The sequence below is a fragment of the Schistocerca cancellata genome, chromosome 10 (genome assembly GCF_023864275.1).
Source record: "Schistocerca cancellata isolate TAMUIC-IGC-003103 chromosome 10, iqSchCanc2.1, whole genome shotgun sequence".
NCBI classification, from domain to species: Eukaryota; Metazoa; Arthropoda; class Insecta; order Orthoptera; family Acrididae; genus Schistocerca; species Schistocerca cancellata.
In genome coordinates this window covers 138,583,189-138,871,546 of record NC_064635.1, presented here as the reverse complement: position 1 = coordinate 138,871,546, position 288,358 = coordinate 138,583,189, and the positions used below count along the sequence as shown (strand labels likewise).

At 41.8% G+C, this 288,358-nt stretch overlaps 1 protein-coding gene across 2 annotated transcripts; it reads left to right on the top strand.

Annotated features, from left to right (window-relative positions):
• The first annotated feature begins 120,716 nt into the window (after positions 1–120,716).
• On the top strand, positions 120,717–248,375 carry LOC126106508 (uncharacterized). 2 transcript variants are annotated; one of them, XM_049912828.1, is made up of 9 exons: positions 120,717–120,886; positions 136,882–136,984; positions 154,178–154,318; positions 160,047–160,226; positions 184,073–184,192; positions 196,390–196,526; positions 218,199–218,416; positions 232,302–232,612; positions 247,563–248,375. In XM_049912828.1, exons 1-9 carry the CDS (start codon positions 120,867–120,869, stop codon positions 248,292–248,294), a joined length of 1,962 nt encoding a protein of 653 aa, XP_049768785.1. In that variant the 5' UTR covers positions 120,717–120,866; the 3' UTR covers positions 248,295–248,375. The 2 variants fall into 2 exon arrangements, with proteins under 2 accessions (XP_049768785.1, XP_049768784.1); XM_049912827.1 differs by having other exon boundaries at positions 136,792–136,984.
• The last annotated feature ends 39,983 nt before the right edge of the window (positions 248,376–288,358 follow it).

Here is a 288,358-nt window from a genome sequence, read left to right as displayed (position 1 = left end):
TTCAAACTACGGAAGGCACTAACTACTGATAGGGATAGTTAGCAAATGAAAGATATTAATAGAGAACAAACAATGTATTTACCTTAATAGTCATCACAAGTCATAATATATGTAATTTCAAAACTCCGCCATTTCCTTCCACACATCCACCACTGCTGGCGGCTCACCTCTAACTGCGCAACGCTACGCGCTGTTCACATCCAGCTGCCGCTGCCCAACACTACAATGGCAGACAACAATGCAAACTAGCCACAGACTGCACACAGCACAGCCAGTGATTTTCATACAGAGCGCTACGTAACGTTGCCAATAAGAAAACATGAACAGCCTACTTACACGTATTTCAGAGGACACTCACTCCCCAATACGGGAAGAGGGACATAGAAATACGGAACAGCCACAAAATAATAACAGAGGGCATTTCGGAAGTTATGAAAGAAATTGGCAATGTGCACCGAATTTTGAGATGGAACCGCCGACACGACGTAACAATGACCGACATGCGACCCGCCGACATGATGATTTTGACTATAAGCTGTTCATTACTACACGTAAATTCAAAACGTTTAAGAATTCTGCCAACTACATTCATCCACAAGCGTGGCTCCATCAATTCTCTCATTGTTTTCCTCCCAACTGGTCATTAGAACACAGATTAGAAATTATGGGTGGCTACTTAGAGAATGAACCAGCTGTAAGAATGCGATCGGTCATTCACGATTGCCACAGTGAAGGAGAATTTTACCATGCCTTACTCTCAGCATATTGGTCACAAGCTACACAAGACTGAGTAAAACATAGCATCATGATGATGAAACACTTTGGCAGGACGTTGCAAAGACGACATTGAAGCTTTTCAGGGAGTCTTACAAGAATTAGAAATTGACACAGACAGCCGCGGGATGCGAAAACAGGAAAACAATCACTACAGGTCACATCCGTCACAATTCCGTGACGACAGAAACAATAAATGGCCACGACAAGCCTATTCTTACAACGTAAATTGTGACCAAAACAGACACCACCCGTATGACAACCACTGGCAGAGTAATAGTTACAGAGAAAGATCGCATTTCCGTAGTAATGAATATGACAGAGACAATCATAGAAACAGACAATTTGGCAACCAGAACTATTATTATCACGGGAGACAGAATAACTTCAGACGCAACGGTCCAGCGCGCAGTTACGATTCAGGGAGAAATTCTCCACCACGTGACCGACAAGAAAGAAACTATGGAATCTACCGACATGACGACAGACGATATGATCGTAACGACAGACCTGAATTGCATCAGAACTGGCGGGATTCAAACAGAGCAGAGCACTCTTGACAACGTGAATTTGTGGAAGTTAGGTCTCCTAATCCCAATAACGACGCGCGCCAACAAAGAGACAATAGGCAATGACTCACACCGCTGGCAGCCACAAAACGTACTTATGAAACTGACGACGCAGCTGCCGTAGCTAGTAATTACGTAAAAATGGAAGACATTAGGGACATCTTACTCCAGGAACACGACGTAAAACATAACAACATTGCATATCCTGTGATTCACATTACTGTAAATGACGTAAAATTTATGGCAGTACTTGACTCTGGCAGTCCCATTTCAGTAATTAGTGAAACAGCTTTTAGCAAATGCAACAAATCGAACGATTGCCCCACACTTCCGTTACGTAAGATTAAATTACAAGGTGCAATCTTTGGAAAAAGTGTAGATGTACACCAACAAACCAACTTAGAATTCTTTTGTCAAAGCCACAGTTTCTCTATGAACTTTCTTATTGTTCCATTATTGTCAACGGAAATTATACTGGGAGTAGACTTTTTGAATGAATACAAAGCAATCTTAAGCTTTCACGATGCTGAAATAAGTTTAGAGAAAGAAGGTAAGTCAATAGCTTTGAAATTTGAAGACTGGCTCTCAAACCATGATGAGGAAATTAATCGGCTTTACCTTCTGTTAGACAACAGTTCGGAATTTTCTACAGAACTAGACACTAACAATCACTCTGCAAGTACTGACAGGGATACATCGATGGCATATTTGAAATTAATGAGTTAATTCAGAATAAAATTCAAACAATTGCGAATTGTAATGACACTGATAGGCAGGACCTTTTTGAGATTTTACAAGCACATTCCACAGTTTTTACTCACAAAACAGGAACAATCAAGGGATTTCAATACCAATTTCGTGTTCGTGAGCATACTAAATTTTGTGTTAGACCATACGTAATTCCGGCGCATTATACGGACCGTGTTAGAACAGAAAAACAATCTATGCTTAATGAGGGCATTATTGAGCCTGCAGTAAGCTCATACAACAACCCATTACATGTTGTTGAGAAGAAAAATGGATCGATCAGGCTTGTTTTAGATTCGAGACAAATCAATACTATCATCATTCCTGAAACAGACAGGCCGCAGACGATGGAAGAACTTCTTCAAAATTTTAATGGTGTAAAAATGTTGTCTTCCATTGATCTCAGATCCAGCTTTTATCAGATCGAACTTCATCCAGAATGTAGAAAATACACAGCTTTCCTTTGTTTCGGCGTTTGTTATCAGTTTCGGAAACTTCCTTTTGGTTTGAACATTTCTTCGGCAGCATTCATTCGTGGGTTAAATTCCATATTACCTGAGTTCTTAAAACGTCACATCACCTTATATGTGGACGATATTCTGATAGCAGAAGCTTCATGGGAACAACACAATCGCATCCTCAACAGTTTGTTACGTATTTTTGCAGAATCTGGAATTACAGTTAACTTGGAAAAGTCTGAATTCGGTAGGTCAAAGGTGAGGTTTTTGGGACATATTATTTCTTCTGAAGGCATTCAGCCGGATCCTGAAAAGTTAGAAGCAATCAGAGCCATTCCAGTTCCATCCACAAAAAGACATGTCCGCAGTTTTCTAGGTCTCGTAAATTTTTACCGTCGTTTTCTGAATATGCAAATTCTAGTTACACCAAAACTTTGTTCTCGCACTGGAAAAAATACTATTTGGAACTGGGACGAACAAGCACAGTTGGAATTCAGTTCTTTGAAAGAAGCGTTACTTCACGCGCCAATACTAGCTCATCCAGATCTGTCACAAGATTTCTGCCTTAGCACGGATTCTTCTAAAGTCGGTCTTGGTGCTCATTTATTTCAAGAAGCCACAGAAAATGACACTACTGTTCAGAAAACCATTGCTTTTGCTAGCCGAGTGCTAACAAAATCTGAAAAAAATTATTCCGTTACTGAATTAGAAGCTTTAGCTATCGTTTGGGCATTTAACAAATTCCGTTTCTTTCTTTCTGGTAAGCACGTAAAAGTATACAGTGATCATCGTGCATTACAATTTCTTATGTCTTCAAAATTAAATCATGATAGGTTAAAACGTTGGACATTGTTTCTGCAAGAATTCCGCTTCACAATAGTCTACATTCCCGGCAAGGAGAACATTGTTGCGGACGCGCTGTCACGCGCACCTGCTGGGCTTGAGAAAAGTAACACAGAAGGCAACCTCGAGAAAAATTTCAGTATTCTTTACATTCAGAAAGTCGCCTTTGAAAACTTCATCACCACATCTTTAAAGGACATTGGTCATGAACAAGATAAAGATCCGATTTGGAAAGACATCAAAAGTAAATGGCATGAAAAGACACACACTCAGATTCGGCATTATTACCTCGTTAGAAACAACATACTCTTCAAACGCTGCACTGTTGATGACAAGCTATGGGTACTTTGCATTCCAGACGATTTTGTTAATAAGCTCATTTGGTACATTCATTTCAGCTACGCACATTTTGGCCCACGAAAATGTTATCATATTCTTCGAATGACTTGTTATTTTAACAATATGGAAAAGCGAATTCGAAGAGTCTTGTCTATTTGTAAACTTTGTCAAAAGGCGAAACCATCTACTATCTCACATCGTGCTCCGTTGTTTCCTATTATTCCTTCTAAATTAAAAGAATTTGCTGCTGTTGATCTCTTGGGACCGCTTGTCAGAACATCGAATGGATTTTCGTACGTTCTAGTCGCTGTTGAACTTACTTCAAAATTTGTTTCTTTCACTCCGTTATGTAAAGCCACTGGACGGTCTGTATCCAACGCCTTTGTTAAAAATTTCTTACGTGAAGTTGGACACGTTAATAAAGTCATTTCAGATAACGGACCGCAATTCAGATCTGCTTTTTGGTCACGCATGCTTCGGAATCATAAAATCAAACCTGTTTTTATTTCATTGTATTCACCACATTGTAACCCGTCTGAACGGATTATGAAAGAAATCAATAAGCTTTGCAGACTTTATTGTCACAGAAGGCATCAGCATTGGGACAGATATTTACACTTATTTCAAAATGTGCTGAATGAAATGCCTCATGATTCCACTGCTTTACCACCTACTCTTGTACTGAAGAATGTAGAACCTCCGAACAGAATCAGAGAGCTTGTACCTTTCCCGAATACACGTAAACTTCGACACAAAGACATAATTGATTTGGCTCTTAAAAATATAAAATCTGCAGCAGACAAAAGGAGAAAACTACACGGTAAAGCAAATGCAAAGAAATTATGTATTGGTCAGAAAGTTCTCATTAAAGCTCATTCATTGTCACATAAGAAGAAACACTTGAGTCACAAATTCTTTCTACTTTACAATGGACCTTACAGAATCCGACGTATACCACATGATAATTGCGTTGAAGTTGAAACTCTGCGTACTAGGAAGAGTAAAGGTTTACACCACATTTCACATGTAAAACCATTTATTGACAGGTAATCTGCTTTTTAACTTAGTCTTTGCAATTTTCATTTCACGCTACTTGTACAATTTGTCACACTGAGAAACTGTTAACATGCAACAATGTTTGAAGTTAAATATCCAGTCAAGAACCAAGAGAACTTAATTAAACAGAAATTACGAATGCATTGTTATTGTGAACAGACGACACAGTGTTATTGTGTGTGTGCATTCTTGCTTGTTAGTTGCACGATTACGTAACGACTATAAGGCTCACATACTTCGAACATTTACCAGTACTGCTAATGAGATTCTAATGCAACATTTTGGTTTACTTGAAAATACATTCCGGATTTAAAGTACTTTCTGTGAGATACCAGATGAGACAATGGTTAGTTTATGTGACAGCTACACGATTTTATCACGACGCTACTAATGAGTGACAATTTACAATGTTGCTTTTGCGGTGTTTCTGTTTTATATCTGCACAGTTTTTCTGTATTATTCTGGAAAGTAAGACATGTTTTAGTAGTAACTTTTGTGGTATAGCTACAAGGAGACAGCCTTTTCTGTAGCACAACAATACGTTACAGCACAGTACTTTCTTCATCACGGCAATAAGCGTAATAAGTATGATATCTATACGCAAAGCATTTCACTTTTGTTTATCATGAGGTCAGTACATTGACTTCTGCAGAACTTAGCTTTTGGAGGACGATAACTACGACACTTCCACAGAGATTATCTTACAGCAAGACGCACATTTAGCGCTACAGGACACGTATTTGAGTGATTAATTTTGTACTAAAAACATTTATTTTCAAAGATATTTGAAGTACAATGATACAAAGGTTTTCCGTAATACATTTCATTCCATTCTTGTAATCTGTAACACCTGAGGGTATAATTACATTAATCCTCAGGGGGGTACACGCTTACTTTGTGTACCATGTGTGTGGCAAGCACAAGGAGCCCTAGCTAATATGGTATTTGCTTATACAACTTCACACATCGGTACCACATTTCTCTAATACATAAATCACACAGCTATCTGATCATTTAACTGAGAGATAAACATTTTTTTTACTACATCAGTGACAGATGTTTACGTAATTACACCGTTGTATAACTTCACACTTACAAAATTGTATTTTGTCTGTACTTTGTGAACTCTTCATATTTTTTCGGAACCATTGTGATACTATGAGAGCTTTGAATGATGTATTTGGTATGAGATCATGATTTTTAAAGTACGTTTGAGGTAGATGACACTTTTGAAATGAGAAGAGAATTTTTTGTAGGTTTTAAAATATTCAGAAAGCTACGACGATTTTGAGATGTGATTGATCTGTTATGATGTTATTATTATGACGACGATGTGTATTATGCTCTTGAGGTATGTTTATGATCAATAAGCTGATGCTATATGAGGAATTTGATTATGCTATGTATTTATTAGGATGAAATATTGAAGTGACGTCGCAAGATTGACGTGTCGACGAATATATATATATATGTGTAATAAGGTAAGGAGTAATGAATAGCGGTTAGGGACTCTGACTTGTGAATAAGGATGTTGGAAACCAAGAATCGTACTTTAAGAGTTAGGAAATGTGTGTAAATGTGCGAATGTATCACAATGCCAACGAAAACTTTTTGAACACTGTTATATTCATAGGATTTTGTTTCTACACATTTGCAACGCAAATTCTCGACTTGTGAATTTTTTTATATGAGACTGCCACTGTAGCGGAAACTGCTGTCATAAATATTTCAGTAAGAAAGGTAAGTGACCTTGACATAATGCGTTTTGGGCGCCCAGCTGAGAGGTAGTCGTCTGACAAAAGGAAGCCATTAGGTGATAAAAAAGGAGGCTATTATCCTCGCCATTGACATTCCTTTAGAGAAAACATTGCAAATGCGACACCCTCATTACTTGGAAAGATACTTACATCTGCACACCTAATTATGACAAGCGTCTTTCTACGAGAGTTGACAGAATTTCTACTAACTTATGAAATGTCACATGACTACTGAATGATATTTTTATGCTTTGGTTTGCATAATTGCTTATTTCATTTAATATCTGGTTTCCAGCTGTGTTGCAGCATTAGTTTTATAAAATAAACTTAGATGCATTTGCTAATGTGAACACTTTCTGTCAACAGATCTATTAAATAATTATTTTGTGATCCACATTCTTCGAAAAAGGAGCTTTTGGAATGGAAAGAACAATAAGCATATATAATTTTCTTTTCGAGTACTTGGTAATTTTTTGTAGAATTAGTTTTTGTGGTGCACCACTTTAATTACATAGACATTAAGATGTGAATATACATTTCCCTTATCTGCATTGTTGTTTTTACTGTAATATTTTTTCTGCTTGAGCTATGTCATGTTTAGGTATAAGGTGCTGCTGTTTGCCAGGCATAGTGTTATTGAATTTGACTTTGTATTATTCTGTTAAGCCAGTTTTACTAATGATTTATTTTTATTGTTTGCTGCACATTGCCTTATATTAGTTGTAATATTACAATTGCTTTGCTAATTTCTTAATGCTGCTTGCTTCGCAAATCTGCGTTTTTTTTATTAATGTTTATATTAATTGTTTTATGTGATGCTGCATTGCCTCGTCCCTTGGTATATATATCTGAGCTCAGTAGATTTATGTTAGCTTAAGAGGGGTAGACTATATAAGAAACTAACTATGATGACTTGGAAGAAATGTATTGAGAAGCTATATGAAAATGGTTTGGGCAAAAAAAAGGATACTGTACAGTGGAGAAAAACTATTTTTGACAGAGGATGTGAACAGAATACAGAAAGCAGGCTTAGATAGGATTTTTGGGAATAATGATGAACGAAGGGAGATCTCCATGCAAAATACTGCAGTAAAACAAACCCTGTCCTTTCCTTTTGTGTTATCCCACTATGTGTTTGTGTACCCTTGTGTATTGGTTTTCTTCCTGTCTCTGTGTAGTTTCATAGAATTTTTTCTTCTTTTAATATTAAGCTACATTCACTATGATGAGGAATACTGTTATCCTCAAATATAATTGGCATTAATAATATGTTATTTACTTTGTAAAGATGTTAGACATTATTTATTCTGTTTTGTTGCTCATGTGTGAAGTTGATGTTTCGAAAGTTATTCTGATCTTTTATGTATGTACTTATAATTCCTGTAACACTGATGTATATGTTTATTTCTATTCTTTTGTAAAGCCCCTATTACTACAAATGTTATCTGTATTGTTATGTTCTTTAATGATGTATTTTGTACCTTTGTTATTGTATTTTTATGTTATAAAATTGTAATTGACACCAGTTCATCTAATTAAGTAACTTGTACGTTACATTTCACTGCACACGTTTCTGTTGGTCATAGTATATGGACAATATGTGAGAAGTAGGGACTGTTAGTGTTTGCACGTGTGCTAATAATTCAGCAAGGGACTGGATAACAGCATTGCTGGTTCTAAGGACACTTCCAAAAAACTTTGTGAGTGCACAAGTGGTGGTTATGGACTTGCTCTATTATCCGCAAGACTCTTCAATGGTGATTGTGCACCTGCACAGTCCCAACGGATGGCTGCTAGCCATCTCTACAAGGACTACAGTGGGTCTACACCTTTGATGACTCACCAATACCATTATCTCTACAAGGACTGCAGTGGGTCTGCACCTCTGGTGGCCCACCAATACCATTATTTCTATGGCCCACCAATACCATTATTTCTACAAGGACTGCAGTGGGTCTGCGCCTCTGGTGGCCCACCAATACCACAATCTCAACCAGGACTACAGTGGGTCTCTTCTGTGATGACCTACCTACCAATATTCATCAACTTCGACTGACTCTGCGGTGGGTTTGCTCTGTTGTGGCCCATTACCTGTCTGCATGTCAAGAGTCAGCACAGTCTTTCCGTTGGAAGGACAACACTACTTCTTCACGACTGCATGGAAATCCACTACTTCTGTGTGCATTGTCTTTTACTGCTCAGACTTTGAGAAAACAAACTGCAGGTTTTCTCTTATGATGAATGATCAGGACTGTCTTTATGGACTGTGAGAAAATTTTAGCTTTTGACCACCATTGTATTAATAAGTGTGTGCATTTGATATCTTTGTTATTGTAATTATGAAAAATTTTATCAAATCATTATTGGCCACTGGCCAAAACAATTTGTAAAATCTTTTGTGGGGAGCATGGGGGCTATGTAAGTAGGCTGTTCATGTTTTCTTATTGGCAACGTTACGTAGCGCTCTGTATGAAAATCACTGGCTGTGCTGTGTGCAGTCTGTGGCTAGTTTGCATTGTTGTCTGCCATTGTAGTGTTGGGCAGCGGCAGCTGGATGTGAACAGCGCGTAGCGTTGCGCAGTTAAGAGGTGAGCCGCCAGCAGTGGTGGATGTGTGGAAGGAAATGGCGGAGTTTTGAAATTACATATATTATGACTTGTGATGACTATTAAGGTAAATACATTGTTTGTTCTCTATTAATATCTTTCATTTGCTAACTATCCCTATCAGTAGTTAGTGCCTTCCGTAGTTTGAATCTTTTATTTAGCTGGCAGTAGTGGCGCTCGCTGTATTGCAGTAGTTCGAGTAATGAAGATTTTTGTGAGGTAAGTGATTTCTGAAAGGTATAGTTTAATGTTACTCAGGGCCATTCTTCTGCAGGGATCTTTGATAGTCAGATTGCGTTGCGCTAAAAAATATTGTGTGTCAGTTTAAGCACACTCTTGTATAAATTGTTCTAAGGGGACGTTTCATACGTAATTCTTGTATTACCTGTGTCAGCTGATCTTGTACTTCCCGGATTGCTCTTTGTTGTTGCGTATTAATTTGATTCTGATTTTGTTAGAATTTCCTAATTTGTTCGCACTCTTCTGTGTCATTAAAGACTACTGGTTTTGTGTCATTCAGATTATCATCTACCTTCGTAGATAAATTATTTAGCTGATCTGAAAGTTCAACTACTTTCTATGATAATGAACTAATTTCCTCCATGTGTCTTTCTGAACCAATTTTCAGAGTATCTACTGTGTCTTTTTAGTTTTGTTGAGTTTTTGAAAGTTGCGTAACAAAATCGGTAGATGCAACTGAGTCAATTTTAGCTTGCAAGGTCTCATGATTTTCATGAACAATAGTGTGAAGTTCTTTTATGGCTGCTTCGTGATTCTGTAATGCATTTTCATGCCGCGAAAAAATAGGTTGAAAATGCTCACAAATTTGTGTTTTTACGTCATTACAGACTTTTTGACATTTCGATTCAATGTTATGTAACTCAGTAGTTAAATCTTCACGTGTTTGTTCAAGCTTATGTTCCACTGAGTCTAACTTTTGAAGCTTTTGTTCCATTGTGTCTAACTGTTGCTGTGTTTGTCTCTGGTGTTGTTCCATTGTGTCTAATTGTTGCTGTGTTTGTCTCTGGTGTTGTTCCATTGTGTCTAACTTCTGAAGCTTTTGCTGTGTTTGTCTCTGATTTTGTTCCATTGTGTCTAACTTTTGAAGATTTTGTCCCATTTGTTGCATTAATTGTAATAACAATGCATTAGTGTCTGGAATCTGTTCCTCTACGCTTTTCGGCAGTGCATTTGCACCAGCAACATTCACATTTTGACAAGCAGAAAATGTGTCTTGACTCATTTGAGAGAGAACCCAAAACCTGAGTCTACAGTATTTGCAATATTGTGTTCTGTCATTCCCAATTCCTGAGGCGAGCTGTTGCCGACCGATCGATCGATAATGCTTCCCTGTTTACTACCTGTTTCACTGTCTACACCATTATTTGACGCCCGCTCCATTTCCCTATGCACAGTTACCAAATTACTACTTTGAATATTAGTTAATTCATTACATGGTGGCGTTAACACACTGCTTTCGTCTTCACTGTCATTTCTCAGTTTACTTTGGAGCCTAGTGTTACGTTTTATACACGCCATTATTGTCACAATATTTCACACGACAACACAGAAAAACACAATTTGAAGAGCAAAAATAGGGGAACACATTAACATAGCACTGAAAATAATATCTAGTTAATTGCAAACGTAGCTTCGAAATACTTCGTGCAAATCTACATGCATGCCACAACTGTTTTACTGCACAACAATGAAAGGCTGCAATTACAAAGGAGATTCTCTCTACAATTACGCGCTAGCAATAAACAATAGCTACACTAATTACACAAACTACAAGAAAAAAATCAGAAGATTCCAGTGAGATATCCTTGGCTAAGGGTCGACATATGAAACGTCCCCTTAGAACAATTATACAAGACTGTGCTTTAACTGACACACAATATTTTTTTAGCGCAACGCATTCTGACTTTCAGAAATCCCTACAAAGGAATGGCCCTGACTAACATTAACCTATACGTTTCACAAATCACTTACCTCACCAAAAATCTTCGTTTCTCGAACTACTGCAATACAGCGAGCCTACTGCAATACAGCGAGCGCCACTACTGCCAGCTAAATAAAAGATTCAAACTACGGAAGTCACTAACTACTGATAGGGATAGTTAGCAAATGAAAGATTTTAATAGAGAACAAACAATGTATTTACCTTAATAGTCATCACAAGTCATAATATATGTAATTTCAAAACTCCGCCATTTCCTTCCACACATCCACCACTGCTGGCGGCTCACCTCTAACTGCGCAACGCTACGCGGTGTTCACATCCAGCTGCCGCTGCCCAACACTACAATGGCAGACAACAATGCAAACTAGCCACAGACTGCACACAGCACAGCCAGTGATTTTCATATAGAGCGCTACGTAACGTTGCCAATAAGAAAACATAAACAGCCTACTTACATAAAGAAAACATAAACATCCTACTTACAAGGTTACAGACTTCACAACAGTCGATGACGGTGTCTCGAATATTGGTGTTTGGTTTGGGCAGCCAAAATACAGCCCTGGCTATGGGTTTATCCGTGTGATGATCTCAAAAATTATGTTAGTTGTTGTGGTCCTATACGGCACTACTTTCGGCTTGGAAACGACCTACTCATCAGCGTCTAGACCTAGCAGTAGTAATGCGTGTAGAATTCTGTCACCTTCGGAATCCAACAGACCATGTTCAGCTTCATATTGACTTAGAAACTGTGTACCCAATCCAGACAACCCCAGTTGTCACCTCTGTGTCCTGCTGCACAACTGAGATAATCACAGTATGTGCTCAACACCAGCAGGACTTATTATCGAAACACTGGGATAGTCACTGGATAAACACACTGAATCAGGTTAATTAGATTTTTATTGCTAGGAATATGCCCCATTCATAGTTACTTTAGTCCTATTCTAGTCATTCAAGGTGCATAGCTTAAGTACTGAGCTAGTCTCTTAACATAGACAAAGTACTGAATGGCTTTCAAGAGCCATAAGCCCCATCCTAATCTGGTTGCTTTCTTCAAAAATTAACTATGCTACGAAGTGGTAATTGAGGGGAAGACGCAATGGCGACCAAGCAAACTGCTGAATGCGCCCTACCTCACCAATCAAGCCCTTCACATCGTCTCTCAGCACGTCTGCTACTCCCAAGGCTCCAGAAGCTATTATATATGTCGACGTCCGAGCAACAAGTAAAGTGTAATGTGGAAGATAGTGGCTGTTTCGGCTGGAGAGTGAATTCAAGTCTCTCTGTTTACTCAGCACTCAAGTGGATACATCCTTCTGTGCGACCTCAAGGATCGTCTCATCAGTCATCCAGAAACCAGCCTTTACTCCATCCTCTCCAAGCAGCCTCTGTCATTATTCTTCAAAATACTAGCAGCGTCCTTTCTCTTCAGACTCTCCGCAAGAAGTTTTCTATGTCTGTGCGCTCAACAACTTTGCTGTCACTGTCAGAGAAGGGATCGGACTAGTATGTCAGTCTGACCTCATGAAGCTGTAAGCCAGCCTCTCACTCTGAACATTTCTATGGGAGCCTGCTCCCTTTAACATTCATATCTCATGCTAACCAGCTCTTAGATTCCCAACTGTGTAGTCCCCTTACCAAACTCACAAGGGACAAACAAACACCGCCTGAACAGACCTTGAAGGCCCAAAGCTACTGACCGGCGGCCATGTCATCCTCAGCCCATAGGCATCACCAGATGTGAATAAAGAGGGGGCATGGGGTCAGCACACCGTTTTCCAGGGAGTTGTTCAGTTTCCGTAACTGGTGCCGCTCCTCCTTAATCAAGTAGCTCCTCAATTGGCCATAAAAAGGCTGAGTGCATCTTTCCTGCCAACAGCACTCGGCAGACCCAGCTGGTGACCTATAATCAAAAGAGAGGTGAACAGAAACTAACAATGTGACTTTACTGGAGGTACGGTAGGATTTCAATTGTTATGCAGTGTCGGTTATAGACAAGTTGATCAACGGAAACGAATAAGAAATTCTGAGGAAACTGGTCACGTGATTCAGGCCTGCCCACTATATATTCACATTCACATTTCATCTCATAGGGACTCCCCTGTCCCTTCCCTCCCCACATTGCTCTATCCCTTTCCCCTTCCCCTCTTCATTCTCTGCCTGCCTTTTCCCCTTGAAACTATGGCTTCACCGATATCGCTAAATACTACTCCCTTCTTGTCTCCCAGCATCCACTACTACTCCTTCGATACTACACATCAATCTATACTATGCATTAGGAAATTCTCATTGAACTGAAAGTACATACTATTTTATACTAAATAAAATCATGACATGTTTAACACAGATGTGCAGTAAATCAGATAGAATCATAAAAGAATGACATGTGTTCAAAACAAACAAGAAGTTGCAAAACGATTAAAAAACAGGTGTCCAAAATTAAGGCGACAAACACAAATATTGCAAGGCTGCATTTATTTTGCCACAAAACTGTTTAAACAGGTGATATTAAAGTATAAACAGTGTAAAGAATACAGAACCTAAACAACTGCAACGGGCGTAACGGTGGACAAAAAGTACTTAGTTGCTCACACATTCCGACAACTGGTTAATGTGGTCAATATGGGGTGTGACTACCTCTGGTAGCATTACAGGCCTGACAAAGATGGGGCATACTGTTAATGATGTCATCAGTCTCATGTTGGGGCAATAACGCCCATTCTTTCTGCAGAGCTGCATGCAGGCATGGAGAGTGCTTGGTGGATGCTGACGTGATGCAAGCCTTCTCACTAGTGCAACCTTGACAAGCTCCGTTGGATTCATATCGAGGGAGAGCCACGCCCTGTGTGCCTATCTTCCGTTTCCAAGAAAACATCAACCAGCAGTGTTGTGTGGGATCGAGCATTATCTCCATCATTACGAACTCTGGGCCCACAGAACTCCGCGACAATAGCAAACAACGTCCCAAGATGTCGTCTCGATTCCTTACAACAGTTAAACCTTGCAGATTTAACAGTAAAGTTTCATGAAGGGTTGTTCGAGTGGTCAACATAATGCGTGCCCACAGCATTAGGGATACTCCTCGACATCAGTCTCTTTCCAAGACGTTTGGGTCCCCAAATAGTGTTCCACGTTCCCATCAATAATCAGTCCCCAGACTAAATCGGGACTCATCTGTGAAAACAACTTTGGCCCACTGTTCGATCGCTCAGGTGGCATGTTAGATGACTCCACTCTAGACGTTTCCTTCTCTGCAGATGCGCCAGAGGCACACATACAGTAGGTCTCCGACAATAAAGTACACTCTGCCGAAGCCTTCAGCACACCGCTTGCCTCGCTACAACACGCCCATGGACACAGCGAACTCAAATGCCAGTTGTCGTGCAGTACTAAGGCGGTACCGTCGTGCCCTTACAGCCAAATAAATGTCCTCTCTTCTGAAGTCACACTTGGTCGGCCCTGCTCTTGTCTTTGGGGTATAGTTTCGGTCTCTATCCACTGCCGCCACATCCGAGTAACACAGAACGATTCACACTAAGCCATCGGGTCACATACATTTGCGAGACTGTTCTGCATCCTTTCTTTCTCTGGCCCTCCTCCACAGAGAGTCTGGCAGGCATCTTCTCTGTGCCATACTGCACCGTCTGAGACTCTGTACACAGCGATTGTGCATATGGGGTTACCCGGCAAACGCTAACTCGTTTCATAGGTGGAGCGACATCATCGCTGGCGTGGTTGTCGGTTGACCAGAATGCCATCTACCGTGCAGAACACGATTGTACGGACATCTGGTTGACAGTCTGTAGGATTATATTGTGAATTAGAAACGGGACGGGGAAATAGTGGTTTCTTGTTTTAATTTTGGGCGTCAGTGTATTATGTTTGCGTTATTGTATTTGGGTGTGCAAGTACAAATTTTTAAATTCTCAAAAAAAAAGGCATGCTAATCGAAATTACAAAAATGGTTAATAAAGCTCTCGATGACTGCTCATAAACAAACAATGACGTCAGCCAAGCCAACATCGAGTTTAAGTGATGCAAATATAATATTTTTTCTCCCAAAATTGTTCTGAAGTGCCAAAAATTGCGACACTGTTGATAGCATGTGTTAGAATTACTTAATAATGTGTGTCTTTATAATCGTCCCTGAAAAGTACAGAAAGAAAAGTACAAAATACAACAATCAGTTCACTGTTGTTAAGTAATACATTGTTCGTCATATGCATTGTTTCTTCGGAAGGCTCGATACACAAGAAGATATGGATACTACATTTCTAGTGCTTACAATCTCAGTAGGTCTTCACACAGAAAAGTGACATGATTCACGGGTCCGAATTAGTAGTTTATCCAAATGGTAAACTTCATTATTGTTAGTGTATCAACTAGCATGAAGTATATGTTAATAGTCATGTCAAAAACTAGTCCTTTTCCACATTACTAACTCTGTTCAGCTTCATAAACTTCGGAAATTCCGTGCTTTATGATTTCACTAGTCATCATGCCATGGCCATCAAAGTGCCATGACACAGAAAAAATTATTTGAGGTTTCATGACTGTAATTAAAAATGTTCATTCGCCTGCAAACACATAATGAAAGAAAATAATGTCGTTAGTAGCAGTACTCTTTTAGTCTGTGAATAACATGAGTCTGAATTTAAGTGCACAACGAGAGTTCATGTTAATCCACAAATGTGTAACTTAAAACATGTGTAGCCCACAATGTTTATGGAAAGTTCCTTCTGTAAACCTCCCACACAGGTTGGCTGATGACACAGGTGGAATGAAAGCCTGGCTGAAAGTTCACATTGCCAATGGGCTTCAATAACCGTCACTACATCGCCTAATGCTCTGTAGAACATGTGGGTTAGTGACTACCATAAGAATGTTAAGCACTCATTAATCCCTTGTGGCTGCGTCTTGGTTCTGTTGGAATGAGCGAGCAGGCAGGCAGGCAGAAAACCCGGCCTCCAAGGGGATACTTGTCTACCTGTGGGTGAAGCTGGCATGTGCGGAGATGAAAACGGATTCCTCCCTCTGGCCGCAACTGGATTGGAAAGTGGCAGGCCTCGTTCAGCAGGAAGCCTTGTTCACAACTCGACGGTGATCAAGGCTGCACATCTTCTGCCAGGGCCCTCTGCGTCTGCCCAGACGCACACTGTGAGTTTCCGCATGATCGCAGGTCTCTTGTTGGACGCACAAACCATCAAATACACTCCTGGAAATGGAAAAAAGAACACATTGACACCGGTGTGTCAGACCCACCATACTTGCTCCGGACACTGAGTGAGGGCTGTACAAGCAATGATCACACGCACGGCACAGCGGACACACCAGGAACCGCGGTGTTGGCCGTCGAATGGCGCTAGCTGCGCAGCATTTGTGCACCGCCGCCGTCAGTGTCAGCCAGTTCGCCGTGGCATACGGAGCTCCATCGCAGTCTTTAACACTGGTAGCATGCCGCGACAGCTTGGACGTGAACCGTATGTGCAGTTGACGGACTTTGAGCGAGGGCGTATAGTGGGTATGCGGGAGGCCGGGTGGACGTACCGCCGAATTGCTCAACACGTGGGGCGTGAGGTCTCCACAGTACATCGATGTTGTCGCCAGTGGTCGGCGGAAGGTGCACGTGCCCGTCGACCTGGGACCAGACCGCAGCGACGCACGGATGCACGCCAAGACCGTAGGATCCTACACAGTGCCGTAGGGGACCGCACCGCCACTACCCAGCAAATTAGGGACACTGTTGCTCCTGGGGTATCGGCGAGGACCATTCGCAACCGTCTCCATGAAGCTGGGCTACAGTCCCGCACACCGTTAGGCCGTCTTCCGCTCACGCCCCAACATCGTGCAGCCCGCCTCCAGTGGTGTCGCGACAGGCATGAATGGAGGGACGAATGGAGACGTGTCGTCTTCAGCGATGAGAGTCGCTTCTGCCTTGGTGCCAATGATGGTCGTATGCGTGTTTGGCACCGTGCAGGTGAGCGCCACAATCAGGACTGCATACGACCGATGCACACAGGGCCAACACCCGGCATCATGGTGTGGGGAGCGATCTCCTACACTGGCCGTACACCATTGGTGATCGTCGAGGGGACACTGAATAGTGCACGGTACATCCAAACCGTCATCGAACCCATCGTTCTACCATTCCTAGACCGGCAAGGGAACTTGCTGTTCCAACAGGACAATGCACGTCCGCATGTATCCCGTGCCACCCAACGTGCTCTAGAAGGTGTAAGTCAACTACCCTGGCCAGCAGATCTCCGGATCTGTCCCCCATTGAGCATGTTTGGCACTGGATGAAGCGTCGTCTCACGCGGTCTGCACGTCCAGCACGAACGCTGGTCCAACTGAGGCGCCAGGTGGAAATGGCATGGCAAGCCGTTCCACAGGACTACATCCAGCATCTCTACGATCGTCTCCATGGGAGAATAGCAGCCTGCATTGCTGCGAAAGGTGGATATACACTGTACTAGTGCCGACATTGTGCATGCTCTGTTGCCTGTGTCTATGTGCCTGTGGTTCTGTCAGTGTGATCATGTGATGTATCTGACCCCAGGAATGTGTCAATAAAGTTTCCCCTTCACGGTGTTCTTATTTCAATTTCCAGGAGTGTATATTACACCATGACGTGGAGTCGCACATAAAACCGTTATAGGTGACGCTCGTATTACGTAAGAAAAGACGATTCGAACGAAAACTTCGAAATTGCAATACTATTATGGCTCTGTGGCCTAAAATATTTTAAAACTGAATAAGTACCGTGGATCTTAGACCTTCAGAACTGTAATCAAATATTGTGGTTCTTAGGCTTTCAGACACACTAGGAATTGCTTATAAGGACCTATAAACATGAAAAAATTCCGTTAACATGTTCAGACTTCTTGACCTCATAATAGTGCCAAAAATCTGCCGAGTAAAAACAAAACAGCTTTACAATAATCTACAAACACTGACCAAGTCCACTGGAAGAAAACTGTTTATTAGCGCAATTAACAATAGTGAGTGGTTGGTTGGTTGGTTTGTGGGGCATGAAGGGACCAGACTACAAACGCCATCGGTCCCACAATAGTTAGTGGACATGCAAGAAGGGTATATAGCACGCAGTTTTTTGGTAGCTTTCCGAAGTATTTGTGGATGCTAAATGGAATATCTTCTACACATAGTGCACAGACATGCTTGTAAATTTATTGGCTTGCCCCACAATCAACTCCTCTTATGGTATCGTAGGTGAGCATACTCGCTGGTTTACATGGAGCGTGTATATTTCTCTCTCTCTCTCTATCTCTCTCTCTCTCTCTCTCTCTCTCTCTATCTCTCATGTAGCTACTTAATCATTCTTCAGTTACTCTGTTTACAATCTAAATTTCGTTGTACAGTTCTGAAACACAAGGATCATGAACGTAACGTGAGTTCACAAAGCATTAGGGTTTCTAATCCGATGATCGTAACTGCAAAGTTCGTTGTGTATATTCTATCTGCCATACCTGTACTGTGCTCTATATTACCTCTATTTTGTACTTTTACCAATTCCTAGCATTCATGGGTGGTATTATTGCTCTAAAACCTCTTAATTGTCTTAACGTATTTTGTAAACCCTCATCACCAGTTTTGGAGAGACTTCGTTGCTGCTGCTGTGGAGGCCGAGTTGCTGCTGTGGTTACGGTAGGTCGAGTTGTTGAGTTCGTGGAACGGCTTCTGGTGCAGTACACGGCTAAGACAATTTCTCTCTGCCACTATTACACAGTTATGCTCCAGGGTCGCGTAAAACGTTAAGACAACGAAGGTTCGACAACACTGCAACAAATTAGTAACAAAGTTACACGAATGAGTTAAAAAGGTTTACTTATCTTTGTGACTAGTTGAATAATGAAATCTGCAACACTGCTAGTAATATAACACAAAAAAACCCTGAATGGCTAAGTGCAAATAACTTCACAGTACATAGGAAAAGCAATTACAACTATGCTTCTGGCATAGACACAACTACAACAACGTAAGGTTGGCACTACGTCGTGTCTTGCAAAACACTATTACCTCGGCTCCCTTAGACAGCCAATAATAACAACACTGTGCATATTACTACTGCCTTTAAACAGCAGCATTAACGTTTTAGACCTCGTTATTGCGCAAATAAATCCAACATCTCATCCAATGCACTCATTACTGTAACTGTTTAAATACTGCCTCAGCAGCTTAAACCTCGCTGGAAAGTCGTCGACACATTACTCATCGTTACCTCTCTCTTCTTCTCATCACGCCGACAGCTGTGGACCTGTTTATTTAAGACTCAACAAGTTTCTTAAGGTAAGAAATGTGTCGTTTACCTTTCAACCTTTGGCTCCTCATGGTCTCAGTTTCCGCAATGTTATCATTAATTCTCTTCTTGGCTCTGTACGGCCCTGATATTTCCAAAACTGGTCCATAACTCGTATAAAACCGTAATAGAAGGACCCATTAGATCAGAATAGTTAAGCAACACCGAGAAATGAAATTTGTATTAGTTTTTCGTAGCTAATTATCTTAATATCCATTTTTATTCAGATTGTAATAGTGTATGCAGAGCGATTGCTTCTGCAGTGTAAAAACTCTAGGGACTGATCGATGAGAGGATACGCAACAAAAAAGCCCAATGAACTAATGTCCGGAAATGCATGGTTTCCCTGCTAGAGACCATTTATTTAGTCAAACATTGCTACAGAGATTGCGGTCTAATGCGCGCTGTATCTTGTAGCCATAGTTGCAGTATGTGTTGAAAATGGTTTCCATTGGCCTCAACGTATGCGCATGCGCGTAGCATGTTCTATCCCACGCATTCACATCGGCCAGGCTGCATCCGAACAGTGTCAAAGGTAGCAAAAATACGCTGCTGCAGTGTCTCCCATATCTGGAATGGGTTCTGTATACACGATACTTTCGAGATGGCGCCATAACCAGAAATCGCACAGGTTGAGATCCGGTGAACGAGCAGGCCACGCAGCTCGACCCCTTCGTCTGATTCATCGACCAGGGAAGACACGATTGAGATGCGTCCGGACATTAACGGCGAAGTGTGGTGTAGCAGCCACATAACCCTTCGAATCATCAATGGCACTTCTTGCAGCAGGGAGGGCAAAGTCACCCGCGAGAAACGCCGATACTTCTGGCCTGTTAGTCGACGTGGAAGGCAGACTGGTCCCAAAGTACGGTCGCCAATTACCCAGGCCCACACATTCCGGCTGCACCGATAATTCGCTGTCACCATACCAGAGGGATTCTCCATACTGTCCCACAGAAGACCGTTATGAAAGTTGAAGACACCACTCTGCGTAAATGTACTCATCTGTGAATAGGATAGATGACGCATGGATGTGAGTGATGTCTTTAGGTTAGTTATGTTTAAGTAGGTCTAAGCTCTAGGGGACTGATGACCTCAGAAGTTAAGTCCCATAGTGCTCAGAGCCATTTGATTATTTTTATGCAAGATGGCGCACCTCCGCACATTGCAAGTAAAGTTAAGCAGCTGCTGAAGCGCCATTTCGGAAATGCTAGAATTGTCAGCCACCATTTCCCTACACTACGCTCATCCCGATCACCTGATCATAATCCGTGTGACTTCTGGCTGTGGGGATATCTGAAAGATGTTGTGTTCAGTGTTCCGATTGCAAACTTAACTGCATGGAAGGCACACATTGCGCAACACATTCTGAACGTGACCCCAGAAACACTTCGATCAGTTGTGGAACATGCTGTTTCTCGATTTCAACTTGTATCAGGAGACAGTGGACATCATATTGAACATGTTTCAAAAATGATTCAAATGGCTCTGAGCACTATGGGACTTAACTTTTGAGGTCATCAGTCCCCTAGAGCATAGAACTACTTAAACAGAACTAACCTAAGGACATCACTCACATCCATGCCCGAGGCAGAATTCGAATATGCGATCGTAGCGGTCGCGCGGTTCCAGACTGAAGTGCCTAGAACCGGTCGGCCACAACGGCCGGCGAACATGTTTCGCGCCAGTTACACGGAAATGGGTAATCCGATTTGATTGATGCTTTTTATACGGCTTTTGGCCTCAGGACAATTAAAAGCCGATGAATCTGATGTTTTTTATGCGGCTTTTGGCCTCAAGACAATTAAAAACCGATTTTTCCCATCCAATGTAATATGACCTTGCGTGGTGGATGGGCTTACGTAACTAAACAGTATCATAGCTGTACACCCACGCACACAAAGTAGTTTAACGACAAACCGACACCTTAGGCATTGTTGTATGATTCATTTGCCACTTGTTGTCACTTGTTGTTAAATTATGATGCTTACAGCACCATCTCTTGCTAGATTTTGTAACTATATATTTTTCTTCTGACACACCTTTTCCCCCTTCTCCGATAATATTCCGTTGCAATTTGACGTCATTCTGACCAGTGGTGTTATTTCTACAGCGGTTTGAAAGTTGAATTTTAATTATAATCACCCTGTACTTCCCGAATATTTTCTTTTGGCGCTCCATCTCAAAACCGCTGTCTAATATTTCTAATGTTTCTGCAGTTTCCGTCTTTACCTCGTTCATCCACGCTAAACTTCTCAGTCTCGCTCTAGGAAACTTCGGTACTGCCGAACACAACTGCAAAACTTTAAAAGCACCTGACGTTAAAGAAAACTAATCAGCTTATCATAAAATTTGTCAGCCTTCACGTAGACTCTAGAATTCGATCCGCTCCTAACACACGGAATATAATGTACAAAATATAAGTAAAATCTCCTCCAGAAGTTCAATGAGGGTTCTTCAGCCGGACAACAATGAACATATACGAACTACACATTACTGAAGGAAAAAAAGAACGCATCTGATCATGGTGTTGTTGTTGTGGTCTTCAGTCCTGAGATTGGTTTGATGCAGCACTCCATGCTACTCTAACTTGTGCAAGCTTCTTCATCTCCCAGTATCTACTGCAACCTACATCCTTCTGAATCTGCTTAGTGTATTCATCTCTTGGTCTCCCTCTACGATTTTTACCCTCCACACTGCCCTCCAATGCTAAATTTGTGATCCCTTGATGCCTCAAAACATGTCCTACCAACCGATCCCTTCTTCTAGTCAAGTTCTGCCACAAACTTCTCTTCTCCCCAATCCTATTCAATACCTCATCATTAGTTACGTGATCTACCCACCTTATCTTCAGCATTCTTCTGTAGCACCACATTTCGAAAGCTTCTATTCTCTTCTTGTCCAAACTGGTTATCGTCCATGTTTCACTTCCATACATGGCTACACTCCATACAAATACTTTCAGAAACGACTTCCTGACACTTAAATCTATACTCGATGTTAACAAATTTCTCTTCTTCAGAAACGCTTTCCTTGCCATTGCCAGTCTACATTTTATATCCTCTCTACTTCGACCATCATCAGTTATTTTACTCCCTAAATAGCAAAACTCCTTTACTACTTTAAGTGTCTCATTTCCTAATCTAATTCCCTCAGCATCACCAGACTTAATTTGACTACATTCCATTATCCTCGTTTTGCTTTTGTTGAGGTTCATCTTATATCCTCCTTTCAAGACACTGTCCATTCCGTTCAACTGCTCTTCCAAGTCCTTTGCTATCCCTGACAGAATTACAATGTCATCGGCGACCCTCAAAGTTTTTACTTCTTCTCCTTGAATTTTAATACCTACTCCGAATTTTTCTTTTGTTTCCTTTACTGCTTGCTCAATATACAGATTGAATAACATCGGGGAGAGGCTACAACCCTGTCTTACTCCTTTCCCAACCACTGCTTCCCTTTCATGCCCCTCGACTCTTATAACTGCCATCTGGTTTCTGTACAAACTGTAAATAGCCTTTCGCTCCCTGTATTTTACCCCTGCCACCTTCAGAATTTGAAAGAGAGTATTCCAGTTAACATTGTCAAAAGCTTTCTCTAAGTCTACAAATGCTAGAAACGTAGGTTTGCCTTTTCTTAATCTTTCTTCTAAGATAAGTCGTAAGGTCAGTATTGCCTCACGTGTTCCAACATTTCTACGGAATCCAAACTGATCTTCCCCGAGGTCGGCTTCTACCAGTTTTTCCATTCGTCTGTAAAGAATTCGCGTTAGTATTTTGCAGCTGTGACTTATTAAACTGATAGTTCGGTAATTTTCACATCTGTCAACACCTGCTTTCTTTGGGATTGGAATTATTATATTCTTCTTGAAGTCTGAGGGTATTTCGCCTGTCTCATACATCGTGCTCACCAGATGGAAGAGTTTTGTCATGACTGGCCCTCCCGAGGCCATCAGTAGTTCAAATGGAATGTTGTCTACTCCGGGGGCCTTGTTTCGACTCAGGTCTTTCAGTGCTCTGTCAAACTCTTCACGCAGTATCTTATCTCCCATTTCGTCTTCATCTACATCCTCTTCCATTTCCATAATATTGTCCTCAAGTACATCGCCCTTGTATAAACCCTCTATATACTCCTTCCACCTTTCTGCCTTCCCTTCTTTGCTTAGAACTGGGTTGCCATCTGAGCTCTTGATATTCATACAAGTGGTTCTCTTCTCTCCAAAGGTCTCTTTAATTTTCCTGTAGGCAGTATCTATCTTACCCCTGGTGAGACAAGCCTCTACATCCTTACATTTGTCCTCTAGCCATCCCAGCTTAGCCATTTTGCACTTCCTGTCGATATCATTTTTGAGACGTTTGTATTCCTTTTTGCCTGCTTCATTTACTACATTTTTATATTTTCTCCTTTCATCAATTAAATTCAATATTTCTTCTGTTACCCAAGGATTTCTATTAGACCTCGTCTTTTTACCTACTTGATCCTCTGCTGCCTTCACTACTTCATCCCTCAGAGCTACCCATTCTTCTTCTACTGTATTTCTTTCCCCCATTCCTGTCAGTTGTTCCCTTATGCTCTCCCTGAAACTCTCTACAACCTCTGGTTCTTTCAGTTTATCCAGGTCTCATCTACTTAAATTCCCACCTTTTTGCAGTTTCTTCAGTTTCAATCTGCAGTTCATAACCAATAGATTGTGGTCAGAATCCACATCTGCCCCAGGAAATGTCTTACAATTTAAAACCTGGTTCCTAAATCTCTGTCTTACCATTATATAATCTATCTGATACCTTTTAGTATCTCCAGGATTTTTCCAGGTATACAACCTTCTTTTATGATTCTTGAACCAAGTGTTGGCTATGATTAAGTTATGCTCTGTGCAAAATTCTACATGGCGGCTTCCTCTTTCATTCCTTCCTCCGAATCCATATTCACCTACTATGTTTCCTTCTCTCCCTTTACCTACTGACGAATTCTAGTCACCCATGACTATTAAATTTTCGTCTCCCTTCACTACCTGAATAATTACTTTTATCTCGTCATACATTTCATCAATTTCTTCATCATCTGCAGAGGTAGTTGGCATATAAACTTGTACTACTGTAGTAGGCATGGGCTTTGTGTCTATCTTGGCCACAATAATGCGTTCACTATGCTGTTTGTAGTAGCTTACCCGCACTCCTATTTTTTTATTCATTATTAAACCTACTCCTGCATTACCCCTATTTGATTTTGTATTTATAACCCTGTAATCACCTGACCAAAAGTCTTGTTCCTCCTGCCACCGAACTTCACTAATTCCCACTATATCTAACTTTAACCTATCCATTTCCCTTTTTAAATTTTCTAACCTACATGCCCGATTAAGGGATCTGACATTCCACGCTCCGATCCGTAGAACGCCAGTTTTCTTTCTCCTGATAACGACGTCCTCCTGAGTAGTCCCCGCCCGGAGATCCGAATGGGGGACTATTTTACCTCCGGAATATTTTACCCGAGAGGACGCCATCATCATTTAATCATACAGTAGAGCTGCATGTCCTCGGGAAAAATTACGGCTGTAGTTTCCCCTTGCTTTCAGCCATTCGCAGTACCAGCACAGCAAGGCTGTTTTGGTTAATGTTACAAGGCCAGATCAGTCAATCATCCAGACTGTTGCCCTTGCAACTACTGAAAAGGCTGCTGCCCCTCTTCAGGAACCACATGTTTGTCTGGCCTCTCAACAGATACCCCTCCGTTGTGGTTGCACCTACGGTACGGCCATCTGTATCGCTGAGGCACGCAAGCCTCCCCACCAACGGCAAGGTCCATGGTTCATGGGGGGCATCTGATCATACGCCACAAAATTAAAGGTAATTTGAGGTTTAGTATCTTTTAGGCCGCAACAGAAGTCCTCCTATCAGATTAAAATTTCACATATACACTCCTGGAAATTGAAATAAGAACACCGTGAATTCATTGTCCCAGGAAGGGGAAACTTTATTGACACATTCCTGGGGTCAGATACATCACATGATCACACTGACAGAACCACAGGCACATAGACACAGGCAACAGAGCATGCACAATGTCGGCACTAGTACAGTGTATATCCACCTTTCGCAGCAATGCAGGCTGCTATTCTCCCATGGAGACGATCGTAGAGATGCTGGATGTAGTCCTGTGGAACGGCTTGCCATGCCATTTCCACCTGGCGCCTCAGTTGGACCAGCGTTCGTGCTGGACGTGCAGACCGCGTGAGACGACGCTTCATCCAGTGCCAAACATGCTCAATGGGGGACAGATCCGGAGATCTTGCTGGCCAGGGTAGTTGACTTACACCTTCCAGAGCACGTTGGGTGGCACGGGATACATGCGGACGTGCATTGTCCTGTTGGAACAGCAAGTTCCCTTGCCGGTCTAGGAATGGTAGAACGATGGGTTCGATGACGGTTTGGATGTACCGTGCACTATTCAGTGTCCCCTCGACGATCACCAGTGGTGTACGGCCAGTGTAGGAGATCGCTCCCCACACCATGATGCCGGGTGTTGGCCCTGTGTGCCTCGGTCGTATGCAGTCCTGATTGTGGCGCTCACCTGCACGGCGCCAAACACGCATACGACCATCATTGGCACCAAGGCAGAAGCGACTCTCATCGCTGAAGACGACACGTCTCCATTCGTCCCTCCATTCACGCCTGTCGCGACACCACTGGAGGCGGGCTGCACGATGTTGGGGCGTGAGCGGAAGACGGCCTAACGGTGTGCGGGACCGTAGCCCAGCTTCATGGAGACGGTTGCGAATGGTCCTCGCCGATACCCCAGGAGCAACAGTGTCCCTAATTTGCTGGGAAGTGGCGGTGCGGTCCCCTACGGCACTGCGTAGGATCCTACGGTCTTGGCGTGCATCCGTGCGTCGCTGCGGTCCGGTCCCAGGTCGACGGGCACGTGCACCTTCCGCCGACCACTGGCGACAACATCGATGTACTGTGGAGACCTCACGCCCCACGTGTTGAGCAATTCGGCGGTACGTCCACCCGGCCTCCCGCATGCCCACTATACGCCCTCGCTCAAAGTCCGTCAACTGCACATACGGTTCACGTCCACGCTGTCGCGGCATGCTACCAGTGTTAAAGACTGCGATGGAGCTCCGTATGCCACGGCGAACTGGCTGACACTGACGGCGGCGGTGCACAAATGCTGCGCAGCTAGCGCCATTCGACGGCCAACACCGCGGTTCCTGGTGTGTCCGCTGTGCCGTGCGTGTGATCATTGCTTGTACAGCCCTCTCGCAGTGTCCGGAGCAAGTATGGTGGGTCTGACACACCGGTGTCAATGTGTTCTTTTTCCATTTCCAGGAGTGTATAACTGCAGTGTCAGGAGGTCGTGAGCAGACGTCGCTTTAAATACGCGGCGATGGTCAGGCTGTGTAGTCTGGTTGTATTCTAACTGGCCATTTTATCGGATATGAATTAATCAAATGTCCTCCAAAAAGAATTAGGAATTCAATATCTATTAAGCGGAACAAAAGTCACAATTAATTAGATTTATCGCATTAAAATTACTCATAAAACACCTGACGAGCAATACTGTTTCTTCAGTAACACCTTATCACATCTGACTAAAGTGACTGGCATAAGATTCTAATAACACATACAAACATAGAACAATGACAATAACGAAGATGTACAATGATTGTCATGATCTGAGTATAAAAGACGGGCAGTACTAGAGAAGGGAATACATTACATCTATGGAGGCAAATTGGTCATTCGAATGTGAATGAAAGCCTTCAGAGTGAATCTTGAGTTAACTGAAATTCTGTAAAAAATGACTTTACTGTAGCAACGCGCCATCTCACTGTTGTGGCTTGATCTCACCATCTCTGTCTGTAGCTAAGTGGCAGCTAAGATTCAATTTGTCCAAAATCTAAGATTCAATTTGTCCAAAATCTTTCTGTCATAATCTTTCCCCATAATATTGCTTAATTTTATTTATTTATTTTTATTTCATATATCATGTTCCATAGCGCCAAATTGAGGAACAAGTCTACATGTTCATGGTGCGGTGTCACCGCCAGACACCACACTTGTTAGGTGGTAGCCTTTAAATCGGCCGCGGTCCGCTAGTATACGTCGGACCCGCGTGTCGCCACTATCAGTGATTGCAGACCGAGTGCCGCCACACGGCAGGTCTAGAGAGACTCGCAGTTGTACAGCCGACTTTGCTAGCGATGGTTCACTGTCTACATACGTTCTCATTGGCAGAGACGACAGTTTAGCATAGCCTTCAGCTACGTCATTTGCTACGACCTAGCAAGGCGCCATATTCTTCAAGAATGTATTCTGAACTGATAATATTGTGAATCATGTACCGTGAAGAGCGACGTTCATCATTAATGGATTAAAGTTAAGTATCAAACTAATTACGTCCGCTTTCTGAATTCTAATTCCTTGTCATGTTCCAGACCTCACGTCAGTATAGTCCTTCCCTCCTCACGCCAGCCTGCGTGGGTGAGCTAAAACGCGTGCATTTCGGACTCCTCTCGTAACACGGTGTTGGCTCTTCTGCCAACACAACACTTTCTAAGTCCCTCAACTCATCTTTCGAGAGACGTACCCTGACTGGTGGCGAAGGTCATTGGAGGAGATAGTTCCTGATGGTGAATCGAAGAAGAAATTCAAAGAAGAGATTTGGTACCGACTGGCTCTTAAAAGGACATATCATGTTTCTGCATTTTACTTTCTTTATTTTGCTGGGATTAGCTGGACTACAAATATTCTGAGTGTCTCCCATTAAAACTGTGCCTTAAAAGATGCTGATCCCCTTCCCTGAGTTTTTCTTCATGCGCTTAAATAGTAATACGCTTACTACAACTTAAAGCTGAAAAAAGACATTTCACCCTCTAAAACTTTTTTTTTCCATGATGTGGGGCCACAGTCATAATATATTTCTTTAAAGTCAGTACCGCCATTAGATTGTTTTTTATTTCTTTTATTTTTTAATAAATAAAAAAGTCTAGTGGCGGTACTGACTTCAAAGAGATAAAAAAAGGCATTTCACCCTCTGTATCTGAGTGGCCAGTGAAGTGAGATCCCAGCAGCACAGTCTTGTTTCTCCCCCTACTTTCCAGTTTATTAATAGTTGCCAATCCTGGCAGTTCTAATGTTGTCATATTGCATAAACATTTAGTTTTCACAGGCCCAGTGTCCGGCAGCATTCCACACTTACAACGAGGTCCCTAGCTGCTGTCTCTCACTCTGTTTTTTAGATGTTGTCTAGTGTGTTGTAAGGAAATATAGTTTTCTCCGTTTTGTCCACTGTAGTGCGTTTTCTGGACTGTGCTAAAATCACATTTCTCTTATTCCCACCTTCTAACTGTAAAAAAGAAAATCATAAAAATCGTTGGTGGGCGCCTTACATTTTGGGAGTTCATTTCTACACCACCTGTGGTGACCATATCATCCAGCTGCAGCACCTCGAATGAAGGTCTGGTCAAGCGAGTGGCAGTGCCCTATGGCCCATCCAGCGCGCTCTTCTGAGAATTCCCCCAGGGGTGATCCTTCAGTCTGCCTGTAGAGCCTCTCCCTGCTCCCCTGTACGATGGCAGCTCGTCCCAGCGTGCTTCCAAATGGCTACACGCCTAATGGTTTCCTACACCGTGTAAAAACTCTAGGGACTGATCGATGAGGGGATACACAGCAAAAAAGGTCTAGCGAACTTATCACGGAAATGTGCGGTGTCAGCGCTAGAGACTGTTTATTCAGTCATACTTTTCTACAGAGACTGGTCTAGAACACGCTGTACCATGCAGCCGCAGTTATGGTATTCATGGTTTCCTCCCAGAGGGTGGTACTGTACCTCATACGTCATGCCCCAGAGCCCTCTCCAGCCATAGTAATTGGTAATGTTGAGTCCGATTCAATTCTCTTGCTGACTCACCTTGTAGTGAATGTGATACAACATTGCACACAATGGTTCCATATTCGAATCGAGAGCTTGCCGATGTCGTGATTACTTAATGAAAGACACACGGCAACGGGCTTCGGGGAGCAAGGTTATATCAGCAGACCTACCCCGCCGACAATAACAGCAGATTCAATGTTTGCAACAGTGTTTTGTCATTTGTCTGAGACAGGGTCGTTTCGGGAAGCAGGAAATCATGAAGGACGTACCCAGAATGTTCGGACACCGATGTTGGAGGAAAATGTGATTAGCACTGTAGAAGGCGCGCGCCATGTCAGTACCAGGTAGTTGACCCGCCAGTACATAGTAAGCCAGACATTCTCCATAGCATCACTTAGAGAGTGTGTAGGGCTTACTGGCGCCAGAATTTTCACATCGGGAGAAGTTTTGTCACTGGTTTCTTCACCAGGCAACCGCGATTCCGGGATTTGCGTCATCTATCCTATTCACAGATGAGTACATTTACGCAGAGTGGTGTCTTCAACTTTCATAACGGTCTTCTGTGGGACAGTATGGAGAATCCCCCTGGTATGGTGACAGCGAATCATCGGTGCAGCCGGAATGTGTGGGCCTGGGTAATTGGCGACCGTACTTTGGGACCAGTCTGCCTTCCACGTCGACTAACAGGCCAGAACTATCGGCGTTTCTCGCGGGTGACTTTGCCCTCCCTGCTGCAAGAAGTGCCATTGATGATTCGAAGGGTTATGTGGCTGCTACACCACACTTCGCCGTTAATGTCCGGACGCATCTCAATCGTGTCTTCCCTGGTCGATGAATCAGACGAAGGGGTCGAGCTGCGTGGCCTGCTCGTTCACCGGATCTCAACCTGTGCGATTTCTGGTTATGGCGCCATCTCGAAAGTATCGTGTATACAGAACCCATTCCAGATATGGGAGACACTGCAGCAGCGTATTCTTGCTACCTTTGACAGTCCTGGACCGTGCGGCTGGTCCTGGCGGAGGTTCGAGTCCTCCCTCGGGCCTGAGTGTGTGTGTTTGTCCTTAGGACGATTTAGGTTAAGTAGTGTGTAAGCTTAGGGACTGATGACCTTAGCATTTAAGTCCCATAAGATTTCACACACACATTACAATCCGCTCATGACCGGACGACAGCGGACAGAAGCCTACTCAGAAGATAAAATAGCACCTCTCGCCCACTTGGTTATAGGTCATCGTCCAGGGCTGACCTAGGCAGGAAGCGTCGTTTAGTGAGCTCCTACAAGTGAACAGACAGTTGTAATTGCTTTTCTCATGTACTGTGAAGTTTACCAACGATTATTTGCACTTAGCCATTCAGGGTTTTTTGTGTTATATTACTAGCAGTGTTGCAGATTTCATTATTCAACTAGTCACAAAGATAAGTAAACCTTTTTAACTCATTCGTGTAACTTTGTTACTAATTTGTTGCAGTGTTGTCGAACCTTCGTTGTCTTAACGTTTTACGCGACCCTGGAGCATAACTGTGTAATAGTGGCAGAGAGAAATTGTCTTAGCCGTGTACTGCACCAGAAGCCGTTCCACGAACTCAACAACTCGACCTACCGTAACCACAGCAGCAACTCGGCCTCCACAGCAGCAGCAACGAAGTCTCTCCAAAACTGGTGATGAGGGTTTACAAAATACGTTAAGACAATTAAGAGGTTTTAGAGCAATAATACCACCCATGAATGCTAGGAATTGGTAAAAGTACAAAATAGAGGTAATATAGAGCACAGTACAGGTATGGCATATAGAATATACACAACGAACTTTGCAGTTACGATCATCGGACTAGAAACCTTAATGCTTTATGAACTCACGTTATGTTCATGATCCTTGTGTTTCAGAACTGTACAACGAAATTTAGATTGTAAACAGAGTAACTGAAGGATGATTAAGTAGCTACATGAGAGATAGAGAGAGAAAGAGAGAGAGAGAGAGAGAGAGAGAGAGAGAGAAATATACACGCTCCATGTAAACCAGCGAGTATGCTCACTTACGATACCATAAGAGGAGTTGATTGTGGGGCAAGCCAATAAATTTACAAGCATGTCTGTGCACTATGTGTAGAGGATATTCCATTTAGCATCCACAAATACTTCGGAAAGCTACCAAAAAACTGCGTGCTATATACCCTTCTTGCATGTCCACTAACTATTGTGGGACCGATGGCCTTTGTAGTCTGGTCCCTTCATGCCCCACAAACCAACCAACCAACCACTCACTATTGTTAATTGCGCTAATAAACAGTTTTCTTCCAGTGGACTTGGTCAGTGTTTGTAGATTATTGTAAAGCTGTTTTGTTTTTATTCGGCAGATTTTTGGCACTATTATGAGGTCAAGAAGTCTGAACATGTTAACGTAATTTTTTCACGTTTATAGGTCCTTATAAGCAATTCCTAATGTGTCTGAAAGCCTAAGAACCATAATATTTGATTGCAGTTCTGAAGGTCTAAGAGCCACGGTACTTATTCAGTGGTAAAATATTTTAGGCCACAGAGCCATAATAGTATTGCAATTTCGAAGTTTTCGTTCGAATCGTCTTTTCTTACGTAAATACGAGCGTCACCTATAACGGTTTTATGTGCGACTCCACATCATGGTGTAATATATTTGATGGTTTGTGCGTCCAACAAGAGACCTGCGATCATGCGGAAACTCACAGTGTGCGTCTGGGCAGACGCAAAGGGCCCTGGCAGAAGATGTGCAGCCTTGATCACAGTCGAGTTGTGAACAAGGCTTCCTGCTGAACGAGGCCTGCCACTTTCCAATCCAGTTGCGGCCAGAGGGAGGAATCCGTTTTCATCTCCGCACATGCCAGCTTCACCCACAGGTAGACAAGTATCCCCTTGGAGGCCGGGTTTTCTGCCTGCCTGCCTGCTCGCTCATTCCAACAGAACCAAGACGCAGCTACAAGGAATTAATGAGCGCTTAACCTTCTTATGGTAGTCACTAACCCACATGTTCTGCAGAGCATTAGGCGATGTAGTGACGGTCATTGAAGCCCATTGGCTATGTGAACTTTCAGCCAGGCTTTCATTCCACCTGCGTCATCAGCCAACCTGTGTGGGAGGTTTACAGAAGGAACTTTCCATAAACATTGTGGGCTACACATGTTTTAAGTTACACATTTGTGGATTAACATGAACTCTCGTTGTGCACTTAAATTCAGACTCATGTTATTCACAGACTAAAAAAGTACTGCTACTAACGACATTATTTTCTTTCATTATGTGTTTGCGGGCGAATGATCATTTTTAATTACAGTCACGAAACCTCAAATAATTTTTTCTGTGTCGTGGCACTTTGATGGCCATGGCATGATGACTAGTGAAATCATAAAGCACGGAATTTCCGAAGTTTATGAAGCTGAACAGAGTTAGTAATGTGGAAAAGGACTAGTTTTTGACATGACTATTAACATATACTTCATGCTAGTTGATACACTAACAATAATCAAGTGTACCATTCGGACAAACTACTAATTCGGACCGGTGAATCGTGTCACTTTTCTGTGAGAAGACCTACTGAGACTGTAAGCACTAGAAATCTAGTATCCATATCTTCTTGTGTATCGAGCCTTCCGAAGAAACAATGCATATGACGAACAATGTATTACTTAACAACAGTGAACTGATTGTTGTATTTTGTACTTTTCTTTCTGTACTTTTCAGGGACGATTATAAAGACACACATTATTAAGTAATTCTAACACATGCTATCAACAGTGTCGCAATTTTTGAGCACTTCAGAACAATTTTGGGAGAAAAAATATTATATCTGCATCACTTAAATTCGATGTTGGCATGGCTGACGTCATTGTTTGTTTATGAGCAGTCATCGAGAGCTTTAGTAACCATTTTTGTAATTTCGATTAGCATGCCTTTTTTTTTAAATTTAAAAATTTGTACTTGCACACCCAAATACAATAACACAATCATAATACACTGGCGCCCAAAGTTAAAGCAAGAAACCACTATTTCCCCGTCCCGTTTCTAATTCACAATATAAGCCTACAGACTGTCACCCAGATGTCCGTACAATCATTTTCTGCACGGTAGATGGCATTCTGGTCAACCGACAACCACGCCAGCGATGATGTCGCTCCAACTATGAAACGAGTTAGCGTTTGCCGGGTAACCCCATATCCAGAATCGCTGTGTACAGAGTCTCATACGGTGCAGTATGGCACAGAGGAGATGCCTGCCAGACTCTCTGTGGAGGAGGGCCAGAGAAAGAAAGGATGCAGAACAGTCTCGCAAACGTATGTGACCCGATGGCTTAGTGTGAATCGTTCTGTGTTACTCGGATGTGGCGGCAGTGGATAGAGACCGAAACTGTACCCCAAAGACAAAAGCAGGACAGACCACGTGTGTCCAGAAGAGAGGACCTTTATTTGGCTGGAAGGGCACGACGGTACCGCCTTAATACTGCACGACAACTGGTATTTGAGTTCGCTGTGTCCATGGACGTGTTGTAGCGAGGCAAGCGGTGTGCTGAAGGCTTCGGCAGAGTGTCTAAAGGACAATAAAGTTGTCGGAGACCTACTGTATGTGTGCCTCTGGCGCATCTTCAGAGAAGGGAACGTCTACAGTGGAGTCATCTAACATGCCACCTGAGCGATCGAACAGTGGGCCAAAGTTGTTTTCACAGATGAGTCCTGATTTATGCTGGGGACTGATTATTGATGGATTCGCATCTGAAGGGAACGTGGAACACTATTTGGGGACCCAAACGTCTTGGAAAGAGACTGATGTCGAGGAGGATCCCTAATGCTGTGGGCACGCATTATGTTGACCACTCGAACAACCCTTCATGAAACTTTACTGTTAAATCTGCAAGGTTTAACTGTTGTAAGGTATCGTGACGAGATCTTGGGACGTTGTTTGCTATTGTCGCGGAGTTCTGTGGGCCCAGAGTTCGTAATGATGGAGATAATGCTCGATCCCACAGAGCACTGCTGGTTGATGTTTTCTTGGAAACGGAAGATATGCACACAGGGCGTGGCTCTCTCCCGGTATGAATCCCACGGAGCTCGTCAAGGATGCACTAGTGAGAAGGCTTGCATCACGTCAGCATCCACCAAGCACTCTCCATGCCTGCATGCAGCTCTGCAGAAAGAATGGGCGTTATTGCCCCAACATGAGACTGATGACATTATTAACAGTATGCCCCATCTTTGTCAGGCCTGTAATGCTGCTACCAGAGGTAGTCACACCCCATATTGAGCACATTAACCAGTTGTCGGAATGTGTGAGCAAATCCGTTAAGTCGGAAAAAACTAAGAACTTTTTGTCCGCCGTTACGCCCGTTGCGGTTGTTTAGGTTCTGTATTCTTTACGCTGATTATACTTTACTATCACCTGTTTAAACTGTTTTGTGGCAAAATAAATGCAGCCTTGCAATATTTGCGTTTGTCGCTTTAATTTTGGACACCTGTCTATTGATTGTTTTGCAACTTCTTGTTTGTTTGGAACACATGTCGTTCTTTTATTATTCTGTCTGATTTACTGCACATCTGTTTTAAACATGTCATGATTTTTATTTAGTATAAAATAGTATGTACTTGCAGTTCAATGAGAATTTCCTAATGCATAGTATAGATTGATGTGTAGTATCGAAGGAGTAGTAGTGGATGCTGGGAGACAAGAAGGGAGTAGTATTTAGCGATATCGGTGAAGCCATAGTTTCGAGGGGAAAGGCAGGCAGAGAATGAAGAGGGGAAGGGGAAAGGGATACAGCAATGTGGGGAGGGAACGGAAAGGAGAGTCCCTATGAGATGAAATGTGAATGTGAATATATAGTGGGCAGGCCTGTGTCACGTGACCAGTTTCCTCAGAATTTCTTGTTCGTTTCCGTTGATCAACTTGTCTATAACTGACACTGCATAACAATTGAAATCAAGATTCCGTACCTCCAGTAAAGTCACATTGTTAGTTTCTATTCACCTTTCTTTTGATTATGGGTCACCAGCTGGCTCTGCCGAGTGCTGTTGGCAGAAAAGATGCACTCAGCCTTTTCACGGCCAATTGAGGAGCTACTTGATTAAGGAGGAGCGGCACCGGTTACGAAAACTGAACAACTCCCTGGAAAACGGTGTGCTGACCCCATGCCCCCTCTTTATCCACATCTGGTGATGCCTATGGGCTGAGGATGACATGGCCGCCGGTCAGTAGCTTTGGGCCTTCAAGGTCTGTTCAGGCGGTGTTTGTTTGTCTCTTGTGAGTACGGTAAGGGGACTACACAGTTGGCAATCTGAGAGCTGGTTAGCATGAGATATGAATGTTAAAGGGAGCAGGCTCCCATAAAAATGTTCTGAGTGAGAGGCTGGGCTACAGCTTCATGTAGTCAGACTGACATACTAGTCCATTCATATCCCTCACCCCACCCTCTCTGAGTGAGATACAAGGCAGCGCTTTTTCTGTCGAAAAGGCATCAGCATTGTTCAAAGAAGCCTTTTACAAAGATAATGAATTTCTAGCTTAGTGTCGCCTCCCACAGGCCAGCACATGTATCTTCGGTACCTCAGGAGGGGCACTACAAAATAGCATTCGGATTAAATTTTAGCGTTCGGGTTGGACCTTAGTGTTATTTTTGTAGAGCACACACTCTTGGGCATGCCTATGTGTTGGCATCTCTGTTTGGAAATTGTTCGATGGAGTGGTAGAGATTATCTGCCTTCCTCCAGACCATGGAGCACTATTGGTTGGAAACAGCAAGAGTAGGAGATTTTTTGAAACTTTATTTGAGTTTTACTGGACATAACTCTCAATGTCTGCCACCACTGACGGACGAGATCCCTTCTCTGACAGTGACAGCAAAGTTGTTGAGCGCACAGACATAAAAAAACTTCATGCGGAGAGTCTGAAAAGAAAGGACGCTGCTAGTATTTTGAAGAATAATGACAGAGGCTGCTTCGAGAGGATGGAGTAAAGGTTGGTTTCTGGATGACTGATGAGACGATCCTTGACGTCGCACAGAAGGATGTATCCACTTGAGTGCTGAGTAAACAGAGAGACTTGAATTCACTCTCCAGCCGACACAGCCACTATCTTCCACTTTACACTTTACTTGTTGCTCGGACGTCGACATATATAATAGCTTCTGGAGCCTTGGGAGTAGCAGACGTGCTGAGAGACGATGTGAAGAGCTTGACTGGTGAGGTAGGGCGCATTCAGCAGTTTGCCTGGTCGCCATTGCGTCTTCCCCTCAATTACCACTTCGTGGCATAGTTAATTTTTGGAGAAAGCAACCAGATTAGGATGGGGCTTACAGCTCTTGAAAGCCATTCAGTACTTTATCTATATTAAAAGACTAGTTCAGTACTTAAGCTATGCACCTTGTATGACTAAAATAGGACTAAAGCAACTATGAATGGGGCATATTCCTAGCAATAAAAATCTAATTAACCTGACTGCAGTGTGTTTATCCAGTGCCTATCTCGGTGTTTCGATAATAAGTCCTGCTGGTGTTGAGCACATATTGTGATTATCTCAGTTGTGCAGCAGGACACAGAGGTGACAACTGGGGTTGTCTGGATTGGGTACACAGTTTCTAGGTCAATATGAAGTTGAACATGGTCTGTTGGATTCCGAAGGTGACAGAATTCTACACGGATTACCACAGCTAGGTCTAGACACTGCAACTTGTTCCTTCATACGTGGATTTCTAAGCCGACAGGATAGCAGTGTGCTGATCACATATCCCTCCATAGTGCGTCCACCTGACGCCATATAAGTCGGAGGAAGACACATCGGCCGGTAGACATCCCTTGGGCCTTCACACCCTGAAGCCTGATGAGGAGGTCGTTTCCAAGCCGAAAGTAGTGCTGCATAGGACCACAACTACTAACATAATTTTTGATATCATCACACGGATAAACCCATAGCCAGGGCTGTATTTTGGCCGCCCAAACCAAACACCAATATTCGAGACACCGTCATCGACTGTTGTGAAGTCTGTAGCCAGTGCCAGTTCTCTAAATGTTTTCAATTGTCTAGTTACAAAAAAAGTTCTCTTCCTTGTAAAATTATTCTTTCTCAAGAGCATGTTTCCATGCATTGTTTTAGTTATACCACCTCATTCGTAATTGTGTTAAAATATTATGTTTTATATTCATATATATTAACTTACGTGTGACATTTGATCTGTTCTTGTATCTAGCTAAGACTAAAAACAATAGCAAATAAATTATTTGCTAAGTGTGTTACCAGTGTCTCTTGAAGTTGTGACTATACAGTATAATTTCTACTGCTTCCCTAATCACATATACACAACAGTTGGAATTATGGGCCAGAATCCTTGTCTGTATGAACAATCTTGTGTTTATTAATTAGACCATTCACAGAAATTGCTGTTTTTAGTGTTTCTGTACTTAAGGTGGCAATGTTCAACACAGCAATTAGCAACAGTCTGTATAGACTGTCCTACATGACAGATGCCACATTTGCAAGGAATATTATAAATCCCTCACACTCTGAGGTGGAGAGTATTTTTGAGAGATCATGTTTCTTTAATTTTCCTGGTTAGCCAGAAGGCTGGTATGATTCCTTGGCCAGTTTAGGTTCTACTTATTGTTGCCCCACAGAATGGGAGTCATTCTGTGTGTTAGACCACATGGCTCAATTGAATGGTATCATGTCTTGGTTTCCTTGACAGATTTGACCTAATTACACGGGCAGAATATGCATTGGGGTAGAGGTGGAGGTGGGTTAGATTTTTTATGAGTAATGTAAAGGTGAGCAGCCATGGGCAAGGAAAGAACTAAGCTAAATAGGAAATAAAGGGGTGATGGTGAGCATTAAGGGCGAAGAGGTGTTCAAAACCGTAGGATATTGTATCACAACATTATGATACGACAGTGGACCACATATCCTAATTCATAACTGCAATTTTTATAGCAGTGTATTAAACGAATTAATAGTAACCCCAGGTTCATCTGTAATTTGTTAGATAGCCAATACATATATTACATAGTATCTCAAAGAATGCAAACATTATAAACAATCTGATGCTTGGCTGAATATGCATCAAATACATAATTTCAGTAATACTCCATGAAAATAAAAAACGAGTCACTAACTATACAAAACAGTAAACAATTTCCAAACACGAGGAGAGAAAGAAAGCCTTCACCCGACTGCAAAATGATGGGCCAGACAGGTTTCACAAAAACTTTAATACTGCACCCAGAACCTAATGACTGTCAATACCAGTCATTATAAATTAACATCTACTTTACCTGTTAGTCTTGGCATTTGTAGTCACCAGTATCAGAAACAGTAAAATGATGTCTGTTTGGCCTCTGGTTCCACAATCAGATGAGGGTACCATTCCCTTCTGCCCTTGATTCAAATGCTTCCTTGTCCCAACCCACCCTTCCACCCATAGCTTTAGTTTATTTCCTGTTTACGTTTTCCTTTGACCATAAAATATGTATTAATGATGAACTTTTGTTTGAATGTGATCTTTTGCACTTTTATGATTCTCATTTTCATAAAGGAAAACCCTTTACCATGATTTACAGTCACTTTATGGTTTTATAGTAGATTTTGTTAACAACTGTCCATCAAAATTTAACACAAGATCTCAGCACCCCTACAATCATGCTACCTAGTTGTATGTTGTGGTAGTTAATTTTGTAGTGGCATAGCATTGTCAACAGAGCACCAGTGTTACAGTAGATAATACTTGATATGATATTCTGAAATAAGGTTTTTCTGTGGTATGTAAACTTGTTTGTTGATGAACCCATATGTTTGCTCTTAATATGATGATGATGAGTCCCATACTTCTTTACAGAGCATAGGGGAGTGACGCGGGAGACCCACGCCACCTTACTAGGCAAGGTCCTACTGGAAGTAATCAGACATAATTTGTGCTTTTGTGGCATCTGTGATGCTTTTTGATAGATATTCTGAAGATGGGCATTGACTAAAATGCATTAATAAGAATATTTCAATAACAATTGGACTAACTGCCTACTGGCTTCTGTTTCGGGTTCTTCGGCCGACGTTCATCTAATGATTTTTCTACGAAGGATGTCACGCAGAAAAATCATTAGATGAACGGCGGCCGAAGAACCCGAGACAGAAGCCAATAGGCAGTTTGTCAACAAGTGGCCACGAAAGCCTTAATAATTTTGAACAATTGGACTCTTTATTATTAGCAATGTAAAACGATAATAGGAACATGCCCAGTTACTCATATAATCGTTGTGGATCTCTTGTGTGACTTCAGTTTGAAAATTTAACCAAACAGGCCTTAGAAACTGTATATCAGTATAATTAAATATCTTGCATCTCAAAAGAATTTGTGTATTCCATTTACAATATTTTGTCATCAGTTACATGTTATTGCTTGTTTAACATTTAGTCAAGTATCTACACCAATGCTGGTGATTTCCCCATTAAAATTTTACATTCCATCCCATTTCCTTGTAAGATTATTAAAAAAAGAAATAAATAAAAATACTCCCAACTCAGAAACAATGGTACCTTGCTGTTAGAAAACCCATCTTTATTTGTTCTGTTTCATGATCCTGCCATTGTTTCAGTTTTTACCTTTTTTAATTCAATCACTTTAAAATGTTTTGCTATCTTTAGTGTATTTAAAAATACATAGCAGATGATTCACACAAGCCATTGAAATACTAACAAGGGTTTAGTCACAGCACTCACAGAAATTCTATGGAATGAGTTAATGCTGTGGTTAAGATCACTCTCAAAATAGTCATTTAAATTCTCACATTGCAGTTTATCACTGTATTTAGTGAGGTGGAAGGACTTTTATAAGATTCTGGTATCCAGAACATTTTTATTGAAAATGTATGTGCAACATTCTGCCAGTGTTTACTTAGACAAATATATTATTGACTTAACCTGAAAGTTCAGTGGTTTCTAGAATACATGAGATTCAAAAATATATTCCAATTATTAGACAAAATTTATTTCCTGTATAAATGCATCTTTATGCCAATTATACTTTCTCTTTACTTTTACTTGGTTCTTTTATTTCACTGCCCCAATTAACTTCTTGTATTTTATTGTTTTGACAAATGCCTGCCAAGTCATCAGGCCTAAACTATTTTATCTCTGACTAGTACAGTGGTGTCTTGTGGACAACAGGGAATTTTGTTTTCTATTTAGTTTGATGTTTTTAACACTGTGGCACTGCAATCTCAGTATCTTTCAGTCAGTTTGCTCCATTGTCAAACAGGTTGGTTATGTTTACAGCCTACTGCTTCAGAGATTTCTCTCCTAGACTGAAATGGTGTTACATTCTCATAAAGAAATGAAAGTAAGTGAACAGATATGTTAATGTATGAGGATGAAAAAGTACACATTCAGTTGTTACATGAATTTATGAGGACCAGGAAGCTTGCTGATAGTAATGTTTCTACATACAAAAGCTGCTGTATCTGTGTCCACATAGCATGAAACTGGTTACAGATTGTGACACACACATCACCAACATCATATACTTGAAACTGGCAAAAGACTGAAATTGGCCGGTAATGCAATAAAGGCACCTTGCATAATAAAATAGACAACCTATAGTGGTTTTTCAAAATGGTTTCATCACTTAGAAATGTGATAGTGTAATTGGTTTCCGTCAATAGCAATAATTATTATTATAATGACAAATCTTTATTCAACATCATATGTTACAAGGACCATTTTGCTGAATTCATCAGTTCATAACAAATGGCTACACATATGTACGTTTTTACAACAAACTGTGATACAGTAAGGCACAGGTCTACAAGCAGGCTTGATTTGAAGGAAGATCTGTATCAGCAATATAAGGAAAAGATAAATTACTAATCATTGTAAATATGACACATTGAGTTACAGACAGGTTAGTCATAATGAAAAGACACTTTGCACCAAAGCCTTCTTTTAAAAAAGTAAAAAAAAATTTTAAAAAAATTTAAAAATTGTTGTGCCTGTCTGCAATTGAAAGTGTCATCCTTATGGTGAGCAGCTGTCTTCCTTTTCCTTACATTGTTGATATTCCAACTTGGAGTTTCCATTGTTTGATTTCAACTTAGAACTATTTTAGATTAATTATGTAAGAAATAAGTTTAAACTGGATGATATAGCATTTACATTAAATAATGCTAAACATACGTAATGAAGCCTATGCTAAATTGCCTAGTGGTTAATGTGGATTGGCGTTCAACATTCTTTCTAGTTTGGTTTTACATTTTGTAGTGGGAAGTGATGTGACTGAACTCTGTAATGAATTGACAAGCCTTAATCCTACATGTAGTAGGTTCCTCTCATAAAGTGCAGTTCAGTGGCTTATGAGACGAAACTGATCTAACTTTCTGGTATTGTGTTTGTTCAGGTCAAAGTATACATTAAGTACTCAGGGCTACATAATCAGTTTAAAAATATACACTGATCAGCCAGAACATTATGATCACTGACCTACTATTGATATAAACCCATCCAGGCAATACCAGTGGCACCTGGTGAGGAATGACTACTAGTCAGTAGTCAGATGTACACACGTGCATTGTAATATCAGTGAGCATGCTGTGTGTGCTGTCCACGTGTAGAATGGGGAAGGCACATGGTCTGTCTGAGTTTTACTAAGGGCAGATTGTGATGACCTCGAGATTCAACATGAGCATTTCAGAAACTGCACAACTTGTTGGATGTTCGAGGAGTGATGTGGTGAGTGTCTTCAACACATGGGAAAACCAGGTCCAGGTGTCATGGGGTGGGGTGGCCACCCCTCAGTACAGATGTCAGACGTTGTAGGCCGGGCAGACCAGAAAAACAGGTCAGGTGACAGACTGTGGTGGAATGAACATCAGACTGTAATGCTGGGCAGAGTGTCTGAACACACAGTGCATCGAATATGCCGAATGGTGGACATCCGCAGCTAATGATCCGTGCATATGCCAATGTCGACAACAGAACATTGGCAAGTGCGACTGAAATGGGCACGTGACCATCAGCATTGGACAATGGTGCACTGGCAGAGCAATACATGAATCCCAACACTTTCTTCATCATGCAGATGGGGGCAAGAGGGGGGGGGTGAATCTGTCATACTCCAGGGGAACAGCTGCTTGATACCTATACTGCTGGATGAAGACAAGCTGGTGGCAGCTCCATTATGCTCTGGGAACATTCACATGGACATCCATGGGTCCAGTGGAGCTCGTGCAAGGCACTTTAATGACCTAGGTGTATCGTACACTGGTTGCACATGTACACCCCTTCATGACAATTGTGTTTCCCGATGTCAGAGGCAGTTTTCAGCAAGATAATGTGTCATGTCACAACACCAGGACTGTGATGGAGTTGTTTGAGGAACACAGTGGTGAGTTCCAATTGATGTGCTGGCTACCTAACTAGCCAAATCTGAACTCGATCGAACACATCTGGGAAGTAAGTGAATGTGGCATCAGAGCTCATCACCCTTCTCCCTGGAATTATCTTCTGGCTGATGTTCTGCCTGATCAGTGTCCATGTTTATACCAGTTAATATCCCAACTTTGTGGAATAGAACGCAGCATGAGAGTTTTGTACCACAAATTATTCTTACAGCCTTCTTCTGTAACTTTAAAATCTTATGAAGATTTGCTTGTGTTTGGCATCTCATACTTCCGTTCTACACATTATACTAGAATACATTGTCATAGTATAAGTAAACCACAAAACATGGGTATTGTTTCAGTATTTTCTCTGCATATTTATCGCAAATATATTTAAGGCAGTTTTCTTGCCGGAGAGTGAAAGTACATATCCCAGTATAGTTATTCCCAGGATTTTTATATACTATTCTTTGATGGCAATATCAGTTCCACAGCACATCTGAATTTCAAAATCTGTCTTGTGGGATTTAAAATCCATTATTGCTGTTATCTTGTGCTGACAGTGGGATGATTTTCATTGAAATACAGAATTATTTCATTTTTAATACAGTTTCATAGTGTTTGTAATTGCTCAAGAGCTTTATGCTTGCACGCAATGGATGTAGCATCAGCATGCAGAACTGTCTTTGAATTTGGGAAGCAGTATCTTGTCATTTACATAAATCAACAAAAGAAGGCATCCAAGTACAAAGCCCTGTGTACCCTGTATTACATATCAGTAATGTCTCATTGATTGATTGATTGATTTCTTTATTAATCCATGTAACAATTTACATTGTGTGGATTTCGTCAGCAAAATCATATACAATACAATATACCTACAATTATACACATAAAATTAGTATTTACACATATTTTTGAGGTATCTTAAATTAGTTTTATATCCTTATGTAATTTGTAATTTTCTTATAGTACTGTACAATTCTGGATTTCACATTATAATTATTTCCTCATGTATTACAATGCAGGCTACTTTAATTACACTACATGTTTTAATTCAGATAGTCCGTTACTGCGTAATAACTTTTACAGGGCTATTACAAATTATTGAAGCGATTTTATAAATTCACTGTAGCTCCATTCATTGACATATGGTCACGACACACTACAGATACGTAGAAGAACTCATAAAGTTTTGTTCGGCTGAAGCCGCACTTCAGGTTTCTGCCGCCAGAACAGTGAGACAAAATGGCGACAGGAGCAGAGAAAGCGTATGTCGTGCTTGAAATGCACTCACATCAGTCAGTCATAACAGTGCAACGACACTTCTGGACGAAGTTCAACAAAGATCCACCAACTGCTAACTCCATTCGGCGATGGTATGCGCAGTTTAAAGCTTCCGGATGCCTCTGTAAGGGGAAATCAACGGGTCGGCCTGCAGTGAGCGAAGAAACGGTTGAACGCGTGCGGGCAAGTTTCACGCGTAGCCCGCGGAAGTCGACGAATAAAGCAAGCAGGGAGCTAAACGTACCACAGCCGACGGTTTGGAAAATCTTACGGAAAAGGCTAAAGCAGAAGCCTTACCGTTTACAATTGCTACAAGCCCTGACACCCGATGACAAAGTCAAACGCTTTGAATTTTCGGCGGGGTTGCAACAGCTCATGGAAGAGGATGCGTTCAGTGGGAAACTTGTTTTCAGTGATGAAGCAACATTTTTTCTTAATGGTGAAGTGAACAGACACAATGTGCGAATCTGGGCGGTAGAGAATCCTCACGCATTCGTGCAGCAAATTTGCAATTCACCAAAAGTTAACGTGTTTTGTGCAATCTCACGGTTTAAAGTTTACGGCTCCTTTTTCTTCTGCGAAAAAAACGTTACAGGACACGTGTATCTGGACATGCTGGAAAATTGGCTCATGCCACAACTGGAGACCGACAGCGCCGACTTCATCTTTCAACAGGATGGTGGTCCACCGCACTTCCATCATGATGTTCGGCATTTCTTAAACAGGAGATTGGAAAACCGATGGATCGGTCGTGGTGGAGATCATGATCAGCAATTCATGTCATGGCCTCCACGCTCTCCCAACTTAACCCAATGCGATTTCTTTCTGTGGGGTTATGTGAAAGATTCAGTGTTTAAACCTCCTCTACCAAGAAACGTGCCAGAACTGCGAGCTCGCATCAATGATGCTTTCGAACTCATCGATGGGGACATGCTGCCCCGAGTGTGGGAGGAAGTTGATTATCGGCTTGATGTCTGCCGAATCACTAAAGGGGCACATATCGAACATTTGTGAATGCCTAAAAAAACTTTTTGAGTTTCTGTATGTGTGTGCAAAGCATTGTGAAAATATCTCAAATAATAAAGTTATTGTAGAGCTGTGAAATCGCTTCAATCATTTGTAATAGCCCTGTATTTAATAAAAAAAAATTTAGTTTTGTTTTGAACTGTCCGATTGTGTCAACATCTTTTATTTTTCGGGGTAATTTATTATATAATTTAACGGCATTGGAGAACAAGCTCTGCTGAGTTTTAACTTTATTTTTCCTCTCTAGGTGCAGATTGTATTGGTTTCTAGTTTCATAGCTGTGTACTAAAGATTTTTTCATATAGCAGTCAATATTTTTTTTACATACATAATACTTTAAAAAATGTATTCACAGGGAACAGTTAGGATTTCCAGCTTTTGGAAATGTTCAAAGGCAGTGAGCCCTACTGCCACTCTTGGTTATTATACGAATTGCACTTTTCTGTATTTTGAAAACTATTTGAATATTTTTACTGTTGACTCCTCAAAATATTATTCCATAGGTAATAACAGAGTGGATATAAGAAAAATATACAGATCTGACACATGTAGTATCACACATATCTGCAGATTTAACTCTAATCTGTGTATTAACTAAGTTCGCAGGCTGCAATGTCACCAATTTTTTAATCTATAAATATCCTTATTGAGCAAAGCAGATGTACTTGTCAGACGGATAAGAGCATACAAAAAGACCACTAATGTAAAAATTAATAATAAAAAGAAAGATTCGAATGGAGTTCCTGGCAGCTAAATTTAAAACTGCTTTGTTTTTGGTCATATTACTCACCTGCATCTTTCAGCCAAAAATTGAAAAAGGCTGTTAGTTTAGTGTCTTCAAGGCATAATGCTGCTTCATTGAGCATCACAACAAACAAACCTGAGATAATAGAGTACTTTGATACTACCTAAGAAGAAATTGATGCAGTGGATGTAATGTGCACAACTAACTCCACCCAGCAGGGGTTCCAGAAGATGGCCTCACATACTATCATGAATATTTCTGTGGTAAATACATTAGTGATATATTCAACACTGACAGAAAATTGAAGAACCACATTTTTGCTTCACATCCCTACAATGGCAGTTGATGAGACCATATCTGAAGAGAGAGCTATCAACCCACACTTTCCACAGGAGGTAGGACTACGATTTACCAGAATTCTGAAATGTGGATCTTGTAAACCTAGACATGATCTAGCGAAACAAGTACGATGTGACATGTGCCCCAGGTTGCTGTATAAGTTATAGCACACAAAGCAGTGACTAAGAAGTGTGTGTAACGACTGTCTTCAAAGTTATGTAGATTTGTTCAATACCAGGTTTAAGTAATTTACATTATTTCATTGCTGTGGCTCCTACTGTTATCCATTAATATCAGAATTTCAACAACTACTTTGTTACTTTAAGATCTTCAGCATGTTCACTTTGGGTGACACTTATAAGTGTCAACACGAGCTACTAATCGTGTGCTTTTAAGTGTCAGTTACATCAAATGTGTGAAACAAGAAAATTTTTGCTATTTATTTGAAAGCCCTAATTCAGCTTCCTTTTTCAGGCATGTTTATTTTTAAATATTAAAACTGATAAGAATTTCACTTCTAGGCCCCTCATTTTTAAATCAGGATGACATCATCCCAGCACTGCAACAAAATGTGCACCATACACATGACAGGTTCAATGTAATCTCCCCTCTCCCTCAAATTTCCAACTCAGACATCTTGGGATAACAGAAAACTGCACTAAATATGCCACTGTAATACTACAGTTCATTTTCCATGTATCTGAGCGAAAGCAGTTCTTGCCTGCCAAAGTTTATCTCATCTATTCACTGTGTCTTTCCTTAATTTTGTGTGCTTTACAATAAAATTTCTATGGAAAGTTTTTCTGAGTAAATTACCTTCTCTATATCTACAACCACAGGCGCTGACTCCGTGGGGCCTGATGGGGCCCAAGCTCCCTCAAAAATTCGTTTGGGGGGGGGGGGGATGTAGAAGGTGGAGCCCCCGCCCTGTAATGTAAGAAAATTATTAGCTATATTATGCTTTGTAAAATCACAAAATTATGTTGGATTTTTTTTTACCTTTACCTTTTAAAAAACATTCAGTAATGAGTTAAAACAAATAATTATTACAGTAGTAAGCAGGTTAACTGAAAACGAGTGGTGTGAATCATGATAGTGTTACGGTGCTGCGGGAACACTTACAATTTGTTCCAGCGTGCAAAGCTTTAGGTAAACATCAAAAGGACTGGAGCAGAAGCGCGTGGAACCCTCTACCTCCTGTCGCCTTGACTCTTCGAGACATTGTGACGCTGCGGCTATATAAAGCCCACACTCCTGTCACAGTCATTCAGTGTGGATAGTTTCATTCAGTGCGAACTGCAGATGTGTGTAGTGTTCCGACTTAAGTGTCTAGTGGACTATTTTATGTGACTATATTTTATTCATTTACTGTAGTCTCTTAGTGTATTGCAATGGATAAATTTGTTACCAAAATGGCGTGCTTGGTAGTTTATGATACTGCTAGTCAACCTCCAACAATTATTGTGTCGTCAATTGCTTCGTCATTTTCAGGCAAGAACCATTCACAGTCGAAACCTGGACAATCCGGTAGGGGAAGATCATTTCAGAAGTCTTGGTTGATCAAACATACATGGCTAGAATATGAAGCATATAACGAAAAAGTTTTTTTCAAAACCTACAAAGATGCAGATATTAAAAATCTATTACAGATTTCTTCAAAAATCGCATTTACTTCTGTAGGGTTTTCTAACTGGAAAAAAGTGTTCGGAAAAATTCCGTCTTCATGAAAATACGTTTACACATAAAGAAGGTGTTCTCAAAGAAAATTCTGTCACTGACCGAAGTGTGGCCTCCCAATTGAATGAACAGTTAGATAGTGATATGAATAAAGGCCGTTTAGCCCTTGAGACAATTTTTACTACTGTGCAGTTTCTATGCCAACAAGGACCAGCAATTAGAGGGCACGAAGATGTAAACTCAATTTTTTTTCAATGGTTGGAACTCCGAAAGAATTACATACCTGAGTTTAAAGATTGGTTAGGGGTTCAGGGTATAAGTGGATGTCCCACGATATTCAAAATGAGATCATTTATCAACTAGGAAAGTCTGTGTTGAGAAAGGTATTGGCTTCAGTCAAGAAGACTGAACATTTTCCTATTATGGTTGACGAAACAAGTGATTCTTCGATTCACGAGCAAGTGTCATTTCGTATTCACACTGTCAATGATTCCTCAATCGTCAATGAAGACTTCATTGATTTATATGAGACGCCTAACAATGAATCACAAACTCTGTTTATTATTTTAAAAGACTTTTTTGCCCGTCTTGATCTGTCAGCGGATAACTTAAGTGCCTCAAATATGACAGGTAAGTTCGTTTTGGATATACAACCAAAGGCACGTTATGTGCACTGCACTGCTCACAGTTTTGGCTTGGCAGTTCTAGACAGTCTCCGCCATCTTAGGTCTATGAGGGATATTATGGCTTTGGCCAAGGACTTAATAAACACCATAAGTGAATCCAACAAAAGGATGTAACTTTCTAGAAGCATACGCTATGAGAGTGCCAGCGACCAAGCTGGTCTATGACCCCTTTGCCCGATTCGATGGACTATGCAAGCTCCTAGTATCTTGAGAATATTGAAAAACTTTGAAGAACTTCTAAAGGTTTTGAAACGTATTCTGCAGAGGACAAAACAGATGCAGGTTACAAATGTGCAGACTACCTTGAGTCAACGTTACGATTCAAGACTTATTTCTTTTTACGTTTTTATTGCCATGCAATGAACCCAGTAGAGGATGTGAATGAAAAACTTCAATGTCCTCATCTAAGTGTTGCTAATCTGGAAAAAAATATATGAGGGCTTGATTTGTATATTGATTGGAAGGCAATGGCAGTTTTAAACACTTTTGGGAATTGTGTTTAAAAGAAAAACCTTCAGAAGTTGATGATACTTCGCTTTCTCGGAATCGAAGTATACCAAAATAAGTATGAAAACAATGAAGCCAGGTCACCGCACACTTTCAAAACCCCAAAGGAACACTACAAAGCTATTTACACTGAAGATTGTGAAACGGTGAAATCTTGCATTACTGAGCAGTTTACTTCAACTTGACTCACACAGGTCATTGCAGTTGAACAAAAGTGCTTGCTTTTAGTAAACAAAAAAAAAATGGAAAAATCAACTGAGATTTTCAAAAGTGACCTAGACATTGGGAGACTGCGCTTATACTTCAATATGTTAGCTGATATCGCTAATAAAAAACCACTGCTCTTAAAAAACACGCGTGATGTAAGAAAGTACATTACACAAGAGCCTGCAGTTGGAGAAATGTTATGTGAAGCAGTGAAGTGCATTAAGCTTCTCCAAGTAGTTCCAATCATGACAGCAACAGCAGAACTGTCATTTAGCGTCCTTAGACGCCGGAAGTCATATTTCCGATCAACGATGGGACAGAAGCGATTGAACAACTTGGCTGTTCTTCATGCCCACCAAGATGTTTTGGATGAATTGGATATCCGACCAGTCCTCAACGACTTCAAATTCAGTAATCCACTCAGATGTTGTCAGTAGCACTACTATCACTCGTGCATATCATGTTATTTATATATATTTGACGATGCTGGTGCTGATTCTACATTTAACATTTGACGATGTCACTATGGCTGCAGTACATTAGGACTCTGTTTTTATAAAACAGATCTGATGATAGTCATTATAGACCGAAACCGGTAATCTGTTAACAAAAAGGTTGGGACCATAGACGTAAATTAAATGAAACTTATTGTATATACGGGTCAATGTTTTATTCGCGACAGTGTCGCAGCTTGTGAAAACTGGACAGGTCAGTTAACACAGAAATTCCTTCTTATCCGATCGTTATAAGCAAAGAGCAAGAAATTAAGGATTTGGAGAAAGAATTGGCTATTGCGAAGAGCAGGAACACTTTACTGAGCAAAAAATTACAGCTTTGAAGAAAGTTAAGAAACAATGTATACCTCTGAAAACACCTGTTCCTTCTGTTGAGAATACGAATAAGGAGGTCAAAACTATACTGTTTGTTTCACCAAGGATAAATTCGTCGCCTGCTCGCTTTTCTTTGACTTTTCACAGATGTGAAAACTCCTGGGGCAAGTTACATCGTGAATGGCAGACTGAGTCAAGATTGTCTCGAAACTTTCGTTTCTAGAATTCGTGGCCTTCGTGCATTTTATAATAATCTAATGCCCTCCGACGTTAAAAATAGAATTAGCCTATTAATACTGACTGGCAATGCGACAAATATAACTTTGACCCTTGAGTCTTCCATTGCAGGGCGCATTGCAGAAGAAATAATGGACGTATTCGAGAAATTTATTTCTAGTGAGTTGCGCAACAAAGTAACTGACACGTCACCTTACGATACTTCAGACAAAGATTTGCTTCTAGACTGCGATCTTAGTGATTCAGCGAAGTCCTATGTATACTTCACTCACGATGCCTTAAAATGCTTGACAGGACACATCGCATTCAGATGTAAAAACATCGACAGTTCGTTAGGAATTACAACAACAAAACGCCGTATCGATGCAAAATTAGTAATTAAACAAGAATCGATTAGTGTACTGTCGTAATGTGGGCTTGCTTCTCCATCACATGAGTGATTTGCTACATATGGTAACATCAAGATCTTCCGCAATCGAAAAAAACATCAAGATCTTCCGCAATCGAAAACAGATAATTGATTTGTATGGGGGAACGCATGAGCCAAATGAGATGCAACGAAAATAATTTTTCTCTGGACTGCGTCGTTTTCAGCAACTTTGAGTTAAATTTTCCGCGTCAACATTATGAAGTAAGTTTCGTCATCTCTATCACAATATTCTCTAAATATGTCTTAACTAAAGTAGAACGTAAAACTATAAAATTATCAGCGGTAAGGTTTAGTGACTAAAATCTACAGTTAGCTTTCCATACGTACGTGACGTAACACGTCGCTGAGCAATCAGAGCGTACTCGGGGGAATGGTGTATCTTTCTCGTGTGGAACGATGCTGCCATCTATCCGTGACGTTGAGATGTGCTGATTAAATGGCGCTCCGCCTAGTAGCAGCACCTACACTAGCTGATTTTTACGTCTCAGTTAAGTTTCACAGGAAAATAATAAAGGGTAAAAATATCTTATCAGCTATATTTATTACCTACTTACATTTTATTAATAAAATTGCTATAAGCGCCCGCGTTTCGCAATCTTTTATGAGAAGATTACTTTCCACCCAATGACTTTTGTCGTAACAATGATGGTTTATTTGACAATTTATCAAAGCGCGTGATTCTATTTCAGGAGGGTTGCAATTTGTTGATTCTGAAACTGAAACTATTTTTGTAGGGCTAATTCCGTACGCGCGATTTGCCTAATTAACCTGAGAATAAATGGAGATTGTTGAAGAGTTGAGCTCGGCGCTCAATTGAAATCAAAGGAAAGAAGTCGATAATGATATACGGTGAGACAAATCCAAAACCACTTATCATATGACCTTTCAAATTAATGACTGATCACATATACAAGTTCTTAACTGCCGCTCCTTTCAGCTTCATATGACAATAAAGCTATTTTCTTTTGTAAATATCAGTTCTTTCCTTGCAGCAAATTTATGTTACTCGTTAATTTTTCCTTTCTGGGCCTGTGAACTAATTCATCTTTAGTACCAGCAGAAACAGCTGTTATTGAACACTGCGGGAGTTTCACGGTATGCATTATTCATACTTTCACCTGGAGAGTACCCCGTAGGCGTTACTTTAAATGAAGCCAGTATGCTGCTTAAATTAATTTACACTAATATTATAAAACGGAAAGTTGCTACTCACCATACGGCGGAGATGCTGAGTCGCATACAGGCACAACAAAAAGAGTGTTCCAAAAACACACACCCGACTACAGACTAAATTAATTGTAGCCACAATGCGAGCAGCAGCACCAGTGCATGATGGGAGTGGTGACTGGGTGGTCAGGGGGAGGAATAGTAGGACAGGGATGTGGACCGTGCAGTGCTGCAATGGAGCACTCATTTCTGTACACATCTCAACATGATTTTAAAGATAACAGTCTCACTTAACTTGGCGATACATTTCCTTGCCCCGCTGTCACCAAACCTTTTGCATACTTAGTCAATTAACAATCTACATGTTGCTCAGGAAAACATATTTTGCATTGGATTTCAGTGCCTTTACGCAATTTATAATTTTCTGCTACCTTGGAATATTCTGGTTTCCCAACTGATTTTTATCTAACTTCGGGTTATCATCCATATTCTGTTCTCGCCTTAGATCTTACAAACCCTCTTCATTCGATCTTCCTCATTTACTTTGATAATTGTAGCAAAAATATAAACACCCTCTTTGAACAACAATAGATTCTCATTCTCACCCCCTTCATTTACAATTCTAGTTAGTGTTTCATCAACTACATTTTCAGATCCTTTAAGTACTTAATGACAATATCATACTCCCGAATGTATAAAGCCCACTTAATTATTTGTGGGTGCTTCATTTTACAAGTTTTCAAAAACGTCAATGCTCTATGATCACTATACACAATCGCTTCATGAAATTTTTGCAAACCAGATATAATAACCAAAGCCTCCCGTTCTGAAATACAATAATTCCTCTCTGATTGCTGTAAAGATCTTCTAACGAAAGCTTTACTTTTGTGAGGCCCCTCTTTCCCTATTCACTTGAAACAATTCTACAGAAATTCCATAATCACATGTCTCTGTCACTAATAAAGAGACTTAGTGAAGTCTGGATGTTGAAGTATTTCACAGTTACATAAAGCTTTACTCAGTTCCTCGAATGTTGTTTGACTCTCTGCAGTTGACATCTTTCTTTAACAGATTTTCTTTAACAGATTTCTGAAACATAGAGCACTAAACAACTTTCCCAGTACAAAACGACAATAACATCTGAATAGACCATATATTCCAATTCTTTTCTGTTGGTGGGAACTTTAAATTCGCATATATCCTCATTTTTCTCCTCACTAATGACATGTCCCAAAAATTTCAGTTCACTTTTTACAAATTCAGTGTTATCCAACCTTAATTTCATCCCCTCATTCTCAACTGCACCCAAACCCTTGTCTAAAGCACATGATATTCCCCCCAGGTTACAGCCGAAATCAAAACATTGTGAACATAAACAGTTATTTTTCTCAATCTTTCGTCCCCCATAACTTTTGACATAGCTCTCACAAAAACACAAACACTTGTATGTAGTCCAAATGGTACAGCCTTATTTTTATAACAATTACTGTATCTGCAAATAAAAATGTTGTATACTTCCTTTGCCAGTGGCATCCCTCCTGGATGATGAACTTTGCCATGATTTCTACCCTTCCTACCAACTGTAGCCTGGCCTAGTTCCTCCCTCCCCTCTCCAGGGGCCCCCTTTCCCCACCCCTCCATCCTCCAGAGCGGTTTTTCCCCTTTCCCCACCTGAGTCTCTGCACTCCCTCCATGGCTGTTTTCCTTTCACATCCTTCCCTCCCTGGCTCCCTTCAGTGCACCCTTCACCCCATCTCTCCCCCCTCTAGCACCACTCCCCCCGCCTTTCTTCCCTTCACCCTTGTACCCCTGGCAGGTCCCCCCAGTTTGTTCTTCATTATCAGTGTGATACATCAACATTGTGTTCGGTGCCGTTCCACAGTGATGTCAAATGCTGTGGTTTTAATCGTACATAGTTTGCTGTCCATGATTGTTCTGTGCTATGCTGCCCTTCGTGTGGCTGTTTTAATCATTCTGCAACTTTTATGCTCCAGCTGTACTTCACCTTGTGTTCTTTTAATCTTTACAGTGAGTGGATTTTTGTGTAAAATACTTTCTCAGATTTTTATCTCCATTTTTACAGTCACCCCCTTTTGTATGCTGTCTTCCATTATGCTCCCGCTTTTTATATCTACGTTCCGCCACACTTTCTCCTCTGTGTTGTTTTAAATGTCTTCCTGTTATATACTTAATGTCTCTCGGTTTTACCTAATGTCTCTCAGTTGAAGAGCTGCGCCTATGCTGCTGCCAGCTAGCCCCTGATGGAAAACTGAAATACAATAAAGAAAAAAAGCAATTACTTTTTATGCTAGTTCGTAGGCAGCTTCCCATCTAACTTCATTATGATCTGCTCTGGCTCCCATTTGTTGGTGAGATATGATAAATTGGCTACCCACTTTAAAGAAAATCATTTCACATGTTACTTTCTGGGATTAAACTTTTCCCAACTCAGGAAATATTTTGCAGTTCCATGTGATTTTGTTTACCCAGTATCCTGTGAAAAATGCATCATTAAACTTTTCCAAAGTATCGTAGCATGCACTAGCATTCACTCTCCTGGTCCTAGCTTTCTCCATAAATGTTGACGAAATAAAACCGATCTTTTACTTAACACTCCACAATCTTGGTAACACATTTGCAAAATCATTTAAAAATTCCTTCGAGGCACATGTCCAGCAGGATCAAAACGTAATAACTGTCCATTAGTAATGTAAGATACCTCAGTCGAATCTGTTATCAAATTACCGCCCCCATTGTTAGTACTGACCTATTTGTATATTTTTTTCTACTTGAGCTAGTCTCTTGCTATGATCATGCAGTTGATTTGCTACCACCACCACCTGAAAAGTCAAATGACCCACATTAGTTTCTACACTGGACTCGCATTCGAGAGGACGACGGTTAAATTCCGTCTCCAGCCATCCTGATTTAGGTTTTCCGTGATTTCCCTAAATTGTTTCAGGCAAATGCCGGGATGGTTCCTTTGAAAGGGTACGGCCGATTGCCTTCCCCATCCTTCCCTAACCCGAGCTTGCGCTCCGTCTCTAATGACCTCGTTGTCGACGGGACGTTAAAAAAAAAACACTAACACACACACACACATTAGTTTCTACTTCCTCTACGCTCTCAGACACAACCTTTACAGCTTATAAACAATTTTCGCCTTCTTCGTGGATTTTACCATTGAAAATTGTTTGCTCTCTTTCATATACACCTAGAACTTTAGCTGTTTTATGCTCTACTTTATGGCCATTTTCTTGGATCTGACCCATTCTTTGCTTGTTTTCACTAGCTACCCTTTGTAAAATCTCTGTTAATTCCTTTCTTACACTATCTGAGGGTTTCTTGCAACTTTCCTCAACTTGAGAAACTTTAAATTCGACTTTTTCATCAAAGCCCTTCAATTTTTTTCGCCACATTTCCTTTAGATCAGAAGCCTGGTATTTTAACTTAGTGCCAATTTCAACTTTGAACTGATTAAGTTCACCAGCTAAATCACTAATAATACCTGACTGCTGTTTAAGCCGACTAGCTAAACCATTTATAGCACTTGAGTGCTAATTAAGCTCACTGGTTAATCATCTACAGTACTGGACTGCTGATCAATTTTCCTATTAAAATTATGCTTAAGATCTACATTTTTATTTGCTTCACTGATGCTAGGCATTAATGCTGTGAACATCTCATTTACATGCTCCTGTTCAGTTTGTTTTACTTGCAACATATCAAGTTTGGCCTCTGCCTCTTTCGTCTTCTGTTCATTTAGGTCACCCTGACTCATATCAAATAAATCAGCATCACCAAATCCCTCAATCTAAGAGCTGGTTTCCTCTCCCCTAGTTACATCTGGTAAACCATTTTGTTCCTCTCCCAACATTGTAGATAACTGCCGAAACTTAGGAACTGAAACGTCATTAATTTCTAATTCACCCACATTTCCCCACCTTTTAGTGCTTGTCTGACTGGAATTTCCATCAAACTGAATCACGTCCTCTTCCTTTACAACTATAGAATTATCATTCCCTTCCATTTTCAACAGTCTTCTGATACAAGAAGCAACAGAAACTTATCTCTATTTGTCATCTGTAGTCTTGGCATGCTGTAACTGTGGGTCCATCCTGCACCTATAGTATACCAATTCGTGGGCTCCCATCTATAGCCAACAGTGCAGTTGTTGAGATAGCGGCTGTCACTGCATCCGCCATTCCATCTGATAACTCCACGCTGCTTCTTCTGTAGCATCTACAATGTCCTTCTTCTTCCTGCCGTAGGATTACAGTTCTCCTTACGGTGTCCTGCCTTTCCACTTTGTCACACACTGTTCTATCCTGCTTTTTGATCAGTGTTCAATACTGCTCATTTTCACATTTATTCTCCACCGCAGATCTCTTCTCTACAGCTTTTTATACTTTCCCAGCTGATGCACCATTTATGGCAGTAGTGATGAATCTCTTCTCACAGACTCGCCTCCTTGAAGTTACAGAAGTGGAGTTCTCATCGGGAAAAATCTATAGCAAAAACAGCTGTACACCTCGTAAACATAAGTCGCACTAAAAGTTGTTTTGTCAGTAGGAGGAATAGTTAAATGGATGTATTTATGTGCATAAAATATCACTCTATTACAGTAAGCATGAGTACACCCACTCACAACCAAGCCTTACCCTAAGCTGTACAAAGTCTGAGAAGTCCACACGCACACATCAATCATAACCATGGTAAAGTTCACTGACAGTTTACAAACAGGTTGTTTCTTTCAGAATAGCTCGGTCAAATGCTACTATAGTCATTCTCACGTAACAAAATGTTCACGTTTGCGAGTAAACAACACGCCACGCGGAATTTAGTTATTTAAAATGTGACCAAAAGTTCTGAATTTCACTCCGTGCATCAAACTGAACTCACTTCCACACTTTGCGGCACTTCTCACACATTTTGGTACCGAAATATCACAATATTATTCATTTCCACCGGAGCACCTATCAACAGGTCTAATTACGATGAGATACAAGCCCCGACTCTACTCATCTCTCTACACAAAAGAAGTTTCAAGTCCTCAAAACACGCCCGAATACGGTAATTTCTGATTGGCAGAGAAACATCACAGACAATCGGAAAGCAGTATCAAACCTATTCAATCCCGCACATGTATAGGTACTGAATCAATCAAAATTTCTCGCTGAATTAGTACAGTAAATTACCATAAATAAATTTTGAAAACCCGAAAACATAAAATTAATTCCCTCTCAACTAAACTACTTTACCAAAATCATAATCTAATTAACCCAGTATTATTAACTGACGAAATAGTTTGTAACAAATTCCCCAGTACGAACAATTAGCACACACGTCATACTAGAACATTTATCGCGAGACCAGCTACTTCAATGTACAGTATAAAAACTTTATACAAATCATTGTTTCACACGCACTTCTTCATTCACTCTCATAAATAAGCACAATCATAGCAGTAATTAATAAACAATTAGAAAATTAGACAAACAGAACTGCCAATAAAGGTGACATTATTTTGACTGCAGCTCAGCTAGTGACATCTACCAGATCGCGTAGAAACTACTTAGACTCGGGCATCTGACGCCACCTGTCCTGCGTGCACGTCTGTTAACCGCTGTTCTGATCTCAATAGGCACAATGTAAGGCGCAACGCCTCAATCTTTACCGAAAAACTAACCACAGGAGGTGATGTAGCTTCATTTACATACGGTATTTATTACAGTGTAAGAGCTTTTCTGTGCCGTCTTTTCTCTTACAACTGCTAATTATATGTTTCTAATTTCCATAGTAAATCAAACAGTTGTTAACTGGTAGGTAAGCCCAGCATCTGAAATGAACAATTACTAAAATAAACAAAACATATCCGATCGCCTTTGGCACCAAACACGGACGTTTACTCGGTATCAGTATGACAAAACTCGCGAATGCGCACAAAATTTTGGCGCACTTAATTCTATTGCCCCCCTCCCCCGACCCGTCACTCGAGCGTTTCAGATAGGACGTCAAAAATATAAATAAACTATTTTCAAAAATGTTCATTTTTAGCGTACATATTTCTGCAGAGTTTATGTATAAAACATATATGTTCGAGGAAATGTAAGACACGTTATTTGGTCTTCCAAACTGCAGTGCCAAGCCTCTTCAGACAGCATTCTTCTATCGCAAATCACTGTATTTCGCTCTGTGGAATTCAAACTTGTATATTTTTTAATGGAAACCATCAAACCTATATTCAAGACAATGGAAAGTAAAATGACCTGTGATGCCTCTCCTGCTCCCAGTCGGCCGGTTTGACATCTACGATTATTTGTAACTGGGAGAATAAGAACTCTTTAGAAAATCTGCACTCTTTATTGCCTATTTCCTAATAACTTTCTCTTTTATGTGACATAAAATTAGATATAGGAAATATAAAACCAGTGAAGACAAGAGACAAGCAAGACAGTACACACTTCTTCAATTCTAAGCTCCCAGTATTTTTTTTCCTCTAATCTTGCTACATCGTTACACGGTGCGCTTTCCTTTCTGCGAAAGAATCTATTATCTCTTCAAACTTCGTCAAACGTTTTGCTACATGAAAAATCAAAATGTAGTTATCAAATACCGTACTGTATAAGCTCTTAATACGAGCAGTACGCAAGTCTGGTTTGGTTTCTCGATTTGATTACATCTATTTTGCCACTGTCTGCTAGATAAAACGAAACAGACCTTTCTAATCTTGCAGCAATTGTTAACACACGCCGAATAAGAGAAACTCTTTTGGCACAAATGGTCATTTTTATAACACAACAGAATATAACTCACGAAGTGCCAATATCAAATGCCTATTAAGCCTCCCACAAGTAAAAAGTTTTATGTTAGGAAATAGTTTCACATTTCATTCATGTGCTCTGGTTTCTCAAGCAAGAGATCGAAAAGTAGTAGTACGAAATTTTTAGGTATATTAGGAATCGTCATATTCTTCCACATAATTTGTGTGACATCCCCATTTCTTCTCCTTCTTCGTTCTGACAAACAATCCTGTGATCACTAATTCTGTAACTATTCCTGCCATTGTCAAAGCTTATTCCCTGGTTAACTTCACCATCCACGCCAGAATCACCATTTTAATTATCCCAAGTTAATTCTCTGGTTAGGAGTTATTATGTGTTCGTACAACGCGTTTCCCGCGCTATTCCGAGAATAGAACTTACGCGGCTGCTAACCGGGGACTGTACAAGTTTCCCTTACTAGTGTAGCGATCTGGCAAAAATTTTCTGTCACAATTTGACTTTCTTCGATACACCGAGAAGATAATATGTAATCTTTATTACCTGTTATTCCCGTTAGTCGTTTATTTCCACTCTGGTAGCCTGAATCTATGGATTTCGCTAATAATTATAACAATGCTGATCATGCGCACACCAAGTCAACTACGTAAACAAGCTACGATTGGCATTCACCCGTTCGGGTTTATTCCCTTCAACTCGTATAGCCCCGCCCCGTTCTCTCTATAGAACATTTACTACTAGATGCGATGGGGATTCCCCTGGTAGAAGTATCACGTGCACTATGCACGCACTCAAAAATCAACTTATCATTCATTCAAATAGAATTTGTTCAAAAATATTAAAAAACCAACAGGGATGCGTTTCAAAATCATATGAATAATCTATAGACAAACGTGTGCTGGATGTTAGGCGCATTGTAAAACAAGGAGTTTCTTTCTTCAAGAATATGAATTTGGAGCCCCATGAAATTGTCGCCAAGGGCAGATATCCGGTTTGCCCTCCCCCTCCCCCCCATTCTCCTCCCTTAGATCCAGGCCTGCATTCACGTATGGAGTGCGGGAAGAATGATTGTGTGAATACTTCTGTGAGTGCTGTAATTATTCTAATCTTGTCCTCACAATCGCTGTGTGAGCGATATGTTGGGGGTTGTAACATATTCTCAGAGTCATCATTTAACGCCGCTTCTTAAAACTTTTTAATAGACTTTCTTGGGATAGTTTATATCTACCTTCAAGAGTCTGCCAGTTCAGTTTATTCGGCATCTCTGTAACATTTTCCCAAGGGTCAAACAAACTTCTAATCATGCGTACCAGTCTTCTCCACATACATTCAATATCTCCTATTAGTCCAATTTGGTATGGGTCCCACACACTTGAGCAGTATTCTAGAGTGGGTCACATGAGATAGTTCAAGCAGTCTCTTTTGTGTACTGATTGCACTCCCCCAGTATTTTACCAATAAACTGAAGTGTGCCACCTCCTTTACTCCCGCTTGAGCCCATATGACCATTCCATTTCACATTCCTACAAAGTGTTACACTCAGGTACATGTACGAATTTGCCGATTCCAACTGTGAGTCATTGATGTTATACTGACATAGTACTACGTTTTTTCATTTTCTGAAGTGCATAATTTTACATTTCTGTACATTTAAAAGAAGTTGTCAATCTCTGCACCATGTTCAAATCTTATCACATCTGAGTGAATATTTACGCAGCTTCTTTCAGACCGTACTTAATTGTAGATAACTTCATCATCCTCAAAAAATGTGAAGTTATTATTAAGACTGTCCACAAGGTCATTCATATACATCATGAACAGCAAGTGTCCCAAACATTCCTTGGGACATCCGAAGTTACTTCTAAAAATCTTAAAATGACTCCATCCAAGATAAAATGCTGTATCCTCCCTAACAAAAAGTCCTCAATTCAGTCACAAATTTCACTTGATACCCATATGATCGAACTTTTGACAATAAGCATGGATGTGGTACTGAGTCAAATGTTTTTCGGAATTCAAGAAATACTGCATCTACCTGACTGTCTTGATCCAAAGCTTTCAGTTTTCATATGAGAAAAGTGCGAATTGGATTTCACGCGATTGATGTTACCGAAATCCGTGCTTGTTGGCATGGAGAAGGTCATTCCGTTCAAGATACCTCATTATATTTGAGCTCATAATATGTTCTACAATAAATAGACATCAAAGATATTGGACGGTAGCTTTTTGGTTCGATCAACGAGAGATTGCAGTTAGAAGAGGAGTTAGCTCAGCTGCAGATTCAGTACAGAATCTGTTAGTGATTCCACTGGGCCATCCAGTTTTGTCCGATTTTAATAATTTCAGCTATTTCTGAACACCACCGACGCTGATGCCGATTTCACTCATCTTTTCGGTTGTATGAGGTTAAATCCCGGTAATTCTCTACGGTTTTCGTTTGTAATGGAACATTTGAGAACACAGCAAAGCTTATACTTTGTTACGCTCTATTTGACTTCCTATCTCATTCGTTAGGGCTGGGCACTAACTTTGGTGCTACTGACAGCCTTTACATACGACCAGAATTTCTTTGGCCTTGCTGCAAGATTATTTGACAATATTCCGCTGTGGTAGACACTGAAGGCTTTACGCATTGCCCTCTTGACAGTCAGATTCGTATCACTCAGTATTGTTATATCCTAGCCAGTAATGCCAACCGAGCCCGCTGCCGAAAGGTTGGCAGCATCAAAGTCCGGACGCCGTCCACATAAGCAGCGCCAGCGATACAGGAAATCGCCGCAAGTCTGCGCGCGCCACCGCTGGCTTCTGGCTTCTTAAGCGCTGGAGTCGCGAGCGCTAGGACAGTTCTGTATTCGCCGCTCAGTTGTATACTCGCCACCGATTTGTGTACTTGCTAGTCAGTTGTGTGTTCATCGCAGCAGAGTTGTTGTTTCTCGTCAGCCGACGCTGACCTAGCCGCTCCGACTCGAACTAGACAGATTTCTGTAGACACGGAGTTCACTACTGTGTTTCTGTATCTTCGTTAATAAAGATAAGTACCGACTTTTATGTAATCAGAGTGTTTGGGTTTTCATCTTTCTGTTCACTGTTCCAGCGGACCGGTCGGCCCGCTATTAAAAGCGTGGCGGTGACTTCGTAAGCCGTTTCTACAGCGAAGTGTTTGTCGCTACGAACCCCGCCACAAAAAGTATATCCCTGACTATAGGCCTATGCTTTGCTCTACACCTATAATGCAGCAGTCTCTGTTTCATCTTTACAGTGATTGTGTACCATGGAGTTTCCCTCCTGTTATGAACTGTCCTACTGAATACATTTCTATCCAGGGCATGATGAACTATTTTTTTAAACGCGAGCCGTAGTTCCTCTATATACTCCTGAGAGTTCCAAGTTCCTCACTGAAATATGAACTATGGATTTTTTATCTAGTTTACTGAATATGTATAACTTTTTGCTTGTTTTAGTTCCCCTTTGTGGTTTGGTTGTCATTACTGCCACAACCACATCATGGTCATTGATACTAGTTTCGATGTAGACATACTCAAAGATGTTCAGGCCTATTTGTTCCCATGGTGGTGGTGGTGGTTAGTGTTTAACGTCCCGTCGACAACGAGGTCATTAGAGACGGAGCGCAAGCTCGGGTTAGGGAAGGATTGGGAAGGAAATCGGCCGTGCCCTTTCAAAGGAACCATCCCGGCATTTGCCTGAAACGATTTAGGGAAATCACGGAAAACCTAAATCAGGATGTCCGGAGACGGGATTGAACCGTCGTCCTCCCGAATGCGAGTCCAGTGTGCTAACCACTGCGCCACCTCGCTCGGTTGTTCCCATGGGATCCAGTGTGTTTCCATCATAAGTGGGGTTCCGAACAATCTGTTCTACGTAGTTTTCAGAAAAGGCATTTATTAATGTTTTACAGGATGTCTTATAACACACACCACCAACAAAACTGCAATTTTCCCAATTGATTGTTGGATGATTAACATCTCCATCGATGATGACAGTATGATTAGGGAACTTACATATAAGTGACCTATGGTTTTCTCTAAGGTTGTCGGTTACATCAGGAGATGAGTCTAGTGGGCGATAGAAAGATCCAATTACAATTTTATGACCACCCCTAATACTGAGTCTTGCCCAAGCAAACTCACATGCAGCTTCAATTTCAATCTCGGTGGATTTCAGTTTCTTGTCTGCTGTAATAAGCATACTGCCTCCATTTCCCATTAGCCTCTCCCTTCGATATACAGTTAAATTTTTCCCAAAAATCTCACTGCTGTCAGTTTCAGTTTCAACCACCTGTCTGTCGCTAGTACTACGTGAGCTTCACAGACTTTCAGGAGCGCTTCAAAGGCTGGCAATTTGTTGCCAGTTCTTCGCCAGTTAATCTCTAGGATATTAATACTCTCTCTCGTGGGAGGCATTTCTTTCGATGTTAAACTGATTCTTTTGTGTTTTCTACAATTATCGTTATCTGGATTGGATAAGAAATCGCCTAATCTAAAAAACTCTTGCGAGCGCCACACACACAGTGAGCCAGCTATACATCAGCCTCTGATGTTTAGTCCACAAAAAAAAATGGTTCAAATGGCTCTGAGCACTATGGGACTCAACTGCTGTGGTCATAAGTCCCCTAGAACTTAGAACTACTTAAACCTAACTAACCTAAGGACATCACACACATCCATGCCCGAGGCAGGATTCGAACCTGCGACCGTAGCGGTCGTGCGGTTCCAGACTGTAGCGCCTTTAGCCGCTCGGCCACTCTGTCCGGCTTTAGTCCACACCTCAATCATTTAGGGGCCCAAAGTTCTCAACCATATGGTGCAAAATCTAGGGGTCCCAACATTTCTCAACCATGTGGTGCAAATCTAGGAAGTTGTAGCGTAGTTCGTAACAGAACTTTCGAAGTCTCTAGTTCACACTTGAGTCACAACCAAGGGGTCACGATCAGTTCTGGGGACAATGATGCAAATTGCGAATTCGTTGAGACTCTTCTCAATGTCACTGGAATGACCCAAGTGTGACCTCGGGCACAGACAACACGTGCGCCACAGTTCGCGGTTGCTTGCGTCCCATTCCCTGAATGACTTCAAATGGCTCTGAGCACTATGGAACTCACCAGTCCCCTAGAACTCAGAACTACTTAAACCTAAATAACCTAAGGACATCACACACATCCATGCCCGAGGCAGGATTCGAACATGCGAACGTAGGAGTCGCGCGCTTCTAGACTGAAGCGCCTAGAACCGCTCGGCCACAGCGGCCGGTCCCTGAATGACTGCCAGAATAGCTTTATCACCATATTGAATAAGACCACAGGCATTCATTGCATGTTGTTAACTGCCGATGCACATTATTAAGCATCGCCCAGATCTAAAATTATAGTAAATAAACACTTCTATGTTGTAATAATAACCCCCTTCAAAGACTTAATATTACGAGCTAGAAGATCTTTCTGCATTCATAAATACTAACTGCAGCTCAGGAGGATTATGACGCAACCCAGCGAAGATTTCTCTTCGCGGCAAGTTTTTCTGTTTCCTTTTTTAACTTCTGTGTTCAGTTGCCTATTCTCATGAAGGTTCTAGGTCTTACATTGAGAGAAACGACTTTGTGATGCATTTTGGCAAACTATGACATTATTGTAAAAATTATCTTTTGAATCACTACGTCACACTGAGCAACATGTCGCCCATGAAAACTGCAAAATGCCACTTAAAACTGCTTTATTTTACTGGACCAGTCAGTTGTAGGAGAAGAAAGCTCACCTCTGGAGATTTTGATCAGCCATTAGCGGTGATGTAAGCTGAATCCAGAAGAAGTTTCACTGAGACTGAACGCAAGGAAATGTCAATGTAAGATCGAATCTGACTTGGTGTGAAACACTGTCTAATTTCCAGAATGAGATTTTCTCTCTGCAGCGGAGTGTGCGCTGATATGAAACTTCGTGGCTGATTAAACTGTGTGCCGGACCAAGACTCGAACTTGGGACCTTAGCCTTTTGCGGGCAAGAGCACTTGCCCGGGAAAGGCAAAGGTCCTGAGTTCGAGTATCGGTCCGCCACACAGTTTTAATCTGCCAGGAAGTTTCATATCATCGCACACTCCACAGCAGAGTGAAACTTATTCTGGAAACATCCCCCAGGCTGTGGCTAAGCCATGTATCCGCAATATCCTTTCTTCCAGGAGTGCTAGTTCTGCAGGGTTCGCAGGAGAGCTTCTGTGAAGTTTGGAAAGTAGGAGACGAGGTACTAGCAGAACTCAAGCTGTGAGAAAGGGGCGTGAGTCGTGCTTGGGTAGCTCAGTAGGTAGAGCACTTGCACGCGAAAGGCAAAAGTCCTGAGTTCGAGTCTCGGTCCGGCACACAGTTTTAATCCGCCAGGAAGTTTCACTGTCTAATTTGTTGCTCTATTGTAGCAGAAAACTGACACTTGACTCTGAATAATGAAAAGTGTGAAATCACCCACATGAGTACTAAAAGGAATCCGCCAAATGTCGGTTACACGATAAATCACACCATTCTAATGGCTGTAAATTCAACTAAATACTTAGGTATTACAGTTACAAATAACTTAAATTGGAACGATGACATAGCTTTGCGAGAGTGTTACCTGAAATACTCATCTGTGATACTGACAAGGGGGAGATAAGTCAATAATTAAATCACTAAGGACTCTCATTGATATGACGGGATATGTAGCAGAATGCTAAAGTACTGTTCTGCATATGTTAGCCCAGTACTTAGCCATATCTGAAACATTTCCTTTCGGAATGGTCAGTTCCTGACAGATTAGAGTACTCAATAGAGAAACAGCTTTTTAAAAAAGAAGGAAGGATGACATCGACAATTTTAGACCTATTTCTGTGCCATATGTGTTTGCTAAAGTTATTGAAAAGTCTTCATATTCAAGAATAATTGATCATTCTAATTCACATAATTTGCTGTAAAATGTATAGATTTGGTTTTAGGAGAGGTTTAACAACTGAAAAGAATTATTCTCTTTTATCTGTGAGGCTCTGGATGGATTAAATAAATGGTTGCGAAATGATCTGACTAAAGCGTTTGGTGTGTTGATCACAAAATATTACTGCATAAGTTGGTCTATTATGGAATAGGTGAACAATTAGTTCACCTCTTACTTTAAGAACTGACAGCAGAAGGTCATTTTCCGCAGGACTGAGAACAGCTGCTTTGTGCAATACCAACGGAGCACATTTAAGTGAGGGGTGCCCCAGGGATCTGTGCTGGTGCGCCACTGTTTCTTGTTTACGTAAACGATAAGCCTTCTCGTATTACAGGGGAATCTAAAATTTTTCTGTTTGCTGATGACACCAGCTTGGTAGTGAAGGATGCTGTTTGCAATACTGACACAGTATCAAATGATGCAGTTCAGGACATAACTTAATGGCTTTAGGAAAATAAATTGATGCTAAGTCACAGTAAGACTCAGCTTTTACAGTTTCTAACACACAATTCTATAAAAATGGCGTTTTGATTACACACAACGGACATACCATTAGTGAGAGTGAACAATTCAAATTTCTAGGGCTTCAGATGGATGGTAAACTGTCGTGGTAAGCCCATGTCCAGGATCTAAATGGTGCTTTATTAATCGTTAGATCAGTATCTGAAATAAGTGACAGTTCAACACGAAAAATAGTCTACTTTGCTTATTTTCATTCGCTTATGACGCATTGTACTACTTTTTGGGGTGACACCTCCAGTTCAAAAAGGGTATTTTTGACTCGTAAACGAACGGTTCTAACTATAGGTGTTGTCGATCCCTCTTCACTACTCTCGGAATTCTGACACTGGCCTCTCAATACATAATTTATTTCACGTATTTGTTGTTGACAATATCAGCTTATTCCAACGAGCTTAATACTAGGCTGAAATCCAATATGTTTTGGAACGCAGCTCCTTGACTCTTGCTCACAAAGGCGTGCAACATTCTGCTGCATCCATTTTCAGTAAGCTGCCAAAAAAATTCAAAAATCTTAACAGTAATCCACGCACTTTCAAGTCTAAACTGAAGACCTTCCTCATGACCTTTTATTCTGTCCAGGAACTCTTGAAAAAATTAAAAATTAAGCTAATTCCTGTGTTATGTTGTAAATTATGTTTATTTTTACGGGTTGTCATCTGCATATGATTGATATAAGTTTCATTTTATCTCTTATTACTCCTCTGTTATAATTTCAGGTACTGCCTAGTACCATGAACATGTAGACTTGTTCCTGAATTTGGTGCTATGGAACATGATATATGAAATAAAAATAAATAAATGAAAATAAGTAATGTTGTGGGGAAAAAGAAGCAAATGCTTGCTGGCAACATTTAGAAAATGCAACAGGTCTACTAAAGGACTTCTTACACTGCGCTTGTCCACCTCCTTCTAGAATGTTGCTGTGTGCTGTGGGATCCGCATCACGTAGGATTGACGGAGGACATCGAAAAAATTCAAAGAAGAGAAGCTCGTTTTGTGTCATCGAGAAATAGGGAGCAGGGTGCCACGGATATGATACGCGAATTGGGGCGACAGCCACTAAAACGAAGATGTCTTTTGTTGCAGTGTGTCATATCATGAAATTTCAATCAGAACTTTCTCCTCCAAACCAGAAAATATTTTTTTGACATCCACCTACATAGGGAGAAATCATCATGGTAATAAAATAAGAGGAAACATAGCTCGCACGGGAAGATTGAAGTGTTCGTTTTTCTCGTGCGCTGTTTGAGAGTGGAATGGTAGAGAAAGGTGTTTTGACGAACCCTGTGCCAGGCACCTTAATTGCGAAATACAGAGTAGTCTTGTGGAAGTAGAAGAAGCACATGCACTTACTTCCAGAACACACTTCGAATCCTTGCAGAACAGTGTTACTTATTTTTAAAGTGTAATTTTCTCTCCTCAGCACATGTTTCTCAGTTTCGAATTTGTCGATGATCTAATTTAACTTCCGTCGGAGACAAAACTTCTGAAGCAGACAGCGTACTACTCTCTTTTCCACATCGGCGATCTCTTACTCATGTTAGTTATTAACAAAAGCAAATCTATTTTAGAATACCATTATTGTTGCTGTTGTAGAAATGAAACTTTTGTAAATGCTATAAACAGCAATCCCTGAATAATTCCAAGCCGATAAAACATCGAAACATGTTTCCACAGATAATGAATCTCTGGCAGTATATGTACGTTGTCCTTGCTGGAGCTTGCAACATCCTCGGATACATCTACATGCCAATTAGGATTTTTTTTAAATTGTCTTTTCACGCACACAGTCACACACATACACACAACCACACACAAAAGGCTGCAAAAAATGTTCAAATGTGTGTGACATCTTATGGGACTTAACTGCTAAGGTCATCAGTTCGCCGGCCGAAGTGGCCGTGCGGTTAAAGGCGCTGCAGTCTGGAACCGCAAGTCATCAGTCCCTAAGCTTACACACTACTTAACGTAAATTATCCTAAGGACCAACACGCACACCCATACCCGAGGGAGGACTCGAGCCTCCGCAGGGACCAGCCGCACAGTCCATGACTGCAGCGCCCCAGACCGCACGGCTATTCCCGCGCGGCAAAAGACTGCATGATACAGTTTGAAATAAGTGTGTCATAAAATCTGTATCACACGTACAAGCGCACACACACACAACTTACAACTGGAATTTTCTCTTTTATTTTTAGGATTCTTCAGTTTTTATAGTTCGTAATTTTCATAAAGGAAAAATGGGATGGAATAATTGAAACATATGGCGTTTATTATTTTTTACTGAAAACTGTATTAAAATATTCAGAAAATACAGGGCTGTTCGAAAGGAAGCAACACGTTTCAAACATTTATTACTTTCAAACTACAAAAGGTACAAACACAACTCCAACCTGCCCGAAAACAGAGAAGTTCAATTCTTTATGCTTTCAATGTGAGCGCCATGTGTTATACGACAAGTATCAAAGCGATGGCTCATTTCCGCCCACACACGAAGCAGCTGGTCTCTCGTTATCGAATTCACAGCTTCAACAATGCGATGTTGCAGACTTTCAAGAATCAAGAGTGTCAGGCATAGGAGGGATACAAACGCGCTCTTTTACGTAACCCCACAGATAAAAGACGCAAGGTGTGAGGTCTGGAGACTTGGCCATGAAGTTCATCTTCTGCTCCTCCTCTACCAGTCCAAAGTCCTGGAATGGTCACATTTAGGTAACGTCGGATGTGCATGGAGAATTTCAATGAAAATAAGCCCTAAATTAGCGAACTACAGTTAGCGCAACTATGAAGCAAATCAGTAATGGATCCATGAACCATGGACATTGCCGTTGGTGGGGAGGCTTGCATGCCTCAGCGATACAGATGGCCGTACTGTAGGTGCAACCACAACGGAGGGGTATCTGTTGAGAGGCCAGACAAACGTGTGGTTCCTAAAGAGGGGCAGCAGCCTTTTCAGTAGTTGCAGGGGCAACAGTCTGGATGATTGACTGATCTGGCCTTGTAACACTAACCAAAACGGCCTTGCTGTGCTGGTACTGCAAACGGCTGAAAGCAAGGGGAAACTACAGCCTTAATTTTTCTCGAGGGCATGCAGCTTTAATGTATGATTAAATGATGATGGCGTCCTCTTGGGTAAAATATTCCAGATGTAAAATAGTCCCCCATTCGGATCTCTGGGCGGGGACTACTCAGGAGGACGTCGTTATCAGGAGGAAGAAAACTGGCGTTCTACGGATAGGAGCGTGGAATGTCAGATCCCTTAGTCGGGCAGGTAGATTAGAAAATTTAAAAAGGGAAATGGATAGGTTAAAGTTAGATATAGAGGGAATTAGTGAAGTTCGGTGGCAGGAGGAACAAGACATTTGGTCAGGTGAATACAGGGTTATAAATACAAAATCAAATAGGGGTAATGCAGGAGTGGGTTTAATAATGAATAAAAAAAATAGGAGTGCGGGTAAGCTACTACAACCAGCATAGTGAACGCATTATTGTGGCCAAGATAGACACGAAGCCCATGCCTACTACAGTAGTACAAGTTTATATGCCAACTAGCTCCGCAGATGAGAAAGAGATTGATGTAATGTATGATGAGATAAAACAAATTATTCAGGTAGTGAAGGGAGACGAATGTTTAATAGTCATGGGTGACTGGAATTCGACAGTAGGAAAAGGGAGAGAAGGAAACATAGTAGGTGAATACGGATTGGGGGTAAATTCTTGGGTAACAAAAGATACATTCAATTGATGAAAGGAGAAAATGAAGCAGGCAAAAAGGAATACCAACGTCTCAAAAATGAGATCGACTTGAAGTGCAAAACTGCTAAGCAGGGATGGCTAGAGGAAAAATATAGGGATGTAGAGGCTTATCGCACTAGGGGTAAGATATATACTTCCCACGGGCAACCTTTGGAAAACACTTGCATGAATATCAAGAGCTTTGATGGAAACCCAGTTCTAGGCAAAGAAGGGAAAGCAGAAAGATGTAACGAGTATATATAGGGTTTATACGAGGGCGATGTTCTTGAGGACAATATTATGGAAATGGAAGAGGATGTAGATGAAGATGAAATGGGAGATACGATACTGCGTGAAGAGTTTGACAAAGCACTGAAAGACTTGAGTCGAAAAAAGGCCCTGGGAGTATACAACATTCCATTAGAACTACTGATGGCCTTGGGAGAGCCAGTCCTGACAAAACTCTACCATCTGGTGAGCAAGATGTATGAGACAGGCGAAATACCCTCAGACTTCAAGAAGAATATAATAATTCCAATCCCAAAGAAAGCAGGTGTTGACAAATGTGAAAATTACCGAACTATCGGTTTAATAAGTCACAGCTGCAAAATACTAACGCGAATTCTTTACAGACGAATGGAAAATCTGGTAGAAGTCGACCTCGGGGAAGATCAGTTTGGATTCCGTAGAAATATTGGAACACGTGAGGCAATACTGACCTTACGACTTATCTTAGAAGAAATATTAAAGAAAGGCAAACGTTTCTAGCATTTGTAAAGTTAGAGAAAGCTTTTGGCAATGTTGACTGGAATACGCTCTTTCAAATTCTAAAGGTGGCAGGGGTAAAATACAGGGAGCGGAAGGCTATTTACAATTTGTACAGAAACCAGATGGCAGTTACAAGAGTCGAGGGGCATGAAAAGGAAGCAGTGGTTGGGAAGGGAGTGAGACAGGGTTGTAGCCTCTCCCCGATGTTATTCAATCAGTATATTGAGCAAGCAATAAAGGAAACGAAAGAAAAATTCGGAGTAGGTATTAAAATCCATGGAGAAGGAATAAAAACTTTGAGGTCCGCCGATGACATTGTAATTCTGTCAGAGACAGCAAAGGACTTGGAAGAGCAGTTGAACGGAATGGACAGTGTCTTGAAAGGAGGCTATAAGATGAACATCAACAAAAGCAAAACGAGGATCATATGATGATGATGTTTGGTTTGTGGGGCGCTCAACTGCGTGGTTATCAGCGTCCGTACAATTATCCAATCTTTGCTCAGTCCAATTTCGCCACTTTCCTGGATGATGATGAAATGATGAGGACAACACAAACACCCAGTCATCTCGAGGCAGGTGAAAATTCCTAACCCCGCCGGAAATCGAACCCGGGACCCTGTGCTCGGGAAGCGAGAACGCTACCGCGAGACCACGAGCGGCGGACGAGGATCATAGAATGTAGTCGAATAAAGTTGGATGATGCTGAGGGAATTAGATTAGGAAATGAGACACTTAAAGTAGTAAAGGAGTTTTGCTATTTGGGGAACAAAATAACTGATGATGGTCGAAGTAGAGAGGATATAAAAAGTAGACTGGCAATGGCAAGGAAAGCGTTTCTGAAGAAGAGAAATTTGTTAACACCGAGTATAGATTTAAGTGTCAGGAAGTCGTTTCTGAAAGTATTTGTATGGAGTGTAGCCATGTATGGAAGTGAAACATGGACGATAAATAGTTTGGACAAGAAGAGAATAGAAGCCTTCGAAATGTGGTGCTACAGAAGAATGCTGAAGATTAGATGGGTAGATCACATAACTAATGAGGAGGAATTGAATAGAATTGGGGAGAAGAGGAATTTGTGGCACAACTTGACAAGAAGAAGGGACCGGTTGGTAGACATGTTCTGAGGCATCAAGGGATCACAAATTTAGCATTGGAGGGTAGCGTGGAGGGTAAAAATCGTAGAGGGAGCCCAAGAGATGAATACACTAAGCAAATTCAGAAGGATGTAGGTTGCATTAAGTACTGGGAGATGAAGAAGGTTGCACAGGATAGAGTAGCGTGGAGATCTGCATCAAACCAGTCTCAGGACTGAAGACCGCAACAACAAACAACAACAACAATGGATAGTTGTCGTTTCTGCTAGCTGCAGGTTTCATTAAAATGGTTGTCTACCGGTAATCCTGAATGAGGTAACAAAATTTCAGCCATCTGGGAGCAAATGTGGTATTCCTACTTCTAATAAACAGTATAGATTATCATTAACATTTCACATTTTAACAATCATCGCAGCCACGTTACGAAAATTAAAACTGAAGTCACCACGTCATCAAAATCAGCGCAACAAAATACATCAACAGACCTATAAAGCAGCACACAAACGATGCACATGTTTCTTGATGAATTGAAATCCTTCTACTTATGTTTAAAATCTAGACTTTAATGATAAAAAGGGAAGGTGCTGTTAACCAGAACTTAGGGAGAAGTTGTGATCTAAAAGACAATAGATTTATTCATCTTTAACATCACAAGACAACAAAAATGTCTAAAGAAACATCACACAAACATTTTTATTTGACAAACGCTTTCCCTAACGTGGGGTCTATGGCGGACAAAGTGATCATCTGGGGGTCAACACACGACACTAACCAGAACACTAATCGCTCTATCTGACTACATACACGTGAATCTGGGGCATGGCACAACTACCCCACAACCAATCATCTATACTCTACCATTTCAAAAAGAAAAATATGGTTCGAAAGAACAGGGTGCTGAGAAACATATATTGGAGCCCTACACTGTAGCAGCGAATAGCTTACCCTCCTGCTGGTCAGGACGGCACTCCACGATGTGTTCGTCTACTGAAGTCATGGACGGCCGCAATCTGTTATTAATGTCGCGTGCCCGAAAAATGCAATGTATGGTCTCGCGTTCGGTTAATTCGGAACGTAGGTAATTTCCTATGGCCCTCTGAAACCTCGGTGGATTTCAGTGTGCAGGTGGCCCCTTTTGCTGGTCTGCCAAACAAGTTTGACTCGATGCCACGACTATGCGTGACAGAATATATCAAATGTTTAGACGGCCGACTCAAGACAAATAACTACACCCACGCATCACTCGTTGTGTGCGTGATGCTAGAAGCAGTACCTCTGACGATTCAGAAGGTGACTGGCACAGGCTCCAAGTGGCACACCAGCAAAGGACACAAGTCTCACCGTTTAGGTAGAGACCTGCAGTTCTTTACTAGCGAAGGACCAGTATGAGAGTGAGATCTCTTCTCTTTCTGTCCGTTTCCTCCTCAGCTCGGTAGCAAAGCACATTTACATCTCAGAATTCCCCCATTTTAGCACAAGCCAACCACGAGCTGGAGCCTGGCATTCGAAGCTGGGAGAGCGGCCATTGCTCTGCATACACCGATTTGACCAGTCAGAGACTTTAAAGTTAACTGAGAGATAAGGAAAAAAGATTCAGCTTCGCAGCCTCTTTCCCGCGCGTTTACACCGTGTCGTTTGAAAACATCATGACCAGGATGGAACCACACCCCTGCAGAAAAAGCTTGTTATCTCCCCTGTTGCGTCCATTTCAAAGTTTCCAAAGAATGGTCATAAACTCACTAAAAGCCTCGTGCTTTCACTAACATGTTTTGTAACAGACTCTGGACATCTGGGCGCCAGTGGCCTGTCCCACTGAAATTCGCAGAACGCTCACAATTGTTTTGTCGGCTTTCTGCCTAACAAGGGCCCATCCTATGCTTTATAGCCGGTCTTCAATGCGCTGGCCATTGCAGAGCCGATTTCTCGGCGCTAGTCTGGATGCGGCTGCCTCCCGACCGGCGCCAACCAACGTGCCTGCACAATGAGTCCGCGGAACTCGGTCGTCCGAAAATGTTTCCTCCCAGGTTCCGCAGAAAGAACGCGCTTCCCTCGGCCCATCGTCGCCGCACTCTTTTACTAGCTCTGAGCAGTATGTGACTTAACATCTGAGGTCATCAGTCCCCTAGTCCGCCCCCAGTAGCTGAGTGGTCGCTAGCACGGTAGCTCAGCGTGTTCGGCCAGAGGCTCTCTGTAATAAAAAAAAAAACTGAGTCAAGGAATCAACGATCAACTTGAACGGATGTCTTGTGACGTCCGCCCAGACCAAACGCAACTAACTACACTCCTGGAAATGGAAAAAAGAACACATTGACACCGGTGTGTCAGACCCACCATACTTGCTCCGGACACTGCGAGAGGGCTGTACAAGCAATGATCACACGCACGGCACAGCGGACACACCAGGAACCGCGGTGTTGGCCGTCGAATGGCGCTAGCTGCGCAGCATTTGTGCACCGCCGCCGTCAGTGTCAGCCTGTTTGCCGTGGCATACGGAGCTCCACCGCAGTCTTTAACACTGGTAGCATGCCGCGACAGCGTGGACGTGAACCGTATGTGCAGTTGACGGACTTTGAGCGAGGGCGTATAGTGGGCATGCGGGAGGCCGGGTGGACGTACCGCCGAATTGCTCAACACGTGGGGCGTGAGGTCTCCACAGTACATCGATGTTGTCGCCAGTGGTCGGCGGAAGGTGCACGTGCCCGTCGACCTGGGACCGGACCGCAGCGACGCACGGATGCACCCCAAGACCGTAGGATCCTACGCAGTGCCGTAGGGGACCGCACCGCCACTTCCCAGCAAATTAGGGACACTGTTGCTCCTGGGGTATCGGCGAGGACCATTCGCAACCGTCTCCATGAAGCTGGGCTACGGTCCCGCACACCGTTAGGCCGTCTTCCGCTCACGCCCCAACATCGTGCAGCCCGCCTCCAGTGGTGTCGTGACAGGCGTGAATGGAGGGACGAATGGAGACGTGTCGTCTTCAGCGATGAGAGTCGCTTCTGCCTTGGTGCCAATGATGGTCGTATGCGTGTTTGGCGCCGTGCAGGTGAGCGCCACAATCAGGACTGCATACGACCGAGGCACACAGGGCCAACACCCGGCATCGTGGTGTGGGGAGCGATCTCCTACACTGGCCGTACACCACTGGTGATCGTCGAGGGGACACTGAATAGTGCACGGTACATCCAAACCGTCATCGAACCCATCGTTCTACCATTCCTAGACCGGCAAGGGAACTTGCTGTTCCAACAGGACAATGCACGTCCGCATGTATCCCGTGCCACCCAACGTGCTCTAGAAGGTGTAAGTCAACTACCCTGGCCAGCAAGATCTCCGGATCTGTCCCCCATTGAGCATGTTTGGGACTGGATGAAGCGTCGTCTCACGCGGTCTGCACGTCCAGCACGAACGCTGGCCCAACTGAGGCGCCAGGTGGAAATGGCACGGCAAGCCGTTCCACAGGACTACATCCAGCATCTCTACGATCGTCTCCATGGGAGAATAGCAGCCTGCATTGCTGCGAAAGGTGGATATACACTGTACTAGTGCCGACATTGTGCATGCTCTGTTGCCTGTGTCTATGTGCCTGTGGTTCTGTCAGTGTGATCATGTGTTGTATCTGACCCCAGGAATGTGTCAATAAAGTTTCCCCTTCCTGGGACAATGAATTCACGGTGTTCTTTTTTCCATTTCCAGGAGTGTATATCGAACAAACTGAGCGGGTGTCATCGGACGTCCGCCCTGAACAAATACAGCGAACAATATAGAACAAAGTGTTATCAGAGGGTTAGCTGCCCTCTGTAATTAAAAAAAACTGAGTTAATGTATCAGCGTCGAACTGAAATGCTTCGAGCAGATGCAACGAACGGAAACGAACAAAATGAGATTACACACAAAAAAAACAAGTGGTCAGCGCAACAGACTGTCAATCCTAAGGACCCGGGTTCGATTCCCGGCTGGGTCGGATATTTTCTTCGCTCAGGTACTGGGTGTTGTGTTGTCCTAAACATCATTATTTCACCCCTATGGACGCGCAGGTCGCCGAAATGGCGTCACATCAAAAGACTTGCACTAGGCGAGCAGTCTACCCGACGGGAGGCCCTCGTCACACGACATTATTTATCAGTCCCCTAGAACTTAGAACAACTTAAACCTAACCAACCTAAGGACATCACACACATCCATGCCCTAGGCAGGATGTGAACCTGCGACCGTAACAGTCGTGCAGTTCTGGACTGAAGTGCCTAGAATCACTTGGCCACCGCAGCCGGCTGCTCTCTTACTGCAGTCGTTTAAATTGGCACGCTACTCCTTTGTACGCAGGTGAAGCTTACCGTTATTACTTCCCTAGAGCACACAAGCAAGAGCGTTAACTACAGCCCATCATTTCATCATGATGTATGAAGTCGAATCGAAATAAAGATCATATTCCCTAAGAACATGAAGAGGCATAAAACCGAATCAGAAGTGAGAATACCCTGCAGTCTCTCAGAATATTAGTAGATCCACTGTGTAATGCTTGCAAGAGTAGTAAGAATCGCTGCAACAAGCATCAACGTAGTGTAATAAAATCCTCTCGAAAAAAAATTTAAAACGAGAAACTGAGGTAGAAGTCCGTTGTGTCACAGTTAAAAAAAAAAAAAAGGAAAATAAAGGATGTAATTTCCACTGACTCACTCGTTACACAGTAGAATGATGAATTCTTGCTAACGGTAACTTGTTTTCCATAAACGTTAACTGTGGACGATTTAAATGTGGTAACACGGCACTGGGAAGAAAACAGAATAATTCCACATCACCTTTTGAGTTGATTTCCAGCTAATGACCGCTCCCAGGTGGTGGATGGAATGTACTATAAAAAAAGAAAAGTAGTGTTGTCATAATCAGTCATTTTTGGTAAAACATAGCAAATTCAGTTGGTATAGCAAATAGTCGAAGACATCTGAATCTGCCAATGAATTACCCAGTGCAGGTAGCTTTTCACATAAACTTTAAACTAACAGATTGATGGACCACGATCGAGGCAATTAAAATTCACTGGTAATGGTACAGTATTTTAATAATTTAGTCTCCTAGGCACTGAAGCCAATTAGCACACTGAAATTAGTGTGATGCACGCCGGTACAACAGTTTGCTCTTCACTGCTGTTGTGCCATTGTTTCCTACCGCCACTGAGCGTCGTCACAGTCTACGACCAACATGGCTTCTTCATACCATCCTGTTTTTTTTTTAAATTAATTTCATTGGCTTTTTGCAGCAAACAATGCAGCCGTTCACCTTCCTACTCTTGAGCGGCCACGCCGAGTAACTTCCTATGAAGCTGATGACGTGACGTCATCAGTTGCAACTGCTGCATCAGAGAAGTACGTTGTCACGCCTTTCAGCCAATCAGCGCAAAACACGTTTCTCCCCGTGTCCAAAAGTTTCAGAAAATGGCTGCATAACTTACGTGTGCTACACGATAGGAAGAAAATTTTAACATTTTCGTGGGCACATTTTTCAGAGGTTACTACAGGTGACAGTTTGTTCGATGACTTGCTATGAAGCACATATGTCATACCATTCAAATACGAAAAATCTTTTTAGGCACCCATTTGTTTTGGAAATTTGTGTGGGAAGATGGCTCCCCACTGAGTGTGAGGTGATATCATCAAACTTTTTAGGAATTGTTTGTTATAAAATCTGACACTGCAAAACAACGTATGAGGGATACAAGACTTCTACATTACCTTTTATTCACAAAATATTGACAAAAATTTAATTACAAGATTTTATGGAACATCGATCTACTCACATAGCGACAGTGCAGTTTAAGCATATTATTCTTGTACTTTTTCCTTCTTTTCTTGTACTGCACAAACGATAACACCTACACTTGACATTTGAAAGTCAGGAACACCACTGCTTTTTTTAATTTTTTTTTAATGAATGTAGGTGGACACCCATGTCGTTTCTTGATGAGAATTCTGGCAGTATTCTCTTGCTAACTGTAAACGGAATGTTAAAAGCTGCTCTCCATTTCCTATGTATCCTGCGTGTATTATAAAAACAAGAAAAAAACTCGGTGCCACTATTTTCGAGATCGCCGTTCAGCCCCATAGCAGCACCTCTCTCGCCTCTCATCAGAGAGATCCACACCGCCCATTACGCTATTGTACAAACTTACGGCATTTGGACAAGCTATGCTGCACATGGAATCACCTCTTACTTTTCTTGAAACGAATGGTACATCCTTAGGAGGTGTTGTTACAGACACAACTGTTACTGTTTTTGTGTCTTGCCACTCTGCCGCAACGACTGAAACTTTCATCTGGGCCTTTGGACAAGCTATACCGCACATGGAATCACCTCTTACTTTTCTTGAAACGAATGGTACATCCTTAGGAGGTGTTGTTACAGACACAACTGTTACTGTTTTTGTGTCTTGCCACTCTGCCGCAACGACTGAAACTTTCATCTGGGCCTTTGGACAAGCTATACCGCACATGGAATCACCTCTTACTTTTCTTGAAACGAATGGTACATTCTTAGGAGGTGTTGTTACAGACACAACTGTTACTGTTTTTGTGTCTTGCCACTCTGCCGCAACGACAGAAACTTTCATCTGGGCCTTTGGACAAGCTATACCGCACATGGAATCACCTCTTACTTTTCTTGAAACGAATGGTACATCCTTAGGAGGTGTTGTTACAGACACAACTGTTACTGTTTTTGTGTCTTGCCACTCTGCCGCAACGACTGAAACTTTCATCTGGGCCTTTGGACAAGCTATACTGCACATGGAATCACCTCTTACATTTCTTGAAACGAATGGTACATCCTTAGGAGGTGTTGTTACAGACAGAACTGTTACTGTTTTTGTGTCTTGCCACTCTGCCGCAACGACTGAAACTTTCATCTGGGCCTTTGGACAAGCTATACTGCACATGGAATCACCTCTTACTTTTCTTGAAACGAATGGTACATCCTTAGGAGGTGTTGTTACAGACACAACTGTTACTGTTTTTGTGTCTTGCCACTCTGCCGCAACGACTGAAACTTTCATCTGGGCCTTTGGACAAGCTATACTGCACATGGAATCACCTCTTACTTTTCTTGAAACGAATGGTACATCCTTAGGAGGTGTTGTTACAGACAGAAGTTACTGTTTTTGTGTCTTGCCACTCTGCCGCAACGACTGAAACTTTCATCTGGGCCTTGAACTCGCCTCATGATAAATTGTCGTTTTTCTTCATTATTTCTGGAAGACCTTTTCTGTTGACTCTGACACTACCTAAAGAACATCATTAATAACCAAAAGTGTTTTATTTAACGTGTACGAAGTAAAATAGAGTTGTTGTCGTGGACTTCAGATCTGTGACTGGTTTGATGCAGCTCTCCATGCTCTCCATACAGTAGAACATCGCTAATCCGTCCCCTGCTGAACTAGGAGCACCGTCGGAAGCCAAAAACTGTCGGATTATCAGAGGAACACTTTTATTGACCCGTAACATCACAATACAGTACAGTACAACTTTAATTTTCAATTGGAAGTACTGTCTGAGATATTGTTTTATGTTAAAACAGTAACAAAACGAAAACAAACCGTTGACACACTAAATAATCTTACAAGGAAATATAATGTACAATAGTGTCTGTATCGTAAGGTACGTGTTTACAGTGTTGTTGTTGTGGTCTTCAGTCCTAAGACTGGTTTGATGCAGCTCTCCATGCTACTCTATCCTGTGCAAGCTTCTTCACCTCCCAGTAACTACTGCAACCTACATCCTTCTGAATCTGCTTAGTGTATTCACCTCTTGGTCTCCCTCTACGATTTTTACCTTCCACGCTGCCCTCCAGGACTAAATTGGTGATCCCTTGATGCCTCAGAACATGTCCTACCAACCGATCCCTTCTTCTAGTCAAGTTGTGAGAAAAATTTCTCTTCTCTCCAACTCTATTCAATACCTCCTCATTAGTTATGTGATCTACCCATCTAATCTTCAGCATTCTTCTGTAGCACCACAATTTCGAAAGCTTCTATTCTCTTCTTGTCTAAACTATTTATCGTCCATGTTTCACTTCCATACACGGCTACACTCCATACAAATACTTACAGAAACGACTTCCTGACACTTAAATCTATACTCGTGTTAACAAATTTATCTTCTTCAGAAACGCTTTCCTTGCCATTGCCAGTCTACATTTTATATCCTCTCTACTTCGACCATCATCAGTTATTTTGCTTCCCAAATAGCAAAACTCCTTTACTATTTTAAGTGTCTCATTTCCTACTCTAATTCCCTCAGCATCACCCAACTTAATTCGACTACATTCCATTATCCTCGTTTTGCTTTTGTTGATGTTCATCTTATATCCTCCTTTCAAGACACTGTCCATTCCGTTCAACTGCTCTTCCATGTCCTTTGCTGTCTCTGACAGAATTACAATGTCATCGGTGAACCTCAAAGTTTTTATTTCTTCTCCATGGATTTTAATACCTACTCCGAATTTTTCTTTGGTTTCCTTCACTGCTTGCTCAATATACAGATTGAATAACATCGGGGAGAGGCTACAACCCTGTCTCACTCCCTTCCCAACCACTGCTTCCCTTTCGTGTCCCTCGACTCTTGTAACTGCCATCTGGTTTCTGTACAAATTGTAAATAGTCTTCCGCTCCCTGTATTTTACCCCTGCCACCTTCAGAATTTGAAAGAGAGTATGCCAGTCAACGTTGCCAAAAGCTTTCTCTGTCTACAAAAGCTAGAAACGTAGGTTTGCCTTTCCTTAATCTAGCTTCTAAGATAAGTCGTAGGGTCAGTATTGCCTCACGTGTTCCAATATTTCTACGGAATCCAAACTGATCTTCCCCGAGGTCGGCTTCTACCAGTCTTTCCATTCGTCTGTAAAGAATTCGCGTTAGTATTTTGCAGCTGTGGCTTATTAAACTGATTGTTCGGTAATTTTCACGTCTGTCAACACCTGATTTCTTTGGGATTGGAATTATTATATTCTTCTTGAAGTCTGAGGGCATTTCGCCTGTCTCATACATTTTGCTCACCAGATGGTAGAGTTTTGTCAGGACTGGCTCTTCCATGGGTGTCAGTAGCTCTAATGGAATGTTGTCTACTCCTGGGGCCTTGTTTCGACCCAAGTCTTTCAGTGCCCTGTCAAACTCTTCACGCAGTATCACATCTCCCATTTCATCTTCATCTACCTCCTCTTCCATTTCCATAATATTGTCCTCAAGTACATCGCCCTTGTATAGACCCTCTATATACTCCTTCCACCTTTCTGCTTTCCCTTCTTTGCTTAGAACTGGGTTTCCATCTGAGCTCTTTATATTCATACAAGGGGTTCTCTTTTCTCCAAAGGTCTCTTTAATTTTCCTGTAGGCAGTATCTATCTTACCCCTGGTGAGATATGTCTCTACATCCTTACATTTGTCCTCTAGCCATCCCTGCTTAGCCATTTTGCACCTCCTGTCGATCTCATTTTTGAGACGTTTGTATTCCTTTTTTCCTGTATTTCTAGTAGCCCTCGTCTTTTTACCTACTATATCCTCTGCTGCCTTCACTACTTCATCCCTAAAAGCTACCCATTCTTCTTCTTCTGTATTTCTTTCCCCCATTCCTGTCAATTGTTCCCTTATGCTCTTCCTGAAACTCTGTACAACCTCTGGTTTAGTCAGTTTATCCAGGTCCCATCTCCATAAATTGCCACCTTTTTGCAGTTTCTTCAGTTTTAATCTACAGTTCATAACCAATAGATTGTGGTCATAGTCCACATCTGCCCCTGGAAATGTCTTACAATTTAAAACCTGGTTCCTAAATCTCTGTCTTACCATTATACACTCCTGGAAATGGAAAAAAGAACACATTGACACCGGTGTGTCAGACCCACCATACTTGCTCCGGACACTGCGAGAGGGCTGTACAAGCAATGATCACACGCACGGCACAGCGGACACACCAAGAACCGCGGTGTTGGCCGTCGAATGGCGCTAGCTGCGCAGCATTTGTGCACCGCCGCCGTCAGTGTCAGCCAGTTTGCCGTGGCATACGGAGCTCCATCGCAGTCTTTAACACTGGTAGCATGCCGCGACAGCGTGGACGTGAACCGTATGTGCAGTTGACGGACTTTGAGCGAGGGCGTATAGTGGGCATGCGGGAGGCCGGGTGGACGTACCGCCGAATTGCTCAACACGTGGGGCGTGAGGTCTCCACAGTACATCGATGTTGTCGCCAGTGGTCGGCGGAAGGTGCACGTGTCCGTCGACCTGGGACCGGACCGCAGCGACGCACGGATGCACGCCAAGACCGTAGGATCCTACGCAGTGCCGTAGGGGACCGCACCGCCACATCCCAGCAAATTAGGGACACTGTTGCTCCTGGGGTATCGGCGAGGACCATTCGCAACAGTCTCCATGAAGCTGGGCTACGGTCCCGCACACCGTTAGGCCGTCTTCCGCTCACGCCCCAACATCGTGCAGCCCGCCTCCAGTGGTGTCGCGACAGGCGTGAATGGAGGGACGAATGGAGACGTGTCGTCTTCAGCGATGAGAGTCGCTTCTGCCTTGGTGCCAATGATGGTCGTATGCGTGTTTGGCGCCGTGCAGGTGAGCGCCACAATCAGGACTGCATACGACCGAGGCACACAAGGCCAACACCCGGCATCATGGTGTGGGAAGCGATCTCCTACACTGGCCGTACACCACTGGTGATCGTCGAGGGGACACTGAATAGTGCACGGTACATCCAAACCGTCATCGAACCTATCGTTCTACCATTCCTAGACCGGCAAGGGAACTTGCTGTTCCAACAGGACAATGCACGTCCGCATGTATCCCGTGCCACCCAACGTGCTCTAGAAGGTGTAAGTCAACTACCCTGGCCAGCAAGATCTCCGGATCTGTCCCCTATTGAGCATGTTTGGGACTGGATGAAGCGTCGTCTCACGCGGTCTGCACGTCCAGCACGAACGCTGGTCCAACTGAGGCGCCAGGTGGAAATGGCATGGCAAGCCGTTCCACAGGACTACATCCAGCAATTCTACGATCGTCTCCATGGGAGAATAGCAGCCTGCATTGCTGCGAAAGGTGGATATACACTGTACTAGTGCCGAAATTGTGCATGCTCTGTTGCCTGTGTCTATGTGCCTGTGGTTCTGTCAGTGTGATCATGTGTTGTATCTGACCCCAGGAATGTGTCAATAAAGTTTCCCTTTCCTGGGACAATGAATTCACGGTGTTCTTATTTCAATTTCCAGGAGTGTATAATCTATCTGATACCTTTTAGTATCTCCAGGGTTCTTCCATGTATACAACCTTCTTTTATGATTCTTGAACCAAGTGTTAGCTATGATTAAGGTGTGCTCTGTGCAAAATTGCACCAGGTGGCTTTCTCTTTCATTCCTTCCCCTCAATCCATATTCACCTAATACGTTTCCTTCTCTCCCTTTTCCTACTACCGAATTCCAGTCACCCATGACTATTAAATTTTCGTCTCCCTTCACTATCTGAATAATTTCTTTTCTCTCATCATACAATTCTTCAATTTCTTCGTCATCTGCGGAGCTTGTTGGCATATAAACTTGTACTACTGTAGTAGGCGTGGGCTTCGTGTCTATCTTGGCCACAATAATGCGTTCACTACGCTATTTGTAGTAGCTTACCCGCACTCCTATTTTTTTATTCATTATTAAACCTACTCCTGCATTACCCCTATTTGATTTTGTATTTATAACCCTGTATTCACCTGACCAAAGTCTTGTTCCTCCTGCCACCGAACTTCACTAATTCCCACTATATCTAAATTTAACCTACCCATTTCCCTTTTTAAATTTTCTAACCTACCTGCTCGATGTCAATTCCACGCTCCGATCCGTAGAACGCCAGTTTTCTTTCTCCTGATAACGACGTCCTCTTGAGTAGTCCCCTCCCGGAGATCCGAATGGGGGACTATTTTACCTCCTGAATATTTTACCCAAGAGAATGCCATCATCATTTAACCATACAGTGAAGCTGCATGCTTTCGGGAAAAATTACGGCCGTAGTTTCCCCTTGCTTTCAGCCGTTCGCAGTACCAGCACAGCAAGGCCGTTTTGGTTAGTGTTACAAGGTCAGATCAGTCAATCATCCAGACTGTTGCCCCTGTTTACAGTACGTTAAGATATTGTTACTGTGAGTGGAAGTTTAACGTCTGTGCATTCCATATTAGCAGTACTACGCTGACAGACAACTGATTTGCTCTTTACTGTTTAAAACACGAGAAATCAAACGGAAAAAAATATTTTGTTCTTAAGGAGGGCGAGAAAAATCTGTTATTTTATTTTAGTTAGCAGGCGACATCTCGACTTTGCCTCAATGTTCCGCCGTTTCCTAATCCACAAAATGTTTATTGGGGTAGACGTTCAGCTTTTCTTCCCATGTATTGATGGACTATAACAGATGCATTTTTAGCATCTGTATGTGGCACTCTATCCGAAGGTTCATGGTCTTCTTCATCGTAATCGTCTTTCTTGTTCTCATTAGTTGACGAGTTACAGCCTCAGTGATTTGGTCGTCAGTTAATTTTGCTTCTGTTGTGCAGTTAACGTCAGCTGGACTGATCCCCTCATTCACGTCACTGGGCTCAATGTCCGCTTGTAAAAACAGCGTCACATGCCGTAAATCAGTTTTACACACTTAAGTACCGTAATATTTCCGGCTTTACAGCTTTCTTTCAGGAGTGCTAGTTCTGCAAGGTTCGCAGGAGAGCTTCTGTAAAGTTTGGAAGGTAGGAGACGAGGAACTGGCAGAAGTAAAGCTGTGAGGACGGGCCGAGAGTCGTGCTTGGGTAGCTCAGTTGGTAGAGCACTTGCCCGTGAAAGGCAAAGGTCCCGAGTTCGAGTATCGTTCCGGCACACAGTTTTAATCTGACAGGAAGTTTCACATCAGCGCACACTCCGCTGCAGAGTGAATATCTCATTCTACACAGATTTGGAGAGGCACTACAATAAACTCTCAAAGTTATCCCCAAACTCTGCACAACCTCAGAAGAGCAATACAAAACAAGCGCAGGGGAAAGTTGGGCTCAAAGATCTTGCTGATTCACGACAACGCCCGGTCCCACACGGCAAATGCCACTCGTGAAGTTCTCGAATCTTGTAAGTGGGAGTTGTTTCCTCATCCACTGTACAGTCTCGACCTGGCACCGAACGACTTCCACTTATTCCCAGCAGTGAAGAAGTGGTTGGCTATGCAGCACAGCTTCAAGAAGAGGTAACCACGTGGTTGAAGGCGCAGGCGGCCGAATTTTACGACGAAGGAATTTCCAAGCTCGTCCATCGCTACGATAAGTGCCTTAATTTAAATGGTAACTATGTAGAAAAGTAGTATTTAAGTGTGGTTTTCATCTGTATATAATAAAAAAATTTCCAATACTTTATTTATTTTTAATTCCAAAACGTAATGTACTTTGTAGATAGCCCTCGTATAAATGGTAAGGCAGAAGTCATGGAGATGGAAGGTGCAGGTGGTGTGTAGTGTAATTAATTCCTAGGGTTGACCTTGGGTAGCCACTCGTTACACCAGGTAGTAAATTGATTGAGTTGGAATTGGAGGGCTCGTTGGGATTTCTGTAGTGTAGGACAGAGAGCTAGGAATGTGGCGTCATCAGTATACTGAAGAAGGTGGACTGGGTTTGGGCATATTGTCTGTGTAGAGGAGAGGAGAGAGAACAGAGCCTTGGGGGTTGCATGCAGTGGGATGGAAGGTGTGAGTGTTGCCATTGTTAATGGTGACAAAGGATGAGCGATTAGAGAGGAATGCTTACAAAAGGGTGAAAACACATATTTTCAGTATTGCAGTGTTACTCACAAGGGAACCTCCCCATCGCACCCCCCTCAGATTTAGTTATAAGTTGGCACACCGGATAGGCCTTGAAAAACTGAACACAGATCAATCGAGAAAACAGGAAGAAGTTGTGTGGAACTATGAAAAAAATAAGCAAAATATACAAACTGAGTAGTCCATGCGCATCATAAGCAACTTCACGGACAGCGTAGGCTAAGGAGCGCCGTGGTCCCGTGGTTAGCGTGAGCAGCTGCGCAACGAGAGGTCCTAGGTTCAAATCTTCCCTCGAGTGAAAAATTTACTTCTTTTTTTCGCAAAGTTATGATCTGTCCGTTCGTTCATTGACGTCTCTGTTCACTGTAATAAGTTTAGTGTCTGTGTTTTGCGACCGTACCGCAAAACCGTGCGATTAGTAGACGAAAGGACGTGCGTCTCCAATGGGAACCGATAACATTTGATAGCAAGGTCTTAAGTCAACCGATTCCTCCACAGGAAAACACGTCTGATATATTCTATACGACACTGGTGACGGCATGTGTGTCGCATAATTGTATGAAAATAAAAAATTAAAATATTTTACTCGAGGGAACGTTTGAACCTAGGACCTTTCGTTCTGCAGCTGCTCACGCTAACCACGAGACCATGGCGCACCTGAACACAGGTTGTCCTTGATGTTTCTTATCTTGCACATGGACTACTCAGTTTGTATATTTTGCTTATTTTTTTCATAGTTCCACACAACTTCTTCCTGTTTTCTCGATTGATCTGTGTTCAGTTTTTCAAGGCCTATCCACTGTGTCAACTTATAACTAAATCTGAGGGGGGTGCGATGGGGTGGTTCCCTTGTCAGTCACAGTCATATGTGAAGAAATGGGGCACAGTGCACACAGGGAATACTGGCCAAAGAACACAGTGATAGATTTAGAAAAAGTCCATCTGCTCTGTGAATGCAGTATTCTTTATTTACATACGCTCAATTTCAATGCTCTGAATTATTTCATTCCATGTAGTGACTAATAAAATACACTGCATAAGTAATTCTTGTGAACCTGTGCCAATAATATGACTTGTAATGATCATTTTCAGATAAAGTGTTTCTCAGGAAAATGTGCTGGTAAAAATAAGTGTGTGGCGTGAAAATAGACTGGAAACGATGTCAGAACTAATAATTTACAGAAGTATAGACAAAAACGGCATTGAAAACGCATTGAAATAGTAGTTCCATAGTTTTTCTTCAGATTTTATACTGAACAAGTTAAACAGCACGTGCCCTGTAAAAACAGCCAGAAAGTAGTGACCAATTTGCTTTCACATTCCGTTTTTTTGTGATACGAAATATTTCATTCTGTGGTTGCGTATATTCTGTGGCCTCTATGACCTACAAGGAAAGAGATCCATATTAAATAACAGCATCGTCATTTAATGCTTAAATAATGAACCTAAGGGTCAAAATTAAACAAATATCAAGCTAGTAGCTGTAAAATGGAAGTATGCAAGCCTATATTTACTGAAATGTCTCATCATTTCAAAACTAAACTGAATTCTACATACACACTCTGCAAGCAATTAAGTTAATGTTTTTAAAATGTACATACCGTTAGATTCCTACATCAAATCCTTACCAATAATTTTTCCTTTCATAGATTTGCATATTGTTTTGGACAGAATATTCTTTGAACAACAACATTATTGTCATAAAAGTATTTCTTTGTCTACAGTGAGTGATTTTTATTGATAATTACACTCCAAACAGGCTACCTACTATTTGTTTATCATACCCACAAGAAATATAAAGCAAATATTTCTGTTGATTTATATCTAGTAGAAAATATTAATTTAATTTTCTAGAAATAAGATTAAAACTGTTCTTAAAATGGGAGGAATATGTTTATTCTGTTCGTGGCAACATGCCGAAATAAACATTCCATAGCAAAAGAAATCGATCCCTAAAGGACAGATTAAAAGGGGAAACTGCAGGTTCTTTCCAAACAAGGTGAAGAAAAAGGAGACCTCTTTGGTTTACGCTAGACGATGTACGGGATTCTGGCGAGCAAATCAAGTTATGTTATGGGTACCAAGTAGCAATAAAGTAGTTCTTGTGCTAAATTCGGGGTGTCGACTGCTTATTAGTGACCCTCAATGAGTTGTTAACTACAATGATGACCCCAAAATTGTGGATTGTTCGTTCTTTCAAGATTGAAACTTTATTTTACTACAATGAACAACGGTCTACTGCAGCGAACTTGCTTCACCAGAAGCAACCAAGCTATTAGCTATTCCATCTGCAATACAGCAGCTGACAAGGAACTTCATTCAGTCATCATTTCGTTCACAATGGATGGAACAAGACGGTCAGACTCCACTGTGATGGTTGCTACCACGCCAGTGCATAACCTTCCATTTCTTCCAACTGCCACTCATTCGTGGGAATTGGGCTTCGGCTATAATGATTTCTCTACCACACTGGTCTACAACCCGTCGTTCGTGCTTGCTGCGTGTAACGCAGATCGCCCAACGGAACGAGTACAGTGCTCAAAAACTTTGCTTGTGCCCCAGTACATAACCTCTCAACCATGCTAGTTGAGCAGACCGTTATACAGCCTCATAACGCGAGTGTAGCGCACGTCAACCTTGACACAGCGCCGGTTTTCACAGCACACCGGCATATTTTGTGCACCAGGTGCTTATCCTTGCCGGGCTTATGCCCAGGACCTTCGCCACACGTAATGTGCAAAACCTAACAAATTCAACAGAAGCTGAGTGGCCATACAATTAAAATGGATGTGGTGCATAAACTTCCAACATTCCAACTGGTTCAACCTCAGACTTTGTTTAATATCATAGAACTAATGCTACATGGTTATGGTTTTCAAGACGATATATGCAAGGTTGTTGCTGCTCCCAACAACTTAGGTGAACATTCACATCTCGAAAGTGACTTAATTGCTTCTCCACTGTCATCAAACGAGTTTGAGACTATTAAACTCCTGTTGTTGTCACGTTTGGCCCAAGCTCTAGAGAAAAATCCGCCAGGTGCTTTATGAAGTAGTGCTGGGACATAGAAACCCATCATAACTATAGCAGCATTTGCAAAGTGCAGTTAATTTTTCGCGACCACACATTATGCAGGATTTGGATGCCAGAAACTACCGCCTTCATTACAAGCCACGTTATTTTCTCACGAGCAAGAGCCTATTGACACCTCTCTACAACTGGCAGATATTCATGCTATTTTGCAGGTAGCTAATGTTATGCACCAGAACCACCGCCATCTTTCTCTCTCTATGGAGGCCGCCGTCGCGTTTCAGCAGTTGTGTGGTTCCAGAAAAGTGCGACCTCTCACGTACTCGAATGGAGACAGCTTCGTGGAGCGCGAGGCATCATGGGACACTGCACTGTAGCGGCCATTAGCTAGCCCACAGACGATGAATCCTGCTAACATTAGACGACGTGAATTTATTGCTTCCAAGACCGTGACTATGGGAGATACGCAAGTCGCTATATGGCATGCAGGTACCTCCACACACGATTATTGGCTCCGACTTTCTATGTCATAACCAACTATCATCAGATTTGGCTGTAGGAGTGCAGAGCAAAGTTAGTTAGGACCAACAAAAACAGGCTTCTCACAGAAAACGGACTTGATTCGATAGCACACCTCAATAGCAGAGAGAACATTTTCGTTAAGATCAGTGCTTCAAAATGTGACACCGCTACCACCAACACCAAATAGTACGAGGTAGGGCAATAGAAATCCGTGTTAGCTCAAGAAAAACGGAATTAAGAAACAAATTCCATCATCATCAAGCAGAGTTGTTTCTGCCGCATCAGAGAATTTCGGAGCTTTAACAACAGGACTAACAGCGTTTCCAGACAGACTAGAGGTACTCCAGACCAACAAGTTCCGAAAATAGAGGTTAGTGAGTGAGGTCTAACCATAAGCCTACCAGGTTGTCAGCTGCAAGGCGTTCAACACACAAGGAACGTTGGAGTATCAACGCCTTAAGTGGAGGCGTGCAGGGAACTCGTCACTATATTCATACTATGAATGCCTCCCCCCCCCCTATTTACAGCAAAACGTGAAGACTGTCGTCGTCCCCTATATACAAGCATCAAAAAAAGTTTTCTATTACCCCGGTTTCCAAAACTACTGAAGATAGACGTTGACTGTGGATATTGTATCACAGACATAGTCCCTTTGACTGTTCAGATATGTCACTAAACCCACCTAGATGTAAACAACCAAGCATAAGCAGCCCCTATTAGATGGAGGGGGTCCGACGGCCGATCAGTTCTAGTCATTCTATCAGGAAGGAGGTACACGGCTCGTGTTATCTGTAGTTCAACCATGCCTAGACGGTCAATACTGTGGTTCGATCGCATCTGCATTGTTACTTTGTGCCAGGAAGGGCTCTAAACAAGGGAGGTGTTCAGGTGTCTCGGAGTGAACCAAAACGATTTTGTTTGGACGTGGAGGAGATACAGAGTGAAAGGAACTGTCGATGACTTGCCTCACTCAGGCCGCCCAAGCGCTACTACTGCAGTGGATGACAGCTACCTACGGATTATGACTCAGAGGAACCCTGACAGCAACACCAACATGTTGAATAATGCTTTTCGTACAGCCACAGGACGTGGTGTTACTACTCAAACTGTGCACAATAGGCTGCACGATGCTCAACTTCAGGACGTCATGCAGCGCGGTACAACACGCCAAATGGATCGCTCAGTATTGGCATCACGTTGTCTTCACTGATGAGTATTGCATATGCCTTCAACCATACTATCGTGTTTGGACGTGTTTGGAGGCAACCTGGTCAGGCTGAATGCCTTAGACACACTGTCCAGCTAGTGCAGCAAGGTGGAGGTTTCCTGCTGTTTTTGGAGTGGCATTATGTGGGGCCTACGTACGCCGATGGTGGTCATGGAATGCGTCATAACGGCTGTGCGATACGTGAATGCCATCCTCTGAGCGATAGTGCAACCATATCGGCAGCATATTGGCGAGGCATTCGTCTTCATGGACGACAATCCGCGCCCCAGTGGTGCACATCTTGTGAATGACTTCCTTCAGGATAACGACATTGGTCGACTAGTGTGACCATCATGTTCTCCAGACATGAACCCTATCGACAACCCCTGGGACAGACCCACCAACCACAACCACTCTAAGTGGTCTACGCCGAATCGCTGTTGATTAGTGGGAAAATCTGGACCAACAGTGCCTTGATGAACTTGTGGATAGCATGCCACGATGAATACAGGCATGCATCAATGCAAGAGGACGTGCTACTGTATATGAAAGGTACCAGTGTGTACAGCAATCTGGACCATCACCTCTGAAGATCTCGCTGTATGATGGTACAACATGCTATGTGTGGGTTTCATGAGGAATAAAAATGGCGAAAATGATGTTTATGTTGATCCCCATTCCAATTTTCTGTACAGGTTCCGGAACTCACGGAACCGAGGTGAGGGTAAACTTTTTTTGATGTGCGTAGTACCAAGTAATAGTGGGTGGAGCTTTCCGTTAATAAATCTGCCTAAAGAGAAAGATGCCAGTGGGAAACAGAAGTGGCGAATAGTCGCTCACTACAGGCGACTGAATGAGATCACCCTAAATTCAAATTATCCGTTACCAAGAATAGACGAAATTCTTGATGGTCTTGGAAAAGCGAAGTACTTCTCGACCCTGGATTTAGCGAAGATCTATTATCAGGTTTTATTAGACGAAGAGGATCGAGAAAATACGGCTTTCAGCACTCCTTGTGGGTATTAGAAGTGCAGAAGAATGCCCATGAAAACAGCTCCAAGTACGTTCCAGAGACTGATGAACTCTGTTGTGATAGGGTGCAAGGCGATAAGCTATTCATCTACTTGGAAGACGTGGTCTCATTCGGCTCCTCTTTAGAAGAACACAATGTGCGTATGGCAGAAATATATGAAAGACTAAGACTTCACAATTTAAAACTACCGGAGGTCATGTGTGAGTTTTTGCGAAAAGAAGTGTGCTACTTGAGCAATATTATATCAGCTGAGGGTTTAAGGGCCAGACCCAGAGGTCAAGACAATAAAGGAGTATCCACAGCCCAGAACAACAAAGCAAAGGCGTTTCTAGGACTTGTGGGATACTAGCGACGTTTTAGAAGCACTCCGTCTTCAGGCCACAAGTGGCCAATCGGGACCATCCGACCGCCGTGTCATCCTCAGTTGAGGATGCGGATAGGAGGGGCGTGTGGGCAGCACACCGCTCTCCCGGTCGTTATGACGGTTTTCTGTAAACGGAGCCGCTACTATTCGGTCGAGTAGTATCTCAATTGGCATCACGAGGCTCAGTGCACCCCGAAAAATGGCAACAGCGCATGGTGGCCCGGATGGTCACTCATCCAAGCGCCGGCCACGCCCGACAGCGCTTAACTTCGATGATCTGACGGGAACCAGTGTATCCACTGCGGCAAGTCCGTTGCCACGTTTTATAAGCAACTTCAGCAAAATCGCGAAACTGCTACACGAATTATTAATAGAAAGAAGTGCCTTGCATCCGGTGTGTTGAGCAAGAGAATGCTTTTCAGTATTCGAATGAGAAGCTCGTAAGTCAGTCTATACTACAGTATTCGGACTTTGAAAAGGACTTCATTATTACGACTGACGCTAGCCAACCAAGCATCGGAGCTCTGTTGAGTCAGGGAAAAATTGGAAGTGCCTTACATGTTGCCTATGCCTCGAGGGCGCTAAACAAGGCGGAAAGAGGGTACAGTACGACTGAAAGGGAGATCGCCATTTGTTGGGTCGTGAAATATTTTAGAACGTACGTATTTGGCAGAAAGTTCGTGACACGTACTGACCATAGGCCTCTAACATGGATAGGTAGTATATCAGATTCTTCACCCAGACTGATGGAGTCTAGGCTGAAGCTGGAAGAGTATGATTATCATGAGTGGCAAACGGAACCAAGTCAGCGATGCGGTCTCGCGAGTAAGAGAGGTAAGGGCGGCAGGTGCGTGAGCGGAAGGCAACAGTAGTCTGGGTCAGGATACGGCAGATGTGGAAGCTATAGCGCGAGTCAGGCGAAGATAGCGGGGCTGTTGACGCACGCGAACAGGCAGCAGTCATGGCCGACAAGGACACAGGACACAAAACAGATGGACTGAGGATTGTAGTTCAAATGGTTCAAATGGCTCTGAGCACTATGGCACTTAACATCTGAGGTCATCAGTCCCCTAGAACTTAGAACTACTTAAGCCTAACTAACCTAAGGACATCACACACATCCATGCCCGAGGCAGGATTCGAACCTGCGATCGTAGCGGAAGCGCGGTTCCGGACTGAAGCACCTAGAACCGCTCGGCCATCCCGGGCGGCTGACTGTGAAAGATTATATTCGGGAGTGTGAAAACTGTATGAGCGATATAGAAAAGTGTATCAGGAAACGAGAGACAGCTGAGCCGATAATGGCGGAAGAAATAAGTGAAGGCGAAAAAGCCGCGATATTAAAACAGTTTCACGATTCTCTCACTGGAGGACACCAGGGCATAGGAAGGACGTACGAGCGAATAAAGAAGTACCGTGTGTGGAACGGTATGAAGAAAGATATAGAGGAATACGTACGAAAGTGTGAAAGTTGTCAAAACAACAAGTTCACTCGGAAAAACATAAAGATGTCTCTAGAAATCACCTGAATATGTTTTCTCAAGGTGTGATATTGATATAGTAGCTCCATTAAATCAGACAGACAGCGGAAGCAAGTATACTCCAACGTTTCAAGATGCGACGACAAAGTTTATCGTAGCTGAACCGATTCACAGGAAAGATGCCGATACAGTAGCGCGCAGATTATACTGCGGTATGGGATACCGTCTCTATTGTTAATTGACATGAGAAATAACTTCATGAGTCTGTAAATTGCTGCGTATTTAAAAGATTCAGACCACCAGCTACCACCCCAAACGAACGGAGCGTTAGAAAGGACGCACCGAACGTTAACGGAGATTTTGCGGCATTATGTGAATAGATCGCAGACAAATTGGAACAGTTGGGTTCCATTTGCGGCTTTTGTATATAATACGACGCCGCACAGTGCGACAGGATATTCGCCACATGGCCTGTTCTTTGGAAAAACATGTAATATTCCAGGGATGCTACAGTTTGATCCGGCTGGAATGAGGCACAATTTTGTCGATTATGTGGCAGAGCTAAAGGAGCGCATGCAAGAAATGTACCGGTGTGCGAGAGAGCATAATGCGCAAACTAAAATGAAGAATGAGGATTACTGTGACAGATCGCAGAATGCCAAGGAATTTCGTTGTGGGGATAAGGTTCTGTTGTTTGATGAGAGCGTACGAAGAGGCAGATCGCATAAGTTAGATACGCAATAGCGAGGTCCGTACACAGTTGTGCGAACAAAGGGGCCTAATGTAGTAACCTGCCTGAAACGAAACAAGTATCTTACGTTTCACGCCAATAGACTGAAGCAGCTTTTCTAATTCCAGATGTCGGCCCCGTACTGCATCACCGGCGGTACTCTCATGCTCACAGTAATTGAGCACAATAGACAAGAACCATATGTGGTGTCACCGCCAGACACCACACTTGCTAGGTGGTAGCCTTTAAATCGGCCGCGGTCCGTTAGTATACGTCGGACCCGCGTGTCGCCACTATCAGTGATTGCAGACCGAGCGCCGCCACACGGCAGGTCTAGTCTAGAGAGACTTCTAAGGACTCGCCCCAGTTGTACAACCGACTTTGCTAGCGATGATTCACTGACAAAATACGCTCTCATTTGCCGAGACGATAGTTAGCATAGCCTTCAGCTACGTCATTTTCTACGACCTAGCAAGGCGCCATTACCAGTTACTATTGATACTGTGCATAATGTACCGTCAAGAGCGACGTTCACCATTGATGGATTAAAGTTAAATATTCCACCAGCTACGTCCGTTTTTTCTAAATTCTAATTTCCTTGTCCTGTTCCAGACCTAACGCCAGCCTGCATGAGCTAAAACACATGCCTTTCGGCTTCCTCTAGTAACACGGTGTTGGCTCTCCTGCCAACCTACAACACCACATACGCACGTAACGAAATTCCAGACGTCACCTGGACTGTGAAATGTCGTGCAGCTAGGGCCTCCCGTCGCGGAGACCGGTCGCCTGGTGCAAGTCTTTTTAGCTGTCGCCATTTCGGCGACTTGCCTTTCGATGGGGATGAGATCATGATGATGATGAGGACAACACAACACCCAGTCGCCGAGCGGAGAAAATCTCCCACCCAGCCGGCAGTAGAAACCGGGCCCCTTAGCATTCCATTCCGTCGCTCTGACCACTCAGCTATCGGGTCGAACATTCGAGCTGTATTACGATAGCATGGGGGAAGTGAAACTTTACAGAGTAACTTGGAAAGTTGTGAGTTATTTCAGCTTGATGGAACTGAAAGAAAAAATTGTGCACACCGAGGTTCTCGCGAGGCGGGCAATTACGTATTGTACGGAGAGATTATAGCGTTACTGAACATGAGTGCAGCAGAGTATAAAAGTGCAGAATTTGCATCAAATTGGCACATACGAAAAACTGAAAAGGTGCAGGGACTAATCGGACAATTAGCACGGCATGAAACCCGTATAAAGAAACGTTGTTGTTGTTGTGGTCTTCAGTCCTGAGACTGGTTTGATGCAGCTCTCCATGCTACTCTATCCTGTGCAAGCTTCTTCATCTCCCAGTACCTACTGCAACCTACATCCTTTTGAATCTGCTTAGTGTATTCCTCTCTTGGTCTCCCTCCACGATTTTTACCTTCCACGCTACCCTCTAATACTAAATTGGTGATCCCTTGATGCCTCAGAACATGTCCTACCAACCAATCCCTTCTTCTAGTCAAGTTGTACCACAAACTCCTCTTCTCCCCAATCCTATTCAATACCGCCTCATTAGTTATGTGATCTACCCATCTAATCTTCAGCATTCTTCTGTAGCACCACATTTCGAAAGCTTCTATTCTGTTCTTGTCCGAACTATTTATCGTCCATGTTTCACTTCCATACATGGCTACACTCCACACAAATACTTTCAGAAATGACTTCCTGACACTTAAATCTATACTCGATGTTAACAAATTTCTCTTCTTCAGAAACGCTTTCCTTGCCATTGCCAGTCTACATTTTATATCCTCTCTACTTCGACCATCATCAGTTATTTTGCTCCCCAAATAGCAAAACTCCTTTACTACTTTAAGTGTCTCATTTCCTAATCTAATTCCCTCAGCATCACCCAACTTAATTCGACTACATTCCATTATCCTCGTTTTGCTTTTGTTGATGTTCATCTTATATCCTCCCTTCAAGACACCATCCATTCCGTTCAACTGCTCTTCCATGTCCTTTGCTGTCTCTGGCAGAATTACAATGTCATCGGCAAACCTCAAAGTTTTTATTACTTCTCCATGGATTTTAATACCTACTCCGAATTTTTCTTTTTTTTCCTTCACTGCTTGCTCAATATAAAGATTGAATAACATCGGGGATAGGCTACAACCCTGTCTCACTCCCTTCCCATCCACTGCTTCCCTTTCATGTCCCGCGCCTGTTATAACTGCCATCTGATTTCTGTACAAATTGTAAGTAGCCTGTCGCTCCCTGTATTTTACCCCTGCCACCTTCAGAATTTGAAAGAGCGTATTCCAGTCAACATTGCCAAACGCTTTCTCTAAGTCTACAAACGCTAGAAACGCAGGTTTGCCTTTCCTTGATCTTTCTTCTAAGATAAGTCGTAGAGTCAGTATTGCCTCACGTGTTTCAATATTTATACGGAATCCAAACTGATCTTCCCCGAGGTCGGCTTCTACTAGTTTTTCCATTCGTCTGTAAAGAATTCGCGTTAGTATTTTGCAGCTGTGGCTTATTAAACTGATTGTTCGGTAATTTTCACATCTGTCAACCCCTGCTTTCTTTGGGATTGGAATTATTATATTCTTCTTGAAGTCTGAGGGTATTTCGCCTGTCTCATACATCTTGCTCACCATATGGTAGAGTTTTGTCAGGACTGGCTCTCCCAAGGCCGTCAGTAGTTCTAATGGAACGTTGTCTACTCCCGGGGCCTTGTTTCGAATCAGGTCTTTCAGTGCTCTGTCAAACTCTTCACGCAGTATCGTATCTCCCATTTCATCTTCATCTACATCCTCTTCCATTTCCATAATATTGTCCTCAAGTACCATAAAGAAAAGAGGGATCTTAAATTTTGTGGGCGAGGTCACTAAAATTTTGATCGGAACCCTAAACGAAAATGACGCTACGTACTTCAAGGTGAAGATAGACATCTTAGAAGGAGAACAGAAACAGCTGCTCAGTCTTTCGAAGGAGCAAGTGACTGTAGGTAAAGCTACCTTGACTAGCTTTAGCCGGTACATAGTAGAATTTGAGAACAGCACTGACAAAAGGCTGCAGAAAGCACTTATTTTGATCACTGTTAATGAACAGTTAATACAACTCACGTGCATATTCAGTGAGCTAGAGCGGGAAGACGACTGTTAATATCAGCAATTGTTAACGCTAAGGAAGGCATTCTAGAGCCACATCTGATCAATCCAGTAGAGATCGTCAAGTATCTAGAACTGATAAAAGACGACATCAAGAATAAGCAGTTCCCTGTCGCACTTTTGGGCGACAGCGGTTATCAGTTGATCAGAATTATTGATCTGGATGTTTTCGTAGCTGGAAACATCTTAAGTTACGTGCTGAATATCCCGCTAGTAGAGGACAATGTGTACAACCTCTAGCGAATAGTACCGTTACCGTCAGAAGTGGACGAAACAAGGGGTTTATTTATCTTTATTGCCCATAAGAAAGAGCTACTGCTAACTGATGACGCGAAACGGCAATATGCGAAAAAATAACGAGCAGTTACAGCGAAAAACAGTAAACCAGAGCCTCAGAATATGCAAACTGGTTTTCATTCTCTTGTTTACGTATGATCATGAGAGATTTGAGGCGAAGATGCTGTAACCAGTGCGAGATGTTCCGAAGGATTGCGTGCAAAATTAATGGTACTGAGTGAAAGTCTGTGGACACCACTAAGTAATAATGAACGGCTGTTTGTTGTCCCGATGGATGAGGGCATCACCGTCATCTATTACGAAGGAAGACCCACAGATATCGTGCACCAAGATAAAGGGAAATTGAATTTTTTACGTAAATGTCGTGGATTTACAGCTCAAATGGTGATACAATCTGAACATATAATACGAATAAATGTACCTAGTAGTGACATTGTGCCAAACTTGAGTATGGAAATAGATTGCTGCATAGTAAACAACAAAGAAAAAATAGGTGAACTTAAGATAGATTTGCCGATACAGCCTGTAGTTAGGCAGCTAGATGATCTAACTGCTCCAGGACATAAGTTGGATGAGTTGCAGAGTGAAATTGAGTATCAGGAGAGAAATGCATTCAGAACTTTCTCTTTCAGTCAGTTTTCTTTCAGGAGTTTAACGGGCTCTGGTGTGGGGATAATGGTAATTATTGTTGTCTATGCAAGTACTGTAAATGTTGAAATGACTATTTTAAAGTTGTATTCAAAATTATGGGTGATAACTGTTGCAGAAAAATATGTGTTAAAAACACTATCGTAAATCAGTGCCCAGATAGAGATGTAGTAAGATATCGTCCTACAAGGAGGACATCGAAAGACAGTGAAGAGATGATTTTTGATAGACCTGTACTGCCTGCTAGACATGTGCGCAGTGATGTTACCTGTCTAAGAGTAAAAACAGACAAACGCTGAAAGTGTTGACGTAGTGTCTATCAAAGTGTTAAACCGGAAGAAAGTCTGAAAATAAAAACAAGAAAAAGAAATTCAGTGTTTCCTTTGTCATGAAATAAAATTGTAATCATGATAGGAAGTGTGCAACAATTATTGTAATTGATAGTGAAGCTGATCGTAAAAGTGATTGTAAAGTAAAAGTGTATGCTCATCCAACCAGAAAAGTGAATTGTAAAATGAAAATGTATACTTATACTGCGATAGAAGAAAAGTGGAATCATGATATGTGATGTGTCCTATTGTAAAGCGAAATGAATGTATAAGAATGTAACAGTGATGTAAAGTATGAAATGTAAATGTGTTCTTTTACAGGAGAATATTGATTTATAAAAATCCCTGTGGAAAACTGTAAACATTTATGCATGTCAGAGTAATACAACTGTGTATGCTCCCCATTATAAAGAATGAATAAAACATGTAAGAAACTTGAACAAGAATTTGTAGTCGCTGAGGGCAGCACCCTTAAATTTTTCGTTAAGGGGGCAGGTGTCACATGTTAAAAATACGCAACGCCTAACAGGCGGTAGAACAGAAGCCAGAGCGAGTAATTTCTTTTGAGGATACAAAGATGGCGCCTCAGGATGGGCGTTGGCCGGAAATGTGACGTAGAATCACGAGGTATCACGTGGGGTCACACGGCGAAGCGCGTGGCGCAACTCAAGCGTTGGCGATGACCTTATATGGCAACATACGAGGGCCGGAAGGGCGGTGGCCAGACGCCAACGTGGAAGGGGTCTGTGCTGTCTATAAAGGCGGTAGCGGGGGGTCGGCGGGGGGAGTTCAGTTCTGACAGCGCACCAGGAGGGAGCTCCGTGCAAGTCAGGCCCGGGACTTGTGTAGTTTTGCTCTGGCTCTGTTCGCATCTCTGAATTAGCCTCGTAGCTCCCTCCATAGGTGTATTTACAAGCACAGGATTAGTGTGTCATTCATTCGGTTTTGCTCCAACGAGCAATTAAAGATTGCAATTATCCAAGCCCTGCTTGTCTGTTCGTATATTTCCGACAGAGTTCCATACTGCTTCAAAACATCCTGTTAGCCTTCTCCACGTATCTAACTGGACGGCCCATCCTCCCCTTTTCTTATGTCATTAGGCGTCTAGACCGCTCACTGGACGCGCCAATATTCGCTACCAAGCTGACACTGTGCACAATCAACAACTCCTGCATCAAAGTCCTCGGCACTGTGGATCTCCACATCCATCTCACATCTGAACTGTGTTTCCCACAGACATTTCATGTTGTTGATGTCGACAAACTGGTGCTCAGCATCGACTTCCTTAGATATTTCGGATTTTCTCCCTACATTCACTGCTACACCAAGCATCTGGCGCACTAATTCCAGGCTCGTTTGGCACTGCCCCTTCCATGCTGCCTACACAAGACCCCTCCCACGCTCCGTCCCCGAGTGCTCTATGCTATCAACCCAGCTCAGCATTTCTCTAGCCGAGTTTTCACTCAAACACTCCGTCATCAACACTCTTCGGGCGCATAGTGCCTCACAATGTCAACAGTTTGACGCTGCATCAGCACAGGCTCTTCGCACAGTATGCCAGTTTTCTTACACAACTTCTCCACAACCGAGTGATGTGGCTGCTATCAAGTCTGTTCTATCTTCACCACTATCGATGTCTCAGGGCTCCAATGTCAGTTACATTTGTCTCCCCAATGTATCACACTACTCCCTCCTTGTGCTCTGACTCTGCTGCTCCTCAAGTGAGTTGCAACTACATACTCGTAGCAGCGATCTCTAATGGCATGCGCCACAGAATTAATACAACAGAAGGTCCATCCACACGTCATAAGGCGCACTGCCTTTTAACCCCCAAAAGTTATGACATGCCAAGTCAATCATCAGCAAATTAATCGACGCCACAGTCAATCACCCATCAGACAGCAACTGGTCTTCCCTGATTCATCTTGTCCAGAAGAATGATGACTTGTTTCGTCTGTGCGGTGGTTACTGGGTCCTTACCTCTCGAACTGTCATAGATAACTACTCAGTCTCTCACATTCAAGACTTTGCTCAATTGCTTAACACTGTATGGGTGCTTAGTGTTCTGGACTGCTGCAAGGCTTACCACAAATACCTATGTTCGCTAATTACATTCCAAAAACCGCACTGATCACCCCTTCAAGATTAAGAAATTCTGCTTCATGCCTTATGGCCTCAAAAATGCGGCCCAAACGTGGCAGGGATTTATTGACTCTCTCTTGCATTCGCATACACTTACCCTAGTGAAATTTTAGTTTTTTCACCTATCGTTGCTGATTATGCACATACTGGTCAAAGCGACGCTGCACCGCAACAGCGTCGAAATCAATCATGAAAAGTCACAACTGACGTGTGACAGTGTAACCTTCCTGAGTTATACCATTTTGTTTGACGGCATCCGACTGATGTCTGACCTTGTCGAGCTCATTCACAACCAGTCTCTACCTACAAACTACCATAAACTGTATAGATTCCTCGGTATCAAAAATTCTACCGCCACCGCCTCCCATATGGCACCTCTACCCACGGCCTCTTATTGAGAACACCCTCATTGGTAAGAACACCTCAGGCAGTAGGATGGTGCCATGGACAAACGACATGATCACAACTTTCGAGTTATCCGAGATCGCCCTCACTCATGCTGTCACACTGGCCCGCCCAGTGGCTGAAGATCACATCTCAGTTACCGCAGGTATGAGTGCCACATCGATTGGCACAGTACTGCAGGAGCATATTGGTGAAGCAACTGAGCCGCTTCAGTTCTTTTCTGAGCGTACATGGTCAACATTCAACCAAGAACTGTTTGTCATCTATAAGGCAATCAAACACCTTCACAATGATTTCGAGGGACGCAAATTCACCATCTGTACAAACAACTGTCTGCTGGCTGACACCATCCATAACCCTGGAAAGGACATTCCTCCTCGAAGGCTCAGGTACATGGACCTCATCTGCCAGTATTCCACAAATTTACAGTACATATGCGGGTCCAGTTACGTTGTCATGGGCTATTTGTCCCACATAAATATCTCGAAACCACTGGTCACGAACGAGTTGGCACACTCACAGCAAACAATGCTGAGGTAGCTGAAATGTTGATGGCCACAAAATGCTCTTTAACGCTGAAGCGTCCTCTAGGGTTCCCCACACCCATCATGCATGACATCTTGGGAAGCATGCACCGCCCAGTCGTGCTTGCCCCTCTACACCAGACGATCTTCATATCCCTGCAAAACAGCCCCACCTGGGTATCAAAGCTACCACGAAAATAATCGCAGAATGCTTCGTTTTACCATGTCAGAGGAGTCTAGTGGGATGGCCTGCCCAGCCCCCTCTTGAACAATTCAGCATCCCCAAGAGTCACCTACACCACATTCGTACTGACATTATGGGATCAATAGCCTCAAGATGGTTTTCGCTGTATTCTATCATTGGCCAAGTTATGTGGTGGACTGAAGCCATTCACTTTTCCGACACTACAAAAATGGCTCTGAGCACTATGCGACTTAACTTCTGGGGTCATCAGTCGCCTAGAACTTAGAACTAATTAAACCTAACTAACCTAAGGACATCACACACATCCATGCCCGAGGCAGGATTCGAACCTGCGACCGTAGCGGTCGCTCGGCTCCAGACTGTAGCGCCTAGAACCGCACGGCCACTCCGGCCGGCTCCGACACTACAAATTAAATGGTTACCCATGCTTTTATTAACGCCTGGATTGTCAACTTCAGTTGCCTTTCCTCAATTACCACTCACTGGGGCCGCAATTTGAGTCCTTTCTCTTCTCAAAGCTTTTCGAACTGCACGCTGTTCACATTTTCACAACACTACTTATCACCCACAGAGCAATGGTCTCATGAACAATGGCACACTTCAGGTGACACTTACTTAAGTGCCACGGCAGTTCATGGTCAGAAACACTACCATGGACCATTTAGGGATATACACTGTTTACAAGGAGGATCTGCAGGCGTCACTCACAAACATCCTGTATGGTGAACCCTTGCCCCTGTTACTCCCCCACAGAATGATGAGCTTCTGGAACTTATTGATCACACACAGACAACCATCAAGCACATCCTTATGCCGCCTCGACAGCCACCTTCTCTACCCCATGATTTTGTCCACAAAGAACAAGCTACTTATGATTATGTGATGCTCTGTGATGACTCTGTTTGTGCTTCATTCCATCCTCCTTACTCAGATCCTCACAAAGTCTTCACTCATAGACAGAACAGCTTCGACAACATACTTAATGGCAAACGTCACATGGTCTCGGTGAATCTATTGAAACCCAGCTGCTCACTCTCCATTGACCTTACTCATTCCACACCTACTGTCCCTCTCGACACATCCGACAATCCCTCTCCTCCTTCCACAGCCTCAGCTTTGTCTTTCAGTCATATGATGCTCTGACAGTGAGTCATACCCCCTTGAGGTTTCCACCTTGTCCCCCAGTGTTTTCACTGATGTGTGCAGCAATAGTGAAGTACTGTGTGTCGACCACCCTCCCTCCTAAAGCCACTACACTCCTGACTCCCGCTGTGTTCACTGTTAATGTCACTGGTGTCAATGTCAACGACCTCTATATTGAGATCAGGAGTGGGCAGCCTTTGTATCATCATCTCACCACCACATTGAGACGATACTTCCATCATGCATATCCGCTTCCTGAACTCTTTAGAGCTTCCATCCTATGCCGATCTGGATCTTAGTTCAGCGAAAATTTTCTCTTACAGCTGACTCTCTATCATCGTCCCCATTTGACATCACTCCGGCCAATGACCTACCATGCTTCCACATGAGACATCAAGTTTGTCGATCTGAGTGGATGTGAGATTTTGTCGTCGATGGCATCGCCTGCTCTGCACCTGCCAGTGCTCCGCAATTCCTAGGGGAAGGGGAGACTCTATGGCGACCATCGACCAATGGAGCACTATCGTGTATCTTTGATCGTATATGACTCTTCCCTCTTCATCTTTGTGTCTGCATGTCATTATGAGCTGTCCAGCTCAATTGCGCTCCTATGAGCCATTAAAGTTTTGACCATGAATCGTTTTTTGATGATTTCCATCCTGTACCATATCACCTTTAGGAGTGGAATGACCATGAATACAAGTCGGAATTATCAAGTAAAAATTCTGCAGCTCTACACAGTAGCACAGGTGGAAACGAGTCTTCTGACCACCCTCTCCAGGCAGGCCTGAGTATCAGTCGGCTTCGAGTTTGTTACATCACGTCCTTTATACCTGTATGGTCGCGGCAGACGGATCATAGCACAGTAGGCATCGGCTGACTCAGTGGTCTGGCGTTACAGCGACTGCTATAGAATATAGGGTGCTTCTTTACTGCTGGCCTAGAGTCAAGCAGGTTTCGTGAGCTGTAGAAATCTCACTGCAATTGTGCTCCCGTGATATTTTCATCTGTTCTTGGTATTTCTTGTGCAAGGTGGCCATCTTCTCATTCTAGGGGAGGGGGGGGGGGGGGGTTCCAGTAGGCTAATGCTCACCCACATACTGCTGTTGTAACCCAGCATGCTCTACAGATTGGCGACGTGCTGCCTTTGCCTGCTCAGTCACCAGATCTGTCTCCAACTGAACACATACCGGACATCATAAGCTGACAACTCCAGCATCATCCCCAAACGGCATTAACCAACCATGTCTTGACCTACCAAATACAACAGTTATGGAACCCCATCCCACAAACTGACATCCAGCACCTGTACAACACAGTGTAAGCACGCTTGCACGCTTGCATTCAACGCTCTGGCGGTTACACTGGTTATAAATGTACCAGCATTTCACATTTGCATCGCTCATACGTTAACTGGTGATCTTGCAATGTTAATCACTTAAATATAATACCTAGACAACTGTAATCCCGAAATTTTATTACTCTATGTAATTATCTCTTGGTACAGCCATTTCTTTTCCGTCAGTGTATTTCACGGGTTTTGTGAAACAGCTTTACCCTTAGCAGTTAGTATAATTGAGTAATCATTCATAATTGGTATTCAGCTAACTTTAGGCACCGTTATTATTGTTAGTTAAGGTATTGAGACGATTAGGGGTTTTTTGGCGTTGGGTGCTCCAGGGGCATCGTTCGGTGTCAAGAGACACCCTTTTCATAAGTTTCAACCCTCGCAAGCAGTCGCTCAGAATCTGCAGCACCGTGCTTCCTGCAATGGAGCTCCTCTGTGGCAAAGTCCCACAGTTTTTAGCAACGTAGAATTATGTATATCGAACGAAGAAAAAAGAAGAGTCTGACGACAGAAATTTGACAGACAAGATCTTCTTGTGAAACGGCTAAGTCGTAATCTGAGTTGTAAACTGAGTCTGAGTTACAGTCTTCCCAATAAACCAGATTTAGTCCAGATTATATGTCTGTTCTCCTTCATAGTAAAAGTAGCTTTACTGGAAGAACAGCTGGAAGAAGGATCATTCCATGTCAAGTGTCCTAGAATAAAAAATGGTCCCCACTCGATCATCTCAGATTCTATTCAAAACTTGTTTTTGCATACATGTGTATGTGTTAGGTCAATGTGCAAAATTTTGGCTCAATTGTTATAGTGGTTCCAGAACTATGGCCAACTTAGTGGACCTATACCAAGTCACAAAGTGCAGAGTGTGAAGAATTGGTTAACTTTGTTATAACTTTGTGCATTTTCTGTGATATCTATCACTCTGAATTTTTGTATCCCAGTACAACTTTTGTTGCTGAATCCAGTTAAAGCATTCAAATTCCTTAGGCATGACTATCCATTCTGCTACTTGGTCTGAAATTGCCTTGCAAAATTTATTGCGTAAGGTTCAGGCCTTACTTTAACCATCCTTTACTATAAGGGAAAAGCAGCTGGAACCTTGATTTTTGCGCTGCTAGCCAACAATCAGCTGCTCACTATACTACACCAATATTAGCATTTATGAGTAAATAGTTCTGATTTTATTGACCCTTGTCTCAAGTGTCAAATTGGAAATTGAAAATTTCTAGCACTTTTCAGGATCAGTTTTCTGTATTGCTATCAACTCTGATCTTCTTTTTATTGACACCACTGAAAAGATCACATTTTTTGCTACAAGTGGCTTGAAAAAGTGGAATGGTAATTTTCCATATAAGGCGTTTAAAATAGATTAAAAGAAACCTAAGATGTTACACTTACCGCATGTATTACCATGTTGGCAGTGGGTGTGCTGGAAAATGTCAAGACACTTGTGATGTGATTTGTTAGTACAGATTATTTACACCATGATACTTTTGCTCCTCTGATGTGCAGGTACAACTGTTTCATATATGGGTTCCAGAAACTTCTGGAAATTTGATATGCAAGTATGACTGTTTTATAACAGGGCACGTGTTCCAGAAATTTCTGGACATTCGATATGCAGGTATGACTGTTTTATAAAACAAGGCATGGATTCCAGAAACTTATATGCAGGTACAACAGTTCTGTAACAAGGCACTAGAAACTTCCGGAATTTTCTCTAATGTTCTGGAATCTTCTCCAGTATTCTCATTTTATATGTTCACACTATATAAGATGTAATTTGATTTGGGTATCATTCATGTTTCTATACAAATTGTCAATCATTGTATCACTTGTGGTTATTACCAGTGAATGTTTACCTTGCATCTTGGTTCCTTCAATCCATTGTTGAATCATTGCTGATGTTACATCTTGTTATGGCTTCAAACAATAGGAAATACGGACCTAGAGCAGTGCACCATTGACAAATCAACAAGTGTGTCATTTAACTAAGTTCGCCAAGGACAAACGACTTCTGAAGTCAATTAGTGACCTCTCTGAGGAGGATCGGAATTTGCTGATTCGACGAGTTGGATTGCAGCTTGATTGTGATGCCAAAATATGTTTACATCATAAAGCAGAACAGCTGACCAGGTTTCAATATCTGTAGAAATCACGCTGCAATCCATTTCAAAAGAAGAATCATGTGTTCAACAAAGGCCTGCGTCCTGTTGATATTGCAGCTGGCGACTTTTTGAAATAACTTACAGCAGTTGCTGTTAACCTGGACAGAAGCTTTGCCCTACTTGTAGATTTGACATCAATGCAAAAAAGGCCAAGCCACTGCCATCATCAGAGTCTGATGAAGATGATGCTACAGTTGCTTCGGACAGCTTGAACTCTACCTTGACAGCAATTGGTGTGTCACCACTAAAATTTCAACGCGTTTCAAACTCGGATTCCAGTGGATATGCAAAACGAAAGATAAGGCAAGTTCAAATGGTTGTGGCCAACAAAATTGCTGAAATTCACGGGCAGATGATGTCGTAGGACCGCAACCAGGTCAAAAATGCAACGACTGCTCTTCGTACAAAGTGTTTATCAATGAATTGGCCCCTAGTAGTTGGAGCAGTAAAGAAACGATGGAAGAATTCAATGTGTATGAGCGAATGGTGAAAATTGCCAGAAAGCTGGAGGAAGAGAAAAGCATACTGGCGAAACCAGATCCACAGTGAGGAAAGGCTTTGCAAGAAGATTTTAAGGAAAATGTTGCAAAATTCTATGACAGTGATAAAGTCAACCGAAACTGCCCTGGAAAAAAGGAATTTGTTGCCATAAGGACACCAGCTGGCCCGAAAGTTCATGTGCAGGAACGTCTGCTGCTTTGTAACTTGAAAGAAGCCTATTAAGAATATTGCAGAAAAAATTTACCAAAAGTCGCCTTCTCCCAATTTTGTGAGCTACGGCCAAAGTGGCGCGTCACAGTTGGTTCTGCAGGAACACACTCAGTTTGTGTTTGTGCAGCTCATCAAAATTTCAAGTTGATGCTCGCAGCGACTCCAATTAAGGATGACTACAAGAGTTTGTTAGCCAAAACGGTTTGCAATATGGATTCAAAAGATTGCATGCTCCGAATATGTGATCAATGCCCTGGATTAGAAGTCTTGGAAAGAGTAGTAGAAGCTGCATTTGAAGGGAACGATAATGATGAAGCAACTGAATACAAGGAATGAATACACACTGATCGAGATAACCTGAAGACAAAGCAGTCAACGATTGAAGAATTTATCCAAAACATCGTGACCAAAACTGTGAATCTTTCATTCCATCATTACATAGCAAATCATAAAAGCAACTACCTAAAAGAAACCAAAGAAAATCTAGAATGTGGAAAGCTGGTTGTTCTGATGGATTTTAAGAAATTATTCATTTATTGTGCAGGACGCTGTACAAGGCTTCCATGGGGAAATAGTCAAGCCACTTTACATCCCTTTGTTATTTATTACAAGGCTTCGACTGGAAAGATCGACTCTTAGCTTCTACATCATCAGTGATTGCTTGCGACATGATACAGTAGCAGTTCATGTTTTCTGCTCCAAGGTAATTGATCACCTGCGAACCCACTTTCCAATGCTGAAGCACATCAGCTATTTCAGCGGTGGATCAGCTGCCCTATACAAAAATTTCAAGAACTTCATGAATCTACGTCAGTACTACAATGACGTTAGTATCAGTACAGAATGGAACTTCTTCGCCATAATCCATGGAAAGTCTCCATGTGATGGTATTGGGGGCACAACAAAGCGATTAGCAGCAAGAGCAAGTCTCCAACGTCAACTTCAGATCAAATTCTAACATCAAGTGATCTATTCAGATTTTGTGACAAACAACTTCAAAGAATCAAATTCCTTTTTGTCACAAAGGAAGGCCTTGCAAAAAAGGAGATTTGAAAATGGTTGCATGGTTGCAGAGACCAGAGAAAACCACTGCTTCAGACCAATCGATGAAAAACGGTTACATATTAGTAGATTTTCCAATTACATAGTGTTATTTATTGCAAGTGTTGATCAATCAGCATACTTCTCGAGTGTTCCAATTGACAGCATCCAATCTGGGCAATACATAGCCTGCATTTATGACAGAAAATGGTGGATTGGAAACATCTGTGACACATCATTGGAAGAACGAGATGCCTTAGTTTCATGCATCCACATGGTCATTCCACTGGCCCCTAAGGAAGGGCACGTGCTGGATCCCGGAGCAGCAGATAATCGGCAATTTGCCAGCTCCAAGTGCCAGTTCCGTGGGTTTGAGGTACACTTACCCATCAGAGGTGCTGAAGAACATTAAAGAGAATTTTAGACCCATGAAAATGGTTTCATGAACTCCACCAACAAGTTTATGATGCTTGGTTCTTTTTGTGAACTTACTGCTTTGTTATGTTCGCAACTATTTGCTCATTTTTGTACGCCATTCATTAAAGCTATTCTGTCAAGCACGCGGTATGCGCGAAAGCTAAGGTATCTTTGAAGCGCGTTTAAAAACCTTATTTGGAAAATTACCATTCTACTTTTGAATGTCCCTTGTAGCAAAAAATGAGCTCTTTCTAATGGTGTGAGTTCAAAGAAGATCAGAGATGGTAGCCATATTAAAAACAGGTCTTGAAAAATGCTGTAAATGTGCAATTTTCAATTTGACACTTGAGACAAGGGTCAATAAAATCAGGACTATATACTCATAAATGCTAATACTGGTTTAGTATAGTGAGCACCTGGTTGTTGGCTAGCAGCTCAAAAATCAAGTTTCCAGCCGCTTTTCCCTTGACCCAGAGGCGGAGGTTCCGTCTGGTATAAGCTAAAAGCATACTTCAAGACAATGGAGATCCTCACAGTCTACTGCTGTGTTTCAGGTACTGGTACTGGAAAATAAGGTTGTCTTCGTGGTGCTTCAACTGGTAGTGCAGTTTGGAAGACGTGTGCATGTGCGGCGCGATCGAGAGAAATGGTTGTGATCTTTCCGTTCACTGCAATGTCCAGCGTTCACACGCCTCTTAGTAAAACATGGTGCAGGTAGCACGCACAGTATAAGGACGATGCAATGAATATTTCGCACCGTCTATATATAGCATTACGTGAAAGCAACTGTCCAAATCGTGATGCATGTAACAGGCTGGCGTGTCATGTGTGGAAGCTTTGTGAGCCGAATGTGAGCGATGTGATCCCTGAGACGATGTATGAAGTGTGGTTGGTCTTGAATTGTTGATTGCAGATAATTTGCTTCAATAAATGCTCCTGGGAGACGTAGTACTTCATCATAATCAATTTCCGCTAACGACGAGTTCATGTTTCGCTTGTGCGTGTTCTGCAGTCCAAGAGGAACTCTCGTTAGAATGGTCGTCCAGTTAGCATAGTGACACAAGAGCTCAGCTTTAAGGAAAAGGTACCATCGCTCGATCATGCTATTACTCGCCGTATGGTAGCTTTTGGTCTTATGATTCACATATCTGCAGAACTTTGCGAACTGGGCAAACAAGTCACTCAAATTGTTGCCCACTGTCGGTAGTAATGAGCAGTGGGCAACCAAACCTAGATTACCTCGTCGATACGACAGTTGAGGCTAATGTTTCTGCGCAAATATTTTCTACTGGTGCTGGTTCCATCCAGCAAGTAAACTGCTCAATCATACTAAGCAAGTTTCTTTGGGTATTCAACAAAGGTAATGGTTTGACAATGTCAATGTGGACGAGCGCAAAACGTAAAGCTGTGCTGGAGGATTCACCGACTGCCACGTGCACTTCGCTACCTTGCCATCGCAAACATGTACGTGTCCAGTCATGGCAGTCTTTTTCTATCCGAGACCAGACAAAGTACTTCAACTCCAGGCGAAATGCAGTACAGACTCCAGGATGATACAAGTTGTGTAGGCTGTCCAAGGCTTGTGTACGAAATGCAGGTAGCAGGAAAGTATAAGTTCTTCTCTGAGAGACATCTCAATAGAGTTTGAAATCTTCACCAGGGAAACTGACGAGCTCCAACTGTAACACGGGCGTAGCATTGTTTAGGAAACTCTGGAACTCCTGGGCATCTTCTTGTGCCTGCATGAGTTCTGTGAAATCGATATGAATTGACACACTGTTGACGCATGAGAGGTTATGAGTAGTCAAAATCAGTTCCAGAAATATGCTTCATGTCACTGCTAAATTAAGCTAACAATTCTAGGTAGTTATACCGACAGGGTGAGCTGTTGTTGCTGTTCGTCCTGAAGGCATAATTTGGTGCTTTATCATCCGTGTAGATGGTGAATTCCCTTGGTTCTATCTGTGACCGAAAGTACATGGCAAGAAGTTTGCAGTCATAGGCTCTGCACTTCTGATGTAATAGTGGCACTTTGTGAGAACAGTAAGCAAGCTGCTGCCATGAGCCATCTCACGATTGTAGTAACATCGCACCGTAGCTGTCTGACCTGTGTCCGCCGCTAATTCCAAGGGTGCATCTTAACTTGGGGCGTAAGAGAAATAAATCATTCGTAATATCCTCTTTTATGGCGACGATAGCTGAACAGACTGCATTAGTCTACTGAACTAAAGTATTCCCTGTAACCTTCGGGCCAGTAAGCCCTGCAGTTAAAGGTTCCTGTAGCCCTGCTGAATACGCATGATTGTGGTAATAGAAAAGTAACATTCCTAGGAACCAACGTAATTCTGTTACACTGTTTGGCACTGGCATCTTCAGAGTGGCTTTAACCTTTCCTGATAATGTTTGGGAGCCTATAGAAGATATCTGATGGCCAAGGAAATTAATCTCGAATTGCCTCAGCACACATTTAGCTGTGTTGAAGACCACACCATACTCCTCTAAACGTTTTAACACTTCAGTAAGACACTGTTGGTGTGGCTCCTCAATGGCCGAAATATAAGAATATCATAGAGGTAAGCAAAAGAAAATCACAGGCCTTACAGGACTGAATCAATAAATCATTGCCATTTTGTAAGCCAAAAGGCGTGTAATTACTCTCAGATAACCGAAAGGGAACGATAATCGGTGTTTTGGGTTTGTCTTCCTCTGCTACGCGATTTGAGTATAGGCTTTGGCACAATCAAGTACACTGAATATACACTCCTGGAAATGGAAAAAAGAACACATTGACACCGGTGTGTCAGACCTACCATACTTGCTCCGGACACTGCGAGAGGGCTGTACAAGCAATGATCACACGCACGGCACAGCGGACACACCAGGAACCGCGGTGTTCGCCGTCGAATGGCGCTAGCTGCGCAGCATTTGTGCCCCGCCACCGTCAGTGTCAGCCAGTTTGCCGTGGCATACGGAGCTCCATCGCAGTCTTTAACACTGGTAGCATGCCGCGACAGCGTGGACGTGAACCGTATGTGCAGTTGACGGACTTTGAGCGAGGGCGTATAGTGGGCATGCGGGAGGCCGGGTGGACGTACCGCCGAATTGCTCAACACGTGGGGCGTGAGGTCTCCACAGTACATCGATGTTGTCGCCAGTGGTCGGCGGAAGGTGCACGTGCCCGTCGACCTGGGACCGGACCGCAGCGACGCACGGATGCACGCCAAGACCGTAGGATCCTACGCAGTGCCGTAGGGGACCGCACCGCCACTTCCCAGCAAATTAGGGACACTGTTGCTCCTGGGGTATCGGCGAGGACCATTCGCAACCGTCTCCATGAAGCTGGGCTACGGTCCCGCACACCGTTAGGCCGTCTTCCGCTCACGCCCCAACATCGTGCAGCCCGCCTCCAGTGGTGTCGCGACAGGCGTGAATGGAGGGACGAATGGAGACGTGTCGTCTTCAGCGATGAGAGTCGCTTCTGCCTTGGTGCCAATGATGGTCGTATGCGTGTTTGGCGCCGTGCAGGTGAGCGCCACAATCAGGACTGCATACGACCGAGGCACACAGGGCCAACACCCGGCATCATGGTGTGGGGAGCGATCTCCTACACTGGCCGTACACCACTGGTGATCGTCGAGGGGACACTGAATAGTGCACGGTACATCCAAACCGTCATCGAACCCATCGTTCTACCATTCCTAGACCGGCAAGGGAACTTGCTGTTCCAACAGGACAATGCACGTCCGCATGTATCCCGTGCCACCCAACGTGTGTAAGTCAACTACCCTGGCCAGCAAGATCTCCGGATCTGTCCCCCATTGAGCATGTTTGGGACTGGATGAAGCGTCGTCTCACGCGGTCTGCACGTCCAGCACGAACGCTGGTCCAACTGAGGCGCCAGGTGGAAATGGCATGGCAAGCCGTTCCACAGGACTACATCCAGCATCTCTACGATCGTCTCCATGGGAGAATAGCAGCCTGCATTGCTGCGAAAGGTGGATATACACTGTACTAGTGCCGACATTGTGCATGCTCTGTTGCCTGTGTCTATGTGCCTGTGGTTCTGTCAGTGTGATCATGTGATGTATCTGACCCCAGGAATGTGTCAATAAAGTTTCCCCTTCCTGGGACAATGAATTCACGGTGTTCTTATTTCAATTTCCAGGAGTGTAGTTCCAAAATGCAAGGCGTAATTATAGCCAAGTTCATGTCTAGCGCAGTTCCGGCGTTTAGCGCGCTAAAATCTCTACCTGAACGCTACGCTCGACAATTCTTAGATGTAAGGGAAACGATCATGGGCCACTTGCCGGTCGGGTAATGCCTTCTTCGAGCATGGTGTTGAATTCTGCTTTAGCAATAGTCAAGTGATCGGGCGCTGAACACCTAGGTCTGTGTGATACTGGTAGACCATCAATAGTTTTTGTATGCTGCACCGTATTGTGTAGCACTGTCGAGATGGGAACTGCTGTAATAGAAGAGCCTAATTACACTCACTTGGTGCTGTGCACTGCTGTGCAGCGATGAAACCTTATAGTAGTCAGGCCGGTAACACTGGCAACTAGCTGAGCATTCGCCACCTCTGGCAGTAGGTGGTAATAAGCATGTAGATCAGCACCTATTATTGCTTCCAAAACGTCGGCTACCATGAAGTCCCATACGAAGAGGCAACACAGTCCCAAATACAATTCTTTTCGCTAGATTCCTTAAAACAGAACCAGTATCCATCAAATATTTTTACCCTGAATTCTTGTCGCTGACAAACGGGCACTGCGATGCTGACAAGAAATCGGCTGCGCCTACGAACGGCTACTGCTGCCATTTGTGAAGGAAAACGGCGCAGTACAGCTTCGAGACTACCGATCTGTGTACTCAATGACTCAACCTTTGTCGCTAGAAAGTCGTTATCGGCGTGCACAGCTACTGCTGCACAGCTGTGTTACTGCGCTATAATAAATGGAGCAGGAGCGATGGCTTCTTCAAATCTATCCGCAATCTTTTCAAAGTCATCCAATGGCATCTCATTTTGGGATATTACGAGGTGCATTCAAGTTCTAAGGCCTCCGATTTTTTTTCTAATTAACTACTCACCCGAAATCGATGAAACTGGCGTTACTTCTCGACGTAATCGCCCTGCAGACGTACACATTTTTCACAACGCTGACGCCATGATTCCATGGCAGCGGCGAAGGCTTCTTTAGGAGTCTGTTTTGACCAGTGGAAAATCGCTGAGGCAATAGCAGCACGGCTGTTGAATGTGCGGCCAGGGAGAGTGTCTTTCATTGTTGGAAAAAGCCAAAAGTCACTAGGAGCCAGGTCAGGTGAGTAGAGAGCATGAGGAATCACTTCAAATTTATCACGAAGAAACTGTTGCGTAACGTTAGCTCGATGTGCGGGTGCGTTGTCTCGGTGAAACAGCACACCCGCAGCCCTTCCCGGACGTTTTTAGTGCAGTGCAGGAAGGAATTTGTTCTTCAAAACATTTTCGTAGGATGCACCTGTTACCGTAGTGCCCTTTGGAACGCAATGGGTAAGGATTACGCCCTCACTGTCCCAGAACATGGACACCATCATTTTTTCAGCACTGGTGGTTACCCGAAATTTTTTTGGTGGTGGTGAATCTGTGTGCCTCCATTGAGCTGACTGGCGCTTTGTTTCTGGATTGAAAAATGGCATCCACGTCTCATCCATTGTCACAACCGACGAAAAGAAAGTCCCATTCATGCTGTCATTGCACGTCAACATTGCTTGGCAACATGCCACACGGGCAGCCATGTGGTCGTCCGTCAGCATTTGTGGCACCCACCTGGATGACACTTTTCGCATTTTCAGGTCGTCATGCAGGATTGTGTGCACAGAACCCACAGAAATGCCAACTCTGGAGGCGATCTGTTCAACAGTCATTCGGCGATCCCCCAAAACAATTCTCTCCACTTTCTTGATCATGTCGTCAGACCGGCTTGTGCGAGCGCGAGGTTGTTTCGGTTTGTTGTCACACGATGTTCTGCCTTCATTAAACTGTCACACTCATGAACGCACTTTCGACAAATCCATAACTCCATCACCACATGTCTCCTTCAACTGTCGATGAATTTCAATTGGTCTCACACCACGCAAATTCAGAAAACGAATGATTGCACGCTGTTCAAGTAAGGAAAACGTCGCCATTTTAAGTATTTAAAACAGTTCTCATTCTCGCTGCTGGCAGTAAAATTCCATCTGCCGTACGGTGCTGCCATCTCTGGGACGTATTGACAATGAATGCGGCCTCATTTTAAAACAAATGCATGTTTCTATCTCTTTCCAGTCTTGAGAAAAAAATCGGAGGCCTTAGAACTTGAATGCACCTCGTACTATGGCCTTGACTTGCGGTCGTAGGCGGTTGCTCCAAATGGCGTGCAGCAAATTATCTGTAACAATAGCGGTATCCACCTTGCTCCTCAAGTGCGAAAGTTTCTGTGACGGCTTGCAATCTCCAATATCCTCCTGCTTCAGGACTTGAGGAATTCTGTCCCCCTGCAACACTTTGAATTAATTCTGTCTTGAAGTCGTCATAATAATTTGCCGCCAATGTCGCAGTTATGACGTTCTGTACTTCCAAGGCGCAGTGGTGATGTAAGTGACCCACTATTAGAGTAAATTTTGTTAAATAGGCCGTGATAAAACATATTAAAACCTCACTTCAACTTGTGAGAACCACAGTAGAAGGTTATGCAGCCTGAATGGAGGTAAGGGCACAGCTAATCTTGATATAGCTGGCTCATCTGTCACCTTGTGTTTTCTTGTCTAATTATGGTTGCGACATAGTTCGTGTCGGCTTACATTTCACTTCAGTGTCACCACATGTTGGCTGCAGCTAGAATAGCGTGTATTTATTAAGCAGAGTGATAGTGCATAATAACTCCGAGTAATGAACCGTTCCTCATTGAATTATCTCGTAACAGGAAAAACTCCTAACTACCAACACATAATGAAAAACGGAACGCAAAAGTGAAAGATGAACTCTCACTGTTGCTGCATACAGTGTCGCTGGGTGGCGCGCAGTTAAATCTGATTGGCTAGTTGATAGGAGTTTCCCCATAACTACAAGGAACTCCACGACATGATCAAAACACAACTCAAGGGGGATGACTTCAAAGTGAAACCAAGGGGGGGAGGGGAGGGAGGGGGGGGACAAGATAAAGATCACACTACACAACATAGAAGACTACAACACCATAAAAAAAAACCTCACAGACACTACAAGTTCCCCACCACCAAGACAAGGGATCTCCCCAGACGGCTCTCTCCCCAAGCAGTCAAGACAGACCTGACTGTCCAGGGATTTGTTGTAAAAACTGTCGAGCAGATGGGCAAAAATGGGGCGGAGAGTAAGTGGCCATTATTTCAAGTCATTCTGTCGGGCATACCCCAGAACAGGCGCGAGATCAAAGCTGTTTTGGCAGTCCCTGTCACCACGGAGCCACTTTGCCGCAAGAACAAGGTGGTGCAATGCTTCAGGTGTCAGGGACTGGATCACATAACAGCCCATTGCCAGATGCCCATGTGCTGCAGAAAATGCACCGAACCTCACGGCACCAGGACATGCACAATAAAACACATGGACAAGGTGTGTGCTGTGTTGGAAGAACCACATGGCAGGGTACCAAGGCTGCGAGGTCCACAAAAAACACACAGAAGGCAAAGGGTGCGAAGGCCATCTGCTCCTCCCTCCGCCACACATATGAAAACAAGACACCACCACCCCGTCAAACCACACAGAGAGACAAAACAGGACAACACATACAGACAAAACTTGGGTAAAACCAAGACCTGACACACCAAGGGCAACATATGCTGAAGTGGTCTCCCAAGCAAAGAGCCACAGAAACGTCGAGAAACAGGCGCAAGCCCAGTCACCACAACACCAGACCCACACGCAAGAACACCGGGAAAAACACAACAACTACCAGGCCCACCAACACAGTGGAAGCCCTATGGAACATCACAGTCAGTCCACCCCTTTAGATCAGTTGTTAGGCATTGTGGTCCAGACAATGAACCTCATCATGGAAATGATGAAGGAAGTCAGGGAGGCCCAGAAGCAGAACACTCAGATCCTCGTTGCCCTTCAGGCAGCAGTCCAGCAGTCGCTCCCCTCGGTGACTTTCTCAGTAGTTTCAAAACCCCATCATGGATAGAGGACCAAATATCCAAGGCCTGACAATGTGCATCTTTAACACAGACGGCATTGTTAATCAAGAGATCGAGTTCAGAAAACTCATGAAGGAGTTCTCCATCGACATATGCATGATGAGGGAAACCCAGCAAAAACCGGGAATAAAAGCGACAGTTCCCAACTACGTTAGCTACCGTAAAAACAGGCCAATCCAAGGTGGAGGAGTGGCGATATACATCAAAAGAGGGATCCCCTACCACCAGGTATTCTTACCAGCTACCAATAAAATCGAAGCAGTGGCTGTGGAAGTAACCACCGCCACCAAACCCCTAACAATTGTTGCAATCTACCGACCCCCACAAGACGAGATAGATGAGGGAGACATATCTGCTCTAGAGAAAATTGAAGGCAAACTCATAATAGGAGGCGGCTTAAATGCCAAACACCCCAATTGGCACTCTAGAGTAACCTCCAGAGCAGGCGCCAAACTGCAACAACTAGGGCTCAACAACCACTTCGAAACATGGGGTTTGGTTGAGCCAACACATTTTCCAAAAAATGGAGGTAAACCGGATGTGTTAGACGTCGCCCTCACTAGGAGGATCGTGGGGTTTGTGGCCACAAGGACAATCAACAGAATGTCCTCTGACCACAATCCAGTGATTCTAGAGGTCGACGTGGGAGAATGGGTAGCACTCCCACAGTACCAGACGTCTTACAAACGTACAAACTGGGAGCGATACCGAGAAACTGTCACCTCTGATATCGTTCACGCTCCACCACTTACTGGCAAAACAGTAGAACAAGTGCTACAAGACCTGACAGGTACCATCTTGCAGGCAGTGGAAGATGCCACTCCCCCACAAAGGGACGGTCCACCCCCACAAGTACAACTCCTAGAACATTTGATAGCTCAAATCCGACACAAGAACAGAGTGGCAAAAGAGTGGAAGATCACCAGAAATCAGGCCACCAGGAGGCTGCTGAATCGTTTACAGAGAGAGCTGAAGGCAGCGCTCAATGAGCACAGAAACCAGCAATGACAAAACCGCCTCACAGCCCTCAATGTAGACGATCACACTCTATGGCAAGCAACCAAGCAATTCACCAAAAGATGCATTAGGACGCCGCCACTGCACGGCAAGCAGGATCTGGCCTGCAACCATGCTGAAAAGGCCAACGCCCTCGCCGACAGAGAAGCAGTTTCAAGCAGCAGAACCCCAGGGTAATGAACACGAAGAGGTAGTCCATCGTCAGCTGGCTGTCTTCCTCAATGCTGATGAGGACCCAGAGAACGAACCCCCACTTTTCGCCCCCAAAGACGTGGCAAAAGTAATTAGGTCCCCCTCTTAAAAAAAGGTGCCAGGACAAGACAGTGTCACCAACCAGCTAGTTAAAAACCTCCTGCTCTCGGCTGTCGAACCCCTCGCGAACGTCTTCAACGAGATTACTCATACCCGTGAGTTCCCAGCATACTGGAAACAAGCAGAAGTGGCCACGATACACAAATCAGGGAAAGACCCTTTATTCCTGGAGCACTACAGGCCAATTAGCCTCTTGCGAACTCTCAGCAAGATCTATGAACGCCTCCTGCTTGTTCCCATACCAGACCACATCACCAATCAGCGAGTTCTGCTGGATTTCCAATTCACATTCCGACAGAAGCACTCTGCACCACAACAGATCATGAGACTGGTGGGCGCAGCCACAGAGGGCTTCAACCACAGAGGCTACTGCAGGCTAGTGCTACTTGATGTAGCCAAAGCCTTCGACTCAGTATGGCATTAAGGGCTATTATACAAGTTATACACACAGGGGTTCCCTGGGATCATAGTCAGGTTAATCCAAAGCTATCTGTCAAGATAGAAAGAACCATCTCCACCAAAAGGCGTATTCGTGCTGGGGTGCCACAGGGATCGGTCCTGGGGCCCGTTTTGTACAGTCTCTACTGTATCCCCCCCCCCTCCCGCTGGTGCACACCGCACAGTATCCTCACGACACAGCCTTTTACACTCGTAATGCGAATATGGACCTGGTCATTCATAGGCCACAAAGGGTTTTGATAACACAGAAACCTGGGCCCATCACTGCCGTATCACCATCAATCCTGAAAAGACACAGACTATGCTGATCACCCGGAGACTTGGGAGACTTGGGCCCCCCTTAACGCCCCTTCCCCTTCACCTGCACCTACGTGGATCCCGACTCCACTGGCGCAGATCCGCCAAGTATCTCGGCGTAACCTTGGACTTGAGACCAACATGGAAACCCCACATAGACGAGGTCCACAGGAAGTCTGTGCCAGAATGTCCATCCTATACCCAGTCCTCAACACAACCAGCTCCCTTCCCTGCTCTGTAGGAGTAAATGTCTATCAGGCCCTCATACAGCCAGTAATGGAGTATGCGTGCCCTGTCTGGGGATACGAAGCGATGCAGGATCTGGACAAACTCCAGAGGCTGCAGAACCGCGCCCTCAGGAGGGCACTGCATCTACCCATGGGATCCCCACCGACGATCTGCACGCTGCTGTCGAGATACCCCTCCACAAAGAAAGATTCCAAGATCTGGCAAGGACTTTCTGCGAGAGCTCTTCCAGATCTGTTAATAACCTCATCCATTCCTTAGGTCGGTATGACATGTCCCGTGATAAACACAAACGCCCTATGACGATCTTTGATGACTAAGTCGAAGAGAAAAATCCTAAAATCTCCAAGTCCTAATACCAATCCTTAATCCTTAAAATACCCAACATCTCGCCAACCTCAGGCAAGTACAAGAAACCAGCAGAGCACCACCACAATACACAACAGCCAAACATTCAAAAATAATCACACACACACACATACACACACACACACACACACACACACACACACACACACACACACCACACACACACACACACAACACACATTGTGGAGTAAAAGCCAGCAGGCTACAAACTCCTCCATACAATTCCCCAAGGAGGGGAAAGTAAAAGGTGTGTGTGTGTGTGTGTGAGAGAGAGAGAGAGAGAGAGAGAGAGAGAGAGTTGGGGAATAAAGGGTCGCCGCGACAGCAGTCTGACGTTGCGATGTGTTTAACGTCAGTATTCCTCGCTTGCATAGTGCACAATAGCTCTGCAGTTATTTTCTGTTCACTATAATCTAACTCGCAAAATTCGGTTCTTTATTCTAGATCATCTTTCAGTTCCGAGGCTCAACTACAAGGATTTGCAAGACCTAATGAAGTTTTGCCGTCCTGTTATTATGAAGGTCCTCAGTCACCCACCCCACAGCTAAAAATATGCGATGTATATATTATCGCTGTATTATCACAATCATTAATTGGTGTTGTCGTGGTTATTATGGAATTATTGAGTCTGTGACGTTTCATTTACCTGTTTCTTTCCCCTCACAGAATAACGTTTGACTGCATGTTGCCAAATTACTTCATTCTGGAGATAGAGTGGATGTCAATAACACTGTTTCCAAATTCATTGTAACCAAGATGATTAATTTATGAAATAAAAGTTATTGGATATACTTGTATATTGATGTAATCAGAGATCAACATTAAAATCGCTTTTTCTCGAGGTTCATAAAAAGACTTACATTGTTTTTTTTTCCCTGACCCTCCAATGCAAATGCTGCTAAGCTCTCCCACCAATACGAAGAAAAAATATCCTCAAGTGGAGTTCCTGATTTGTATTCAGAAACAGATCAACTGTTTAGTTACAGTATGACTTTCCCTCATTCTCAAAACTGCAAATTGTAATCAAATTTTACTCTTCTATTTTTGAAAATTTTCTTTAGTTGATACAGCTTGGTTTTTCAACATTAACTAATACAAAGCAGCTTACAGTTGTTATCTCACCTCCAAAACAATATCACACATTTCAACAATAAACTTTTCATGTTCTCTACTTTGTATAAAACCGTGTCTGTTCCTTAAGCGCCAATCACTATATTTTATTTAACAGAGCGTTTATAAAGCTGTCAAGCTATCAATGATGATACACATTTTCGGAATATGCAGCTCATGCTTACAATGTCTATAATCATTTCTAATAGCAGAGTAGTGAAATGTCTTTCTTAAGTGAATTCGTGCTGCAGTAATATCTTTGGTGAAGCTGCCAGTGGTTGGTGTTAGAAGTGTGTAGTCTTGTCAGCTGAGTGTATTTGTGTATTCGTCTTCATGTCGACTGATGTTATTGTCGATTGATTGGTTCAGAGCCTGACTCCAGTAAAGGATAAACTGCTATGGATTTGTAATTATTGTGCTTGGAATGGTATTTTTGTTTAGGAACATTGGTCTCCGATATGTGAATTATGTTTGAACAACTTGGAAGGTACCGTAGTATAAATTACGTCGGCTATTCGTATATGTATAGGGCATTTTTTTTTTTTTTTTCGGGTCCTCTTTTGACTGTCAGATTTTTACGTAAGAAAACTTCAGATTCTAAATTAAGTGAAATTCATACTTCGCCTGGAATATTGTGAAATTGACAGTGTAATACATTTTTAGAACATGAGAAACTTCAAAATACTTGTAACTAATAATCAGAGTGATTTTTTGTGTATAATAGCAACTGTTATCACCCTCTGAGTAATATAGTATGGAAAATCACTGTCGCTTTTTTTTATTACTTTGTTCCCTTGAGGATCTAGTATTTCATGTAACAGTTTATTTATAATTCCCGGCGTTTCGTGAATAAGTTAGTTTGACACAGTTTCCTGCTGTCGTCAGCCCTTTACATATACTTTCCATAAGTGATTAATATTTCGGATTTTGTATTTGTAAATTGGTATAATGTTAAGGATGAATTCCCGTGTGCCGTAAATTTGCCACACTGCAAGTAATAGTAGCCTAGCCTTGCGTTAGAATGATGTGAACACTTCGATTGTTGTGACGATTTATGTTTGCGCTGAACTCCAGTCTGTAAAACGATATTTTAAGGGAATGTAAAAATAACGAAAGAGAAAATTACTCAGAATAATATAATTAACCCCAAATGGACACTGAGATATTGTGTGTTTGTAACTATAGGAATGCTGTTTCCTCTATCAAGTTACTGCCTGTTATACTGTCAACTAGTTTTCAAGTTTGCCATATTCCTATGGATCACCACTCATTGTGAAAACATTTACTGTTAAGTGTTGTTGTTGTTGTTGTGGTCTTCAGTCCTGAGACTGGTTTGATGCAGCTCTCCATGCTACTCTATCCTGTGCAAGCTTCTTCATCTCCCAGTATCTACTGCAACCTACATCCTTCTGAATCTGCTTAGTGTATTCATCTCTTGGTCTCCCTCTACGATTTTTACCCTCCACACTGCCCTCCAATGCTAAATTTGTGATCCCTTGATGCCTCAAAACATGTCCTACCAACCGATCCCTTCTTCTAGTCAAGTTGTGCCACAAACTTCTCTTCTCCCCAATCCTATTCAATACCTCCTCATTAGTTACATGATCTACCCACCTTATCTTCAGCATTCTTCTGTAGCACCACATTTCGAAAGCTTCTATTCTCTTCTTGTCCAAACTAGTTATCGTCCATGTTTCACTTCCATACATGGCTACACTCCATACAAATACTTTCAGAAACGACTTCCTGACACTTAAATCTATACTCGATGTTAACAAATTCCTCTTCTTGAGAAACGCTTTCCTTGCCATTGCCTGTCTACATTTTATATCCTCTCTACTTCGACCATCATCGGTTATTTTACTCCCTAAATAGCAAAACTCCTTTACTACTTTAAGTGTCTCATTTCCTAATCTAATTCCCTCAGCATCACCCGACTTAATTTGACTACATTCCATTATCCTCGTTTTGCTTTTGTTGATGTTCATCTTCTATCCTCCTTTCAAGACACTGTCCATTCCGTTCAACTGCTCTTCCAAGTCCTTTGCTGTCTCTGACAGAATTACAATGTCATCGGCGAACCTCAAAGTTTTTACTTCTTCTCCATGAATTTTAATACCTACTCCGAATTTTTCTTTTGTTTCCTTTACTGCTTGCTCAATATACAGATTGAATAACATCGGGGAGAGGCTACAACCCTGTCTCACTCCCTTCCCAACCACTGCTTCCCTTTCATGCCCCTCTACTCTTATAACTGCCATCTGGTTTCTGTACAAACTGTAAATAGCCTTTCGCTCCCTGTATTTTACCCCTGCCACCTTCAGAATTTGAAAGACAGTATACCAGTTAACATTGTCAAAAGCTTTCTCTAAGTCTACAAATGCTAGAAACGTAGGTTTGCCTTTTCTTAATATTTCTTCTAAGATAAGTCGTAAGGTCAGTATTGCCTCACGTGTTCCAACATTTCTACGGAATCCAAACTGATCTTCCCCGAGGTCGGCTTCTACCAGTTTTTCCATTCGTCTGTAAAGAATTCGCGTTAGTATTTTGCAGCTGTGACTTATTAAACTGATAGTTCGGTAATTTTCACATCTGTCAACACCTGCTTTCTTTGGGATTGGAATTATTATATTCTTCTTGAAGTCTGAGGGTATTTCGCCTGTCTCATACATCGTGCTCACCAGATGGTAGAGTTTTGTCATGACTGGCTCTCCCGGGGCCTTGTTTCGACTCAGGTCTTTCAGTGCTCTGTCAAACTCTTCACGCAGTATCTTATCTCCCATTTCGTCTTCATCTACATCCTCTTCCATTTCCATAATATTGTCCTCAAGTACATCGCCCTTGTATAAACCCTCTATATACTCCTTCCACCTTTCTGCCTTCCCTTCTTTGCTTAGAACTGGGTTGCCATCTGAGCTCTTGATATTCATACAAGTGGTTCTCTTCTCTCCAAAGGTCTCTTTAATTTTCCTGTAGGCAGTATCTATCTTATCCCTAGTGAGACAAGCCTCTACATCCTTACATTTGTCCTCTAGCCATCCCTGCTTAGCCATTTTGCACTTCCTGTCGATATCATTTTTGAGACGTTTGTATTCCTTTTTGTCTGCTTCATTTACTGCATTTTTATATTTTCTCCTTTCATCAATTAAATTCAATATTTCTTCTGTTACCCAAGGATTTCTATTAGCCCTCGTCTTTTTACCTACTTGATCCTCTGCTGCCTTCACTACTTCATCCCTCAGAGCTACCCATTCTTCTTCTACTGTATTTCTTTCCCCCATTCCTGTCAGTTGTTCCCTTATGCTCTCCCTGAAACTCACTACAACCTCTGGTTCTTTCAGTTTATCCAGGTCCCATCTCCTTAAATTCCCACCTTTTTGCAGTTTCTGCAGTTCATAACCAATAGATTGTGGTCAGAATCCACATCTGCCCCAGGAAATGTCTTACAATTTAAAACCTGGTTCCTAACTCTCTGTCTTACCATTATATAATCTATCTGATACCTTTTAGTATCTCCAGGATTCTTCCAGGTATACAACCTTCTTTTATGATTCTTGAACCAAGTGTTGGCTATGATTAAGTTATGCTCTGTGCAAAATTCTACAAGGCGGCTTCCTCTTTCATTCCTTCCCGCCAATCCATATTCACCTACTATGTTTCCTTCTCTCCCTTTGCCTACTGACGAATTCCAGTCACCCATGACTATTAAATTTTCGTCTCCCTTCACTACCTGAATAATTTCTTTTATCTCGTCATACATTTCATCTATTTCTTCATCATCTGCAGAGGTAGTTGGCATATAAACTTGTACTACTGTAGTAGGCATGGCCTTTGTGTCTATCTTGGCCACAATAATGCGTTCACTATGCTGTTTGTAGTAGCTAACCCGCACTCCTATTTTTTTATTCATTATTAAACCTACTCCTGCATTACCCCTATTTGATTTTGTATTTATAACCCTGTAATCACCTGACCAAAAGTCTTGTTCCTCCTGCCACCGAACTTCACTAATTCCCACTATATCTAACTTTAACCTATCCATTTCCCTTTTTAAATTTTCTAACCTACCTGCCTGATTAAGGGATCTGACATTCCACGCTGCGATCCATAGAACGCCAGTTTTCTTTCTCCTGATAACGACGTCCTCCTGAGTAGTCCCCGCCCGGAGATCCGAATGGGGGACTATTTTACCTCCGGAATATTTTACCCAAGAGGACACCATCATCATTTAATCATACAGTAGAGCTTGTTAAGTGTTAACCGTAGTATTCGGTTACGAAAGTGACAAAAGGTGTGATATTGTTTTGGAGGTGAGATAACATCTGTAACGTGCCTTGTATTAGTTAATGTTGAAAAACCAAGCTGTATCAACTAAAGAAAAACTTCTAAAATAGAAGAGTAAAATTTTGATTACAATTTGCAGTTTTGAGAATGAGGGAATGTCATACTGTAACATTGAAAGGCTCAGGATTGGGGAATTCAGACAAACCATGTAGGACACAGAATCTCCATTAAACTAGACACGTCTATGGATGAAAAGCATTATCTAAAATGTGAGGCAAATCTCTGTTGAAAGTATTAAAAAATCATAATTCCAAACCACCGAAGAAGAAGAAGAAGAAGAAAAAGTCACGAACCTTATTTTTTGTGTATTTGCTCTGTTATAACCAAACTTCAAGCAGTATCTGAGAAAAACTAAGTTGTAAAATGCAATAAAATATTATTATCTTTACGGACTTATTGCAAGGTTGACCTTGGCATGAAAAGCTGCAAATGTGTGAAGAGATCAGTTGACAGATTTTCCACGATACAAAAGAAACACTAAATGGAAATCCTCATTCCAAAATCAAGGCTCCTTGCGTTTAGCTGAACTCCCCTTTCAAATTCAACCTGTGATTGTAGTTATTGTAATCCTCAGTCTGAGGACTGGTTTGATGCAGCTCTCCATATTAGTTTGTGCTGTACAAGTCTTCCTCTCTTAATAACTACTACTACCTTCATCCTTTTGAACTTTGTTACGGTATTCATCTCTTGGTCTCCCTCTATAATTCCCCTCCCCCACCCCGTCTTGCCCGTGCTTATCTCCAGTACTGAGTTGGTCTCTCTCGATGTTTCAGAATATGTCTTACCAACCAATCCCTCCTTTTATTCAAGTTGTGAAACAAATATCTTTTCTCTCCCATTCTATTCAGTACCACCTTCTCAGTTATATGATCTACCCTTTGATCGTCAGCACTTGATAACCTTCTATGAACAGTTGATCATTCATGTTTCACATCCATACAAGGCTACACTCCAAACAAATCCCTTCAGAAAAGGCTTCCTAAAATTTATATTTGACATTAACAAATTTCCATTTTTTCAAAAATACTTTTCTTGCTGTTGCCAGTCTGCATTTTTATATCCTCTGTTCTTCCACCATCTGTTATATTGTTGCCCAAAATTGCAGATCAGTCCTATTTTGTCTCTCATTTCTTGATCTTATTACCCCAGCTTTACTCATTTTAATTTGACAGCATTCTTTAGCCTTTGTTTTGCATGCATAGGTATTCATATTATAACTTCTTTTCAAGACATTCTTCATTCTGTTCAGGTGCTAGCCCAAGTCTCTTGCTGCCTCTGATGGAGAATTTTTATTCCAAATCTCTTCTTTATTTTCTTCATGTTTGGTATATCTTGAATAAAATGACATTTTGATTGACGTACTGAAGTTTACCTTCTTGTCACTTATGTTGACCAGTGAAGGCAAATTCCAGAGTATTTTCCTTGAAAATGTCACAAATTTCATTTGCCAATTGGAGCTAGGCTTCATCCACAGTTGTAACTTTGTCCATGGAATTTCGGTTCATACCTTTCCAGATTGCCTTGCCATTGTTGGAATATGTGCCATAGGAGGCGGCATGTTGAAAAGTATGTGAAAGTTTTCACAAGCTCTGAGACCAGCATTTGTGAAAATGGGTCATTTATGTTTTAAAGATTAGAAGCTTGAGCATACCTGTAATCAGTGAATTTGAGCATTTCTTTCAGTAGTTAAAAAACATACTAAGTAATGTGCTTATTTCTGTAGTTATGGATATAGTAGACTTAAGTAATGTGCTTAAAAAAATCTTAGTAATTGTACAGTAGTACGGATAATTTATGCTCCTGACATTGATGGGTCAGTATTTCTTATAAATATGCATAATGTAAACAGCACTAACAAATGTTTCATTGAAGAGACTGCCTAAAATTTAAGATTCTTGTACTAACTTTATGCAAAGTATATATATAAAAAGAAGTGAAGCCAAGCCTGTGGCACTCAGCCTGTGGACTGGCATTTGGCCAGAGTGTGTGCATAACACAGCCTTTTGTATGTCACGGCACTTGAGGAGGGGGTGAGTCCATCACTCCAGCTGCCTCTTACGTTCCCTGGGAAAGAGTGGCAGTATTCATTTTGATAGCAGTCAAGGTGGACCAGGGACCACCCTGGAAGGTCTAGAATTCATTCTCTCACCTGCTGAGCATTGAACCTAGTATCTCCATTGCCAGTATCAAGTACGGTACTCTTATTTTCCAGACCACGGCCACCCATGTTATAGATACCATGAAAAAATATGTAAAATTTGTGGATAAAGATCATGTCAGGATTGCTAAAATCTGCATAACTCCAGTGTGCTGTGTAGAGTGGGACAGCAACTCATTTTTAGATTGTTATGCAAAAAGAAATGCCTAGATTTGCAACTAAAATGGATGTTTATTTAGTCAGTGACTGGTTTCTAGCTACGCCCATTCTTAAAGCAACCTATGTACGAAAGTCAAAATTACAATTTATCCAAACACATTGTTTAATGACTGCAAAGCATAAATGGATAGCATATCACAACCAATACATACCGATCGATGTTTGCCAGCTAAAATGTCTATCACAATAGCAGTAAACAGAATCCATGCAGATGCATATCATCCTAACTAATGTTTGTTAACAAATTACACTAGTCAAGTCAGAAGCCGCTAGAAAACCTAGGGAAGATGGTGTCCTCTTCTAGCCATGGTCAAGTTGGAAGCTACTAGGAAACCTAGGGGAGATGGTGCCCTCTTTGGGCCATGATTCTTTTATTTCGGGAAAGGTTGTTTCCACAGCAATGCATAGTCTTCAACAACAAGCAATTCACAATCGTGAAAAACAAGCAGCATACAAAACTATTACATAAAATATGTGCCACATACATATATTTTGTATGTGTGCTTATGTACATGCACAAAATACGATGTAATACTAAGCCCTAACTTACAGATACAGAGAGGGTACGACCTGCATGCCATAAGGCATGAAAACGTCAGTGCCATCATAGAATTATAATGCAGCATTGCTATATTGTAGCCTACATAGTATTGCCATTCCGTAGCACAGTTGTGGCAAAGTTGCCAAACACGAGCATAGATCGCAAACAAATGTTTAAACAAAGTTTAAAAAAACATGCCATTAAAAGACATGCACAATCATAGTTATTTTTTACACTTTTGAATTAAAAATGGACCAGTCTGTATCATGCATAGAGAGAGATACAACAATAAGATTACCTGCAGAATTAATTACATAAAATAAACAGTAATTATACAAACACTAGCATCCGAGTAGCCAATACAATTCCCAGGGTGTGATGAAAGGGTTTGAATGTGGCGGGCGAAACTCAGAAAGAGAGGGGGAGGAAGGAGATGGGAAAATGTGGCAAGGGGGAGTCTAAATTGAGGATTCTATCAAAGTAAGCTGCAATGTTTATTTCCAAATGCACAATCCACTGATAAATGTACCATGCATTACCATAAATATTTTCCACAATTATACATAAAAATATTTTTGGAAAAACTGTATACGTACCATGAAGTAAAATGACAAAACATAATGACTCGGACGTACCTTTTTCAGGCACAAGTTGCTCTCAAGGCATATACGACAAACATTCTTGTGAATGCCCACAATGTTGAGTGAGTAAGCACACAAATGTTTCTGGAAGGCATAGTCTTGCCAAAAGTACACTTAGTAAGAGGCACCCACATTACACCGTAAGTGATTAAAAGTAAATAATTAAATTGTGTTGTTGATGTGGTCTTCAGTTCTGAAACTGGTTTGATGAAGCTCTCCAATGTACCCTATCCTGTGCAAGCTTCTTCATCTCCCAGTACCTACTGCAGCCTACATCCTTCTGAATCTGCTTAGTCTATTCATCTCTTGGTCTCCCTCTACGATTTTTACCCTCCACGCTGCCTTTCAGTGCTAAATTTGTGATCCCTTGATGCCTCAGAACATGACCTACCAACCGGTCCCTTCTTCTTGTCAAGTTGTGCCACAAACTCCTCTTCTCCCCAATTCTATTCAATACCTCCTCATTAGTTATGTGATCTACCCATCTAATCTTCAGCATTCTTCTATAGCTCCACATTTCGAAAGCTTCTATTCTCTTCTTGTCTAAACTATTTATCGTCCATGTTTCACTTCCATACACACCATAAAAATTCTTTCAGAAACGACTACCTGACACTTAAATGTAGACTCAATGTTAACAAATTTCTCTTCTTTAGAAACGCTTTCCATGCCATTGCCAGTCTACATTTTATATCCTCTCTACTTCGACCGTCATCAGTTATTTTGCTCTCCAAATAGCAAAACTCCTTTACTACTTTAAGTGTCTCATTTCCTAATCTAATTCCTTCAGCATCACCCGACTTAATTAGACTGCATTCCATTAATCTCGTTTTGCTTTTGTTGATGTTCATCTTATATCCTCCTTTCAAGACACTGTCCATTCCGTTCAACAGTTCTTCCGAGTCCTTTGCTGTCTCTGACAGAATTACAATGTCATTGGCGAACCTCAACGTTTTTATTTCTTCTCCATGGACTTTAATACCTACTCCGAATTTTTCTTTTGTTTCCTTTACTGCTTGCTCAATATACAGATTGAATAACATCGGGGAGAGGCTACAACCCTGTCTCGCTCCCTTCCCAACCACTGCTTCCCTTTCATGCCGCACGACTCTTATAACTGCCATCTGGTTTCTGTATATATACAGAATATAAATGAGCATAAATTACAATTCGAATACAATTGAATAAAATAGCCCACTGTAGCAACTGGTATACATTGTGGGAGGAAGGGCGTTGTTGCATAGTGATGGGAAGGAGGCAGGTGTAGTCGGCAGGGAGTGAGGGCAGAGAGAAAGGATAAGGGAGATCCTAAAGAAAGGACGGGAAAGGAGAATCAGAAACAGGAAGGCTGGGGAAATTGGGTTGCAGTTGGGGGGGAGGGGGGTTCATAATGAGAAGGAAAAATTTTGGGAAAGGGGATGTATTGAAAGTGGGGACACAGGGGGAATAGGAGGAGCCCATGGGGAGAGGGGGGTGGAAGACAAACATTCTAAATAATCACAATAAAATGGATTACAGCACATTCATGAAGAGAGCAAAGAATCTGTTAAACTGAAAATCTACTTGTTCGTTTAGAATTTTATCAGGTTCTTTTCTTTTGTTCGTAAAATTTCTAATTGTCACTGACAACCGTCTGCATCCCCCTTGTTGCATATATGCTTGACTTGTAAAGTACTATCTATACTATCCATGGAATGGTGCCCCTTTAGGAGATGCTAATTGAATGTGGCCTTATTGTTCTGGTTAAAATTCTCTTTATAACAGATGATAAAATTTCTACCTGTTTGGCCTGTGTAGTAGGTGATACGCTCCCAAGGAACCAAGTTAAAAATGAACTTGTAGACTTTTTGTTTAACAGATCCTTTGCTCTCTCCAGGAATGTGCTATAATCCATACTTCTGCAATTATGCAGGGTGTACATAAAGTCTGGGAACACTTTCAATTATTTACTGCACAATAACCAAACATTGTACAGGTATTATACATATGTCATTTTGAAGAGAAATCCTGAAAGCTTGTTTTCATGTATACCGCCACAGAGTAGTTAGGTAATTTGCTGACAGTCAGCACTAGATACAAACACGTTGAGTTCAGGTGCGGAGCGAGCTGTTTCATGAAATGGCCTCCTTGATCACCAGCTCTCACTCCGTGTGCCTTTTTTCTGCGGGGACACATTAAAGATCTGGTGTATGTATCACCTCTCCACGTGATGTAGCAGAACTCCGAGAGACAATATGGGAAACGACTGCCACAGTTGACGATGCCATGCTGGGAGGGTATGGCAATAATTCGATTACTGTATTGACATCTGCCGGATCACTTATGGTTTGCATATCGAATGTTCGTAAAAAAAAAAAAACACCACCTGCTGCCAATCACCCTTTGCACCCAATTCTCCTTTCTAAAACTTTTCCTTCTTGTTACCCGCCCCCCCTCCCCAATGCTTCCCCCCCCCCCCTCCCCCCCTTGCACCCCCTGCCAGTTGCAGCAGCAATTTCCTCAGCCTTCCTACTTGTCCTTTTCTCACCTTTCCTTCCTCCCCATCTTGTCATCATGTTTTTAGCCTTGAGAATGGCTTATGCACGTTAGATTGTGTAGCAGTGGCTACAGTGTACTATTTTATTCAGTTTGATGTATTCATTGTATTCAGATTGTAATTTATGCTCATTTATATCTTGTTTAGTTTTGAATACTTATTGTACCCTAATAGGCTATATCTTCATCTTAGAAATCTTTTGCACTTTAGCCTCCCCTTTCTGCTCCCTGTGTCTTTCCTTATTTGTAATTTTGCTATTTACTTTAATCACTTAATTATATAGCTGTGAAGTCTTATCTTTGGCAGGATTATACCTTCTTGAAAAGATTTTTGTTCTTACTCGCACAGTGTTGTGGATATTTACAACATAGTTTGAAATGTTTGTCCTGTATACAGTGAGAGCAGCCCATGCTTGGCAGTGTTAAATTCCAGCCATTATGTTCAGTCATTTTATTTTATGGTACACCGGTTTTCTAAAAATAATTTTATGTATAGTGTTAAACTTTCAAACTACTGTAGAAATAACACCACTGGTCAGAATGATGTCAAATTGCAACAGAATATTATCGGAGAAGGGGGAAAATGTATGACAGAAGAAACATAAATAGTTACAAAATGCAGCTATAGATGGTGCTGGAAGCATCATAATTTAATAGTGGTTGACTAAAAAGACAAATGAATCGTACAACAATGTCTAAGGTGTACGTCTGACATTAAACAGATTGTATTACTCAGTGTGCATGGGTGTGTAGATGTGATACTGTTAGCTATGCAAGCCCATCCACCATGGCTAGGTCATCTCACATCAAATGGGAAAAAAATTGAACTATCCTGAGGTAAAAAATCACATAAAAAGCATCACTCACATCAGATTTTAATTGTTCTGAGGCCAAAGACTGCATAAAAAGCATCAATCACATTGGTTTTTAATTGTCCTTAGGCCAAAAACTGCATAAAAAGCATCAATCAAATTGGAGTATTAAATTCCATGTGACTGGTGCAAAACATGTTCAATATGGTGTCCACCGTTCACTGCAAAAAGTTGAAATCGAGAAACAGCATGTTCCACAACTAATTGAAGTGTTTCTAGGGTCACATTCAGAATGTGTTGCGCAATGTGTACCTTCAATGCAGCTAAGTTTGTAATCGGAACACTGAACACAACATATTTCAAATAGCCCCACAGCCTGAAGTCACAAGGATTAAGACAGGTGATCAGCACAGCCAGGCTATAGGGAAATGGTGGCTGATAATTCTAGCATTTCCGAAATGGCGCTACAGCAGCTGCTTATCTGGAGTTGCTATGTGCAGAGGTGTGCCATCTTGCATCAAAATTATCCCATCCCATCCACACTGTTGGAGAGCTGGAATCATGTAGTTGTGCGAAATACACTCATAGAGCTTACCAGTGTCGGTACAGGTAACAGGACCAGAAGCACCTGTTTTTCTAAAAAGTATGGCCCAATGATAAATGATGCCGTAAACCTGCACCACACAGTGGCCTTTTCAGGATGAAGTGGTACTGGTTGACTTGCTTGTGGATTTTCTGTTGCCCATATTCGACAGTTCTGTATATTGACATATCCTGTCAGAGGGAAGTGGGCTTTGTCTGTCCACAAAATCTTCCACAGCCAATCATTGTCCACTTCCATGCGAGCAAGGAATTCTAAAGCAAAGGTCTCTCTTGCTGGCAGCTCAGTAGGAAGCAGCTTGTGCACATGGCTAATTTTGAATGGATAGCAAAGAAGGATGTTTCATAGAATTTTATGCACTGTGCTCACGGGTATGTCCAATGTTTAGGCAGTTCTCTGTGCACTACACATTTACACACTACCACTCGTCTCCTCCTGCATTGCTGTGGTGATTGCTTCCACTAACATCAAATCAATTCGTTTCCTTCCTCTACCAGGTTGCACACCAAAAGAACCCGTCTTTTCGAATTTCTGAATCATTTTCTCTAGACCCATGGCAGTCATCATACGAATGCCTTTTTTCAAACCCTTCAGTGTCCAGAACTTCTGCACAGTCATCATTCTTGTAATACAGCTTTACAAATACAGCATGATCATGCATTGAGACAGTTATGGGAAACATCGCAAATGCAAAAGGAGGAAAAGCCATGTACTCAGTGTGTTTATACCAACTTTAATGTGTCGTGCACATGGCAGGTGTTTTAATTTACATATTCTGACATATACAGCACCATCTATTGATCAATTTTCACATTATTTTTTTTTTTTCTTCTGCCTTATGTTTTCCCCCTTCTCCGATAATATTCTGTTGCAATTTGACCTCATTCTGACCAGTGGTGTTATTTCTAAAAAGTTTAACTTTAATTATAATCACCCCATATAATTGTGTAAAATGTTTATTGTAACTCATAGCTTAGCACATTTGTAAATAAACGTTACACCTTACTTCGGTAGAATCCTCAATTTAGACTCACTCTTGTCACCTTTTCCGGCTTTCCTGCCAACCCCCCCCCCCCCCTCTCCACGGGCACATACCCTCCCCCCTCCACTCCCGAGCATTTCTTGCCCTATTCTAACCCTTTCAGCTCATCCACTTCGTTCCCACCGCCTGCTTTCCTTTCCACCGCCTGCTTTTGCTTTCCTTTCCACCGCCTGCTTTTGCTTTCCTTTCCACCGCCTGCTTTTGCTTTCCTTTCCACCGCCTGCTTTTGCTTTTCTTTCCACCGCCTGCTTTTGCTTTCCTTTCCACCGCCTGCTCTTGCTTTCCTTTCCACCGCCTGCTTTCCTTTAAGCCCCCTTCCTCCTTCCTATCATGGGAATTGTATTGATTGCTCAGATGTTACTGTTTTAGATAATTACTTTTTATTTCATGTAATTACTTCTGCATGTGATCTTACTGTTCTCTCTCTCTTTATGCATGACATAGACAGGTACATTTTTAATCTAAAAGTGTAAAAAAATAACTAGGCTTGTAGATATCTTTTAATGGCGTGTTTTTTAAACTTTGTTTAAACATTTGTTTGCGGTTTGCGCTCATGTTTGGCATCTTTGCCACAACTGTGCTATGGAATGGCAGCGCTATGTAGGCTACAATGTAGCAATGCGGCATTGTAATTCAATGAAGACATATTGACATTTTCATGCCTTATGGCTTGTAGATCTTACCCTCTTTGGATCTGTAAGTTAGGGCTTAGTATTACATCATATTTTGTGTGTGTAGATAAGCATGTTTACAAAGAGTATGTATGTACCACACACGTTATGTAATCTGTTTCATACACTGCTTGTTTTTTAAGACTGTGAATTGCTATGGAAACAATATTTCCCAAAATAAAATAATCACAGCCCAAAGAGCCCCCTCCCCCCTTCCTTAGGTTTCCTCGTAGCTTCCAATTTGACCAGTATAATTCATTAACAAATGTTACTTGGGACCATACGCATATGTATGCATTTTGTTTACTGCTATTTTGTCAGACATTTTGTAGGGCAAACATTGGTATGTAGTGTTGTGTTGTGCTGTCCATTTATGCTTTGCATCCATATTTAAAGCAACATGTGTTTAGATAAACTGTAATTTTTACTTTTATACGTTGGTTGGTTTGAGAATGGGCGTAGCCCAAAACTGGTCAGCTACTAAACAAACACCCATATTTGTTGCAACTCTGTCTCTTTTTTGCACCACAGTCACTAAAATTCCTTTATTGATTGATAGTTACACCTCATTGCGGAGGCCTCTTCAGATTAAAAATATAGAAAATAGCATATAAGAGGAGAACAATTGTGAAATTCATTTTATATTTAAACTTACATAATTTGATACATACCAATAAAAATTATTACTTAATTGTGTGTCTGTCCGCCACCAGACATTACACATTGTCATAATGTGTTGAGCTGAATCACTCTTATTGTCATGTACATGCTGAAAAATGCATAGGTTGTGACAAAAATAAAGACGTTCAAAGTATATTTGGATAAGTGGTATGTTTTTATTTTTGATCACGATCTAGAAAATTTTTCAATGTGTGCATGACAACAAGAACTATTCAGCTCAACAGATGGTGGTGTTGGTGATGAGTAATGCCCGGTGGCTGATACACACAGAATTAAGTAATAATTTTTATTGATATGTTTCATGTAATGGAAGTTTGAATATTAAATGTATTTTGCTATTGCTCATCTCTTATATGATATTCCATGTATTTGAGATCTGTCATTGAGCTGAAACTAGTACGGTAAACAATAAAGGAATTTTAGCAAACTTGACCCAAGTTTTTTATCCACAAATTTTGACACCACAGATCACACTATTTGACAGTGGCAGATGACATAAAGTTATGTAAATAGTTTGTTACAAAATATAAAATGCAGCGGGTAAAATTCAAGAATTGTGGAACATGAAGAATTATTAAAGAACTGCATGAGTACTTCACCGAGAACTATTTAAGCAAATCATTTGAATTAAATCCACTGAAGTGAAATGGATGGAGACAATAGCAATAACATCAGCGAAGATGCAGTGAATGAAGTGGTGTCAGTGAAATCTATTCAGAACTACTGAACATAACAATGTAGTGAAAATGTGAGTAATGAAATTTTTTCCAGAGTTCCTGCTTCTCATGAATCGTTAATTGCTGGTTGCTCCGGAAGTAGTGGAGAGATCCAGAGTGAAAATTTGTAAGACAGCAGTTTATATGCTGCAAATGCGGTTGATTTATTTTAAGTATGTTGTGTGTTGTACTTATTGGTGACGCAGTTTTTTGTCTCCCAGGAATGTAAGGAGGTAATTGTCACAGAAATAGTGTAGTTAGTGGTATTGTTCTGAAATGTAAATAGCTGTACCAAGTGTTTATTTAATCTAGGCTAAAGTGTACTTACAGTTCTTGTGTTGTGTGGTGATATTGGCAATTCACTGGTGGTGGTAGCAGGCAACCAGGTTATAGTGTACAGTAGTCAATGAGTAAGTCTGTATCTAATGACTGCTTTTGGCAGAAGATATGAATCAGTTAAGTTTGTTTTCAATATGGAGAGTGCCAAAATAACTTTTACTGGATTTTTAGGTTGGTTACTGGTTTTTGTATTTAGCTACTGAATGGAATAAAACTATGTGCTGACAGACTGACCAGTAGTAAGGACGAGCCATTTTTGGGTTGTAAAGTGGAAATTTGCTTGTCAGTTTGTGAAGCCAATGAATCTCAGCATGAAAATAAGATTGCTGTAATATATGGATGTGTAGGGTAGCCCAAGATATATGTTCGTCATTGCAGTAACTCCATATACGTTGTATTTTCAGTTTTGCAATGATGTGATTAAATTCTGATGTAATTGATCAAAATACTACCTAATTTTATTATGAATCATAGAGAATTATTATAAATGCGCATTGTAATTTCATATTGACAATTGACTCGCAATTTGTCGTATTCAGTTCCCATAACACATCACATAACACAAGTTGTTACTATCATTAGCATGCAAGACAACAGCCGTTGACACCATAAGCACTCTTTTTACGCTTAATGTATCTACTGATGAACAATTTTTTAGTTTGTCCAGCTATTACTGCTTTGATTTCTTGATAGAGGAGTTTCTGTTTATTACTGCAATCTTGATGTGAAAACGCTATTGCTGTAAAGAATTTGTTACTTCTTTGTAGTTTCCTGCAAGTCTTTTCTGTCTCCACCCCATTATTTCACTTGTTGCACTTGAGCTAATACTATAAAAAATTAGTAATAATATATGTAAATACGTAAGTGATCAAGAATATTACTTCCTGGAGCAGAATACATTACTAATAATTTAAAAACCACCAATATGGGTTATTAATTAAACTATCGTAAATATATTCTGGGAAATTTAAAGTAAGCTGCATGGTAGATTTTCAGACAGTATACACTTATTCTTAAGCTTTATGCTAAGTTATTGGTCATTAATATGGGCATGCTGTTAGCAGCTAACATTTTATTGATTATATACTGCAGGTCTTAAACTGCCAATATGAGACGGTATAGAGTCCAATATGGATCCTTAATACCGCAAGGGAATAAGAGGGATAATTGTTCACGTGGCAGGATGTTCCGGTCTCGGTCCCCGGAGCAGCTGAAGACCAAGAAGACTGGGTCATGGTATCCATGTTCATCGAATTCCAAAGGCCTCGCAGCAGGTGATGTGGAAGTAAGTGTGACTACTTTCAAATCATTCCTGGACGTTACTGAGACTTCAGCACTGTTCCATAATTCTGTCTCTAGCAGAGTGTTCACACATGCCCAAAACCTACCTACACATCTCTCCCTCCCTTCCTCCCTCTCCCTCCCTCCCCCCACCTCTTCCTCTCCCTCCCTCCCTCCCTCCCTCCCTCCCCCCACCCCTTCCTCCCTCCCCCCGCCCCTTCCTCCCTCCCCCCGCCCCTTCCTCCCTCCCCCCGCCCCTTCCTCCCTCCCCCCGCCCCTTCCTCCCTCCCCCCGCCCCTTCCTCCCTCCCCCCGCCCCTCCCTCCCTCCCCCCGCCCCTTCCTTCCTCTCCCTCCCTCCCTCCCCCCGCCCCTTCCTTCCTCTCCCTCCGTCCCTCCCTCCCGCCCCTTCCTTCCTCTCCCTCCGTCCCTCCCTCCCGCCCCTTCCCCCCCTCTGCCTCCCGCCCCTTCCTCCTCCCCCCCCCCCCCTCTCTCTCTCTCTCTCTCTCTCTCTCTCTCTCTCTCTCTCTCTGTGTGTGTGTGTGTGTGTGTGTGTGTGTGTGTGTGTGTGTGTGTGTGTGTGTGTGTGTCCATGCATTTATATATGACAATAAGTAACAGTGACAGATATTATTTCAAAAACAAATGTGTGCAGTCCTTCGATAAAAAATTCTCCAAATTGGCCCTCACATCTTCTATAATATTTTTAAACCTTCAACATACCAACTGTAGGGAACATATTGCTGCATTGTCAATGACAAAAATATTGATGGTCCCAAAATATTCTCAGTAATTTTCAAGACATACTGTGCTTGTGAGGTTGAATATTGATGATTTGACAATATTCACATTTCAGATGGTAACAGAGCTTAATGAACCAGGCACATTGTATTAGTGTGCACTGTTGGTTTTCAGTTTGTCTTTATTCCTTGTTCTAGATGTAGGTGGTTCACTGCTCTACTTCTTAAAATGAGCGAAGAGGTGATGCTTGAATTCATAGTGTGTCACTCAGAAACAAAGTCTCTGTGCAGTTAAGTCTTCAAAGGAATACATCGATAATTTAAAAAAAAATGAAATTTCTGCTTATGTGGAATTAAGACATGCACACAAGACAATTTTATGTGCCTATGTGTGAGTAGGCATTATATTTATGATTGTAGGGTGGTCACTGAAGGATTCATTGTGTCATTTCTTTATTTATTTGAAAACATAATATTGTCTTGTTTAATTACATGGCAGTGTGGAGAAGTACTTACACTTCAAAAAGTACATCATATGCAATGATTAGTAAGTTGTCTGTGAAATGCATGTCAGTTTCACCAGATAATTGAAGAATGTTTTAACGTAATTACCTGAATATATTCTCCCTGGGCGTAAATGTTTGCTGCATTTTCCATACAAATTTTCCTAATTGTGTTTGCTAATGTTACAGCACTAAACTTCGAGCATTTGATTGACTTACATGTTTGCTAGAAATCTCAAAATTGGCTCCTAATCTCTAGTCAAATGTGATTGCATCTCTCAGTATATTTTGCTTCATTGTTTTACATCTTATCAACAGTAATAATTCATTACACAACGCACTACTCATCCGAAAATAGTTTATGAAATATTTTTATTTATTTATTCGTACAGGAATTAACTCCCAGTGATGGGACCATGTGCAATGAAAATATACACTGAGGGGACAAGAGTCATAGTATAGTTCAAAATGGTTCAAATGGCTCTGAGCACTATGGGACTCAACTGCTGAGGTCATTAGTCCCCTAGAACTTAGAACTAGTTAAACCTAACTAACCTAAGGACATCACAAACATCCATGCCCGAGGCAGGATTCGAACCTGCGACCGTAGCGGTCTTGTGGTTCCAGACTGCAGCGCCTTTAACCGCATGGCCACTTCGGCCGGCCATAGTATAGTGATATGCATATATGCAGATGGTGGTAGTATCGCATACACAAGGCATAAAAGGGGAACTGCATTGGCGGAGCTGTCATTTGTACTCAGATGATTCATCTGAAAAAGTTTCTGACATGATTATGGCCACACGGTGGGAATTAACAGACTTTGAACGAGGAATGGCAGTCGGAGCTAGACGCATGGGACACCCCATTTCAGAAATTGTTTGGGAATTCAATAGTCTGCAGTCCACAGTGTCAAGAGTGTGCCGAGAATACCAGATTTCAGGCGTTACCTCTCATCACTGACCACAAATAATTCAGTGGCCGACTGCTTTCACTTAACAAGCGAGAGCAGTGGCATTTGCGTAGAGTTGTCAGTGCTAACAATGAAGTAACTGCAGGAATCAATTTGGAATGTATGACAAACATGTCCACAAGGACAGTGCTGCAAAATGTGGCATTAATAGGCTACGGCAGCAGATGACCGATGCCAGTGCCTTTGCTGACAGCACGGTGTTGCCTGCAGTGCCTTTCCTGGGCTGGTGACCATATCGGTTGGACCCTAGGTGGCTGGGAAATTGTGGCTGGGTCAGGTGAGTCTTGTTTTCAGTTGGTAAGAGCTGATGGTAGGGTTTGAGTGTGGCACAGATCCCATGAAGTCAAGGGCCCAAGTTGTTAACAATGCACGTTGCAAGCTGGTAGTGACTTCGTAATGGTGTGTGCCATATTTACTTAGAATGGATCCAACTGAATTGATAATTGACTGGAAATGGTTGTATTGGGGTAATTGGAGACTGTTTGCAGCCATTCATGGACTTCGTGTCACCAAACCGTACAGAATTTTTATAGGCGACAATGTACCGTGACACTGTGCCACAATTGTTCGTGATCGGTTTGAAGAACATTCTGGGTAGTTAGAGCGAATGATTTGGCCACCAATTGAACATTTGTGGGAAATAATCAAGAGGTCAGCTTGCGTACAAAATCCTGCACCGGCAACACTTTTGCAATTATGGACAGCTATAGAGGCAGCAAGGGTCTATATTTCTGCTGGGGACTTCCTATTTCTTGACGAGTCTGTGCCACATCGAATTTGTGCACTATAACGGGTATAAGATGGTCTGATACAATATTAGGAGATATCCCATGACTTTTGTCGTTTTACTGCACATACAAATAGTATATATAAGCATGTTTTTATGAGGATAGAACAGGTGATCAGCTAAGACCTTGCTGAAGGAACCATTTTGCCTGAAATATATAGGATAACCACTGAAAATTTCAATTACTGTGGCCAGATAGACCAAACTCTGTCCTCATATGAGGTCATTTTCTGAACAACTGCACTGTCTTATTCACTTGGTTCCTATTTTACAATGTTCTCCTAATTGTCCTCAGTTTGCACCAGATAACTTATAATATGAAACCAAGTTTGTCACTGCAAATACTGTTGATGTCTGCTGTTGACACCTGTACCATGAACATACTGCTATGCCACTTGCACTTACCCTAGTCAGTTCAAAAGACTGACTTCAGGCTGACAGACATGCAACTGCCTCCCAAGCATGTCTTCATGTCCTTTCTTTAGTCTGAAAAATTGAGTCAGCATACACCCCCCTCCCCCCCCCCCCCCAGGGTGTCCGTGGCATTCCTTCCTTTCCGGGCTGCATACCTTCCCTTTCCGCATCCTTCCCCATCCCTCTCTTCACCCCTCCTCCCCTCACCTCTGGCTCTTTCCTTCCCTTTCTCCCCATCTGGGAGTATGGTTTGTGCCTATGTCCGGAGACGGACGCTCGTAAATGTACTGCATTCTTCGCCTTCCTTGCTTTTCTGTCTTCTTCCTTTCTTTGTCCTTCTCCTTTCCTTACCTCTTCTCTTTACTCTTTTCTCCGCTGCGGCATTTGAGACCTCTCTTCTTTCCTTTCCCTTTCTCTTTCTTCCTCCCTGTGCGTGTCTGAAGGCCGACCCACGCCCTTTGTGCGTAGCCGGTGACAGGGTAACGCGTAATTCCCCGCCCTGGGTAGACAGGTAGGACACGTACGTACCCCCTGGTAACGGCCAGGCCCAGGGAGGGGTGATTACCCGAGCTGATACCTTCCGAAAGTGCCGATTGGTCCCTCCGTCCGTTTGTCGGGAGGTGTGACCTGAGGTGTGAACAATCACCTAAGGCGGGAGTGCCCTCAGAGAGGGCCCCCACAAGGGAGGAGCGCGCCATTGGAGACGCCGGTAATCATGGGGGATTCTTCCGCAATGGTTTCCTCACCTTCCACTATGTCTGCTCACAAACGTAAGTATACTGAGTCTCAGCCACAGACGGTTCTTCCATCGTTGCGACATTTCCTTGTTGTTTCTCGGTCTGACGAAGGTCACGACTTCTCCACGGTCAACCCTTTCATTATTCAGAAAGGTGTCGACGCAATTGCAGGTCCTGTAAAGTCTTGTTCCAGATTACGGAATGGCACCCTGTTGTTAGAAACACACAATGCCCTCCAGGCACAAAAATTGCTGCGTACTTCTCTGCTCCACACCTTCCCTGTCCGGGTGGAACCGCACCGTACCTTAAATTCCTCGCGTGGAGTCGTTTATACACGCTCCCTCAATGGATTGTCTGACGAAGAAATTCAGCACTACCTGTCTGACTAGGGCTTAACGGCTGTTCATAGAGTTATGAAACGGGTTGACACGAACATCATTCCAACCCGCACTGTCTTCTTGACATTTGACAAAGTTCAACTCCCATCGAAAATCAAAGCAGGCTATGAGATAATTTCCGTTCGCCCTTACGTCCCCAACCCTACGCGTTGCTATCGATGTCAGCGGTTCAATCACACCAGCCAGTCCTGTTCTAATCCGGCCAAATGTGTTACGTGTAGCAAGGATGCCCATGAGGGTGCTTGTCCACCTCCATCCCCTCGCTGCATCAACTGTATGGGTGACCACCCTGCTTCCTCTAGAGATTGCCCCGTTTTTAAGGACGAAAAGCTCATCCAGGAAATCGGTGTGAAGGAAAAGGTGTCGACCTTTGCTGCTCGAAAATTATTCGCCAGTCGACAGCCCACCGTGCCTCAGACAGGAAAATACAGCACTGTCCTGGCTTCTCCTCGGCCAACAAAGGAGGCGGCCACGCAGACTTGCGACCTCACCTTTAGTACCACGGTCGTCCGATCGGACAGCGCCAAGATCGCCCGTTCAACCTCACCACTTTCGCCTGCCCACTCTATGGCTCACCCTTCGTCGGGTTCTGTTAAATCTCGAGCCCAAAAGTCAGACGCCAAGTCTTCGAAAAAAGAGCATACTCGTGAAGAGTTTTTACGTACCGCAACTTCACAACCATCGGTTCCTCCTTCATCTAAACATCATACTTCCAAGAAGGCTACAAAGAAACCCAGTTTCTCTCCTTCTCCGCCAAGGCGTGTCCCATCTACAGCACCACCTGGCGGAAATCGCCCTCGGCCGTCTTCTGTGTCGCCGAGGCGCACTGCTGGTGGCCGGTCAACCGGCCGATCGCTGGTGGCAGGAGCTGCTCCTGACCAACTTATGGATCAGGATCTTCTGCCTTCGGCTGAATGCCATTCCATGCTGTCGGTCGCTAGCTCCGAGCAGTCTTTGAGTTGACAGCAACTTTGTTCACATTCCTCCATTTTCCGTTCACCCCATGTCCATTATCCACTGGAATATCCGCGGCATTCGAGCCAATCAGGATGAAATGTCGATCCTCTTACGATCCTACTCGCCAGTCATCTTCTGTCTTCAGGAAACAAAGCTGCGTCCCCATGACTGCTTTGTTCTCCCTCATTTTCAGTCCGTCCGATATGATCTCCCCTCTGTTGAAGGCTCTCCAGCCCATGGAGGACTTATGATTCTTCTCCATGATACTCTCCATTATCACCCAATCCCCTTACACACTTCCTTCCAAGCTGTCGCCGTCCGTCTTTCCCTTTCCGGTTACACGTTCTCTCTTTGTACTGTATACATTCCATCGTCCACACCAATGGCACGAGCTGATCTACTTCATCTTCTTGGTCAGCTTCCACACCCCTATTTGCTGGTTGGGGACTTCAATGCCCACCACCCGCTTTGGGGATCTCCACATCCTTGTCCACGTGGCTCTCTATTGCTAGACGTCTTCCACCAAGCGGATCTAGTTTGCCTCAGCACTGGGGTCCCCACATTTTTGTCTGCCTCCACGACACATTTATCTCATTTGGACCTTGCAGTCGGTACTGTTCCGCTAGCTTGGCGCTTCGAATGGTTCACCCTTGATGATACACACTCGAGTGACCACTTTCCATGTGTCCTTAGACTGCAGCCTCCACTGCCATACATGCGCTCGCGACGCTGGAAATTTGCCCAAGCCGATTGGACACTTTTTTCGTCTCTAGCGACATTCGATGACCGTCGCTTTCCCAGCGTCGACGATGAGGTCACACATATTACCGACGTTATTCTTACAGCTGCGGAACGTTCAATACCACGCACCTCCGAATTGCCCCGGCGCCCCCCTGTTCCTTGGTGGAACGAGGCTTGCCGTGACGCAATACGTGAGCGGCGACGTGCTCTTCGCGTTTTCCGCCACCATCCTACTTTGGCCAACTGTATCCGCTATAAGCAGCTCCGTGCGCGATGCCGTCGCGTCATCCGCGATAGCAAGAAGGCAAGCTGGAAATTCTTTATTAGCTCATTTAACACCTTCACTCCCTCCTAGGAAGTATGGAGTTGGCTTCGACGGTTCTCAGGCGCGCCTGGTTTCTCCCCGGTCTCTGGGCTCACTGTCGCGCATGATACCTTAGTGGACCCCGTCGCAATTTCTAACTCGTTGGGTCAGCACTTTGCTGAGATTTCGAGCTCTTCAAAGTACCCGCCAGCGTTTCTCCCGAAGAAACGTGTAGCGGAAGAGCGACATCTTGCTTTCTCCTCTCAAAATGACGAAAGCTACAATACTGTTTTCTCCATGCGGGAACTCCAACATGCCCTCTCTTCTCGCTCCTCCGCCCCAGGACCGGATGGTATCCATGTCCAAATGTTGCTTCATTTATCAACCCATAGTCTGCGTTACCTCCTTCGCCTTTATAATCGAATTTGGACCGACAGTACCTTTCCCAGACGGTGGCGGGAAGCTGTTGTCGTTCCCGTTCCGAAACCTGGAAAGGACAAACATCTCCCCTCTAGCTATCGCCCCATTTCTCTCACGAGTAGTGTCTGTAAGGTTTTGGAGGGTATGGTGAATTACCGTTTAGCTTGGTGGCTGGAATCCCGCAGTCTTTTAACACCAGCCCAATGTGGATTTCGGAAGCATCGTTCTGCAGTTGACCATCTTGTTGCTCTCTCCACTTATATCATGAACAATTTTCTCTGGAAACGCCAAACGGTAGCAATATTTTTTGATCTGGAGAGAGCATACGATACCTGTTGGAGGACAGGCATCCTCCGCACACTGTTCTCTTGGGGCTTTCGCGGCCGGCTGCCCCTTTTTCTTCGCGAATTTATGGCAGAGCGCACTTTTAGGGTGCGGGTGAACACTACTCTCTCCCGTACTTTCTCCCAAGAAAACGGGGTACCCCAGGGATCCATGCTGAGTGTTGTACTGTTTGCCATCGCCATCAATCCAATTATGGATTGTCTCCTTCCTGATGTCTCGGGCTCCCTCTTTGTGGACGATTTTGCGATCTACTACAGCTCTCAACGGACCAGCCTTCTTGAACGGCGTCTTCAAGGATGTCTCGATCGCCTCCATTCGTGGAGCATCGAAACCGGCTTCCGTTTCTCACCCAGTAAGACCGTTTGTGTTAATTTTTGGCGACGTAAGGAGTTTCTTCCACCCTCCTTACATCTAGGTCCTGTCAACCTTCCGTTTTCAGATGTCGCTAAATTCTTAGGTCTTATGTTTGACAGAAAACTGTGCTGGTCCTCCCACGTTTCCTATCTTTCGGCTCGCTGTCTGCGATCGCTTAACACCCTCCGTGTCCTGAATGGTACCTCCTGGGGAGCGGACCGAGTGGTCCTTCTCCGCCTCTATCGCGCCTTAGTGCGCTCGAAATTGGATTATGGAAGCATAGTCTACTCCTCTGCTCGGCCGTCTATTCTTCGGCGTCTCGACTCTATCCACCACCGTGGATTACGTTTAGTGTCTGGAGCTTTTTACACTAGCCCTGTGGAAAGCCTTTATGCTGAGACTGCTGAACCTCCGCTGTCCAATCGGCGAGCAGTCCTCCTGAGTCGTTATGCTAGCCATCTGTCTTCCATGCCTGCTAATCCAGCCCATGACATATTTTTCGACGTCTCCTTTGATGTAGGGTATGCAGGCCGCTCCTCCTCCCTACTAACCCCGGGAGTCCGCTTCCGTCAACTGCTCCATTCTCTTTCCTTCCGCTTTCCTAAAACCTTTTTGACAACTTGGGGTACAGCACCGCCTTGGCTCTGTCCCCGGATCTGCCTGCTCCGTGACCTTTGTCAATTTCCAAAGGATGGTACCCCTACACTTGTTTATCGTCGGGCATTTGCTGCTCTATGTGCACAAATGACGGACGCCACATTTATTTACACCGACGGCTCGAAAACATCGTTAGGTGTAGGGAGTGCCTATATTGTTGGCGACACCCCAAATCGCTTTCGGCTTCCCGACCAGTGTTCGGTTTATACTGCGGAGCTTTACGCTGTTCTCCAGGCTGTCCACTACATCCGCCGCCATCAGCGGATACAGTACGTTATCTGCTCAGATTCTCTCAGCTCTCTCCTCAGTCTCCAAGCTCTTTACCCTGTGCACCCTCTGGTCCACCGGATTCAGGACTGTCTGCGCTTGCTCCACCTGGGGGGCGTCTCGGTGGCGTTCCTCTGGCTCCCGGGACACACTGGTATCTGTGGGAATGAGGCGGCCGATATAGCGGCCAAGGCTGCAGTCTCTCTTCCTCGGCCAGTTATTCAGTCTCTTCCCTTCACCGATCTACGGAGCGGTTTATGTCGCAAAGTTGCTCATTTATGGCATGCGCATTGGTCGGCACTATTGCGGGAAGTGAAAGCCCTTCCTTGCGCTTGGACCTCTTCCTCCCGAACGCGTCGTCGGGAGGAGGTAATTTTAGCTAGACTCCGGATAGGGCACTGTCTTTTTAGCCATCGACATCTTTTAAGCGGTGATCCTCCCCCACTCTGTCCCCACTGCTCTCAGCTGTGGACGGTTAGACACCTTTTAATTGAGTGCCCCTATTTTAATCCGTTACGCTCCCGTCTACAGCTCTCGCCTGATCTATCGTCGATTTTAGCAGATGACACGCGCTCAGCCGACCGCGTTCTCCAGTTTATTAGTGACAGTGAAATGACGTCAGTCATTTGAAGCTTTTTTGGGGACAACCACCCCCTTTCTGTAGTGGATTTTTAAGCATTCCTTTTATTTTTAGTTTCTCCAATTTTATGACTTTGTTCCCATTGCTGCTGGTTTTCAATTTCGGTTTTTTACTGTCTTAAGTCACGGGCTAGGCGCTAATGACCATAGAAGTTTTGCGCCCTAAAACCACAAACAAAAAAAAAACCCTCCCCCCATCCCCCATGATTAGTGATGTGGTAAGCTCAGGAGAATGACTAGATATTACTATCATGCACTATAGATCTTGGAACATGATTTTCTTGTAAAAGCATTACATTGTGCTTTTGTATTGTGGTGTGATATGGTGATGCAGATGCCCTTTCATTACTGACCATTACTGCAAGTCCTCTAAGTAATTTGTAATTGTGTAATATGCATAAGTTGCGCAGTATGTTTTTAGCTGCATTTTTAAACAGTTGTATTTTAGTAATATTTTTCCCTCTCCTTGGGCAGTTTGTTATACAACTTTACTCTCTGATAGAAAATTCTATTTTTGAGTTATTTGCTTGTTTTTACATTATAAATGTAAGCACAACTGGCTCATAATCCATGGTTATGTAAAGTACTGTAACTGAATGATATTTTCACTCTGCAGCAGAGTGTGCGCTGATATGAAACATATATATATATATATATGAATATAATAGAGGGAAACATTCCACGTGGGAAAAATATATTTAAAAAGAAAGATGATGAGACTTACCCAACAAAAGCGCTGGCAGGTCAATAGACACACAAATAAACACAAACATACACACAAAACTCTAGCTTTCGCAACCAACGGTTGCCTCGTCAGGAAAGAGGGAAGGAGAAGGAAAGACAAAAGGATATGGGTTTTAAGGGAGAGGGTAAGGAGTCATTCCAATCCCGGGAGCGGAAAGACTTACCTTAGGGGGAAAAAAGGACAGGTATACACTCGCACACACACACATATCCATCCATACATACAAGACACAAGCAGACATGTCTGCTTGTGTCTTGTATGTATGGATGGATATGTGTGTGTGTGCGAGTGTATACCTGTCCTTTTTTCCCCCTAAGGTAAGTCTTTCCGCTCCCGGGATTGGAATGACTCCTTACCCTCTCCCTTAAAACCCATATCCTTTTGTCTTTCCTTCTCCTTCCCTCTTTCCTGACGAGGCAACCGTTGGTTGCGAAAGCTAGAGTTTTGTGTGTATGTTTGTGTTTATTTGTGTGTCTATTGACCTGCCAGCGCTTTTGTTGGGTAAGTCTCATCATCTTTCTTTTTAAATATATATATATATATATATATATATATATATATATATATATACATATATACAGTTACAATATATAAAGACACAGAAATGTTATATCTTCAGGTAACAAAATAAGGAAAAAATTTGCAGTGCAATAGATGGAAATAGGAGGATATGCATTTCCGGCGTTACAACTGGCAGAAGTAAAGCTGTGAGTACTGGGCGCGAGTCGTGCTTCGGTAGCTCAGATGGTAGAGCACTTGCCCGCGAAAGGCAAAGATTCCGAGTTAGAGTCTCGGTCAGGCACACAGTTTTAATCTGCCAGGAAGTTTCATATCAGCGCACACTCCGCTGCAGAGTGAAAATCTCATTCTGGAAACATCCCCCAGGCTATGGCTAAGCCATGTCTCCGCAGTATCCTTTCTTTCAGGAGTGCTAGTTCTGCAAGGTTCGCAGGAGAGCTTCTGTAAAGTTTGGAAGGTAGGAGACGAGATACTGGTAGAAGTAAAGCTGGGAGTACGGGGTGTGAGTCGTGCTTCGGTAGCTCAGATGGTAGAGCACTTGCCCGCGAAAGGCAAAGGTCCCGAGTTCGAGTCTCGATCGGGCACACAGTTTTAATCTGGCGGGAAGTTTACTGTAACTGAAATACTTGTGTTTCTCCCAACCTTTTGGGTCATTGGTTCTGATTTCAGTCACTAAATTAACATGTGACAAGTTGTTCCTTTTTTCTCAAACAGTGGAAACTCCAGGTAGGAATTGAGCAACACACACACACACACACACACACACACACACACACACACACACACACGCGCGTCCTCCAACTCCAGCATCTCGGACCAGGTAGCATCAGGAGGTTGTGGGGCTGGGAGGAGGGGAAAAAGGAGAATAGCGGAGAAAGCCATTTGGCTGCGACGGCAGAGGGCTGCAAACAAAAAAGGTGGGGGATAATGATGGGGAGGAGATAATAGGACAGAGGGGGTGGAAACTGTTGGGTGGGGATTGTGGGAACAATGTGTTACCATAGGCTGAGGCTGGGATAATTATGGGAACGGAGAACATGTTGTAAGGCTAATTTACATCTGTGCAGTTCAGAAAAGCAGCTGGTGGAGGGAAGGATCCAGGTGGCTCTGGTAGTGAAGCAGCAATTGACATCAAGTGTGTGATGTTCAGCTATGTGTTGTGCCACAGGTTTTATTAGTTTAAATAGTGTGTGGTTGCTGATTTTTGTCTGTTAATTTATTATGTGTTTCTTCTCAATAGCGTCTGGTTGCTGATTTTTGTCTGTGTTCTCTATTATTGCTTTTTGAATTTGTAAGTTTTCTTGTTGGTGTTGGAGATGTTTCTTGTTGCTGAGTCTGACTGCTTTCATGACCTTTTCTATTGCGGTAGGGTGGTGGTTTTCTTGACGGAGGTGTCCTGCAAATTATGAATGGCTGGTGCCATATTTCCCATGCTCTTTTGTGTTGTTTATACCTTTTCTCGAAAGTTCTGCTTGTGTGTCCTAGATATAGAGCATCACAGCTGTTACACTGGAGTTGGTAAATGTCAGATTTTTGGTAGATACCCATTTGTTTTCCCTTTTTAGACATTTCTGTAAAGAGTTGTTGCTTTGGTGTGCTATTTTTATTTCTTGTTTCTTGAGGCTGTTCCCAGTTCTGTGTCAGTTTATTTCTGTATGCGAGTGTGTACCAGCTTGTCTGGTAAGTGTCTGTGTTGTTCTCTCTTTCTGCAGTGGTGGTGATTTTTGTGTGTGTGTGTGTGTGTGTGTGTGTGTGTGTGTGTGTGTGTGCGCGCACGCTCGCGCATGTGTGCATGTAGCAAGTGATGTCCATCTCTGGATTTGTGCATTTGTTTCCTTTTTTTGTATTTTTCTTTTCTCAGTTTTGTTGGTATGTCCAACTCCTTATTATAGTTGTGTTTGTCAAGTGGTACTGTGTTTAATCTTTGCGTCATGTATCTGAGGGCAGATTCTTTTTGGGCCTATGGGTGGTTAGATGATTGATGTAAGATTGTGTCTGTTGTGTTGTTTTTCCTGTAAATGCTAAATGAGTGTTGATTAATTTTCTTTGTGATGAATACATCTAGGCCTGTTTGTTCTGTCCCTAAGGTGAACTTTGAAAGAGGGGGGGGGGGGGGGGGGAAGTACTTTACAGGTTAAGGAGAAGCCTGCCCCCCTCTCCCTTAAGGGTCCACACACGCGCACACGTTTGTGCTCTCTCTCTCTCTCTCTCTCTCTCTCCCTCTCCCCCCTCTCCCCCCTCTCCCCCCTCTCCCCCCTCTCCCCCCTCTCCCCCCTCTCCCCCCTCTCCCCCCTCTCCCCCCTCTCCCCCCTCTCCCCCCTCTCCCCCCTCTCCCCCCTCTCCCCCCTCTCCCCCCTCTCCCCCCTCTCCCCCCTCTCCCCCCTCTCCCCCCTCTCCCCCCTCTCCCCCCTCTCCCCCCCTCTGCCCCCCTCTGCCCCCCTCTGCCCCCCTCTGCCCCCCTCTGCCCCCCTCTGCCCCCCTCTCCCCCCTCTCCCCCCTCTGCCCCCCTCTGCCCTCCTCTTCGTAATAAGAAAATATGCACTGTAAATCTTATCACGCATCAAAGATCTTTACAAAACATGTTGTTTCTTGTTGGATTTCGTTTCCTAAAGTGCCAGGAATTTCAATGTCGATATATAAAAGCTTCACTATTCAATGGATTGATAAGCTTCAGAGTGTCGAGGGAAAGCATATTGTCACTTGAAACGGGAAAAATGTACTTTCTTGCAGGAAAAAGTGAATTTTCACCAGGGAAAAAGCATATTTTTAACTGAGAAATCCTGGAATTTTTTTTTTTTTCCTTGACCGCATATACTGTATACAGTGACCATTATAGTTATCTTTTTTATACCATGAGTAAACCTTGAACCATCCTCTATTAAACTTGGCTTTAAATCTCAGCTTTCACTTCTTTTTCAGGACTGGAAATTCACTATGTTACTGTCTGACAATGAGACCACTTGTAAAAACGATTCGTTAAGTGTAAAATGTACATTAACAACAACATGTGCTGGTTTACCAACTTTGCTTTCTTTGCGCTAAAAGCTGTATTTTTATTTCAGTTACATTTACAAGAATGCCTCTTAATTTAAACTTTAGTATAATGAACAGACTGTGTTATGTTATATTCATTTCTGATGTAATCAGGATTTTTACATATCCTGATACAGTTAAATGGGTAGTCTTTTTATCATGAGGAAAATCAGAACAGTTCTGCTTAAATCCAGATTGCTGGCAATTCTGCTCATGTGTGTGACATTTTTAGTGATATACTATGTTAGACAGGTCACAGAAAATTCCAGCAGCTGACATTTCTCGCCAGAATTTTTCTAGTGTGTGATTGTTGGTTTAATAAATAGTATTTTCTGGAGAAAGACCCCCGTAGGGCTTAAACTTTGTTGTAGTAGGTTATTCTTTTCTGAGATACACATACCTTCTCGAGCACTACAAAGAAAGTATTGAAACATGTTAGTGATGTTTTTTTTGCTTTAAATTCTATTATTTGGAAATAATTTCATTAATGTGCAGTACACAGTTCTCCATACTTTCACCATGGCTACCATTAACTGTTTCATGTTAAGTGTAGAGGCAAAACTATGTCTAACAATGTGTCTGTGGGGGTTTGTTCTTATGACACAATGCTTCACATTCCACCTCCAGGTTTTCGTAAGAATTATGACGTTTTCCTTCTTCTTTGAGTCACTATTCTTCTGGCTGATTTGATGTGATCCACTACTATTTCCTCTTGTCATGAAATGTGACAGCATTCATCTAATAGCAATTGGAATGCTAAATAGTAATACTAGAGATAAGATGACTTTTTTCGTGTCAATCTTCTGACCCATTTCCTTTTCTTTGTCAGTCTCATTGCTGAGTAGAACTTACTCCTAATGCCCTTAATTATTACTTGAAGAATCCCAATATTTATCTTCCTCTACAGTACTTGCTGCCCCCCCCCCCCCCCCCCAAAAAAAGCTATTCCTGTATTAGCGAGGAAGTTATTTCTTGTTGTCACTGTTGTCTTAACTAATGCCTTAGTGTCCTGTCCCTTCTTGTAACATATCTCTCCCACATATTTCCTTCTTCACTTATTCTGTGGAAAGTTGCCTCATTTTTTATCTTCCTACCAGATATCTACATCCAAAAATAGAGTGAGGGGAAAAGGCTGCCTATACACTTCTGTGCAAGTCTTAATATCTCGTATCTCATCTTTGTGATCCCTACAAAAAAGTATATTGCCAGCAGTAGAATTGCAGTGCAGTCAGTGTCAAATGCTGGCTCTCAAAAATTTTCTCAATAGTTTTATGTGAAAAGAATGTGGTCTTCCCTCCAGAGGTCCCACAAGTTCATGAAGCATCTCAGTAATACTTGGGTGCTGATCAAACCTACCACTAAACAAATCTGGCAGCCCACTTCTGAATTTCTTTGATGTCTTCCTTTTAATCCGACCTGGTGGGGATCCCAAACATTAGAGTAGTACTCAATAATAGGTCCCACTTAATGGTGTAAAATACCAGGGCATTTATAATTTATATTTTTAATAATATATAATCACTGGCTCAGTCACTCATTACTTTCCTCTTGTTCTTAGCCATAAAGGCAAGTGTAAACATTTATTAATCTTTAATATCAGAAGTGTCTTCCCATTCCATTATTTTAATTGGTAAATTATACATTGTAGCAGAAAAAAGTTTGAAAAGTACTTTTTTTTATAAATGCACTGCTTTGGGCAAATTTCCATTTATAAATGTCCTGCACATTGGGCATTCATCTGGTCCACATCGTTATTCCCATTACTGTTCTATAAGTACTCTCCTTTACAGATGTGAACCATACTTTCCTAAAATTCTCCCAATGAAACGAAATTGACCTACAACAACCTTTGTGCTCATTCCATTTCATATCCATTTGCAACATTACACATAGATATTCAATAAACCTGGCTGTGTCAAACAGTACATATTGTAGCTGTATTTGAATATTAAGGGATTGTTTTTGCTGTTCTTCTTCATCAACTTACATTTTTGTACATTTAGAGCAAGGTGCCATTTATCAGACCAGCTATTTATTTTGTTTACCGAAGAGACCACGCCTATTCTTCATCACCAGTTTCATTCAATTTTATGGTATATATGCAAGGCTTTGCTGTAAATGAAAGTGACAGAAATGGGAGATCCAGACTGCAAAATGTTAAGAAAAAAAATATCATTTTTTTGGTGCACATCAGGCAAGGCATGAGCCACTTAAGTTACCATGGTTGCCAGGTAGCAGTTTGCATAACAGTGAAAGTACAGAATAGCAATCTGCAGATCATGGGATTGAGTCCATATTTGGACTTTTTATTTTCGATTTTTGCATCTTTTCGCTGCAATACACTGAAATAATGCTCAGTGCATTGTATTTCTTATTTTCATAAGAAACATGAAAAGGTAATGGAAATGAAAAATTGGGCTAGCAAATAAATTTCCAAGAAAGGATTGTCGTTTCATCATGCATGAGGATTCTACAAAAAAGATGTCCTGGAAAGACTATGAGGCATACATGATAAGTTCACATATAAGATTAGATCCTTTTATTATTCTATAGTTGATTATTTATGCATTCTAGGGCTGCAATCTTTGTAAAATGGGAAGCAGTCATCATCTCAGCATCTTCCACATGTTACAGATGACGCATTTCTGCAATTGCTTGGTTGTTTTAAAGTTTCTGTAGAAAACAAATTTGGTATACATTCCTCAAAGTTCCCTCTGATGGCACAAATTATGTGTAACACTCTTCAGAAGTTAAAATTAAAGTTATGGAACGTAAAGTCATGTACGCTTTAATTATACTCCTGTCTTGGAAAGTTATTTGCAGTCACTGTGGACACTGTAAATAAAATCCCTTATTGGGATTTGCTGTCTCAAATTTAACTTTTTGTGTGTTTATGAAAATATTAAGAAATAAAATAATTGAGCATTTTGGTTTATTTTCATTGTAAGTAACTTAAAAATTGAAATTAAAAAAAAATTGTCAATGCAGGGACCTGATCCCACGACCCTCAAATTATCATTCTGCTCCTCCAACTGCTGCCTGGAATCTGTGATAAAATAAATGGCTGTTGTGTCACCCGACCGATGCCAAAAATGCTATTTTTTCCCTAAACGCTTGGCCATCTGGAGCTCCCATCACTTTAATTTTTGTCCAGTCCTTGCATATATCAGTAATTTGGATGAAATCTGTCAGTAAGATCGTTGTTTGCTATCATTTCTCTCTCGAAAACCAGTCTTATTATTAAACCTTGTCTGGTTAAGTAAAAATCACTATTGCATCAAAATGGGCAATAAAATATGGATAGATAAAAAAATCTACTCACCAAGCGGCAGCAGGAGAAAGTACAAAATTTATGGTATTAAACAAGTGTTCGGAGCCAGTGGCTCCTTCTCCTGTCAGAACGGTTGAAGGAAAAGGAAGAAGCATGAAGGGAAAGAACTGTTGAGGTTTAGGAAATGGCGAAAGTTATAGAAAAATCATCCAGAAGAATGCTAACTTTTTATGAAACAGCCTACTTCTGTTTCATTTCAGCATACGTGACATTTTTGAACTTGTATGCCATTGTAATGTGATACAAACTCTGTTGCTATAAATGTTGTGTCCTACTTGTGTTCTTGGAAAGTAATTTTGTGGTGTTAATATTTGTGCACTTTTCTCATACTTTAGGTGGATAACTCTAACACTGTGCTGGAGAAGTTGTCGACACTGTACGCAGAGCACCTCATGAGCGATGTGACTCTCGTGGTGTCGGGAGTTGAGTATCCAGCTCACAGGCTCATACTGTGTGCATCCAGTGAAGTTTTCCAGGTACGTAGTTATTGGTGAAGGTCTAGCAGCTGACAATTAATGTTCAATTTTTAAACATGTCACCAAACGAAAAACTGCATCAGAGTTAAAGGTGCTCTATGACAATTTTTCAGTTAATATACTAACTTGGTACTTCTTGCAATGGCTAATGGAGGTGGAGATAACTGCATCTACTCTCCACAAACCACTGCAAAATATGTGGCAAAAGCTAATTCCCGCTGTATCAGTTATTAGGGCTTCTTCCAGTTCCATTCATTATGGAGCATGGGAAGAATGATTTAAACTCCTGCATGCTGTAATTTGTCTGATCTTGTGTTTGTGATCGATAAGGGAATGATGCGTAGGGTTCATAGTACAGGGTGTTTCAAAAAGAACATATGTATTTTGAATGCATATACTAGTGTGGCTTGATAAGTATGGTACAGTTCCAAGAAATAATGGAACATTTTTATTGTGCCTCAATGTTTGGTAAGCCTCATTATTCCAAGGATCGTATCAAGGATTTCAATTATGGACAGTGCATTGTTGACAGCTGTCTGAATTTGCTATTGTGTTAACTGCAGTTGAAAACGTAGAAAACAGTGTTTTGTGGTGGTGTTAAACATTTTCATTTGAATTGTAGGACTGCGACACAAATCAAAGCAGAATTGGATGAAGATCATAATTACTCTGCTTCATCATTGAAGACAATTTACTTTCGGATTAATGAATTCAAACATGGGTGGACTTAAACTGTAGGCATCTTATGTGTGTGAGGTGTGTCTCACGATTGCTCACAATTGGCCAAAAGCGTATCTGGTACATTTCATAATCACAATCAGCAAGACTTCTTGTGTTGATTTGTGACTGTTGATGAAACCTGGATCTATCATTATACACCAGTCAAAATGGCAGATAAAACAAATGGACAAAGGCTGGTGAAAGTGCACCGAAGGAGGCAAAGACCATTTTGTCAGCTGGTAATGTGAAGGGCACAGTTTTTTTGCAGTTCCCAAGGAATAATCTTGATAGATTATTTGGAAAAAGACAGAACCATGATTGATCATTGTTAGATTGTTTGAAACTTGAGTTGGCTGAGAAATACCAGTGTATGCACACAAAAACATTCTCTTTCCGCCTCACACATCAGTGATAACTATGGAAAAAGTGCACAAACTGGGCTTTGAAATGGTTCCGCATTCACCCTGTTCACCAAACTGGGACCCAATTTACTTCGTGTTCCCTTTGGTTTACTGGGAAGAAATTTTCATCAAATGACCAAATGATAGTTGCAGTCAATGAGTATTTCACAGAACCTATTTTTCTGGTGGAATGAAAAAGCTGGAGAATTGGTGAACCAGGTGTATGTCTTGCAGAGGAGACTGTCGAAAAGTAGGGTGAGTTTTTTATGAAACATATGTTTTTCCTTGCTATTTTATATGAGTTATCAATCTGCATTTGTATTTATTAAACTGTGAGATGTACAAGTATGAAACTTGGAACACATATTTACGAATCTCCCAAATTTAGGTTACACATGTTCAGTATGTCCCCCACTATCACCACCTTGATTCTTGAACTCTTCCCATACTTGGGTTAGCACATCCATTGTCACTGACGTTACCTATATCAGTTCAGATCTGGTTCTTCAACTCTTCTAGGATCAGTGGTAGTGTTGGCACATAAACATTGCGCTTAATGAAACTCCACAGGAAGAAGTCATAGAGCACCAACAAATCGGATAACTGTTGAGGCTAGCCGAGAAGTGCTAAGTCACTGAGTGTTTGGTGACCAATCCAGCAGCTCAGTAGTGTTTCATTCACACGCTCCGTCTTGTTGAAAAACGAAGTTGTGCTCGTTCAGCCCCAGAAACAACCAGTTTTCTAACACAGCAAGATACTGCTGACCATTAACCGTGTTTCCATCAAAGAAGAATGAGCTTGAGATATTGCACAAAATGCATTGACTTTGGATGAAACTTGTACACGTTGAATGCCTGGATGTGGGTTTCTGTAGACCTGAAATTTGAACATTGTGTTTGTTTAATTTCCCACCAAGGTTCTCAGTCACTTCATCACTGAACATGATGCAGTGTGAGAAAGTGTTATAATTGTCAGTAGCACTCAAGCTTGTCAGAAAATGCCTCACATTTGTGCTTGTCGTTATGACCTAGAGCTTGTAACAGCTGTCACTTGGGAGGCTTCATAACAAACCGACATCTCAAAACGCACAAAATTGTTGTTTTAGCCAGTTGTATCTCCCAGCTGGCACAAGAAGTTGATTTTGTAGGACTACAGTGGAAAGTGGTTTGAATTAATGCAACATTTTTGTCATTAACACTAGTGCAGCCCAGACTCTTTCCTTTATGTACATATCTAGTGTCTAAAAACGGTCAATACCATCTGCAAATGTCCCATCCATTCGGAGGGTCAGTTTGGTTCTTCACCATGAAACTGCTTTGCACTGTACTCTTGGAATTACTTCAAACTTGAGAAAGCACAACGATTTCTGATGAGGAGTAGCCGTTTTGGAACCTTTGACAGTAAACAACAGAAGACAACCGACATGAAGTGGCAATGAATAGAAACTTCACAGCGTATTTGTTTCTCCAATAACTGAACTGTGGCACAACGATTGATAGTTTTGACAGTATAATAACTGTGTAATATGTGTATTCTTTTTTAAAGGCTCTGTGTATTCCAAAATTCCTCATTTAATTCTATTTCTTGGAACTTTGTAAGTACACTTTCATGGGATAGTTTGCTTCTATCTTCGAAGTGTCAAAAAGTTGAGTTTTTCCAGCTTCAGTGTGATGTTCTCCCATGTTGCAAGCAAATATATGATCATTCATGCTGTTCTTCTTTGTGTACTTTCAATACTCCCTGTTAGTCCTATTTGATACACATCCCTTACATTTGAGCAATATTCTAGGATGGCTCATACCATTGTTTTTATAAGCAATCTCCTTTATAGTCTACTATTTGGCTTGTATGCTGCAACAGCTGTAGTTCTGACGCTTTTCTAATTGAAATTCTTGTAGATGTGGTTAGCCACTAATATATATAAAACTATGTTCCATCTGCTTTTGCTACAAACTGATGTGCAGTGGCTTGTATATGATTTTAATTATTTTAATAAAGTCTTTGTTTACTTGAAGTTCTCTTTTAGTGAATATTCACATTCAAACTTGACTCGTGGTCTGTTTGGAATTGATTAATTTTGAAATTGCATTCACACCTGATTACAAAATGGTGGTCTGTGGAAATGAATTCAATCTGAAAAGCAATTGGACTTCTTTTGTAAAATCCCACAGGTTCTATTGTTTCCATTGTTTTTTGCTGGCATCCATCAAAATTAATTTACGTGACAAATCCACTGCAGCATGTCAAATGTAATTTCTTCGACTGTGATTAAAATTGGAGCCTGTCAGTGCACACTAGTCGCATGGGGAATGCTCAGATAATGGCCAGAGTGGGGAGAATATAGATTGTAGACTGCCAATAACAAGTAAAGCATTTCTTAAAAAGAGAAATTTATTAACATCAAAGATAAAATGTTGGGAAATATTTTCTGAAGGTATTTGTCTGAAGTGTAGCTTTATATGGAAGCGAAATGTGAGCGAAAAGCAGTTTAGACAAGGAGACACCAGAAGATTTTGACATATGGTGCCACAGAAGAATGCTGAAAATTACTTGGGTAGATCAAATACTAGGTTGGTGCATAAGTTTGTAGCATTTTTGTTTTGCCTGTTGGTATTCTGTTATGGGTTTTTATTTGTACCAGTCTCTGTTTGAGTTTATGTGTTGTCATTTGGAGATAGAACATCCATATCCACCTGTTTGAGTCCAGTAGAGGGGTGACAGCAGCAGATGCAGCCAGAAACATTTGTCATGCATGACAATAATGCCATCGGACAGAACACAGCAAGCAAATGGTATTCTTGTTTTAAGATGGATGGTTTTGACATTAGCAGCTCTCCACATTCAGGAAGGCTTTTGGGGTGTGATGAAGATTGTTTAAACTGATTACTCCACAGTGATCGAGTCATTGTACCCAAGAACTGACAGATGTGATGAACTGTGATTATTCCACCATTGTGCGACATTTGCATTCGTTGGGAAAGGTTCAAAAAATGGGTGTATGGGTACTGTGTGTTCTAAGCCAAAATGACAGAAATCAGCAGATTGCTCATGAACAACACTGGCTATTTCTGTCCTTTATTGTTACTTTTGATGAGAAATAATGTCTTTATGCTAACATAAGGAAAAGAAAGGACTGATGAGCCAAAACAAAGCAGCAACTCCCCATACAAAGATCTGCACGCATATACAAAAGATAATGTTACGCATCTGGTGGAACATCAACAAATTGTCTTCCCAAGGTGTAACCGTCACTGCTGACATTTGTTATCAACAACTGAGATGTCTTGCAGAAGCAGTCCAAGAACAGCGAACAGCAAGACTGCGTGGGATGATGCTACTCTACGATAATGCACGCCCGCACTCTGCTAGGCTGACAAAGAATGTTAAACAGGGGTGGATTGGGAAGTCATTGTGCACCCACTTTATTGACCTGATCTTGTGCCCTAATATTTTCACCTTTTCCGCTCTCTGTCAAACAACCTTTAAGGAACTTTACCGGATGAAAATGCATGCCGAACATGGCTTGACGTGTTCTCCACACAAAACCACTGAGTTCTACAGTTGCAGAATTGAAGAATTACCCCAGCATTGGTGGACTGTTGTAAATAGTGAAGGAGAATATGGTACTGATGACTGAAATATTTGTTAAACTTATGGAAAAATTTATGTATGTTTGCAGGTAGGGATGTTCAGCCACCAAATAATTGTTAAAATTCTTGGTGAACCTAACCTACAGCTGTTATTTATTTTGCACAATTCGCTTCACTACTAGTTTTGATCAAATGACCACATTCAAACATAAGCTGGCATAAATGGCTGGAAAGAATACCTTATAAGAGTAGTGTGCTCTTTTGAGCCACTCATAGTAGTAAAAAAAATTACAATAATAGTTGTGTGCAATAGTTTTCGTGAAGAAGCAAAGTCCTCATCAACAGCTGGTGACACGTTATTTGACCAAAACTAGTAGTGAAGCGAATTGTGCAAAATAAAGGACAGCTGAAGGTTCACCATGAATTCGAATAACTAAGGAAAAATGTTATGAACTTGTGCACCAGCCCAATAACTTTTGAAGTACTTAACCGAATTGGGGGGGAAAATAAATGTTTGGCACAAATTGACTAAAAAAAGGTCATTTATAGGACACATCCAGGAATTGTCAATCTGGTAACGGAAGGAAGTGTGGAAGGTAGAAATTGTAGAGGGAGGAAAACAATAAATTAGAGTAAGAAGATTCAAGTGTAAGTAGGTTGCAATAGCTGTGCAGGGATGAAGAGGCTTTCACTAGGTAGAATAGCATGAAAAGCTCCATCGAAGCAGTCATCGGACAGAAGACCACAACAACACTACCACCACCAACACCAACAACAACAACAACGATAATAATAGAGTCTGGCAACTGAGTTCATCATCATCAGCAGCAGCATATTACCTTGTTGTCTTTAGTTAGTATTTAATTTACACTGTCTTTAATGATATTTGTGTATTAATGGCTTCCATTTGTTTTGCTTGATAAGGAGCGCATTCTTTCCACCCTCTTGTAATATTAGCCGTGATGTTGTGTCATGTACAGAGTAACTAACTTTTGGTTTTGAATACCTTGTGCCCAGGTGATGCTGATGAAACGGGAGTGGAGTGAGTCACAGGAGCGTCGCGTCCGCTTGCAGGAGAGTCCGGCCTGTGCAGCAGTGTTCGCTAGCTTCATGCGTTACTTCTATACTGGCCAGATACGCATCAACCACAGTGTGGTTATGCCTATCCTCGCACTGGCTGACAAGTACAATGTCAAGGTACAGTTTCTTACATTCTCTGAATATTCATTTCTGCACAGTTGTTCTAATAATTTTCATTTGCGCTACGTGTGAACTAGAGATTGTGGCCAGAGCTGTATTGTTAATTCCCTTTTGCACAAGGTACTTTTTCGTTTCAAACGACTGCTTGCAGCAAGTAAGCGTACTGCAGTGCCCCAAGCCTGTACCGAGACTGTGTTGTTAAGAGTTCCCGTTTGTCAAATTTCCTTGTATTGGTGTTAAAATCGTGTTTACGCAGAGGTTGTAGTGGTACCCTCTTGTCAGTGTCCATCTGCGATTAATTAACTGCTCTTGGCTGATTGATTTCTTCAACTTACTGTGTCTATATGACTAGTCAAAATAATTGAAGAAAATACGGTCTCCTTTATAAGTCATCAGTGTTCTGACTGGTTTGACGCATCCTGTTCTGTATTCCTGTCTTGTGCCAGCCTCTTCATCCCATAGTACCATTTGCAACCTACGCCCACAGTTATTTGCTCCACTTATCCCAATCTCTGTCTTCCTTTACAGTTTTTACCCTCTACAGCTCCCTCTAGTACCATAGAGATTATTTCCAGATGTCATTATAGGTGTCCTATCATACCGTCCCTTCTTCTTTTCAGTTCTTTGGCCTCGGAAGTGCACAGAACTGGCATTATGAGCAGAGACTGGTCCTACAGAGACAGCTGCACAACGCATCTGCTCTCCAATGCCGTCTGCCTAGAAGTGAGACCTTGTTTAACTGTTGGTCTTTCTGTGGCAAGTGGCTATAAGAGATCCTCCTCAACTGACTGCTCCCATGTTGTCAACCCAGTTAGTGTTGTAGACATACTCCCTCACAGGAATGATAGAACCATCTGTCCTTGTTAATTTTTCCAGTAAGATCAATTTTGCACAAGGTCTGAGCCTGGCAGTATTTCATCTTTGGAGAGTTGGGGGATAAAGCACTGGTCACACTTCCTTTCGCAGAAGGTGGGAATTACACAAAATCCTGCCCCCCTCCTCCTGCCTCCTCTGAAACAGGACATAGAGCTATGTGTACCATGCTGCTCCTCTACTGTCTCCCTCTCTCTCATCAGCGAGTGTTTTAAAAAGTGTATCTATAAATGCATATCATTGGCTCAGTATCCCATATTCTGTTGTGTGGTGATGAATCAGATTATTCTTTTCACTATAAGGTGTCTGCTGTGCAGTTTGACACCATTATTTGTGCCCAAAGACAATTCACATTGGATGCCAACAGAACATTGTGGAATGAAAAAAATAGCCGCACTTAATAGGTGAAACATTGCTTGTATAGCCCAAAAACATTGCTTACGTAGCCCAGAATTGAACAGTGTGAGAGAGATTACGAGGGACTGTCTGTGATAGGGAAAGGTCAGAATTTAGTAGTAGAATTTATTAATGATGAAAGCAAAATTCTTAACAGATGTTCTTGACCAAAGTTGTATAATAAATTTTTCACACAACTGAGAACCAAATACGGAAATTGTCATCCAAACATTTAAAACACATCATTCATTCGCTCAAGAATAGATATACGTACAAATTCATCAGACAACATTTAGAAGGCTGTACATTGCACCTTTTTCTTTATTCTTTATATCATTTATTTCTATCTAAGTACCAAATAGAATCAAAGAACTTTAGTAGACTGTTGAAACAACTTTTATTAATAAAACTTTATGTATTTACGTTGTTATTTATGCACAGTGTAGGCTTTTTCCTTTGTACAGGTATTGTAAAACCTGTAGGAAAACTCTGATATGAAAAATATCAAGTCCTGATACAGCCTTTGCAATGTATCACAAAAACAAAGCATAAGTGTCAAGAGACAATTTTTTGAGGTACAGTACAACCCCACTCTACGTTTCAAGAATTAACATTTTCCTGTTGTTCACAACCTATTTTAATGCCCTGTGTCAAATTTCCTATGTTTATAACATTAATTTGCACCCATTTTTGCATTAATATACCTGAAATTTTCCCACAATTTATACTTTATGAAATAATGTTCATGGAGAAGGAACTGATGTAATTGACAGAAAATTATGCTGACTTCCAAGTAGTATTTATAAATGTTCAAGTGAATAAAGATATCATGATCTGTCAACAGTTTTCAAACTGTCTATAGTGCATGTGTCACTTTGTGATCATCATAATATCTTCGCAAGTTTTTTTGTTTAGCCAGTAACACATCTAGTTGACACTGCTGCTCTCCTTTGTGCTGCTTAAATGTTTATGATTTAAATAATGAAGCACTTGCACCAGTTATGTATTTTTCCATGTTTGGCACAATGCATTTCAAGAATATATTCTCCTCCCCCCATGAACCATGGACCTTGCCATTGGTGGGGAGGCTTGTGTGCCTCAATGATACAGATAGCCATACCGTAGGTGCAACCACAACGGAGGGGTATCTGTTGAGAGGCCAGACAAACGTGTGGTTCCTGAAGAAGGGCAGCAGCCTTTTCAGTAGTTTCAGGGGTAACAGTCTGGATGATTGACTGATCTGGCCCAGTAACACTAACCAAACGGCCTCGCTGTTGTGGTACTGCGAACGGCTGAAAGCAAGGGGAAACTACAGCCGTAATTTTTCCCGAGGGCATGCAGCTTTACTGTATATTTAAATGATGATAGCGTCCTCTTGGGTAAAATATTCCGGAGGTAAAATAGTCCCCCATTCGGATCTCCGGGCGGTGACTACTCAGGAGGACGTCGTTATCAGGAGAAAGAAAACTGGCGTTCTACGGATCGGAGCATGGAATGTCAGATCACTTAATCGGGCAGGTAGGTTAGAAAATTTAAAAAGGGAAATGGATAGGTTAAAGTTAGATATAGTGGGAATTAGTGAAGTTTGGTGGCAGGAGGAACAAGACTTTTGGTCAGGTGAATACAGGGTTATAAATACAAAATCAAATAGGGGTAATGCAGGAGTAGATTTAATAATGAATAAAAAAATACAAGTGCGGGTAAGCTACTACAAACAGCATAGTGAACGCGTTACTGTAGCCAAGGTAGACACGAAGCCCATGCCTACTACAGTAGTACAAGTTTATATGCCAACTAGCTCTGCAGATGATGAAGAAATTGATGAAATGTATGATGAGGTAAAAGAAATTATTGAGGTAGTGCGGGCAGACAAAAATTTAATAGTCATGGGTGACTGGAATTCGACAGTAGGAAAAGGAAGAGAAGGAAACATAGTAGGTGAATGTGGATTGGGGCTAAGAAATGAAAGAGGAAGCCGCCTGGTAGAATTTTGCACAGAGCATAACTTAATCATAGCTAACACTTGGTTCAACAATCATGAAACAAGGTTGTATACATGGAAGAACCCTGGAGATACTAGAAGGTTTCAGATAGATTACATAATGGTAAGATAGAGATTTAGGAACCAGATTTTAAATTGTAAGACATTTCCAGGGGCAGATGTGGACTCTGACCACAATCTATTGGTTATGAACTGTAGATTAAAACTGAAGAAGCTGCAAAAGGGTGGTAATTTAAGGAGATGGGACCTGGATAAACTAAAAGAACCAGAGGTTGTACAGAGTTTCAGGGAGAGCATAAGGGAACAGGAATGGGTGAAAGAAATATAGTAGAAGAAGAATGGGTAGGTTTGAGGAATGAGATAGTGAAGGCAGCAGAGGATCAAGTAGGTAAAAAGACGAGAGCTAGTAGAAATCCTTGGGTAACAGAAGAGATACTGAATTTAATTGATGAAAGGAGAAAATACAAAAATGCAGTAAGTGAAGCAGGCAAAAAGGAATACAAACGTCTCAAAAATGAGACGGCAGGAAGTGCAAAATGGCTAAGCAGGGATGGCTAGAGGACAAATGTAAGGAGGTAGAGGCTTTTCTCACGAGGGGTAAGATAGATACTGCCTACAGGAAAATTAGAGAGACCTTTGGAGAAAAAAGAACCACTTGCATGAATATCAAGAGCTCAGATGGAAACCCAGTTCTAAGCAAAGAAGTGAAAGCAGAAAGGTGGAAGGAGTATATAGAGGGTCTATACAGGGGCGATGTTCTTGAGGCAATATTATAGAAATGGAAGAGGAGGTAGATGAAGATGAAATAGGAGATATGATACTGCGTGAAGAGTTTGACAGAGCACTGAAAGGCCTAAGTCGAAACAAGGCCTCGGGAGTAGACAACATTCCATTAGAACTACTGACGGCCTTGGCAGAGCCAGTGCTGACAAAACTCTACCATCTGGTGAGCAAGATATATGAGACAGGCGAAATTCCCTCAGACTTCAAGAAGAATATAATAATCCCAATCCCAAAGAAAGCAGGCGTTGACAGATGTGAAAATTACCGAACTATCGGTTTAATAAGTCACAGCTGCAAAATACTAACGCGAATTTTATACAGACAAATGGAAAAACTGGTAGAAGCCGACCTTGGGAAAGATCAGTTTGGATTCCGTAGAGATGTTGGAACACGTGGGACAATACTGACCCTACGACTTATCTTAGAAGCTAGATTAAGGAAAGGCAAACCTACGTTTCTAGCATTTGTAGACTTAGAGAAAGCTTTTGACAATGTTGACATTCTGAAGGTGGCAGGGGTAAAATACAGGGAGCGAAAGGCTATTTACAATTTGTACAGAAACCAGATGGCAGTTATAATAAGAGTTGAGGGACATGAAAGGGAAGCAGTGGTTGGGAAGGGAGTGAGCCAGGGTTGTAGCCTCTCCCCGGTGCAATTCAATCTGTATATTAAGCAAGCAATAAAGGAAACAAAAGAAAAGTTCGGAGTAGGTATTAAAATCCATGGAGAAGAAATAAAAACTTTGAGGTTCGCCGATGACATTGTAATTCTGCCAGAGACAGCAAAGGACTTGAAAGAGCAGTTGAACAGAATGGACAGTGTCTTGAGAGGAGGATATAAGATGAACATCAACGAAAGCAAAACGAGGATAATGGAATGTAGTGGAATTAAGTCGGGTGATGCTGAGGGAATTAGATTAGGAAATGGGACACTTAAAGTAGTAAAGGAGTTTTACTATTTGGGGAGCAAAATAACTGATGATGGCCAAAGTAGAGAGGATATAAAATGTAGACTGGCAATGGCAAGGAAAGCGTTTCTGAAGAAGAGAAATTTGTTAACATCGAGTATAGATTTAAGTGTCAGGAAGTCGTTTCTGAAAGTATTTGTATGGATTGTAGCCTTGTATGGAAGTGAAACATGGACAATAAATAGTTTAGACAAGAAGAGAATAGAAGCTTTCGAAATGTGGTGCTACAGAAGAATGCTGAAGATTAGATAGGTAGATCACATCAACTAATGAGGATGTATTGAATAGAATTGGGGAGAAGAGGAGTTTGTGGCACAACTTGACTTGAAGAAGGGATCGGTTGGTAGGACATGTTCTGAGGCATCAAGGGATCACCAATTTAGTACTGGAAAGCAGCGTGGAGGGTAAAAATCGTAGAGGGAGACCAAGAGATGAATACACTAAGCAGATTCAGAAGGATGTAGGCTGCAGTAGGTACTGGGAGGTGAAAAAGCCTGCACAGGATAGAGTAGCATGGATAGCTGCATCAAACCAGTCTCAGGACTGAAGACCACAACAACAACAACATTCTCATCGTCAAGTGCAAATATTTACATAAGTATGTCTTGTGGTAACTAAGAAATAAACAGTGTATGTGTAATGGTTTGACCCTGTGCAGTTTACTGCATAATGGAGGTGGCACAGTACCTTATAACTACAAAACGATGACAGCAGTGCAAGAGGCACAAAACAAAAAACATTCTAACATCACTCAAAATGCTTACGTAAATATTTGTGCCTGAGAATGAGATCACATTCTGGAAATACATTATGCTAAGCACGAAAAAATGCATAACTGATGCAGTCACGCAAGCATTATCTAAGTAATCAATGAAAAAGTTGCACCCTTTGTAAAAACATTGATTATGATGAATGAAATGAAATCAGACATTTCTGCTTTCCAGTTCTAGTTAAATCAGCACCTAAATACAGTGCAAAATCCAGGTTACATATATTATCTAATAAACAAGTCCCAGGTGAATGTTTTAATGCCTATTACTTACAAACATCATTTGTAAAAAACGAAAATGCAATGGGAGTCATATACACAACTTTTCTTGCTTAAAAAGTAATTTCCCACATTTTACATTTCATTTTCCCGCATCTTGCATCCCCCACCCCCCTGCTTTTTAAGTCCCTTGAAAAGTGTAGAAGCGGGGTTTCAGTAGGTTGTAAACGGTTAACATAAATGAGTGACACATCAATTACTTCAGGATGGGCACCACAGCCTCACTGAATTTGAAAGGGGATGTTATTCCACATGGCTATATTTTAAATTACATTATTTCACCCTGCTGTTTTGGACAAAGCCTTTCTCAAGTGCATCTGTTGTAACAGATTCAGCTGCATTGTTCCCATGTTATCAGAAAATCACTTGCCATGTATCTTTGTGCGTAGTGTGGTTATCAGTGTTCATCATCTTTTAATGCCTGGCTGTAAATCACACTTACATCGTTTGCTTGATAAGTGTGATTTATAGCCTTGTATTACAAGGTTATGAACATTTACAATCATGGTATGCACAAATATGGATGGTGCTCAGTTTTTTGATGAGATGAGGACAATATATCCTCATCTGTCACCATAGAAGTACTTGACAATGGGCCGTGCTTGAAACTAGCAGTGCAGAATAAAGTAATTGAAAATGTAGCCTGATGTAATAATGACCTCCTTCAGAACTGACACATTTAAAAAAAAAAGTTGGAGTTGAAGTTTTAAGTGAAGTGTTCTCACAAACACCAAAATTCAGATGTCCTGTGTATGCAGGATAATAATGTATAACTCTAGGTCAGCACTTACGTGATAAAAGATCTCCAAAAATTGCCACTGATGTTCTATGGAGAAGGTGAAATGAAACACACATGGCATAAGAAGGAAAAACCCTTTTAATTAGGTGCATTCATGGAACACATCACCAAGAAACTGATGGTGATGGGTTAAGAAGAGACCATAGTACGAAATCCATTTAAAATGAATGAGCATCATGGTGATGATTGGCTAACTTCCAATGTTAGAATAAGGAACCCCCTACCCCCAAATCAGTGTTTCTGTCGGTACTCTGCAATTTCAGCTAACTCAGTATTTCAGAGCTCTACACTTGTTACAGTTAGTTGATCATTAACAAGATTTGGATAGCATCAGGTATGTTGCTCAAGATCGTACCACTGTTTGAGAGGTATGATAAGCCTTGTATGACTCTTTCTGTGGAACACATTACTACAGAGCTTGGGAAATCACTTGGGAATTGGGATATGTACACATGGATGTGATTTGTACATTCCCCCTCTCTGGGTCATGTCATACACAGCATAGTTCTCATCTAAATGCTTCTGGTAAGAAGTAGCTTGCAAGGCTACTTGGCAGAAGCGTTCATTCTTACCAAAGCAGTACCCATCCTGTCACAGTGATAACCGATGTATTCCTAAGGCCTGACTTAGGGCAAATTCATCTGAAAGACAGACCTTCAGAATAAATATAATTACAGTTGAAACAGCTATTAGCAAAATTAAATACAGTAAAACCCCCGTTTTACACTTTCCAGTGGACTGCCCCAAAAAGTGTATAATGCACAAAAGTATAAAGTACAGGAAGCAAAAGTCTTTCGTAAAATCACATTAAAAGATATTCGTGTTTTAATGTGAAACTTATTATTGATAATCATTATAAAATTATGGTGAATAAAACTTTTAACAAAATATTGGTCAAAACACTAAAGTTGGCGGTATTTGTAAACAGAGAAGAGAGCAATAGGCATGAAATCTACAGTTTGTTACTGAAACGGTGCTGATGTTATTCAGAAACGTCCTAAGTGAGGAAGAGGGTTGAAATTGTCATGTTATGGAGCATCTTGATGGAGAATGTTTGTGTGACATCAGGTTGTACCTGCCTATATGGTTTAGCGGATTTCACACAGAAGTAATGATGATTCATGAAAGCCCATTGTAGAGACATCCTCAGGGACTCAGCATTCATTTGCTGAGTCTGGGCTTGGCAACCCTGGGGTTCCTGAGCTGGGGACTGGTAAGTGCTGCCAGTCTCCTGTTACCGTAAGCTCTGGGCTTGACCCAACCACCACTGTTTGGCGCGGCAGTGGAATGTTGTGTGTTGCAGGGAATGGGGATATTGGCTTGACTGCCCAGATCATGAGGATGGTAAAAACCTCTATAAAAAAAGTTTCTATCTCAAGGTGTGCTGCGTGCTGATGAGATGCGTGGCTGTTGAGATGGAACAGTCATTAGCGGGCAGCCTCTGGGGAACCCGCCGCACATCAGTTGTAGAAGGGTTACTTAGGCACACACTATCTGAGTGGACCCTTGTTTCCCTAGCTGTTCATAGGACCGAAATGGAACCCTCGAAATCTTCTTCTTCTCATCCCAGTGGGAAGGGTGTACCGCCTGGGATTATTCACACCCAATCCTCTAAACGAACGAGGAAGGCTAGCCCTCCTGGTAACCTGCATCAGTTGAATTATAGTAACAGGGCTGAAGGAGTCATAAATCAAAATGTGTTTTTGGTCATTAAGAGGAAACAAGGGACAATGGAAAATGTGTTCTCCTTCTATATCCATAAAGACTCGGAAGGACTTGCTGGAAGCCTGAAGTAAATTAAGCAGCTGTGTTCCCTACTGGTCGAGACTAACAGGGCAAAGCAGGTATAACTACTTACAAAGACCAGAAAATTAGATGAATATTATGTAACTGTTGAACTGCATAACTCCGTTAACTCTAGCAAGGGTGTGGTCACAGGCCATGCCATTATGGGTATCAACATATCCAGACTTAAACAGGAATTGATATTACAGGGGATAGTGGACGTAGAGCAAAGGATGCATAGGAATAATGGAGAAGTTGAGAAGACCACCACCTTCATTGTGACCTTTAATTCTCCAACGTTACGTGACCACATCATGGCAGGTGTCCTCTGACTTAGTGTTAGGTCTTATGTACCTAACCCTATGGGGTGCTACAAATGCCAGCATTTTGGTCACACCACGTTGAGTTGCAGGGAAATGTAGAAAGGCAGTACATGAAGCTGGGATTGACTGTCCGTCTCCAGTAGTCTGCGTTAACTGCTCTGGGAGCCACCCACCCTGGAGCTGAGACTGCCTTGTTTTTGCAGAGGAACAAAAAATTCAGGAACTATAAATTACCAGGTGGCTCCCCTATGCTGAAGCCAAAAAGGAATATGAGGCAACAAAACCTCCTGTCTCTACCATTTCTTATACTGCCATGGTGCAGAAACTGTTCCTAAGGTTGACGCCTCGATGCAGATATCATCCAGTGTACAACCATCCACCACCAGCATCTATACTTGCATGTGTACATGCCAAGGCAAAATGATTAAGGATAAAGCAGTCCAAGTAACCACCACAGGAAATATCAGCAACAGTTCTGTAGTAAGTGTCAAGAAGGCACACAACAAGCAGAGTGCCTCCAGTTCCCTCTTTCCCCCTCATCCTGGAAGGGACGGGGTGCAGGGAAAGGTTCATTGCGTTTGGGTCAAAAGCTGTCCTCACTGCCATCAGACATCATTCTTTAACGGCTGACTGATGGAGAGCACATCATGGAGTTAGATGCCTTGGATCCAGGCAGCCCCTCCACTCCTCCTCACTCCACAAGTGCTTCACCTGTGCAGTGCAAAGATAGGGGTAAATTAAAAACCACATCGATGAAATGGCTCCCGTCCTACAGTGGACCTTGCAGGTGTTCAGGATGCATATGGAGGAACTCCCTCTCTTATCACAGAGTAGACCACTGTGTCTGTCTTTCCAGGAGACTCATTTCCATCAATCGTACATCCCTGAGCTGCGAGGCTATGTGGTCCACAAAAAGGACGACTTGAGTGGAGAGAGAGAGAGCGCTAGAGGGGGCAAAGGCATTTTCGTCAGTACTGACTACCACTCCTCACCTTTCTCACTTACAATGACTTTACAAGCAGCTGCTGTATCAGTGCACGTTGACAATATGTTCCTTTTCTTGCCCCCACATGGTGCACTTGATGAAGAGGCCCTAATTGACCTTATTACACAGATCCCCCGCCCCCTTCATCCTCTGTGGTGATTTTAATGCGCACAATGTGCTTTGGGGCTCTGCAACTACCTGCCGCATGGGTAGAGCAATTGAGAGGCTTCTCGTGTGATCACACACATACTTCGTAAATGCGGGACAGAGCACTCACCCCTGCACAGCGACTGGGTCGTTATCTGCCATTGATCTCTCGTTTTGCTCTCCAGCTCTTGTTCACACTGCTCAGAGGGAAGTGATCGATGACTTGCGTGAAAGTGATCACTTCCCGATCTGGATTCACCTGCCAGATGGGGTGGAACTCGAAAAGAAACTGCTGTAATGGGTGCTCGGTAGAGCTGACTGGACACTTTATAGCCAGTTGGCACAGTTTGAACATTGTGCGAATGTCAAGGCATGGGTGGATCGTACTACCAAAATGATCCACCACACTGCTCCAGCATCCATTCCACAGTCCACGGGTCAACAGAAGAGGCAAACTGTCCCTTGGTGGGGTGCCGAATGCCGCTCTGCAATCAGGACCAGCCGTGTGACTCTGCGTAGGTTCAAGAATCTGCCAGGGGTCAAGTGTTGTCCAACTGCAGAGAATCTTGCAGCCTTTCGGGTGGCAAGAGCAAGAAGAGGTCATGGCAACAGTTCCTGAACACCATTAATTGTTCCAACAAAAGTTCCATTGTGTGGTAGACTATCAGGAAAATTTCTATGAGAGGAGGCAAGTGCTCCAAACCAATCCAAGAGACATTGCCCAAACTATGCCGGTGCATTTTGCCACAGTTACTGCAACAGCCAGTCAGGGTCCAGGTTTCCAGCGCCATAGAGCAGTTGCTGAGAGGTGTAGTTTGGACTTTCACCTCTGATGAAGATTACAACTGTCTATTTCCCATGTGGGGGCTGGATTCTGCAGTGTCTGTGGCTCATGACACATCCCCTGGTCACGGCAGGATCCATTACAGTATGCTGCGGCACATCATAAGGTGAAACAAATATATCCTCCACGCAGTTTTTAATATCATTTGGGCGTCAGGCCACTTTCCCGGCTCGTGGCGTGAGGCAGTAGCAATTCGTCTTTTAAAACCTGGGAAAGACCATACATGCCCCAGTAGTTACCGTAGTGTTGACCCCACTAGCTGCATTGGGAAGACCTTGGAGCAGATGGTCAACTGCTGCCTTGTCTGGAGCTTAGGATCCAGGCAACTCCTTAGTCGCTTTCAGTGTGGGTTCAGGAGGTATCGCTCCACCTTTGATAATCTTCCCCCCTGGCTATATAACAGGCTTTCCTATGCTGGCATAACCTTCTACGTATAATTTTTGACATCGTGAAGCCATACAATACTACTCGGACACATCTTATCCTGGAGCAGCTTCGCGAATGGGGTTTTCGTGGTTGTCTTCCCATTTTTATTGAGTCCTTCCTCTTGCCATGATATTTTAGATACCGAGTTGGTGACATCCTGTCTGATCGCTTTGAGAAGAACTGTCCCACAAGGTAGCGTTTTAAGTGTGACTGTCTTTATCGTAGCTATTAATAGCATTACGTCCATAGTGTAAAGTCCTGTCAAGTGTTCTTTGTTCGTGGATGACTTCTCCATGTTTTGGTCTTCTTCAACCCTCACGACGACATCATGTCAGTTGCAACTAACTCTTCGACATTTGGATGAATGGGTACTGAAGAGTGGTTTTAAGTTTTCCACCGAGAAGTCTGTGTGTGTTCTTTTTAACCATTCTGGGCCTCATATTTGACTCTTAAGGTTATGCAGTTACCACATCTTATGTGTCTGACGAAACAATCACTTAACGCTTTAAGTATTTTAAAATGTCTTATACACAGTACCTGGGGAGCAACCAGGACTTGTCTGCTCCAGTTTTACAGGGCATTTGTGCAATCTTAGCTCAATTATGGGTGCACAGTGTATGGGTCTGCGAGACCCTCTTATTTAAAGATGTTGGATGTGGTATACCATGAAGGGATTTGGTTGGCCACTGTGACAAGTTCCATACCAAGTCTCTTTGCAGAGGCGGGTGCACTGCCACTTCACATCAGGCGACAGCTACGTATGGTGTGCCAGGCGTATATAACTGTCCACACCCCCGTGTACCATTGCTCAGCCTCCATTGGAAAGGCATTTTTGTAACTGGCAATAGGCAATATGGCCCTATGGGATTAGTGCACAGGATTGCCTTCTAGAGATGGGTGCGGTCGGTCTTCATGTTTTACATCGCTGTGGGAACAGATTTTCACCTTGGCTTCTCTGGAGGCCCAGACTTATAGTAGACTTGACAAATGTTAAGAAAGGTCGTACATCAGATTTTACATTTCAGTCTGTTTTTTAACGTTTTAAATATGCATCACAGTTTCGCAGTAGTGTACACTGATGGCTCCAAATAAGGGAATTCTGTTGGCTGCTCTGTCCTGTTCTCTGACCATTTCACCAGGATTCGCCTTCCTGAGGAGGATGCCATTTTCTCAGTGGAGCTCCACACAATCCTGAAGCACTGGAGCAGATGCGTCATATTTGGGACAAACAGTCTCTCATTTGCTCCGATTCCCTTACTGCCTTACAATCATTAGAGAACCTGTACCCAGCTGAGGAGTTGGTCCGGCTGATATGTGACCAACTGGACTTGCTCCAATGGCAGAGTAAGCAGGTGTCTTGTGGGATGAGGAATGGCTGGCGATGTCGGCCAATAAGCTGCGATTGGTGAAATCAACAACCCGTCCGTGGCGTTCCTCCAGCCAGTTGCTCGGGCAGGATGGAGTGACCCTGACGTGTCTCAGAATTGGGCACTGCCCTCTCATACATAGCTTTTTACTACGGCGAGAGGATCCCCCGTTTCGTCATGCTTGTGGTGTGCACATCTCTATCCGCCATATTTTAACGGAGTGAATTTTATATCGTGATGCAAGGGTAGATGCCAGTATTGGTGAGGATCTGCCCTTTATTTTAGCTGATGATTAGACAAGTGTGACTAAGGTTTTAAAGTTTTGTGATGTGTCTGGACTCTGGCCTAAACTTTTAGGCTGAAGGCTTTAGTGTGTTGCAGAGTGGCTGGCGTTTTTTTTTTTTTTTTTTCCCCCCCCCAGCCAGCTACGTCCATCTGCTATTTGGTTTTAGCTCCTTATACTACCACTTTCTTCCTGTGTCAACGTTGTACTACTGACACAATACTTTGTTCCGTGGTCCTGTGCGGATATTGCACATAGTTTTCCAACTTCTGTTACTTGTGTCGTACTTACTGTTTTATCTTCCTGTTTTTTGTATTTTATTGATACTTGTCTCAATCTGTTTTTGTACGGGTGCTAAAGACCTTACTGTCGTGCGCCCATGCAAACGTGTCCATGTCCATTATAGAGACGACCATCTTCAAAAGCAGTGTTTATTTGTATAAATGAGAATGAAATTATCTTCGTACATCCATAGTTGAAATGGAGGACAGTGGAGTGTCAGCTGGTATAAATTTATTTTAAAAATGAAGAAATTCCTCCAGCTGTATTTAAGGTGTCGATTTTATTTTGGCAACTAGTTTAAACATTGTAACATCATCATCTTCAGGCCCATGCACTTGTTGACGTCAGCTGCATGCAGTTTACATCTACAGGTGTATGGACCTGAAGATGACGTTGTTACACTGTTGAAACTAGTTGCCAGAATAAAATCAACACCTTAAATACAGCCGGCGGAATTTCTTCATTTTTAATATAGTAATGAAATTAAGTTAAAGCTGTTGCAATACAACACAGTGAGCTGTAGGAAGGTAGCTATTGGGGTTACTGTTATAAGATCATGATTATCATTAAGTCAGGGACTCAACATACTTCCCCAGCCTTCCAAACACTGTGAGCCTATAATACAGGCAGCCATGACCCAACACACTGACAATGAAAATCTTGCTTACCACGCTAATGCTATGTTACATGATCAGTAACTTCACATATAGTCTGTGTTTTCAGTTTTGTTTCAAGGATGACTTTCAGTAGAAATATGATGTGGTTTTTGCACAAATAATATTAAAATCAATGTTAAAGGTCATGATAATGTCAAAGAAAACTTAAAATGTAGGAAATGTCATAACACAGTATTGTTAATGACAGGAAAGCATTCTGTTGAAAGAATAGGACCTATGTTGGGAACGACAAAAATGACCATAAAAAGTGGGAAAATGTAAAATGTGGGAACATAAAAATGAGGTTTTACTGTATAAAAACGTGAACAAAGCCAAGGACATTAAAGAAAAAGTATTTTGTGCCCTCCGTTGAAATAAAAGATGACTCAAAAATAAAAGGGATGAATTTCTCAAATCCGTACAGGAAAATGAAAGGACAGATGGAATTTTGGGAGATTTCTTGTGCAAATCAGAACACCACATGGAAATCAGTGAAATTGGACAGATCCATCTTGCTGTGTACATGCTGATTTCCTACTTGTGTACACTGAATAAGAAGATGGTTGTGGATTTAACAAATATTATGTTGAACAGCTTTATGGATGTTGTGCCACAATATTACATCAGTAAACACACAGACCTGTAGTACTGACAGTTTATAGGCTTCTAATAGGAAGCTACATAAAACAACTAGAAACAGTTTTAGTAATGTATGTAGACTTTGCTGGAGGATCATAGTTTTTTGAGGCTTTAATGTTGATTTTCTGTCAGTTAGTAATGACTGAGGGCATGTGGAGTTGTTGTTGTTCAACATGGCTTATTTTCCACAGTTAAATACTTTCTTACAAGGATTAAAACACATATTGCAACAGCTATTGATAAATTGTTTTCAATCCCAACAACTTGCTGTGATTTAGCTGTAAAACCATGATGGCTAGAAGTTAACAATGAATTATATTTGCTACTTAGGTACAAATCACAAAGGACAAGGGTCATATCGCAGAATCATAAATGATGACTTGATCAAAGTGTTTACTCAGAAATTGCATTATGGATGCTGGGAGAAATTAATTGAACAGGCAGTGTTAATGGAAAATTAAACCCCTCTTAAACAAAAAAGGTCAAAACTGAACGGAAGCAAGGATGATGTGTGGATAACTCCTGAGATGAAAGCATCTTGTGCTGGGGTAAGAGAGCTCTGCCTAATACAGAGGGCAAGCAGTAATCAAGATTTGAAACACAATTACCACCAGCATTGTAAAATGCTCCAGTCTGTCATTACAGAAAGCAAAACTCTTGTACTGTGCTCAAAATATAAAACACTCCAAGAGTAGGCAAAAACTATTTGGACCATTATTAAAACAAGAAACAAGCAAAAATAGTGACCCAAATGAAATTTGAGCTCTCGGAAAATAGCTCTGGAAGAAATGGTGACAGTTTCAAATTGTTGGCCACCAAATTCCAAAAGTATTTTCTGACAGTGGCAGCAAGCATTACGTCCACTTATAAACAGCCAAAGACAGACAGTGCATGCACCATCAGTGGACATTAGGTTCAAAAGTACAGCCCCTCAGGAGGCTATAGAATTTCACACGTCACTGAAAGGTACTAATTGTGCTGGCTCTAATGATCTTTTTTATCTTTTTTTCTGGCAGTATATTAAAATTAAGTGGTGGCTTGATAGGTTTACCATAAGCTATCTTCGTAATCAACCAATGACCATGTTAAAGTGCCTGCTTGCAGGACAGGGAGGTATGCTGGCCCCCAGCAACACTAGCTAGTGTACCAGCCAAACCGGATGTGGTTTTTACAGTTCTCGCATCCCTCTAGATGAATACTGGGCTGTCTCAGGTACACACTCCAAAAACATTTAAAAAACTTTCCCTCATTTGTACATGTAAAACACTAGGCAAAGATACATAGAGAACACTGATTCCGTCCTGGCGTGTGAATAGAAGACTGGATGACATCACCCATCTAGTCTCCTCAAACTTATAATCAGCAGCAGCAATGACCCTTGGCATATTTCATGGCAGACTTAAATATTCTGTAGTAATGCCCATCTACAAAACCAGAGATAAGCAAACCACATCTAATTACAGAACTATTTCACTCCGTCCAGTCTTCTCAGAAGTATTCGAGAAAGTGGAATGCAATATAATATTGGTTAATTTAATTGAGCACAACTTGTTGATGGCCTCTAAGTTTGGCTTTTTTAAATTATTCTATGTAGAGAAATCAATACAAGACCAGGCAAACAAAGTGATAGCAGAGCTAAATGAAAAAGAGTTATCCTGTTGATATATTTTGTGACGTTGCTGTAGCCTTTCATCATGTGGAGTATAAAATTATACTTGAGGGAGTAAAGTATTGTGGCATTATAGCATCCTTCTTGTATGTATTGAGTTTATACCTTCACGACAGAAAGAAGAGTGCCTCACCTCATTAACAGACACTGTCACAGGCATGAAATTAACCACAGAATGTGGGGACAGTAGTATTTATTCCTACAGGGTTCATCTTACAGTGATATTGGATTTATATTTTCTCCATGGCAAAAAGACCGTTGACTGTTATATATTTGAGCTTTCATTGATAGCCCCCTTCAGAATGGAGACCCCCCAGCGTGTGCATGCACACGTGCGTGCACTCCACACACACACACACACACACACACACACACACACACACACACACACACACACACGCACACACACTTGCAAAAGCAAGCACACTTCATGTACATCCACTCCGGCCAGAATGAAGCCATGCATCGAACAGAGGCAGCAATCTGGAGTGGGGTGGGTAAGGGGGAGGGACAGCAGGGTATGTGTGGGGGAGAAGAATCAGTGCTACCTGGTGGAGTGTGCAGGGACTAGATAGTGGCAGGACAAGGCAGCCAGGCAGTGTCAGGAGGTTGAGGGAAAGAGGAGGGGAGGGGTGGTAAGCAGAAAAAGAGAAAAAGCAGAGGTGGGGAAAAGACAGGCAGATGCGTTGAATTGACAGAGTGCAGCACACAATGAGAGTGAGGGGAAAATTGGGAAGAGGTGATCAGAAAGGGGGGGGGGGGAACTGTTACTGAAGGTGTGGGGGGAGAGTAGGTTAGCATAGATTGAGGCCAGGATGATTTTGTGAGAATGTGTTGTTAGGATAACTTTTATCTCCGCAGTTTCTGGATCCCCACTCATCACTATTCACACCACTTCCAGTACACCGACATACTTAGAGTCTATGGTCTTGCCGCTATTGAGCACTACCTCTCCCAATGTCTTTCAGACTCTAAAACCCCTACATCATTCCTCATCTATCTTAGATGGCACCCTCGTATGCCAACATGTTGATGGGGCATGTAGAGGAAACCTTCCTTGCCTCCCAAAACCCCAAATTTCTGTTTCTTGTACATGTTCATTGATGATATCTTTATGGTCTGGACTCAGGGCCAATACACTATCCTCATTCCTTCGCTACCTGGTCCCCCTCCACCGCATGTGTTACCTTCCTGGATGTTGACCACCTACTCTCTAATGGCCCCATCCACACCTCTGCCCACATTAAACCCACCAACCACCAACAGTACCTGCATCCATCCCTTCTACACCAAAAAACCCTCTCATACAGCCTGGCCACCAGAAGATGGCATGTCTGCAATGATTATAACTCCCTTGCCCATTACTGTGAATGTCTCTCTTTGTCCGGCACATTTTAACAGACTGCGTTGTATACCGTGATGCAAGGGCAGAAGCACAAGTTGATGGGGATCTGCCCTGTGTTTTAGCTAACGATGAGGTGTGTGTCTAGGGTTTTTAAGTTTTGTGATGTGTCTGGACTCTGGCCTAAACTTTTAGGCTGGCGGTTTTAGTGTATTGCAGAGTGGCTGACTCCTCCCTTTTTTCCTTGCGGTCAGCCAGCCACTTCCATCCACTTCCATTGTTTTAGCTCCCTCTACCTTTTTCTCCCTGTGTTGTCCATGTTTTACTGCTGACACCCTGCTTCATCCCACGCTTCGGTGTGGGTGAGCACATATTTTTTATGATTGTTCCCTGTGTTTTATGTTCCGTTTGATGTAAATGTTCTGAGTTTTTTTCTTGACACCCGTCTCACTATGATACTGAATGGGCGCTGAAGACCTTGCTGTTGTGCGCCCACAAAACCCTTCTACTACTACTACTACTGTGAATGTCTCACGGAGGCCTTCACAGACAAGCACTATCCCCCAGAAGGAACACATTCTTCGTCACACAATACCACCCCAGACTGGAATGGCTCTACTACTTCCTTCATCAGGACTTCATCCATCATCATACCCTGCAATGAGGGATGTCCTACTTGACATTCTTCCCATCCCTTCGTAAGTGCTGTTCCATCACCCACCCAATCTCCACAACGTCCTAGTCTAGTCATGTACCACACTCAATCCGAACTGCTTCCCACATGGATAGTATCTCTGTCTCTGTGGAAAACCCAGGAGCAAGACCTGCCCAATCCACTCCCGCAGCAAGTCCTGTTGCAGACGCTCCTGCCTCATCAGGAGCTGTGCCACCTGTGAAAGCAGTCATGTCACATACCAGCTGTGCTGCAATCACTGCACAGTGTTTTATATTGTTATGACTACCAGACAACTGTCCACTGAAACTAATGGCCAACTGCCAAAGTGGATCATAACATACAGCTGAACATAACAGCTTTATTTCAGTGGCTGCTTCACAACCCGGACCATTTGGATCCTCCCCTCCACCACCAGCTTTTTTGGACTGTGCAAATGCTTGTTATCCTTACAACAAACAATGGAAAATCCAGGATGGAATAATGACAGTATTATGAAAAGGAAAGATTGCTACTCTCCATATAGTGGAGATGTTGCGTTACAGACAGGCACAACAAAAAGACTACTAAACAAGTAAGCTATTGGCCAGAACACCTTCGTCTCATTTTGAGACACACGCGCACACACACGCGCACACACACACACACACACACACACACACACACACACACACACACACACACACACACACAGGAGTCTCTAACTGCATAGGCAAGACTGGGAGCAAGGCTTGTGGGAGCATGCAGGGACAAGGTTGAGAGTGAGTAGGGCAGCTAGATGCAGATGGGAGATTAGACAGAGGGTGGCAGGAAATGTGGGGAGTGGAAAAGGAGGGAAGTAAAAAGACTGTGGGTGCGTTAGTGGAATAGAAGGCTGTTTAGTGCCGGAGTGGGAACAAGTAAGGGGATAGGTGGGTGAAGGACGATGACTAATGGAGGCTGGGGCCAGAAGGGTTACGGGATCGAAGGATGTATTACAGCGAGAGTTCCCACTTGTGCACCTAAGAAAAGCTGGTGTTCGTAGAAAGGATTCAGATGGCACAGGCTGTGAAGCAGCCATTAAAATGAAAAATATGGTTTTGGGCAGCCTGCTCAGCAACTGGATGGTCCAGCTGTTTCTTGGTCACAGTTTTTTCAGTGGCCATTCGTGTGAACGAACAGACGGTTATTGTGCCTATTTAGGCTGCAGCACAGTGGTTGCAGTTTAGCTTGTAGATCGCTTTACTGGTTTCACTGGTAGCCTTGCCTTTGATGGGATAGGTGATGCTTGTGACCGGACTGGAGTAGATATGTTGGGAGGATGTATGGGACAGATCTTGCAGCTTAAGTCTATCCCTGTAATAGATCTAGATGCGAGACCTGTTCCATACTTCCTCCCATCACCACATACTCCTGTCCGGTCACAAACATCACCTAGCCCATTGAAGGCAGGGCTTCCTGTGAAACCAGTCACATGATCGACAAACTAAGCTGCAACCAGTGTGCTGCATTTGCATTCTATGTGGGCATAACAACCGACAAGCTGTCTGTCCGCTTGAATGGGCACTGACAAACTGTGGCCAAGAAACAGCTGGACCACCCAGTTGCTGAGCACACTGCCAAATACAACATTCTTCATTTTAATGACTGCTTCACACCGTGTGCCATCTGGATCATTGCTACCAATACCAGCTTTTCTGAATTACACAGTTGGGGAACTCACTGCAATATATCCTATGTTGCCGTAGCCCTCCTGGCCTCATCCTTCGTTAGTCACCCACCTATCCCTGTTCCATTCCTGCGATATGCAGCTTTCTATACAACCAATGCACCTACAATCTTTTTTATTTTTCTCTTTTTCTGCCCCTTCTTCCCTCCCACCTGCCCCCCCCCCCCTGTCTAACCTCCTGGCTTCACCTAGCTGCCAGGCTGCCATATGCTCTCACCACCTCATCCCTCCCTGTATGCTCCCACAAACAGCATTTTACCATCCTCAGCTTCTACCCTGCTATCCCTCCCCCTCCCAGGGTCCAGTTTACCCTTGCCGTCCAGACTGCTTCTCCTGTTGTGCTGCTGCTTGCAGTCTGATTTCAACAGCCAGAGACAGTGGCTATGTGTGTATGAGCTGCATTTGCACGAATTTGTGGTCAAATTCACAAGAAGGCCTTCTGGCCAAAGACTAACTTGATTAGTAATCTGTTTGTTGTGCCTGTGTGCAGGTCAGCATCTCCACTACACAGTGAGTAGCAGCTTTTCATAATATTGTCATTATTCAATCCTGGATTTTCTATTGTTTGTTGTAAGGATAACACACGTTGGTGCATTTCAGGAAAGCTGGTGGTAGAGGGGAGGATCCAGATGGCCCGGGCTGTGAAGCACCCATTGAAATCAAGCATGTTATGCACAGCTACATGTTGTGCTACAGAGTGGTGATTGATTATTTATCCTAGTGGACAGCTGGTTGGTAGGCATAACCGTATGAAAAACTGTGCAGTAATTGCAGCACTGCTGGTATATGACATGGCTGCTTTCACATGTGGCCCAGCTTCTGATGGGGTAGGTATGTCTCTGACAGGACTGGAATAGGAAATACTGTGTGTGGGTGGATTGTGCAGGTCTTGCACCTGGGTTTTCTGTAGAGATATTATCCATGTGGCAAGCAGTTCATGTTGGGAGTGGCATATAGTTGGACTAGGATGTTGTGGAGGTTGGATGGGAGATGGAGCAGCACTTCAGAGGGGATGGGAAGGATCTTGAGTAGGATGTGTCTCATTTGAGGGCATGACGTTCCAGTCTGGAGTGATGTTGGGCAACGAAAGAGGTGCTCCTTTGTAGCTGGTGCTTGGGGATGATGTGAGGATTGGGGGCTGTGAAGATGTAACAAGGAAATTTTGTTTGCTGAATAGGTTTGGGAGATAATGCCTGTCTGTGAAGGTGTTTGTGAGACATTCCGTGTAATGGGCAAGAGAGTTCTTGCAGGTACATCATCCCCAGATGACCAGATTGTTTGGGAGGAATTTTTTGGTGTAGAAGAGATTACAGCTAGCTATGAAAATTCAGGCACTGCTGGTGGATATAGTGTGGACAGAGGTGTGGATGGAGTCATCAGAGAGGAGGTGGTCAACTTCCACAGATGGGGCACACTGGCTGGAGGAGGACCGGGTGAAGCGGATGGGAGGGAACATGTTGAGGTTGTGAAGGAATGAGGAAGATGTCTCGACCCAGAGTCCAGACTATGAATATGTCATCAATGAAACTGAACCAGACCGACTTTGTGTTTTTGGGAGGCTATGAAGGTTTCCTCTAGATGGCCCATTGACGTGCTTGCATAGGAGTGTGCCTACAGGTGCGCAGGGCTGTGCTACAGATTTGTTTGAATACATTCCCTCCAAAGAGTAGTAATTTTGTATTAGAATACAATTAGTAAGGTGTATGAGGAATGAGGTAGAGTGTTTGGAGTTTCTAGGATGTTGGGGGTATTAGTGCTCAATAGGTGCAAGACAGCGGCCACGAGGTATGTCGGTGTAAAGGAAGTGGTGTAAATAGTTACTAGTAGGACTCCAGGAGGTTTAGGGAGTGCGGATGGCGGAGCGTAGGTGGAGGAAGTGGTTGGTATCTTTGGTGTGAGAGTCCATCTGGATTCATCCCTCCACTACCAGTTTTTCTGAACTGCACAGATGGGAGTTATGTTATCAACACATTCTCATGTAACCATCTCAGTGTCAACTTATGGTAAACTACTCTCCCAATATGCCTCCAGTTAACAGTTTTTGCCTTCTGTCGTATCAGCGCCTCTCAATTCTCCTTTCCCTCATTGTGTGCCACTTGTTACCAATGCACTCACCAGACTTTTCCCCTCCTCAGTGTTTCTCTTTGTCTGCTTGGTGACCTCACCCCACCCCACCCACCCTCTTTTCTTCCACCTAGTCTCCCAGTGCTATGCCTTGCAGCCTTGTCCTGCCATCATCTAGTCCCTGTGTGCTCTTCCAGACAGCATTGACTTCTCCACCCCAAAGCCTATGCTGCTATCCCTTCTCCACCCAACTATGAATTTCTGCTTCCATTCGGCACACAGTTGGATTCTTGCCAGAGAATGCAGTCATGTGGGCATAAGGTGTGTGTGTGTGTGTGTGTGTGTGTGTGTGTGTGTGTGTGTGTGTTTTCCTGTCTGCAGAAGGCATTTGCTGAAAGCTCAAATGCATAACAGTCTTTTCATTGTACCTGTCTGCAGCTCATCGTGTTGTCTTTACGGTGAGTAGCAATCTAATGTTTTCATAATTTACATCAAAAGCTATTCAAGTTAACTTAACTCATAATTACTGATCATACACCATCTTCCCCAGACATTATGAGACTGATTTTTTCGTGGTGTGTAAGCAATGTTCGTGCAATAACTATGGTGGCAGCTTGAACTGACAACTGTAAGCAGCAGATGTGCATTCAACCAGTCAGTTGTGAGCGGGCAGTGTTATGTAGTGGACATGTGGCAATAGTATGTCAACATTGTTGTGTCGCAGCATCTCTGAATCGTGTGTTAAAGACATTCTCCAGAATGTTTTGATAAAGAGAAAAGTGTGTGTAAAGTCTGACCATCATCAAAGAAGGACTTTTCTGACAGCTTCAGGTGGTTGCATGAACATTTGTGCACATTGTACTCAGGTGGGGGGAGACTGTGTACAACATCTGAAGCTTAAAACCACCATCTTAACTTTTTTGTCAATGTTACTAGGGCAGCAAAAATTATGAGTCATAATCTATAATTTTAAAAAGATTATGACTGCCAACCACTTAGGCTATAGGTGAGTGATGTGCAGTGTACAATATGTATAACAGTGCATAGAGGTTGCTAGCTTTTGAGCACCACTCTATTTCTAGTTTAAGTATAGTATCTCCCACATCCGAGCATACAGACAATTATAAATAGTCTTCACGGGTTTGCTGCCAGATTACATTGTCTAAATTTCACAATATTTCCTCAGAGCAACTGTCAGACATCTGCAGGGGGTTCAACCTCGCTGGTGGCTAGGTGCGACTGACAGTATTCGCACATCGATGCCCTGTATATAGAACACGCATGCAAAGAATGCGAAGGCGTGGAAATTGCGCATGCGCTATGATTTGCAGATGGCATCATACGAAAATGCCCTGTGCCAAAAATCCTGGCTCAAATTCCACAATATTTCTTCAGGGCAACTGCCCAGTGGTTCAATGTGTCGCACCTAGCCACCAGCAAGGTTGAACCACCTGAAGACAGATGCTCCAAGAAAATGTTGTGGAATTTGCACATCATCATCCGATGGCAAACATGTGTTCATTTATAACAAATTTGCCAGGAAAGCTTGAAAAGTCACACACGGCAATTGGTTCGCAAGTATCACAACCCCAGCCAGATATTAGCTAGCTATAGCTTGGTGGTTGCCTTTCCTCGTGTTTGTTCGTTGCTTCCAAGTTGTAAAGTGAATGCTCTCCTTCCTCCCACCTCCCCACCCACCCACCTCACTTCACCTCACCTCTTCGTTGTGATTACATTATTGAGATGGTATTGTTTATAAGTAACTGTGTATGCCTGTTTCAGGATCTGGTTGGACTGTGCACCAGTTATATGTGCACTCACACAGCACTTGCCGCAACAAACAATCATCTTGTCTCTTGGCTGCAGTATGCCCTGAATGTGGGTCACTATCGAGTTGCACAGGTACATTTGCTTTTTAGTCCATAATTGTGTCTAATTACATCTTTTCTTCTGTTAATGTTTAGTCTGCATCTCTTCTAAGGGCAGCCTACGTTTCAAACTAGTTAATTACATTGGAAGGTGAATTCACTTGGGAAGCCTGTGAAGTAACAGTTAGTGAGAATGATTTGCCAGTACTTCCTTCCAGGAGACTAATTTACAGTTCCCAATACCATCATCAGCTACATTAAAAGTAGAATACAAAACTATTTCCATCTCTGGACATTGTTATTTCCTTCTCGATGGAGAAAAGAGGGTTGGATTCGAGGAGGAGGGGCAGGTCACTCACAAGAGGTTTTTGAAACCACTTGTAAAGTGGCGTAAAGTAGGCTAGGGTCCCAGGTATCACACTCTTTTCCTATTGACCTTGGTGGGCCCTCATTTGTGAGTAATGACAGAAGATTAGTTCTCATAGTCCACTAGATGGCATGGTTTTTCAAAATGGTGTCACAGACGAGTATAAAATACCGAGCGGATATGCTTAATGTTGTGGATTTTGAGTTTAGTTGGGGGATAGTCTTCCCCAAAATGAGTGTGATCATTATTTAATTCAGTTGATTGTTTTTATCTACTTTTTTTATATCCAGTTGATTTAATCATCATATTAACTGTCAATTGGATCTCATTTTTTCTTTCTTTTATTCTTTTTTCATTTGGAATTTTTGTCTATGTAATCTTAAGTTGTTTTTTTATATACCATAGTAGTTTCAGCTTTTTTACTAGTGCACACCTGCACCAGTCAAGGTATCAGCTAATACAGTTGTTGAAACACATTTGAGAGTGTAGCCACTGTGGCGTAAGTGGTCTCAAAATTGCACAATGAAGACAACCTTTGAGTGGGCAGGGACTGTTAAGTCTCCAGGCCAGTCACGAGAAAGATAGCACTTGAAATCCACACAGCGTATTTCTAAGTGGAAATGACACTGTCTTATTTGGAACCAGGTAGGAAGATCTGGAAGAATTACTGAACACTGCTATTGAAGAGAGCAGTGTCTTGGGTCTGTGTTTAAACATCAGTAAGACAAAATTGGTGGTTGTCAGCAGAAACAAATATGAAATTGGGGTACTCTTGTACTCGCTAATGATAGGTCTTAAGAGTTCCAAAATATATGTATTTTGGTTGTCAAATCAATGATAGTTGGCAAATATTACAGTTCGCACTCGACTACTTTGTTGCTACATGGTTGGTACCCTAATTGTGGAGTAGATTCAAATGGCTGTAAGCACTATGGGACTTAACATCTCAGGTCATCAGTCCCCTAGACTTAGAACTACTTAAACCTAACTAACCTAAGGACATCACACACATCCATGCCCGAGGCAGGATTCGAACCTGCGACCGTAGCAGCAGCGCGGTTCCAGACTGAAGCGCCTAGAACCGCTCGGCCACCACGGCCGGCCAATTGTGGAGTAGAGTCGTGAACACTTTCTGCAGTGTAGTGTAAGAAACTGGAGGCAGTTGAAATGTGAGTGTAACAAAGGATACTGTGACAGATAGTCACAAATGTAGCAATATTGCAGGGTATGAACAATTATTTAAAAATTCTCAATACAATTGAAAGAAGAAAACTCAATTTTTTTGGACATTTAATGCGCAAACAACAAATACAACCTATTGAAACAAATAACTTCGAGGAAATATTCATGGCAGACATGGTCCGGAACATAGAAGTTATCCTGTCTAAAGAAATTAAACCAGTGGTTTGGATTGAGCACAGAATCACTGTCGATTGTGCTGCCGATCGCCAATGTCTTGGAGGACGAGGCACTTAGAGGAACACAGTAATATTTAAAAATTTGAAAATAATGATCTATTGGTAAAAAAAGAAAAAAATAATGTATTTAATTGGCTATGCAGTGGCGTCAAAAACTTAATAGATGGACATTATATTGAAGATAATCATTATACTGTCATTTAAAACTTAAATTCTTTTTGCACTGTGGACATAATCAAAATAATAAAGATGAAGATTTTATAAGTAAAATCCGAGCAAGGTAAGTAATACTATTAACAATTACAATAACAAGCAAAAAGTATAAAATGATGAAAATGGAGAAATGAAGTTGATGTATGAACATAAAAGTAATTAAAACCACATGGGCAGAGATTCCGGATGAAAAAAGAATAAAAGGAAGAAAAAGATGAGAGCAAATAAAAATCTAATACAGTGATGAAAATGGTGCAGCCAAGGTTTAGAAATGGAAATAATGATGTTTAAAACAATTAATTGAATGAAAAGAGCCAAAACAGCCATTTCAGTAAGTATGTAAAAAAAAATAGATGGCAGCCCATATCCTTCAGCATATCATCAGATAACTTAATCCTTAGGTAAAAATCTTGAATGCTTGGAGCTCCGCAGCTCTCGGATATTCATTGAAAGACATCTTCGATAGATCATGAGCTTCAATTACATACTTCTGTAGTAGTACACGCTTATCAGTTAATACGACAGGATCTGAAATAGGTCCTATAACGTAGTACACAGTTTTTCATGAATGTTACTGCTGTCAAGTTTTAGGCATTGACAGGTCTTGATACTATTTGTCATAACTGTTGTATAAAATAAACATAAAATTTGACAGCAATAACATCATGACAAACTGCATAGTATGTTACAAGACATATTTCAGATCTTGTTGTGTTAACTGACAAGCATGTAATGGCTATAGAGGTGTATAATTGCAGCTCATGGTGTACAGAAGCTTTTAATATTAGTCCATAGGCTACCGTGCCACTTCAAGTATTGGCATTAATATCAGAGCAATAGCGGGTCACGAGAAATATGGTCGTGTCGATTACTCACAAACTAGGCCCCCACCAAGGTGAGTGCATGCTGCAGGGTGTGATATCTGGGTCCATAACCTACACTATCATATAGGTAGTTTCAAAAAGTTGAAAAAGGTAGTCTCATCCCTGGAGCCCTCTCCTTCTTAGGCCTCATGTTTAGATGAACTCAACTGTTAAGAGGATGAGGGAAGTCGGGGACTTAAGGTGGAGGGGCAAGCAGAGACAGCTGAGAGTGCGTGATACCAACACAGGAAAGGTCCAAAGATGATGGGGCAAAGTGGGGAGAAAGATAGATTGAAGGGAAAAGAAAAGCATTTTTTCATCTTTTAATGTCTCTGTCGGCAGTACTGGATTTGCCCCATGAAGTAAGTATAGGTGAGCTATTTGTCTCCTAATATGGGGTGATAATTTTGTGTGGGAAACTTCAAAAGTCTGGAATTCTGAGAGAAATTAAATTCCCACTTCATAGCTATTGAAACACACAGTTCATCAACAGAAAGCAATATTACGATTTGCACTTGAAATTGCTTTGGAAACAATTGGCAGGGGAGTCACAAAATGAAAGGTGAAAAAGGTATTTAATTGTTGCTAACTCTGTCAGACTCATTAACCTCAGGAATCTTCATAATTGTCGTGTGTTCTCGGACTCCATCCCATTGCATGATTTTGAGCACGGTCTAGTGTAATATGTGCATCAGAATGTGTCACGTAATTGTCATTAGATTTTCATACAAAAAGAAAGATGGATTTTGTAATTACATAGAAAAAATGGATCCGTATTTGGACACGTTTTTTGTAGGTCAGCATTAAATATTCAAGCTTCACTTCCTTTTTACTAATTTCATTGTAAAGCAGCACTTGCTAATTTTCTAGTGGCATCATATCGACTCAGCAGTGCCCTTAGTGTGAAGAATGTACAGTTCTGAACGTAATATTACCTCTGCTATCAAAGTCTGTTGATACTAAACTCCAGAAATGATAAAACATCAAATCTCCAACATTTCTGGGGCTGGAAAGAGATCCTCCAAGAACAGGACCACCAACGACTGAAGAGAATTGTTCAACATGACAGAAGTACAGCCCTTCCAGAAATTGCATTGCTGCAGATTTCAATGCTGGGCCATCAACAAGTGTCAGCGTGCGAACCATTCAATGAAACATCATCGATATGAGCTTTCGGAGCTAAAGGCTCACTCATGTACCCTTGATGAATGCTCAACACACAGCTTTATGCCTCGCCTGGGCCCATCAACACCGACATTGGACTGTTGATGACTGGAAACATGTTGCATGGTGACCATGCAACATGTTTCCAGTCATCAACAGTCCAATGTTTCAAATTGTATTGAGCGGATGGACGTGTACAGGTATGGAGACAACCTCATGAATCCATGGACCCTGCATGGCAGCAGTGGACTGTTCAAGCTGATGGAGGCTCTGTAATGGTGTGGGGTGTGAGGAGTATGAGTGGTATGGGACTCCTGATACATCTAGATATGACTCTGACAGGCAACACGCACATAAGCATCCTGTCTGATCACCTGCATCCATTCACATCCATTGTGCATTCTTATGACTTCGCCAATTCCAGGAGGACAATGTGATATCTTACATGTCCAGAATTGCTACAGAATGACTCCAGGAACACACTTCTGAGTTTAAACACTTCCGCTGGCCACCAAACTCCTCAGAAATGAATATTATTGAGCATATCTGGGATACCTTACAATGTGCATTTCAGAAGAGAGGTGTCCACCCCCTACAGGATTCATAGTGTCAGTTCCCTCCATCACTACTTCAGACATTAGTAAAGTCCATACCACATTGTGTTACAACACTTCTCCGTGCTCACAGGGCCCCTACAAGATGTTAGGCAGGTGTACCAGTTTCTTTGGCTCTTCAGTGTATTTTCCACTAGTTAAAGTGTTATTCTCACATCAATAAATATCTTACACTGTGCACTTTCTAAACATACCTCTGTTCTTCCTCATGGTTCAAGCTGCCTCCTTGCTAAATTTTATCAAAGTTGGTTCAGCAGATTAGTCTTGAAAATGTAATAGGCAGTTACTTTCGCATTCATAATATTAGTATGGATGAAACTTTCAACTATTTGACTGCAAAAACATCTTGTAAATTCATCTAATATTTTTGGAGAAGCACATTCAAACCTACAGACATGACAGTTTTACAGATTTATTTGCTTCTTCCTGGAAAAATATTGCATCAGCATAACTGGTGATACTTACTAATGACTTGGCCTATCATTGTGAGCACCAGTATTATAAGTGGTGCTTACAGACTGGCCCTTTTCAATTTCCATTGTATGAACCTGTCAAGATTTCTAAATATTGTTGAGTACAGAACATTTCTTGTAATTTAATAAACCACCAGTAGATCAGTACATAGTGATAAGTCTTGCCTGGTTCTGTTCTCTCTGATATCACTTTTTGTAACTTGAGTTCTACATATATTGTCAAGCGAAATGTGAATTAACAAATAAGACACCTGGTATCAAAACCAGCCACATCACAAAATTTACAAATATGAGTTATCATTTTAGGGAAGAAATATATCATAAGAACATGCTTCAAAATTGGCCATGTCCTTGTGTTAAAGGGGGGTGAATTCTTGGTTGTGCAGATGAGTGGGTGGAAGGCATTGAATTCATAACTGTCCAGGTTAAAGGATGGGCAACAATCGTCAGGTCATAGCATTTGTGTTTCAGATCTTGTGTCGTTAGATTACTCAACAATGTTACCGTGCTAGTAGGCAAAATAAGTCCTTACAGAGTATATTGTTTGAAGTCATATTTCGTATGTACATTGGCAACACCAATCTTCTGCACTGATTTCAATATTGTAGGCTTCTTACCATAACTGGTGCGAAAGTTATCCTATTTCCTTTGTGCTTTTATTTTTTCATTATTGTGTAGTGTAACATGAAATGCCTGATATCTTAAGATAAATGAGAGAAAATTGAAGACTTAAAACAATATTATCTATCAGTATGTGCGAACAGTGTCTATCATAACAATGATTCGATTAACATACTATATTATTTGCAGATCATTTTCTTTTTGTAGTGTTAAAGATCTAAGTGAACAACAAACTTTTAGTGAGAGAAATCATAATTTTTCTCCTCAGTTTTCGTATGTTCTTCTTGATATGTTATCCAGTTTCTGTTGAAATGCCTCTTTTATTGCTATAATTAAAAGTAATTGCAATGTCTCTATATTTTAATTTAATTGCTTTTTTTAGAAGATTTTGGAATTTAAAAAGTGTACAGTCTTATGAACAAAAAGTAAAATTATATAAAATTGCATCAAAAACAGCAAAATCAAAACTTAAATTAACAAAGAAATCGGTTCATTATGAAGCAGATTTCACAAAACAATGGAGTGTAAATATTAAGTCATTAAGGGTGTATCTATGAAAGAAAAATGTTTGTGATCATAGTTGTTTTGTCTGTAGAGGTTTTTCATATTATACGAGGTCTGTTCAAAAAATTCTGGAACTTTGTCCACAAAATTTTTCAGCACTTAAATTTTATTTATTGTGCATGTTCTCCTCCGAAATACTCTCCTTCACAATACATACACCGCTCCCAATGCCTTACCACTTCCAAATGCAGTCTTGGTAGGTCCCTTGCTGGATCATGCAAAGCACTGTCTGCGAATGTTCTTTTATCTCATCTCTTGTTGTTAATCTTCATCCTTTTAAAGGGGTTGTCAACTTTGGAGATTAAAGTAAGTCCTCAGGTGCCAGCTCTGGAAAGTAAGGAGGATGAGACAGCACAGTTATTTCATTTTTTATGCAATAGTCATACACCAACAGGTTTGAAAATGTGGCTGCATTATTGTGATGCAAGAGCCATGTATTGTTTCTCTCACATTTCAAGCTGTTTCTTTCTCAGGATTTCACGACATGATCCATCTCTAATTTTACGTTCTTCCGCAATCTCTTTAACAGTCTGTCTTCGATAGGCATGCACCATTTCATCGACATTCCTGACATGAGCGTCGTTGGTAGATGTTGAACAGTGTCTTGAATGAGTGTCAACTTTAATGCCCATCCTACCATTTTAAACTGTGTGAACATTCGTAACACCGAGTAGGCTTAAGCACTTTTCACCTTAGGTTTCTGCATCATTTTATGTGTCTCTGTAAAAAATTTCTTGGGAGTAATGCAAAATTTAATGCAGATGTGTTGCACCTCTAACTCTGCGATCTCGAAATTCACAAACTGTGCGAGACAACATCGTACTCAATACAGCACTGAACAGTAACTAACAGATGAACAACAGTGAAACTTCAAACAGTTACACATTAAACACAGATGTGTGCACGGATGTCACACACCATTGGTGCAAAATTATGAATGCTCCGGAATTTTTTGAACAGACCTTGCACACCTTAAATAGTAATCATAATTTTTTTAAATAAAAATGTCATTTTATTTTCAGTTATTAATCACAAAAAATGCAAGTATTCGTGATAAATTCAACTTTGGCAGAAAAAATAAATTAGAAAATTGGGTTGCAAATACCGAATGGTTGAGAAATACTGTATTAGATGATATCAGCCGTAATCAAATATTTTTACTTACCACGGCTTCTCATGCCCAAACCCACCCCTCTTATCCCTTTCATAATGATTGAACCCTGACTCTGATCTCACATTCTGATCATATTGCTTATGAACAATATGATATACCTTGCCGGAACCGTGGAAATGTCTACTTTTATCTAGTGTATGATATTACATCTAAGTTGACAGGCGGGCGACATACGTGGTAATTTTGAAGAGAAACTGTGCTTTTTCTAGCAACTTCAAGAATTCATAAGAATCAGACCAAAATTAGGAGAAAAATTTCCTTTGCACAGTTTAAATATACAACCTTGTTCTATTTACAGGCTGGTTTTTGTTGTTTTCTGGTTACTCGTTTCATTGCTATAATGTCATATGCAAGCTGCTGTGATTGAGCTTACTGTTGGTGCTGTTGCAATGGTACTCCTCGTGTTTGTTAGTTAAGAGTTTTTAAAGCAATTATGTTAGTAGCTGTGATATGTGCGAGTCTGTGGTGGAATGTAGTTGTCCGCCTGTTCATCAGCAAAGAATGGTGACTTTGTTGTCGCATTTCAATACAGCATACAGCATTGCCGTGTTCAGTTTTTGTTGAGAGTGGAGCGAAATAATATGGGAAATAGCAAATAAATGTTCAATATACAAGCAGCTCACAATAAATGAGCATTTGTATAGCACTTTTCAACAGTAAATGGAAAAATCGATCATCTCAAATAAATTTTGCAGTAAAGAATGATGACTGAAATAAACCTACCTTAATAGCTTTAGCTGCTGGCTGAGGTATCACTGCTCCTATTTCAGTTGTCTGCTTGGATCAACAGTGGTTCTATTGCTATCTCAATACTGTTGGCACTATGTGCATAACTGTTGTCAAATTTGTATACATGACTCACTGAATTCCTCCAGAGACTTTGGGGAACACTTTTCAGAGCACAGCAACACAACTGTGAAGTATCATTTATTTTAAAATTCTTGTTCTCCTTGTTACCTTGTTCTTAACAAATGCCCAAATAAGTTCAGTGGTGTTCAAATTACAATGCACTACAGGCAGCCGCACAAGTTTAATTTCATCATCCACTGATCGCAGTATACTTTCCGAAAGATATTCCTGCATCCTGAATTGCGGTCGCACTTATTCCACTAGGCCAGCTTCAGTAAATCCCTCATATGATGGAGGTTGGAAGTTCTGCATTATTGCTTTCCAGCCATTCAATAGTATAATTGTTTCTCCACTTTGTAGATGGATTTCGTGATGTTGGATTCATCGTGTGACATGGAGCCTGATGTAAAACAGTTGCAGATCTGTTTGGTAATTTTTAGAGAACTCTCCTAAACCACTCTTTGTAGTGTCTGGCGTTCATTTCAGAATGATGATCTGCACCTCCTTTTTGCACAGTAAAACATAAACCAGCATTTTCCACGAACCCATTTTCATTACCAATGTGCGAATCAGACAATGTTTGAATTCCTCCTTTCCAACCATTCCACTCTTTAACACTTCATCTGTGATTACCTTATACATTTTCTGATGCATAAGGTACTTTTTGTTCTTCCACACCATCAAACCTCCCTGAATGATTTGCATCATGCCAAAGCTCATCAGTTTAATAAATAATCCACCCAGTGTTGCGTAAATGTTTTATTTCCCCGCAAGCACTCATCTATTTTTCCTGCTACTTGGTTATTTTCCATCAGCATAGGTTTTTTGTTGAACTTTTTGTGTCTGAAGTCCAATTTTCGAATAGCACGCCAAAGGATTGTTTCACTCAACCTGGAAAATCTTCCATGTCAGTCTCTTAACTTTTCCAGTAAAGCTGCCACTGTTGGAAACCACTTTTCCACATAGAAGTCGTGGATTTTTCTTCTACGACTCCCTTGTAAACTCATTCAATACAGACTTCTGTCACTTGCTAGAACTCGTTCTGTTATACAAGACAAGAAGTTTGTCTGTATTCTCTCAGAATTCGCTTCACTGTACTTTCACTAATACCGAGACGTTCAGAAATTATCTTCACTCGCTGTGATATAGAACTGCTCGCGTGCTTATTATAGACTTTTTACAAATTCGTAAATGATGCATGGTTCCACGGAAAAAATAAATTAATTAAAGATGCCATATTAGTAATCTTCGTAAATTTATAAGCATAAAACATAACAGTTGTGTAAGGCAACAACAGAGCTTGCATTTACACATTTTGTCCTGTTAATATGCATCACCATTAGGCAAATTGCAGCAATCCATGCCTATCTTTGCTAGGACAAAACAACAATTGGAAAGCAACAACACATCATCTGGAAGTTGAGTAGTGTGCGGTTGTATCTTTAAACTGTACAAAGAAAATTTTTCTCCTAACTGCGGTCAGACTTCTATAACTCCTCAAATTTGACACTCACCAAGAAATGATAGAAAAAGCACATTTTCTCTTAATTATTAAACATATGCCACCATCTTTTCAACTAAAATGTAATAGTCATACACCAAATAAAAGTAGACGTTCCATTTTCCAGCAAGGTATAACACATCGATGTTCGTCGTGCTCTGTGACCAGAACATGAGCTTGTGCATGAATGGATAATAGGGGTGGTACGTAGGGGTATATTGCCCACACAGTATTTTTATACAAATAATATATATAATAGTCATGTATATGGAAAATTTGGTTGAAATTGCTCCAGACATTCCAGAGGCATGCTTCTATGCCAGCCCCAACACCTTATAAGGCAAGCAGTTCTTACTCACAGTGTTCTTCTTTCCAGATAGTAGATAAATGTACAAAGCTCAGTCAAAATTGATCCAATAGTTTGGGAGGAGCTGTAGACCATACATTCATTTTTATAATATGCACTGTTCAAAAGAATTGGGGGAACACATGTATCAGCATCCAGTTTTTTAAATCTTTTCATACAGGCAACCACCGGCAGGAGTGGCCGAGCAGTTCTAGGCACTACAGTCTGGAACCGCGCGACCGCTACGGCTGCAGGTTCGAATCCTTCCTCGGGCATGGATGTGTGTGATGTCCTTAGGTTAGTTAGGTTTAAGTAGTTCTAGGGGACTGATGACCTTAGAAGTTAAGTCCCACAGTGCTCAGAGCCATACAGGCAATACCTCTGGTCGTATTACATGGCTTTAGACCTTCACTTTTAATGTAGGCAAAAATTAAAATCATTCACCATCTGTTGGCTGTGTTATGCGGTTACTGTGTTGTTACAGTGTCAGGTGACCTCTCAGAAGGAAGTGAATACCTGTGTCCTAGTGTTTTCTTGTGAGGTACACAGGTGTCAGTTGTTGTTTGTGGGTGTTGTGTTTGACCAAGCTCATACATTGTGACATCTTAATGTAGTGCAGTTGCAAGGCGGTCTGTTTGATCCAAAAAGGATGGACTTTTGGTTGTGTTGCTGCAGATGCCATTGCCTCTCCATGGGTCGTCCATGGGTTGTGCCCACATTACAGAGAGACAGGTCAGTACACAAGGCAAGTTGGACAAGGTCGCCGACACATGACAATCCCAAATGAAGACCGATATCTGGCCATCTCTGCTTTGTGGCATCAGAATGGCCACTGGAGCCATTGTTTCCAATCAGACTTTAATGAACAAGTTATGAGAAAGGACTTTAGACTCCAGATATCGTGTTTGAGGAGCCTGCTTGACATTTCATCTTGCAGGTCTACTTCAGTTCTGCCATTCCAGTGTCAACTGGCAACTGCAAAACATGTTATTCACACAAGAGTCCCAGATATCCTCTGATGGAAGGCAATGGCCGTGTTTGTGTGTGGAGAACCACAGTAAGCCGTACCTGCCAAATGTTATTAAGGAAAGCAAAGATTTCCAGTGTTTTGTGATGTGGTGTGGAAGCATCAGTGATGACAGCCCTACAGATCTCGCTATTGTCCATGGTCACCCTATCACAGGCAGTACATCAAACAGGTCCTGTTGGACCATGTGGTGGCTGCTGTCCCTGAATTCCTTTTAATGCCAGAGCCCGCGTGCCGAGCTTTGGCAGAGATGTCCTGCGAAGCATGGACGTTGAAGTAACGGAATGACCAACAGTGGGTCCGGACCTAAACCCCATTGTGCACATGTGAAACATGCTTGACAGACATGTTTGTGATAGTCCTGCTCCAACACAGACTGTCCATGAGCTCTCATGGGCTCTCATTGAAAAATGGGAATGGATACCACCAGGTGACCTTAATAGACACGTACGGAACATGCTGTATAGATATCAGACAGTGATAAATGCTCACGGAGGGCATCCACATTATTGAAGCTCTGAGAGTCCAGTGAAAAACATGTAGGATGATGGGATGGAGGATTGCTTCCACTTTGTTTTTTAAACCTGTTGAACTGGACATTTCAGTTCTTTTCATGTAAATGATCGAGGATGTGATGGTGTTCCATTGTGCCAGTATTTTCTGGTGAGGTAAGGTACACAGGTGGCAGTTGTCATTTGTGGACATTGTATTCAAGCACACGCAGCGCGACATCTTAATGCAGTGCAAGTTGTGAGGGTGGCCTGTTTAATCCACAAAGGATGAAAATATAGAGGTGTAATTTGGTAACGTACCTTAATTATTGCTCAATGGGATACAGTAGACGGCCAAAGCCGTGTTCCCCTATTTCTTTAGAGTAGTGTATATGGACTATGATTCAGTACTCGTTCTTGAGCATGAGAATGATGTTGCGGAAATTTTCTACAGTTACGTCGTCATTCTACATTATGTCTGAGAACCATTGAAACAAGATTTTTTAATGATTCTCAAATTAGCATATGCTTTTCTTCTTTTTACAGATTTGTCAGAATTTTGTAAAGTGGAACATCGAACTTGTTGCTCGGTACTCTGACTTCGGCACTTTTGAACCAGAAATCCTACAGCTTCTGCTGCAACAGAATGACATAGTAGCGCATGATGAAATGGCAGTATACAAGTAAGATATTAATTTAGATACAGTACCATGATAAGTAGCTTAATGAATGGGAGTAGAAGTAGTGGAACTAGGCAGCCAGCAAGGCACAGATGTTGGGACTGTGGACAGAAATATTTTTATACGTACCATGAATCAGAAGCTAGATTGCCACCCCCACTCTCTCTCTCTCTCTCTCTCTCTCTCTCTCTCTCTCTCTCTCTCACACACACACACACACACACACACACACACACACACACACACACAAGCTATGCAAGTTTCCAGGTCCAAGAGATCTACGTCCTTGAGGCCATTCTGTATGTACTTCGTTCATTTTCTTCTCTTCAGGGGATTGAAGCATTTGTCCAATCCAAGATTCATAGCCACAATTTTAAATATAACACCTGGCTTTCCCTGTAAATCATAAACTTTTTTGTTCATTAGTTTTCCCTATTCTGTTGTGCGTTATCATGAATCCTGCCAAATGTCTTTCTCAAAATTTTCCTTTCTAAGATTTTTTGTTTCAGTTTTTCTGATTGTGCTAAATTCCAAGTCTCATGAACATATATTAGAAAAAGTGTGATAAGAGTTTTATGTTCATGGATTTTTTTTTAATTTCTTAAGATAAGTGTACTTTTTATTGTACTCAGAAATGCACAATTCCATGTATTTTATTTTTCTCCATTATTTATTTGTTCTTTGATATTTTTGTGTGTTGTTAAATTGTTTTCAGGGTAAGTAAACTGATACTCTTATTTGCGGTACTGGGCTAGTTTTCTGTCACTCAATTGAGCATTTAGTTTTTCCACTCCCGCTCCAAGTAAGACATTGTGTAATATTGTGTATTAATTCCTTGTTCATTTTCTCCTAACATTATTATATCATCCTCATATGCCAGTATGCTAAATCCTTGTTTTTATTATTTAATGCACATGTCTTTTTTAACACAAAATGTCCTGGGAGTGTTGTGTTCTACGTGTTATAAAGTAACTGTACCCGTGTTCCTCTGTTATTGAAGTCTCGTTTTCAGACACAGGCCAGCTGGTTTCTAATTGTGCAAATGCAAATGCAACACACACACACACACACACACACACACACACACACACAGAGTCTCTGGCAGCTGAAGCTAGGGGCTAGATAGATAAGGACAATGACTAACAAATATTGAGGCTAGGAGGGTTATGGGAATGTAGGACATATTGTAAGGAGAGTTCCCACATGTGCAGTTCAGAAAAGCTGGTGTTGGTGGGAAGGATCAAGATGGCACAGTTTGTGAAGCAGTCATTGAAATGAAGAACGTCGTGTTAGGTGGCATGCTCACCAACAGAGTGGTTCAGCTGTTTCTTGGCCACAGTTTGTCAGTGGCCTACGTAAAATTCAGCACAGTGGTTGCAGCTTAGATTATAGATCACTGGTTTCACACGTAGCCCTGTCTTCGATGGGATAGGTGATTTTTGTGACTGGAATAGAGTAAGTGATGGTGGGAGGATGTATTGGACAGGTCTTGCATCTAGGTCTGTTACAGGAATATGAGCCATGATGCAAGGGGTTGGTAGCAGAAGTTAGGTAGGTATGGACAAGGATATTTATTACAGAGATAGACCTTGATGTAAGACATGTCCTATACATCCTCGCACCACCACCTACTCCAGTCTGGTCAAAAACATAATCTATCCCATCAAAGGCAGGGCTACCTGTGAAACCAGTCATGTGATCTACAAGCTAAGCTGCAACCACTGTGCTGCATTCTATGTGGGCATGACAACCAACTGGCTGTCTCTCTGTGTCAGCGGCCACCAACAAACTGTGGCCAAAAAACAGGTGGACCACCCTGTTGCTGAGTATGCCGCCCATCACGACGTTCTTCATTTCAATGACAGCTTCACAACCTGTGGCATCTCCTTCCCATCAACACCAGCTTTCCTGAATTGCACAGGTGGGAACTCTCACTGCAATATATCCTGTGTTCCCCTAGCCTCAACCTGTCGTCATTGTCCTTGCCCATCCAGCCCTTTTCCTGTTCCGTTTCCGACACTACACAGCCCTCTATTCCACGAGTGCACCTTCAGACTTTTTACTTCTCTCCTTTTCTGCTAGCCCTCCGGCCCACCCTCTGTCTAACCTCCCAGCTATACGTAGCTGCCCTACTGTCCTTCCACCTCATATCTGTATACTCCAATAAGCAGCACTCTACGGCCCCCACCCCTGTCCTTCTATCCCTCCCCCTCCCTACACCAGCCTCCTCTTTAGGCCCATCACCTAGTTGACTCTCCCATCATGCACTGCTGCTCGCAGTCTGGCTGCACTGCCAGAGACCATGGTTATTTGTTATTTGGGTGGGGGGGGGGGGGGGGGTGTCTGTGTGGTGTCTACTTTCGATGAAGGCCTTGTTGGCCGAAAGCTCATTTTCCACCAGTCTTTTTGTTGTGTGTGTCTGCGACTCAGTATCTCCACTGTATGGTGAGTAGCAACTATCCTTTGCATAAAACCACATTAATGTTTTATTTTGTTGTTGTTTTGTTCCACTAAATAAGAGTGTAAATGTGTAACATGCCTGTAGAGGACAACAACAGAGCGTCATTTCAAAAAAGTTTAGCTCTTGATGTGAAGTACATATGATCTTGCATTTATTCAAGTGAGGATCATAAAAACATGCACAAAATTTCTAATTTTTTGTCATTTTTGACGAACTATTACATGGTTGTTAAGAATTTGTCTCCTTGTGACACTTTCTGCATTGATCCACTGCTAAGTGTAGCAGCCAGCTTAGAGATTGGAGGATTCTACGTTTAATAAGCTGGTTAATATGATAACTCAAAGTTGAGAAATAATTTTCCATGTCAAATATTTTCCAAAGTTTGGCCATTAATTTTTCTTAAACAAAAATCTTTATGAAGACCCTCATTTGTAAGCATGTAAACTATTTTATGAGTAGCAAAATGACGAAGTCGTATACATTGCAGTTACTTAGTTTGGGAAATATCTCAAGATAAAGGAGATTCAGAAAAAATTTGCACCAGATTTTTATCTCCTTTGAAGTCCTTTCAAAAGAGATGTCTTTAAATTTAAATGTTTAACTTCCATTTGAAAGAGCTGATAGTTTTTATAAAAGAATGTTTAGTTCATTACTTGGGAATGTTTGGTATTAGCTGTTGAGTGACAGAGAGTAATGCCTGTCAAAATGTTTCAGGCAGTTAGAAATTCAACTCATTGTATGGATGAAAAATAAAATTGTGTTGCTCCATGGTGGGTTTATTCCTTTTGTCCTTGAACAGTTCGTTTTAAAATACAGTCATCTAACATGAATTTTCTGAATATTTTGGCATACTAGGCAATAAAAAATAATAATCAATGCTTTCTTTGAGAATTCAATGAGGAAAACATTTGTAAAATCATGTGTGTCATGTTTTATTTCATGTGAATTGTCTTCTGATTTACTACAACATACTTGATGTCATGAGAAACAGTAATGAATAAAAGTGTGTTCTTATTTTACTTTTATCTGGTAGAAATGCTAGCAAAATGTCGTGAAGTTTGCACCTCATATTTTATGGTTTAAAAATGGAATAATAACTTTTGAAATACAAAGAATTTGTGCAGACTATTTCACTTTTTGTGTAAAAAGACAGTCTTTTTCCACTTGCACAGCATAGGTTGTGGGAGCATTTTATGCACTTTTAGTTCTTCTATTGCAGTGCCTATATTGACGTGTTCATGGTGGCAAAATATAAGCCACTTTGGACCAATGATTATATCCATTTTATGGACCAATGATCATATCCATTTTATCACTTGTACAGACCTGATTTTGTATGCAATTTGTATATTTTGTCCCTTTTGGGGTGGCTAGCTCATTTTCTAACAGTGCCTCATGCTCTTGTGTTGTCTTTGTGTGGATGAGACATAAGAGCTTCTGACAGAGACATCCAAAATTTAGGAAGATCCATAATGCTCTATTTCACAATCTGCTTTTCACAGCATAGAAACCAGCAGTTGACAAACGAAATTCCTACATACTTCAGTAAACACTGGCAAAACACTTTTCAAATCATATCCCTCTAACAGAGAACGAATCTGATCTATTATACCTGAATATAACACAACTAATGTGCATCAAAACTCTCCAATAAAAAAATGTACAAAAAGCTGCGATAGAGCAAATGTACCGCTTTGTCCGTTAAAGTCTAAAGTTAGGCAGGAAATACCTAATTTCCATTATCGTGCTAGTGCAAATTTAAAGCAAAACTACTATGTGTCAACATGAGATTACTAATAATTATCAGCAGTACAACATTATATACTCTTTCAAAACAGTATTACACACCAAATCACTGAAATGTCACAGTTCAACATAATTTCAAGCTACTAGAGCTGGCAGTGGTACGGTACTCTCACCTTGACAAAACAGTTACGTTTGGCATGATATGTTGGTACTGAATGGCAGCTTAAATGAGAGAAGTGGGTAGTGTAGAAAATGCACAATTGTTGCAGGTCAGTTAGAAGCAATGCGAGAGACTCAGTCCGGTAGGGAGGGGCGGGGGGGGGGGGGGGGGGGATCAAACCCACACAGTCATGTGGGTTTGAGTGGAAAAGGTTAGCCACGATGGGGTTTTGAAACGTGTCAACCCCATCTCCGAGGGTCCATGTCTGGTTGCCTGTCAAGTCTGGCTGAGGTTGGGTCCCTCTCCCAGTCCTGCAGTGGGTGTCCTAACTGAGGAACCCAGGCGTCTGCATGTATCTTATTGGTTCCACAGCCTGTCTGACTATACTGCAAAAACAAAACACTTATTTTACAACAGATTAAACTGGTTGTCCTCATTTTGGGCAACAGCAGCTGGAAAACTATGTCGATGATCCATCTAGGTAGTAGCAGATGCAGGAAGAGTTGCCAAAAGACTTCCGCCTTGGAACAAGGGAGCTTCACAAGAAAAACATTAGTCAGTGTCTCCGGTTCTGCAGCCACTAATGTGTCATGTTCTGTGGAGATGTATTGCTTCAGTGTCTCGTTAATGCATTTCATGGCAAATATATTTTCTAAGACTGTTGCATTGAGGAAAAGTGATAATGAAATCAAATGAAACTTACATTTCTTTTAATGGTCTGATGAAACAAAGAACTTCAGGGAGCTAAGAACAAAACATGATATAAATTAAGGTTGCGGACCTGAAACTGTAGTGCATATTTTTGGCAAAATTCACATTGAATTTGTTTTTGTTTGTAAATGATTAGACATGCAAATTTAGAAGGTTGTCACACTACGTGCCTGAAGAGAGTCATAGAGCTTAGAAATTGATTGTTATAAAAGATTATTGGGTGCTTTCTGACTGGAGTGTTTGCTTTTGCAAAAACCTCAGCAGTTTTTCCCACAATGATCTTTGCTTTTTTCTCTATTTATGCTTGCAACAAATCATTGTTTCTCTAGAGAAGCAGCAGGATTTTCCTGCTGGTGAACAGAGTGCTTCTCTGATTTAAGGTAATTTGTGAGATTATTTTCCTTTTCCCACCCAAGTTGATGATTACAGAATCACAAAATATTGATTTGGACCTGTTGTTGCCAATTGATAGCCGTCTGATAAGTATGTGACAGTGATACAGATAGAACCGACATTGCTGGTGTTCAAGAAGAACTGAAACTAACTATGTTCACACATTAGAGGAAATTCTTTTGCATGGTCGAAATACATTGACAGGTTTTGTTTTCCAGTCGCAATAGTGCAGTGTGTGAATACCGTGAATTAGATGTCGAGCACAAGTGTAAAAACCCCAGAGGGGTGGTGAGTGGTGCCATGAAACAAGCCCTGCCCCGATCTCAGAGAGCAGCAAGCCTACACCTATGTCCTGTGTTTCTCTGGAAGCAGAACTGACACTCAATTGCAGGGATTGCCAATCCCTCCTGCTGTGTGAGGGTCATAATCCTACTTCGTGATGGACCAGGATTAATCTCTTCACTAAATTCGAAAATACGAAAACAATAAGCAACACTGGCAGTGTCGTAAATGAGGTAGTTCAGGGCCAAACTCTACCAGTATTTGACACAACTACAATTCAAAAGATTGGCTGTCCTAAACTGCCACGTAAATGCGTTTGCGTTATACCAACTTCTGAACTTTAGCTAGCTAACAAACATATGTGTTTCTTTGCCTTAAGATCCTGTTACCCATGGCTGAGGCTTAAGTTGCACACCCATTGTGTTTATTGTGGGGACCGTTGAGCCACCCACAATTGGTGCGGCACCAGAGCATCAAATGGACCAATACGTCATAGCATTTGTCCACTTCTTATTTTGCAAACATGTTCTTCCACACACTATCTTTCCAAATTGGGCTTCGCCAGATGATTGGATGTATGTTCAACATTTGTATACAGAATATAAAGCTATTTCAAACTGGTGTTGGTGTTGGTGTTGTTGGTGTTGGTGTTGGTGGTGGTGGTGGTGGTGGTGGTGGTGGTCTGTCCGAAGGCTGATTCAATGCAGGTCTCCATGCTACTGTATCCTGAACAAGCCTCTTCACCTCCAAATAACTTCTGCAATACACATCCTTCAGAATCTGCTCACTGTATTCATCTCTTTGTTTCCCCTCTACATTTCTACCCAGCACACATCCCTCCAGTACTAAATTGATGATCCCTTGATATCTCAGAATGTGTCCTATCAATTGATCCCATCTCCTAGTCAGGTTGCGCCGCAGGTTTCTTTTCTCCCCAATTCTATTCGGTATGACCTCTTTAGTTATGTGATCTACCTGTCTAATCTTCAATATTATTTTGTAGCACCACCTTTCAAGAGCCTCTTGTGTCCTCTTGTCTAAACTGTTTATCATCCATGTTTCACTTCATTACATGGCTACATTCCATACATATACTTTCAGGAAGAACTTCCTAACACTTAAGTCTATATTTGACATTCACAAATTTCTCTTCATCAGAAACCCTTTTCCTGCCCTTGCCAGTCTAGATTTTATATCCCCACCATTTCAACTATCTTCAGTTATTTTACTGCCCAAATAGCAAAACTCATCTAGTACTTTTAGTATCTCATTTTGTAATCTAATTCCCTCAGCATCACCTTATTTAATGTGACTACATTCCACAATCTTTGTTTTGCCTTCATTTATGTTCATTGTATATCCTCCTTTCAAGTCACTGTCCGTTCGGTTCAACGGTTCTTCCAAGTCCTTTGCTGTGTCTTACAGAATTATGTATCATCAGCAAACCTCGAAGCCTTTATTTATCCTCTCTGAATTTTAATTCCTACTCCAAATTTTTTATTTGATTTCCTTTAATGCTTGCTGAATGTACAGATTGAATAATGTTGGGGTTAGGCTATGACCCTTACTCAGTCCCTTCTCAACCTTTGCCTCCTTTTTATGTCCATCGACTCTGAATAACTGCTGTCTGATTTCTGTACAAGTTTTAAATAACCTTTCACTCCCTGTAATTTACCCTGATACCTCTGGTATTTCAAAGAGAGTATTCCAGTCAATATTGTCAAAAGATTGCTCTAAGTGTACAAATGCTATAAACATATGTTTCCCTTTGTATGTTCCTAAATTTCTCCAGAGTCCAAACTGGTCTTTGCTGAGGTTGGCTTCTACCAGTTTTCTCATTCTTCTGTAAAGTATATGTGTTAGTATTTTGCAACCAAGACTTGTTGAACTGATACTTCAGTAATATTCACACAAGTCAGTACCTGCTTTCTTTGGAATTGGAATTATTACATTCTTCTTAAAGTCTGAAGATATTTCACCACTCTCATGCGCTGTGCACCCCCAGGTGGATTAGTTTTGTCATGGCTGTTTCTCCCAGGGCTGTTAGTAGTTCTGACAGAATGTTGTCTGACCCCAGGACTCTTGTTTTGACGTAGGTCTATCATACTATCTTTAATAAGATAGTTCATGTGGGTACAGTTCGCTGTGAACTAACATATATGAGATAATTTCACATTTTTGCATTTTGAGGCACAGTTCACATCTATATTTGTATTTATTGCAGATGTGAATTTTTCAGGTTCATAGTTATAATCGATGCAACCATACAGTGAGCTTCGTTTTCAGGTGATGTTTGAATTGAATCAGCTTGTTTTTCTTCACAATTTTATTCACACATTAAACATAAAAACCTCTCGAGGTTAATGGATACTCTTTTTCTTGCTCTTTGTATATCATTTTCGAGGTTTGCTTTGATGGTTACAGTGCCTTGTTTGTCTCAGGTGTGGCTATTGCCCTGGTTGCATCAGTCGTTCCTTCTGTTGGCCTCTCGGGTGATTTCTATCATCGGGGTGGTGATCTTGGGTCGTATCCTCGGCGTGGACTTCTGGTTCGTGTGCGTTTCGAGCTGGTGCGCTGCGCTGGTTGGTCCACAGTTTGTGGAGGGGATGCAATCCCAGTTTGTCAAGTTAATACACTGCTTTTTTGGGTGTAACAGTTAGTAGTCCCCCCTCCCCTCTCCCACCCCCCACCCGCTGCATGGGCTGTAAAAATAATGAGAGTATCCGCTCCACCGAATATGCTGCAACTTCCTGAGCTCTTCGTAGCGTAGCTAATGTTGGGTATGTCAAGAGATATTTTAAGTAATCAGGTTGACACGAAGTTTCGATTTTAGAATTATAGGTTTGTTGCTTCAACTGGTACACGCACAAAAACTGTTACAAAACTGGTTCTCTCATGGCTTATTTGCCACTGCTTACAAGGGAACATCCCCATCGCACCCCCCTCAGATTTAGTTACAAGTTGGCACAGTGGATAGGCCTTGAAAAACTGAACACAGATCGATCGAGAAAACAGGAAGAAGTTGTGTGGAACTATGAAAAATAGCAAAATATACAAACTGGGTCGTCCATGCGTAACATAGGCAATATTAAGGGCAATGTGAGGCGAGGAGCTCCGTGGTCCCGTGATTAGCGTGAGCAGCTGCGGAACGAGAGGTCCTTGGTTCAAATCTACCCTCGACCGAAAATTTTAACTTTTTATTTTCAGTTTATGTGAAAAACTCTTATGTTTTCATCACTTTTTTTGGAGTGATTATTACATCCACAAGAAAACCTAAATCGGGCAAGGTAGAAGAAACTTTTCACCCATTCGCCAAGTGTACTAGTTAGGTGGGTCGACAACATATTCCTGTCATGTGACGCACATGCTGTCACCAGTGTCGTATACAAAATATCAGACGTGTTTTCCTGTGGAGGAATCGGTTGACCTATGACCTTGCGATCAAATGTTTTTGGTTCCCATTGGAGAGGCACGTCCTTTCGTCAACTAATCACACGGTTTTGCGGTGCGGTCGCAAAACACAGACACTAAACTTATTACAGTGAACAGAGACGTCAATGAACGAACGGACAGATCATAACTTTGCGAAAATAAAGAAAGCAAAATTTTAAGTGGAGGGCAGATTTGAACCAAGGACCTCTCGTTCCGCAGCTGTTCACGCTAACCACGGTACCACGGCGCTCCTCGCCCCGCATTGCCCTTAATATTGCCTATCTTACGCATGGACGACCCAGTTAGTATATTTTGCTTATTTTTTCATAGTTCCACACAACTTCTTCCTGTTTTCTCGATTGATCTGTGTTCAGTTTTTCAAGGCCTATCCATTGTGCCAACTTATAACTAAATCTGAGGGGGGTGCGATGGGGATGTTCCCTTGTTAGATATCGGTTCAATAATTAGAGGTAACATCATCTGACATTGCAGACTGAAAATTTGAAGATTACAATCAAAATCATGTTGGCATTCACAAACAGGATATTAAAAAACAAATTGTTGTTTTTATTTTGGAATGATAAGTATTCTTTGGTTCTTCATTTCATAGTAAAACATTACAAATACATTCACACAATTGATTTGTTTTACAAATGACCCTTATCGTGAAAGTTATTGGCGGGAAATATTCCTAACATATATATAAGTTCTTTATATAAATGCAGGTGAGAAGGTAGTTCATCCTTGTGTAACATATTCTAGAATTCAAAATGAGAATTGTTTATGATTTATATTTAAGTGTTGATTAGTAGCAGTCGAACCAGAACAGAGGTATTTTTGCACACGATAAAACTAAAATGAAGTAGTGACAAAATATGAATCAGTATAATAAATTGAGTTTTAAAATGACCAGGTAAATGAAACAAGAATGTTACAAAAACTGTATAGTTTGTAAATGTGGTAGCTTGGACTACACAATCTTGTCATTGCATAGCTGAGGCAGTCCTCTCAGAAGTGCTTTGGCTGTCATCTTCATCTTCTGCAGCATTTTCTCCAGTGCTGGCGTGATGTGCTCGTCCAGTGAAGGTGAGAGAGCCTTATAGTTGGACCAGTTGTTCAGTCAGAGTTCCTGAAGTATGTCATTGTCGATACAGGTAATGCTGACTTCACCTTTCGCTGTGCTCTCTAGCAGCCCCCCCCCCTCCCCCCCTCCTTGTATCAGATTTAGAATGGGAGAATCGGCTTGTCCGGAAGTGAGCTGTTCTCCCCGAGATCTCGTAGTCAGCAGTCAGCTGCAGTTCTTCTTCTGCGTGACAGGAGATGTCGATTATGTCAGCAAAGTATTCCCTAGGAGCACTGCCCTGTTCAGCTTAAAAGTTTGCATGCTCAGTTGACTCTCCAGGCAGCCTCCCAAAGTCACAGTCTGCCTGTCGGACTCTTTTTCTGCTTCCTGAAGTGTCTGCCCTTAACCATTGTGCACGTAGGCAAAACTACAGTTTTGCAGTTGCTGTTAGACAGCAACACGACAATTTGCTATATTCGAGTCTTCCCTGGACAGTTGTTCTCAACTTAGCAGTAGCACATTTGGTGATACCAGTCTGCTCACTGAGGTTGCCCGAGCAGAACTGTGCCAGGGTTGCCACAAGTTCTGGAAATCAGGGAATATCAAACATGTCAGAGAAATATGGGAAAAACACTGGAAAGAATCTTGTTTTCGTCTCAGTAGGTGAAATGGTTTGTTTACTGAGATGTTGTGCGTTGTCACTTGCTGGGTGCAGCTGAGTACGTGCGTCACTTCCCTACTCCCTCATTCTTACTGCTTTCCCCTTCTTACCACTCCCCTTAGCTTGCAGTCAGTTTTGCCACCACTTCCTGCCACTAGCCTAGCAGAAACCAACAAGTCAGGGAGGCAGGAGGAGCAGTTTGTTTGATTCTGATTCTCAGAGATTGTTGACGCAGGGGTCAGAGATGGCTGTCATGTACGCATGAGTTGTGAATGTGTGTGTGACCTTGTTTTCTGACAAAGGCTATGGCTGATAATTTCGTTGTGTCATCGTCTTTTCTACGCTTAGCGATCATCTTTACGGTGAGTTGCTACATATCCCTGTTAGTATTGATTCTCAGAGAATATGTGCAAGTTATCTGTTGCATGGATTGATCAACAGTCTCATTTCATCAACATGGTGTGTGTGACACGTAAATAGCTCTCCACATGAGTGAACTTGCATGATAGGCCAAAACCGCAGGCTATTTCTGTGGGTATCTCTAACAGATCGGGCCTGCTGATCTGAAGCCCATTATTTCCCACTAATGTGCAAGCCCTGCCCATCAGATCTAGTCTCACCAATCTGCCTGCAGTCCAGGTCTGTCTGTGTGTGGCATGATGCAGTGGATTTTCATGGTTAATTCGAGGAGCCAGGACTGCGTTGCTCCTCAGCTGGCCAGAGGCTATGGGTGATGGATTTTAGGAATTGCGACTATATCACTGCAAGTACATTGTACAGTGCTGCATTTTATAGACATTTTATTTATTGTAGTACATTTTGGCACTTGGAAAATAATTTATAGATTAAAAAGTATGGACTAGAAGAAGAAGAAGAAAACTGTGGCAGTCACTATGTACTCATATATTTTGCAAGAGAAAAATCACACAATACCTGTAAAATAATATAAATAACACAGTGACTAATAACAGACAATAATGAACGTAGTAGAACCAATATTTTATTTTTGGTCACCTACAGAGTTGGTTTACACAACTCTTTCCTGCCTTCTACACTGCGGCTGCAAGGAAGTACATACTTTTGTCACAAATGTGTTTCATTTTCTTGAAATAAAATACCAAGAGTGGTCTTAATGAAACACATATACCATTTGTCTTGCTTTCTTCATCTAAAAACAGTTCATTACAAAAGATGTTCACGTTAGTACTTAAGAATTTTGATCACACGTGGGAGAAATCAACCACGGGGCCTCAGCCTTTGCAGCATCTTTTCCCTTCCATGCTGCATGTCTATCATCTTGATATTCCTCCCTCCCCCCCCCCCCCCCCCCCCTCTTGAAGAACATGCCTGGGGTGTTTTTGGGTGTGTTCCACACTGTCTGTAGCTGACATAAGGACAGCCTCACCATTGTTTTATGTTCCTTTTTCCTTTCTTCGTTCACCTTCTCCTATCCTTCCTCCGCTTCGATGTTTGAGGCTACTCTTTTTTCTTCTTCCTCCCTTGTGCATACCTGAAGGGCAGCCCACGCATCTGATGTGTAACAGGTGACTTTGTAATGTGTAATTCCCAGCCCCGGTTCAACCGGTAAGGTTCACATGTACCCCCTGGTACAGGACAGGTCCAGGAAGGAGTGGTTTCCAGAGCTGCTACCTTCCCAAACTGTTGATTGGCCCTTCTGTCAGGTTTTCGGGAGGCATGACCTCAAGTGTGAACAACCACCTAAGGCAGGTGCACCTTGTTGTGAAGGGGGCCCCCAGCTGGAAGGAGCATGCCATCGGAGACACTGGCAATCGTGGGGTATTTTCTCACAATGAGCCAATCATCTTCACAATCCATGTCTACAAGACACAAATGGAATGATGCTAACGATACAAAGACCCTTCCCGCTGCACCACAGTTCCTCATGGTTTCGCATACTGAAGATGGTCAGTCCTTCGCAATGGTAAATCCATTTAATCTTCAGAAAGATGTTGATGCAATTGCTGGCCCTGTGAAATCCTGCTCTCGTTTATGAAATGACACTTCGTTTTTGGAGACTGCTTCTGTTTTTCAAGCACAATTGCTTGCTACTTCGCTTCACCACAGCTATCCTGTTCGTGTTGAGGTCCATAGAACTCTGAATTCTTTCCACAGTGTTATTTACACTAGGCTGCTCAGCAGTCTGACCGAGGCCAAAATGCAAATATACCTCTCTAATCAGGGTGTCATTGCCGTCCATCAAGTGATGAAAAAGGTAGATGCCTCCTTAGTGCCCACACACACTCTTTTTCTCACCTTTGATAGAGTGGTGCTTCTGTCCAAGATCAAAGAAGGCTATGAGGTTCTCACAGTCCGACTGTACATTCCGAAGTCAATATGCTGCTACCGTTGTCATCGTTTCAATCACACTCGAATGTCTTGTCAACATCTGGCTAGATGTGTAACCTGTGGTAGGAATGCACACTAAGGCAATTGTCCGTCTCCTCGTCCCCGCTGTACCAACTGCAATGGCGACCATGCCACCTCCTCTCGAGACTGTCCCATATATTCGCAAACCACGCGTTTTACTGTGTGGCACTTATAGTACTGTTCTTGCTGTATCTTGCTCCAAGAAGTACGTGGCCACACAGACATGCGACCTCAGATTCAGCTCTGAGGTTGTGAAATCTCTCACTGTAACGGTAACATCGGCGAAGTCACTAGCTAGACAACTGGCAGGTTGGAAAGGACAGAAGGAATACTCATGTGAGGACTTCCTACATCCCTCCAGCCAACCAACAACTGAGTCTTCCTCTGCTAACCTGAAAGGCTCGAAGGTATCCAACAAAGGCAAACGATCTTCTCCTTCGCCGACTCGAAGATCCTCTTCGACGGTGTCGGCACATGATACCTTCGCCCGACCGGTCTCCTTGTCACCAGTGCGCACCACCAACTGTACTTCTGCGTTGTACTCTGCAGACCGACAGCAGAAGAAAGCAGACATTTCTGTGAATGTTGTGGAGTGATATCCTCCTGCCTCTGTGCCCTGTAGAGGCAAGTCTTCACAGGCAGCCACTGAGGTGACACCCCTTCATTTTTTCCTCATCATGACTGTCCTCCAGTGGAGTGTTCACAGCCTTCGATCCAACAAAGAGGATTTACAGATGATTTTAGAATCACAGCGTCCACTTGTACTCTGCCTTCAGGAAACAAAATTGCATCCGCACAACCGCTTTGAGCTTTTGCATTTCTACCTGGTCCGTTTCGATCTTCTGCCTGAGGTCCGCATCCAACTCGTGGGGGAGTCTTGTTACTCATATGGTATGACATTCGTAGTCAACCTGTCTTTTTCCTTCCTCACTTGACCTTTTTACTTTGCACCGCTTACATCCCTGTCATTCGATGTAACCAGCGCCAGCTTCCTTCAGCTTATTGGGCAGCTACCTCATCCATTTCCTCTGCTCAGTGACTTTAATGCACACCACCCCATTTGAGGTTCTTCCAGAACCTGTCCAAGAGGTACCCTCTTGGCTGACCTTCTGAATAAACTTAACCTTTTCTGTCTTAATACAGGAGCATCCCCATTCCTTTCAGACTCCTTGCACACCTATTCCCATTTGGACCTGTCCCTCTGCACTCTCCATCTTGCCCATCGTCTTGAATGATCTGTTCTTTTTGACACCTACTCGAGAAACCATTTCTCTGTGCTATCCGTATGCTGACTCCTACCCCACCGCTGTGCACACCCAAATGGCAGCTTACTAAGGCCGACGGGAGACTCGACTCCTTCCTCGCGACCTTCGATGAACACAATTTCCCCAGTTGTGATGACCAGGTGGAATACCTTACAAACATTACCCGTACCGCTGCAGAATGTTCTTTTCCTCGCACTTCCTCTTTACCATGCCTTGCCCCTGTCCCTTGGTGGACTGAGGCGTGTCGCAATGCAATTCATGCATGGAGATGTGCTCTCCATGTTTTTAACCATCATTCTATGACGGCAAACTGCATACATTATAAACAGATGCATACACAGTGTTGTTGTGTTCTTCAGGATAGCAAAAAAACTAGCTGGATTTCATTCACTAGTTCTTTTAATAGTTCCAGTTCTTTTAACAGTTCCACCCCTCTCTTCCATCATGTTGGCCAACATACAATGGGTCTCTGGGACCTAGATCCATTCCACAATTAACGGCCTGACAGTAGCAGACGATGTCATCATGAACCCTATTGCTACCTCCAACACCTTGGGCTGCCATTCTGTGGAAATTTCGAACTCCTCCTACTGTCACCGTGCCTTCCTCCATTGGAAACAAGCTTAGGAGGCTCGGGCGATACCCTCCTCTTCTCAGAATTGAGAGTGTTACAATGCCACCTTTACTTTGAGGGAGCTAGATCATGCTCTCACTTCATCCCGATCCTCCACCCCAGGACCGGACACTGTTCACATTCAGATGTTGCAGCACCTTTCTCTTGTTGGCAAACATTTCTGCTTAATATGTACAACCACATCTGGACAGAGGACACGTTTCCCAGATGTTGGCGTGAAGCCACTGTCATATCCGTACCTAAGCACGGTAAGGACATACACCTTCCTTCTAGCTACCACCCCATCTCTTTCACCAACTGTTCGCAGGGTGATGGAACATATGAATGATGCCCGGCTGGTGTGGTAGCTCAAGTCTCACCGTTTACTAACAACTGCACAGTGTGGATTTTGAGCATGCCTTTCTACAGTTGACCATCTCGTCACTTTGTCCACCCATGTCATGAATGGTGTCATTAATGGTTTTCAGCGGAAATCCCAGTATGTGGCCATGTTTTTCGGTTTGGAGAAAGCCTACGACACCCGCTGGAGGACTGGTATCCTCCGTACTTGCTACATGTGGCGCTTCCATGGCTGCCTCCTCTGTTTCCTTAAGAAATTTTTAAAAGACTGGGTTTTCAAGGTACATGTGGGTTCTGTCTTGTCGGGAACTTTCATCTAAAAAAAAAATGGTGTGCCTCAGGGTTCCATGCTGAGTGTCATTCTCCCGCCTGGAATCACCAGCTCCCTTTTTGTTGACGATTTTGCCATCTATTGCAGTTCTTCACAGACCTGCCTTATTGAGTGGTGTCTTCAGTGATATCGCGATCGTCTTTACTCGTGGACAATCGTTTTTCTGCTGATGAAACCGTTTGTATGAATCCCTGGCAGCGCAGTGGGTTCCTACCACCATATTTACATCTTGAGGGCTCCTGCCCAAGAGGAAACTCCCTTGGTCCTCCCACATGTCTTACCTGGCAGTCCGCTACACACTGTCGCTCAGTGTCCTACTTGTCCTTAATGGTACTTCCTGGGGTGCAGATCGAACCACCCTCCTCCATTTGTACCGGTCCCTAGTCCGTTCGAAACTAGACTATTGGTGCTTTGTTTATGCTTCTGCACATCTGTCCCTCTTACGCCGTCTCAAAACTATCCACCACCATGGCATCCGTTTCGCCACTGGCACCTTACACTATCCCGTGTCTGTATGCAAAGCTGCTGAACTGCTGCTGTCCTACTGCTGAGTTTCTCCACAGGAAATATGCATTCCGTTTGTCTGCCATTCATAGCCACCCATTCTATGCCGCCTCCTTTGATGACTCCTTTGATAACCAGTATGGGGTTTATCCATCTTCTCTGTCACCTCGTGGAGTTCACTTTCGTCTCTTGCTCTCGCTGATTAACTCCATGCTCCCTACAACCTTCCCGGTGGACGTGAACTCTTCACCACCTTGGCTTCGTGCAACGGCTTGTGTTCACTTGGCCTTCATTCGCTTCCTAATGGCACTACACGAGCCTTGCTCTATCACCTTCAGTTTCACAAACTTCACATGGAATTTCACTATAGTACCTTTGTGTACAATGGTGGCTCTCAGACTGATTGTGGTGTTGGGTGTTCCTTCGTTGCCGGCCGCTGGTGGCCAAGCGGTTCTAGGCGCTTCAGTCTGGAACCGCACAACCGCTACGATTGCAGGTTCGAATCCTGCCTCGGGCGTGGATGTGTGTGATGTCCTAAGGTTAGTTAGGTTTAAGTAGTTCTAAGTTCTAGGGGACTGATAACCTGAGATGTTAAGTCCCATAGTGCTCAGAGCCATTTTGTTCCTTCGTTGTTGGTGCAGACGTTTTTCAGTATCGGCTTCCAGCACACTGCTCAGTATTTACAGCAAAGCTATTCGCCCTGTATCAGGCCACAGAGTACATCCAGTGACACAGGCTTTTCAATTGTGTCATCTGCTCAGACACTCTCAGTGCTCTTCAAAGCCTCTGTGCACTGTACACAGTCCATCCCTTAGTGCAACGAGTCTAGGAAAGCTTTCACTTGCTCGCTCTTGATGGAGCCGCTGTGATGTTCATGTGGGTCTGTCAAGAAACGAGGCTGCTGCCAAGGCTGCAGTCCTCGTACCTCAGCCCACTATTTATTAAATTCCCTCTGATGATCTCTCTGTTGTCATCTTTCAGGAGGTGGTGTCACTATGGCATCGCCGCTGGTCCTCCATTCCAGGGAATAAGTTCCGGGTTATTAAGTCTATCCCAGCAGCTTGGACGACCTCCTCTCGACCGTCCCGCTGCAAGGAGATCATTAACTATGTTGAGTATGGGGCACTGCCTTGTTAGCCATCACCATTTGTTAAGTGGCGCCCCCACACCACTTTATGCACATTGCACCAAGTTTTAACTGTCCACTATTTCCCATTTCTTGACGGAATCTCCCCCCCCCCTCCACCCCCCACCCCCGCGGTTTGTGTTTTCCGTTTCAGTTATTGGCATTTTACCTTTTATCCGTCATATGCCAATGGCCATGTAATTGTTAGTGCTTGAGTTCATTTCTCTATTGCTTATTTTATAGATCTTTCTACACATCCCTGTTTCTAGCTGTCTTCTCTTCCGTCATCGGGGATTGAGGCATATTCATTTTTAACTCCTGTCTTTGTCTTCATGTTTCACAGTTTTGACATGGGCGTATATGACCCGAGTTTTCTGCACCCTAGAACAAAACAAAACAGAAGAGAAATACGGGAGTCCTTACAGTCTCTTGTCAACTTATGTCTCTACTTACCCTTGAGATCTCAAAATTTGTTGGGGAAAAATGCTACAACTTTTGTGAAAATCAGGGAAATGTGAGGGAATTTCATTTGAGGAAACTTGGGGCAACCCTGTGTGTGCAACTTTATTATCGTAATCTGTTTATGATGGTATTTGAACTTTTATGTAGAGGTAATTTTAGTATGCAGGCCATTATTTGTAAAAGACTTTGATTTGTCTTTAGTGGCACTACTTCCAATATTTTCTTTACAATAATAGATTTCGATTACATCATATTATTGGTCTTATTTTCAGATGAAAATATACTTTTCCATACAACATGATGATTAAATTTTGTTCCAAAAATCATCTATTATTAGGGCACAATGGTGCCTGTGCTGTTCAGTGATACAGGAAATGCAGAGCCTTCTCACTAAATACATAAGAAGAAAATTACCAAAAATGTTTTATATGTATTACAAATGGCCAGCTAATAGTATGTGGAAGAGATCTGACTCAATGGGTGGCAAGCACCAACCAGTAGTAAGTGAAACTAAAGTAGTAAGTTACTAAGAGGGAAGGAAATTGGCAGCTTTCAGTCTATAGTACTGAATTAAAGGAGTAAATTACTCCAGTAGTAAATTTTTCATTTACTTCTGAAGTAAATTTATTTACTCCATTCCTGGTGGAGACCACCATTGAAGAGCATGCTACAATTTTAGTAACTTAAGGAGGAAATAAGGCCAAAATTTACTCGTAGGTAGAAGTAGGAGTAAAGTAAGGAGTGAGGTGCGATCTTTGAGTCCCGTGTTTTAACTGTCAAATTCTATGGATTACCTGGACTACAAAGAATGTATGGAAATGGAGGAAGAAGTGAACATCCCAAGAATAAGGGTTGTAATTGAGCGAAGGGACCCATTTGTGACGTATAGCGACAGTGATTTCAAAGAGCGGTTTTGAGTTTCATAAGGAATCTTTTGAATTGTTTGCTTGGTATGCTGGAGGCGTTACTGCAGCATAATTTTGACTCAAGAAACATGCTTTGTCTTCTAGGCTGCAACTTCTTTGTGGACTGCGAATCTTTCGCTCAGGTACTTATCAAATCATAGCAGGGTATCTCATTAATATCCATATAATATCTCATTAATACCCATCTTACTACTGCTGTAAGAGCTTTTAACAGTGTGATAAACAGTTTAATTGCATTGAAACTACTGTGTGTGTCCATGCCACAGAGCCAAGAATGTCTATCAAAGAACAAATGGGAATTCTATCGAACTGGTGAATTCCCAAATCTCATAGTGGCCATAGATGTGTACGTATACCCATACTTTGTGCTTCTGGGTCACAAGCAGAACTATACAGAAATCGCAAGAATTTCTTTTGTCATCGGTGATGCCAATATGAAGCTTTTGAATGTGGTAAGCCGTTGACTGGGTTCCACACATGATGAACGCCTTTGGGACAATATTTGAGTTGTTTCAGAATTTGAAAATGGACAATATGATGGGTTGTTTATTGGAGATAGTGGATATGCTCTCTCCAAACATCGTATGACGCTTGTGTTCTGAGCCCACACAGGTGCTGAATAGTGCTACAATAGAGGCTGTATTGCTACCAGATGTGTAATAGAGCAAGCATTCGGTGTTTGGAAGAAACTTTTCCAAATTCTCATTAAAACAATGCAGTTTAAACCAAAGAAGTGTGGGAATGCTATTGTGGCTGCTGCAGTTCTACAAAGCTTTGTAATGTAGTTAGAAATGAGTTTCACCCTGATGCTGTGGAGATGAATCATCTCAAACAATATGCATTTCAGCCAGAAGCAGATGCTGCAGGCCAAGCTGTCAGAACGTCTATTATACTTAATTACTTTAATTAAAATTGTATCTAGTTTGCTAGTAAAATTAGAAGTTAATGTAAAGATGTTCCTTTCTTAAATGCATAAATAAGCCACCGGATTGTCACTATTGCAGTGAAAAGTGACTCATTTTATTTATGTGTAATTTTATAGTACATTCTTTTTTTTTCTTTCTTTTTTTTTCTTAGGGGATTAACATTCTCGTTTTATTTCTTAATTTAGCATACAAAGACATACAATGTTTCCATTATTCCCAAATAAAGACTTCTTTTATAATATTGCAAATTCAGATGAATATTAGAATATGGTATTAACAAAAATTAGTACCGATGCTGAAACGATAAACACAAACATTATTCCATACAATAAACAAGAACATATAAACCATTTGAAAAAATATCATGGAAAGAAAAGATGTTTTATACATATAAATATTTTCTTATTCATTCACAAAAACCCAAATGTCTCGAGCGCATTGACTGAAGAACTGGAACCTGAAGTTTGCTCCATTACGTTCTTGAACTTATTCATAATTTCCATTTTAAGGTTTGATTTCTCTTTGTATTTCTATTAATAACATTTTTGCATTGTATTCCTCTCGTTTTAAAAGCATTTTTACTGAATGAAGCTTGTCTGCTTTTTTCAACACCTCTCGGTTCTTCATTACAACCGCATGTTCTCTGTCTCTTTTGCGAGGTGCATCTTCTGATAAGCTCTGACCAGAGAATGCAGGCCAAGTTTCATGACTGTGGGATAAAGTTCCACCTACAGCAGTTTCATTGCTACCTTCAGAGCAGTTATCATCATTGAAATTGCTTGAAAGTCTCACATTATCTCCAGATGTGTCATTGTCGTTAAATCCAGCTATCCTCTCGAAAACGTGTGGGGTCATATCAACAACCATTTGGCTTATATCATCGATCTTCATCTCACCTACTCCACTGCCAGTTTGAAATTGTTCTGGATTACATGTAGCTTTCATTTTCTTTGTTTTCACTTTCATGTCCTTCCAAATTACTTTAAGCTGTTCTTGTGATCTTTGTGTAAGAGCTTCTGTGTTGTATTCAACGTGTATTTTTTCCCAAGCACCCTTTTTTTCCTTTTTAGCATTTTGACATCTTCCTTTTTAGATTCAATAGTAGTTATGTACTTTTTTCATTATTTCAGCAAACCACTCTTTTTCGTTTCCTGGTATGTTTTTTGAAAATATTCCTTGGCTACCTCCATGTTGCTGCTAACTCGTAACTCAAACTGGTGCTTAAATTAATATGTCACCAACCAACAATGGACATTGGTAGCTGTAGATAGTGGGGTTAACAGTAGATTCATCCAGTAATAGAATGTTTCTTTTTCATAATACACAGAACTTAACATCAATTAGTACAGTAGCATTTAGATTTTCCAATTTTAATAATTCAATTTAATAATCCTTTCTAGCTTCTAAAATATAGCAATCAATATTTTCAAAGTGGGAACATAGTGCATGTACCAGCAGTGTGCAGAAGTGGCTTACTTCTTTAGTAAAAAGACGTTACTACTTTAGTTACAAAAAGAAGCAAATAGAAATTGAGCTCTCCAACATTTTCTAAAAGAGTGTATTACTCCAGAAGTAATTTACTAAAGCAGTCCAGACTAAAGAAGTAAGAATTACTACAAAAGTAATTTATACTACTTTGGTGCTCGCCACCCAAAGGATCAAGTTCCACACTAAAATGGAATGGTGGGTTGTGTTCTTCATCAAAATGAATGTGATGCAATGTCCAGTTTCATTACTACATTAAATCCTAATCTTGCTTTCTTCCTGAAGTGGGGGGAAGGCCCCTCTGCTTTCCAGATTTACAATAATTTTCAGTTTTTTCATTTCCTTTTTTAGTGAAGTGGTAATATGAGAATGTGTTGCAGCTGTGTCGTTCGCTGGCTGGATCTACAGGAGCAACGCCTTTCCAGCGAAGTGTCAAAGGATGCGCATATGGAGCAGCTGGTGGTGGCCCTGATGTCACATGTGCGCTTTCCTATGATGTCGCCTCGTCAGTTGGCAGAGCTCCTGCTGTCCCCCCTTACCAAGAAGCACAAGGAGTTCTTCATGGAGAGGATGGCAATTGGAATGGCTTTCCATTCAGGTTACTATCGTCATGGTCATGACTATTACTACACTAATGGATGAAAGATCACTACCCTGAGCCGCTATTCACACATGTATTTATGTACTAGCTGAGCATGTGTAGCCTGGGTATGTATTTGTTCCAATCTTCTATTAGTCCATGTCTTCCTCCCCTCCCCCCTTTTCCATCTCCTCCTCTACCACCCCACTGTCCATTTCTTCCCCGCCCCTGCCCCCCCTCCCTCTCCCACTCCCCTCCTCCGTCTCTTCCTCTATTTCTTTCCCTGTCCTGTCTCTGTTCATCTCCTCTTCTTTCCTTTCTCTGTTGTCTGTTCTCCTTCACTGTCTTTCCATATGCTCCTTCACCCTCTTTCCATTTCTTCCCCCCTCTCTCTGTCTTTTCTCTTTTGTATCTCTGTCTATTCCTTGCCCCCACTTCTCTGTCCATCTTCTCCTCTTCCCTTTCTCTGCCCATTACCTGCTTCCTCTCTCTGTCCATCTCCTCATCCCCCCTCGGTCTGTACATCAGCTTCTCCCCCTTCTCTGTCCACATTATCACCGTCTCTCTAATAGCAAGTTGTTATTTCTTTTCCCCACAGTATATATTTCCTGTTAGTAAGAATGTGTGTACCAAGTTTGGCTGAAATTGATAAATCAATCCAGGCATTTAGGAGGAACTTTTTACGTGTGGTTTTGCCCATGTGCGCACTTTTCACCTATGTTTAACGTATTTCACCTGTATCATTTATTGAATTTAACACTGCAGTTTTGTTTTCTTGCAGTTCAGTGTTTGTGACACCATATTTCCTGAACTATGTGTCATACAGATGTTTTTGCAAATGCATTCAGTGGTATATGTTAATACTGTCTGCAAAATGTGTTGCAAATAACATTAGTAGTGAAAAAGTAATAAATTAAAACATCATGTCAAATATGGCAATTTTACTGCATGAACAGCAAAAACATAGTAAGTGATAAACATATTCTTTCCATCATTTTGTGGGAGGTGTTGGCAAGAAAGTCTCATAAAAGTTTTGAAATTATGTGAAAAGTTTGTTCCAAGTCTCTAAGTGCTTTCATTCTCCAATATTGGATGACTGAAGTATTGGTGTTCGTGCATCTTCACCTTTATCACCCACACCCCTTTGATTGGGGGGGGGGGGGGGGGGCAGTTCTTTCCCTCGTAGTGCTTCTTTCTAGACAGAAAGTGGTGTGTGCACCAAGGTTGGTAGAAACTGACCTGTGGTTTAGGAGGACGTGTGGAACGTAACATATATACAGAGTGACAATTATTGAACTATACGGAAAAAAACGTAAATTAGTTACAAACTGCAGTGTGCACACGCTTGATTCAACATGTAAACATCACTACAGATATTCAGATTTATGTTATGAGTTGTTCGATATGCCTGCCATCATCACCAATGATGGGGCGCAGATGAATAGCGAAATTCTGCATGACCTGCTGAAGTGTCAGAACATTGGTCCTGTCTATGACCTCCTGAATAGTTGTTTTCAGCTCAGAGATGGTTTTGGGGTTATTGCTGTGCACCTTGTCTTTAATATAGCCCCACAAAAAGAGTCGCATGTGTTCAGATCTGGAGAATGTGGCTACCAATCAAGGACCGTGCAGTGACGATCTGTATACATGAGAGCCAGAATGCAGTCCCCAAAGTGCTCCTCCAGGACATCACACATTCTCCTGCTTCAATGGGACAAGCTCCATCTTGCAAGAGCCACATCTTGTCGAAATAAGGGTCATTTCTGATAATGAGAAGGAAATAATCTCCCAAATCCTTCATGTACAGTTAAGGTAGTCACTGTGCCATCAAGGAATGTTGCACCGATTATTGTGTGACTGGACATTCCACACCGCACAGTCACCGGTTGAGGCTTTAGAGACTTCTCGATCGCAAAATGCCGATTCTCAGTCCCTCAAATGCGACAATTTTTCTTATTGACTAACCTATCCAAATGAAAGTGGACTTTGTTGCTAAACCAAACCATACAGTGCATACTAACTCCTACCATGCCTCATGTCCAATCGTGCAGTTTGAACATCCTAAAGCAAGCCGTTTAGAAGTTATGATTATTTTATTTTGTGTAGTTCATTGTCACCCTATACATACATACATCTTTATAATGTGTATGGATTATGCTGCCTTGTGCACTGTAAGCATCACATCACATAGACAGATTGCTTTTGGCAATTTTATTCTCTTGTAAATCCTTCATAGCCTCAGTGCAATCCTGCTCTCATCCATAGCAATGATTAGAGAGCTGTAAGTGGTACTGTGATGTGCCACATCCTTAGTGGATGCAGCTCTGATAATGATACCAGCCAGCGTAGTCAACGTACATCTCAGGGAGCTGATTGGTTTATATGAGAAATGTGTTATTGGGCATAGTCCTTGTGGGCTACATTAGAATTGAGATGAATGACGCATTGTTCAGTGTTCATATCAAAGGAAGATTCAATCAAGAAACCTAATAAATTATGAGACAGAGTTGATAGCCAGGACTTTATTCCGGTGGCAAAATGTTTGCTGCTGCTGCTGGTACACGTGTTTGAAAGTAAAATTGATGACGCTATTGAAATTGTTACATGGCTCATACGCCTCCTTAAAATCCTTAAAAAGTCCATATTTCAGCTACTAAATTTGAAGGGTCCATAAAAACTCCTTATTTTTGTATGTCTTCCAAAAATTACTATTGTTCGACGCCTCATTTCGTGGAATAATTTACGTATACCCATTTTATTTTATTACTTCTGAAAACGACAATTTGGTGTGTCAGGTCTACATAGTATGCGAGTAGCATGATGTCATTTTAAGCTACCATAGAAAAAACTATACACACTATGTGATATCACTACAAATGCTGCAGTACTTGTTAAGACATTTTGAGTTAAAGGACTCCATCAGCATGTACAATGACTTCTATGTAAACGCAGCTCATCAGTTCTATTGCAGGTGAAGATTGTGCCGCATGCTATGAATTTTGTTTTATCAGTAAGCTGGGTTGTAAGGTTTTGGTAATATACAGGGTGTCCCATTTATCTTGACTTCCCTAAATAACTGTATAGATGCAAATTACAAAATGTTTCAAGCCAATATTCTTTGGCCATCAGGGGGACATCAATCAGCATGATTGCCTTTGCTGTAGCTTTGTCTTTTACAAAGATACGAACAGCGGTATGACTTTTTTAAATGGCACCCTGTACTTTTTATTTGGTAATTCATTTCCTCTCCTAAAGACCTATTCAAAAATGTATCACTGTGTACCATTCACTGAAACACAACATTGTTAATTACACAACACAACATTGACGTTGACGCTCCCAGCACTTAGTGCAGGTACCCGGGACAATGGATCACATCCACGTGCTGATGTTGACAGAGGACAAATGTAAACATAAGTAGAATGTACACCAACGAAGAGAAGGTAGTAATGCTACTCACCTATGGGGAATGTAAGTTAGCAGGACAGTAATTGCAATACTGTTTCCTTATGTCTACTGCATCGACATAACGTTTCTTTTGTTGTTGTTGTTGTTGTTGTTGAAGGTAGGCGAAATGCTATGCAGGCAGCAGAACTGTACAGAGAGCGATAACCTGACAAGAACCCACCTTCGCAACTGACGTTTTCTCGTCTTGTTGTGGCGCTTCAGGAAACGGGAAGTTTCAATCCACGACAACACAATCGTCGTAGCACTCACGCAGATGAAGCTGCCAAAGTTACTGTTCTCACTTCTGTTGCTATGAATCCACATGTGAGCACACGACAACTTGAACACGAGATTGGCATTCCTAAAACCAGTGTCCATCGTATTCTTACCTGTCAGTGGTTCCATCCTTACCGTGTGCACCTACGTCAAGAATTGCATGGGAATGATTTCCAGAATTGTGTACAATTTTGATTACGGGAATACATTTGTGTAGGTGACATATTTAAGAGATTAAAATTGCAGGATCACAGTTTAAAGTAAATGTGATATGTGCCATTGCTAATGTGAAATACTGTTACTTCAATAACCGGTGTAACTACCAGAATGTTGAATGCAAACATGTATGCATTGTGTTGTACAGGTGCCAGATGTCTGTCTGTGGGATGGAGTTTCATACATGTTGCACTTAGTCAGTACAGGGACAGCTAACACTGTTTGCGGATAGTGCTGGAGTTGTTATCCGATGATGTCCCATATGTGCGTGATCAGAGACAGATTTGGTTACCGTATTTACTCGAATCTAAGCCGCACCTGAAAAATGAGACTCGAAATGAAGGAAAAAAAAATTTCCCGAATCTAAGCCGCACCTGAAATTTGAGACTCGAAATTCAAGGGGAGAGAAAAGTTTTAGGCCGCACCTCCAAATCGAAACAAAGTTGGTCCATTGAAATATGAGACACAATTTAGGTCGAATGAATGACGATACAGCTACAGTTGTTTGGTTCGAGTCGTAAGCTTAGCAGTTAAGCTTTACCACGTAGCCATTGCTATGCGTCAGGCTCTCCGTCCGTATTTATACGGGTGCCCTTCCTTTTTCACATGCTTCGTCTGGTTTGAATTGATTGCTTATTTTGCTTTGAGCTGATAAGTGCCGTTTTCTTTGTTATAGGAGTTTGCGTCACTCTTAAGCTGAAAATGCATTACTGCACTGTGTCGTGCATTGTTTGTCGCATTCTGATAGTGCGTGTTTACGGCCTGTCGCGGCTCGTGGCATGGCTTGCTTTTGTGCGTGCTACCGCTGCATACAATTAAAAAAAAAAAAAAAAAAAAGAAAAGAGAGAGAGAGAGAGAGAGGAATCGTCTTATTAGCGAAACAATGGCAAGAGACTGCTATTTGTTGTTACTTACACTGCTGCTTTCTTTGATAATGATCAACAAGAATAAAATAATAGACTGCGTATGATAGAACATGTTGTGAACGAGAGTTAGGCGAAAATTTTTCTCCGTTTGAAAATCTTTGCGGCTGCTTCTTTATTACATCAAATTCTGCACAGAAATTAGAGACATCTTAGATTTAAAAATCTAGTCACTTGCCGTGCTTCATTTCTGACTGTATCACTGTTAGGCATAAGAATAATACGAATATAAACATGACACGATACGTATATTCTTCCGCATTTGCTGTTGTCTCACTCTAGTTTCGTAGTTTATTAGGCAGACAGGATTTAAATGAGAGAGCAGCAAACATGAAAGAATACATGGCAAAATGTTTATATTCGTATTATTCTTATGGTGAAGAGAATGCTGTATGTGATTCAAATTTCATCAGGTTCCTATTAGCAACCATCTCTTCTCACAGATAGGAAAAAATTCAGAACGTAGAGTTGGCCATATTGACAAACATCCCAAACAGTCTTGCCAGTCAGATTTTCGTAGTACACTGAAATTGTGCTACATTCGAAGATGAACAATACGGAATTTGTATTTACTTCGTTGGATAATGTATGAAAATGCAGTGGTCGAAACTCGCCGCGGAGAAAAAAAGCTCGTCTTCCACTTTTTTTTTTTTAATTTATTTACTGACGCAGAGGTTTTGGCGCCAGTATTTATCTCTGTGCCTACAGAGCATGCCTGCGTAGCGCTACATATATTCGACGGCAGAAGTTAGTTGTGGCGGCACGTACCAACATTTTTCATAACTTCCGCTTGCTTTGCACTCGATTCTAAGCCGCAGGCGGTTTTTTGGATTACGAAAACCGGAAAAAAAGTGCGGCTTAGATTCGAGTAAATACGGTATTAAGCAGGCCAAGGCAACATGTCAAATCTCGGTAGAGCATGTCGGGATACAGTAGCAGCAGTACGTTGCAAAACACCCACTGGCGTGTTGTTCATGAATGGCAGCACAGGATCAAATCACCAGACTGACGAACAGATTTGCATTCAGGGTGCGTGGGATAACCAAAAGAGTGCTCGTGCTGTCATACAAAATCGCAGCCCAGACCGTAATTCCAGCTGTAGGTCCAGTGTATCTAACAAGCAGACAGTTTAGTTGTAGGCCCTCAACTGACCTCCTCCTAACTAACACACGACTATCACTGGCACTGAGGCAGAACCAGCTTTCATCAGAAAACACAACAGACCGCCATCGTGTCCTCCAATGAGCTCTTGCTTGACGCCACTGAAGTTTCTACTGGTCGTGGTTTGGGGTCAGTGGAATGCACACTACAGGACATTTGGCTCAGAGCTGTTCTCGAAGTAAATGATTTATAACAGCTCGTTGTGTCACTGTGGTGCCAACTGCTGCTCAAATTACTGCTGCAGGCGCAGTACGATGCACCGGAGCCTTACACCGAACACGACGGTCTTCTCTCTCGTTAGTGCCACTTGGCTGTCTGGAGCCTGGTCGTCTCACAATTGAACATTCGTGTGACCACTGCTGCCAGCAATCGTGCACAGTGGCTACATTCCTGCCAAGTCTTCCTGCAGTATCACAGAAGGAACATCCAGCAGCTTCTTATAGCCCTATTGCACAACCTCGTTGAAACTCAGTGAAGTGTTGATAATGGTGTCTTTGTGACCTGAAAGACATTCTTTACTGACACTGAGTCATCACATCCAGTCTCAAAGGTAACACGCTCACAGCTCAAAGGTAACAACACTCACAACTGTTACAGCCTGCATTTAAAGCAAACCTGATTTGCATCCTCGTAGCAGTGTTACTAGCGCAACTCTCGTGCGAATGGCACGAAATTTTGATAGACGTCACGTTTTAGTTGTAGAAACGTGCCTGCAAACTTTCATTTGTGTTGCACAGCTTCTTCTTGGTGTTGTGATTTTATATTTGTCAGTGTATTTGGTTAAAAACTTCAGTTTTTTCACATCTTATGGTTTCATGTTGTAGCTTGCATTTATTTAGTGGGCATAGTTAGTATGATGTTTTGAAATTAAGAAACATACACCAGTTAATTCACAGAGCTTTCAATAAAAGATGTATTCGCTTTATGTACAGTGGACTTTAGATCTTATGTTACTATACATGAAATGCAGTCCTCATACCAAAATTGTTCTTACGGTTGAAGGAGTGCCAAATCTCTCTGTGGTGTGGAGTAAATAATGTTTACATTGTGTCCCTGCTCACTATGCCGAATTCATTTGTGCTTTTCTGTTTCTTATGCAATTCGTCAGATTAATCTCATCCACAGTGTAAGTTGGCATTACAGTTACAGTGTACTTAACATGATTAAATGAAATGAAATTGTTGTCTTGTGTGGCAGATTAGTGCAAGAGTAAAGCACTGGACCAGTAAAAGAAAGATTGCGAGTCCTAATTCACGTTAAAAACTTTTTTTAAGTTTATGTGTATTTTTCTCTTAGAAAACTGTTTGCTCATAGTAATCCAGCCATAAAATTATTGGCTCTCATTTTATTTAGTATTAACTCTTTGATCAGTATAAAAAACTGCATGTCTTGTTACCTTATTTCTGCTTGATGGAATGTAAAACACAGAGTATGTAAATCATTGGTTTTAGTTGCTGATTAATGTATAACAAGGCAACAGAGATTTGTCTCAGCTAAAAGCATACAGAATTGGAATCTGTAAATTTTTCTGTAGCCTTTGTTGATATCAAAGGAAAACACATTTAATTTTAGAGTAATATCAACTACATGGAAGAGTTCCCTTGACACCAAGTCGTCAGGGACTATTAATAGACATTTAATAAGGCATATTCCTACTGGTAAATTAGGTGAACTGCATAGTAGAGTCGAAACTTTCAGAGCAATTACTCTAATAGACTAATTCTGGAAATGGAAAAGAAGCAGAATTTTGTTTAAGATTCAGTCGGATGTAGACTGTTATGGCCTCACAGGTAGGCTTTGGTTTTGCTAATGGTTTTCACAGTAAGAGCCTGCTGGTTTGGGTGTATTTTCTGGCACCGTAAGGAAAGTCCGGGGTAATTTCACCACCTCGCCCACTTGTCCCCCACACCCTGCTGCATCCTTTAGTTTGCCAGAACTGATACCTATCAATTTATAGCTGTTATATACGGGTGTCTGAGGAAGGGACATGGAAATCATCTTCGAAACTGCATTTTCTGTAGTATGGTTGCTTTTAAAACCCTGCAACTTGGGGGAGAAGAAAAACAGAAAGAAAAAACACTTGTGGCTACAAACAGAGTTTTGCTCCACACTTGAAACGTACATTGGTTGTGTAACAGTTACTCTGTGCATTGCTGCAGACTGCATTGTGTGAAATTTGTGAGACTTACTTCGATTCAAAATATTTCAGTGTCATAAGGAAAGAGAGGGAGAAGACATCCAAAGCTGCGTGCTGTGCAAGAGAAGTCTTTATGTGGTCAGGGCACCAAAATGAGGGGGCAGGCTTGTTGACTACTGCAATAACGTTGGGAAGACTTGCTGCCTATCACTAAAGTATAGAACTGTGGATGAATTAAAAATTCACAGAAACACTGTTGTGAGGATAGAGAAGTAAAAGTTCAGAGCTGAAGAAAATCAGGCTGTATCATCTCAACTAAACACTTCAGGAATAGAGAGAGAATTTGAGAAGTGTTTGACAAGTATGGATGATTTTCAGGCAAATGCAAATCGACATCATATTTACAATTAGTATTTGAGAAAATAACATCCAACCCTCGATAAACTGAAGGCTTCCTGAGAAGAAGCAGAACTTCATTGAGGCAACAAATTGTCAGTGGGAAATTAAGTGCATGGTTTAGGCTTCAGATTAATAAAAATAAAAATAATTGACAGAAGAAAGCTCATAACGAAGAGAGATAATATTGCTGCATGGTGGTACTGATTTGTGAAGACAGTATCAAAAGAAAACTTTGACTGTATTAAAACTTGCTGGCAGATTAAAACTGTGTGCCAGACCAAGACTCAAACTCGGGATCTTTGCCTTCCATGGGCAAGTGCTCTTCTGACTAATTTACCCAAGCACAACTCACGGCCCATACCTGCCAGTAGCTCGTCTCCTACCTTCCAAACTTCGCAGAAGTAACATGTAATACTAGCTCTCTTGGAAGAGAGGATACTGCGGAGACATGGCTTAGCCAGAATGTGGAGGATGTTCACAGAATGAAATATTCACTCTGCAGTGGAGTGTGAGGACAGGTTGTGAGTCATGCTTGGGTAGTTCAGTTGGTACAGCACTTGCCCATGAAAGGCAAAGGTCCCAAGTTCGATTTCCATCCAGCAGACAGTTTTAATCTGCCAGGAAGTTCCTTATCAGCGGACGCACCACTAGTGTGAAAATTTCGTTCCAGGAACATCCCCCAAGTCGTGGCTAAGCCACGTCTTTGCAGTGTACTTTCTTTCAGGAGTGCTACTCTTGCAAGTTTTGCTGGAAAGGTTTTGTGATGTTTGGAAGGTAGGAGACGTACTGGGGGAAAGTAAAGCTGTGAGGATGGGTTGTGAGTCAAATTTTTGGGTAGCTCAGTCAATAGAGCATTTGCCCGCAAAAGGCAAAGGTCCTGAGTTCAAATCTCAGTCCGGTACACAGTTGTAATCTGTCAGGAAGTTCCATATCAGTTCACACTCCGCTGCAGAGTGAAAATTTCGTTCTTGTTTGACAATATTGGTTGGCTTGATGAAACATTGGTAAAAGCAAGCCATTCAACAAGTACAGGCTGGACACATGATTCAGTAACTGGCACCATGCCATAACCCTCTGGTAGTAGATTTAACTCTTCTCCATGCATATACATCTGCTGTATTCGTGAAAATCTGTATGTTGTTATTTAGATTTAAAAGAATAGAATTGCTGAGAAATGAGCAGAGTCACGTTTCATTGGTGATTTAAAAATTCACTTTGAAGAAACTTGAGCAAGCCTTCAGTGATAGTTATAGGCAATGCTTTGTATCATTCGACTGTCCTTGCTAATGTGCAAACAGTAGTCTCTAGAAAATGTTATTGACCAGCTACAGTGAAAAAACATTCCCGTACCATATGATTGTAGAAAGGGTGAATTACTGGATCTTGTGGCTCAGAATAAACCACCTGCTCTGTACATTGGCGATAAAATGGCAAAAGAAATATGACCGCAGGGTCCTCGAGACTGCCACCCTACCAATGCCACTTCAATTCCTTTGGAGCCATATGGGGCCAAGTTGTAGGTTGTGTTTCATAAAGAAAGAGTTATGTTAGCAGAAGTGAAAAGATTGGTAAAGGATGCTGTAAACTGAACCTTGTCATGAGACTGGCATAATGTTGTAACATACACGGAGGGAGCAATAATGAAAGCATGGGAGAATGTATAATGAAAATGACATTGAACAGTTTCTTGTTTCATTAAATTCTAAAAGCCGTTCTAGTGACTACACAGACAAAATAATGAAAGTGTTTCAGTTACATATGGCGTGCAGCTGTTAGTGGAATAGTGTGTTACCAGAGTGCGTGCATGCGCGGGCGAGTGAGTGACTGAGTGAGAGAGAGAGAGAGAGAGAGAGAGAGAGAGAGAGAGAGAGAGAGAGAGCGCATGCACACAACTGTCAATTGCATGAGCTTGTGGCGTGTTGTGTATGAGCCAGTAAGTCTGCTCCCAACCTCTGCCTTTTGTCAGTTACAAAGTAATTATAAACAGATTATAGTTTTTCCCATGTTTTGTGTTATTTTTTGCAAATTTTGGCATTTTGATGCTTATTTTTCCAGCACTTTTTTCTAAGTGTTTTGTTTGAAATGGAAGTATACCTATCAGTCTAAATACTAAACAATGAACTCAGGGCACAGCCGCCTAGTTTTGGTTGCTGATCACCTGTCTGACAGTTTTATTTTCGGTGTTTCATACAATTATTTACCAAATCTCAAAAGTTAAAATGTTGTCAAAGTCTACTCAGGCAGAGATATAATTTTGACATTAAGGGTTTAACACGTGAGCTTTGGATGCGTCTTGAGGCAACATAGCTCACAGCATGCAAATACGCAGTGTTTGAGAATGAGAGAACCTAACAATGTCTAGCAAACTTTACACGTAATTTCAAAGATTTTTGAAAATTTGTCTCGGGCAGCCCCCACAAAATGAGAAAACAAATGTTTTTTGCTTACTACAGTGAAACCCATATTTTACATTTTCATGCAGTCCAGACTTAAAAAACACAACATTGACGAAAATGCAAAATAGAAGAAAATGTTTAAAAAAACCCAAAATGTAAGCAAAAACACATGTAATTGGTTTACGTGATTAAAAATCACAATCTTCTCCAATACATTGTATAAAATCTAAGTGAAGGAAATTAAATGTACAATACAATGTTTATACAATAATTTGTGGCAATAAATATAATCAGTTCTTAAAAAATCACAGATGTGTAAATAGCAAGTAAAAACCAATCAAAAAATTGAAATTGGTATCTAGATACAAGGTCATCGAGCTATCTGAGATGCTATGACCACAGATTATATGTTAAAGACACGCGATTTTTAGAGCAACCTTTGTCCTTACCCAGAAAAAAGCAAAAATTTATGAACACCTCAAATTAAACCAAAAATATCACAGCAGCTAAGTAGTTAAACCATAAGCATAAACACAGACATCTGCTTAATGACAAACTTTGTCACCATTGCTGTTAATGTTTAATGCTTTTCTTATGAGCTGCACTTCATATGCTCACCACTGTTAAAGTGTTATTTTGGGCTTGATGAGAGAAACAGAGACATGAAAAAATGAGTTTACTTCCCCAGTTGACATTACAAGCTTATTAGAAGTTGGCTCAGAGAAATTCTGTACACTGTGTAAAATGTGAATTTGAAAGAAAGCTCAGGTGCTACAGTTTTGCTTCATGCCCTCTATAACTGCTGGCAAACTTTACGATCTACAGTGTGTGGTGCAAAGTATATAGGTGAGTAGTGTATGTAGTTGTTCAACTGTATCGTGTCAGATTTGAACACGAAAGTCCTTAAAATGTGATATCGCAAAACCATTCTTCTATTTCCGTGTGACATCTCTGTCCTGTAAAATCATTTTTTTTGTATGAAAGGTATATTTTCAGCTCTTCACAAAATGCTTTCACCCCTACCTGCACGCCCGTCATTAAAGTGCCACTTCACCTCTCCATGCAGCCAGTAGACGAGCTCATTATGTGTGTGTTAGTGTGGTGTGGTGGCTACTGGCTATTGGGTGACTTACAAAGTCACCAACCAATTAGAGTTCACTAGCTGAAAATGGGTGACAGTTTCTTGCTTAAGACTGAGCATATCCTTCGAGACTCAGCATTTGAATGTAAAACGTTGACAATTGACATTGTTGCTGAATACAGTACATCAGAAATACATGTAAAAAGATGAGGCAGAGTTATAAGTGGCACAAGAAAAGGTGGTGGCTCGTTCCGAATCACTTCACATTGATTACCTTGGTTTTCCATTGCCGCTGCAACCTAGCAATAGTAGTATCATAATTGCACGATGAAGCTAAATGTTGCAAGTTGTGTGTCTCCACAACGGCCTAAAATATTCCCTTAACTCCGCCACCACTTCTGTTGCTAACCATCTGCCTTTTGTGCCACTTGTAACTCGTTCAGTCATGTCAATAGGAAGAAAACAGGACAAAGTCAAGTGAAACACCAAGTAAGAACTTCAAATCGAGGTAAACATTTCTAGGAAGAAATGTAAAATTGGGGCATTTTAGCATTATCTTATGGGTTTTTCACAGGGGCTATGAATTTATGACGTAGAATTGCAAAAAACATAAAACCTGAGAATATAAAATTGAAGTTCCACTGGATATTTTTGCTGTTCTTGCGATAAAACTTCAGTATCGAGCATAATGTTTCATTTCTTCTTTACTATTAACTCTATTTGCAACACATTTTCCAGGCAGTATCCACGTATACCACTGACTGTAGCTGCAAAATTATAGTAGTACTTCTAATTCAGGAGATATGAGATCATAAACGTTGAGATGCTTGAAAAATAAGCCTTTTTTTAAAAAAATAAACCACAAATTATTGAGACTACACTCATCTGGTGTTTGTTAAAGAGAGCACTTAGCAACTTCCAACAAACTTTATACATAATTTCAAACGTTTTACAAGTTTCTTTCTCTTATGCTTAATGTCAAATACTCATTTGTAAACTAGTCAGGAATTTGAAGCTGTTTTATACACAGAATTAGATTCTTTAAAGAATCGGTAGTTTACTGGTTAGATTATATTTATTGACAGTCAGATACTACAATGTGTAGCAGAATTTTCTCAAAGTTCTTGATAGGTTTATTTGTAGTTCAGTTTGTTCATATAGGATGTTCCGTAGTTGTTTGTCTGATATGGCTAATATTTCTGTTTGTCGTATCCCCTTTCTCTGCCCCTTGAAGAATTGTACATAATGTTTCTCTGCCTAATGAGTGCAGAATAGTTGCTTTCACTTTTATTACTTGTGTTTTGTGTCTTATATTTGTTTCCTGTTTGTGCAGGTGCCACTTGACAATTAGCACTGTTTGGAATTAATAATCAAAACAAAGAGAATACAGTTTCAGTTTTTGGTGGAATTATATTTTCTAAGCAAATTGAAAAAGAAGAATTGGAGCTACGGTAACAACTCTGTGAATAACAGAGGCATTGATTCTGAGCTGGAGTGTGCACCCTTGCTCTTTCCTACCTCCCCCCACTCCCCCACCCACCAGAAAACCCCGCGCGCGTGCACACACACACACGCACACACACACACACACACACACACACACACACACACACACACGGCGAGCAAAGTTTTCTGTGCCTGTCGATGGCTCACCATCTCTACTATTCAGCGAGTTGTTACCTCTACTACAAAAAATGTTTTTCTATTCTTTCAGTACTTTCCATTACCAAACTAAAAAGGCTCTACATAAGCACAATATGCAAAACATTTCTGAGTTGACGGATATACCTCATGCACCTCGTAGATGGTAGGTAGGAAGAATAACAATATTTGCATCAACTAAGCCTGTTATATGTACATCCTACAGGCCAGCAAGACAGAGTGCACGAAGTTCTGAAGATGGAGGACGGCCGCATGCTTTTCACTCCTCGGTTGTACACTGCTGACACGTGGAGCACCCCGCTCTGTGTGGACAACTTCCACGCCTTGCCTCCATACCACGCGCGCACGCTGGTCTTCTCGTCGCGAGCATCGACTGCGGAGCATGCTGGTTCACGTACATCGGAGTGGGTAGTGGATCTGTACCCGAAGGGAGTCTGGTTCAAGAAATGTTACCTAATTGTCTGGCAAGGGACTGTGGAAGTACCTGAGAAGGTGCTCAGGACAGTTCGTGTGTCGGTAAGTTTGATGACATTGCCACTGTTACTGTTTCTTCATCTCGCATATTCGATGGCATTTGTTTCTGACCTACAACTGAGTTTTATTGGTAGGAAGTGCCATCCCCTTCAGATGAATTATTTCACACATTTGGTGAACTTGGTTTTTGGGGAAAAGGCAATGGTCTAAGGCATAGTTCTGTGTCCAAATTTACACCTTGTGTTGAGGAGACATCTTCGGAGGTTATGGAAGGTATACTATTTTTACCTGAGTATAAGACAAGTCAGAATTACAAGCTGTTTCACTAACATTAAGTACCTACCTAAAAGTCTACATTTTCAAAAAACAAGGAGAAGTTAAATGAACAAAAAGAAATTATTTACATTAATTTTTATCTTCACTGCCTTCTTTTGCTTACTAAGTCTTTGATATCACTGTTTTTAATCATTACCATCGTCGTCCTAATAACGCATTGAGAGATTTGTATCTTCTGAGTATGCTGCAATTTCTGAGATTGTGGTTACAGTGGAACCTGAGAACAAAGCTGTTTTTTGCCAAATACATATGAGTTCACTTCTAAGCTGGTGTGAGAATGTTACAATGTTTCTTGCCTGCAGATGTATCATCTGCCCGCCACACTCCCATTGGCTACACAGAACCAGCAGCTGACATACCTCCTCCCGTTGTACTTCACAGTGAGCGTCAACAACATTGCTACACGTAACACATAAGTACACCACTGGCACTTATCTAGACTTTTACTGCCTCCTGCAGAAATCTGCACCGTTGATGTGTATTTGTTCAATTTTGAAATTCCATTCAAACAGATTCAGTTGAACTGCAGTTTAAACATGGTAGATGTCCATAGAAAGTCAACGTACGCAGTATAGATTCCCTCAGTTGGCAGCATGCTCTCCATTCCCCTCCAATACTCATCCGAGCTGGTGTTACTGGTCCTCGAAACACGAACTGCAGTATTTTTTAGGGAGCAGGTCATATGTAACAGTACTAGCTACTACATAAATAAAAGTTCACAATCCCATTTCAGCTCAGTTCTCATACTTTAGCTTGTCCCAGTCATCATCATCATCATCATCAGTGTTCTGCCTAAAGGCAGGTTTTCACATGGTAGTTCTCCAGGCTGTCCGGTCTTCTGCCATCCTCTTCAGGTCTGCATAATTTCCTTTCCCTTTATGTCGTCTATCACCTTGTATCTCCTTCTTCCTCTCAGTCTTCTCCCACAAACCAATCCTTCCAAAGCATCTACTAGCAAGCACTCCCTTCTCAATGAATGTCCCAACCAGTTCTTTTTCCTTTCTGTTACAACCTTCAGCAGACATCTTCTCTCACCAACCCTTTCCAATACTCTTTCATTACTCACTCTTTCCATCCAGCTTATTCTCCATTCTCTTCCACATCCACATCTCAAATGCTTCTAACCTTTTTTCATCCTTTTGTCTCAGTTTCCATGTTTCTGCCCCGTATAGTGCCACACTCAAGACAAAACATTTGCTAAGCCTTTTCCTTAGTCCTTTATCTAATTTGCCACATAAGAGTCTCCTCTTTCTGTTGAATGCTTCCTTCGCTATGGCAATTGGAGTTTTCACCTCCTGGTGACATCTCAAGTCTTCAGTTATTGTGCTTCCGAGATATTTAAATTCACTTACTTGGCTAATGGTAGATTGTCCTATTTTAATATTGGACAGTCTGTGTCTTGTACTGATGACCATACTCTTTGTTTTTGCTGTGTTTATTTGCAGCCCATATTCTACTCAAGCTTCATTCAGATCTTTCAGCATGTTATTCACTGTCCGCTCACTTTTTGCCACTCACACCATGTCGCCAACAAATCTTATGCATTCTATTCTCTTTCCGCCAATACATATTCCTCTTTTTCCATCTAAGCTTTTCGCAACAATCTCTTCAAGGTATACGTTAAACAACAGTGGGGAAAGGCAACAACCTTGTCTAACACCTCGTCCAATGCTGCTTCCTTCCGACATTTCATTTCCAATCCTTATCCTTACTTTCTGGTGTAAATATAAATTCTGTATCAGTCGTCTCTCTTTCCAATCTCCTCCTTTCCTCTTCAAGATATCCATCAGCTTGTTCCACTGAACTGTCAAAAGCCTTTTCTAAATCTATAAAAACAGCAAAGATTTCTCTACCCTTTTCCACATATCTTTCCCCTATAGTTCTTAGCAGGCCAATAGCATCTCTTGTTCCTTTTCCTCTTCTAAATCCGAACTGCTCCTCTGCAATCCTTCTATCCAGCTTGCCATATAACCTTCTACTCAACACTCTCAGCAAGACTTTAGCTGCATGAGAAATTAGACTGATGGTCCGTGCTCTTCACAATTTTTAGTAATTCTCTTTTTCTCTATTGGTATCATAACTGTTGCAGCGAAGTCCTCAGGCCATTCCCCTTTGTCATATATCTCGTTACAGAGGTAGACTATTTCTTTACTTGCCTTTTTTCCCAGACTCTTCAACAGTTCTGCTGGCAAATCATCTATTCCACATGCCTTCCTATTCTTCATCTCCTTCAGCACCTTTTCTACTTCTGCTTCCAAGATGGTAAATCCCTTTCCATCTTCTGGCACACATTGCTTCTCTTCCACCTTAATTTCGCTTTGCATTTCATCCCCCTTATACAGACGTTCAATATATTCTTGCCATCTGTTCAAAACCTGTGGTTCTTCTGCTAGAGCACCATCTGCTCTTTCCATGTTATTCGTCTTTCTTTTACGTTCAAAAACTATCTCACTAGCCAGTCTATACATCATTTCATACTTTCCCTCTCTCTACATTTTCTCTATTTCGTCGCATTTCTTTTCATCCATTTTTCTCTTGCTTCTTCAATTTCTCTTCTTAATTCATTATTCAGTTTCCTATACCTCTTTTTGCCTTCTTCAGTTTCTACCCTTTTCCACTTTCTGCGCTCTTCCATCTTTTTCAACATGTATTCTGTTATCCATTCTTTCCTGATGATTTGCGATACTCTAATTCCTAGTACTTCTTGGGCAGAGTCCATGAGCCCTTCCCTCATTTTTATCCATTTGTCATTAACACTTTCATCAACACTACCTCTTTGCCATTTTTTCATAAAACTGTTCTCCAAATCTGATGCCTTTCCTACCTCTTGAGTCTTTCTATGTTTAGTCTTTCCTTTGCTTTACCTCTACAGACTCTTTTCAACTTCACTTGTATTTCTCCCATCACTAGGTTGTGGTCTGAATTTATATCTGCTCCTGGATAAGCTTTAGCATTCTTCAAACAGTTCCTAAACCTTTTTTGTATCAGGATGTAGTCCAGCTGATATCTTTCCCTATTCAAATTTGATATCCATGTGTAACGTCTCCTTTTGTGGTTTTCAAATAATGTGTTACCCAGTGCTAATGAATTTTCTTTACAGAAACTAATTAGTGGTTCACCTCTCTCATTTCTTATTCCTAATCCAAATTTTCCTACTGTATCTTCATCTCTTCCTTCACCCACCACTGCATCCCAGTCCCCCATGATGATAATACACGCATTTCTATTCTCTTTGTCGATGAGTTCTTGTATTTTCTCATAATATTCTTCCACTTCCTTATCTCTGTGCTGGCTCGTTAGCACATATACCTGTATTAATACCAAATCTTTTGAACTACCCTTCAGTTGTATCATCATCAGTCTTCCATCAATATATTGTACGTTCATTGCCTTATTTTTCAACTTTTGCCGTATCAATATTCCTACTCCGTTTTCACCACTCTTGATTTCCCCTGAGTAAAAGAGTTTATAATATCCACTTTCTATCTCCCCATTCTCTCCCCATCTCATTTCACACAAAGCAAGGGCATCTAATCTGTTCCTTTTCATCTCCTGTTTTGCATTCTCTACCTTTCCTGCTTGCAGAAGTGTCCTCACATTCCATGTTCCAATCCGCATCTTTCCTCCCTTCACTGTCCCTTTCTTCCTTTCAAATATGTCTACTCTCAGCGTGTTTCCCTCCCAGAGATCCGAATGAGGGGAAATTTTTACTCCGGAATCTTTCACATGGAGAGACATACCATGTACTGCTTGGGAAAGTAATGTGGTAGTTTCCCGTTACTTTCCACATAGGCAGTAGGATGCCCAGCCTAAAGTCAGCCGCTCACCATGAGTCAGACGCCGTCTGTAGCCACCCCTCTGGGCTTCAATCGCTACTTGTACTCTTTTTGTACCCAAAGAGAAAAGGTGCCTCTTCCGCCAGCTCCGCCGTACCAAAGCCCATCTTCTCCGCCTTCTCTGCCGTTGAAGTCTTCGCCGTATCTGTGGCAAGGGGCCCTCACGTGGTACTATCACACGGGCCAGGTGAACCAAGGTTTTTTTAACGAGGTGTTACTCCTCCCCGTCCTCCTTTCTCAACTGGGCTTGGGACCAGCTATGGCGGAGACATATAAATCAGGATTAATTTTCTTTCTTCCCACTTGGTAAATCATTGCTGTATCTCAAAACCAAATAAAGTTGTGACTTGTGTCCAGAACTTAGGTAATGTTTTTTTTGAAGGACAACATTTTGGCTTTCATTGTTACCTGTACTTAAAAAGCCTCCTATATGTTTGTATATTGTATCAATACATATATTGCAAACCTTTTCAAATACAGCAGGAGTTGGTAAGATGATAGAATTTAATATTATTTCCTCTAGTATTTCACAAACTCATCAAATTTTAAGCATAGCAATAGATTGTTGTGGTTGCTACTTCATAGTTTCTCTCACATCCTTCGCACTAGTACCGTGCAAGTCAGTGTCACACAATTGTACGAGCAAGGTCGATAATATATTGAGCACTTCGGCAGAATGTGACGTACAGAGGCAAATGTGTTATCTTAATGATCAAAAATAAATTAGAAGTTACAGAAAAATTACAAAATTGTGGATCTGCAGATCCCTCTAATTTTACGTTCACAGTGTCTTCACGAGATACACACAGGAGGAGGCAATATGTCAGTTCACGGTTCTACGAATGCACACTCTCAGAACTTTAATAGTAGACCTCCGCAATAATGCAGAATGCCTCTCTGAGTGTCTACCAGTGAAAGCTGACTTTGCACCTCCACGATGTTTTTGTCCTTATTAAATTAACATGTAACGAAATGTGCTGCTCTTTTGTGGATCTTCACTATTTTCTCTGTAAATCATATCTGTTAAAGGTCCCAGACTGATGAGTAATATCTGAGTATTGGTCAAACAGAGTTTTTGAAAATTACCTCATTTGTGAGTGGACTACATTTCCAGAGGATTCTTTCAATGAATGTGTGTGGCCTCTGCCCCACCTGCAATTAGTTTTAAGTGGTCATTCCACTTCACATCGAGGTATTTCATATATATGTGACTGCTTTCAGTGATAGTTCTGCAATCAGGTGACCATAGGATAGTGCATCTCTCTGTCTATTTATGTGCAATATGTTACATTTGCTTATGTTGAGGGTGAACCAACTGCCAATTGCTTTACCAAGCATCAGTCGTCTGGAAGACTTCCTGCATTTTGCTACAATTTTCTAGCCTTTGCAACTTCTCTGTATACAACAGCATATTGTGTGAAAAGTCTCTTAGGACTCCCGATGTTATGCACTAGATCACGTAGCTGGTCTAATATTCTAGACATTTGTATTTTGTTCATTGGGCACCAGTGTGAAACTGTATAGAACATCTTCCACGATTTAAGGAACACCTGGGTTCCAATATCCACTGCTTTCTTGGTCTTGCAGAGGAACGAAGTGAGCTCGGTTTCACACAGTTGCTGTTTTCTGAACACGCATTGATTCCTACAGAGGAGATTATCGAGAAATGTCATAATGCACGAGCATAAAACCTGTCCCAAAATTCCTCCCTAGGGCAGTGTCAGAGATATAGGCCTATAGTATTGTGTGTTCATTTGTGACACTTCTTGAAAATAGGAATAACCTATGCTTCTTTCGAACCATTAGGAATGCTTCATTCCTCCAGCGACAGTTGGTAAACTGCTGCTAAAAGAGGGGCTACTTCTTTCGCTTACTCTGTGTAGAATCGTATTGACGTCGCATCAGGTCTAGTGGCCTTTCCCCTGTTGAGCTAGTTCTGTTGCTTTTCTATCCCACGTCATTTATTTCGATATTTGTCATTTTTATGTTAGTCTGTCAATTCAGAGAAGGAACTGCTGTATAATCTTCCTAAGTGAAATAGTTTTGGGAGAAGATGCATAGTATTTCAGCCTATCCCGTGTCATCCTCCATTTCTGTGCCATCATGCTTACAAGGGTGTCTGGACAGATGGCTTTAATCCATTTACTAATTTAACACAAGACCAAAACATTTAGGGTTTTGCCAAGTTGTAGGTAGAATTTTACTTTCAAATTCTTTTAACACTTCACATACGGCTATGTTTAAGTTTGAAGCAAAGCTCACCTTGCTTTCATAGCAGCATTGTATCACAGCTGTCGAATCATAGTGGGTCTTTCCTGTCTCTGCCTAAAGCTTATTGTATACTACATCTTAACTTTGTCCACTGATTCTCTGCATTGTCGATACTGGAGATGAATATTTCATGTTGACCACTCAGGTAATCTGTAATAGGTTTCCTGCTCCTTTTGCTTGGCAGAAATATCTTCCTACGGTTTTGGTTAGCTACACACAATTGGGCCAGCATTTACCTGGATAAACAGGTCCTTGCTGTTGTTGATACCTCAATGTAAACACCCTCGGTTATCCAAACTTTCTATTTGTATTTGCGCAATGGCAAACTCATGACTTCTTACTGATAGCGAAGATCGCAATGTTCTGCCGACATGTATTATGGAGCTTGTATAACAGAACATGTGGTGCTGTTTTCTTTATACTTGATACTGATACTGAGGCATGCAGATTATCTAATTTCAGTCCTCCTCCCCTTTTTCTGTTAAAATTTATTTTATATGTTTGAATTTCTGTGGCATGTTTATAAATGCTATAATCATTGGACCTTGATACAACCTGGTGTCAGCTAATTGAATTTCATGTTCCCTGGTGTCACTGCTTGATCTGCACTTGTTGATTTATCAATGTTGCCCAGGTGGCAATTGAAGGTGAATGGGAAATGTCGTAGTAGCCAAAAAATTTTATATTTTCATTTTTTGCCTGTAAACGACTCAGTATGTCATGGCTAATAATTTGTGATAGGTTGAAAGTAATGGGTAAGCCTCTTTGTACTTCAAAATACCTCCACTAGAGTTAGCATTCTGTAAAGCCGGGTTCATACACACAACTAAAATGACACCACAGCTAGTGGCTTCCTGCAGTGGCACCACAGCCGAACGTGTGAACATCCAGTGTTCAGTACCGTCACCCATGAGATCCAGCTTTTGCCAAGCTACAAAAAGTTCAGGACAGATGTATTATGTGAGATCACTAACTTCACACTGAACAGCATCATTGAACTGCTCCCTGATGACTGTATTTTGAAACGCCAACATTTTGATGTAGTTATCATGGAATAATTACTGCTGTACTCCATTTAATCTCAGTGTGTGTTCATTTTCTTAATGCAGAAAACATGAGACATTAGTCTGCAGGTACACTTCTGCAGCTTCTAAAACTGCAAGAGCAACAACATGATATTACTGTTACAGTATTATGAAAAGGACAATTGCTGTGCACCTTACAGTACTAGAGATGCTGAGTTACAGATAGGCACAACAAAAAGACCTGCTCACTTTCTGACAGTCTTTTTGTTGTGCCTCTCTGCGACTCAGCATCTCCACTGTATGGTGAGTAGCAACTATCCTTTTCATAATATTCCATCATGACAAATTTGCCATAGCAGGCAGCAGTTTTGCCTTCAAGTATTATTTGTTTAATAAATGTATTTGTTGCCCCTACTTTATTCCTGCATGAAATCTAGTTTCGGATCTAACATTTGTGTTTCATTTTCCTTGTATTTAACTCTTGACACAATTCTGATGCCATAACCTGCATTACAACATTAATATCTGCTCATATGATTTCAGTTGACACCAATGTGCAATTAGCTAAAATTTGTTGCATCCTATGTGAACTGTAACTCACAGTGTTACTACAGAATGCCATGAGCTGTGGCATCAGTGTAGTTGCAGGTATCAACCCGGATTAAGTCCGTGCAAATAAAAGTCATGTGGTCTTTAGCAAAACCAGCTCTCTGCAACCGCTTTAGATATCTTCAGTGTCTTGAAAATTGTTACCCTTCAGGAGTTCTTCCATGTTCGTTCAGAAACAGCTAATAGTTCAAGAGGGCTAGGTCTCGCAAGTAGGGAGGCTGGTTGACTACTTCGAAGTCCAGGGTTGTCAATTTGACAGCCACAACTTTGTACAAGTGTTGTTGCTGTGCAACAAAAGAAGCCCTTTGGTCGACTTTCCTCGGTATTTGTTCTCAATTGCCTCCTTCAGTTCTAGTACCAGGTCAGCATAATATTGTCAGGTTGTAGTAGATCCCTGAGATATAGTCCACCAAACAGAAAGCCGTCTTTGTCCCAGAAAAAGAACGCTGTCACTTTTTGGCCAATTTCTAGGTGTAGAGCTCCTTTGACCTTGCCTTGATTTCACAGTCATAAATGTAAAGTCAAGTTTCATCCTCAGTTACTAACTTTGCCAAATGGTTTCTGGATCAAAATGAGGCAAAATGGCTTTCAATGTATCAGTGTGTTCTTTCTGCTCATCTTAGTTCAGACATTTAGGCACCCATTTTGCTGAAAGCTTGCGGCTGAAATTGTATTGACAATGAAACCAACACGTTCCCAGGTGATGCCCAGTATCTGAGCTATCTTTTTGTCAAATATTAGTTGGTCCTAAAGAATCATCTCACGAACAGTATCATGCGTTCCAGTGACGGTTGCAATTTGATGGTGACCACTGCCGGACTCTTCTTCAACAGTGAAACGGCCAGTTGTGAAGTGAGATATTTAAGTTTTCACAGTGCTCTATGAAACACACTTCTCTCCCAGTGTTTGCGGACATTTCAGTGTGAATTTCATTTGCGCACTTTCCCCGGAAAAACAAAAAGTTTGTGATGGCTGCAAGCCCAGTGAGGAGAAACTTGCTTGTGGCTTTCCATGTCAGCTATCACCTGCGACAGAGCAATTAGTACAAATAGTGAACACCTGTTATTTACAGTTACATATTAAGATTTCAAACTTACAAATGAGCACCCATGCCCTTTCTCTTTCTTTTCATCCCCCCTTACCCCATCTATAAGAAAACAAAGCCAGGAACTTTTCAGTACCACCTTTGTATCTCAGCATCTTACTATTCAGTGGTGCACTTGAATATCAGCCCTGCCAATTCTATCACAGATTTATCCACCAAGATGGATCAAAAATTTCGAAGGGAGAAGTATTTGCACCAAAGTTTTCTATAATCCTTCCTTTGTGGATTACTACTGCGAGGCTACCAACACAAACATACATGGAACAACTCTTTGGACTGACTCTGTAGTAACACTAGGTTGGTTAACCCTTTTGCTGCTGCACATGTGCTGTCTGCATTTCGTGCTAAGGCTGGCTTTTGTTATGGCTGTACTGCTTGGCAAATGCTGGTGCCTGTGCTGGGAGACGGGGTTCTGACTAATGTGAAATACTTATCCGATTTTTCGAAAACTATTAGGTGAAAAAATTTGGTTTTTGCACATCTTACAGTCTGATACGTTCACTTGACAAAGAACTGTGGTGCATCAAATGAAGTAAACATTGCACGAACTTTGTAAAAATTCACAGAGGTAAAAATGCATTGCATAAACTTTACATATAGTTGATTTTAGCTCTTACATTGCAGTGAATGAAATGTAGGTAAGATATCAAAATTTTATTTAAAACAGAGAGTGGAAGGATATCTCATTTCGTTGCTCAAGTGACATTTTATATACAAAGGAAAGTGGTGCGCAACTTGCCCATTCACATCCTTGCGCATCGCGAATTGTGTGGTCAACAATCATCACATTTCACAAACAATTCAAGATATTGAAACAAGGTTTCTTGCAAATGAAAGCATGCAATGAGGCACACATGCTTTATGGTAAATACTTGAAGCTTTTTTTATTCACTGAGATAAGGAAGTAACTCATTCACAGCAGAGAGGGGACACTGGTTCAAGACACATTCAGACGTCCATAGCATTGTAGGAAAATCCAAGCAGTCTCGTATACCGTATTTACTCGAATCTAAGCCGCACCTGAAAAATGAGACTCGAAATAAAGGGAAAAAAAATTTCCCGAATCTAAGCCGCACCTGAAATTTGAGACTCGAAATTCAAGGGGAGAGGGAAAAGTTTTAGGCCGCACCTCCAAATCGAAACAAAGTTGGTCCATTGTAATATGAGACACAATTTAGGTCGAATGAATGACGATACAGCTACAGTAGTTTGATTCGAGTCGTAAACTTAACAGTTAAGCTTTACCACGTAGCCATTGCTATGCGTCAGGCGCTCCGTCCGTATTTATACGGGTACCCTTCCTTTTTCATGTGCTTCGTCTGGTTTGAATCGATTGCTTATTTTGCTTTGATCTGATAAGTGCCGTTTTCTTTGTTATAGGTGTTTGCGTCACTCTTAAGCTGAAAATGCATTACTGCACTGTGTCGTGCATTGTTTGTCGCATTCTGATAGCGCGTGTTTACGGCCTGTCGCGGCTAGCGGCATGGCTTGCTTTTGTGCGCGCTACCGCCGCGTACAATTAAAAAAAAATAAGAGGAATCGTCTCATTAGCGAAACAATGGCAAAAGACTTCTATTTGTTGTTACTTACACTGCTGCTTTCTTTGATAATGATCAACAAGAATAAAATAATAGACTGCGTATGATAGAACATGTTCTGAACGAGAGTTAGGCGAAAATTTTTCTCCGTTTGAAAATCTTTGCGGCTGCTTCTTTATTACATCAAATTCTGCACAGAAATTAGACATCTTAGATTTAAAAATCTAGTCACTTGCCGTGCTTCATTTCTGACTGCATCACTATTAGGCATAAGAATAATACGAAATACGAATATAAACATGACACGATACGTATATTCTTCCGCGTTTGCTGTTGTCTCACTCTAGTTTCGTAGTTTATTAGGCAGACAGGGTTTTAATGAGATAGCAGCAAACACGAAAGAATACATGGCAAAATGTTTATATTCGTATTATTCTTATGGTGAAGAGAATACTGTATGTGATTCAAATTTCATCAGGTTCCTATTAGCAACCATCTCTTCTCACAGATAGGAAAAAATTCACAACGTAGAGTTGGCCATATTGACAAACATCCCAAACAGTCTTGCCAGTCAGATTTTCGTAGTACACTGAAATTGTGCTACATTCGAAGATGAACAATACGGAATTTGTATTTACTTCGTTGGATAATGTATGAAAATGCAGTGGTCGAAACTCGCGGCGGAGAAAAAAAGCTCGTCTTCCACTTTTTTTTTATTTATTTACTGACGCAGAGGTTTTGGTGCCAGTATTTATCTTTGTGCCTACAAAGCATGCCCGCGTAGCGCTACATATATTCGACGGCAGAACTTAGTTGTGGCGGCACGTACCAACATTTTTCATAACTTCCACTTGCTTTGCACTCGATTCTAAGCCGCAGGCGGTTTTTTGGATTACAAAAACCGGAAAAAAAGTGCGGCTTAGATTCGAGTAAATACGATACACATCCACAACACTTGGGGAATGGCACAACAGAATGTTTATACATGGCCACAGCTGTGAAAGGGTTAAGGGGTAGCCCCATTAGTTGGAAAGCCTTTGTATTCAACAGGTTCACATAAATTTACAAGTAGGACATATAATGGCATGGGTTGCTGTGGTTTCCTCAACAGTCCTGTCACTGGCCAAATTAATACCAAGAGTATATCATGTAGTGTTGGCAGAAGAGCCAACACCGTGTTACTAGAGGAGGCCGAAATGCACGTGTTTCAGCTCACGCAGGCTGGCATGAGGAGGGAAGAACCATACTGACGTGAGGTCTGGAACATGACAAGGAATTAGAAGTCAGAAAGCGGACGTAATTAGTTGGATACTTAACTTTAATCCATTAATGATGAACGTCGCTTTTGACGGTACATGACTCACAATATCAATATCAATAGTAACGGAATATGGCGCCTTGCTAGGTCGTAGCAAATGACGTAGCTGAAGGCTATGCTAAACTGTCGTCTCAGCAAATTAGAGCGTATGTAGACAGTGAACCATCGCTAGCAAAGTCGGCTGTACAACTGGGGCGAGTGCTAGGGAGTCTCTCTAGACTAGACCTGCCGTGTGGCAGTGCTCGGTCTGCAATCACTGATAGTGGCAACGTGCGGGTCCGACGTATACTAACGGACCACGGCCGATTTAAAGGCTACCACCTAGCAAGTGTGGTGTCTGGTGGTGACACTACATATCACAATTGTTTCTTTGCCAGAAACCAAAAACTACAACCAGATCTGCAGGTCTTTACGGAGACACCCCAGTAACTGATACTGAAAGATTTTGGTTCCTACTACTGGAAACTACTGCAAGTCACTGCCCAAGTTCTCCAGTTGAAAAGGAAACTTATTGACAAGGTGAATGTACAGTGGAAGAAATGGCAGCAGGTTATTATTATTTGATCAAGGCTTTACAAGAACACTCCTATTTTCAAGAAATCAAATCCTTTAAGAAAAACATGTCTGTACCCAAGAGATTGAAAATAGAGTTTTAGTTCTTTTTTAAAAATGGTTCAAATGGCTCTAAGCGCTACAGGACTTAACATCTGAGGCCATCAGTCCCCAAGACTAAGAACAACTTAAACCTAACTAACCTAAGCACATCACACACATCCATGCCAGAGGCAGAATTCGAACCTGCGACCGTAGCAGCAGCGCGGTTCCGGACTGAAGCGCCTAGAACTGCTCAGCCACAGTGTCCGGCTGTTCTTTTTTAGATGAAGACCTATTTCACCTAGATGGTCACCAGCTTAATGCCAAATCAACCATTGAAGAACATCGTCCACTTACCCTTGATGAAAACCACCATTTTGTGAGGCTTTTATACTCATTCCATTTACATCATCTTGGGGTTAGAATTGTGCTTTCAGAGTTTCATTCCGCCTGCTAAGTACACGACTGTCATGCCAAGTTACTCACTTCTTCCTCCCATGTAAAGTAGCTCTTGGGGGTTGCCAGTCAAGAAATAGAAGCTCTAATGCCAACTAGTCAAGTAATGCCGCAATACACTGCCAAGTCACTGGTGTTGATTTTGCAGGGCCATTGTATGCCAAAGTAGAAAGGACCACAACCAAATGGTACATTGTTCACAGTGCTACAACAGATTGATTTTTATTGGTACTAGAAAGATTTATAGATAGACACAGCATTTTACTCACCATCTACAGTTCCACTGTAGATGGCAATCTCTGCAGATAAGGTCGACCGGTATCTCGCACAACAAGGCAGAACATGGAAGTTTATAGTTCTGTGTGTGGTGCTTAGTGGGAGAGAATGGTCGGCTTAACCAAAAGATGTTTCCCAAAACTAATTGCGCACTGCAGCGTAGATAAGGAAAGGCTACAGACTGTACTCATGAAAACTGACGTCGCCCTCAACTCGAAACTGATCATCCAGAATGAAGAAGTGCTCTCCACAGCATCCTTCATTGTGGAGGATAGACTCAAGACATTGCCAGTGGGACCCAAGCCACCTGTTGTAACAGTCTTCACACAAGAATTCTGACTCAATCAGAAAAGAGAAGAAGATTTCTGGAAGTGTTGGAGCAAAGAATAGCTCAAGTTCTTGCACAGTTTCCCCCAAGCACAACACCAGAATCGAAGATCACTGATGGTCCAAGTCAGTGACTTTGTCCATCTGCAGGAAGTAGTTACCTTATGGCAAGAGTGCAGGAGCTGAAAGAAAGCAGAAATGAAGTCCCCCATGCTGGCATCCTTGGCACTGCCAATGGAAGTCACCTCAACAGGTCAGCTGATCGTACCCCTCTAGGCAGACTGTGGTGAGAAGGGTATGGGGGTAACCAAACAGCATCTCTGATTTGTATTTCTGGGTGTGTACTTAAAGGCATTATGTAACTACCATGATCAGGAAGAACTATGTAAATAAAGCAGTTTGTTGACTGATGTTAAATCAGTTTCTAATTGCTTCCACAGCAGCGATTACGTTCATTGAACATGATTATAAATTATTATTCTTCAGTAAAAAAGTCCTTGACTTAATTTTTAGACTATTTTATATTCTGTGTGTTCATTGAGTTTGATATTTGTGAAATATTTGTTTGAAAACTAAGTTTCATATTTGTTGCATTTATTAGTAATTGTCACTTCTAACATCTTACAAAAGTTACAACTTCTAACTAACCCTTAACAACTTTGGGAACCACTCTTTGGCCCCACACTTGACCTTACATAGATCCTTGAGTCAACATTTTTTACGGTGTTGTTGTAATTACAATTCCATATGATATTCAATGTGGAGAACTTTGTTCAAGTTGATATAAAAGTGGTAACACATTCATCACCAAAAAACAATATATTTTGAATAAATTGTACTGTAAAATGCAAAGCTTTCCAATGCCAAATTTCATAAAACGATTAGTTTCAACAGTTATTGTTGAAATATATAAATTTCACTAATGTGCATTAAATATTTTATTTCCCTACAATACTGGCAACTCCAATGCTATAGTATTATTATTTTATATGAACGTCATTTCAAGTTACACTGAATACTAACAATATCTTAAATATTTACATTTTGATCATTCGATGATATCATTTTGTAAGGATTGGTCATAAATTCTGTGAAAGTATTTTCTACAGTAGAGTGTATGTTGCTTCAAATGTCATTAAAGAATGATTAGTATAAGTTGAAAAACAAAACGCGATCATAAATATACAAGTCAGGTAACAAATATTGTGGTGTATCATGTTGTTTAGTAAACAGATGTATTGTACAGCTCTGTAGAAGAATCTCAGTCTGTTAGTTTAAACTATGTTTCACACTGTTTGCAGGTGACATGCCGTGACACATGTCCGACACGCGTTTTGGTTGGCGTGCTTGTGCGGGGCCAACAGGACGGGGTTGAACACGTGACATCCGTCTCGCAGCGTTACCACCGCTTCTTGGATGAAGAGCGTGTTCTCAATTTCGACAACCTGTTGCCTTTTGACTCTCTCAACCCTGGTGCGACAGCTCATATTGGTACTCCTTGTCCAGCAACTAAGGTGACATCTACCAGCTCGGCTCCAAACGCGGCTTCTGCCAGTGCAGCTGCTAATGCAGCTTCTACCAGCTCAGGTTCAAATGCGGCCTCTACCAGCTCTGCCGCAAATGCTTCTTCCAGCAGGTCGGCCGCAAATGCTTCTTCCAGCAGGTCGGCCGCAAATGCTTCTTCCAGCAGATCGGCCGCAAATGCTGGTTCTAGCAGGTCGGCCCCAAATGCTTCTTCCAGCAGGTCAACGGCAAATGCATCTTCTAGCAGGTCGGGCGCAAATTCAGCTCCTGCCGGTTCAGCCGCAAGTGCGGCTTCCACCAATGGGGCTAAAAGAGTGCCTTCTGCCCATGGAGTTACATACTTTTACCCCTGCAATCAGCGTGTGGCCACATCACCGTACTTGATCGGCCCAGATCGCGACAATTTCAAGGTGCACATAAGTATTGCACCTCTGTCGGATGTCAGTTGCCTTACTCCTCCACCCTTCCCAGGAGGCCGTGGATTTGCTTCATGGGCTTCTGACTCCTAGTCCGACCCGATACTCTACTGGATAAGGTCACCGTGGTGGTGCACCTTGGACCATGTGTTGGACTGTAACAGGTTAAACTGAGGGGTCTCATTATTTCTTATGAAAAAATGAGAAAGGGGGTTGGGGGGGGGGGGGGGGGACAGCAAATTGATATCCTCACGTGTGTGTGGTTTGAAATGAATGCCCCTTGCTAGACCCAATAGTATTCTGGAAAAGATCACCTCGGTGGTGCACCTTGGACCATGTGTTGCACTGTAACAAATTAAACTTTGGGATCTTCTTATTTCTTGTGGAGGAAAAAGGGTATGGGGTGGGAACACACCAAGTTATTATCCCTCACTTGTGTGTTGTTTGAAATGAATCCCTTCCAGAACAGTAATAAAAACATTAAGTGTTACTGTGAACTCCTATTAAGCTTAGTGTTTGTGAATTACATACCAGAAGGGTCAAGAAGGGAAAAAGAGTACAAATTTGTGATTGCTGCTGTGTGGAAACCTTGTAACTGCTTGTGAGGGGATTATTGATTTAAGTAAGAAGGCACTGTTGTAGAGAATAGTGCATCACTAATTATAGTGTAGTCCAGGGCAGATGAAATAAAAAAGTTTTGTGATTCTACAATGGTGTATTTTGATGGAATGCTACAGACATTTTGCAGTAGTGTGGGGTAAGAAATAATGGATTGATGTGGTATTGCTTGTGTGTATAAACACACAGTCTGCAGCTACTCTATGTGGTTACTTTCTGGTTGGTTATTTTAATGTTGTTTTTAACACAAACGTGTGTTAAGTTGTGTAATTGTCTTACAGCAAATGTAGCACTCATTTTCCATGTGTTACATAAATCAAAAATCGGAGGAGGAGTTTTCATTGTTACAAAGTCAACACTATGCTTCTGGTAGCCATTGCTGCATTTTGTTGCACTTACCAAAGGTCAGGCAGAAAGTCGTGCACAATCAATCGTTCTTCTGTGAGATATAACCTGCTAGGACTGGAGAAATGAAGTTCTGTTCATGGCCTAGCACTGGTTCTTTTGTAATGTTGATACACTGCCATGTGGCCATCTTTCTCTCCAAGGCATTAATATGTGGTTGTAAAACTTGGTTGGCCATTACTTTTCTATGCATACGAAGTAATCTTCTTAATCTCAAAACTATTTCCCATGCAAATAATTGTTCCATCATCCAAGTGGATAACAATCTCATGTAGCTTGCTTATTATTGTAGGGGAGATGTGACACCACTGCCCATCGCTCATCAGCAGTCCACAGTCATTTGTGGCAAATGTTGACAGTTGGTGTGAATGTGTTGCTGCTGCCTTGCCAAAATCTCCAAAGTATCAAAATATTTTCCTTTGATTGACTGCATTACACACATGGACTGTCAACGGCATGCTGAGTAACCCCCAGATCTGTAGAGAAATTCAGTCTCTGCACATCAGCAGGTGCCTCTTGAAACATCCACATAGTGTGGTGGCTTTCTCCAGCACCAGAAAATAGATATCAGGCAAAGGTGTTTGGTGGGAATAACCAATGATTAGTAGTTGCAATATTTCGTTTTGTAGCACTTCTCGTTACAGAAGTACATTGGATTGTGCGTTACTTTCACCTACCTTGGTGTATTTATTGTTCTAGCTGTCTTACCTCAGTGATTTTTTATTGAAAATGGCCATTTACTTTTGATTTTGCAAAATATTGTCTTTAAACAGAAGGTAAAATAATTTCTGTAAATGAGTTTTATGTGCAATGTACATATTTTTCTGAGATAATTTCAGCAAAATATTATTTAGTTTAACAAATGTGAATGTCAAATGTAAAGTTATGATAAAAACTGTGTTAACTTGCTTGCAGCCATAATGTTATTTATTGTTATTTAAAAAAAATCTTGCCAAGGTTTTGTGACAGTTCGTAACTGTTCTGACATGAAGATCACAACTGGTAACTGTTCGTTCTGCAAGTGGTGCAGAATGAGGTGAGCTGTTCGTTGACTCATGGACTCTCACAGACCTTCAGTCTGCAGTGAAGTGTGACCCCATTCATTTTGGTTATTTTCTGTGTGGCACATCCTGTTCAGAAACATAATTATTGTTGTAAGTGTCAGCAGTGCTTTGTGAATATATTTCTCGGATCACATTGTTTCGTGTCGTTTGTCTGTACAATTTAGCAACTGGCCAAAAGGTATATTTTTTGGACATGAAATTAATTTTAAATATATTGTGACCATTATGAGACTATTATCAGGAATTTCTTTTGGAAGCAGTTCACATAACAAGGACCAGTGTCTGTGTGGCCCTGCCCATATCCTTCGAATTTGTTCTAGATGTGTCTCACCCGTTCTTCACACGATTTGGACCTTCAGTCTTGTTAGCAGGAATTTTGCTTTTTAAAATTATTATCAGGTTATAATCTTGTGCTTTGTGTTAAGAGTTTAACATGATTATATCTTGTATAACTGTTAGTTGTTTAGAGAAATGTGTCTCATCAAAGTTGTGCCTGCATATGCAGAGTTGGCTGAAGGCTACACATCGTTCAGGTGTGCCCTTACACACAAAAATATGAGGCTACCATTAAAGTAACAGAATTTTGACATCAGCAGGATGTTCTCTCTCCAGAAAGAAGGGAAAAAAAGAGTCCTCTGTGTTGTGTTATTGGTGCATTGTATTGTCCTCCACTTTCCTTCTATTTGCTACCAGTTTGTTTGAGGACAAATTAAACGCTACACTAAGAAGTCTAAAATTAATTTTCATTGGTGATTTTAGCGGAAGTTGTAGTTGCTGGGGAACATTTGTACAGATATGTCAGTAATTGATCTACTTCTAAACAACTTAGTCAGAATTGAGAAACTTATCCAACCGTGGTTCAGCTTCTCTATTGTCATGTTGATGGCTGAATATGTTGGCCAGAGATGAATTCCTTTAGGAGTAACTTCTCCTTTTGTTCTCAACCGTAGATTTGCAAGCAGTAATTCTCGTTCTCCATTTGTCCCAATCTTCTACGTTCAGAGTATGTTGTTAGTTTCAGATCTTGTTTTTATCTGCCTAGATACTAAAGTTTTGGTCTGCTCGGCGCATTCTTCTCAGGCATTATTCCTTCAATTGATTTCACATTGAGCGGACAATTTATATGAGTCCAACAAACTGGTTCCTTGACAGTCCTCCCCAACGACCTTCCTCCCCCTATTTTCATTGGTCATTCTCTCTGCCCGTGAAATTTTTAGCAGTCATACCTGACACGATGCATCAAAAGCCTGCAGTCTTTTCCGTTATGGCTCCCCTACTGTTGATGTCGGTGACCCACGCAGGGCTACATTCCAAACAGAAATTTTTGCATATATCTTGATGTTCAGACCAACATTTTTCCGTGTTATTAGCTTCTCTTTCTTGTAGAATGCTGTTTTAGCGTGTGCTATTCTGCATTTAATCTCACTTCATAATCTACCATCTTATGCTACTCTACTGTCATCATTATTTCTCTGCTCCAATTTCCTGGGTGTGATGTACATATCCTGTCATCGTAGACCTCCTGTTCCGGACATCTTCGCACTGGAACCTTCTCTGATTCCACTGTATATATTCAGCATTTTCTGGGCATTCCACAAAGTCTTTTCCCTTTGACATTTATTCTGAAATATTTCCTGGCTGGTCTTTCATCATCAATTTTTGTAATGTGTCTACACCACTGCAGTCTGTGTTTCTTAATTCCACTTGTAATAGGGTCTTCAACCCCGGCTACATTCCTCGTCACCTCACATACGATCTTGTCCTATTTAGTAGTTTGGTTCATAGTTTCTGTGAATCTCATTCGTGTCTGTAAGTGCTCCTGAAGTCCCCCCCCCCACCCGATAGGGTACATCCCTCTAAACCATAAGTGAGAATTGGCACAAAGTACGTGTGGCACATATGGTCCCGTACAAGGTTTCCGATTTACATTTCCTGGTTAATAGGAAGCTGTGCTTCAAAATGGGAAAACTAATTCTGATTTTGTCCCTTTCCAAATGTAAGTTTGAGCTTGTTACTTCCCTGTTGTTTCTAAGGTCTTGGTATAGCTTATCTTCAGACCAAAATTTTTAAATATACGGTTTCATTCTGTCAGCTTTTTTTACACCTCATCTTCTGTTTCATCAGCAAATACTAGGGTATTGGATTTGTTGTCCATTTAATCTTGTCCGTTACTATTTGAACAAGAGTGGCAATAGGGCAGTTTCTTGCTGGACATCTCCTTGTCTCGGACCATTTATAATTGTGCACTGCCTGTCTGGATACAGCTGTAGCAATTTTGGTTACTTTTTCAGTTAAGTACTTTGGCAACTTGAGAGCTTCCAGACTTTCTCAGATCTTGTTTTGAGGAACACTATTTTAGATTTTTTCAATGTCCAAAAATGCAGTCAAAAAATTCATTCCATGTTCCCAATACTCTTGTCAACATCTGTACTGCAAAAATGAGATCTGTGGTGCTGTGATTCTTCCTGAACCCATATTGCTCCTCCTTGAGTAAAGTTACATCTATATTCTGAAGTCCTTTTTTTTCCCATCATCTTTTCTAATAGCTTTAGGGTATGTGACAGTAGTGTTATGCCCCTGAACAGTGGAGTGATGAATCATTTTGTCCAGTCTTCTGGGATTCTGTTTTCTTTCCATATTACTGAGAGCACGGTACATAGCCAATTTAAGCCTGTTACGCCAGCTGCCTTTATCATTTCCAAGCTTAGATCAACATAACCTGGATACTTACAAATATATATGTTTTTTAGTCCAGTTTCAACTTCAAGCCAAATTAAGTGGTGGTCATGATTTTACATGTCTTTTACTGCAGGGTCAGTTGTGTTCTTATTAAGCTTCCATTGTCTTGTTTCCAGTGCAAAGATATTTACATATTCACTTCCTTTATTCTACTATTTAGGTACTTAAACCTGGTGACTTGCTTCAGATTCTCACAGGTGTAGTTTTGCTACTATTGGCTCTATACTTGAGGGTGTTTTAAATGTTTTGACAATTTCAAATTTGACTAACACACAAGCTAATAGCAAAACGAAGTTGAACAATTTACACCAGATAGAACATTTGTCCAAGTTAACTTATGAAATTACAACCATGCACAAATATACAATATTCGAGGTGTTTCACCCAGGTTTTTGAACACACATTTCATAACTGCTGCAGGAATTCTGGAAACGTTATTGTGAATTTGACCTCTTAACTGTTGTAAGCTTCTTGGTTGTTCTGAATACACTGTTGCCTTCAAGTAACCCCATAGCTAAAAGACTGGCACCAAGGTTTCTGAGGGCTGGTTGACTTCAGATTTAATGTACTGGCAGTTGCACAGAAATTTCTTACTACTTTCAATATTGTTCCACAAGCAGGAATTTGAGATGGCAGTTGAATCTTGAAATTCTTGTGAGAGGCATGTTGCATGACAGATTTGCTGTAGCAAAAATAGCACTCCACCACAAATGCACTCGACCATTACGATACGATTATTTATCTATGCATGGAATGAAACTTGACACTATGCTCTACTTATAGATGGCGCCATCATCATCGTATCTTGTTTTTAGATTAGTAGTTAGACACCTGTTGTGTTATGGTTGTAAAGCTGTTAGATTATTTCCCTGCTGTTGACATTCAACTTAATGGACATTAAACTTTCCATCGTTTTAGACCTGTCTATATCATCAGAAGCTTTTCTGAATTATTAAACTGTGGAAATTGATGTGAACAAGGTCATTGCTATGAGATATACAGTCAAACAACTCCTAGCACAAAATCTGCAGAAAATATGTTGTGCACTGCGCTTTGCTGTGGATCGGCACAGTTCCTTCACAGAGTGGCTGTGTGTCTTCATCAGTGTGCCATATTCTACCTTTCAGGGTCAGATTGCGTTGGGAATTGCTCCAGAAATCTGTAATTGTGAAGCAGAATTGCATTGCCACAACAGCCCCATTAGATCATCATCGGTAAAAAATTCCCAGTGAGTGTGGTCTTTATTGTGCATATTTTCACAACTTCATAAAATTGGCTGCACCTGGCAATGTGACATCTGTTTGCTCAAGATATCCGGACCAGACTGAATAGAGACGGTGATAACTTTTGATTGTTGCTGTTATGTGCACTTAAAGATATCACTGCAGATTAACATCACAGTTGATAAGAGACAACCACAGGCACCCTATTGAATGAATAATAATTCTCTGCTACAGCAAGTTGGTTGTAGTTGTGTTGGTCTATGCATCCAGAGTTCTTGATTATGGCGATTCAAATTTCATTTTTATTGATATGCACATGCCTGAAGATGAAGTTACTGTCCTTTGAAATCAATAGCAAACAAATTAAAACAATAAACACAGCTGACTGCAAAAAATAAGAGTTGTTCATTATAACAAAACATTGTTGATAGTAGTTCTCAGTAATGTGGCTTTAACCAGACCCACTATCTCACATTTAAAAGTGCCAAAAATAGTTGTAATGAGTAATTTAGGCTCAATGGGAGCCATCATCTTTTAATTAAAAGTCTCATAAATATTTTTTTTTTGGTCTATTAAGATGTTAGCAGATATGAGATGCATTTTGTGAAACTCGAACAAAGGATACATAGATGAATCGTGACTAACATTTCAGTTTCATTCAGTGCCATATGGTAGTTTCCGAAGTTGTTTCAAGAGCTGCTGTGTAAGGAAGACAAATGTTTTCAGAGGTGCGACATAATGTGCACGAGCTGGATAATGAGCTTACATTTCTGAAGCTTTGTGACAGCTGCACTACTCACATTTGTTGCTGTGAGCAACGGTGATTATGATTCCAACCTTCATTCTTTTATACAGGATGAGTTACTTTAAGTTCATAAATTGTTTAAGGTATTGAAACAAACTTTTTAGCTAATAACAGCACACACGGGCACATAATATTGTTTTATGAGAGGGAATACCCCTAACTTTTGTGTTGACCAAGATATTGTAGCAAATATTTTCTTATATGAAATCTTTCCACTTTAGGGTGTTACAACATTATTTATTGCGATTGCAGTTTCAACACGAGGTCACTTCAAGTGCTGTGGAATGTTATAACCCTCTCTCTAATATGATGCTGTGATATGATGTGTAAGAGTAGCTGCATTTGGTGGTGCAAATTTGTCTGCTGTACCATGCACCACGTACACATTAGAAAGCTTGTGAAATAATGATATGAATACTTACATTTAAATTCATGTAGCAGCCATGGTAAAAGGACCAAGGAAAGTTTTTGTGATTCATTTACCACACCTGCTACACGAGATTTAAACTGAAATGCTTATATCATTATTTCACCGGCTTTCTAATGTGTATACCATATTGAACAACAGTAAATTCACTCTGCCATGCAACTACTTGTGCATAGCATGTCACAGCTTTACATTGTTGAGTGGGGTTGCAACATCCCAGAATAATTGATAATGACCACCTGTTGAAATTGCAGTTGCAGTAAATAATGTTTTGACAGAATAAAGTGAAACGATTTTATTTAAAATTTTCACAGAGGCTTTCGAACCAATCATCGTCAAACTTCTAAATATTTCCTAATGAAACTATATACTTTTCTATTGACATTCAAAAGCTTTTGAATACAGTGACGTAACACTTGTTAATGTCAACTTTGAAACTTCGTAAAAGTATCAGAGAAATACGCCAAAAATGATAGGTGATGTGGTAGGAATTGGCTATTGTGGTATAAACACTGCTGTGTGGGGCTCTTGTGCAAAAAGTGTTATAACTCTGTACTCCCAGAGACTCTTCTTCTTCTTCTTCTTCTTCTTCTTCTTCTTCTTCTTCCTGTTAATCCTGTCTAGTACATGCTCTGTTACATTCAAGACTTTGGAAATTTATTTTATTAAACATTGGAGTCGGATGGGCTCCCTGTCACCCCAGTCGTCAGTTATCTGAGGGAGGAAGGCTGCGTGCATCACCTCTCTCCGAAAAATGTACCTGTCTCTGAAAAATGTGAGCTTTACTATGTGTGTGATGGGATTTTAACCATTTGCCTGTTGTGCGTTTTGAGGTGGAAATTGGTTACCAGCCCAGCGTTTGCCTAAATGAGCTTGGGAAACTGCCTAAAAACAAAACTGCCCAGTGCACCAGCCAAGATTATTAATCCATCACACAGATTCAGTCTGTGTCTGGATCACTTTAGTGTCTCACTGGTGCACATTATATTATATGTGCATGGTTTTCAAAAGCTTCTGAGTACCATTAAAAAAAGTATGAAGTTCAATTTTAAAAAAGTATGAAGTTCAATTTTAAAAAAGTATGAAGTTCAATTTTAAAAAAGTATTTGCTTCAGTATCTCAGTTGACACAGAGTATAAAATGTACAAGAAGTTACATGCTCCTCCTGCATACTGGCATTTGCCAAAAACCTAGTTTCAGTATCTTGAACAAGTTAATAAAGTATTATATCTTACCTGCTCGCCCTGTATATTGCAGTGAATGTTTCATACCTTCACTGTAAAAACTCGTATAGAAAGCAGTTCTTGTTTGGTCTGAATTCTCAAGCATCCATCTCTTTACGTCATAGTATTACATTGATCTTCCACCACTCTTAGTGTATTATTTGTAACAAACATTATAATTTACGAAGTAAGGATACAATTTAATGTGGAGTTTAAGATCTGGTACAGGTAAAATCTCTTGAAGTACATATTATTTCACCTACATTTGGTTATGCTACATGTTGCCATCATTCGTGGAGGACTGTTTATTGACCCAAGACTAGAGTTCTACACATTCTCATCCATTTATCACAAAACTGCACAAATCACTGACAATTACAGCTCATCTTCACATGTCTCTCATAGATTGTAGAGACCATCAGTAGTCAAAAAATTCTGTCTCTTTTGCTGTCTTAGAATAATCTCTCTTTTTGTAGTGTCACCTAACTCAACAAATGCAATAAAGTTGATGGAAAGATTTAATTCGCAGTGTTTACGTTTCAGATAATTTATATCACCTGCAGATAGTCATTTTACTTGAAGGGGCCGTGTTTGAATATTGACAAAACTCTGAGTTTGCAACTTCCAAATTGTAATGGCATTCTTAAAATTGAATTGTTCAAAAGGTTTCAATACAACAAGAAGTGTTTAAAATTTATTCAATTACCAGACACTATATCGCTCCCATTCTTAGATAGGTGCTCCTCAAACATACTGGTGACATTTGTATGCAAGATTGTGTACAAGTGTCAGTCTCTTCAGTAGTGCCATATTATGATTGTAACATTTTGTACAGAACGTGAGGTGTAGATAAAGCTTTATATGTGACCCATTAGAAGTAATTGTCTGTATCTGTTTTAGATTAACGAAGGTCTTTTCTTAAGCAACAAGTACCGTGTTTGTGTTTATATGTAGTAGTTTTACAATCTAGTCCATTACCAGCTAGCCCTTCTTTTTTTATCAGTGTGTCACTGAAGGAAGCAGCAAATGTACCTGTTCACTACTCTTACCCACTGGTTGTGGGTTTCAGCTGATTTTATAACTGAAGTCATCTGTTACTGTTCAGTGCACCTACAGTGTTAACTTGCTTTATGCCTTGTATAATGATGAACTGTTTTAACTTTATACCATATTGATAAAAAGCTTTTTTTCAGCATCACTTGCATGACTCTTCTGTTTCAGGTGCTAAACGTTTTATAGACATGCACATTGTTTTGAGTTTGAATGAGCTTTTTTTTATAATCACACATATGTATAATCAATAAGAAAATATTTTAATCCTGCCGTTGGCAGTAAATGTTTAATAAATGTTGTTTGTGTGTATTGTTTGAGTTTTTTATCACATTATTCTCCAAAGCTTCCATGTTTCGCACTGATTCAATGCATTTTATACTGATACAGCAAGAAAGAGGAGCAGTGTTTCTTCATGAGTTATAAGGAACAGTCATATGAAAATGAGACTGAGAGGAAAAAAGTAAGCAACTTTTTATTAACAATGTCTAGTTACATCGATGTGACCACCCGTCAAAAATCCTGAATAACCACATTCTGCACTGTGGGTTGCTGCAGCACATACAGGAAGAGTGTCACTGAAGTTGTGGAAGGTACCGACAGGGGTGTGGAGCAATGCCAACTCCAGTGCTGTGGCCAGCTGTGCTAAGTTTATCAGATGTAGACCCAAGCTGCGAACAGCCCAGTTGAGGAGGCGGTCCCATAGATTCTCGATTGGGTTCCTAGTGCTCCTTGAGCCAAGCACATACACTGCAAGCTGTGTGTCACACTGCATTGTCCGTCTGGTAGATGCCAACATATGTATGGTGTCATTAATGTGACTGGAGTGTGTATTTCATAAGTAATCGCTATAATTGTTAATACATTTGTCCTGAGGGTACACAGTCATTGTCTTCGTAGACCCACGGTTGTACCCTGTGTGAGCTAACATCCCAGAGACGTTCGGGCTCACATGCGGTTTCCCTTCATTGAAATGAAATGTCTTGGCTCAAACTCGTCGAGGGTTGAACCACACAAGTCGCTTTACACGCCCTAAATTACATACTTGTGACCCTTTGGTTAAATTGTCTGGCTGATTGCAAGTTTGTGAAATACGAAGTTAATATAACATATAATAATGGTAATATCAGGAACTAAATTAACGACCTATTTATGATGTAGGCCACACAGTTGTGATTTGGTTAGAATAATGTTTATTCAGAAAGCAAACTAATAGCAAAAATGGTCGTATTTAGAGTTACTGCTAGACTCAAGCGCATATCCATTGATCATTCACAATCTCATCGCGAAACACAAGTCTGATACTCCACCTCGTCATTTACACGAAAGGTTAGAGTTCACACCAGGCGCACGGCTGCTCACCGCTCAGAGACTTAAGTCCCGCGATACCACACAACGTGAAATTTTCTAAGTCGTTTCACTTCCTAGCTGCTTAAAGACCGACTGTCCGTTTTGGTGTCTCCAGCAACTGTCCCTCTGCCCATTTCTGGCCGCATTTTCCTCGCACCGAATCCACTCAACTGACTAGGGAAGTTCCCTTTCCTGAAGCCGTCCATCTGATTGGCTCACTGCAACAGAGTGATAATTCATTCCTGAAAACATTCCCTTACGCTGTGGCTAAACTAGTGGGGTTGCGAAAATGCTGTGGGTTTGAGAATTTTTACGGCTAGCTATTGCCCCCCCACCCACCTCTGGAGCGAGGACTCTGTTAACCTGCAACAGGAATGGAAATTTTTGAAATTCTGTAATGACTGTAACAATGAGTGGGTTTATTGTACACAATGTAGTGGAGAATTTTCTGCTGCACATAAACGAAAGGGCAATATTAAACAGCATGTGAAAACAGCTAAGTATAGGACTGTTGCTAATGCTACAGCTTCACTGAATGTAAGAGACTTTTTTAGGTGAGCATGGCAATAACAGTGATCTGGAGTCTACTGCTTTCCATATCACACTGCTAGACACAAACTCAGTTTCAGAACATCAGACTCCATATTAAAATGGTTATGACCCAAAATTTTCATCTGATGAAACAAAAACTGAAGCAGTTATTGTTAACTGAATAGCTCAAACAGAAGTGAAGTTAAACTTCTAAATTTTGATAAAGTACCAGATGAAACTACTCTAATTTTGACACAGTCTTTTGCAGTCTGTGAAAAAAATACAAAGTAAAAAAAAAAAAGTTTGGTCATATAAAGAGAAAAGAGACTGAAAATGTGTTCAGGAAAGTTCAAAGTGATTTAGATAGATCCGTTTTATGTCTAGTTGTTCACAATTCACTACAAACAACATGTGATTCTGTACCACTGGAAACTTAAAGCATTCTGTGAATTTTGGTAACAGATTACAAAAAAGTTGTTGTAGCAACACAATGTACCGTTGTTAATGGCCTAAAACCGCACTTCTTATCATGTAACAAATTCCCAAATTTATTATTTGATTTTTTGAAAATTTTGACAATTTGAAGTTTTTTGAAATTTTTACATGTTACGCTACAATTATTTTATAATGTAGTTCTGAAATCGGAAGCTGATTCCACCACAGCAACAGAAGCCCTTCAAATGCAGTCTGAATTAATCTGTCAATTAAGGAAAGAAAATTCCACAGAAATGGACACTTAGTCTTAAACTCAAAAATGTAAGAAAAAACTTTTAACAAAGAATTATATGTATTTTATTGTAAAACATTATTCAAAACTGTGTTCCTCAACTCCTGTGCAGAGGTCGTGGGTCCTGAATGAGCGCAATATTGGCACAAAATCCATTGCTCTTCTAACTTAGATCTGAAAATATTTCTTTGCAATACATGCACTCTCTTTATTTTCTAGGGCTCGGTTTCCTGTTTCTTTTTACTTAAGTTTTTCCCCCAACACAAAGTTGCCAGGAGCCATTACTGAGATGGCCACCTTGGCTGCATTGAAGCCATTACAAAAAAAAAAAAACTGTAGACCCTTTAATAGTATGACTGAAATTTCAGTAACTAAAGTAGGAATACGGAGTCAAGACATTGTACTTTCAACAAAGTTTCATTAAAAAGACGTAAGTCACTTTCCCTCTCCACAATAAATACACAAACTGACCACTTACCTTACATCACGATAACTAAAACCCACAAGAAATATTATAACTCTGAGGAGCGACACAGCAAACAGGTTAGACTTAATGATGTGATTGGACCCTCCAGAGAAAAGAAGTTAAAGCATTTCCCACGTCAAGCCAGCATCTTATAGCCCCTAGAACCCCTGAATGGCTGCCTCGCCCAGCTGTTTCCTACCCCAGTCAAATGTGGCACGTAACCACATTTTCACTAACATCTCATTTGCCGACCCATTTTTAGTGTAGTATATGTGCTTGTGTTATTCTATACTTTCAACCACATCATTTTTCATTATTATGATACATACTATAAAAACATATAGAAAATGAAAACAGCACCTTAAACTGGGCAAACTTTCACCCCACTTATTCTGGTTTTTCAAGATAAAAGTTTATTATGTCCTACATTTTCCCTTCCAAAAATGCAAAAAAATTCTGGCATAAAAGTGATGGTTTTCTCAGTACGTTTTGACACAGTGCATAATTATTGTTTGGAAAAATAACTTTTAAAAAATGAAGCCAATGTTGCACCAGTGTAGGCCAACATGAGTCTATTTGCAGTTTTATTTTTTGGAAAATATTTTTTGATTGGTTTGTCAATATTGTACATAATTTCTGAATAAATATTGCAGGTTCAGTAAGATAATGTAATGCAGAAAAAAGGCAGTTAAAATTACACATTGATAATGTTATTGATTGAAAATGTTACACATGGGAGTGTAACACAAACAGGGGAAGTATATTTATGAAATAGGAAAAGGATGATGATAGTTCCAAAACAGAATAATATCCTCTGGTATAGGCACATTTATTCTCATTTTATATCTGAAAATCATTAATCATAACATCATCTTTCTCTTCTGCTGGCTACTTCCAGAATTTCAGAGTTTTCTCCACTCTAAATTTCTTGGCTCCATCGTGTGTGACAAAGCCAATAATTTTGCCTGAGTAGAATTGTCAGTTATAACTCACTGCAATATAGTTACCATATTTTCTTTCAGATCTTCTTTCCATATGCAGAGATAACTCCTCTTCCAGGCTCCACATTTATTAATTTTGTGTTTCTTTGTACAACATGTCTAGCCTTGTGTTGTGTACATGGTTCCACATAGCGCGTGCACAACTTTCCCAGTAGAGTGCGCCCCGCTAAGCACAACAGCGCAGGCGCAGCGCTCGTCCGTCTCCACACTACGAGATGGCACTGTATTAGAGATGGACCAAATTCTGCTTCCGCCGATCCGCGTATTAATATGTAACGCAGCCAATGAGATTGCTGATAACGTAGAACCTTTTCTCCTCGCCGATCACACTCGCGCAGTGATACCTGAACGCGCAAGGTATTATAACGAGTGTACAGACCTTCGATTAGTCAGTCTGCATTTGTCTGCATTAGTCTGTAGTCAAGTTTCAGTGTGCGCCTAATAAGATTACCATATTCCTGTACATAGCCATGAAGATAAATGTGTACACACTTTGTCAAGTATCAGAGATATATGAGAATAAGATTAACATACCAAGACCAAAGGAACTTCAGATTGTCAATTGTAGACAGCATCCAGAATCAAGTTACGTAATATCTATGATTTTTATTATTTTAATAAATGTGTGTGAAAATTAATCAAGTTCTGTTTAAAGTTGATCACCGTCAATCTGGTACTCTAAGCATGCAAGTGGCATTTCTATCGTCTGACCTAACGGCAGAAGACAAACACGCCACGATAAGATCACAAGACATATTGCTGACACTCGCCTACTTCGTTAGAGTGACGAGTCAAATAATCTACATCTACATCTACATTTATACTCCGCAAGCCACCCAACGGTGTGTGGCGGAGGGCACTTTACGTGCCACTGTCATTATCTCCCTTTCCTGTTCCAGTCGCGTATGGTTCGCGGGAAGAACGACTGTCTGAAAGCCTCTGTGCGCGCTCTAATCTCTCTAATTTTACATTCGTGATCTCCTCGGGAGGTATAAGTAGGGGGAAGCAATATATTCGATACCTCATCCAGAAACGCACCCTCTCGAAACCTGGCGAGCAAGCTACACCGCGATGCAGAGCGCCTCTCTTGCAGAGTCTGCCACTTGAGTTTGTTAAACATCTCCGTAACGCTATCACGGTTACCAAATAACCCTGTGACGAAACGCGCCGCTCTTCTTTGGATCTTCTCTATCTCCTCCGTCAACCCGATCTGGTACGGATCCCACACTGATGAGCAATACTCAAGTATAGGTCGAACGAGCGTTTTGTAAGCCACCTCCTTTGTTGATGGACTACATTTTCTAAGGACTCTCCCAATGAATCTCAACCTGGTACCCGCCTTACCAACAATTAATTTTATATGATCATTCCACTTCAAATCGTTCCGCACGCATACTCCCAGATATTTTACAGAAGTAACTGCTACCAGTGTTTGTTCCGCTATCATATAATCATACAATAAAGCATCCTTCTTTCTATGTATTCGCAATACATTACATTTGTCTACGTTAAGGGTCAGTTGCCATTCCCTGCACCAAGTGTCTATCCGCTGCAGATCTTCCTGCATTTCGCTACAATTTTCTAATGCTGCAACTTCTCTGTATACTACAGCATCATCCGCGAAAAGCCGCATGGAACTTCCGACACTATCTACTAGGTCATTTATATATATTGTGAAAAGCAATGGTCCCATAACACTCCCCTGTGGCACGCCAGAGGTTACTTTGTCTGTAGACGTCTCTCCGTTGATAACAACATGCTGTGTTCTGTTTGCTAAAAACTCTTCAATCCAGCCACACAGCTGGTCTGATATTCCGTAGGCTCTTACTTTGTTTATCAGGCGACAGTGCGGAACTGTATCGAACACCTTCCGGAAGTCAAGAAAAATAGCATCTACCTGGGAGCCTGTATCTAATATTTTCTGGGTCTCATGAACAAATAAAGCGAGTTGGGTTTCACACGATCGCTGTTTCCGGAATCCATGTTGATTCCTACATAGTAGATTCTGAGTTTCCAAAAACGACATGATACTCGAGCAAAACACATGTTCTAAAATTCTACAACAGATCGACGTCAGAGATATAGGTCTATAGTTTTGCGCATCTGCTCGACGACCCTTCTTGAAGACTGGGACTACCTGTGCTCTTTTCCAATCATTTGGAACCTTCTGTTCCTCTAGAGACTTGCGGTACACGGCTGTTAGAAGGGGGGCAAGTTCGTTCGCGTACTCTGTGTAGAATCGAATTGGTATCCCGTCAGGTCCAGTGGACTTTCCTCTGTTGAGTGATTCCAGTTGCTTTTCTATTCCTTGGACACTTATTTCGATGTCAGCCATCTTTTCGTTGGTGCGAGTATTTAGAGAAGGAACTGCAGTGCGGTCTTCCTCTGTGAAACAGCTTTGGAAAAAGGTGTTTAGTATTTCAGCTTTTTGCTTGTCATCCTCTGTTTCAATGCCATCATCATCCCGGAGTGTCTGGACATGATGTTTCGAGCCACTTACTGATTTAACATAAGACCAGAACTTCCTAGGATTTTCTGTCAAGTTGGTACCTAGTATTTTACTTTCGAATTCACTGAACGCTTCACGCATAGCCCTCCTTATGCTAACTTTGACATCGTTTAGCTTCTGTTTGTCTGAGAGGTTTTGGCTGCGTTTAAACTTGGAGTGAAGCTCTCTTTGCGTTCGCAGTAGTTTCCTAACTTTGTTGTTGTACCACGGTGGGTTTTTCCCGTCCCTCACAGTTTTACTCGGCACGTAACTGTCTAAAACGCATTTTACGATTGCCTTGAACTTTTTCCATAAACACTCAACATTGTCAGTGTCGGAACAGAAATTTTCGTTTTGATCTGTTAAGTAGTCTGAAATCTGCCTTCTATTACTCTTGCTAAACAGATAAACCTTCCTCCCTTTTTTTATATTCCTATTAACTTCCATATTCAGGGATGCTGCAACGGCCTTATGATCACTGATTCCCTGTTCTGCACTTACAGAGTCGAAAAGTTCGGGTCTGTTTGTTATCAGTAGGTCCAAGATGTTATCTCCACGAGTCGGTTCTCTGTTTAATTGCTCGAGGTAATTTTCGGATAGTGCACTCAGTATAATGTCACTCGATGCTCTGTCCCTACCACCTGTCCTAAACATCTGAGTGTCCCAGTCTATATCTGGTAAATTGAAATCTCCACCTAAGAGCATAACATGCTGAGAAAATTTATGTGAAATGTATTCCAAATTTTCTCTCAGTTGTTCTGCCACTAATGCTGCTGAGTCGGGGGGTCGGTAAAGGAGCCAATTATTAACCTAGCTCGGTTGTTGAGTGTAACCTCCACCCATAATCTGATGGTGTGTGTACCGAAGGTCTTACAGTGCGCACACCACACCTTTGCTCTCTTACTAATTAATATTTCACCGACATTCTCAGTCCATACAGCACCAAGCAGCCTTTACAGAACTGCATTTGCAGCAAGAGTATAGATGCCACAATCTCCGACGCCTGAAAGCATGTTTCCTTATTTACCTTGAAAGGATTTTGTCAGTAGCTTCTTCAGCCATCTTGAAAAACATCCTCAGGCAGTCTTAAATTTTTCTCGATCTGTAGTTTTGCGCAGTTCATACTGTATACTGTATGGAACAATAGTATGAGTATTTAATTGAAATTGGTGCAACTTTAACCACAAAGTAGTCCTATATAACTTATATTGCAACACCAATTGTATTATCGAAACACTGTAATAAAGTACGGCACAGAGAAATTGAGCTTTATTGAAGGGGTCAAGTTATTTAATACTAAATAATAGTAACAAACTGATAGTTGAATTTGAAAGACGAAATAAAAATTAACAGAGAAGAGCGCAGCCAAACTGTTCCACCACGACCAGAAAAGGGAATCCCTTGTAATAAAGCCAGTGTTGCCAACTCTAAAAACCCCGAGTCGCCAGATTCAATATCAAAAGTCGCTAGAAAGTCGCTAAAACTAATTTTACTAGGGGTGTACTGAAAATTTCGTGCTGTGAATGGTGCAATAAGCCAGTTGGGGGGGTAATAAAATATTAATAAAAACTGTCTCATACGTAATTGCTATACTGTCTTAATTAAATGACGCATCGCTTGCAACAACAGACATATAAAATACGCTAACGTTTAATTAAACATGTTATCATAATCGATGCAACACCTAAATTGTTGTTTCAATCACAGTAGTCAAATATACTAGAAATATACAACTATATTTGTAACAAAAGAAAGCAAGAACTAAATTAGGTTACAAAATATACACTGTAGTTGATGTAGAGGGTTGAACGTCGCTCAAAAGATGAAGTTGCAGTTCGACTGGTTTTGTCGCAAAAGAGTAACTTTTGTTCGTTCCAATAAGCTCCAATACGTCTGACGGTATGTCCAAAGATGCACAATCTTTATTTTGTTTCTTCAGCTGGTCTCTCAGTATGATCAAAGCATTAATTGTCTTTAACGATAATCTGTTACGTTGTTTAGTTTTTATAATGTTTATAGACCTGAATATTCTATCCACTTCTGCATTTGAATGCGGTAGGCATAGAACAGTCATTGCTAGCTGTGAAATCAAAGAAAAAGGATTCTCCCCTGCGGCATTTTTATACTGCAGAATCGAACATTGTTAGTAGTGTTATTCCACCTAATGAAGTTGATATTATTCGATTCTTGCAGCATACCGTCTATGAAATCGCCACTAAAACCCAATTCTTTGGCTACATCCGCTACAGCATTATTTTTTATTTACTTTTGTGTTTCTTCAACATTCAGCATTGACATTTTTTTCAGGATCTTAACGTTACTTGGCAGTCTTTGTTGACTTTCTTTTATGAGTTTCAGACTAAACTGAATGCATCTCTTCTTCAAATAAACTTTATTTTCTCCAGACAAACTTGACTCGGACAATTTCTGTTCAAACATAAAGCCAAGGTTCGGATTTGCTTACATACATTCGCTAGGAACTGGTGGTGTCAACAAATCAACAGTTGGAAAAACTATGTTTTGTCGAGTGACTGCATGAGAAATACAAGTGTATCTAGTAATTTAGTGGGGTCATTGTCTTCTCCTTCAAATGCTTTTATTGCTATTTGTACCTCTTTTAAAGCATGTTTAAGGTAAAACATGTAAATATGACTTGAGTTGTCACGATACATCTTGTACAAAAGATCGGCAGTGTAACAATTGTCTTGAACCATGGCAAGTGAAAAATGTAGTTTTAGTTCTTCCCACTGCTCCAGAATTCCTCGTATTGCTGATTCAATTCAAGGCCAACGTGTTGTACAGACCTTCAAAAATTTTAGTGGCTGTTTTCCACAATTTATTGTCTCATAAACCTTTTTATATTCCTCTTGTCGTTTGGGTGAAATGGAGAACCAATTGTAGGTTTCCCGTACGAGAAACACTATATTTCTAGACATGGTACTCACTGAGGCGTGCGAAACTGCAAGCTGAAGAGAGTGACAAATGCAACTGATCAATACCAAATACTTCAAACCATATTCTCTCTTGAGTTGTTCGAGAAGCCCATTGTTTATTCCAACCATTGCATAAGCATTATCTTTGCCAATTCCTACCATATTAGCTATTGGAAGTTTGAGATCTTTCAAAGAATTCACAAGAACAGCAGCTAGATTTCTTGCATCTGCAGTTTCAACTACAGCGAGTTTGAGAAATGCTGATCTAATGGTTTGGTTGTTTACACTATAGTACCGTATAACGATACCTAGCTTTTTAGATATTGATACATCTATGGATTCATCTATTAGTACACTGTATTTTTGGTTACCTATATCTTCGACCAATGATTGTGTAAAATATGGAGCAAAACTTTATTTATAATGTTAGTGCACTTTTTACGATGTAATTGCATGTTTTTAGCGCCCTCATCACCGGAAAACACCTTCTTGCATAGTATTCCTAAATGACCTTCAGATAAAATAGAACAATGTTCCGCAATAAATAAAGAAAGGGCGCCTTCCGCTCTGCTTGCTATTCTAACTGTAGTTTTCAGAACAATTTTCACAGGTAAGGTGGTTTGTGTTTTTTTTAAATCAATTTTTTGTTTATGCTTAATAGTTTTCGAATGCTTTCTAACATCACACAATTCAGCATAAAACTCTGTTGCACATACTTGACATCTTGCCTTGGATAAGTCTCCAACGACTGAAACAATCTACTCACTCGGTAACTCGATATCAGTCCTATTGTTAATTGTTTAAAACGTAATAATGTCTTAGATACCCCCACAGAATTGTTCGAATAATAAAGGGAGTTCAAAAGTTGAAGAATTATAGATCGATACGCTATCGCCGATAACAGGCTAGTGGGTAATAATTAATGAATTGTTCTATAGTCAAGGTTTTCTTACTCTTTAGGCAATTCCCACATTCAGGTTTACTAAATGCTGAACAATGCTACATGATCTATTAAGAACTTAATTTAACTTAGTAAATCTAGAACAAAGTCAGTGTAGTACCCATTCTATAGTTAAAATCTTAGTTTTGTTAATGAAAATACTGGCCCAAAATAGTTTTGATTTGTACTTCAAAAGTCGTCAGTACTCCAAAAGTCGCCAGATAAGTCGCTAAATAATTTTTGTCGCTAAAAAGTTTTTTTTGTCGCTAAGACGAAGGCAAAAGTCGCCATTTCTAGCGACAAAGTCGCTAAATTGGCAACACTGAATAAAGCTTCCAACATGAAAGTGAAGCTGGAAACCAGTGTGACCAACTTAGACATACCATATATAGTTTCAAAGAGTATAGATCACTTGGCTGTTAAGACAGACGTAGTGCGTGTATGTGATTTCCAGCATAATCTCTTTAGGAAAATATTTTATCTTTTTCCTGTAAGTGAGCCAAAGCCACCGCAAAGGATCAAAGTTCGCTCAGTTTACTGTACTTTTCATTTCTTTAAGGTATAGAAAAAAATCCGAAGGACTGATGTCTTAAAGAGGTGAAACAATAAAACCATAGAATTAGGACAGTTTGTTAAAAAGAAATGTAAATAAGTATTTTGATAGCCAGTTTTTCGGAAAATCGGACTGATCACCGTCGTACAATTAGCAACATACCAGCAAAATGGAAGCCATTAACAGCGAAACTGCCCTCTCAGAAACAACCCATCGAAACAGAAGCTGCAGACATTGACACCCAAGAAACTAGTTATTCTACGCAACGCACTTGTACCTATTCTATGAAATAATAAAAGAAGGGAATTATGGTAAAAGCAATAAATCAAAAACTTTACGAAATCTGTTCAAAAAATTGTGGAACTGTCAACAAAATTTTTGTATACTTACCCTTTACTTATTGTGCATGGTCTCCTTTGAAATCCTCTCCTCCACAACTGATACAACTCTCCTAACGCCATTTCCACTTCCAGAAGCAGTCTTGGTACGGCTCATACTAGATTGCGCGAAGCGTCGTCTGCGAATTTTCTCTTGTCTTTAGTTGTAACTCTTCGTTCTTTCAACGGCGTTTTCAACTTCGGAAGAAAAAAAGTTAGCAGCTGCTAGGTTCCCAGAATACGGAGGAAGAAACAGCACAGTGATTTCGTTTTTTAGTCACGCACTAACAGGGATAAACATGCGGGTGCGTTATCGTAATGCAAGAGCCATGAATGTCTCGTCCTCATTTAAGGCCGCGTTCTTCTCAGGATTTCATGACATGAACCAACTGAAGTGTTAAAATTCTTCTGCAGCCTCTTGAACAGTTAGTCTAGGATTGGCATGCACAATTTCGTTGATATCCCTGACATGAGCGTCGTCAGTAGACGTCGAAGCGCGTCCTGAACGAGGCCCATCATTCCGGCTATTTTTAATCTGTGTGAACCATCCACAACAGAGTACGGCTTAAGCACTCATCATCGTAGGCTTTTTGCATCATTTAGTGCGTTCCTGTGAAAGTTTTCTCGAGTTTCACGCAAAATTTAATACAGACGCGTTGCCCCTGTAGCTCTGGCATCTCAACAGTCCCGAATTGTGTGTGACACAATACAGCACTACTCAATACAGCACTGAACAATAACTAAAAAACATACAACAATGAAACTTCCGGCAGTTACACATTAAAGACAGCCGTGTGCAGGGATTCCATCAACATTTCGCTCCAACACTCCGTTGGCACGAAATCACGAATGCTCCGGAATTTTTTCAACAGACCCTGTGCAGTAAATATAGAATGTTGCTGATCTTCTACCTGTGTAAACATAATATGTCTTTATCTGCAGGTAGCCCTTGAAAACAGACAAATTAGCACGAAAAATAGTTATTCAGCCTCAAGTTTTACCCTTAAGCGCTGACTATTCGTAATGCCCAGATAGCCGTATGATCCCCGATTACATCATGATTTCCGAGCAGTTTCAAAAAATTAGAATCTACAGGAGAATAGTGGTGACTTTTGTAGTATTCAACCACTTATCACGTTTCGACAAAAGCGATGAACAGAGGACGGACTAAGTTTTCTTTTATTTTCCTATTTAATTTCATATTTTGATTCCATGTCTCTTGAAACTCAGTCAATTTTTTTCCATTTTTGCTCAATTTATACGTTTATTACAGCAAATAGCGTTAATGGCTACAGGACAATGTAAAGATCTGGAAGCATATATCATTAGGGGTAAGAGAGGTACCGCCTAAAGAAAAATTAAAGAGACCTTTGCAGAAAAGACACACACCTGTAATATGAATATCAAGAGCTCAGATGGAAAACCAGTCCTAAGCAAAGAAGGGAGAGCAGAAATGTGGAAGGAGTATATAGAGAGTCTTTTTAAGGGAGATGTACTTGAGGGAAATATTATGAAAATGGAAGAGGATGTAGATGAAGATGAGAGGGGAGACATGATACTGGGTGAAGAATTTGACAAAGCACTGAAAGACTTTAATCGTAACAAGGCCCCAGGAGTAGAGAACATTCCGTTGCAGCTACTGATAGCCTTGGGAGAGTCAGCTATGACATAACTCTTCTATCTGGTGAGTAAGATGTATGAATCAGGCGAAATACCCTCAGACTTCAAGAAGAATATAATTCCAATTCCAAAGAAAGCAGGTACTGACAGATATGAAAATTACCTAACTATCAGTTTACTAAGTCACAGCTGCAAAATACTAACGCGAATTCTTTACAGACGAATGGAATAACTGGTAGAAGCCGATCTCGGGGAAGATCAGTTTGGATTCTGCAGAAATGTTGAAACACGTGAGGCAATACTGACCCTACGACTTATCTTAGAAAATAGATTAAGGAAAGGCAAAATACTAAAACGAATCCTTTACGCAACAATGGAAAAGCTTGTAGAAGCTGGCCTTGGGGAAGATTAGGTTCGATTGCGGCGAAATATAGGAACACGTGAGGCAATACTGACCCTACGACTTCTCATAGAAGATGGGTTATGGAAAGACAAACCTATGTTTACAGCATTTGCAGAGCTAGAGAAAGCCTTTGACAATGTTGACTGGAATATTCTCTTTCAAATTCTAAAGGTGGCAGAGGTAAAATGCAGGGAGTGAAAGGCTGTTTACAATTTGTACAGAAACCAGGTGGTAGTCGACACCCACGAAAGGGAAGCAGTGGTTGGGAAGGGAGTGAGACATGTTTGTAGCCTATCGCTGATGTTATTCAGTCTATATATTGAGCAAGCAGTAAAGGAAAATTCAGAGTAGGAATTAAACCACGGAGAAGAAATAAAAACTTTGTGGTTTGTAATTCTGTCAGAGACAGCAAAGGACCTGGAAGAGCAACTGAACGGAATGGACAGTGTCTTGAAAGGAGGAAATAAGATGAACACCAACAAAAGCAAAACGAGGATTATGGAATGTAGTCGAATTAAACCAGGTGATGCTGCCGGAATTATTTTAGGAAATGTGACACTTACAGTAGTAGACGTGTTCAGCTATTTGAAAAGCAAAATAACTGATGACTGTCGAAGTAGGGAGGAAGTAAAATGTAGACTGGCAATGACAAGAAAAGTGCTTCTGAAGAGAGAAATTTGTTAACATTGAGTATAGCTGTAAGTGTCAGGAAGTCGTTTCTGAAAGTACACTCCTGGAAATGGAAAAAAGAACACATTGACACCGGTGTGTCAGACCCACCATACTTGCTCCGGACACTGCGAGAGGGCTGTACAAGCAATGATCACACGCACGGCACAGCGGACACACCAGGAACCGCGGTGTTGGCCGTCGAATGGCGCTAGCTGCGCCGCATTTGTGCACCGCCGCCGTCAGTGTCAGCCAGTTTGTCGTGGCATACGGAGCTCCATCGCAGTCTTTAACACTGGTAGCATGCCGTGACAGCGTGGACGTGAACCGTATGTGCAGTTGACGGACTTTGAGCGAGGGCGTATAGTGGGCATGCGGGAGGCCGGGTGGACGTACCGCCGAATTGCTCAACACGTGGGGCGTGAGGTCTCCACAGTACATCGATGTTGTCGCCAGTGGTCGGCGGAAGGTGCACGTGCCCGTCGACCTGGGACCGGACCGCAGCGACGCACGGATGCACGCCAAGACCGTAGGATCCTACGCAGTGCCGTAGGGGACCGCACCGCCAGTTCCCAGCAAATTAGGGACACTGTTGCTCCTGGGGTATCGGCGAGGACCATTCGCAACCGTCTCCATGAAGCTGGGCTACGGTCCCGCACACCGTTAGGCCGTCTTCCGTGCAGCCCGCCTCCAGTGGTGTCGCGACAGGCGTGAATGGAGGGACGAATGGAGACGTGTCGTCTTCAGCGATGAGAGTCGCTTCTGCCTTGGTGCCAATGATGGTCGTATGCGTGTTTGGCGCCGTGCAGGTGAGCGCCACAATCAGGACTGCATACGACCGAGGCACACAGGGCCAACACCCGGCATCATGGTGTGGGGAGCGATCTCCTACACTGGCCGTACACCACTGGTGATCGTCGAGGGGACACTGAATAGTGCACGGTACATCCAAACCGTCATCGAACCCATCGTTCTACCATTCCTAGACCGGCAAGGGAACTTGCTGTTCCAACAGGAAAATGCACGTCCGCATGTATCCCGTGCCACCCAACGTGCTCTAGAAGGTGTAAGTCAACTACCCTGGCCAGCAAGATCTCCGGATCTGTCCCCCATTGAGCATGTTTGGGACTGGATGAAGCGTCGTCTCACGCGGTCTGCACGTCCAGCACGAACGCTGGTCCAACTGAGGCGCCAGGTGGAAATGGCATGGCAAGCCGTTCCACAGGACTACATCCAGCATCTCTACGATCGTCTCCATGGGAGAACAGCAGCCTGCATTGCTGCGAAAGGTGGATATACACTGTACTAGTGCCGACATTGTGCATGCTCTGTTGCCTGTGTCTATGTGCCTGTGGTTCTGTCAGTGTGATCATGTGATGTATCTGACCCCAGGAATGTGTCAATAAAGTTTCCCCTTCCTGGGACAATGAATTCACGGTGTTCTTATTTCAATTTCCAGGAGTGTATTTGTATGGAGTGTAGCCTTGTATGGAAGTGAAACATGGACCAATAGACAAGAAGAGAGTAGAATCTTTTGAAATGCGGAACCACAGAAGAATGCTGAAGATTAGATGGGTAGATCACATAACTAATGAGGAGGTGCTGATGTAACTGGGGAGGAAAGAAATTTGTGGTACAACCGTATTATAAGAAGGGATCAGTTGGTAGGACACATTCTGGGACAACAATGGATCACCAATTTAGTACTGGAGGGAAGCATGGGGGATAAAAATCGTAGAGGGAGACCAAGAGACGAATACAGTAAGCGGATTCAGAAGAATGTATGTTGTTTCAGCGGTAACTGTCACCCCTAGACTACTCGAGCCGTGCTGAGGCTCGTAATCCCTTGAGCCACAAACCTTTGATATCGGAAGACTTTACCGTCAATTCACAGGAAAGGCCGAGCTCCCTGGGTCACCTCGAGTAATAATGAGTCCTTGAGTTCCCACGGCGTGAGATCTGACAGACCACAGACGATTTTCGTCAAACCACATGCCGTTGGATCATGGTCTTTTACAATAGACTGCAGAGAGTGACTGATGTAAGTCCGAGGTAGCCTCTCGCGCAGCCATTGTCGGTGTCGCGAAATAACAGAGCCTTAGTAGCAAGCCTCGCGGTTAGAGGAAAGAAAGAGTTAATGTAACTTTATTTTGCATCGAGTAGTTTTGGAGAGAAACGTTATAAGAAACCTCACCGCTGTAGTAATACGAATAATAACTTTCTAATTTGTTATTAATGTTGCTGTAGGGCAAGTGTAACACTTAATTCATTCAGAAGTGAATGTTTCGCACTCAGGAACACCTTTGTATAATTGTAGTATATAGTATACAAGTATTGGAACAAGGGTGGGTGCCACCTCACGTTGCATTGTTCACAAATTTATCCAAGATGGTGGCATAGAGGTTGTAACATCGCAGTGACATCACTGTGGGAAGTTCACATTTTGGCTCGAAAATAGGTCAATTGCACTACCTCCACTGACCTAGCCCCTTCACCTCCCCCTCCTCTCCTCACCCCATCCCCTCCGCTCCTCTCCCCTCCACTACCTGGAAATTGGTGGGAAAAGGACTGAATCTGTGCTGGGATGCTGGACAGGACGGATTAGACTGTCAGCGAGAGCAGCACCGCTAGTTCCGTTTGCTTGTTACATATTTTTAGGAGCTTCAAACAGGAGCGACTGCAGTAATGGATAGGAAATGTGATTGTTGTGTACAGATGCGAGCTGAGTTGGCGACCCTTGCTCACAGCTCCGGCCTGCTTTGGCTTCTGTCACACAGCTTGAGGCTGCTGCCAAGGGGCGTCACTGTGTTGGATCGGACACGGGGATGCAAGGGACATCGAGCACATCCCACATGTCTTCCGATCGGTCCACTACTGTGGCCGCCCTGGGTACTGCCTGCACTGAGGTTGACCCCTCACCCTTGGTCAAGTGGGAGATCATTCCAAAGTCTGGCAGGCAGCGAAAAACTTTTTGAGGGGCTGATCGTAGGGCCTCCCCAGTTTGTTTGACGAACAGGTTTTGGGCGTTATCTGTGGCTGACGATGTCTCAAGGCTGGATGCAGTCTTCCATTATGTTCCAAAGGAAGCTTCTCGGCCCACAAGGTCAGGCATTCACTGAGGGTGGGTTTGCTGGTAGTTGGGAGCTCCAACGTTAGGCGCGTAATGGGGTCCCTTAGGAACATGGCTGCCAAGGAGGGGAAGGAATCCAGTGTGCATTCGGTGTGGGGGGGGGGGAGTCATTCCGGATGTGGAAAGGGTGCTTCCGGATGCCATGAAGAGTACAGGGTGCAGCCAACTGCAGGTGGTGGCTCATGTCGGTACCAGTGACGCGTGTCGCTTTGGATCGGAGCAGAAACTGTCTGGTTTCGGGTGGCTAGTGGAAATGGTAAAGACTGCCAGTCTTGCTTCCGAGATTAAGGTGGAGCTCACCGTCTGCAGCATCGTCGATAGAACTGACTGTGGTCCTTTGGTGCAGAGCCGAGTGTAGGGTCTGAATCAGAAGCTCAGGCGGTTCTGTGACCGTGTAGGCTGCAGATTCCTTGATTTGCGCCGTCAGGTGGTGGGTTTCCGGGTTCCGCTTAATAGGTCAGGAGTCCACTACACACAGGAGGCGGCTACACGGTTAGGGGGGGCTGTGTGGAAGGGACTGGGCAGTTTTTTAGGTAAGAGGGTCTCAGGGAACTACAGAAGGGACGTCCATCTAATAGCGGGCAGGTAAAACACAGTAAGGTAGTTGTAGAAACGATTGGTATTGTAGTTGTAAATTGTCCTAGCTGTGTTGGGAAAGAACCAGAGCTCCAAGCCCTAATAGTAGGCACTGAAGCTCAAATAGTTGTAGGTACAAAGAGCTGGCTAAAGCCGAAAATAAGTTCAGCCGAAATTTTTTCAAACGATCTAATAGTGTTCAGAAAGGATAGATTAAATACAGTTGGTGATGGAGTATTTATTACTGTCAGAAGTAGTTTGCCTTGTAGCGAAATTGAAGTAGATAGTTCGTGTGAAATAGTATGGGTAGATGTTATACCTGACAATCAGACTAAATATTAATTGGATCGTTTTACCGACCCCCCGACTCAGAAGATATAGTTGCTGAACAGTTCAAAGAAAACTTGAGTCTCATTTCAAATAAGTACCCCGCTCATACAATTATAGTCGGAGGTGACTTTAATCTACCCTCGATATGGTGGAAAAATTATACGTTTAAAGTCAGCGGCAGGCATAAAACGTCATCCGAAATTGTACTGAATGCTTTCTCAAATGGCTCTGAGCACTATGGGACTTAACTGCTGAGGTCATCAGTCCGCTAGAACTTAGAACTACTTAAACCTAACTAACCTAAGGACATCACACACATCCATGCCCAAGGCAGGATTCGAACCTGCGATCGTTGTTGTCGCGCGGTTCCAGACTGAAGCGCCTAGAACCGCTCGGCCACCCCGGCCGGCAATGCTTTCTCAGAAAATTATTTTGAGCAATTAGTTCATGAGCCCACTCGAAGCGTAAATGGTTGCGAAAGCATACTTGACCTTTTAGCAACAAATAATCCTGGACAAATAGTGAGTATTGTGACAAATACAGGGATTAGCGACCAGAAGGCAGTTGCAGCTAGGCTGAATACCGTAACAACAACCATCAAAAAGAAACGCAAAGTATATCTACTTAAAAAAGCTGATAAAAATGCTCTTAACGCCTTTTTAAGAGACAGTCTTCACTCCTTCCGATCTGATCATGTAAGCGTAGAAAAATTGTGGAATGTTTTCAAAGAGATAGTATCGACAGCAATTGAGAGATATATACCACATAAATTAATAAGTGATAGTACTGATCCGTCATGGTACACAAAACGTGTCAGATCGCTGTTGCAGAAGCAGCGAAAACTGCATGCCAAATTGAAAAGAACACAAAATCCCCAAGATTGGAAAAGTTTTACAGAAGTTTGAAATATGGCGCGTACTTCAATGCGAGATGCTTTTAATAATTTCCACAACGAAATTCTGTGTCGAAATCTGGCAGAAAACCCAAAGAGATTCTGGTCATACATAAAGAACACCAGTGGCAAGACGCAATCAATACCTTCAGTACGCGACAACAACGGTGAAGTCACTGATGACAGTGCCACTAAAGCAGAGTTATTGAACACGGTTTTCTGAAACTCCTTCAGCAAAGAAGACGAAGTAAAGATTCCTGAATTCCAATCAAGAACAACTGCCAAGATGAGAAATATAGAAGTAGATATCCTCGGAGTAACGAAGCAGCTTAAATCACTTAATAAAGGCAAGGCCTCTGGTCCAAATTGTATACCAGTCAAGTTCCTCTCAGAGTATGCTGATAAAATAGCTCCATATTTAGCAATTATATACAACCACTCGCTCACAGAAAGATCCGTACCTAAAGACTGGAAAATTGCTCAAGTCACACCAATACACAAAAAGGGAAGTAGGGGTAATCCGCTGAATTACAGGCCTATATCACTAACGTCGATTTGGAGTAGGGTTTTTGGAACATATATTGTATTCGAACATTATGAAGTACCTCGAAGAAAATGATTTATTGACACATAGTCAGCACGGTTTCGGAAAATATCGTTCTTGTGAAACACAACTAGCTCTTTATATTCATGAAGTATGATGTCAAATTGATTCCATACTTTTAGATTTCCAGAAGGCTTTCGACACCGTTCCTCACAAGTGTCTTCTAACCAAACTGCGTGCCTACAGAGTATCTCCTCATTTGTGCGACTGGATTCGGATTTCCTGTCAGAAAGATCGCAGTTCGTAGTAATAGACGGAAAGTCATCGAGTAAAACAGAAGTAATATCCGGCGTTCTCCAAGGAAGTGTTGTAGGCCCTCTATTGTTCCTGATCTATATTAACGACATAGGAGACAATCTGAGTAGCCGTCATCATCCAGCAGATGATGCTGTCATTTACCGTCTTGTAAAGTCATCCGATGATCAAAACAATTTGCAAAATGATTTAAATAAGATATCTGTATGGTGCGAAAAGTGGCATTTGACCCTGAATAAAGAGAAGTGTGAAGTTATTCACGTGAGTACTAAAAGAAATCTGCTAAATTTCGATTAAGCTATAAGTCACACAAATCTGAAGGCTGTAAATTCAACTAAATACTTAGGGATTACAATTACAAATAACCTAAGTTTAAGCGATCACATAGATAATGTTGTGGGTAGAGCAAACCAAAGTCTGCGATTCATTGGCAGAACACTTAAAAGGTGGAACAGATCTACTAAAGAGACTGCTTACACTGCACTTGTCCGCCCTATTCTGGAGTATTGCTGTGCGGTGTGGGATCCACATCAGGTAGGACTGACAGATGACATCGAAAAAGTACAAAGAAGGGCAGCTCGTTTTGTATTATCGTGAAATAGGAAAGACCGTGTCACAGACATGATAAGTGAAATGGAGTGGCAATCGTTAAAACAAAGGCGTTTTTCGTTGCGACGGGATCTTCTCATGAAATTTCAATCACCAGTTTTCTCCTCCGATTGCAAAAACATTCTGTTGGCATCCACCTACATAGGGAGAAATGGTCATCACGATAAAATAAGATAAATCAGGGCTCGCACAGAAAAATTTAAGTGCTCGTTTTTCCCGCGCACCGATTGAGAGTGGAATGGTAGAGAGACAGCTTGAAGATGGTTCATTGAAGCCTCTGCCAGGCACTTTATTGTGAAGAGCAGAGTAATCACGTAGATGTAGATGTAAGTCTTTATTCTGTATGTATAGCTCCCCTCCCCTCCCCCATCTGGAAATTGGTGGGAGAAGAACTCCGTCTGTGCTGGGCTGTCAGACAGGATTGACCTAAGCTTGCATTGTGTATTCAATTTGAGTTGTCATACTCAGTGTCTCTATCTGGTGTGTTCACCACGAGGTTCGGAGTCCAACATCACCACCGGAGGACACAGTCGGCCCTCTCCTTTCCCGTGACGTAAGCCAGGATGTCGGTCTGGGAAAAAATGGCGAGAAAAGGACTCAGTATGTGTCTACCTGCTGGACTGGGAGAACGGACGTAATTTTTTACTGCGTTCAATGGATAAGATTGTACTGGAGAAGGAGTTGTTGTTGTTGTTGTTGTTGTTGTTGTCATCATCAGTGCAGGGACTGGTTTGATGCAGCTCTCCATGCTACTCTATCCTGTGCAAGCCTCTTCATCTTCGAGTAACTACTGCAACCTACATCCTTCTGAACCTGCTTAATGTATTCATTTCTTGGTCTTCCTCTAACATTTTTATCCTCCACGCTTCTCTCCAACACTAAATTGGTGATTCCTTGATGCCTAAGAACATGTCCTCCCAACCGATCCCTTGTTCTAGTTTTCCAAAGCGCGAGAGGCAGGACGTTCACTTCGGAGCTCCCACTCCGCTGTCAGTGTGTCTCTGCAGCTGGTAGCAGAGGACACGCAGTAACCGCTGCTGTGGCCGCGTACTTCCTGTCGCATTGGGAAGACCCGTGGCCTTTGCAGATGATGCAAGAATGTTTAAACAATTACACATTTTACTCCGAGGAGCACCACGACTGCCATACTTGAACACAGACTCTAAAGGAAAAGATCGAGGCGCGCTTGTGAAACCTCCCAGACACATTTTGCGAGCTTTTGTGAGAAATACCCTTGTCTTTGAGCACAAGCTGCTTCAGGAGTTACCAAATCCAATTGAATATTTTCTAAATGTTGTTGTTGTTGTTGTTGTTGTCTTCAGTCCTGAGACTGGTTTGATGCAGCTCTCCATGCTACTCTATCCTGTGCAAGCTTCTTCATCTCCCAGTACCTACTGCAACCTACATCCTTCTGAATCTGCTTAGTGTATTCATCTCGTCGTCTCCCCCTGCGATTTTTACCCTCCACGCTGCCCTCCAGTACTAAATTGGTGATCCCTTGATGCCTCAGAACATGTCCTACCAACCGATCCCTTCTTCTGGTCAAGTTGTGCCACAAACTTCTCTTCTCCCCAATCCTATTCAATACTTCCTCATTAGTTATGTGATCTACCCATCTAATCTTCAGCATTCTTCTGTAGCACCACATTTCAAAAGCTTCTATTCTCTTCTTGTCCAAACTATTTACCGTCCATGTTTCACTTCCATACATGGCTACACTCCATACAAATACTTTCAGAAATGACTTCCTGACACTTAAATCTATACTCGATGTTAACAAATTTCTCTTCTTCAGAAACGCTTTCCTTGCCATTGCCAGTCTACATTTTATATCCTCTCTACTTCGACCATCATCAGTTATTTTGCACCACAAATAGCAAAACTCCTTTACTACTTTAAGTGTCTCATTTTCTAATCTAATACCCTCAACATCACCCGACTTAATTCGACTACATTCCATTATCCTCGTTTTGCTTTTGTTGATGTTCATCTTATATCCTCCCTTCAAGACACCATCCATTCCGTTCAACTGCTCTTCCAAGTCCTTTGCTGTCTCTGACGGAATTACAATGTCATCGGCGAACCTCAAAGATTTTATTTCTTCTCCATGGATTTTAATAACTACTCCAAATTTTTCTTTTGTTTCCTTTACTGCTTGCTCAATATACAGATTGAATAACATTGGGGAGAGGCAACAACCCTGTCTCACTCCCTTCCCAACTGCTGCTTCCCTCTCATGCCCCTCGACTCTTATAATTGCCATCTGGATTCTGTACAAATTGTAAATAGCCTTTCGCTCCCTGTATTTTACCCCTGCCACCTTTAGAATTTGAAAGAGAGTATTCCAGTCAACATTGTCAAAAGCTTTCTCTAAGTCTACAAATGCTAGAAACGTAGGTTTGCCTTTCCTTAATCTTTCTTCTAAGATAAGTCGTAAGGTCAGTATTGCCTCACGTGTTCCAGTATTTCTACGGAATCCAAACTGATCTTCCCCAAGGTTGGCTTCTACCAGTTTTTCCATTCGTCTGCAAAGAATTCGTGTCAGTACTTTGCAGCTGTGGCTTATTAAACTGATTGTTCGGTAATTTTCACATCTGTCAACACCTGCTTTCTTTGGGATTGGAATTATTACATTCTCCTTGAAGTCTGAGGGTATTTCGCCTGTTTCATACATCTTGCTCACCAGATGGTAGAGTTTTGTCAGGACTGGCTCTCCCAAGGCCGTCAGTAGTTCTACTGGAATGTTGTCTACTCCGGGGGCCTTGTTTCAACTCAGGTCTTTCAGCGCTCTGTCAAACTCTTCACGCAGTATCGTATCTCCCATTTCATCTTCATCTACATCCTCTTCCATTTCAATAATATTGTCCTCAAGTACATCGCCCTTGTATAGACCCTCTATATACTCCTTCCACCTTTCTGCTTTCCCTTCTGTGCTTAGAACTGGGTTTCCATCTGAGCTCTTGATGTTCATACAAGTGGTTCTCTTATCTCCAAAGGTCTCTTTAATTTTCCTGTAGGCAGTATCTATCTTACCCCTAGTGAGATAAGCCTCTACATCCTTACATTTGTCCTCTAGCCATCCCTGCTTAGCCATTCTGCACTTCCTGTCAATGTCATTTTTGAGACGTTTGTATTCCTTTTTGCCTGCTTCATTTACTGCATTTTTATATTTTTTCCTTTCATCAATTAAATTCAATATTTCTTCTGTTACCCAAGGATTTCTACTAGCCCTCGTCTTTTTACCTACTTGATCCTCTGCTGCCTTCACTACTTCATCCCTCAAAGCTACCCATTCTTCTTCTACTGTATTTCTTTCCCCCATTCATGTCAATTGTTCCCTTATGCTCTCCCTGAAACTCTGTACAACCTCTGGTTCTTTCAGTTTATCCAGGTCCCATCTCCTTAAATTCCCAGCTTTTTGCAGTTTCTTCAGTTTTAATCTACAGGTCATAACCAATAGATTGTGGTCAGAGTCCACATCTGCCCCTGGAAATGTCTTACAATTTAAAACCTGGTTCCTAAATCTCTGTCTTACCATTATATAATCTATCTGAAATCTGTATCTCCAGGCTTCTTCCATGTATACTTCTTTTATGATTCTTGAACCAAGTGTTAGCTATGATTAAGTTGTGCTCTGTGCAAAATTCTACCAGGCGGCTTCCTCTCTCATTTCTTAGCCCCAATCCATATTCACCTACTACGTTTCCTTCTCTCCCTTTTCCTACACTCGAATTCCAGTCACCCATGACTATTAAATTTTCGTCTCCCTTCACTATCTGAATAATTTCTTGTATTTCATCATACATTTCTTCAATTTCTTCGTCATCTGCAGAGCTAGTTGGCATATAAACTTGTACTACTGTAGTAGGTGTGGGCTTCGTATCTATCTTGGCCACAATAATGCGTTCACTATGCTGTTTGTAGTAGCTTACCCGCATTCCTATTTTCCTATTCATTATTAAACCTACTCCTGAATTACCCCTATTTGACTTTGTGTTTATAACCCTGTAGTCACCTGACCAGAAGTCTTGTTCCTCCTGCCACCGAACTTCACTAATTCCCACTATATCTAACTTTAACCTATCCATTTCCCTTTTTAAATTTTCTAACCTACTTGCCCGATTAAGGGATCTGACATTCCACGCTCCGATCCGTAGAACGCCAGTTTTCTTTCTCCTGATAACGACATCCTCTTGAGTAGTCCCCGCCCGGAGATCCGAATGGGGGACTATTTTACCTCCGAAATATTTTACCCAAGAAGACGCCATCATCATTTAATCATACAGTAAAGCTGCATGCCCTCGGGAAAAATTACGGCCGTAGTTTCCCCTTGCTTTCAGCCGTTCGCAGTACCAGCACAGCAAGGCCGTTTTGGTTATTGTTACAAGGCCAGATCAGTCAATCATCCAGACTGTTGCCCCTGCAACTACTGAAAAGGCTGCTGCCCCTCTTCAGGAACCACACGTTTGTCTGGCCTCTCAACAGATACCCCTCCGTTGTGGTTGTACCTACGGTACGGCTATCTGTATCACTGAGGCACGCAAGCCTCCCCACCAACGGCAAGGTCCATGGTTCATGGGGGGATTTTCTTAATACACTTATAAAAATATCACTGCACAATAGTTTGTTTCAATTTTGCGATGTATACCGCCGCAGTCGCACATGGACTCTAAAAAGATTGCAGCACACTTGTGCCGGCTGGAGTGACCAAGCGGTTCTAGGCGCTACAGTCTGGAACCGCGCGACCGCTACGGTCGCAGGTTCGAATCCTGCCTCAGGCATGGATGTGTGTGATGTCCTTAGGTTAGTTAGGTTTAAGTAGTTCTAAGTTCTAGGGGACTGATGAGCTCAGAATTTAAGTCCCATAGTGATCAGAGCCATTTGAACCATTTGGCACACTTGTGAAACCTGCCTGAGACACTTCACCAAGCTTTTGTGGGTAACATATCCCGAAACCGATAACAGCTGCAATATTTGATCTTACACCCGGAAACGATGATGTTTGGAAGTCGAAATAAATATCTCTGTAACTCTAAACAGGACGCTCACTACTTTTCGAGTCTTAGCTGCTTGTCTGAAGGCACTGCCAGACAGAGATAAATTTCTGAATTCTACAGATGCCTAGTGTTCATCACTTTTCTGAAATGGTGAGTGGGCTTACTTTATATTTGCTGCCGCTGGAGTCAGGGCCATTATTTTCCTCACTTCACAAAACATACACTGGTGTTGAAGCACAGCTGGGAAAATCAGAACAAGTAAACAAACAGAATTAGAAGCATTGTCCTACAGACGAGAAAAGCCTCTGGAATTTTCGGTGAGATTCCAGTGTCCTACAGCTGCTGGTCTGGAGGAGCTCTAAAGCCACAGTGATGGATGATGGGCAGCATTCCTCCAGAGGTGAATGGTCTGCTTGGATGTGTCTCTGAACACTTGAAAAAAGAAGACATCACGATACTCCCAGAATTTTCCATAGATACCTCCCACCGTCTTGTCTGAACAGTCTGTAGATCAGGGATGGCCAACCCGCGGCCTGTGGGCAACATTCGGCCCGCAGGGCTCTAATTTTTGGCCTGCAGAGCTCTTCCATATGTCACGTAAAACCCCAATGGCACATTCCATCAAGGGTCTTTCGTATCCTATCCAATTAAAATAGGAATATCTCAGTTCATTGATTCAATTACCGTTAGATTTTAGTCTGTATTACTATTTTTAAAAAATCCTATGTTGGATTTATTTTGAAAAGCCCTCACACCAACTTGAAGAAAATACAATTCGCCTTGGCAATATGAAACCAACAATTAGCTGTAGTATGGACTGTGAAATGAGATATGTTTGTTGTGCTGCACGAGTTAGACGAGTGCCAGACATAACGATTACATTCCATATTGAATTTTACTGCAAATTCACAACAGTATCAGCTGTAAAGTTATGGCCCTTTACATGTGTATGTGGTGCACATTTGATCGTGATAGACCTATCATCACTTCAGGTAAGTAAAGCCATCTTTTTACTATTGATCTTTGATGTTTGTCTTTAATTTTAGTAGGATTGCATTTATTTTATGTATTCAATTATGGTGAGTAGGTACACAAATCGACATTAGCAATGGTTTCTGCCTCAGTACCTTTTTTTAATTTTAGTAGAACAAGATAAGCAAACACTTAATTGTAAATATTTGTTTTTAGAGAAGATGTTTAAGGATTCTACCTTACAGAAACAGAAGAGGTATCCTCCTAGTGCAACTTCATCCACCTGTATTTCTCTCTTATTTACAGTATCGACCCGAAACGTAAAATAGTTTTAAAAGACAGTAATAACAAAAGAAGTTGAAATGGTGGTCGAAATTTTAAAGTAAAGTTGCAAGGTTGAGAGGAGCATGTGTAACATTTTATGTTTATGATACATGACATTCAGAACCAAAATATCAATGCCCTAAAGCAGTTGAATACTACAGTCAAAAATTCTCAAGAGAATAGAGAAGTACTTATCAGATTGTTTACATAAACAATGTATGCTTATGTCTGTCCTGTCTCGCAGCCCAGCACAGACTGAGTCCTCTTCCAACCAATTTCCAGAGTGTTCTATCCACAGATTAACACCCATGTGCAAACAAAAATTTTTAATATGTGGAGCAAGTCCCCTGCTTAATTTTACAAAAAGATAAACTTTCTTCAAAAACAATAGGCTTCTTCTCCTACCAATATTTTATAACAAGCCAAAGAATATGCCACCTTATTGAATTGAAACCTTAGCAATTGAACTGAATTTACATTCCTTTGTCGGGTTTTCTCTTGATGCTTTCCGGCGGATGCTGAGGGAGTAGGCGGATGCAGTGTACAGGATTGATGGCCGGCGTAGCAAAGACGTGGCACCAGGACGTTCCGGCTGCATCAAAGTATCTTCCGGGCGGTAGTCCACGGCGGGTCGAAGGACGTCTGTTTCCCTTTATTCCGGCTATTTAACCCGGCGGCTCCAGTCTTCCTCCGCTGATTCCGGAGTGATGATTGGCAGCCGGTGGCGATCCCTGACTGGTGGATGGTGATATCATAGTGTGAACATCCATGCCGGAAAAAGGCTCGTGTGTGGGCGTAGTTCACGGCTGATTGAGTCTTTGGCTTCAACGCCTCTAACGCCGGCTGGCAGAACACATCGGCACTAAGTTGCAGACGCCGCTAACTCTGCCGCGGTAGCTGACCGTTGCATTTGTGTGGCTGTGCGCGCCACAGCACAGAGGGTGGTGGGGAGGGGGTGAGGAGAGGAAGGGGGAGAGAGTTAGTTTAATGGAGTTAGTACAATTGAACAATTTTCCTGCCAAAACTTGAAATTCCCGCCATGACGTCATTGTGTTGTTGCCACATATATGGCTGCCATCTTGGATCCGCCATCTTGAATAAATTTGGCAACATTACAACGTGAGATGCCACCCCGTTTTCCCACTACCTATACATTCTACTACATGTGTGTTAGACATATTTCAAGCAGTTCTAATTCCGCAATTTTTGTAAGCTCGAATTATTAATACATAATTCGCGCCAGAAAACCAACTGTGATATTCTACGCCCCCGGAACGATTCAAAAGCAATTCGTTGCCGTCAACGGCGAATTTCTTCCTGTGTTGTTAAATAGGGCTTCGCAGGTGGCGTGACTGCAGAGTGAATTCCCTGTAAATCGCTTGCAATGCGTTGCCAACCAGTGGCCAGCAACTCGGCCCCCTTGTTGCTAAGCGACATGAGTTGGGTCGTGTTCTCGAACACAATTGTGTGTTGGTTTAATCTGAAGATTAACAAGCAGACTGTGAACATTAACTTCGTACGCAAAGTCGAAAAATACTCCATTTTATACAACTACATGCCCCATGCTACTGCAGGAGAGATTTGACAGAAAGCAGGTTGCGAAATGGGAAAAGGGTTCCATATTGTGTCGTGTACTGTACAGCTATTGGCCGGCCGGAGTGGCCGTGCGGTTCTAGGCGCTACAGTCTGGAACCGAGCGACCGCTACGGTCGCAGGTTCGAATCCTGCCTCGGGCATGGATGTGTGTGATGTCCATAGGTTAGTTAGGTTTAATTAGTTCTAAGTTCTAGGTGACTGATGACCTCAGAAGTTAAGTCGCATAGTGCTCAGAGCCATTTGAACCATTTTTTTTTGTACAGCTATTTTTTAAAATAAAATCACTGGTTCGCCAATGGAAGCAAATGTACAAAAAACTGTAAATCATACCGACAGCACTCTCTTGTGTGACTAGCAGCTTTTGTCATTCTTTAAAATTCCGTTGCCAAGTGGAAACGAATTGTGAAAAGCCACCAACATTCATTACGTCTAAAGACAATTATGTTCATACAGGAATGATTTAACGACCACAGACAACCATCACCACATTCCCGGGTATATAATTCTCAAGATATTTGGGTTATCAAAATAAAAGTAGCGCTGTGTTATGGCACAAGAAATTAATTGCGCCAAATCACTGTAGAACTTATACAACTACATGCTCCATGCTACTACAGGAGAGATTTGACAGAAAGCAGGTTGCGAAGCTATGAATTTCTAATCTCGTCTGTTGCAGCTCCTTGGCTCTACATACATCCTTCACTGTAGGCTTGTATTTCTTTGGATGTACGGATGAATCCAGATTGTTCTTTGTTTCCTTATTCGTGTGTAATAATAATAATAATAGAGAACTAAGAGATCTTCCTCTGAGCTTGAATCTTTCCTCGACATGCCGAGCGTAACCAAAAGATGCGCAAAAAATACTCCCCCACCTCCACACACACACACACACACACACACAGAAACACACACATACACACAGCAATTGCATTTTCTCATTTCTGAGTTGCCCCGTGTGCGGGCGGAACAGCGTTGCTTGCTGGTCGGCAGCCAGTTACCGATGTACCTAGATCGCCTGCCCCTTGCGTTTCTTTTCAGTCGTTGCGTGCGGTCACTGCCTTAAAGTAAGAGCGACAGATAAAATCACCGATACATTATATATGTTTATATGCTAGCTGTTGCTGTTCATTAGCTCCTTGTCTGTATCTTGTTGACAATCGTTGTTCTTGGATAATCATTGTGGCTGATAAAAATTATTGTTATACAAATATTGTAATTAATTACGAGCCACGTATATGTTGTCAACAGCATTGTCTAGTGAAACGTGCGAACAGTTTTGCAAAGAGATAAGTGGACACACTGGCGTCGTCAAGGACTTCGTATTATGTCAACCATTAAGTTGAGGAGTAGCGCAAAATTTTTTAAGACGAGTGGTAGGCCGGCAAGGGAATTAGGATTTTATCGCATTTAAAATTCTGGATTACTGAAAAGATCGTTATTATATATATATATATATATATATATATATATATATATATATATATATATATATATCACACCCACTTAAAAATACACTCCTGGAAATTGAAATAAGAACACCGTGAATTCATTGTCCCAGAAAGGGGAAACTTTATTGACACATTCCTGGGGTCAGATACATCACATGATCACACTGACAGAACCACAGGCACATAGACACAGGCAAAAGAGCATGCACAATGTCGGCACTAGTACACTGTATATCCACCTTTCGCAGCAATGCAAGCTGCTATTCTCCCATGGAGACGATCGTAGAGATGCTGGATGTAGTCCTGTGGAATGGCTTGCCATGCCATTTTCACCTGGCGCCTCAGTTGGACCAGCGTTCGTGCTGGACGTGCAGACCGCGTGAGACGACGCTTCATCCAGTCCCAAACATGCTCAATAGGGGACAGATCCGGAGATCTTGCTGGCCAGGGTAGTTGACTTACACCTTCTAGAGCACGTTGGGTGGCACGGGATACATGCGGACGTGCATTGTCCTGTTGGAACAGCAAGTTCCCTTGCCGGTCTAGGAATGGTAGAACGATGGGTTCGATGACGGTTTGGATGTACCGTGCACTATTCAGTGTCCCCTCGACGATCACCAGTGGTGTACGGCGAGTGTAGGAGATCGCTCCCCACACCATGATGCCGGGTGTTGGCCCTGTGTGCCTCGGTCGTATGCAGTCCTGATTGTGGCGCTCACCTGCACGGTGCCAAACACGCATACGACCATCATTGGCACCAAGGCAGAAGCGACTCTCATCGCTGAAGACGACACGTCTCCATTCGTCCCTCC

Coding starts and splice junctions, on each gene's coding strand:
- LOC126106508 (XM_049912827.1), top strand. CDS start 136,808: ATGAGACGGTATAGAGTCCAATATGGATCCTTAATACCGCAAGGGAAT. Junction 196,527..218,198: donor GATGAAATGGCAGTATACAA/GTAAGATATTAA, acceptor AATGTGTTGCAG/CTGTGTCGTTCGCTGGCTGG. Junction 218,417..232,301: donor TGGAATGGCTTTCCATTCAG/GTTACTATCGTC, acceptor TACATCCTACAG/GCCAGCAAGACAGAGTGCAC.